This window comes from Ranitomeya imitator, chromosome 1 (genome assembly GCF_032444005.1).
Source record: "Ranitomeya imitator isolate aRanImi1 chromosome 1, aRanImi1.pri, whole genome shotgun sequence".
In the NCBI taxonomy this organism is placed as follows: Eukaryota; Metazoa; Chordata; class Amphibia; order Anura; family Dendrobatidae; genus Ranitomeya; species Ranitomeya imitator.
Genome location: NC_091282.1, coordinates 1,072,637,277 through 1,072,925,634, shown reverse-complemented (window position 1 = coordinate 1,072,925,634; position 288,358 = coordinate 1,072,637,277). Strand labels below are relative to the sequence as shown.

The window sequence follows — 288,358 nt, the reverse complement described above, 5'->3', positions numbered from 1 at the left end:
AGAACTTAGCTATGCAGAGCAGCAGGCCACAGGAATGATCCAGGGAAAAGCAAGTCCAACACTGGAACATTGACAGGAAGCCAGGATCAAAGCATTAGGTGGAGTTAAGTAGAGAAGCACCTAACGACCTCACCAGATCACCTGAGGGAGGAAACTCAGAAGCCGCAGTACCACTTCCCTCCACCAACAGAAGCTCACAGAGAGAATCAGCCGAAGTGCCACTTGTGACCACAGGAGGGAGCTCTGCCACAGAATTCACAACAACGATGACCCTTGAGGTACCTTGCAACTGTAACAATCTATGATTCTACATGTGAACGGTGCTGGAAATGTGTGAAGTCAGATGTGTCTTTGTTGTAATCTCTGCAGATAAGTCTTGGCTGGAGAAGTTTTCATGTCGGTCTGGGCCATATGGAAAAGACTGGAAAAGTGAAAGACTCCAACAGAAAGATCGTCAGCTGTAAGTCACTATCTGTAACTGTACTGTAGTCTCTATATCCATGCAGGATTGGTATCTACCACTATTTGTCACCATATGGCTGTAATATCAGTGCTGGTCTTTGTATAGAGATTTATTTTCAATAACGGTGCGGTCATCTCCTAATGATTGCCTATACCAACGTAGTTATAATCATTATTACCTGGTTAGGGGCCACAGGCGGACACAGACAGAAAAGGCCCCTGTGCAAGAACAGGATATGGACCCTTTGCAGCCCAAGAGTTTCTAAAAATGCAAAATTGCACCTTCTTTGGAGGTAGAAATGGCCCCCTTACTGTTGCACCAATGTGTGGCTGCACAGGTTGCATAAATGATCTGTCCGCCTGCTAGAGGCCCATTTAGATGTTTATCCCCCTGAGCTGAACCCCTAGCTACGCCACTCCGGTGCATTATACTATATAAATGACTATGGGGAGTGCATTATTCTATATGGGGAACTATGTGGGGCCCATTATACTATATGGAAGGCAGCATGGGGCCTATTATACTGTATAGAAGGCAAGGTGAGGCCCATTATACTACCTGGAAGGCTATGTTGTGGAGGACTATGTGGGTGCATTATACTATATGTAGGACTGTGGGAGTGTATTATATCATATGGAGGACTATGGGGGATGCATTATACTATATGGAGAACTATGGAGTGCATTATACCATATGGAGGACTATGGGATGCATTATACTATAAGGAGGAATATGGGGAGTGCATTATACTAAATGTAGGACTGTGGGGTGCTCATTATACTATATGGGAGGCTATGTGAAGGTTATTATGTTATTATAACATTTGAGGGCTATATAGGGGCCTTTATATTTTATTGAGGGCTGATAATAACCTTGGTCTCATAAGACCATAACACATTTTCCCACATGCTTTTGGCAGACTTGATGTAAGTTTTAGAAAAACATAGCAGGACTTGGATATTTTCCTTTGTAAGAAAATGTGCTCATCTTGTCCCCTTACCCCACAGGCCAGACATATGAAGAATACCAGTAATTGTTATATCATGAAGCACACATCCAGTATTTGCCAGAAATTTCTGCAGCTCCTTTAACCCGTTTACCCCCAAGGGTGGTTTGCATGTTAATGACTGGGCCAATTTTTACAATTCTGACCACTGTCCCCTTATGAGGTAATAACTCTGGAACGCTTCCATGGATCCCGGTGATTCTGACATTATTTTCTTGTGACATATTGTACTTCATGGTAGTGGTAAAAATTCTTTGATATGACTTGCGTTTATTTGTGAAAAAAACTGAAATTTGACAAAAATTTTGAAACTTATGCAATTTTCCAAATTTGAATTTTCATGTCCTTAAATCACAGAGATATGTCACACAAAATACTTAATGAGTAACATTTCCCACATGTCTACTTTACATCAGCACAATTTTGTAACCCAAATTTTTTTTTGTTAGGAAGTTATAAGGGTTAAAAGTTGACCAGCGATTTCTCATTTTTGCAACACCATTTTTTTTAGGGACCACATCACATTTGAAGTCACTTTGAAGGGTCTATATGATAGAAAATTCCCAAAAGTAACACCATTCTAAAATCTGCACCCCTCAAGGTGCTCAAAACCACATTCAGGAAGTTTATTAACACTTCAGGTCCTTCACATGAATTTTTGGAATGTTTAAAAAAAATGAACATTTAACTTTTTTTCACAAAAAAAATTACTTCAGATCCAATTTTTTATTTTACCAAGGGTAACAGGAGAAATTGGACCCCAAAAGTTGTTGTACAATTTGTCCTGAGTACGCTGAAACCCCATATGTGGGGGCAAACCACTGTTTATGCGCATGGCAGAGCTCGGAAGGGAAGGAGCAATGTTTCACTTTTCAATGCAAAATTGACTGGAATTGAGATCGGATGCCATGTTGCGTTTGGAGAGCCCCAGACATGGGCGGACATATCGCCTGTTCATTGTAGGCCTCTTAGCAGCTAGTATCACAGAAAAACTTACAAATGCAAGTGCCCCCCCCCAAAAAAAAATCACCGAATAAAGCACTAAATAAACAGATAAATACAATACACAATAAAACGTAACATTTACTATTGATGCAGATAAAAATGACAACACTCACAACCTAAAAACGTCTACTATTAGGCTGACAAAAAGATACAGGGTGCACTCAGAACCTATTATATAACTATCTAACCCTACCTTACTGCAGAGGTTGGCACCCTATAAATCCTGCGCAATGGCGCCCCCGCTCAACGAAGGCTCGCCCTAACTCACCCTGGAACACCCTCAAGTGAGGAAGATAGACAAACAGCAGACCATACAGACAGACAAACGAACAAAATTGCAATTGGAGCTGCAGAAAAAATAAAGTGCACGTATGCTATAAAAGATCAATATTAGCGCATATCAAGCACACAATTGCACTTATCCCCATATTCTTGTGGGATTAAACTGTACCTAGATGCATGCTACCTGCCTGCGGGGGTTGGCACCCTACAATCCTGCGCAAATGGCGCCCCCGCTCTCGTCGTCTGGCCCTGATGCGCCCTAACACTGCCAAATGGCAACTAGACCGAAAAAATACACAAAAAGCAGGCCGCACGTACAGTCACCAATTAGGTAAACTATACCACCTAACCAAAAAAACACATCCCCAATAACACAAACATATATACAAATCCCAATATATACATCTCAATATACATATCTCAGTATGTTCATCTCGACGCGTTTCCCCGAGGTCGGTTCATCAGGAGACATACTAGAAAGATATCACTTATCTGAGTGACGGGTAGAGGAAAAATCACTCAAGGAGGTGTACGGCAGAGCAGTGGGGAACAATGTCCATCCCTGACCGCAGGTTACAATCAGCCTTGCACACAGCAATTTCGCCGTGCTTTAAATACAATCGCACTCACCCCCTCATGGTGCTAATCAACGCTTCCTGACCGACGCTGAATAGATCACTTCCGGGTCATAATACTTGAAGGGTAACTCGTTACTGCGCAAATGCATGGCGCCCTACGTCAGCGCTTCATCTGAAACGCAGATGCGTCTCAGCTCGCGCATGCCCCGTTCGTCTTCCGGGGTCTGTCTACAGAACGATATGCCTTCCACACCACGCATGCGCCCCAGCGCACCACCGCAGGGCGCCGTAATATGATTTGTTACACATTTAGACTATACTAAGAAAGCGCTACATATCACGCCAACGTTAGAAAAAGGCAGACGCCACTGGTAATACCAAATGAAAATATTTTAACCCTTACACAAAATTAAAAAGAAACACTGAAAAAAAACATTCAGATACATCCCCACCATTTTTAGACCGTGCTTAAACAAAATACAAAAATAGATAATAATAATTATACATGATAATGACCAACCCCACTTTTGGGACAATGGGTCAAAGGACCAAAAATCCATCAGGGAATCACAATAGGGAGATGGTGCAGAACAGTTATCACACAAAGCAGCCAAATTGCAGTTGGTCGTTCAAGCCTTGTGGTTTCATACTCTTCATCCGAAATATCCATTTTGCCTCTTTTTGCAAAATTAAGCGGTCCCAATCTCCTCCTCTCACTGGTGATGTCACAACCTCCATCACTGAAAAACTACAGCACCTCATATCACCTCCATGTGCCCCCCTAATATGATTGGAAATAGGGGTATCACGTCCATTCAGAATATCACCAATGTGTTCGCCTACCCTCCTGCGCAGCTCCCGTTTAGTTTTACCCACATAATCCATAGGGCAGCTGCACTGGAAAAGATAGACCACACCTTCAGTTTTACAATTGGCGAATTGCCTCATATCATAGACCTTTCCCGTACAAGAGCTCACAAAGGTGCAACTCCTCGAGACATATTTACAAAATTTACATTTTCCACATTTGAAGGTACCATTCTGTCTCTTTTCCAACCAAGTAGGAGACTTCTTTTGGGGGAAGAAGGCACTATGGACCAATTGATCACGAATTGATCTCCCTCTCCTATATGTAATAGATGGAACATCAGGGATAATATCCCTCAAAGCTGGGTCCATTCTCAGAATTCCCCAGTGTTTCTGAATTACTTCCCTTACCTTATAGGATTGATTATCATATGTGCCTATGATTCTCAGATCATTACCCCCCTCCTCCCTAGCTTTTTTAACAAGCAAAGGGGCTCTCTCCTTAGTACTAGAGTTTTTAAAGGCCTCATTTAGGACTCCCAACGGGTAGCCCCTATCCACAAATTTGTCTCTCAAGTCCCCCACTTGTCGGTAAAAGCCAGAATCAGTTGAACAGTTCCTTCTCATACGCAGGTATTGCCCCCTCGGAATACCCCTCCTCAAAGCCACAGGATGATGACTCTCCCAACGTAACAAATTATTGGTAGCTGTGGGTTTATAATACGTCTCAGTAACTATCCGTCCTGTGCTACTCCTAGAGATTTTCAAATCCAGAAAATTTATAGAGTCCCATTGGAACTCATAAGTCAGCCTAAGACCAATAGCATTGTCATTAAGTTCATCCACAAATCTAGAGAACGACGACACATCCCCCGACCAGAGTATAAGCACATCGTCTATATATCTACCCCAAAATAATATCTGGGGTTTCCACCAGAATGCGTCGTTGTCCCCAAAAACTGATAGGTCCTCCCACCAGCCCAGGAATAAATTAGCGTACGTGGGAGCACAAGGGCTCCCCATAGCCGTACCCCTGAGCTGGTGGAAGAACCTACCCCCAAAAGCAAAAAAATTGTGTTTGAGCACAAATTCGAGTAATCCAACAATGCACTGATTATGTCGGGACAACTGTGTGCCCCTTGATCTTAGGAAAAAGTTAGTAGCTTGAAGACCTTTATCATGTGGGATATTACTATAAAGTGCCTCCACATCAATGGAGGCAAAGTATACGTCATCACCAAGGACAATGTCCTCAAGCCTGAGGAGGAGATCCGAGGAGTCCCTAACGTAAGAGGGCAACGAGGTTACAAATGGTCTTAACACTCTATCAATGTACACACTGGTGTTCTGCGTGATCGAATCGATCCCAGCCACTATTGGGCGACCCTTCAACGGGCTCAACCCCTTGTGCACCTTTGGCAATGAATAAAAAACGGCCAAAACTGGAAACTTAGGAAGCATGAAATCATACTCATTCTTTGATATTAGCCCATCATTACTCGCTTTGATAAGTAGTGTCTTCAAATCTTCCATAAACTCATTAGTAGGGTCCCTTCTAAGAGGTCTATACGTAGAAGTGTCTTTCAAGATATTTTCACACATCACCTGGTATTGGCAAAGATCTAAAATTAGCAGGTTCCCCCCCTTATCGGAGGGCTTAAATACATAATCCTTATTAGCAGCCAGACCATCCAATGCCTCCCTTTCAGCTTTAGTTAGGTTGGAATGGTACTTATCCCCCTGAGTGTTAATCTTTTCCAGATCCTCCACCACCAATCTGGTAAATATCTCTATGCTGTCATAGCCCTCTTGAGGGGGCATTCTAACACTCCTGGGTTTAAGATCAGTAAATGGGCCTGTGTCCAAAGGTCTCTCATTCTCCCTAAGCAGGTCAGTCAGAATTCTCACACTGGGCAAATCCTCCTCCATTACACCTAACAGCTCACAATCAGCCCGATCATGTGTTTTAAAAAACTTTTTCCATCTGACTTTCCTAATGAACAGATTAATATCTTTGACCCAACCAAATTCATCAAATTTATTTGTAGGGACAAAAGAGAGACCCTTGGACAACACGGACCTCTCCACATTACTCAAGGAGTAGGAGGAAAGATTTATAATCCTATTTTCCTCCATTACTTTTTGTTCTTGATCTCCTTTTCTTTTGGAGGATCCGTACCCATAACCCTCTTTTTCTCCAAAAAAGACAAGGATGAGGATGATGGAGAGGGTCCTGAGGGAGACATCTCTCTTCTGTAAAGGTTCCTTGTAACCATACGGTCCTGTCTTACCCATTTGTGTCTATTATTTTTTCTACGTGTACCTCCAAAAATACCCCTACTTTCCAAAAAACTGGGTGCCGCTCTATCAGTATCCGATGAGTCAATGTCGGAAGATGATATATCTGTAGAATTTTGCAACCTCCTATCCTCCTGCAAAAATGTGTACACCCTTTTCTCTTTAAACTCCTGGATGTCCCGAGTAAACTGTTTATGTTTTCTGGCCTTAATTTCACTCTGAAACTGTTCAACTGTAGTTTGAAGGCTAGCTTCCCTCCTAGAAAATTTTTTATCTGCATCAATAGTAAATGTTACGTTTTATTGTGTATTGTATTTATCTGTTTATTTAGTGCTTTAGTCGGCCTCTTAGCAACTAGCCTTACCAATTTCCTTCATGTCTTTTAGGCTATGTTCACACATTGCGGTTTTTACAGCAGTTTCGCATGCGGTTTACAGTACCATGTAAACCTATGGAAAACCAAATCCGCAGTGCACATGCTTCGGAAAAAAAAACGTGCGGAAACGCAGCGTTGTTTTTTCCGCAGCATGTCAATTCTTTGTGCAGATCTGCAGCGTTTCAGCAGCCATTAACTTGTATTGAGTCGGGCACATCCGCAGCAAAACCGCAGATGTAAAAAAGATCTGCGGTTTAGCTGCGGGTGAAAACGCTGCAGATCGGGAGAAGGGAGTGTGTGGGCGGAGTGTGGGTGGAGTGTGCGTGGAGACTGTGCGTGTCTGTGTGTGCTGGCGGGGTCTGTGCGGGCATGCCAGGGGTCTGTGTGGGCTGTGGGAGGTCTGTGCGGGACTGTTGGGGGTCTGTACGGGCCTCTCAGAGGTCTGTGCGGGCCTGCCAGGGGTCTGTGCGGGCCTGCCAGGGGTCTGTACGGGCCTCTCCGGGGTCTGTGTGGGGCTCTCGGGTGTCTTTGTGTGTGTGTGTGCAGGCATCGTCCGATGGGACTACAAGTCCCATCGGGCTATGCCTGCTACAATGACAGTGATTGACAAATTAGCCAATGATGGGACAGTAGTATTCTCATCATCCGGCTAATGTGTTGAGTGTAAAAAAACAAAAACAACACAAACATACAACTTACAACATATAACAGAACATACAACATATAACATAACATACAACATATAACAGAACATACAACATATAACATACAACATATAACAGAACATACAACATACAACATAACATAAAACAACATACAACATATAACAGAACATACAACATATAACATATAACATACAACATATAACAGAACATATAACATACAACATATAACAGAACATACAACATATAGCATACAACATATAACAGAACATGCAACATATAACATACAACATATAACAGAACATATAACATACAACATATAACAGAACATACAACATATAGCATACAACATATAACAGAACATGCAACATATAACATGCAACATATAGCATACAACATACAACATATAACAGAACATACAACATATAACATATAACAGAACATACAACATACAACAGAACATACAACATATAACATACAACATATAACATACAACATATAACAGAACATACAACATATAACAAACAACATATAACAGAACATACAACATATAACATGCAACATATAACATAACATACAACATATAGCTAAACATACAACAGAACATACAACATTTAACATACAACATGTAACAGACCATACAACATATAACATAGCGTTGTTTTTTCAGCAGCATGTCAATTCTTTGTGCAGATCTGCAGCGTTTCTGCAGCCATTAACTTGTATTGAGTCGGGCACATCCGCAGCAAAACCGCAGATGTAAAAAAGATCTGCGGTTTAGCTGCGGGTGAAAACGCTGCATATCGGGAGGAGGGAGTGTGTGGGCGGAGTGTGGGTGGAGTGTGGGTGGAGACTGTGCGTGTCTGTGTGGGCTGTCGGAGGTCTGTGCGGGACTGTTGGGGGTCTGTGCAGGCCTCTCTGAGGTCTGTGCGGGCCTGCCAGGGGTCTGTGCGGGCCTCTCCAGGGTCTGTGTGGGGCTCTCAGGTGTCTTTGTGTGTGTGTGTGCAGGCATCGTCCGATGGGACTACAAGTCCCATCGGGCTATGCCTGCTACAATGACAGTGATTGACAAATTAGCCAATGATGGGACAGTAGTATTCTCATCATCCGGCTAATGTGTTGAGTGTAAAAAAAACAAAAACAACACAAACATACAACTTACAACATATAACAGAACATACAACATATAACATAACATACAACATATAACATACAAAATATAACAGAACATACAACATACAACAGAACATAAAACAACATACAACATATAACAGAACATACAACATATAACATATAACATACAACATATAACAACATATAACATACAACATATAACATACAACATATAACAGAACATACAACATATAGCATACAACATATAACAGAACATGCAACATATAACATACAACATATAACAGAACATATAACATACAACATATAACAGAACATACAACATATAGCATACAACATATAACAGAACATGCAACATATAACATGCAACATATAACATACAGCATACAACATATAACAGAACATACAACATACAACAGAACATACAACATATAACGTATAACATACAACATATAACATACAACATACAACATATAACAGAACATACAACATATAACAAACAACATATAACAGAACATACAACATATAACATACAACATATAGCTAAACATACAACAGAACATACAACATTTAACATACAACATATAACAGAACATACAACATATAACATACAACATGTAACAGACCATACAACATATAACATACAAAATATAAAAGAACATACAACATACAACAGAACATATAACATACAACATATAACATACAACATACAACATATAACAGAACATACAACATATAACAAACAACATATAACATAACATACAACATATAGCAAAACATACAACAGAACATACAACATATAATATACAACATATAACAGACATATAACAGAACATACAACATATAACATACAACATATAACAGAACATACAACACAACATATAACAGAACATACAACATATAACATACAACATGTAACAGAACATACAACATATAACATACAACATATAACTGAACATACAACATATAACATACAACATATAACAGAACATACAACATACAACAGAGCATACAACATATCACATATAACATACAACATATAACATACAACATACAACATATAACAGAACATACAACATATAACAAACAACATATAACAGAACATAGAACATATAACAGAACATACAACATATAACAGAACATACAACATATAACATACAACATATAACAGAACATATAACGTACAACATATAACAGAACATACAGCATATAACATACAACATGTAACAGAACATACACCATATAACATACAACATACAACAGAACATAAGACATATAACATACAACATATTGTCACGCACGCGCCCAGACTGGTTGGCGCGGGCATACGGGGGTGTGGCCCCACTGGACCACAGACCAAACTTCCCTGGAAGGGGTGTAACTAAGTAGCTTCCTAGGTGTTCGCTGGAGCCTCTGATGGTGAGGTCAGACTTATGCAATAGGAAGCTACCAGGTGCCACTCCAGGGTGATGTCTGGCTGTGGCTGCTGATCCCACTAAAGAACAGAGCGGGCACGGCTGGCACTCTGGCTGACAGGCGGGCACGGCTGGGACACAGGCAGGGAGACGGGTACAACAGAGACACTGGCGGGCAGGCGGACACGGCTGGCTCTCTGGTAGGCAGGCGGGTATGGCTGGAACATAGGAAGAACCGGTAGGGACCGGTCTGCAGGCAGGTATGTGAAACAGGTTGGAACCTGTTCAGACAGGAGGACTAAGTAACAAGTAGAGAAAGACCGCAATAGCGGATGCAGAGCGAAAGCACAAGAGCTAGAACCAAGAACAGAAACGCAGGAGGCTGAGTACGAGTAGAAGGTGGAACTAAGAGAAGAGAAGGAGAAGGCAGAGCCAAGGGCGGAGCCGCAAGAGGCGGAGCCAAGGGCGGAGACGCTGGAGGCGGAGCCAAGAGCGGAGACGCTGGAAGCGGAGCCAAGAGCGGAGACGCTGGAGGCGGAGCCAAGAGCGGAGACGCTGGAGGTGGAGCCAAGAGCAGAGACGCTGGAGGCGGAGCCAAGAGCAGAGACGCTGGAGGCGGAGCCAAGAGCAGAAACACAGGAGTCGGAGCCAGATAGAACCACAAAGAGCGGAGCCAGATAGAACCACAAAGAGCGGAGCCACAGAGCAAAGCCAGAGAGTGTGAAGCAAGGTCTGAGTGCAGAGCCGCAAGAGTGCGGAGTGTAAGCAGACAGAGAACACAAGGAAAGACAAAGCAGGGAAGGAAGCCACAGACAAGGAGACCGAGAAAAGACAAAGTACAGACAAGGCAATGGAACAAGACACAGGGACAAAGACACAGGGACCAGGATATTCTGCCTCCTGGAGGGCGGACTACAAGATCAAGGCAATAGCACAGAGAAAAGCCTCCAGAGAGGGAGTAACTCAGAGCAAGGCCAGGCAAACTCAGCAGCAAAACACTAACTGAGCTAACACATTGCACAGGACCAGACCACAGGGTGGAGCTGCATTATATACAGGAGGCCTCTTGATAATTGGTCAGGAACTGATTAGACAGATGCACCTGATTCCTATAAGAACCAGAGAGTTCAGGCGCCGGCCCCCTATACACATAGCCATGAGGCATGCAGAGAGCAGAGACACAGAACATGGAGCTGGCATGAAACAAACCACATCATGGCCTGGAGCAGTGGGTAAGATTGTGTGAGAGATGTGAGGCCATGCCGTGATGCCAGCAGAGTTGTTACAGTACCCCCCCCTTTACGGCCCCTCTTCTTCAAGCTCGCCAGAATAACTTGTAGAAGAAGGATAGGAGCACGCATAGTCCAGGCCAACATGACATCTTCAGGGTAGAATAAGGCAGGCGGGTCACCAGGAATCACATAAAACAAAGTCTCTTGATGCTCAACAGGGTTAGCCTTCCATAATGAGCTGGACCACCTCCTTCAGGTAGACTGGTAACAGGGAATTGAATGCTGCTGTCTTAACATCTTCACCAGCCGGACACATGGAAACTGGAAGCCTTCTCATAGGATTCAACTTTTGCCCGACAGGTAGCAGAGATGTTCTTAGGTACGGAACACAAGAAAAGTCATTAGAAATGAGAGTGGAGAACAACAGCTCCACCGGGTCAGAGAAAAATTGAGGTGAACAAACTTCTGTTTTGAAATCTTCACCAGCCGGCCACAAGGACGCTGACAGTATCCACATAGGAACCATCTTCTGCCCGTTATCCAGAAGAAATCGTCCAAACGACGGGGATGTTCCTAGGAACGGATTATAGGAATAGTCGTGGGAGATGTGTGGAGAGATAGTCACCGCTTCCCCATCTTCAGTGACGTTAGCACACCTTGACTCGACGACTAACTGTTTACTGGTATAGTCGCTGGAGATGTGTGGAGACATTGTCACCGTTTCCCCATCTTCAGTGACGTCAGCACACCTTGACTCGACGACTAGCAGACCAGCTGAAGAAGATGACACTGCTGAGAGTCTTTGACGCATGGGAACCAGACACTTCTCAAGACTGGGTAACTTCAAACGAAGCACTTTACTGGAACTCTTGACTAGAGCGGGTGGTAGAGTCCTTGGCTCAGAATGACCCATGGGCATAACAGACAGCATACGGAAAACAAACTTCTTCATGTATAAGGCTCCAACTTGGAGCTGTAGTTGTCCTTGCAGGACTAGACTGCTCTTTAGCAGGGCTCGGCCATTATCAGGCAACGCCCACACCGGGTTCTGGAGCTGTAGAACGGAGACCATACACTGACTCCGAATGATAGGCGGCTTAAACACACCAAAGCTCCCAGAAGGCAGAGAAACAGTCATTAACTTTGATGGAGAGGGAGTACTCTCGCCAGGGGCAGCCTCTCCTACTGGCCCAGGGTTTTGGAGTACAGGCGTCACAGGGCAAAGACCATCTGAATGTTCTTTACAACCACAGGGATACCGTATTTCAATCTCAGCACCAGATTCAGGCTGCAGATTTGCCAGACCCCTCTTATTAGACCTCTTGGATCTTGCTCGGGTGGCCGTTTTGGCGGGTTGTGGAACAGATGAGTCTTGGACGGTCATGGATGGAAGTGACGGTTTACCTACAGGTTTCTTTCGTCTGGACCGTCTCTGTGAGCTTGAAGGGGAAGACTTTTCAGGAGATGCAGTACTTGGCTCATCGAAGGCTTTACAGAAGGCCACCAGGAAGGCCGGCAGATTCGAGATGATGGGGTCCCCTGCTTCCCAAAGGGGGTCGCACCACATCAAAGCATCTCCTCTAAGGTAGGCCATTAAGAAACCTACTTTCAACCAGTCAGTGGGGAATTGGGTAGCATGCCACTTGAAATAACGCAAGCACCGCTCCAGGAACACACGACATTGCTTTGGGTCCCCATAGTAGCATGGAGGATCTGCTGGCTTGGATTCGTCATTAGGAGCGCAGGCTTGAAGTTGATCAAACAGCTCATTAGAGATGACAATAGGGGATGGAGCAGTGAAGGACTGGCTTTCAGACCGGGTAAACATTTTCCTCGGAGGCCAATACTGGCAAGAAGAGAGTTCATCTTGCTCCGAGAGCGAAGGCACATGGGACTCAGCGGGGACCATGGCCTGTGCAAACTGCCACGCACGCGCCCAGACTGGTTGGCGCGGGCATACGGGGGTGTGGCCCCACTGGACCACAGACCAAACTTCCCTGGAAGTGGCGTAACTAAGTAGCTTCCTAGGTGTTCGCTGGAGCCTCTGATGGTGAGGTCAGACTTATGCAATAGGAAGCTACCAGGTGCCACTCCAGGGTGATGTCTGGCTGTGGCTGCTGATCCCACTAAAGAACAGAGCGGGCACGGCTGGCACTCTGGCTGACAGGCGGGCACGGCTGGGACACAGGCAGGCAGACGGGTACAACAGAGACACTGGCGGGCAGGCGGACACGGCTGGCTCTCTGGTAGGCAGGCGGGTACAGCTGGAACATAGGAAGAACCGGTAGGGACCGGTCTGCAGGCAGGTATGTGAAACAGGTTGGAACCTGTTCAGACAGGAGGACTAAGTAACAAGTAGAGAAAGACCGCAAGAGCGGATGCAGAGCGAAAGCACAAGAGCTAGAACCAAGAACAGAAACGCAGGAGGCTGAGTACGAGTAGAAGGTGGAACTAAGAGAAGAGAAGGAGAAGGCAGAGCCAAGGGCGGAGCCGCAAGAGTCAGAGCCAAGGGCGGAGACGCTGGAGGCGGAGCCAAGAGCGGATACGCTGGAGGCAGAGCCAAGAGCGGTGACGCTGGAGGTGGAGCCAAGAGCGGAGACGCTGGAGGCGGAGCCAAGAGCGGAGATGCTGGAGGCGGAGCCAAGAGCGGAGATGCTGGAGGCGGAGCCAAGAGCGGAGACGCTGGAGGCGGAGCCAAGAGCAGAGACGCTGGAGGCGGAGCCAAGAGCAGAAACACAGGAGGCGGAGGCAGATAGAACCACAAAGAGCGGAGCCAGATAGAACCGCAAAGAGCGGAGCCACAGAGCAAAGCCAGAGAGTGTGAAGCAAGGTCTGAGTGCAGAGCCGCAAGAGTGCGGAGTGTAAGCAGACAGAGAACACAAGGAAAGACAAAGCAGGGAAGGAAGCCACAGAGAAGGAGACCGAGAAAAGACAAAGTACAGACAAGGCAATGGAACAAGACACAGGGACAAAGACACAGGGACCAGGATATTCTGCCTCCTGGAGGGCGGACTACAAGATCAAGGCAATAGCACAGAGAAAAGCCTCCAGAGAGGGAGTAACTCAGAGCAAGGCCAGGCAAACTCAGCAGCAAAACACTAACTGAGCTAACACATTGCACAGGACCAGACCACAGGGTGGAGCTGCATTATATACAGGAGGCCTCTTGCTAATTGGTCAGGAACTGATTAGACAGATGCACCTGATTCCTATAAGAACCAGAGAGTTCAGGCGCCGGCCCCCTATACACATAGCCATGAGGCATGCAGAGAGCAGAGACACAGAACATGGAGCTGGCATGAAACAAACCACATCATGGCCTGGAGCACTGGGTAAGATTGTGTGAGAGATGTGAGGCCATGCCGTGATGCCAGCAGAGTTGTTACACATATAACAGAACATACAACATATAACAAACAACATATAACAGAACATACAACATATAACATAACATACAACATATAACAAAACATACAACAGAACATACAACATATAATATACAACATATAACAGACATATAACAGAACATACAACATATAACAGAACATACAACATATAACGTACAACATATAACAGAACATACACCATACAACATACAACAGAACATACAACAGAACATACAACACATAACATACAATACATACATACAGTACATTCATACATTACATACAATACATACATACAGACATACAGTACATACAACATAGAGTACATACTCACCATCACCTTGTCACTTTGATCCCCGAAGCCAGTGTCACCTGTAAAAAATATTAAAATAATAAACAAACAATATACTCCCTGATCCACAGATAACAAATTAAAACGAGTGTCCCACGACTATCTCCTGTGGAGAGCAGCATCAGCTGATGCGACCGCTCTCCAGGGGCTCCAGGAATACAATGACGGAAGGTATCTTTCCGCACTGTGTTCCTCCGCCACTGTAAAAAATAGTCCCTAGTCTCACTTGTGGCACTGCTGTGTGAGAAAGTTCCCACGCAGAAATGCCATAAAGTGGGACCCTGAACTCAGGTAACCTCAGTGATGCACTGCAGGAGCCATTGTCTCCTGTCAGTGTGTCACTGAAGGTCTATAGAGCAGTGACATCACCCAATGTCACTGTTCTATAGGGGAGATCGTCGTGGGACGCTCGTTATTAATTGGACTGCGTCGGACAGGGAGTATACGGTTTATTATTTTTAATTTTTTTACAGGCGATCGAGTATGGTAAGTATGGTTAAATTAAGAATATTAAAATACTTTTTTCTGGCTGTGTCTTTATTTATTTTTTTAACTTTTTCACTACTCTAGGATTAATAATGGATAGGCGTCTTATTGACGCCTCTCCATTATTAACCTGACTTAATGTCACCTTACAATAGCAAGGTGACATTAACCCCTTATTACCCCATATCCCACCGCTACTCGGGAGTGGGAAGAGAGGGGCTAAGTGCCGGAATTGGCGCATCTCACAGATGCACCATTTCTGGGGCGGCTGGTATTGGTAGCCGGGGGGAACAATATCCATGGCCCCTCTCTAGGCTATGAATATCAGCCCGCAGCTGTCTGCGTAGCCTTTCTGGCTAATAAATATACGGGGACCCCACGTCATTTTTTGGGGGGGTCCCCCTATTGTAATAGCCAGTAAAGGCTACGCAGACAGCTGTGGGCTGATATTCATAGCCTGGGAGGGGCCATGGGTATTAAACCCTTCCCAGGCTGCAAATATTGGCCCCCGGCCGTCGGCTTTCCCCCTCTGGCGCAGAAAATTGTGCGGGAACCCACGCCATTTTTTTTTAAATTAAGCATTCATTAAGAAACATAGGCCTTGCTATTATATATCTATGGCTATATCTATGGATATATCCATAGATAAATCTATCTGAACATAGATATCTATGGATATATGTATAGATATATCTATAGATATAACTATGGATATATCTATAGATATAGCTATGGCTATATCGATCTATAGATATATCTATAGATAGATAGTTATATCTATAGATACATAGATGTTTCTATCCATATATCTATCTGGCTACTTTGACACATCAGGTTTTTGCCTTCAGGCACAATCTGGCAAGTTTTGAAAAAAACGGATCCGTGTTTTATTTCGCCGGATCCGTTTTTTTCTCATAGAGTTGTATTAGCGCCGGATTGCGCCTGATGGCCACACGTTTCATCCGTTTTTCTGCCGGATCCATCAGAAAAGCTGTTTCCAGCGGATGAAAAAAACGTACAGAAGAACGGTTTTTCTGTCTGGCGAAAAAACGTGCAGCGACAGATCCGGCGAAAAATGTATGAAACTGAGATGTGAAATTATGAATCCGGCCTCCGAATCCGGATTTTCATGCATTTTTCCATTGAAATCATGTACATTTTCCGTTCTCTTTGCAGCTGCTGTTAGACGGACCTACAGACATTAGCAGATTTTCCCCTGAGCTGCAGTGGACTACAATTCCCAGGGACCCTTGTTTCAGTCAGATGACACAGCCTGGATTGGATGAGGAGGGACTTGGAGGGAGGAGCTGGGGAGAAAGTGAAAGCAAAAGTTCAGAGAAAGAGGTGCGCGTGGCAACTTGCTGTGAGAGACTGAGCACGGCGGATTTGCATCCCTCTACGCTGCAGTGCTGCTGTCCCCTCGGATATACTCGCGCTGCTGGAGAGAGCGCGGCTTTTTTACCCTCTGAAGCAAGTTACATCAAGAACTTGGAGAGTTCTGCCGGCACTCCCACCGTATAAAGGACTGAATCCGGTCGCCCCCAGCTGGTGTCCAGAGACCCATCCGACCGTTGGAGACTTGTGGTTCTACCAGAGCTATTTACAGTGAGTACACTACAGCCCAGACTATTGCCATTAGTATTCATCTAAGTGCACCAACTGTTCTAATTTGTGCGCCAACATCCGTGGCAACTGGGCCTCAACTTTTGGACTGAGTTAAACCAGAAGAGACCAAAAAAAACCTGCTACGTTATACTTGCAAGGTTGAAGTAGAATTAGAGCGTGATGTATATATGACTTTGACAGAGAATAGTTACTTGTATTGTATGTTATTCTTTTAAATACATCTAATTTATGCTGCATAGCAATAAACCTGTTAAACTGTTTTACTCCTGATCCCTGTGAGTGTGGCAGGGGCTTCCCGAGTCAGCCCCTGGCAGAAGATAATAGTCCTTCTGCAGTCCCAGAGAGAGAGCTCCAATCAAAATTCAGGTGGAGGCACTGCGCCCTGGAGAGGTGAGACCCCCCATAAGGCCGGGATCACACACAGCGAGATACGTCCGAGTCTCTGGCACCGGCAATCCAGAGTGGAGCGTGCGGCCGCATAGCAATACATGGAGCTGCACGCTCCGCTCCGGAGTGCCAGTGCCAGAGCTTGTTTTTAACCAGCGAGACTCGGCCGTATCTCGCTGTAGTGTGACTAACACCCTGTATACCGTGGTAGCCCTAAAGGGGTGTTACATAGGCTTCATTTTACAAATCACTTGCTAAAATGAAATTAAAATTCACTAAGGTAAGAGCTTGACAAGTCTGACAGACCCATAATATGATTATCCTGAGGCCAGTTTATCAATATAGAAGTGTGAAATGTGGGACCAAGGTGTCTTCTTCTGATCTGGGATTGAATTTTTACATATATTTACAGTATATTCCATGTACATCTATAACTGAAAAGATGGACTACAGTCTCATTTTGTGTTGATGGTAGTCACTAGTCACTGTCTTTATGTGTCTCCTTAATCTGCTGGTTCTTCTAAGCAAGGATACCAATAGGTTAATATTAGGTTCTGTTCACAATTTAACATTTCTGTGGCAGACATGTGATGTGGGCACTCGGTTTTCCTCTGTGGGGGTGCAGCGGGTTTGCGGTACATCTATGCCAGGGTTGGTCTTATTTTCATTGCAATCCCTGACTCTTCCATATGGAATAAAGAGCATGGAGCTTACAACGTAATTCACAGGTGTATTTTTTTCTGGAGTTCAATTAAAAAATCTATTCAGAAATTTTCCATTGGATGTGAAATGGTTCCAGAAGGCCCCTTCACAAGAATGGGAAGAAGGTTTTGGTAGAAATTTGTGATGAAATCCTCTTAGAAGGCACTATGAGTGGCTGGTGGCTTTATGAGCATACTAAAACTGGGATTGGGGGCTTCACTCTTCCCCAGGGGCACATATGTGATTGCTAGCTCACACTCTATCCTACTGCAATATAGATCTACCTGCTAATAGACAACTGGTCTTGTTCAGATACCTGTAAGTCACATACATTTTCTATCCATGATTTGCACGGGCATAACACGTACCCCTTCACGACCTTTCCATTTTCCGTTTTTGTATTTTCATTTTTTGCTCCCCTTCCTCCCAGAGCTATAACTTTGTTTTATTTTTCAATCAATATGGCCATGTGAGGGCTTGTGTTTTACGGGATGAGTTATACTTTTGAACGTCACCATTAATTTTATCATATAGTATACTGGAAAATGGGAAAAAAATTCTAAGTGCAGTAAAATTGCAAAAAAAGTGCAGTTCTACAATTGTATTATTTTTAACATGTTCACTAAATGCTAAAACTGAGCTGCCATTATGTTTTTTCAGGTCATTACGAGTTTGCGGATACTAAACATGTAAAGGTTCTGTTTTTACTTAAGTGGTAAAAAAAATCCAGAGATTGTATAAAAAAATAATACATACAGTTATATGAAAAAGTTTGGGCACCCCTATTAATCTTAAGCTTAATATTTTATAAAAATTGTTTTTTTTTGCAACAGCTATTTCAGTTTCATATATCTAATAACTGTTGGACACAGTAATGTTTCTGCCTTGAAATGAGGTTTTTTGTACTAACAGAAAATGTTCAATCTGCATTCAAACAAAATTTGACAGGTGCATAAGTATGGGCACCCCACCAGAAAAGTGACATTAATATTTAGTAGAGCCTCCTTTTGCAAAAATAACAGCCTCTAGTCGCTTCCTGTAGCTTTTAATGAGTTCCTGGATACTGGATGAAGGTATTTTTGACCATTCCTCTTTACAAAACAATTCTAGTTCAGTTAAATTTGATGGTCGCCGAGCATGGGCAGCCCTCTTCAAATGGTCCCACAGATGTTCAATGATATTCAGGTCTGGGGACTGGGATGGCCATTCCAGAACAGTGTAATTGTTCCTCTGCATGAATGCCTGAGTAGATTTGCAGCAGTGTTTTGGATCATTGTCTTGCAGAAAGATCCATCCCCTGCGTAACTTCAACTTTCTCACTGATTCATGAACATTATTGTCAAGAATCTGCTGATACTGAGAGGAATCCATGCGTCCCTCAACTTTAACAAGATTCCCGGTGCCGGCATTGGCCACACAGCCCCAAAGCATGATGGAACCTCCACCAAATTTTACAGTGGGTAGCAAGTGTTTTTCTTGGAATGCTGTGTTTTTTGGCTGCCATGCATAACGCCTTTTTGTATGACCAAACAACTCAATCTTGGTTTCATCAGTCCACAGGACCTTCTTCCAAAAAGAAATTGGCTTCTCCAAATGTGCTTTTGCATACCTCAGCCGACTCTGTTTGTGGCGTGCTTGCAGAAACTGCTTCTTTCACATCACTCTCCCATACAGCTTCTCCTTGTGCAAAGTGCGTTGTATAGTTGACCGATGCACAATGACACCATCTGCAGCAAGTTGATGCTGCAGCTCTCTGGAGGTGGTCTGAGGATTGTCCTTGACTGATCTCACCATTCTTCTTCTCCTTAACAAAAACTGTACCTGTGTTCTTCCATTTCTTTACTATGTTCCTCACAGTGGAAATTGACAGGTTAAATCTCTGAGACAGCTTTTTGTATCCTTCCCCTGAACCTTTGTTTTCAGATCATTAGACAGTTGTTTTGAGGAGCCCATGATGCCACTCTTCAGAGGATATTCAAACAGGAGAACAACTTGCAAGTGGCAACTTTAAGTAGCTTTTCTCATGATTGCATACACCTGGCTGTGAAGTTCAAAGCTCAATTAGGTTAGAAAACCAAAAAAGTGCTTTAGTAAGTCAGTAAAAAGTAGGTAGGAGTATTTAAAACAAGAAAATGATAAGGGTGCCCATACTTATGCACCTATCAAATTTTGTTTGAATGCAGATTGCACATTTTCTGTTAGTACAATAAACTTCATTTCAAGGCAGAGACATTACTGTGTCCAACAGTTATCTATAATATAACGCTGGGAGCGTCACTCTGTCCGAAGCCTTTATAGACTGCGCAGGCGCGACGCTCCTAGCGTCAAAAAATGGCGCCGGAAAGTGCGGACTGCCGGGAGCAGGGGGGCATTTATGATCCGTGACCCGGACGTGGGGACACCGTGGACAATATTGTGCCCTGATGATGCTGTGGCAGTTCATGCCACAGCAATTTGTTACTTGCGCCACCTGATTCATTTCCGCCGCCATTTTCTTGGTCCTCCTGCTGCCGGGATCGGCGCCTGCGCAGTCCGCGCTTTCCGGCGCCATTTTCTTGAAGACACACTGCAGTGCAGTGTGCAGTGTGTCTTCAAGAAAATGGCGCCGGAAAGCGCGGACTGCGCAGGCGCCGATTCCGGCAGCAGCAGGAGGACCAAGAAAATGGCGGCGGAAAGGAATCAGGTAGTGTGTGCACAGGATCCGCACATGACAGAACGGGGGTGCAGGATGGAAGCAGCACATGACAGGATGGGGACGCAGGATGGAGCAGCACATGACAGGATGGGGACGCAGGATGGAGCAGCTCATGACAGGATGGGGACGCAGGATGGAGCAGCTCATGACAGGATGGGGGCGCTGGATGTAGAAGCACATACCAGGATGGGGCGCAAGATGGAGCAGCACATACCAGGATGGGGACGCAGGATGGAGCAGCTCATGACAGGATGGGGACACAGGATGGAGCAGCACATGACAGGATGGGGCGCAGGATGGAGCAGCACATACCAGGATGGGGACGCAGGATAGAGCAGCTCATGACAGGATGGGGACACAGGATGGAGCAGCATATGACAGGATGGGGACACAGGATGGAGCAGCACATGACAGGATGGGGGCGCAGGATGGAGCAGCACATGACAGGATGGGGACACAGGATGGAGTAGCTCATGGCAGGATGGGGACGCAGGATGGAGCATCACATGACAGGATGGGGACGCAGGATGGAGCAGCACATGACAGGATGGGGGCGCAGGATGGAGCAGCTCATGGCAGGATGGGGACGCAGGATGGAGCAGCACATGACAGGATGGGGACGCAGGATGGAGCAGCTCATGACAGGATGGGGGCGCAGGATGGAGCAGCACGACAGGATGGGGCGCAGGATGGAGCAGCACATGACAGGATGGGGGTACAGGATGGAGCAGCACATACCAGGATGGGGACGCAGGATGGAGCAGCACATGACAGGATGGGGGCACAGGATGGAGCAGCTCATGGCAGGATGGGGACGCAGGATGGAGCAGCACATGACAGGATCGGGACACAGGATGGAGCAGCACATGACAGGATGGGGGCGCAGGATGGAGCAGCACATGACAGGATGTGGACACAGGATGGAGCAGCTCATGGCAGGATGGGGACGCAGGATGGAGCAGCACATGACAGGATGTGGATGCAGGATGGAGCAGCACATGACAGGATGGGGGCGCAGGATGGAGCAGCTCATGGCAGGATGGGGACGCAGGATGGAGCAGCACATGACAGGATGGGGACGCAGGATGGAGCAGCACATGACAGGATGGGGCGCAGGATGGAGCAGCTCATGACAGGATGGGGACGCAGGATGGAGCAGCTCATGACAGGATGGGGACGCAGGATGGAGCAGCACATGACAGGATGGGGGCGCAGGATGGAGCAGCTCATGACAGGATGGGGAAGCAGGATGGAGCAGCTCATGACAGGATGGGGACGCAGGATGGAGCAGCACATGACAGGATGGGGGCGCAGGATGGAGCAGCTCATGACAGGATGGGGACGCAGGATGGAGCAGCACATGACAGGATGGGGACGCAGGATGGAGCAGCACATGACAGGATGGGGACGAAGGATGGAGCAGCACATGACAGGATGGGGACGCAGGATGGAGCAGCACATACCAGGATGGAGACCATATACCAATATAAATGCTCGCCACCTGGGTTCAATAGGTAGTTAGATATATGAAACTGAAATAGCTGTTGCAAAAAAAACAATTTTTATAAAACATTAAGCTTAAGATTAATAGGGGTCCCCAAACTTTTTCATATAACTGTAAAAATGGCTCTGGTGAGGGCTTATTGTTTGCGTGCCGAGCTGACATTTTTATTGATACCATTTTTGGGCAGATAAGACGTTTTGGTCGCCTGTTATTGCATTTTATTGCAATGTTGTGGCAACCAAAAAAAACGTAATTCTGGTGTTTTATCGATCGGATTAATTTAATTTATATTTTGATAGATCAGGTGATTCTGAACACAGCAATAGCAAAAATTTGTATTTTTTATTCACGCTTCAGCCCTGCCATGTGTAGCCACTGGCCGGCGTTCATAGAAGATCTGCAATGACAAGCACAGGGTCTTCTGCAGACTCTATGCCATCCCATTGGTGCCCCACAATCATGTGACAGGGGTGCCGATGGGCGGGGTTTGTTGCACGCGTCCTGTAAGCATGAGCTAAATGCCAAAGCTTGACAGCGGAATTTAACATGTTTATGCAACATCCGCTAGGGCCGTGGGGTACTCGGAACCAGGTTGGATGGCTCTTAAAGGGATGGTCACAGCAGCAGTGACCAGGTCCGTGGCCCTGGGCACGCAATAAAAGGGATGAGGCAAATGTTTGTAGAGGATTATTCGTGACGTTACCTGTGGTGTTCGGCTAGAGTTGGCCGACGCTGCTTAAGGGGACCACTGGGGCCGTTGGTGTTGCAGCTGAGATGGTTTGTCTCCCCACAGGTGGAGCGGTGTTGTGAATTCTGTGGCCAAGCTCCCTCCTGTGGTCGTGAGTGGTACTGCGGCTGGTTCTGTCTATAAGCTTCCTTTGGTGGATGAGAGTGGTACTGCGGCTTCTGAGTTTCCTTCCTCAGGTGATGAGGTTAAGTCGTTAGGTGCTGCTCTATTTAACTCCACCTGGTGCTTTGATCCTGGCCTCCAGTCAATGTTCTAGTATTGGTCTTGCTTCCTCCTGGATCGTTCCTGTGGCCTGTCTATCCTGCATAAGCTAAGTTTTGCTTATGTTATTTTTGTTTGCTATATTTTCTGTCCAGCTTGCTATATTGGTTTTTCTTGCTTGCTGGAAGCTCTGAGACGCAGAGGGAGCACCTCCGTACCGTTAGTCGGTGCGGAGGGTCTTTTTGCCACTCTGCGTGGTTGTTTGTAGGTTTTTGTGTTGACCGCAAAGCTATCTTTCCTATCCTCGGTCTATTCAGTAAGTCGGGCCTCACTTTGCTAAATCTATTTCATCTCTGTGTTTGTTTTTCATCTTTACTCACAGTCATTATATGTGGGGGGCTGCTTTTTCCTTTGGGGAATTTCTCTGAGGCAAGGTAGGCTTATTTTTCTATCTTCAGGGCTAGTTAGTTTCTCAGGCTGTGCCGAGTTGCATAGGGAGCGTTAGGCGCAATCCACGGCTACCTCTAGTGTGGTGTGATAGGATTAGGGATTGCGGTCAGCAGAGTTTCCACGTCTCAGAGCTCGTCATATGTTTTTGGTAAATGTCAGGTCACTTTGTGTGCTCTGAACTTCAAGGTCCATTGTGCTTCTGAATTACCTGTTCATAACAGTACTGGAGGCCCAAAGTACTAATACTTCTCAATAGAGGGAAAAGAGAAGTTCTGAGACCATTTTTTTTCCTTTGCACTGTGTTCTGTTTTTCTTTTCCCCTTTACATCAGGGTGGTTCAGAACACAGGTGTGGACATGGACATTCAGGGTCTGTCCTCTTTGATGGATAATCTCACTATAAGAGTACAGAACATTCAAGATTTAGTGGTTCAGAATCCTATGTTAGAACCTAAAATTCCTATTCCTGAGTTATTTTCTGGAGATAGAGCTAAGTTTTTGAATTTTAAAAATAATTGTAAACTATTTCTGGCTTTGAAACCCCGCTCCTCTGGTGACCCAGTTCAACAAGTTAAAATCATTATTTCTTTATTACGTGGCGACCCTCAAGATTGGGCATTTTCCCTTGCGCCAGGAGATCCTGCATTATGTAATATTGATGCGTTTTTTCTGGCGCTCGGATTGCTGTACGACGAACCTAATTCAGTGCATCAGGCAGAGAAAAATTTGCTGGCTCTGTGTCAGGGTCAGGATGAGATAGAGATTTATTGTCAGAAGTTTAGAAAGTGGTCCGTGCTCACTCAATGGAATGAATGTGCGCTGGCAGCTATTTTCAGAAGGGGTCTCTCTGAAGCCCTTAAGGATGTCATGGTGGGATTTCCTATGCCTGCTGGTCTGAATGAGTCTATGTCTTTGGCCATTCAGATCGGTCGACGCTTGCGCGAGCGTAAATCTGTGCACCATTTGGCGGTATTTTCTGAGCATAAACCTGAGCCTATGCAGTGCGATAGGACGTTAACCAGAGCTGAAAGGCAAGAACACAGACGTCAGAATGGGCTGTGTTTCTACTGTGGTGATTCCACTCATGCTATCTCCGATTGTCCTAAGCGCACTAAGCGGTTCGCTAGGTCTGCCACCATTGGTACGGTACAGTCGAAATTTTTTTTGTCCGTTGATCTGCTCTTTGTCTTCCTATTCTGTCATGGCATTTGTGGATTCAGGCGCTGCCCTGAATTTGATGGACTTGGAGTTTGCTAGGCGCTGTGGGTTTGTCTTGGAGCCCTTGCAGTGTCCTATTCCATTGAGAGGAATTGATGCTACGCCTTTGGCCAAGAATAAGCCTCAGTATTGGACCCAGCTGACCATGTGCATGGCTCCTGCGCACCAGGAGGATATTCGCTTTCTGGTGTTGCATAATCTGCATGATGTAGTCGTGTTGGGGTTGCCATGGCTACAAGTCCATAACCCAGTATTAGATTGGAAATCAATGTCTGTGTCCAGCTGGGGTTGTCAGGGGGTACATGGTGATGTTCCATTTCTGTCTATCTCATCATCCACCCCTTCTGAGGTCCCAGAGTTCTTGTCTGATTACCGGGATGTATTCGATGAGCCCAAGTCCAATGCCCTACCTCCGCATAGGGATTGTGATTGTGCTATCGATTTGATTCCTGGTAGTAAGTTTCCTAAGGGTCGACTGTTTAATTTATCTGTACCTGAGCACGCCGCTATGTGGAGTTACATGAAGGAGTCTTTGGAGAAGGGTCATATTCGCCCGTCATCGTCGCCATTGGGAGCGGGGTTCTTTTTTGTGGCCAATAAGGATGGTTCGCTGAGACCTTGTATTGATTACCGCCTTCTAAATAAAATTACGGTCAAATTTCAGTACTCCTTGCCGCTGCTGTCTGATTTGTTTGCTCGGATTAAGGGGGCCAGTTGGTTCACCAAGATAGATCTTCGTGGTGCGTATAATCTTGTGCGTATTAAACGGGGCGATGAATGGAAAACAGCATTTAATACACCCGAAGGCCATTTTGAGTACCTGGTTATTCCATTCGGACTTTCTAATGCTCCATCAGTGTTTCAGTCCTTTATGCATGACATCTTCCGAGAGTACCTGGATATATTCCTGATTGTATACTTGGATGATATTTTGGTCTTCTCGGATGATTGGGAGTCTCATGTGAAGCAGGTCAGAATGGTGTTCCAGGTCCTGCGTGCTAATTCTTTGTTTGTGAAGGGGTCAAAGTGTCTCTTTGGTGTTCAGAAGATTTCATTTTTGGGGTTCATTTTTTCTCCTTCTACTATCGAGATGGACCCTGTTAAAGTTCAGGCCATTTATGATTGGACTCAGCCAACATCTCTGAAGAGTCTGCAGAAGTTCCTGGGCTTTGCTAATTTTTATCGTCGCTTCATCGCTAATTTTTCTAGCATTGCTAAACCGTTGACTGATTTAACCAAGAAGGGTGCTGATGTGGTCAATTGGTCTTCTGCTGCTGTGTAAGCTTTTCAGGAGTTGAAGCGTTGTTTTTCTAATGCCCCTGTGTTGTGCCAACCAGATGTTTCGCTTCCATTCCAGGTCGAGGTTGATGCTTCCGAAATTGGAGCAGGGGCTGTTTTGTCGCAGAGAAGTTCTGATTGCTCGGTGATGAAACCATGCGCATTCTTTTCCAGGAAATTTTCGCCTGCTGAGCGAAATTATGATGTTGGCAATCGAGAGTTGCTAGCCATGAAGTGGGCATTCGAGGAGTGGCGTCATTGGCTTGAAGGAGCTAAGCATCGCGTGGTGGTCTTGACTGATCACAAAAACTTGACTTATCTCGAGTCTGCCAAACGGTTGAATCCTAGACAGGCTCGTTGGTCGCTGTTTTTCTCCCGTTTTGACTTTGTGGTTTCGTACCTTCCGGGCTCTAAAAATGTGAAGGCGGATGCCCTGTCTAGGAGTTTTGTGCCCGATTCTCCGGGTTTGTCTGAGCCGGCGGGTATTCTCAAAGAGGGGGTAATTTTGTCTGCCATCTCCCCTGATTTGCGGCGGGTGCTGCAAAAATTTCAGGCTAATAGACCTGACCGTTGCCCAGCGGAGAAACTGTTTGTCCCTGATAGGTGGACGAATAAAGTTATCTCTGAGGTTCATTGTTCGGTGTTGGCTGGTCATCCTGGAATCTTTGGTACCAGAGATTTGGTGGCTAGATCCTTTTGGTGGCTGTCTCTGTCGCGGGATGTGCGTTCTTTTGTGCAGTCCTGTGGGATTTGTGCTCGGGCTAAGCCCTGCTGTTCTCGTGCCAGTGGATTGCTTTTGCCCTTGCCGGTCCCGAAGAGGCCTTGGACACATATCTCTATGGATTTTATTTCGGATCTCCCCGTCTCTCAAAGAATGTCGGTCATTTGGGTGGTTTGTGATCGCTTCTCTAAGATGGTCCATTTGGTGCCCTTGTCTAAATTGCCTTCCTCCTCTGATTTCGTGCCGTTGTTTTTCCAGCATGTGGTTCGTTTACATGGCATTCCAGAGAACATCGTTTCTGACAGAGGTTCCCAGTTTGTTTCGAGGTTTTGGCGAGCTTTTTGTGCTAGGATGGGCATTGATTTGTCTTTTTCCTCGGCTTTCCATCCTCAGACAAATGGCCAGACTGAACGAACCAATCAGACCTTGGAAACATATCTGAGATGTTTTGTTTCTGCTGATCAGGATGATTGGGTGTCCTTTTTGCCTTTGGCTGAGTTCGCCCTTAATAATCGGGCCAGCTCAGCTACTTTGGTTTCGCCGTTTTTCTGCAATTCTGGGTTCCACCCTCGTTTCTCTTCAGGGCAGGTTGAATCTTCCGACTGTCCTGGTGTGGATACTGTGGTGGATAGGTTGCAGCAGATTTGGACTCATGTAGTGGACAATCTGACTTTGTCCCAGGAGAAGGCTCAACGTTTCGCTAACCGCAGGTGCTGTGTGGGTCCCCGACTTCGTGTTGGGGATTTGGTTTGGTTGTCATCTCGTTATATTCCTATGAAGGTTTCCTCTCCTAAATTTAAGCCTCGTTTCATTGGTCCATATAGGATTTCTGAGGTTCTTAATCCTGTGTCTTTTCGTTTGACTCTTCCAGCTTCTTTTTCCATCCATAACGTGTTCCATAGGTCATTGTTGCGGAGATACGTGGCACCTGTGGTTCCATCTATTGATCCTCCTGCTCCGGTTTTGGTTGAAGGGGAATTGGAGTATATTGTGGAGAAGATTTTGGATTCTCATGTTTCGAGACGGAAACTCCAGTATTTGGTTAAGTGGAAGGGTTATGATCAGGAAGATAATTCCTGGGTCTTTGCCTCTGATGTCCATGCTGCCGATCTGGTTCGTGCCTTTCATGTGGCTCATCCTGGTCGGCCTGGGGGCTCTGGTGAGGGTTCGGTGACCCCTCCTCAAGGGGGGGGTACTGTTGTGAATTCTGTGGCCAAGCTCCCTCCAGTGGTCGTGAGTGGTACTGCGGCTGGTTCTGTCTATAAGCTTCCTTTGGTGGATGAGAGTCGTACTGCGGCTTCTGAGTTTCCTTCCTTAGGTGATGAGGTTAAGTCGTTAGGTGCTGCTCTATTTAACTCCACCTGGTGCTTTGATCCTGGCCTCCAGTCAATGTTCTAGTATTGGTCTTGCTTCCTCCTGGATCGTTCCTGTGGCCTGTCTATCCTGCATAAGCTAAGTTTTGCTTATGTTATTTTTGTTTGCTATATTTTCTGTCCAGCTTGCTATATTGGTTTTTCTTGCTTGCTGATAGCTCTGAGACGCAGAGGGAGCACCTCCGTACCGTTAGTCGGTGCGGAGGGTCTTTTTGCCCCTCTGCGTGGTTGTTTGTAGGTTTTTGTGTTGACCGCAAAGCTATCTTTCCTATCCTCGGTCTATTCAGTAAGTCGGGCCTCACTTTGCTAAATCTATTTCATCTCTGTGTTTGTTTTTCATCTTTACTCACAGTCATTATATGTGGGGGGCTGCCTTTTCCTTTGGGGAATTTCTCTGAGGCAAGGTAGGCTTATTTTTCTATCTTCAGGGCTAGTTAGTTTCTCAGGCTGTGCCGAGTTGCATAGGGAGCGTTAGGCGCAATCCACGGCTACCTCTAGTGTGGTGTGATAGGATTAGGGATTGCGGTCAGCAGAGTTTCCACGTCTCAGAGCTCGTCATATGTTTTTGGTAAATGTCAGGTCACTTTGTGTGCTCTGAACTTCAAGGTCCATTGTGCTTCTGAATTACCTGTTCATAACAGAGCGGGGCCCCAGGGCTAACAGAACAGTCTATGGAAGCAGTTCAGAATTCCCCTAGCCAGGTGGGGTTGGAAGCGTCCCTACTGCACTGCTCTCTGGGTTCCTGATGCTTGTAGTTAACCTCGTCCCTCTCTCAGTCTACCCACTTATTTAAATGCTCCCTGCATGGCAGGCAGCTTGACCCTTTTCCAGGTGTCACTCCCTCGTGGTGACTCCGTGCTCTGGCATGTGGCTGTGCCTTCGGGTGTCAGTTGTGGCCAAGAGACCTGCAATCTCCTGTCCTCTGGATTTGGCTGCGGGGCCTGTAGTTCCCACACAACCACGGACTCCGGTGTCTGCTCTGTTGCGCTCAATCCTGGCGTGAGCTCAGTCGCAGCTCCACTCCCAGGCTCTCCTTACATGTTTCCTTCACCTTCACTGTCTCACACTGTACTCAGTAACCCCACCTCCAGGCCATAACTTATAAGGAAGCTACCCTAAAACCGGGTTTAGAGCTCCCCCTTCTGGTCTTGAGTCAGGAAAGGTGTTGTATGCCAGCGTACTTGCTAAGGGAATCCCTTCTTGATTCCAGGCATGGCATCAGTCCCTGTGAGGGAGGCAATGCCACTGTGGCAATCGGACTCCTAGAGTGCCACATTCCCCTCTATTGAAATCCAGTACTCCTGGACTGGGGAAACATAAACAGGATAAACAGGTGAACAATTGTAAAAGTTTACAGGATTTCAAAAATATAAAAATTACAAAAACCTAAAAGAACAATAAGAAATTGCCAATTAAGATCCTGAGGGCAACACTGGTCCATTTGTGTTACCCTCCAGACTTTTGTGTTTCCTCAGTGGGAACCGCCCCAACCCACCTTTGCTTCGTTCCTGGGCATGGCTACGGGACTCTAGACCTGACTTTATTTGCCTCTTCGGCCACTCCGATGGTTTATATTTACGTCAGGACAGGGAACTATATACAATGAAGGTCCTGACCACATACAGTCCTGTGGCCCAATTGTCCTTCAACAGGTTATAATGAATATTTTTAAAAGTTCTTACAGAGTCTCTGTAGGCTCATACGCTTGGCGGTTGCAATCATTTACATTTTTAACTTATTTATATTATTAATACAGTGACATTTTAGTCCCTATACCTGGCTGGGACCTGACCTCTGAAACTATGGATGGATATACGCAGTACAGGTATTGATAGCGTCCTGACCGTATTTACTATGCTTGCTACCACTGGTGTAGTGCACTCTCTATTGGCTACGCTGCGGGTTATTCTACGTAGCACAGGTATACCTGATTTTCTACGACTACTCCTGCTCACTGTGGGCATGACAGATTCACCGCTGCCAGGAGGTAGATTCTCTTGCTCCGCTGCTGGTGTGGCATCTGCTGCTTGAGCCCGCTGGTCTTCAGGTTGGTCTTGGGTCACATCTCTTTCTGGCACTACCAGTTGGGGAAAGGTCAGGATGGGTACTACGATGGCTTGATTTACCTGCGTCCATGACTGGGGAAAGTCTCCAAGAACGGTATGGATTTTCTCTTCCTCCTCTTCTACAGGTTGAGGGGCATCTTGGTCTTCCTCTTTGTTTCTTAATTGGTCAGGGCATATCTTCAAATGATCTCTCGACACTGCTGCTGAGGTTTCTCCTCCATCTTTACTGATGAGGCATACTTTGGTATTATCGAACTTTAAAGGCAGGACGGTGAATGGTTCAGCCTCCCACCGATCATCTAGTTTGTGCATCCTCCTTTTCCTTTTAAGGACTTGTTCTCCAGGTACTAAAGGAGTAGCCGGGGCTTGTTGGTTGTAGCTCTTTTCCTGTCTTTGCCTGGCTTGGGACAAACTTCGTTCCACGCACTCTTGCACTTTTTGGTATTGCTGCTGCCGCTCTGTATCCCAGTCTGCATCTGGTGATGTCGTTTCAGCATAAGACAGGGCCACAAGGGGTAGTGTATTGCAGCGTAAGACATTACTCAATGTTGCAAATTTTTACTCATCTACTGTTTTTGTGCCTATTAATTGCTGTTCATAGGGAGTGAGTCCTATATATAGTCTCCCTTTCAGCTTTGAAGGTGTTCTTTAGCTATATAATGCTTGTTGGATCATCTTCATGTTTGTGTGTCTTTATTGTAAACTTGTGGAAATTACAGTAAAAGTTACATTTTATGAGTTTGTCTTTATAATTCCCCTTTTTTTTTTGCTATAGCTATTTTTTTGTGGATTGCAAAAAACATCACAGAGACATAATAGCATAGCTACCGGTAATGCCACTGCTGCTGCAACTGTTGCAGTCGCCGATATAGTTATTCCCTGCGGTAGAGCAGGGAGACGCAATCGCCCTTGTACTACCGCTCTATGTTCTGTAGACCACAGGTCGCTTTAAACCTGAATTCTGCAGAACAGCAGGTGATGCACTGGCGGAAGCACAGGACTTCAGAGTCCCTGCATAGTGATGTCACCGCTCCACACCGGGACTCCGCTGTCCTGTGCATGCGATGACAGTGCGTTAATCTGCCCGCACTTTGTGAGGTGCACTCTTCAGGATCCTGGATTAGGTGAGTATAGGATGTTTTTTTTATTTGATTTAAAACATGTGGTGGTACTGTGGGGGCATCATAAAGTATGGGGGGATCCTCATACAATGTGGGACTCCCTCATACAAAGTGTGGCCTACTGTGTGGGGCCGCCTCATACATTGTAGGGACTACTGTGGGGTGCACTTATACAGCATGGAAGCTAATGCGGGGGCAATTATACAGCATGAGAGCTAACATGGGGGTCATTATACAGCATGGGAACTCGTGGGGCTATTATATAGTATGGGAGCTATCATATGCTCATTATACAGCATGGGAGTTAATATGGGGGCCATTATCCAGCATGAGAATTAATCTGGGGCCATTATACAGCGTGGAAGCTAATATAAGGGCCATTATACAGATGGGAGCTAATGTGGGGGCCATTATACAGTGTGGAAGCAAATTGCGAGGCCATTATACAACATGGGAACTAATCCAGGGACCATTATATAGCATGGCAGTTAATGCGGGGACCATTATACAGTTTGGTAGCTACTGCAGGGACCATTATATAGAGTGGCAGTTATTGCAGGGGCCATTATACAGCATGGGAGCTAATGCGGGGGCCATTATATAGCATGGCAATTAATGCGGGGGCAATTATACACCAAGGAAGCTAATGCGGGGGTAATTATACAGCATGACAGCTAAGGCAGGGGCCATTGTACAGCGTTGAAGGTAATGCAGGGGCCATTTTTCAGCATGGAAGCTAATGTGGGGGCCATTATACTGCCCGGAAGCTAATGCGGGGACTATTACACAGTTTGAAGGTGCCTATATACAGTGTAGGAACTACTGAGGGCCATCATACACTGTGACGGTCTTATACACTGTGGGAGCTACTGTAAATTGCCTTCATAAACTGTGGAGACTACTTTGTTTTCTATTATACAATGTGGGAGCTAATGTGAGGGCCATTAAACAGTTTGGAGGCTACTCTGGGGGCCCTCATAAAGTATGAGGACCATTATACAATGTGGGGGCTACTGTGAGGGCCATTAAAGAGTGTGGCGACTACTGTTTGGGCACAAAGGAGACATTTTACTATATAAAGGGCACAATGGTGGCATTACTATGCAGTAAGAGGACCATTGTTTTTGTGCCACACAGCAGGTGCAGTAATAGGGACACATGGCAGTATCTCAGCATTGGGGTATCAGCAGGATGAGGAGTTTGTGTAGGTTCGGAATAGATGGGGACGGTACTCAAAATGTGAGATGTCAAATGTGTCTTTGTTGTAATCTCTGCAGATGAGTCGTGGCTGGAAGCAGTTGTCATGTCGGTCTGAGCAAGATGGAAATGATGGCAAAAATTAACGACTCCATCACAAAGAACGTCAGTTGTAAGTCACCATCTGTAACTGTACTGTAATCTCTTATATGTTGTGTAGGCCTGGTATCTACCACTACTTGGTCACCGTATGGCGATATTATCAGTGTTGGTCATTGTGTAGAGAATTTTTCCAGTTACAGCACGGTCATCTGGGGAGGTTCCCCTATACCCACGATTAGGGTGCACCACCGTAGTTGTAATCAGGGTTACCTGTTTGGGGGCCCACTCAGACGTTTTGCCCTCCATGTAGATGAACCACTTCAGATACATGTTTGTTTTTCATCAGAGGCACTGACCCATACAAGTTTATAGAGTCAGTGAAGTGCACGGACAGCACACCACCGATAGGATCGATTAACACTGCATTGGATCAGTAAGGCTTTGCAGTTTATTTATTTAATTGATATGTGAAAATGACTGATGATAAAAACAGACACTGACCAAACCCTGATGAAAATCGGATCCAACCCACTGATGACACATCTGACCGTTTTTTTGTGTAAAAAATCATGGACGTAAGAATGAAATCTAAAGATCTTTACTGGTTTGGAAAAACCCTGTCCCTGGGCTGCAGTTTGTTTTTTTGTTTTTTTTTCTTAAAAAGGTTCTCTTCTCAGGCTTCTGGGGCCTACGCTCACCCTCCGCCGCTGCTTGTGGTGTCCTTTATTGTCTGCAGTGCTGAGGTCACGACGACAGTGCTGTGTATTAGGCCAGTCTCACACGTCCAGATAATTCCGGTACCGGAAAAATCGGTACCGGAATTATCTGTGTCCGTGTGCCGGTGCGTTTCTGTGGCACATCAGTGTGGCACACGTGCGGCACACGGCACAGTTTAGCGCTGTCCCCGGCATCGTGCTGAAGCCCCATTCATATCTTCCCTGCAGCAGCGTTTGCTGTAGAGAATATATGAATATTAGTGTGTAAAATGCAGATCCAGGTCATAACCCCCTCCCCTCCCTCCCCCCCCCGCTGTGATTAAAATAGTCACCTAGCTTCCGGATCCCTCGCAGCGTCCTGTCCTGGCCGCACCTTGTACTGTATGAGCGGTCACGTGGGGCCGCTCATTTATAGTAATGAATATGCGGCTCCACCCCTTTGGGTGGTGCAGCCGCATAGTCATGATTGTAATCGGCGGTCCCACGTGACGGCATACAGGAGAAGATGCGACCAGTAGAGGAAGCAGCGCCGGCGAGGGAGCGAGCCGGGTGAGTATTTTCAGAACATCGGGGGGGGGGGGGGGGGGCGCACAGGGGGTGGGAGGGTGGGGGTCACATAGATCTTTATTTTAAACACACTTATTCATATCTTCTCTACAGCAAACGCTGCTGCAGGGAAGATATGAATCGCGGCTTCAGCACCAGTGGGGGGGACAGCGCTTAATGTAGCGCTGTCCCCTGCACGGTAATGGGTCTGTGTAATACGTGCGCTCCCACGAACACTGACATGTCTCCGTGTTTGGCACACGGAGACACGGTCCGCAAAAAATCAATGACATCTGAACAGATGCATTGATTTTTATGTGTCTACGTGTGTCAGTGGCTCCGGTACGTGAAGAAACTGTCACCTCACGTACCGGAGCCACTGACGTGTGAAACTGGCCTTACATTGTACGGAAGATCCCATGAAAATAGTAACATACATAGTAACATAGTTAGTAAGGCCGAAAAAAGACATTTGTCCATCCAGTTCAGCCTATATTCCATCATAATAAATCCCCAGATCTACGTCCTTCTACAGAACCTAATTGTATGATACAATATTGTTCTGCTCCAGGAAGACATCCAGGCCTCTCTTGAACCCCTCGACTGAGTTCGCCATCACCACCTCCTCAGGCAAGCAATTCCAGATTCTCACTGCCCTAACAGTAAAGAATCCTCTTCTATGTTGGTGGAAAAACCTTCTCTCCTCCAGACGCAAAGAATGCCCCCTTGTGCCCGTCATCTTCCTTGGTATAAACAGATCCTCAGCGAGATATTTGTATTGTCCCCTTATATACTTATACATGGTTATTAGATTGCCCCTCAGTCGTCTTTTTTCTAGACTAAATAATCCTAATTTCGCTAATCTATCTGGGTATTGTAGTTCTCCCATCCCCTTTATTAATTTTGTTGCCCTCCTTTGTACTCTCTCTAGTTCCATTATATCCTTCCTGAGCACCGGTGCCCAAAACTGGACACAGTACTCCATGTGCGGTCTAACTAGGGATTTGTACAGAGGCAGTATAATGCTCTCATCATGTGTATCCAGACCTCTTTTAATGCACCCCATGATCCTGTTTGCCTTGGCAGCTGCTGCCTGGCACTGGCTGCTCCAGGTAAGTTTATCATTAACTAGGATCCCCAAGTCCTTCTCCCTGTCAGATTTACCCAGTGGTTTCCCATTCAGTGTGTAATGGTGACATTGATTCCTTCTTCCCATGTGTATAACCTTACATTTATCATTGTTAAACCTCATCTGCCACCTTTCAGCCCAAGTTTCCAACTTATCCAGATCCATCTGTAGCAGAATACTATCTTCACTTGTATTAACTGCTTTACATAGTTTTGTATCATCTGCAAATATCGATATTTTACTGTGTAAACCTTCTACCAGATCATTAATGAATATGTTGAAGAGAACAGGTCCCAATACTGACCCCTGCGGTACCCCACTGGTCACAGCGACCCAGTTAGAGACTATACCATTTATAACCACCCTCTGCTTTCTATCACTAAGCCAGTTACTAACCCATTTACACACAATTTCCCCCAGACCAAGCATTCTCATTTTGTGTACCAACCTCTTGTGCGGCACGGTATCAAACGCTTTGGAAAAATCGAGATATACCACGTCCAATGACTCACCGTGGTCCAGCCTATAGCTTACCTCTTCATAAAAACTGATTAGATTGGTTTGACAGGAGCGATTTCTCATAAACCCATGCTGATATGGAGTTAAACAGTTATTCTCATTGAGATAATCCAGAATAACATCCCTCAGAAACCCTTCAAATATTTTACCAACAATAGAGGTTAGACTTACTGGCCTATAATTTCCAGGATCACTTTTAGAGCCCTTTTTGAATATTGGCACCACATTTGCTATGCGCCAATCCTGCGGAACAGACCCTGTCGCTATAGAGTCCCTAAAAATAAGAAATAATGGTTTATCTATTACATTACTTAGTTCTCTTAGTACTCGTGGGTGTATGCCATCCGGACCCGGAGATTTATCTATTTTAATCTTATTTAGCCGGTTTCGCACCTCTTCTTGGGTTAGATTGGTGACCCTTAATATAGGGTTTTCATTGTTTCTTGGGATTTCACCTAGCATTTCATTTTCCACTGTGAATATCGTGGAGAAGAAGGTGTTTAATATGTTAGCTTTTTCCTCGTCATCTACAACCATTCTTTCCTCACTATTTTTTAAGGGGCCTACATTTTCAGTTTTTATTCTTTTACTATTGATATAGTTGAAGAACAGTTTGGGATTAGTTTTACTCTCCTTAGCAATGTGCTTCTCTGTTTCCTTTTTGGCAGCTTTAATTAGTTTTTTAGATAAAGTATTTTTCTCCCTATAGTTTTTTAGAGCTTCAATGGTGCCATCCTGCTTTAGTAGTGCAAATGCTTTCTTTTTACTGTTAATTGCCTGTCTTACTTCTTTGTTTAGCCACATTGGGTTTTTCCTATTTCTAGTCCTTTTATTCCCACAAGGTATAAACCGCTTACACTGCCTATTTAGGATGTTCTTAAACATTTCCCATTTATTATCTGTATTCTTATTTCTGAGGATATTGTCCCAGTCTACCAGATTAAGGGCATCTCTAAGCTGGTCAAACTTTGCCTTCCTAAAGTTCAGTGTTTTTGTGACTCCCTGACAAGTCCCCCTAGTGAAAGACAGGTGAAACTGTACAATATTGTGGTCGCTATTTCCTAGATGCCCGACCACCTGCAGATTTGTTATTCTGTCAGGTCTATTAGATAGTATTAGGTCTAAAAGTGCTGCTCCTCTGGTTGGATTCTGCACCAATTGTGAAAGATAATTTTTCTTGGTTATTAGCAGAAACCTGTTGCCTTTATGGGTTTCACAGGTTTCTGTTTCCCAGTTAATATCCGGGTAGTTAAAGTCCCCCATAACCAGGACCTCATTATGGGTTGCAGCTTCATCTATCTGCTTTAGAAGTAGACTTTCCATGGTTTCTGTTATATTTGGGGGTTTGTAACAGACCCCAATGAGAATTTTGTTACCATTTTTCCCTCCATGAATTTCGACCCATATGGACTCGACATCCTCATTTCCTTCGCTAATATCCTCCCTTAAAGTGGACTTTAGACAAGACTTTACATAGAGACAAACCCCTCCTCCTCTCCGATTTTTACGATCCTTTCTAAACAGACTGTAACCCTGTAAGTTAACTGCCCAGTCATAGCTTTCATCTAACCATGTCTCGGTTATTCCCACTATGTCAAAGTTACCTGTAGATATTTCTGCTTCTAGTTCTTCCATCTTGTTTGTCAGGCTTCTGGCGTTTGCAAGCATGCAGTTTAGAGGATTTTGTTTTGTTCCAATCTCCTCGCTGTGGATTGTTTTAGAAATGTTCTTACCTCCCTTCTGAGTATGTTTTCCTGGATCTTCTTTGTTCAAGTCTAATGTTTTTCTTCCCGTCCCCTCTTCTTCTAGTTTAACGCCCTCCTGATGAGTGTAACGAGTCTTCTGGCGAATGTGTGTTTCCCAGGTTTGTTGAGGTGTAGTCCGTCTCTGGCGAGGAGTCCATCGTACAAGTAATTCACACTAGTAATGAACTAGAACTGCTGACAAATCTTGACTGTGTATGAGCAGCCTCGGGACGCTACATGTAGATGTCTGTATTATGCATGCAAACGCATTATTGCTATTCTGTTCACAGCCACCGTGAAGGTGGTGCTCATAATACCAAGTAAACATATGAACGATTGTCTAATGACATGCCACGATTTTCTAATCATGGAGAATTCATCAGTAAATACGGGCAGGATTCTACCTTTGTACATGCAGACACAAGTGTTATCTCAGATACAATCTTTCTGTGTAATTGGGAGAGGGGGATGGTGCAGGGGCCCTTATTTAGTGTCTTTTCCCTGGGGGCAGCATGGAAGGTCACTGGCTAATAGTGATGCAACTCATTTCTGCCAGAGGCGCTTCTGGGGAGACAGATTGCTGCTTCTGATGCCTCATACAAATTTATCATGTGTCTGCGCTTGCTGCCGGTCAGCACACAATGGCTGGCAATATGGCAAAAACCAGCCGCGAGAGGCAGATCCCCTTCTAATAAAATGTTAATAGCACATATCCCAGTTTCCAATTTCCTGTTCTGCTGTATTCTCTGTCATTACACTTCCTTATCTCACCATCAAATTACCTTCCAATTCATTACCCTCCAGGTTCTGCCTGAACCTTTCATCTTGCAGAAACCACTATTATTCATCAAAGTTTGCACACAAAGCCGCGGTGATCAGTCATCTCTAAAGATTGGTTTACGCAAAGCCATTGTGGGTATGATCTGATCGATTCTCTGCACTCGCTGTCCGGTGAAAATGCTAAAAATATTGTTTATTTGGTGAAAATCAGTTGTGATAATTTATTGAGCAGTAAATGCTCATCCTCTCACTTGTCCTGTTGTATTTGTTCAAGTGCATATACATCCCCAATTCCAAGGATATTGGGACGACATATCAAATCTAAAGAAAAAAGGATGCAATAACATGGAAATCTCTTATAGCCATATTTAATTCACAACACAAGAAGAGGAAAAATAACAATCTTCATTTGAAGAAAAGTAACTCATTTAGACATTGATGGCAGCAAGCAACACATCACAAAAAAGTTGGGGCAGGGTCATGTCTACCATTGTATCGCATCCCCTTTCTTGTTACAACAGTCTGTAAAGTTTTAGGAGAGGAGCATTGTCCCATTCTTGTCTGATGTAGGATTCTAGCTGCTCAGTTGTGATGGGTGAATGTGCTTGGATAGGTGTTATTCGAGCATGCTCATGTGCTGAGTGACTTTAGCATGCTCGGAAAATATGTTTGAGTCCCCGCAGCTGCATGTCTTGCCGCAAAACATGCAGGGATTGCCTAACAAACAGGTATGAGTACAATGCATAGGTGTGCATTCACACTGTGGCCATGTAACAGACAGAACCTAAAATATAATGAAAAAAATACCCTGTAATAAGTAAGTGAATAGTAATGCATGGAAATAACATAGGGTAATTAGTTAACGCTATTTTGATCACAAAAGTGTAAATGCTATCCCACCGCGACAAGCAGGCTTGGACTGGCCCACAGGAGAATCCTCCGGTAGGCCCCTGTGCTAGAAAAGTCCACCTCCCTCTTATATAAGCAGTACTTGGCACTATATACTTACTGTAAGTCACTAAGTACAGAGAAAGGCAGCATCTTATTCATATAACAATCTACCCAGTTCATTGTTACATAAATTTGTGATTGAGGATAATGTCACATTTGCATGTAGCATAAAAATGGTGCCCTAGAGTTGGTTACTGGTGGGCCCTTGGTACCCCAGTCCGACACTGGCGACTAGGTGTACCCCATCAGGGCGGTTCCTAACTCTTCTAGTTCACCTCACTATGTGTCAGCAGTCTGACAGACACAGCATCCTTGGTTTCAATAAAGAATATGAAAATGCTGGTTCATCCAACCACACAACGGTTTTCCATTTCGCCTTAGTGTCAGAGTGATGGACTGTTCTGCTGCGTTCCTACCCTTTAAGACAACAATCGCGCAATCTGCGCAGTGTCAAGTGAGGACGTACTGGGCCGCAGGCCTTTCAAGGGAGGACGACATGACAGGGTTGAGAGGGACGGTAGGGAGTGAACAAAAGAAGGGGGTTAACAGAATGAGGGGTATAGGATTTGAATTGCAGGGCTGAGATTGGGCTGTGGAGAAGAAGGTGGGAAATAGGGCGGAGCTAGGGGGACTGGTATGAACGGGATCATCCATTTTAGGGGAGCAACCATTTTGCAGAGAAGCAAGCTAGCTTACTTGGAGGGTATTTTAGGCATGGAGGTCGAGGCAATACTGCAGCATCTTAGGGACACTGCCAGGACCAGTGGAGCCGGCTGGTTGCAGGCATCATTACAGGGCCTGCTAACTGACGGGGGAGCCGGGCCTTCTCAGCCGCAGAATGAGGGGCGCCGGCTTCAGATCCAGACCTCCAGAGCGCCTTAGCCCCGAGGTTACCCCCCAGGCCCGGCGCCATATGAGGAGCCCCTCCGGGGACCCTCCGGCTGAGGCTGTGCGCCGCAGGCCTAAGCGCGCGGCCAGGGAGCCAGAAGGAATCCACCATCTTGGCGGGGCCCACAGTGGGGGGAGGTGTCAGCCTCCCCTTCATCTGGAGCAGCTAGACCGGAGGGGGAGTCAGGGATGGGTGCGGCTGGTGCTCAGCCTGGCACGGGCCCGGCTCAGCAGCCAGGTGCGGCGCGAGGGACCAGGCAAGGGCCAGCACATCGGGTGCCTTCAGCTCCGGCACGGCGGGGAAGATCCACCTACTCACCGAGATCGTCGGATGCGCAGGAACCAGGTACCGGAGCGGCGGGGGCCCTGTCCGACCAGGCCTCCGCTTGGCATGATTCAGGAGATCGGCGGGCAGCAGCAGCACAGGCCCTGAACGCACGGCGATTGATGATGGGCGCTGCTATAGCTCCGCCCACTTGTTAGCCGCTGCTGCTGTGTGTGCACGCTGCAGCGGCCAGCCTGATGCGGCATCCTCATCGGCCAATAGGGGGGGCAATGGGGGGGATGGCTATTCCAGGGTCCCTTGGACAGCAAATGTGGCGACCGGGACAGATTTAGGGGGGACGGGGTTATTAGCAGGGGTTGGTCGCCCACGCAACTTGGGGTACCCATACGGCCAGGATCGCCGGGGGGCTATGTTACGGCCCAGGACAGTACCATGGACTTCGGCGCCGCGGCGGTTTCTAAATACCGGCTGGATGGGGCTTATGGAATCACGAGCCCACATCACCATGGAAGACTACAGACGGATGGGTCGCTTCCAGATCCTGGATCGGCGGCTGCTGGGAACACAGCACCCAGGCAGCTAGGTGAGAGAAGCATTATTACTCCTTTATTGCCGTCACTAGATCCTAGCGTTAATGTGGGAATAAGGGATGTTTCCGTGGGAGGGCTAGTTCTGGCGTGGGCGTCTTATTACAGGGGCTGAAGGATTTGATTAGGCTTTGAGATTTGAGAGGTAGTCAGAGTAACGTGTCACCGCTGTCCGTTTGGTTGGGTAATGCGAGAGATAGGGGAGTGTTAGATGCTGATGGGGCTATGGGTTCTGGTAGGTCAGTACAAAGTCCATTGCTGGTGGTTCCAATGGCTGCTGGGGAGGTATTGGCGGTGGGCAGCGAGGTAACAAACCAAACCAGAAACTTGTGCCCCCTTATTTTGTTATATGGATACCATTGGTGAAGCATATAGAGTTTATGGGGGTCAGGGCTGGCTTAGATATGATGAGCAATTCCAACAACGTAAGGCGGTCAGACCGAGCAACTGCTGGGATCATAAAGATATTGCTAGATGGATGAGAGTAGCAGCTCCGGGTAGGTCAGGACAGGGAGCTCAGACATTTCCCAGGGGCATCGGGGGTTCAGGACAGTCAGGGCATTCGGTTGTCATGCAAAAAGGACTGTGTTTTGCCTTTAACGAGGGGGCTTTCAGGTTTGGGGCAAAATGTAAATTGCGGAGGTAATCATGGGGCATCGAGATGTTTCAGGGGTGGAAAGCAGAAAGGGTCCGATGGGTCTGACAAAAGGAGTGACACCAGTGCGTCTGGCAGAGATGGAGCAGTTTCTAAGTAGGTACCCAGATAGGGAAGCTGCGTCAGTTTTACGGGACGGTTTTAGGGACATCAACAAAAAATTTTAAATCAGCCTACAAATTTCCAGAGGTGGTCACTGAAAAATTGAGCAAAGAAGTGGCTTTAGAAAGAATGGCTGGTCCATTTCGGTCAATCTCCATTGAGAATTTGAGGGTCTCACCTTTGGGGGTAGTTCCAAAAAAAGAGGCTAATAAATTTAGGTTTATCGGTTAATGATGGCATTGACCCACAACTGTGTTCGGTTTTATACGAACACACGTCATTTGATGCGGCTATGAATTGGATTAGAGTGTGTGGGCAGGGGGCTTGGTTGGCGAAAACAGACATTGAGGCGGCGTTCCGTTTGCTACCAGTTAACCCTGATAGCTTGCATTTGTTGGGGTGTTTTTGGGACGAGGGTTTTTACGTTGATCGTTGCTTGCCGATGGGGTGTTCTTTGTCATGTGCATATTTCGAAATGTTCAGCACATTTTTGGAGTGGACTGTGAAAGACATATCTGGGCTTCGATCTTGTATTCATTATCTCGATGATTTTTTGTTTGTTGGTTCGGCGCAGTCCGCAGATTGTTCGGTTTTGCTTCACACGATGGAGGGATTAGCAAAGAAGTTCGGCGTTCCGTTGGCAGCGGAAAAAACCATGGGTCTGGTAACGTCATTGAGCTTTCTAGGTATCGAGATAGATACGGTCGCGATGGAGTGTAGGTTGCCAGAAGACAAATTGGTCGATATGAGAATGGAAGTGAAGCGAGCTATTGGGCTGAAGAAGGTGACGTTGCGTGAGATTCAATCGTTGCTGGGAAAGCTGAATTTCGCATGCCGGATCATGCCAATGGGCAGAGCATTTTGTCAAAGACTGTCCTTGGTTACGGCAGGTATTCAAGTACCGTCACATTTTATTAGACTTCGGAAGGCTCTGAAAGATGATTTGAAGGTATGGGCACTTTTCTTGGAATCGTACAATGGGAAGTCATTGTGGATGGCACCAGTGGTGCTAGCCAAGTCCTTGGGCATTCTGGTTGGTCTGGCTAGTGAGCAAGGTTTTAGTTTGTTTTTTCAAGAACAAGTGGATGGTGTGCCACTGGCAGCGTTTATGGGTCGAGAGAGGTTTATCATCCAATCAGGTGTTATGTGCGGTGTTCCCTATCGCTGTGGCGCAATCATTGGAGGGACGGGACGTTCAGACTCAATAGATTTGTTTTGGTTGTGGAACAGAAGGGGCTGTGAAGGCCATAAATTCACTGTCATCATCCGATCCGGCGCTGCTGAAAGTTTTACAGCACTTGGTGTGGGTAGGCTTGCAGTGTAACTTATGGGTCACGGCGGAATTCCGGCCTAATACCAATTACCCTGTTCTTGATGCTCTTTCTTGTTCGCAGCGGGATCGTGTATGGGAATTGGTGCCTCAAGTAGAACTCACAGGATTGGCGTGCCCAGAGAACTTGTGGAACCTTCCATTGGGGCAGTAAGAGATCTATTATCCAGGTCCCTTGCAGCAGGGACATGGGCACATTATGCCAGGTCATGGAACATATGGGAGGATTGGATGGCAAAATTGGGGCTAGGTTCGCAGGATGAGAGCAAGTTGCTGCTGCTAATAGGGCATAATTGGGAATCAGGATGGTCGGTCCCAAAAGATTTCACCAAGTCGTTTATGGTCCTTCAAGTGATTAGAGGGTGGCGAAAGGGTTGGAAGGTCATGGATGGGAGGCGCCCTGTGTCTTACGAAGTGCTATTGAGTTTAGGTGAACAATTGTCGGAGGTTTGTTCTACGCCGTCGGAGGTGATTTTGCTCAAAGTGGCGTTTTCTTTGGCATTTTTTGGTGCATTTCGTTTGCGCGAGTTGGTTAGCCCCTCCAGATATTGTAAAGGAGGTCTGCTTAGACAGGATGTGGATATGTTTGGGGACAGGTTGGAGATATTTTTACGGTATTCAAAAACAGATACGGCTGGAAAGGGTTGTAGGGTTGTTCTTTTTGAGGTGTCCGGTTCTCCTCTATGCCCTTTACTCTGTTTTAAACAATTCTCGGGGGGATCGGTTTTGGGGAATGATCCCTTGTTGATACACGAGGACGGTTCATTTTTATCTCGTTATCAGTTCAATAACGGTATTCAAACGCTGTTTAGCTCAAGGGGGTATTTCGACAAAGAATTTTAGTGGGAATCATTTCGAATTGGGGCGGCTACGGACGCAGCCAGACGAGGTCTGGGTGATGAGTTAGTGCAGAAGATTGGCCATTGGGAATCCACGAGATTCCGATCGTACATTCGCCCGTATATGATTTAAGGGGAGTTGTTTGGTTGCTGACGGGATAGCAATTTTCAATTGTTATGGTTGTGGTGTTTGTTTATTCCTTCTATTTCAGTGACGAGACCATTGCTCTTGTGGATCATGGGTCACTCCTTTTGTCTTTTGGGCAGCGTTGCGAGCAGACGTTCGTCCAGATGGGAGACAACTGGGTGTGAGGAAGACATCGCCAATCTTGAGGTAGATCGGAAAGCGTGAAATGTCATGGAAGCAGCCGTTGCCCGAGATTCACAGATTTAGTCGTTTGGATCGGGCGCCGGACTTGTTGGTGGTCCATCTAGGGGGAAAAGACTTGGGAAAGCGTCCATGTAGGGAATTAATTAATGATATCAAGTTTGACTTGCTGAGGCTGTGGTCTTTGTTTCCGTGTCTGCTGGTGATCTGGTCTGATATGGTCCCCAGAAAAGTGTGGTATGTGGCACGGTCCATGCAAGATTTAAACAGGGCTAGAATAAAGGCGAATAGAGTGGTTTCCCGTTTTATGGTTAGGAATGGGGCTATCGTGGTCCGGCACGTTGATTTGGAATCGGGAAAGGGAGATTTCTGGAGGAAAGACGGTATCCATTTAAATGCCATTGGTCTGGATCTATGGTGCTTGGCGATACAAGAAGGAATTGAGAAGGGGTTGTTGGTATGGCGGGACATAAATGTTTGAGGGGTCAGAACATTTATGCTGGTGGTGGGGGGAGGAGGTCCTCAAAGTTGGTGGTGCTAATAAATGGCGGCTCGGAGGGGGGGAATTTAAAAATCCTGGACTCCCCCTGGTGTGGTTTAAAATGGAAGGGAACATAGTGGTCACACGGATGAGATGACTGGGTCCGTGGATACTTTGGCGGATATTGGCCGGGCGAGTCTCTTAGCGTCTCTGAGCTGGTGCCTAGCGGCTAGAGGCAAGACGCGACCTGGAGGCCAAGTTTATGGATATTTGACCTGAGTTGGTTACTTATTGGGGCTTGGAGGACCGCCCTCTCTGTGGTTAATGTTAAACAAATAAACCGTTATGTTAAATATTAATAAAGGCTGCTGTGGCCAATTTATCCAAATGAATGTATGACGAGTAGTTTTTTGGGCGGGGGTGGAGAACTTTGTTCTGGGTGGTTTTTATAGGTTGTCAAGATATGGGGTTTTATAAGTGAAACTCACAGGCATCACGAATAGCATATGTCATGCGGTTTTACATGTAATGTGAATAGTGATGTGCGTCTTCTATATGGTGTGATGGTAATGTATAGCGTAATAGTAATGTAAAGTGTTAATGTACTGTTCATATAATTAAATGGCTTACCAACAATATAGGACAATTGGTTTAGTCTATAAGGAAGGATATAGTTAATGCATAGGACAAGCCTAGAACTAGCCCAGTGGGTGGTGACTATTGATAGTAAAAAGTGAACACTTCCTGGTAGAAATTCAAGATAGTTAAATATAGTGATAAGGACAAGTTCAAGTACAGTGGGCTGCTAGGGCCAGTCCGTATCAATCGTTCAAGGCAGTGGGAGACCGTTCTGATATCCCCTGCAGAGGTTGCTGCAATGTCTGGCGCCTAGGGCTTGGTCCAGGTACTAGGGAGAGTGCCTGGTCTTCTGACATACAGGGGTCAGTGAATGCGGGACCACGTGAACTGCAGGTGGCTGGTCCCGGGTGCACTGCGGAAGTGGACAGGAAAGCCCTGAGGCTGACGGAGTCAGTGGGATTGTGGATAGTCCAGGATGAACGAGTGGTAGGGCTGAAGATGCATAAGTAAGAAACATGAAGTGTTGTACACTATCCCACGTTACAGCTTGAGGTACTTATACTGACCAGAAAACATTTGCTTGTTGCAATGAACTTGATGTCCACTGAATTATGTGTGGCAGTTCCTGAGGATGGAGGCCTGGAGACAGCTTAGACCTGTGGTCTACCAGTTATTGTTATTCACCCCACACCTGACAGCATACTGGGACACTGTTGTCCTGTAAAGTGCCAGAGCGTAACCGGAAAGCAATTTGGTCATGATTACCGCTCTTGGCAACTTTACTTTAGCCCACTTTAAATGAGCTTTGGCCCAGAGAAGATGGCAGCATTTCTGGATCATGTTGATGTATGGCTTCTTCATGGTATGATAGCATGATAGAACCTTAACTTGCATTTGTGGATTGCAGGGCAAACTTTGGTCACAAGGATTCCTGCAAGTATTCCTGATTCCATGCAAGTAGTAGTAGTAGTAGTCTCGAAAGCTTGCAATTTGTTACCATCTTTTCAGTTAGCCATTAAAAGGTATCAACCACTGAGGACTCTCAATTCTAAATATGATTCCATGCAGTGATTTGCACTAATGAATCATGCCTGTTTTAAGACAGAGTCACCTGAGGGCCCTTAGATCACAAGCATCCAATATTGACCTTTGGCCGTATTCAGACCTTGACTGCCTATCTGCCCTATTGGGCCTTGGTGTGGCACTGCTTGGGGGTAGCCAACTTGTTTTTACAGCTGCTGGCCACTTTAATTTTCCTGGTGACTTGGTGGTGCAGCAACAAGCTAGGGCATGGCGTGTGAGCCCGTAGTGTTCATCAACTGTGGGTTGTCATACATCAGAGTGTTCTTTGTGGGTGGACAGCACGTGACCTACAGATTTTACACAGAACCAAAAATAAAGGCACATGAAGTGTATACAAAACAATAATAAAGTTTATTTCAAATAAATATCAATAAAATAGTTAAAGTATGTAATGGATGCCTCAAAAAACGACCAAAGACAAATAACAGAATGACACACTCATTCACATAAAGGTATATCTCCTAAGTAGATATGGTGGTCACATAAGTAATCGTAGAAGCAAACGCATCACTCTAACCTGATATGGGTCAAAATACCATTTTCAATGATTAGATGGTTCAACCTCTTAATCAATTAATACTAGTCACCATCCACGAACATGATATAATAAAGTGTCTATGTGCATAGTGCTACTTTGTTTAATCTCAAATAAGGTGCATGGGATCATATCATATTACCTGTGTGGTGTGCCGATACTGCAGCGTCTCACCCCGTCGCGCGTTTTGCCTATTCTTCTTGCCGCGGCTCCTGTGCAGGCATACTTTGTCTGCCCTGTTGAGGGCAGAGCAAAGTACTGTAGTACGCAAGCTCCGGGAAAGGTCAGAGAGGCCCGGGGCCTGCACACTGCAGTACTTTGGTCTGCCCTCAACAGGGTAGACAAAGTACGCCTGCGCAGGAGCCACAACAGGAAGCAAGGAAGAGGACGTCATCTCATGAAGTTGGGAGGTGCCGGACTCGGACCTATTATGCCCATCGGACCGGACCGCACTGGGACCGTCCTGGGTGTGTATAATCTAATTTGTCTTTCTTCTCTTTCAGGTTACATCGGCGGGGGGGGGGGCTTATCTACAGCATTATAGAATGGAGCGCCCCATCAGGGCAAGGGGTTACTCGGTACCGGCTCCTGATGCTGGTGGGCTTAGCTCACCTTCGATTTTGGGGGTGACAGGTTCCCTTTAAATGATATTCTGATCTGGGGACTGTGAGGGCCGATGTAAAACCTTCAGCTTGCACCTTTTGAAGTACTCCATTGTAGATTTTGACGTGTGTTCAGTATCATTATCCTTTTGTAGAAGCCATCCTCTTTTCAACTTCAGCTTTTTTACAGATGGTGTTATGTTTGCATCACAAATTTGTTGAAATGTCATTGAATCCATTCATCCCTCTACCCATGAAATGTTCCCTGTGCCATTGGCTGCAACACAGCCCCAAAAAATGATGGATCCATCCCCATGTTTAAAGGTTGGTGAGATGTTCTTTTCCTGACATTCTGTGCCCTTTTTTCTCCACACATACCTTTGATCATTGTGGCCTAAAGGTATGTGTCCACGTTCAGGATTGCATCAGGATTTGGTCAGGATTTTATGTCAGTATTTGTAAGCCAAAACCAGGAGTGGAACAATTAGAGGAAAAGTATAATAGAAACATATGCACCACTTCTGCATTTATCACCCACTCCTGGTTTTGGCTTACAAATACTGACATAAAATCCTGACCAAATCCTGAGGCAATCCTGAACGTGGACACATACCCTAAGAGTTCTATTTTAACCTCATACTGTAGGTCCACGGGGCTTGTTTCCAAAATGCATCAGGCTTGTTTAAATGTTCTTTTGCATACTTCTGACGCTGAATTTTATGGTGAGGACGTGTCACGGGGGTATTGGGTAGACTAAAGCTGATTACCCGGGCCCCTGCGATATCCCTCAGACTAGGGAAAACCCTGTCTGTCCCTCTCCCAGAATTTACACTGATTGTGTGCTTGTCTGGGCCGCCAGGCCTGACCCTGACTCCTGTTTCAGCCCTATGCTGAAACCTCCACCCGCCACCCAGTGATAAGACCACACACCAACCTACACAGAAAGTACAGACAGGGAAAACTAAAAACGCACCTCGCCGCAGACACACAGGAAAATACTATAATGTGCACAGGGCAAAAATAAACACAAATATAGGAAGGAGAAATATGACAAAGGATAATACACCACCAGATACGATACTTCAACTCCTAGACCACCACTCCAGACCGAGATCACCAGGCACAAGACACAAGCTATCGGTGATGCCCAAAGTCCAGAATGACTATTTAAAGGCCACGGGTGTGACCCAGCCTCCAACCAGATTACCAGTCAGATTAACCCTGGATAACCTGGATAAAATCTAGCCGGCGCCACTGAGCGTATAGTGGACAAATGTGGAATTACCGCTGTCTGTCGGACGCCCTAGTATGAACAGCGTCCGACATGACAGGACACAGGTGAGGTTTTCATTGGATGACTCTTCCATGAAAGCCATATTTGTGCAGTTGTCTCTAAACAGTAGAACAAAGCGCCACAACTCCAGAGTCTGTTAAATCTTTCAGAAGGTCTTTTGCAGTCAAGCGGGGGGTTCTAATTTGCCTCTCTAGCAATCCTACTAGCAGCTGGTACTAGAATTTTGCTGTGTCTTCCAGACCTTATCTTGACCACCGTTTCTGTTAACTGCCATTTCTTATTTACATTCTGAACTAAGGAAATGGTAACCTGAAAACACTTTGCTTTCTTCTTATAGCCTTCTCCTGCTTTGTGGGCCTCCACCATTTTCATAGTGATATGCAGCTACTTAGAAGAACCCATAGCTGCTGATTTTTCACACAAGGTTAGAGGAGGCTAGGTTTTTATAAAGTTGAGAAATTTGCATCACCTGGCCTTTCCCAATGATGATCTAGAACAAGCCATAACCCTAACAGGCTAATTAAGGTCTGAAACCTTGGGCAAAAGTTATTGGAGCACACCAATCTCATAGGGTGCCCAAACTTTTGCATTGGCTCATTTTTTTTTCTTTTTTGCAATTTTTAAAATGTGAAAAGTTACAATACATTTTTCTTTAATTGCCTAAAATACAAGGGAAATGTGTCATCTTTAACTTTAGGTCTTTTGGAGATCATTTCATCTTCAACTCTTCACAATAACAGTAATTTTGACCATGGGTGCCCAAACTTTTACAATCAACTGTATGTATCTACTTAATAACTAGCTATCTATTTAATATGTTTCTATCATCTACCTATATCTTTATCTAAGATTTTTCAGTTTTTTCTTGGTTGCCAGGAGGGTTCTGGATGTGAACGTCCTGAAAGCCCCACCCCGTGGCGCAGTAAAGGGGAGGGGGGGGAGGAGTCGCATGGGAACACGGACCCTATTATTTTGAATTTATAAATTTGTTGAATTATATTGAATTCTTCATTAAGTGTATTTATTTCAGTTTTCTCTTTCAGTCAGAGATCATATTTTTCTGTCAGTTTTCTGGTTTTTTTTTTTTTTCTGGTTATAGCTGGTTGGTATTGGTGCTATTTTACTGTTTTCTGATTGGCAGTTTGAAAAAAGGCGGGAAGATTATTCATTGCTGATTGGCAGTTTGAAAAAAGCGGGAAGAGTATTCTATATTTAATTTGAGATTCCCCTCAGTTTTGCTCATTACCGCTACTGTGAAGAAAGAATATCCTGCCCTCCCTCCCTCCCTATTTTAAGGCATTTTCCTTTTGTCGTGGTTATTTGTGGGTAAAATCGCCCTGTGTACAAGCAGATTGGTTCGGTAAAAAGTTTGATGGTTTTTGGTTTACTATTTAAGTTATTCATGTAACCCAGAATAAACAACACGGCCATTGTTCTCCAACTTGAGTGTCTGAGTTTTTATTTATTATGGGTTCTGTGTTACCATGTACCGTATTTGCCTGTTGAAATTTCCTTGATTATTTGACATATCTGTGTAAAAATTGGATGGCATAGGCATACGCAGGGGCCATGTGCCGTTTTTTCTGCATCCATAAACTTGCATAGTTTACGGATTGCCTGCGGGTCTTTAAAATCCAGTGACATCATTATATTTTCTATTTGTTGCTATATTTCTAATAAATTAGCGGTTTCATACATACGTAAATGAGGCATGACAGAGCACTTCCCGAGCCTCCGCAGGTTTTTTCCCCGCCCAGCACCAGCCTCTTTAGCTCTTGATTGGTCGCTCAGTGTCTGATTTCCCTGCTTAGTGTTTGATGTCACACAGACATTGACCTATAAATCAAGAGACTGGGCGGGGAAACACCTCAGGAAGTGCTCTGACATACTCAGAGCACTTAACGCCTCATTTACATATGAATGATAACACTAATTACTGGAGAATGCAGCAACAGATAGAAGTTATAAAGGAGGTGGATTTACATTTCAAAGAGCTGCATGTGGTTTGGCAGAGTAGATGTTACAGCCAAATTCCCTTTAACGCTTTCATTTCCAGAGTGCACAGTTGAGAAGAAGCAGCGGTGCAGACATGCCAAAACGGAGCCATTGGCTTCACCCAGGAAAATGAAGTCCAAAATATGAACAATTGGGCTCCGTTTGAGCTATTTTCTGTCAGTGCAGGTCATTTATCTGTCGCCTATCACCTGTGGTCTATAAATACCTACAAATAGTAAGCGTGAAGCAGTGGTAGTGCAGCGCCCCAGAGACCAGGTCGTTGCAGTATGACGCTCTGCCGCTAAGGGGAGTGATGGTACGTCTGATGGCACTAAAGGAGTTCTACTGACCAGGTATCACCAAGCACACACTACACTTCACACTCCGGCCACTAGGGGGAGCAAAGGGTTTTATTTATTAGGCCACTCCTCACACTGGTAAAACTAGGGGTTGGATAGGAAGTTAGTCAGAAGCTGACTGGGTTGGATTCAGGCAACATCCCGTGGCAGGGGGTGTTGCAGGGAGAAGATTCAGGGGGGTCCCTGTCAGGTACCTAGCGAACAGAACGTTACGGAACCGCGCCTGCACACCCTGCGGCGGTATCCTAAGAAAGAGACATGAAGCGAAGGATATTGTGGAACAGTGAGAAACGAGATCAAGCACAAAGGAGAGCCAGTAGGAGTCGTGCCCCGAGAACGGCAACATCCTACTGAGGCGCGTAGCCGGTGCCGGGAACACCGAGAAAGTAACTGACTCTAGGCCTTACTTCAAATACCGCAGGACAGTTAATTATAGGTTGGCTGTCTACGTTACATCACCTAAGCAGACATAGGGGGCAACAGTGGGAGAGGGGCGTCTCTAGGGTCCCGGAAGAGCTCCAAGCCTTCCCGTCAAATGGGTGCGTCCTAGCCATAACAAACCTGGGGGACGGAGAATAGAAAGAGCTAGAAAGAACGAACTAACTAACTAGAACAGAAGTTGTGAGGACTATACCGAATGCTCAGCAGGGAAGCACTACAACACACAGGCGCTATTGGTAGGCAACGATTTCCACCTGCAAAGAGAACTCTGGATGTGCCCATCGGACCGGCCGGTCTTAGACAGCCCTGTTAACTGTGCTCTGGATTGAGGGTCCTGAAGTTTTCAGTAAAGAGGTAAAGAGACTGCAACCTTGTGTCCTCGTTATTGTCTGCACCTCACACCATCTCCATCCACTTTACTGGGAAGCCCTGGGGACATACTTCACCTGTGGGAAGGTATACCATCAAGCAGCGATTCCATCACCCCAGCGGACCCCACAGCAGCGTCGGTCACCCTGACCGAACACCACAGGTGGCGTCACGAAACCTTGACAGACTCCTATCACATTTTATTGGACGCCCCTTAGCAGGGTCACGGACCGGGTCCAGCCACCGTGACAACCCCAGAACTGAGCCAGAAAGGACCGGTACCTAGTAACCTGTGGCCCTGTGTCTGGGGGCGATTCAGTAGCATATATGTTGTGGGTGCAGCCTTCAAATTATTATCTGACTATCCTTGTCTCCATACATCCGTCCATCCGTCTGTCTCAGGATCTGGTCCAAAACAATCATGAGCCCACTGCAGACCAAAAACTCCTCACAAAGCAGAATACCACCTGCTCAGATGGCAGTGTCCAGGCTCGGACTGGCCCACAGGGTAACAGCGGAATCCCCCGGTGCAGATCTGGGCCCCCAACCCCACTGTATGGGCAGTGCTTGGCATCATTCACTTCACTCTGCACAGAAAAAAGCAGCAGCTCATCATTCAGTAACCAAACTACCCAATGTATTATTTTACAGAGATACAGGTAGAGCTGTGATGGAGGGCCCTGGAATATTTGTATGCAGGTGAAAAGTGCCACCCCCAAAGTCATTGTTACTGCTGGTCCCTGGTCACCCCAGTCCCACACTGGCAGTGCCCCCTCACCTATGCAGCCCCATGGATCGATCACCCAGCCCTCATCTGCACATTGCAGTAATCGTTCATTCATTAGGATATAATAGATTGAAAGAATTCTGTTTTCTGTCTAAATGAAAAAAAATCTATAATAAAGTAATGAAGTGAAGGAGCCACATTGCAGCGGCGGTCGCCCGAGTACACAGCCCCGCTCCGCCTGGCGCACCGGTCACCGCCGCTGTCTATGAATGAACGAGCCCCTTCCTCGCATTCATGTCTGCGCTGCCGATCACTCCCCCGCCCCGCGTGTCCCCTCCCCGGGCAGTGACGTGCCTGCTGGCGGGTGGCAGGAGGAGGTGCCCAGTGTCCGGGAGAGAAGACCCGAGCACAGAGCCGGAGCCTGGTACACTGCCGCAGGGACAAAGGCACCGCAGACAGCAGCCCCGCTCCGTCCGGCAGTGCCCGTCTGCAGCCCGGGAGCTCCCTGCAAGCTGCGGGCAGTGCCCATGTCCTGGACTGCTGGCTCCTCCTGTACAGGTCAGTGCTGTCTCCTGCTCCAGCAGAACAGGAGTTGTGGGATTGTTACCACACACGGGTGGTATACACGGGCTGTTACTACACAGGGGTGGTATACACGGGCTGTTACTACACAGGGGTGGTATACACGGGCTGTTACTACACAGGGGTGGTGTGCACGGGCTGTTACTACACAGGGGTGGTATACACGGGCTGTTACTACACAGGGGTGGTATACACGGGCTGTTACTACACAGGGGTGGTATACACAGACTGTTACTACACAGGGGTGGTATACACAGGCTGTTACCACACACGGGTGGTATACACGGGCTGTTACTACACACGGGTGGTATACACGGGCTGTTACTACACAGGGGTGGTATACACGGGCTGTTACCACACACGGGTGGTATACACAGACTGTTACTACACAAGGGTGGTATACACGGGCTGTTACTACACACGGGTGGTATACACGGGCTGTTACTACACACGGGTGGTATACACAGGCTGTTACTACACAGGGGTGGTATACACGGGCTGTTACTACACACGGGTGGTATACACAGGCTGTTACTACACAGGGGTGGTATACACAGGCTGTTACTACACAGGGGTGGTATACACAGGCTGTTACTACACAGGGGTGGTATACACAGGCTGTTACTACACAGGGGTGGTATACACAGGCTGTTACTACACAGGGGTGGTATACACAGGCTGTTACCACACACGGGTGGTATACACAGACTGTTACTACACACGGGTGGTATACACAGACTGTTACTACACAGGGGTGGTATACACGGGCTGTTACTACACACGGGTGGTATACACGGGCTGTTACTACACACGGGTGGTATACACAGGCTGTTACTACACAGGGGTGGTATACACAGGCTGTTACTACACAGGGGTGGTATACACAGGCTGTTACTGCACAGGGGTGGTATACACAGGCTGTTACTACACAGGGGTGGTATACACAGGCTGTTACTACACAGGGGTGGTATACACAGGCTGTTACTACACAGGGGTAGTATACACAGGCTGTTACTACACAGGGGTGGTATACACAGGCTGTTACTACACACGGGTGCTATACACAGGCTGTTACTACACAGGGGTGGTATACACAGGCTGTTACTACACAGGGGTGGTATACACAGGCTGTTACTACACAGGGGTGGTATACACAGGCTGTTACTACAAACGGGTGGTATACACAGGCTGTTACTACACAGGGGTGGTATACACAGGCTGTTACTACACAGGGGTGGTATACACAGGCTGTTACTACACAGTGGTGGTATACACAGGCTGTTACTACACAGGGGTGGTATACACAGGCTGTTACTACACACGGGTGCTATACACAGGCTGTTACTACACAGGGGTGGTATACACAGGCTGTTACTACACACGGGTGGTATACACAGGCTGTTACTACACAGGGGTGGTATACACGGGCTGTTACTACACACGGGTGCTATACACGGGCTGTTACTACACACGGGTGGTATACACGGGCTGTTACTACACACGGGTGCTATACACAGGCTGTTACTACACAGGGGTGGTATACACAGGCTGTTACTACACACAGGTGATATACACAGGCTGTTACTACACACGGGTGGTATACACAGGCTGTTACTACACACGGGTGGTACACACAGGCTGTTACTACACACGGATGGTACACACAGGCTGTTACTACGCACGGGTGGTACACACAGGCTGTTACTACACACGGGTGGTATACACAGGCTGTTACTACACACGGGTGGTACACACAGGCTGTTACTACACACGAGTGCTATACACAGGCTGTTACTACACACGGGTGCTATACACAGGCTCTTACTACACACGGGTGCTAAACACAGGCTGTTACTACACACGGGTGCTATACACAGGCTGTTACTACACACGGGTGCTATACACAGGCTGTTACTACACACGGGTGCTATACACAGGCTGTTACCATGTATACCATTTGTTGCATTACACTGCACTGTATATAGTATATACCATATATTACACTGCACTGTATGTAATATATACCATGTATTACATTACACTGCACGTACAGTGGGGCAAAAAAGTATTTAGTCAGTCAGCAATAGTGCAAGTTCCACCACTTAAAAAGATGAGAGGCGTCTGTAATTTACATCATAGGTAGACCTCAACTATGGGAGACAAACTGAGAAAAAAAAATCCAGAAAATCACATTGTCTGTTTTTTTAACATTTTATTTGCATATTATGGTGGAAAATAAGTATTTGGTCAGAAACAAAATTTCATCTCAATACTTTGTAATATATCCTTTGTTGGCAATGACAGAGGTCAAACGTTTTCTGTAAGTCTTCACAAGGTTGCCACACACTGTTGTTGGTATGTTGGCCCATTCCTCCATGCAGATCTCCTCTAAAGCAGTGATGTTTTTGGCTTTTCGCTTGGCAACACGGACTTTCAACTCCCTCCAAAGGTTTTCTATAGGGTTGAGATCTGGAGACTGGCTAGGCCACTCCAGGACCTTCATATGCTTCTTACGAAGCCACTCCTTCGTTGCTCTGGCGGTGTGCTTTGGATCATTGTCATGTTGAAAGACCCAGCCACGTTTCATCTTCAATGCCCTTGCTGATGGAAGGAGGTTTGCACTCAAAATCTCACGATACATGGCCCCATTCATTCTTTCATGTACCCGGATCAGTCGTCCTGGCCCCTTTGCAGAGAAACAGCCCCAAAGCATGATGTTTCCACCACCATGCTTTACAGTAGGTATGGTGTTTGATGGATGCAACTCAGTATTCTTTTTCCTCCAAACACGACAAGTTGTGTTTCTACCAAACAGTTCCAGTTTGGTTTCATCAGACCATAGGACATTCTCCCCAAACTCCTCTGGATCATCCAAATGCTCTCTGGCAAACTTCAGACGGGCCCAGACATGTACTGGCTTAAGCAGTGGGATACGTCTGGCACTGCAGGATCTGAGTCCATGGTGGCGTAGTGTGTTACTTATGGTAGGCCTTGTTACATTGGTCCCAGCTCTCTGCAGTTCATTCACTAGGTCCCCCCGCGTGGTTCTGGGATTTTTGCTCACCGTTCTTGTGATCATTCTGACCCCACGGGGTGGGATTTTGCGTGGAGCCCCAGATCGAGGGAGATTATCAGTGGTCTTGTATGTCTTACATTTTCTAATTATTGCTCCCACTGTTGATTTCTTCACTCCAAGCTGGTTGGCTATTGCAGATTCAGTCTTCCCAACCTGGTGCAGGGCTACAATTTTGTTTCTGGTGTCATTTGACAGCTCTTTGGTCTTCACCATAGTGGAGTTTGGAGTCAGACTGTTTGAGGGTGTGCACAGGTGTCTTTTTATACTGATAACAAGTTTAAACAGGTGCCATTACTACAGGTAATGAGTGGAGGAAAGAGGAGACTCTTAAAGAAGAAGTTACAGGTCTGTGAGAGCCAGAAATCTTGATTGTTTATTTCTGACCAAATACTTATTTTCCACCATAATATGCAAATAAAATGTTAAAAAAACAGACAATGTGATTTTCTGGATTTTTTTTTCTCAGTTTGTCTCCCATAGTTGAGGTCTACCTATGATGTAAATTACAGACGCCTCTCATCTTTTTAAGTGGTGGAACTTGCACTATTGCTGACTGACTAAATACTTTTTTGCCCCACTGTATATAATATACACCATGTATTACACTGCACTGTATATAATATATACCATGTATTGCATAACACTACACTGTATATAATATATATACCGTGTATTACACTGCACTGTATATTGTATACATCATGTATTACACTGCACTGTATATAATATATACCACGTATTACACCGCACTGTATGTAATATATATACCATGTATAGCACTGCACTGTATGTAATATACATCATGTATTACACTGCACTGTATATAATATATACCATGTATTACACTGCACTGTATATAGTATACACCATGTATTACAGCAATGTATATGTTATACACCGCGTATTATATTGCACTGTATATAATATACACCATGTATTACATTACACTGCACATAATAAATGCTATACTATCTGACCTTCCACTATATGTTTTGCACTATGTAACAAAGCAGACCACACTCGCCCTCATATTAGTTGTGGCCAACAGTTTATGACTGACACAATTTTGCTTTTACAGATTTTGCTGCTTCGGTGTTTTTAGATCTTTTAGTCAGATGTTTCTGTGGCTACTGAAGTACAATTATCAGCATTTCATAAGATTTCATACTTTTTTTTTTGACAAATACATCAAGTTTGTGGAACGTGTGACGATTCTCCACTATCTGTGGACGGGGAGTACTCACTTAGCCGGTCGTTGAGGCTTTCGATGGGACACTCGGGGTTAAAGCAAAAGTCCATTCGGTTTATTAATACACAGCATAAACCGAATCTCAGGTACTTGGTAACATGCAGCACCCCGTGCACCGTCTGGCAACCGTTCAGGTCTACAGTACCCATGGTCCTCGCTGAGTCTTGGTGTGCCTAACACGGATTAGTGTCCGTTAACTGTCCGTGACGACCCCACAGATTCCCGGATACCTCTTATCCTCAGAGGGGTCCTCTCCGGAGGTATACCACAGGCCTTCTCTCTCCAGCTCTGCCTAGCCAGCACTGCCTGTGCACAAACACACAGACTCCATCTTGGGTATTCAGACACATCCCCTTGGGTGGGGTATGTAGGTGACTGGACCCACCCATCTCTCGAAGTCACCTGGAAGCCTTCCCAATGTATAGTAACCCTCAGCAGTAGATCTGCTGAGCCAAACAAGCCCAGGCTTCCATCACAGGGCCACCCACCTCTGTGACACATACCGCCCATTAACCACATGGCCACTCGCCATACCACATACCTCCCCCCTCTGTCTAAAGCCGCGGGGCTTGGCACTTTCTATTACCCGATCAGAGACCCTTCTCGGTTGCCTCTGAAAGTCACACCATCTGTCACAATCGGGCCCTGTCACTGAACCCTTTTGGAACCATCCGTCATCCGAATCCATCACCTCCTTTGATAGAGTTACCTCTTTGTCAGATCACCCACATCCCCGGCAGTCAGAACGGTGTGGTGATTCTCTGGCACCCATACCTTCTGACTGGTCTGACCCTTTGTCACCACGTCCACTACGGGGTCTTCCGCCTAGATCACTCAGCACTGAGCTCAGAGAAGAGTCACTACTTCTCTTCCTTGTCCTCTTCCATCAGGCCACCTTCGGTGGCCTCTCTGTTGACAATTTCTCCTATTGTCCTTATTACCCAGAGAGCAGTCGTTCCATCTATCTTCCGGTTGAGTACTACCACCCTTTAGAGAACCCCCTTAGTCTCTCCATACCTCGGGTTGAAAGTGGCCCCCATTTTCTTCGCCTTTCCTGCAGCTGTTTATTAATTTGCAGTCTCTCAAGTCTCAGCTGCTCTACCTTCTTTAGGTATACCATGCGATATTCCAGGAGCATTCGGATATTCTTAATGCTCTTGATTGATCTGACAAAGAAGAATGGAACCATCCCAGCTTCACCAGCTACCTTGGCTTTGTCATCAGCCGGAATCCTCACTCTGGCCAAACCGGACTTCTCTATGATTTCCTGCATCACTCTTCCCATTCTCTCAATAACATTTCTCACCAGATTTCTGGGCACTTGAACGATGTCCGCCACCAGGGATTCAAGCTTGAGGAGGCTAATTTGCATATTCCAGGTGCCTTCTGGGAAAAGCGAAGAGTCTCCCTAAGTTAGAAGATCGTTGGGTACAGCCGGGACCAGCTGCTTGGAAAGAATCACCAAACCAGGGATTCAAGCTTGAGGAGGCTAATTTGCATATTCCAGGTGCCTTCTGGGAAAAGCGAAGAGTCTCCCTAAGCTAGAAGATCGTTGGGTACAGCCGGGACCAGCTGCTTGGAAAGAATCACCAAACCAGGGATTCAAGCTTGAGGAGGCTAATTTGCATATTCCAGGTGCCTTTTGGGAAAAGCGAAGAGTCTCCCTAAGCTAGAAGATCGTTGGGTACAGCTGGGACCAGCTGCTTGGAAAGAATCACCAAACCGCGCGCCATATTTTTGCCTGTAGGACATTAATGCAAGAGAGCTTGGCTGAGTAGATTACACAAGAAGGAAAACACACAGCAAGTCAGCAGGATCTAGGAGCAACATGGCTGATGTGACAACCTACATGGTGAGCTGCAGCATGTGCTACATGTTCACAGATCGACCAGAAGAAGAATTAAATTTCACCTGTCAGAAGTGTAGACTAGTGGCCCTTTTAGAAGAAAAGGTGCGGGGTCTGGAAGAAAGAATAGCAACTTTGAAACTCATCAAAGAGAATGAAGACTTTCTAGACAGAACAGAAGCATCTCTACTGGTCACAGAAGGTGAAAAAAGTGTCAGAGAACCTCCAAAAGTAGATGAGTGGAAGCATGTGACCAAAAGACGCAAGAAGACCATGGAGAAATCACCAACCACACAACTGAAGAACCGACATCAAATCTTTGTAGAGGATGAAGATGGCACACCTAAGGATGAAGCAATACCAGCAAGCAAAAAAGAAAAGGGCACACAGCAACAAGTGACAGCAAAAAGTACAGCCAAGAAGCAACGAAGAGTGGTGGTGGTGGGAGACTCACTACTGAGAGGCACAGAAGCAGCCATCTGCAGACCGGACATAACTGCAAGAGAAGTATGCTGCCTTCCAGGTGCGATGATCAAGGATGTGACCGATAGGATAACAAAGCTCTTCAACTCCAAGGACGTCCACCCATTTCTTCTGATACATGTTGGCACCAATGACACGGCAAGGAAGGACCTACCGACAATCTGCAAAGACTTTGAAGAGTTGGGGAAGAAAGTAAAGGAACTGGATGCACAGGTAGTTTTTTCTTCTATCCTTCCAGTAGACGGGCATGGCACCAGGAGATGGAACAGGATCCTTGATGCAAACAACTGGCTAAGACGATGGTGCAGACAACAAGGATTCGGATTCCTGGACCACGGTGTGAATTATTTGTACGATGGACTCCTCGCCAGAGACGGACTGCACCTCAACAAACCTGGGAAACACACATTCGCCAGAAGACTCGCTACACTCATCAGGAGGGCGTTAAACTAGAAGAAGAGGGGACGGGAAGAAAAACATTAGACTTGAACAAAGAAGATCCAGGAAAACATACTCAGAAGGGAGGTAAGAACATTTCTAAAACAATCCACAGCGAGGAGATTGGAACAAAACAAAATCCTCTAAACTGCATGCTCGCAAACGCCAGAAGCCTGACAAACAAGATGGAAGAACTAGAAGCAGAAATATCTACAGGTAACTTTGACATAGTGGGAATAACCGAGACATGGTTAGATGAAAGCTATGACTGGGCAGTTAACTTACAGGGTTACAGTCTGTTTAGAAAGGATCGTAAAAATCGGAGAGGAGGAGGGGTTTGTCTCTATGTAAAGTCTTGTCTAAAGTCCACTTTAAGGGAGGATATTAGCGAAGGAAATGAGGATGTCGAGTCCATATGGGTCGAAATTCATGGAGGGAAAAATGGTAACAAAATTCTCATTGGGGTCTGTTACAAACCCCCAAATATAACAGAAACCATGGAAAGTCTACTTCTAAAGCAGATAGATGAAGCTGCAACCCATAATGAGGTCCTGGTTATGGGGGACTTTAACTACCCGGATATTAACTGGGAAACAGAAACCTGTGAAACCCATAAAGGCAACAGGTTTCTGCTAATAACCAAGAAAAATTATCTTTCACAATTGGTGCAGAATCCAACCAGAGGAGCAGCACTTTTAGACCTAATACTATCTAATAGACCTGACAGAATAACAAATCTGCAGGTGGTCGGGCATCTAGGAAATAGCGACCACAATATTGTACAGTTTCACCTGTCTTTCACTAGGGGGACTTGTCAGGGAGTCACAAAAACACTGAACTTTAGGAAGGCAAAGTTTGACCAGGTTAGAGATGCCCTTAATCTGGTAGACTGGGACAATATCCTCAGAAATAAGAATACAGATAATAAATGGGAAATGTTTAAGAACATCCTAAATAGGCAGTGTAAGCGGTTTATACCTTGTGGGAATAAAAGGACTAGAAATAGGAAAAACCCAATGTGGCTAAACAAAGAAGTAAGACAGGCAATTAACAGTAAAAAGAAAGCATTTGCACTACTAAAGCAGGATGGCACCATTGAAGCTCTAAAAAACTATAGGGAGAAAAATACTTTATCTAAAAAACTAATTAAAGCTGCCAAAAAGGAAACAGAGAAGCACATTGCTAAGGAGAGTAAAACTAATCCCAAACTGTTCTTCAACTATATCAATAGTAAAAGAATAAAAACTGAAAATGTAGGCCCCTTAAAAAATAGTGAGGAAAGAATGGTTGTAGATGACGAGGAAAAAGCTAACATATTAAACACCTTCTTCTCCACGGTATTCACGGTGGAAAATGAAATGCTAGGTGAAATCCCAAGAAACAATGAAAACCCTATATTAAGGGTCACCAATCTAACCCAAGAAGAGGTGCGAAACCGGCTAAATAAGATTAAAATAGATAAATCTCCGGGTCCGGATGGCATACACCCACGAGTACTAAGAGAACTAAGTAATGTAATAGATAAACCATTATTTCTTATTTTTAGGGACTCTATAGCGACAGGGTCTGTTCCGCAGGATTGGCGCATAGCAAATGTGGTGCCAATATTCCAAAAGGGCTCTAAAAGTGAACCTGGAAATTATAGGCCAGTAAGTCTAACCTCTATTGTTGGTAAAATATTTGAAGGGTTTCTGAGGGATGTTATTCTGGATTATCTCAATGAGAATAACTGTTTAACTCCATATCAGCATGGGTTTATGAGAAATCGCTCCTGTCAAACCAATCTAATCAGTTTTTATGAAGAGGTAAGCTATAGGCTGGACCACGGTGAGTCATTGGACGTGGTATATCTCGATTTTTCCAAAGCGTTTGATACCGTGCCGCACAAGAGGTTGGTACACAAAATGAGAATGCTTGGTCTTGGGGAAATTGTGTGGAAATGGGTTAGTAACTGGCTTAGTGATAGAAAGCAGAGGGTGGTTATAAATGGTATAGTCTCTAACTGGGTCGCTGTGACCAGTGGGGTACCGCAGGGGTCAGTATTGGGACCTGTTCTCTTCAACATATTCATTAATGATCTGGTAGAAGGTTTACACAGTAAAATATCGATATTTGCAGATGATACAAAACTATGTAAAGCAGTTAATACAAGAGAAGATAGTATTCTGCTACAGATGGATCTGGATAACTTGGAAACTTGGGCTGAAAGGTGGCAGATGAGGTTTAACAATGATAAATGTAAGGTTATACACATGGGAAGAAGGAATCAATGTCACCATTACACACTGAATGGGAAACCACTGGGTAAATCTGACAGGGAGAAGGACTTGGGGATCCTAGTTAATGATAAACTTACCTGGAGCAGCCAGTGCCAGGCAGCAGCTGCCAAGGCAAACAGGATCATGGGGTGCATTAAAAGAGGTCTGGATACACATGATGAGAGCATTATACTGCCTCTGTACAAATCCCTAGTTAGACCGCACATGGAGTACTGTGTCCAGTTTTGGGCACCGGTGCTCAGGAAGGATATAATGGAACTAGAGAGAGTACAAAGGAGGGCAACAAAATTAATAAAGGGGATGGGAGAACTACAATACCCAGATAGATTAGCGAAATTAGGATTATTTAGTCTAGAAAAAAGACGACTGAGGGGCGATCTAATAACCATGTATAAGTATATAAGGGGACAATACAAATATCTCGCTGAGGATCTGTTTATACCAAGGAAGGTGACGGGCACAAGGGGGCATTCTTTGCGTCTGGAGGAGAGAAGGTTTTTCCACCAACATAGAAGAGGATTCTTTACTGTTAGGGCAGTGAGAATCTGGAATTGCTTGCCTGAGGAGGTGGTGATGGCGAACTCAGTCGAGGGGTTCAAGAGAGGCCTGGATGTCTTCCTGGAGCAGAACAATATTGTATCATACAATTAGGTTCTGTAGAAGGACGTAGATCTGGGGATTTATTATGATGGAATATAGGCTGAACTGGATGGACAAATGTCTTTTTTCGGCCTTACTAACTATGTTACTATGTTACCAATTCCAACCGACTTTGAGCTTTCGTCGCATGCTCCAGACGTCGAGCAGCTTCTTCATTCCTCAACAGGAATCTGTTTTGTGCGAAGACAATGTAAGTGCATGTCACTCAGGATAGCCACCCGCTTCCTTGTGACTTCCCTGGTTGACAGTATAACCAACTGTTTAGTCTCTGGCGCCCAGTTCATCCTACACGCTTCCACCGCCTTTCTAAAATCTTCATGCCCCGCTTCACTGGCACAAGCTTCTTGCACGTCCTCGGGTACCTCTACTATGTACTTGAAGAGTGAAGTCTCATCCTCTTCACGGACGGACGGCTCCTACTTTGCCTTTGACATTTCCATCAAGTCATCTGCCACGGCCGGGGTTGGGGGGGATTGTCTTGTTCAGCTTTTAGTGCAAGCTCTCCCTGATCTTCACACTCTTCAAGTCCCCTCGCCAAGATGAGCATTTGCAGCTCTGCCTCTTTACTACTCTGGCACTGCCGTTGTAAGCCTGCGACCACCATCTCCTTCTCCTGTAGAAGTCCTCTTAATGCTTCTCAGAGCACCTCCATATTTTCCAATATGGCCTTGTTCACAGATTGACACATTGACAGGTGACCTCTGAGCTCAGAGACTTCCTTCTCCAGCTCATTCACTCTGTACTCAGCCGTTTGTCTCAGGACCTTTTCTCGCTCGACATGGTCTCTTACTGTCTCTTTAAGCATCTCCACTTCGTGATTCTGTTCCCTTCTGGCTAGCACTTGTCGCCCCATAAATTCTTTAATTAAATTTTCAGATGGGGCAACTTGCCCACCCAGTCTCTGCCGCTTCAGAGTTCTATCTATTCCTTCATCAGCAGGTTCAGTTTACCTCCGGTCATTGGTGTCGGCTGATGGGACTCCTGCTCCCATCTGCTGCCGCTAAAAAATGAGAGCCGGAAAGGGAGTATTCATCAGCCAACTCCCGCGCTGTAAATAAATAATTAAAAAACCTGGCGCGGATTCCCTTGTATCTATTATATAATTGTCTAAGGGTCACTTCCGTCTGTCCTTCTGTCTGTCGGGCACAGTCCGGAAGAAAATGGCCGCTCCTTACTCCCCGCAGTCAGTGACTGTCGCCCGCATACTCCCCTCCGGTCACCGCTAACACAGGGTTAATGCCGCCGGTAACGGACCGCGTTATGCCGCGGGTAACGCACTCCGTTACCGCCGCTATTAACCCTGTGTGTCCCCAACTTTTTACTATTGACACTGGCTATGCGGCATCAATAGTAAAAAATGTAATGTTAAAAATAATAATAATTAAAAAAAAAAACCTGCTATACTCACCCTCCGTAGTCGCTCGCGCCGGCCGCCATCTTCCGTTGCAGGTTCCGGTGGCAAAGATGGTATGGGAGAAGGACCTGCCATGACGTCACGGTCATGTGACCGCAACGTCATCACAGGCCCTGCGCGCCTGCGCGAGAAAGACCTGCCATGACGTCACAGTCATGTGACCGCGACGTCTTCACAGGCCCTGCGCGCCTGCGCTAGAAAGACCTGCCATGATGTCACGGTCATGTGACCGCGACGTCATCACAGGTCCTGCGCTCATACCAACCCTGGGACCGGAAGCTGCCATGGACTACAAGGGCTCCCTCGGAAAGGTGAGTATAAGTTTATTTTTTATTTTTTAAACTGTGACAAACCTGGCTGGGCAATATACTACGTAGCTGGGCAATATACTACGTGGCTCTGTGCTGTATACTACGTCACTGGGCAATATACTACGTCACTGGGCAATATACTACGTGGCTGCGCAATATACTACGTCACTAGGCAATTTACTACGTAACTGGACAATATACTACGTGGCTGCGCAATATACTCCGTCACTAGGCAATATACTACGTCACTGGGCAATATACTACGTCACTGGGCAATATACTACGTCACTGGGCAATATACTACGTGGCTGGGCAATATACTACGTGGCTGGGCAATATACTACGTGGTTGGGCAATATACTATGTTGCTGGGCAATATACTATGTTGCTGGGCAATATACTAAGTCACTGGGCAATATACTACGTGGCTGGGCAATATACTACGTGGTTGAGCAATGTACTGCGTGACTGTGCAATATACTACGTGGCTGGGCAATATACTACGTGGCTGGGCAATATACTACGTGGCTGGGCAATATACTACGTGGCTGGGCAATATACTACGTGGCTGGGCAATATACTACGTGGCTGGGCAATATACTACGTGGCTGGGCAATATACTACGTGGCTGGGCAATATACTGCGTGGCTGGGCAATATACTACATGGACATGCATATTCTAGAAAACCCGAAGCGTTAGAATCGGGACACCATCTAGTCTACTATATAATTGTCTAAGGGTCACTTCCATCTTTCTGTCTGTCCTTCTGTCTGTCACGGATATTCATTGGTCGCGGCCTCTGTCTGTCATGGAATCCAAGTCGCTGATTGGTCTCGCCAGCTGCCTGTCATGGCTGCCGCGACCAATCAGCGACGGCCACAGTCCGATTAGTCCCTCCCCTGCAGTCAGTGCCCGGCGCCCAATCCACAGTCACCGCTCACTCAGGGTTAATGCCAGCGGTAATGGACCGCGTTATGCCGCAGGTAACTCACTCGGTTACCGCCGCTATTAACCCTGTGTGACCAAGTTTTTACTATTGATGCTGCCTATGCAGCGTCAATAGTAAAAACATCTAATGTTAAAAATAATAATAATAAAAAGAAAATCATTATATACTCACCTTTCACGATGCTCCGGTGACCACTCCATGCAAGCGGCAGGTTCCGGTGCCAAGGATGGTATGGGAGAAGGACCTGCCATGACTTCACGGTCATGTGACTGCGACTTCATCACAGGCCCTGCGCGCCTGCGCGAGAAGGACCTGCTATGACATCACGGTCATATGACCGCAACGTCATCACAGGTCCTGCGCGTCTGCGCGAGAAGGACCTGCCATGACGTCACGGTCATGTGACCGCGACGTCATCACAGGTCCTGCGCGCCTGCGCGAGAAGGACCTGCCATGATGTCACGGTCATGTGACCGAACTACAAGGGGCCCTCGGAAGATGAGTATATGTTTATTTTTTAACCTGTGACATACGTGGCTAGGCAATATACTACGTAGCTGGGTAATATACTACGTGACTGGCCAATAAACTATGTGGCTGGGCAATATACTACGTGGCTCTGTGCTGTATACTACGTCGCTGTGCAATATACTACGTGGCTCTGTGCTGTATACTATGTCGCTGTGCAATATACTACATGGCTCTGTGCTGTATACTTCGTCACTGGGCAGTATACTATGTCACTGGGCAACATACTACGTGACTGGGCAACATACTACGTGACTGGGCAATATACTACGTCACTGTTTAACTCCATATCAGCATGGGTTTATGAGAAATCGCTCCTGTCAAACCAATCTAATCAGTTTTTATGAAGAGGTAAGCTATAGGCTGGACCACGGTGAGTCATTGGACGTGGTATATCTCGATTTTTCCAAAGCGTTTGATACCGTGCCGCACAAGAGGTTGGTACACAAAATGAGAATGCTTGGTCTGGGGGAAATTGTGTGTAAATGGGTTAGTAACTGGCTTAGTGATAGAAAGCAGAGGGTGGTTATAAATGGTATAGTCTCTAACTGGGTCGCTGTGACAAGTGGGGTACCGCAGGGGTCGGTATTGGGACCTGTTCTCTTCAACATATTCATTAATGATCTAGTAGAAGGTTTACACAGTAAAATATCAATATTTGCAGATGATACAAAACTATGTAAAGCAGTTAATACAAGAGAAGATAGTATTCTGCTACAGATGGATCTGGATAAGTTGGAAACTTGGGCTGAAAGGTGGCAGATGAGGTTTAACAATGATAAATGTAAGGTTATACACATGGGAAGAAGGAATCAATGTCACCATTACACACTGAATGGGAAACCACTGGGTAAATCTGACAGGGAGAAGGACTTGGGGATCCTAGTTAATGATAAACTTACCTGGAGCAGCCAGTGCCAGGCAGCAGCTGCCAAGGCAAACAGGATCATGGGGTGCATTAAAAGAGGTCTGGATACACATGATGAGAGCATTATACTGCCTCTGTACAAATCCCTAGTTAGACCGCACATGGAGTACTGTGTCCAGTTTTGGGCACCGGTGCTCAGGAAGGATATAATGGAACTAGAGAGAGTACAAAGGAGGGCAACAAAATTAATAAAGGGGATGAGAGAACTACAATACCCAGATAGATTAGCAAAATTAGGATTATTTAGTCTAGAAAAAAGACGACTGAGAGGCGATCTAATAACCATGTATAAGTATATAAGGGGACAATACAAATATCTCGCTGAGGATCTGTTTATACCAAGGAAGGTGACGGGCACAAGGGGGCATTCTTTGCGTCTGGAGGAGAAAAGGTTTTTCCACCAACATAGAAGAGGATTCTTTACTGTTAGGGCAGTGAGAATCTGGAATTGCTTGCCTGAGGAGGTGGTGATGGCGAACTCAGTCGAGGGGTTCAAGAGAGGCCTGGATGTCTTCCTGGAGCAGAACAATATTGTATCATACAATTAGGTTCTGTAGAAGGACGTAGATCTGGGGATTTATTATGATGGAATATAGGCTGAACTGGATGGACAAATGTCTTTTTTCGGCCTTACTAACTATGTTACTATGTTACTGGGCAATATACTACGTGCCTGGGCAATATACTACGTCACTGGGCAATATACTACGTGACTGGGCAATATACTACGTGGCTGGGCAATATACTACGTAGCTGGGCAATATACTACGTGGGCTGGGCAATATACTACGTGGCTGGGCAATATACTACGTGGCTGGGCAATATACTACGTGGCTGGGCAATATACTACGTGGCTGGGCAATATACTATGTGGGCTGTGCAATATACTATGTGGTTGGGCAACATACTACGTGGCTGGGCAATATACTACGTGACTGGGCAATATACTACGTGGCTGGGCAATATACTACGTGGCTGGGCAATATACTGCGTGGGCTGTGCAATATACTACGTGGGCTGTGCAATATACTATGTGGCTGAGCAGCATACTACGTGGCTGGGCAATATACTACGTGACTGGGCAATATACTACGTGGCTGGGCAATATACTACGTGGGAGGGCAATATACTACGTGGGCTGTGCAATATACTACGTGGACATGCATATTCTAGAATACCCGATGCGTTAGAAACGGGCCACCATCTAGTTTTTGATAACCAGCCAGGCAAAACTTTCCAGGCAGGATTTCATGGACTGACAGACAGACAGACAGACGGAAAAACCCTTAGACAATTATATATATAGATAGAGGGGTCCCGACGCCGTATTTTTTAATTAATTAAATAAATAATTTGTCAAAAATGAAGGGGACCCTACGCCATTTTTTTAACCAGCCAAACTAAAGCAGACAGCTGGGGGCTGGTAAGGAGCCATGAATATTGACCCCCCCCAGCCTAAAAATAGCAGCCTGCAGCCGCCCAGAAAAGGCACATCTATGAGATGCACCAATTCTAACCTATCACTAACAACTGGTGTTTTCCCCCCAAGCTTTAAACATGCCTCAATCACACCTATCCTCAAAAAGCCCTCTCTTGACCCATCCTCTGTATCTAGCTATCGCCCTATATCACTTCTCCCCTATGCCTCAAAACTACTGGAACAACACGTCCATCTTGAACTGTCCTCCCATCTCTCTTCCTGCTCCCTCTTCGACCGCTTACAATCTGGCTTCCGGTCACACCACTCCACTGAAACTGCCCAAACTAAGGTCACCAATGACCTATTAACTGCCAAGAGCAAGCGACACTACTCTGTCCTCCTCCTCCTAGACCTGTCCTTTGCCTTGGACACAGTGGACCATTCCCTTTTACTACAGACCCTCTCATCCCTTGGCATCACACACATGGCCCTATCCTGGATCTCGTCATACCTAACAGACCAGACATTCAGCGTCTCCCACTCACACACCACCTCCTCACCTCGCCCCCTATCTGTTGGATTCCCGCAAGATTCAGTTTTAGGGCCCCTTCTCTTCTCCATTTACACCTTTGGCGTGGGACAGCTCATAGAATCTCACGGTTTTCAGTATCATCTCTATGCTGACGACACGCAGATCTACATCCCAGATATCCCCACCCTATTAACCAGAATCCCTCAATGTCTGTCCGCTATTTCATCCTTCTTCTCCACTAGATTTCTAAAACTTAACATGGACAAAACAGAATTCATTGTCTTTCCCCCATCTCACACGACCTCCCAACAAACCTATCCATTACAGTAAACGGCTGCCCACTCTCCCCAGTCCCACAAGCTCGCTGTCTCGGGGTAATCCTTGACACTGATCTCTCCTTCATACCACATATCCAAGCCCTTTCCACTTCCTGCCGTCTTCAACTCAAAAATATTTCACGGATCCATACATTCTTAAACCAAGAATCTGCAAAAACCCTAGTCCATGCCCTCATCATCTCCCGCCTCGACTACTGTAACCTCCTGCTCTATGGCCTTCCCTCTAACACTCTCGCACCCCTCCAATCTATTCTAAACTCTGCTGCCCGACTAATCCACCTGTCCCCCCGCTATTCCCCGGCCTCTTCCCTCTGTCAATCCCTTCACTGGCTCCCCATTACCCAGAGACTCCAGTACAAAATCCTAACTATGACATACAAAGCCATCCACAACCTGTCTCCTCCATACATCTGTGACCTCGTCTCCTGTACTTTCCTGCATGCAACCTCCGATCCTCACAAGATTTCCTTCTCTACTCCCCTCTTATCTCCTCTTCCCATAATCGCATACAAGATTTCTCTCGTGCATCACCCGTACTCTGGAACTCTCTCCCACAAGATATCAGACTCTCGCCTACCATCGAAACCTTCAAAAAGAACCTGAAGACCCACCTCTTCCGACAAGCCTACAACCTGCAGTAACCGCTGATCGACCAAACCGCTGCACGACCAGCTCTACCCTCGCCTACTGTATCCTCACCCATCCCTTGTAGATTGAGAGCCCTGCGGGCAGGGTCCTCTCTCCTCCTGTGCCAGCTGTGACCTGTATTGTTTAAGATTATTGTACTTGTTTTTATTATGTATACCCCTCCTCACATGTAAAGTGCCATGGAATAAATGGCACTATAATAATAAATAACAATAATAATTCTGGCGCTTTGCCCGGCTCTTCCCACTTGCCCTGTAGTAGTGGCAAGTGGGGTTCATATTTGTGGGGTTGATGTCACCTTTGTATTGTCAGGTGACATCAAGCCCACAGCTTAATAATGGCGAGGCGTCTATAAGACACCTGTCCATTACTAATCCTATAGTTTTATTGTAAATACACAGCAAGGATAAAGTCTTTTATTTGAAATAAACAAAACACAGTTTTCCATTTTTATTTAAAATCAACAAACACAGTTATACTACCTAACGCCTATTCCACCGAAGCCCTCCTGTAATAAACCAAAATTAAAAAACAACAATATCCCTCACCTGTCCATCACACCGTCCCATGCCAGGGGGATAATCCATGTCTGGGGGATAAACCGTTTTCAACCTGGACTGTACCAAGTTGCGACCGTCCAGGTGAATGAGCTGCGGCAAGCGCAGCGTCAGTGACAAGCGGTTACATCATCGAGGTTATTGCCGGTCACTGAAGCGGCGTTCACAGCTGGCAAATGAACTGCAGTAACCTCTGCACCGTGAGAAAATGTCTCACAGTGCAGAGGCGAGATCACCGCTGTGAAATTCTCTCTGTGAATTGAGGTGAACTCGCCTCTACACCGTGAGATTTTTCTCGCTGTGCTGAGGTCACTGTAGTTCATTTGCCGGCTGGGAACGCAGCCTCAGTGTCCAGAAGTAACTTCGATGATGTCACCGATAGTCACATGACAGCGTGGAAAACACTGGATGTTTGGGCCCCCAAGTGAATAGGGTCCGGGTTGGGTCCAGGTACTGTTCTGGTACCCGAACCTCAACTTTTTGTAACTGTTCGACTGAACATGCCGACCCGAACATCCAGGTGTCTGCTCATCTGGGATCATTGTCTTGCTGAATGTCTACCCTCGTTTCATGTTCATCATCTTGGTAGCTGATAGCAGATTTTTATAAAGAACTAGCTGAAGAGCCCGGCGTTGCCTGGGCATAGGAAATATCTGTGGTTAGTTATAGCACCTCACTGCTCTTATTTTCCCATCATGCCTCTCTTTTTCCCAATCACATCTTTCATTTTCCCCCTCACATCTCTCATTTTCTCCCTCACACCTCTCATTTTCTCCCTCACTCCTCTCATTCCCCCCTAACACTTGTCATTTCGACCTCACATCTGTCATTTTCCGATCACTCCACTATTTTCCCTCACTACTCTCATTTTGCACTCACACCTTTTCATTTTCACCTCACACCTCTCATTTTCACCTCAGTATATACATGTTTGTCATCTCCCTTATATATAGTATACACCTGCATGTCATCTCCTGTATATAGTATATACCTGTATATCATCTCCCCTGTATATAGTATATACCTGCTGTGTGTTATCTCCCCTGTATATAGTATATACCTGTATGTCATCTCCTCCTATATAAAGTATATACATGTATGTCATCTCCTTCTATATATAGTATATACCTGTATGTCATCTCCTCCTGTATATAGTATATACCTGTGTGTCATCTCCCCTGTATATAGTATATATCTGTGTGTCATCTCCTCCTGTATATAGTATATACCTGTATGTCATCTTCTATATATAGCATATACCTGTATGTTATCTCCTCCTGTATATAGTATATACCTGTAGGTCATCTGCTCCTGTATATAGTATATACCTGTGTGTCATCTCCTCCTGTATATAGTATATACAGTACCTGTATGTCATCTCCTCCTGTATATAGTATGTACCTGTATGTCATCTCCTCCTCTATATAGTATATACCTGTGTGTCATCTCTCCTGTATATAGTATATATCTGTGTGTCATCTCCCCTATATATAGTATATACCTCTGTGTCATCTCCTCTTGTATTAGACCTCGTTCACACGTTATTTGCTCAGTATTTTTACCTCAGTATTTGTAAGCTAAATTGGCAGCCTGATAAATCCCCAGCCAACAGGAAGCCCTCCCCCTGGCAGTATATATTAGCTCACACATACACATAATAGAGAGGTCATGTGACTGACAGCTGCCGTATTTCATATATGGTACATTTGTTGCTCTTGTAGTTTGTCTGCTTATTAATCAGATTTTTATTTTTGAAGGATAATACCAGACTTGTGTGTGTTTTAGGGCGAGTTTCGTTTGTCAAGTTGTGTGTGTCGAGTTGCGTGTGGCGACATGCGTGTAGCAACTTTTTGTGTGTTGAGTTGCGTGTGACAGGTTAGTGTAGCAAGTTGTGTGCAGCAAGTTTTGCGCATGGTGAGTTTTGCGCGTGGCGAGTTTTATGTGTTGTGCATTTTGAGTATGTGCAAGTTTTGTGTGAGGCAACTTTTGCATGTGTTGCAACTTTTGTGCATGTGGCAATTTTTCCACGTGTGCAAGTTTTGCGTGTTGTGGGTTTTCCATGAGGTGAGTTTTGCACTTGTGGCGAGTTTTGCGTGAGCCTAGTTTTTGCATGTAGCGAGTTTTGCGCGTGGCGAGTTTTGAGCGGCGACTTTTGTGTTTCGACTTTTATATGGCGAGGTTGGTGTATGTGTAGTGAAATGTGTGCTGAGGATGGTATATGTGTTCAAGCACGTGGTAGTGTGTGGCGCCTTTTGTGTGTGTGTTCATATCCTTGTGTGTGGTGAGTATCCCATGTCGGGGCCCCACCTTAGCAACTGTACGGTATATACTTTTTGGCGCCATCGCTCTCACTCTTTAAGTCCCCCTTGTTCACATCTGGCAGCTGTCAATTTGCCTCCGACACTTTTTCCTTTCACTTTTCCCCATTATGTAGATAGGGGAAAAATTGTTTGGTGAATTGGAAAGCGCGGGGTTAAAATTTCACATCACAACATAGCCTATGACGCTCTCAGGGTCCAGACGTGTGACTGTGCAAAATTTTGTGGCTGTAGCTGCGACGCCTCCAACACTTTTCCTTTAACTTTTTCCCCCATTATGTAGATAGGGGCAAAATTGTTTGATGAATTGGAACACGCGGGGTTAAAATTTCGCCTCACAACATAGCCTATGACGCTCTCGGGGTCCAGACGTGTGACTGTGCAAAATTTTGTGGCTGTAGCTGCGACGGTGCAGATGCCAATCCCGGACATACATACATACATACATACATACATACATACATACATACATACACACATACACACACACATTCAGCTTTATATATTAGATGTCTTTGCACATTTGTCCATTCATCCTTTCTGGAATTAAATGAAGTTTGCCAGTGCCGTATGCTGAATAACAGCCCCACACCACGATGTTCCCACCTCCACTGTTGGTATGGTGTTTTTGGGGTGATACACAGTGTCTTTTCTCCTACATTTTGTGTATTATGGCATCCAAAGTGTTCCATTTCATCTGACCAGACTATATTCTCCTAGTATTTCCCAGGCTTGTCTGAATGTTTTTGAGCAAACTGTAAAAGTGCTTGAACATGCTTTTTGTTCAGCAATGTAGTCTTGCATGGGGAGTGTGAATACAGGCCTGGAAGTTGAGTGTATTATTTATGTGCACACGTTGCGGATTAGCCTTAGGAATTTCTGGAGCGGATTTTGCCTCTCCTGGCAGAAAACGCAGCTGCGGATTTGTCGCGTTTTTTGTGCGGATTCGCAGCGTTTTTTGTGCGTTTTTGCTGTGGATTTTTTGCCGATTTACTGCGTTTTTTACCCCTGTGGATTTCTATAATAGAATAGGTTTTTTGTAGATCCGCAAAAAAGAAGTGACATGCTACTTTTTTTAATCCGCAGCGTTTCCGCACTGGATTTTTTTCGCAACGTGTGCACAGCTTTTTTTTTCTCATTGATTTACATTGTACTGTAAATCAATTGCGTATCGGCAGCGTTTCTGCACCGCAAAAAACGCTGCGGATCCGTAGAGAATCCGCAACGTGTGCACATACCCTTATTGTTTTCTTTGAAAAAGTTGTAGTTGCTGATTCCAGGTCTTTTTGTAGCTCACCACAATGGTCCTTGGCTCTTGGACTACTCTTCCGACAATTATTTTCACTCCTCTGTCTGAAATCTTGTGGGAAGCACCTGGTCATGGCCAGTTTATGATGGAATGATGTTCTTTCCACTTCCAGATTATTGCCCCAAGAATGCTCTCTGGGACCTTCAGTAGTTTAGAAATTCTTCTGTAACCAATACCATCAATATGTTTTGCAACAATAAGGTTGAAATGGTCTTGACACTGCTCACTAGATTACTCATCATGACATGTTTCTTGTGTGGCACCTTGGTAATGAGACACCTTTTTATAGGCCATCAGCTGATATTTTTTCACTTAAGGCCGGGTTCACATTGTGTTAACAGCAGCCCGTTCAACACATAGGTTAACGGGCTGCTGTTAACGCAAGTGCCGACATTCCATCGCGCTAGCGCAGATAGAGCATCTGCTAGCTCTATCTGCGCTAGCAGTGACGGACCCGTAAATGCCGAAGCCCGCGTCTCAGGGTCCGTCACTCAATGACGGCACATCGCTAGCGCACGGCCATAGGAATTAATGGCGGCGTTAACGGACTGCGTTACACCGCGTTATGCTGCGGTGTAATGTAGTCCGTCTAACGGACGCCATTAACGCAATGTGAACCCGGCCTAAGTGGCAGGATTGCTTTCTAATTACTGATCGATTTCAGCTGGTGTCGTGACTTTCCATGGCTTTTTCACATTTCTTTTTTCATGTGTTCAAAACTTTTTCCCTATGCCATTTCTCATTATTACACAAAACTTAATTTATGGACATCTATGGTTTGATTTATATTTGTGCTATTTGTGTCAATAGCAATACTTATTTCACCCGCTGTATACTGCACTGTGGATAGTAATACTCCTCATGAATGACACTGCACTATATTATACACTGCATGTATTATACATTACTGTGTATAGCAATATTCATATATAACACTGCACTGTAACATAAACTACATGTAGTATGCTGCACTATGTACACCAATATTTATGTATAAGGCCTCTTTCACACTTCAGTTGTTTGGCGTCAGTCTAAAACCGCCATTTTCCTCAAATAACGGATCCGTCAATTTTTTTTGACGGATCCGTTATTTTCCCATAGACTTGCATTAGCTACGGATTGTGACGGATGGTCGTCCGTTCTATCCGCCATGCGACGGATCTGTCGAAATTTGTCGGACGTTTTCTGAAAATAGACGGACATTGAAACGTTTTTTGTCAACGCCGAAATGGCGGATCGCGACGGATCCGTCGCGTCCGCCATTCCATAGAATGGCCGCCTATGGGCGACGGATCCGCCGCAACCGTTTTTTTCGGCGGATCCGTTGCCCCAATCCGTTTTTTCAATTGCGCATGCTCCAAAAAGTAGATACTTTTCTCAGACAACCCCCAAGTAACTGATCCGTCAAAAAAATGGATCCGTTAGAACCGTTTTCTCAACAATTGTGACGGATCCGTCAATCCGTCACTATGTCGGTAGTGACTGACGCCAAACAACTGAAGTGTGAAAGAGGCCTAAGACTGCATTATATCATACACCATCAATAGTATACTGCACTGTTTATAGCAATACTCCTCATGTATGACACAGCACATAATATACTACACACGTATGACACTACACTACATGCACTGCATGCATTATACCGTACTGTGTATAGCAATATTCATGTATAACACTGCACTATATCATTCATACACTACACATACTATACAGTGTAACAATATTCATCATGTGTAACACTGCACGATATCATACACTAGACAGTGTAGCAATACTCATGTATAACACTATGCTATACCATACACTGCAAATATTTTACTACACTGGGTATAGCAATACTCCTCATGTATAACACTGCACTATATCATTCATACACTACACATACTATACTGCAGTATAACAATACTCCTCATGTATGACACAGCACATATTATACTACACATGTATGACACTGCACTACATGCACTGCATGCATTATACCGTACTGTGTATAGCAATATTCATGTATAACACTGCACTATATCATTCATACACTTCACTTACTATACTGCAGCATAACAATACTCCTCATGTATAACACTGCACTATATCATATACTTCACATAGTATACTGCACTGTATATAGCATACATGTGTCCTATCTCACTCATATATTCAATAAGGCCTCCTTCACATGTCTGTATAAAACACGTATGTGAAAAACCGGTAAGGCCTTGTTCACACGTTGCGGTTTTTACCGCGGAACCGCGGCGATTTTGCAGCTGCGGGTCCGCTGCAGTTTCCATTGCGTTTACAGTAACATGTAAACCCTATGGAAACCGCAAACCCCTGTGCACATGCTGCGGGAAAAACCGCGCGGGAACGCAGCGGTTTACAACCCGCAGCATGTCACTTCTTTGTGCAGAATCGCGGCGGTTCTGCACCCATAGGAATGCATTGATCCGCGAAGGTCCTTCTCGCATAGCATCTCTGGAACCGGACCGCCGCCTGCAGCGCCGAGGAGATAGGGACGTCAGAGGGTGAGTATATCATTATTTTTATTATTTTTAACATTACTATTGATGCTGCATATGCAGCATCAATAGTAAAACCAGCGCAGGATAAACCCGCAGCGGAACCCGCAACACAAACCGCGATAAATCTGCAGGGATAACCACAGCGGGTTTGCCCTGCAGATTTATCAAATCCGCTGCGGGAGAACCCGCAGCCCCCTTCCCACGTGTGAACATAAAGGTGTCTTTAGTGTGTCATCCGTTTGTCCAATTTTACCATCAGTCATCATTTTTTCTGGTATGGATAAAGAAAGAAAGACATTAAAAAGCTTCTCCTATACTTTACAATGTTAAACACGACACATTGATGCCATCTTTGTGCGCGTTTTTTATGGACTCATTGACCTGTATTTGCCCTTGTCATCTGTGCTGCTGGAAAAAAGCTAACATAGGCTATAATGGGAACGTGTGGTATCCATGAAAAAAACTGATACCACACAGACGTATGAAGGAGGCCCAAGGCGACGTTCACATGTATTTGGTCAATTTTTTACCTCAGTATTTGTAAGCCAAAACCTGGAGAGGAACAATCAGAGGAAAAATATAATAGAAACACGTCACCACTTCTGTATTTATCACCCAATCCTAGTTTTCGCTCACAAATACTGAGGTAAAAAACAGACCAAGTTCACATGTTCAGTATTTGGTCAAACTGCAAGAGTGACCGCTGCTCTGTGCCAGTTTTGGGCAGTGATTTTGCTTTCTGTTCAATACTAATTATTGGTATGTTCCTTGGTATCACTATATGAGGCGACTTCAATGACTTGGTGCTTGATCTGCTGTCTCAAATTTTTGATTTTTGAGGTGGTTGCAAACTATTCTTAGGTTCTAGTTATTATTATTTCTTTTGTAAGCACCACTAAGGGGGTAATCTGAAACTTTTTCATTTTTTTTTTACTATGGGCCTGTGAACCAAAAGGCAGGTAGTTACTAACTGACTTTACTATCTTTACTGGCCTTAAAATAGTACAAAATTGCTGGAGAGGGGGGGACTTCATTAAAGAAATGTCAAGGGAAGAGACGAAAATGATTTTTCTATTGGATACGTTAATCCCAAGAGGTCTCAATAGCGAGATCGAGTTGTTTGCGTTCAATTCCTAATATGGCTACCTGTCCACCGCTAACTATATAAGAGCGCTCTACTTGCTATAGGATCATCCCTGAGGAAGGAGATCGTTTTTTCTCCGAAACGCGTAGGAAGGAATTGGTCCTAAGCTCTCCCTGTAGCCCATCACGTGATTCTTCACGTGATTGTGACGTCACATTAGGTCCTGCGCCTGCAGCACACCTAACGGCTCTGTATAGCAGCGTGGACACGCCACATTGAATGCTGGCTATCGCTGCCACCGGCCGGGGCAGTGTCTACCACCTTGATCCGTACCGGACTATTTGCGATACTCTTTTCACCTGGCCTCCTCCGGGTATTGCAAGTATCTAAGGATATCGGAACAAGCCGCTCCACCGCTTCCTGCATAGTGGCCATTTGGCACGGACTTCTCTCTACACCACACTGGGATACTTCAACCTACTATATTGCATCTATCCTTATCCTCCCTGGACGACTCTGGCAGGTAGTGACACTATAGTGTTTATTATTTATTTTTTATACATTTGGCGGTAGTAGGTTGCTCTCCCAGTTGCATATGGTGTTGTTTTTAGTTTTAGTTTTATTCTTATCCTAACACGGTTTTAGTCTTCTTTTTTGTGAGATCTACGTATATATTTATTAGTTTTTATGGTCCTCTAGTGTTTGTTTTTTCCAGCGCAGATATTCTCTTTCTCTTAGGTAGTTACTAACTACCTGCCTGTTCTGCCTGCCACCAATCTCTGCCACTTCAGAGCGCTTCTGTGGGCAATTCTGTGTCTTCCGCTGGCATTATGACGGCAGAACAGCAGCTTCTCTTCCCCTCTGTTGATGTGGCGTGACTACTGATGTCATGCGGATTGTCAGCCAGCTACTCGCCGCCTATCTCTGGAAAACCAGCTGTCAATCAGTATGACGTTGGCAGTCACGCCTTGTTGACAGAGCCGCCCAGAAGAGGAAGAGCTGCTCTTTTGACTTGAAGCGGCTGAATTGCTGTCAGGAGTGGTCTGAGTCTATGCCAAGTAGGAAAGGCAGGTAGTTATCAACTACCGTACCTCCTGTTAGTTCTTAAGCCCATTGTAAAAAAAAATTAAAAAGTCCTGAAAACCCCCTTTAATTCCAGGGTGCTGTATATGTGAGAAGGCTTACATACCTATAACATATACCGTATTTTTCGAACTATAGGATGCACCCCAAATTTTCAGGAGAAAAATAGGGAAAAAATGTAATGCGTCAAATGGGGGTCCGTCTTGCAGTTCGAATTCAGCTTACCAGCGGCGGTGGTGGAGCGAGATCACAGTAGGTGTTCGGATTTGTGATGCTGCGAGTCCCATATGCCAGGCTGGTAGAAGTGATGGGGGGCTCCGCCAACATTTTGTGATCTCAATTTGCACATGTGCCGCCTCTGGTGGCCATTGTCCCGGAGGCCACCCCGCTCCTACCAGCCTGGGACTGCAGCATTGCACTGAAGCATCGCACCGCCGAACACCCCTTCCTCCCAGCTCAGTGCCCACTGCATCACCCACAGTATCACCCGATTACTATCACTGCCAGTATATAAAATAGTAAGCAAATTGTGACAGACTGGTACATAGTGAGAGAGAAGCCTACTCTCATCGGCTTCCAATCTACAGGGTGTTGGGTAAGGATATGGTAGGTAAGATCTCTTTATGTAACTAACATTAGGTTTTCTTATTAGTTACAAGAAATTCATTGAAAAAGACTTCAAATCCAAAAAACACTGCAGAAAATAGCATCCCTATTTGTCGATAGCTGGTTCCATTGCTAATGTCCTGCAGGATTCAGAGGCCCCCCATGCATAATTCTGCACCACATTCATGTCGTCACCAGGTATTGGTAAAGTATGGCTGCTTTTTCCTGTGATGTTTCTTATTAGTTACCTTTACGTTTCCAAATTTGAATGGACTCGTAGAATAGTCATGTCAGTATGGTAGGGGTGGGGAACTTTTTTTTTTTTTGCGCAAAGAGCCATTTGGAAATTTCTACCATTATCAACTTGAAAATTCCCCTACTAGACGGCTAGAACTGGTTGTTTTTGGTGCAGCTGTGATGTTAGGTGATATTTATTGAGCATGTTGCTTCTAATAACTGCTGTTTTGTAAAGTATATACATCACAGGAGATGCTAGGGGCGTCATAGGAGGGGTTGAGGGCATATATACACCACAGGAGACGCTGGAAGCATATACAGTTAGGGCCAGAAATATTTGGACAGTGACACAATTTTCGCGAGTTGGGCTCTGCATGCCACCACATTGGATTTGAAATGAAACCTCTACAACAGAATTCAAGTGCAGATTGTAACGTTTAATTTGAAGGGTTGAACAAAAATATCTGATAGAAAATGTAGGAATTGTACACATTTCTTTACAAACACTCCACATTTTAGGAGGTCAAAAGTAATTGGACAAATAAACATAACCCAAACAAAATATTTTTATTTTCAATATTTTGTTGCAAATCCTTTGGAGGCAATCACTGCCTTAAGTCTGGAACCCATGGACATCACCAAACGCTGGGTTTCCTCCTTCTTAATGCTTTGCCAGGCCTTTACAGCCGCAGCCTTCAGGTCTTGCTTGTTTGTGGGTCTTTCCGTCTTAAGTCTGGATTTGAGCAAGTGAAATGCATGCTCAATTGGGTTTAGATCTGGAGATTGACTTGGCCATTGCAGAATGTTCCACTTTTTGGCACTCATGAACTCCTGGGTATCTTTGGCTGTATGCTTGGGGTCATTGTCCATCTGTACTATGAAGCGCCGTCCAATCAACTTTGCAGCATTTGGCTGAATCTGGGCTGAAAGTATATCCCGGTACACTTCAGAATTCATCCGGCTACTCTTGTCTGCTCTTATGTCATCAATAAACACAAGTGACCCAGTGCCATTGAAAGCCATGCATGCCCATGCCATCACGTTGCCTCCACCATGTTTTACAGAGGATGTGGTGTGCCTTGGATCATGTGCCGTTCCCTTTCTTCTCCAAACTTTTTTCTTCCCATCATTCTGGTACAGGTTGATCTTTGTCTCATCTGTCCATAGAATACTTTTCCAGAACTGAGCTGGCTTCTTGAGGTGTTTTTCTGCACATTTAACTCTGGCCTGTCTATTTTTGGTATTGATGAATGGTTTGCATCTAGATGTGAACCCTTTGTATTTACTGTCATGGAGTCTTCTCTTTACTGTTGACTTAGAGACAGATACACCTACTTCACTGAGAGTGTTCTGGACTTCAGTTGATGTTGTGAACGGGTTCTTCTTCACCAAATTAAGTATGCGGCGATCATCCACCACTGTTGTCATCCGTGGACGCCCAGGCCTTTTTGAGTTCCCAAGCTCACCAGTCAATTCCTTTTTTCTCAGAATGTACCCAACTGTTGATTTTGCTACTCCAAGCATGTCTGCTATCTCTCTGATGGATTTCTTCTTTTTTTTCAGCCTCAGGATGTTCTGCTTCACCTCAATTGAGAGTTCCTTTGACCGCATGTTGTCTGCTCACAGCAACAGCTTCCAAATGCAAAACCACACACCTGGAATCCACCCCTGACCTTTTAACTACTTCATTGATTACAGGTTAACGAGGGAGACGCCTTCAGAGTTAATTGCAGCCCTTAGAGTCCATTGTCCAATTACTTTTGGTCCCTTGAAAAAGAGGACGCTATGCATTACAGAGCTATGATTCCTAAACCCTTTCTCCGATTTGGATGTGGAAACTATCATATTGCAGCTGGGAGTGTGCACTTTCAGCCCATATTATATATATAATTGTATTTCTGAACATGTTTTTGTAAACAGCTAAAATAACAAAACTTGTGTCACTGTCCAAATATTTCTGGCCCTAACTGTACATCACTGAGAAGGTTTGGGGGGCATAGGCATCACTGAGGAGGGCTGGGATTCATAGACATCACTGGGGGACATAGACATTACTGGGAGGACTGGGGGCCATCAACATCACTGGGGAGGACTGGGGAGCATAGGCATCACTGGGGAGAAATGGGGGCATAGACATCACTGGGGAGGACTGGGGGCATAGACATCACGGGGGTTGACTGGGGGCATAGACATCACTGGGGAGGACTGGGGGCATAGACATCACTGGGGAGGAGTGGGGGGCATATACATCACTGGGGAGGACTGGGGGCATAGACATCACTGGGGATACTGGGGGATATACACATCACTGGGGGGCATAGACAGCACAGGAGAGGACAGGGGGCATAAACATCACTGGGAGGCATAGACATCAGTACGGAGGGCTGGGGGCATAGACGTCACTAGGAGGGCTGGGGGCCATAGACATCACTGGGAGGGCTGGGGGGTATGGACATCACTAAGGAGGGCTGGGGTATAGACATCACTGGGGAGGGCTTGGAGGCATAGACATCACTGATGAGGAATGGGAGACATAGACATCACTGGGGAGGGCTGGGGGCAAAGACATCACTGGGGAGAACTGGGAGACATAGACATCACTGGGGAGGACAGGGAGACATAGACATCACTGAGGAGGACTGGGAGACATAGACATCACTGGGGAGGGCTGGGGGCAAAGACATCACTGGGGAGGACAGGGAGACATAGACATCACTGAGGAGGACTGGGAGACATAGACATCACTGGGGAGGGCTGGGGGCAAATACATCACTGGGGAGAACTGGGAGACATAGACATCACTGGGGAGGACAGGGAGACATAGACATCACTGGGGAGGGCTGGGGGGCATAGACAACACTGGGGAGGGCTGGGGGCATAGACATCACTGAGGAGGGTTAGGGGCATAGATATCACTGGGGAAGGGCTGGGAGGCATAGACATCACTGAGGAGGGTTAGTGGCATAGACAACACTGGGGAGGACTGGGAGACATAGACATCACTTGGGAGGGCTGGGAGGCATAGACATCACTGGGGAGGACTGGGAGACATAGACATTACTAAGGAGGGTTAGGGGCATAGATATCACTGGGGAGGGCTGGGAGGCATAGACATCACTGAGGAGGGTTAGTGGCATAGACATCACTGGGGAGGACTGGGAGACATAGACATCACTGGGGAGGGCTGGGAGGCATAGACATCACTGAGGAGGGTTAGTGGCATAGACATCACTGTGGAGGACTGGGAGACATAGACATCACTGTGGAGGACTGGGAGACATAGACATCACTGGGGAGGGCTTGGAGGCATAGACATCACTGAGGAGGACTGGGAGACATAGACATCACTGGGGAGGGCTGGGAGGCATAGTCATCACTGGGGAGGGCTGGGGGCATAGACATTACTGGGGAGAACTGGGAGACATAGACATCACTGGGGAGGGCTGGGAGGCATAGTCATCACTGGGGAGGGCTGGGGGCATAGACATCACTGAGGAGGGTTAGGGGCATAGATATCACTGGGGAGGGCTGGGAGGCATAGACCTCACTGAGGAGCTTTAGTGGCATAGACATCACTGGGGAGGACTGGGAGACATAGACATCACTGGGGAGGGCTGAGAGGCATAGACATCACTGGGGAGGACTGGGAGACATAGACATCACTGAGGAGGGTTAGGGGCATATATATATCACTGGGGAGGGCTGGGAGGCATAGACATCACTGGGGAGGACTGGGAGACATAGACATCACTGAGGAGGGTTAGGGGCATAGATATCACTGGGGAGGACTGGGAGACATAGACATCATTGGGGAGGGCTGGGAGGCATAGACATCAATGAGGAGGGTTAGTGGCATAGACATCACTGGGGAGAACAGGGAGACATAGACATCAATGGGGAGGGCTGGGAGGCATAGACATCACTGGGGAGGACTGGGAGACATAGACATCGCTGAGGAGGGTTAGGGGCATAGATATCACTGGGGAGGGCTGGGAGGCATAGACATCACTTAGGAGGGTTAGTGGCATAGACATCACTGGGGAGGACTGGGAGACATAGACATCATTGGGGAGGGCTGGGAGGCATAGACATCACTGAGGAGGTTTAGTGGCATAGACATCATTGGGGAGGACTGGGAGACATAGACATCACTGGGGAGGGATGGGAGGCACAGACATCCCAGGGGAGGACTGGGAGACAGACATCACTGGGGAGGGCTGGGAGGCATAGTCATCACTGTGGAGGGTTAAGGGCATGTACATCACTGGCGAGGGCTGGGAGGCATAGACCTCACTGAGGAGGACTGGGAGACATAGACATCACTGACGAGGGTTAGGGGCATATACATCACTAGGGAGGGCTGGGAGGCATATACATCATTGGGGAGGGCTGGGAGACATAGACATCACTGGGGAGGGCTGGGGGTCTGGCCATCACTGAGAAGGGTTGGGGGCATAGACATCACTGGGGAGGGCTGGGGGTATGGACGTCACTGAGGAGGGTTGGGGGCATAGACATCACTGGGGAGGGCTGGGGGCATAGACATCACTGGGGAAGGTTGGGAGGCATATACATCACTGGGGAGGGCTGGGGGGAGAACAGTGGGGCCGCACACTAACTCCACCCACAAAATGCGTCCTCACACTAGCACTGGCCAGCTTGAGGACACAATCCTTCAATGCTTTTGCATGCATTGTTCAGTAGTGGGCGTTGCATGCCCTCGTTCGTATATTCAAATGGGGGTTTAACGGCCCGGGACCCGCAGAAGAGGTCATAAGCAGGCCGCATGTGGCCGGAGGGCCCAAACTCCTGTTCTAATGGCTCGCTCACACGAGCGTATAACACGGCCATGTCTTGTCATGGCACTCTGACAAGTGTTATACTATGGGGCAGCTCAGATTTGCGATTATTTTCACATGCCGATTCAGCACGAGAAGACAATAGCAACATGCTGTGATTGTGTCCAAGAATGGGATCTCACTCGCCCATACAAGCCTATGGGTGCATGCGAAACATCGGACTGCACTCGGATGGCATGTTTGCAGTTTCTCTTTGCTTTCTATGGGTGAAGAAATGCTGCAAAACACTGAAAGAAGTGACATACTGCAGATCTAAAACGATTAAATAATAATAATAATAATTTTTACTTATATAGCGCCAACATATTCCGCAGCACTTTACATTATAGAGGGGACTTGTATATACAATGGACATTACAGCATAACAATAAACACAGATCAAAACAGATACAAGAGGCGTGAGTGATTTTATGAAAGACAGATATTTTGGTGCAGCTTTTTAAGGTCAAATGACACAAAAAGGGGTTAAAGATTCATAAAGACCATTTTTACTTTGCACAAAATTCATAAATAGCAGCCTCCATTTTGAAGGACTTGGCGCAAAAAAAAAAAACGTGACGAAAACAAGAAGACAAAATGGAAAAGTGACGTAAAATTGCCCCATAAATGATGAATCGGGTCCCAAGTCTGAAGCATAGAGAGTATACAGACAGTACGGCCCACTAGCCATGGCATCAGTGCGTAGATGGTATTGCCCTTGTTTTCAGGACACTTCCTCATGTTTGTCTATAGGGTATAGGATAGTTGTGGCTGTTCAGGTTGTGAGTTCAGTCATGATACAACCCTTCTGTGACATGGCCGCCCGTTATTCCCACAGCTACGCTGCTGCCATCCTGCTATTACCAGGCTGGCTGTGGGAGCCACTAGTGAATGTCGGCCCCTTCTCTGGGCGGTCTGGGCATCCAGCTGTCGGCCTCTCTTCTCTTCTAGATTTTTGTACTAAGAGTTAGCGGAGTCCTTTTCTACCACACAGGAAGACGTAGCTGGCGCTAGGAATCCGGGTTTCTTCCACTGGTTACCATAGCAACAGACAGCAAAATGCATGTATCTAGTCATTGAGTGGAAGCCTTTGTGTGCCCTGCCCCCATCCCTTCTTATGGCATCCATGTCTGAGCCAGCGCATGGCCCGTATGTGCCGAGAGTTGGACTTTCCTGGCCACAAATAAGCCAGCTCTATCATTATCTGGTTAGGATGGATGGAGTCGCTTCTCCTGACTGCTGACGTCTTGTAAGAATGCACATGCTAGTGACAAGTATACACGTCATCTGTGGAAAACTATATTTTACCTCCGAACTAGGAAAATAATTTCCGTGTTGGTGCCATGTGTCGCACATTCATATTTTCAGATGAATTCCATGAGCCATAAATAATGTCCAGGTCGTCATCATTTTGGTCATTTTTGGCTGTTTTGTTGTTTAATTCACTATTATCTTTAACATGATAAAATGACGTTAGGGGACAGATTTGGGGGAATAGTGAGATTGATTAGTTTTTAAATTTTCTACATATTTTTAGCATGAAGGACTATTCCTACATGTCGACATTGTGGGTTACGCAATGTATATGATCTGTCCGACACGTTATATTGGATAGTCTTCCAGACTTTAGGTGAGGCTTGTTATGTAGATCTGGGCTCTTCAGGTGATAATTTGGCTGGTAAGACCGGTAGTGAGCAGATCTGCCTCCCTGCCGATGCTGAAAATTGTAATGTATTGATGTGTGCTTTGTAGAAAACTAAGCTTTATTGCTTAAAAAATAACTGTTTGATCCAAACTGTTAATAAGCCAGTGTCCCTTAAAGAAGCACTCCCATGTATTTATTCTTTTATTTAGGGCTTGATCACAATTACATAGATTCTCTTATGCTAATGATACTCCATCTTCTCCATTGCCTGTGTCCGTGTAAATCGGACTGCACTCGGATGACATCCGAGTGCAGTCCGATGTTTTACACGCACCCATAGATTTGTGTGAGGGTGCATGATCCGATTATCAGATGCACTCACAGCATGCGGCGATTGTTCTCTCATGCTGAATTGGCATGTGAAAAAATGGCAGATCTGCACTGCCCCATAGTATAACATTGGGCTGAACGCTATCCAATGAAACATCAGCACTCGTCCGAGTTATACACTAGCTAAATGTGTGTATATGTGCATGTAATGTAGTGTGAATGTGTAAAATATCACCTACCGCTGCTGTCTCCAGTGTCCAGCTGCGGTCTTCACCTCTTCCCAGTGACGTCACCGCTCTTCAGACTCTCCAGGTGACAGTGCCGCTCTGCGTGACCTAGAAGTGGCACTTATAATGTAAGCCTATGGAGCGTCAGAGCTTCAGGCCCCATAGGCTTCTTTGTGAAAGAGACGTCCGGCTCCCCTATAGACTGAGCCGGCTGGCCATCGACGTCACTGAGAAGAGCAGAACGGCGCTGGACAATGGAGAGAGCCGCGGTAGGGGAGTGTATGCACACACATTACATGCACATATACACACATTTAATAGAAAAAAATAAACATGGGAGCCATTCTTAGAAGACCTGTCACCAGGTCAAAAGTGGCCTCATTTTTATCTTATTTTTTGCTCTTCCCTTGAGTATTTTTTTTTTTTTTACTTTGTTAAATCCACCTTTCGGTCCCAGAGAAGATTGTCGGGTGCATGGTTGAGCGCGGCTGAAAAACGTGCAATTTATTCCACAAAAGTGACGTAAATTGTGACACAAATGTACTCCACTCCCTGGCAGCTAAAATATATGCAAAATTCCTTGGGTGCATATCTCCTAATGACATGGGCACATGTTACTCCACTGCTCCCTTCATCGAGACTGGCCTACAAAAATGTCACAGTGAATCTGGCCATTGTGTCGTGCTCCTCCGTTCATGTGAAGGCATCATCAGACATCAACATTTTTAGTTTTTTGGTTTACAACTTTCTCAATGGACTTAAAGACACTAAACACATTGAGATATATCAGATGTTTTATGGTGGGGGTCATGAGTTAGTATACCTTCCCAATACTAAAATAAGAGCCCCCCTGGATAAATAGGCCTCTTCAGCATTAGGTAGGTGGTGATCACAGACCCTCTGAACCAATGTTGACCGGCCAGCATAACCATAAGTGTCCCCTTCATTTTACTATTTGGTGAATGCCATATCTCACCAATGGAAACCTCTGATATCTCTATGTCAAGCGCCGTCTTAATTGGGGTCACACTTGTATTCTTTGTTTTAGCATAATTAGTTATTACTCATCCATTATTTATGAAGAGGTAACACATTAGTTATAGCTGACAAACTGATAAACTAATTCTGAAAGTTAAAAGGTTATTGTTCTTCAGTGAATTGTCCAAATTATCTTTGGGCAAACAATTTACTTTAACAGAGATTAGGATTTCTTTGTTAGATATCCCTGCAAGGGCCAAAATGTTAATCCTTCCTGATGAAAACCAGTTTGTCAGTTCCAGGGCTCCTGTGTTGGTTAATTCCATTTATTTTAGTCCCTAACTCAACAAACAAGTATTTGGGCCCCACTTAAGGGGAGATTAGATTTAGCACTGTACCATTTGATTTAATAGAGGCAAGAAAATAAGTCAGAAGTTTGCTTGAAAACGTACTATTACGGTAACTTATTATTTTTAGCAAGTCAAACGTATTTCCAAGTTTAGACTGAAGTGTAATAAATCACCTGTGCATTGTTATATAATGGTGTTTTTAATATATAACCAGTCTCTGTGATAGTCAGAAATTCCTTCTTCCTCTTTTTCCACTCCTTGTGGCCCAGGCATTATAGTCTTACTAGTTGGGCACTAGTTTTAGATCTTAGATACGTTTTCTCTTAGCTTCACCCAAGTGTGCCTGGAGTGAGCGCTGTCTGCACCGAGTGTGCCTGGAGTGAGCGCTGTCTGCACCGAGTGTGCCTGGAGTGAGCGCTTTCTGCACCGAGTGTGCCTGGAGTGAGCGCTTTCTGCACCGAGTGTGCCTGGAGTGAGCGCTTTCTGCACCGAGTTTGCCTGGAGTGAGCGCTTTCTGCACCGAGTGTGCCTGGAGTGAGCGCTTTCTGCACCGAGTGTGCCTGGAGTGAGCACTGTCGGCACCGAGTGTGCCTGGAGTGAGCACTGTCTGCACCGAGTGTGCCTGGAGTGAGCACTGTCTGCACCGAGTGTGCCTGGAGTGAGCACTGTCTGCACCGAGTGTGCCTGGAGTGAGCACTGTCTGCACCGAGTGTACCTGGAGTGAGCAATGTCAAAGCTAAAAGGGGATTGAGCGCACTGCCATATAATTATATAAAGACATTTATGAGGGTGCGGTAACAGTAATAAACACTATACTGAGAATCCAAAGAGAAAAGCATTACTGCAACAAGTCGCACACCTGCAATTAATGAGCAACAAAATACATAAAATACAAGCTGATTTTATTGACACATCAAAGAAAAAACACACCATAAACAATAAAAACATAATTAAAAACATATAAGCACCATCAAAAACACACAGGAAAAACGGACCATAATACAGTGTAATAAGGTAACCCAAAATTAACCCAAATGGCTCATGGGGTACAGCGCAAAATTGGAAATAGCGGGACGGTGCCAAAATAGTAAGCCAGGATGCACACAGTGCCAGGTCAACAAAACAATAGTAGGCACAACAATATGTCCCAAGCAGAAGTAAAAAGAGGCGAGCCCAAACAATGGCTAATGGGAAACCTATATATGGTGAAATCACTGGGTCACAGAAGGTAAACGGGAGATAACCTCCCACAAAGATACAACCTGGTGTGGTGATGCCCCACGCGTATCGCCCGGCGGACCAGGCTTCGTCAGGGAAGATGTGGAGTGAGCACTGTCTGCACCGAATGTGCCTGGAGTTAGCATTGTCTGCACCGAATGTGCCTGGAGTGAGCACTGTCTGCACCGAATGTGCCTGGAGTTAGCATTGTCTGCACCGAGTGTGCCTGGAGTGAGCGCTGTCTGCACCGAGTGTGCCTGGCGTGAGCACTGTCTGCATCGAGTGTGCTTGGAGTGAGTTCTGTCTTTACCAAGTGTGCCTGGAGTAAGTGCTGTCTGCACCGAGTGTGCCTGGAGTGAGCGCTGTCTGCACCGAGTGTGCCTGGAGTGAGCGTTGTCTGCACCGAGTGTGCCTGGAGTGAGTGTTGTCTGCACCGAGTGTGCCTGGAATGAATGTTGTCTGCACCGTGTGTGCCTGGAGTGAGCGTTGTCTGCACCGAGTGTGCCTGGAGAGAGCGCTGTCTGCACCGAGTGTGCCTGGCGTGAGCGCTGTCTGCTCCTATTGTGTCTGGAGTGAGTGCTGTCTGCATCGAGTGTGCTTGGAGTGAGTTCTGTCTTCACCAAGTGTGCCTGGAGTGAGCGCTGTCTGCACCGAGTGTGCCTGGAGTGAGCGCTGTCTGCACCGAGTGTGCCTGGAGTGAGCGCTGTCTGCACCGAGTGTGCCTGGAGTGAGCGTTGTCTGCACCGAGTGTGCCTGGAATGAATGTTGTCTGCACCGTGTGTGCCTGGAGTGAGCGTTGTCTGCACCGAGTGTGCCTGGAGAGAGCGCTATCTGCACCGAGTGTGCCTGGCGTGAGCGCTGTCTGCTTCTATTGTGTCTGGAGTGAGTGCTGTCTGTACCAAGTGTGCGTGGAGTGAGTGCTGTCTGCACAAGCCATTGCTGTCAATCAACATTGAGGTAGGCATGGACATGCAAAATCAATGATCAGAACAGGCACTGAACCTCTTGGCCACACCAAGGGTACATGGAGAACCCTTATCAGCCGTCATTGTGTGCAGAACGGAGGCAGTGATTAGGCCACTATAGGTGCAATATTTATAGGGGCTATATCCACTACATGGCTATGTGTTTAGCTTATACTGTCAGGTTAGACTGACAGGCTCCCTTTAAAACAATTTCAGAATGAGAAGTTCACTTGACCTTCATCATCTATATCAAATGTTTATGACTGTCATTATACTTTTCTTTGTGGATTTATTAAAACACCTAAACTTACAATGTGCTTCTCCGCTAAACCTGGACCATGTTCTGTAAAGGATAATACAGCTGAGTGTTTGTATGTTCCCCAGCACCCACGCAGAAAATAATACAGCATTCAGTGATCTCCACCATTTATCAGCATTTACAGCTACTTGTCACATTTTGCATTGCGTAGCCCAAGGGTAGTGTTCCAGCCAAGCGTGACCACTGTCACAGTGTACAGAAAATGGGCCAAAATAAAACAGCCAAGTAGAATGCTTTTTTCTTGCTGGTGAGCTGACTCCAATGAAATGGGAAGTTTACATACCGTAATTAAAATATATTTCCAAGTACCTGGCTCTATGCCTCCCCTCATTGTAGGGGGTCACAGTTTAAGAGAAAGAACATCACATCTGATAAGGGAATGACTGAGTGTTCATCAAGGTCCCTTAGTAGAGTATCCAAGCTGTATTCAGCAGTACAATTTTAATATTTGAGTTTATTGCTCATTCTCCAGTTATGTTTTAAGCCCTGTTTATACTATTGGTAACCGAATACATTAGATAAATATCGGCCAAACCTGCTGATTTTAATAGGACTGATCAACTATCTGGGTATGGGTATATTCCAAATCTCCTCTGATTGCAGATGTTCAGAAATAGAAGGGTACGGTGCGTTGGATTTCAAAATAACCCATCTTTTTATTTTCACAATAGATATGTTGCCATATTAGACGAATATTGACCAAGCCCTCCAATATCGATGGGTTCAGCCTAAAGCATACAAGTCAAACTGATTTGGTCCGTGACAACGGAATTGCAACCCCTATATTGGGCCATTATACTGTATGGAGGACTATGTGGGGCTCATTATACTGTATGGAGGACAATGTGGGGGGCCCTTTATACTGTATACTGGTTGGCCCAAGTGTCTTAATTTGGCTCCAGACAATTGATTGGGGAGTTAAGGATCCAGTATGTTCGATTTGAGACTGCCGATCCTTTTGTTCTCCTGGAGATGAGACATGTCAGGCTATGGTAGCTCAGCTGACCAAGCCCTCCTGTTTAAGAGAGAACTGTCTGAATCACAGTTCTTCCGACAGTTATCTAATGTACATGGTGGGCTTTAGACTTGGCAGTAGCATCTTCCCTTCTCCCCAGTGAGAACACATGCAAAAGTAGGTCAAACGTTCATGTATATGGGGCATTGTAGACAAGGTGGAAAAGGTTTCTGGAGTCCACCAGGATTGCTAATAATTTTTCAGCAATTTACAAGGCTTATTTTATCCTACAAAAGTTAATGGGTTCCCTTGGTGTATGCGTGCATGTGCATGAAGCTGTGTCCCTAGTGTGAACTCCGTCCTAGTTCATGGTGAAATCAGACTATTTGAAATACTGTGTATTTTCCTTCTTCACATTGTCTTACAGAAGAAATTTAGGTTGATTTTTTTTTCTTCCAGAAAAAGGCCTCAAATAGTGGTTTGAACATACAAAACATTAAGCGTGGTTGAGGCCAAGGTGGAGAATTGACTTGTGCGGTATCCAAGAGCAATGAAAATAAGTTATAGCATGCTGTCCTATAGAATTACTAGAAGGCTCAGAGCAATAAAAGTAATCATTTTTAGAAAACCATCTACAATGTATTTTGCTGAATCACATTGATCTTTATCCTGACAGAAATATAAAAGTCCTGATGAAAATCCAACTGTTATGCTTTAAGGTCACAATTAGCCATTTGTTTCTTTGCCTTCCGGCATCATATCCTATGTAGCAAAGATAATAGCAAAAAACTGAGCTAGAATGGTGCTTGGAATAATTTCTTTAAGACCTGACAATTATTTATGTAAGCCTTCTATTTGTCTCAAACACGTGTTTATGTTTATTTTTTCTTCCCGTCTCGTTAAAGGTGACGACTAGAGGCATGGATATCACATAATCGGCCTTGAGTTGCGACAACGGACTGCGAATCTTTACAAATGCTTGACTCCTTGCAGAACAGTGCTGAAAAAAGCATGGATGAATCAGCCTTGTTGGACCTTTTAGAGTGCCCCGTGTGTCTGGAGAGACTTGATGCCTCCGCTAAAGTCTTGCCATGTCAGCACACATTCTGCAAACGATGCCTACAGGGGATTGTGAGTTCTCGGAGTGAGCTACGCTGCCCGGAGTGCAGGACGCTGGTGGAATGTGGGGTTGATGAACTTCCTAGCAATATTCTACTGGTCAGACTCTTGGATGGAATCAAACAAAGGCCCCGGAAAGCAGGGCCAAGCACTGGGAATGGCACAAACGTATCAAGAGCACAAGGTAGCGTTACCACTAATTGTGTCACGAATGATGCACAGAGTACCCAAGGAGGACCTCAGAGGATACAAGCGCGGAGCCCTCCTGTGAGGGTGAGTACCTTGCATGAAACCTCCATCAAAGCTCACGAGACGACTTTACATGTGTTCTCATCATTTATATCAATTCTTATGTGAGAAATTGATCGAGACTGACAACGTCTTATGCCAGAAGAACCAAAATCCTGCTTGAGTAAGGTGCACCAAATATATTAGGAGGTGCTTGTCCAGAAAATATGGTGCATCTTTGGTCCATCAGAGTATAAGTGATCTACAACATTGGACTTCAGATCTCTGGTGTGCATTATAGTGAAATTGTCACATAGCGGCTGGCCAACCCGTCTTATAAATAGTGCCTAAATAGTAAAGAGTGGTGTATATGGGAAAAAGATGCAAAATATTTGCACAAATACCCCTTGTAGCAAATCCAGGAGGTGATGATTCCTCCCTTATGTTTGTCATCAGTTTGGACATTTGTGGATTCCTGTAGACAATGAGTAGCCTCCACCCCATTTATTCTCTAGTGGTTGTAGGGGAATGTTTTGTGATATTCTTGTCCCAGTTCATATGAGGCGAGGTGCGAGATCTTGTGCTCTGTTCCCTCTTGTACCAGTATGATGCAGCTTTCCTGACACATGTCCCTTTGGGATGTTGCTCCAGGACTTAGTTAAACCACCCACCTTTGACACTGTTAATCTCGCAGCAGATTTGTTTGAATATGTAAGGATTTTCTGCTACAATGGTTTGTCAAGATAGAGAAACTTTTTGCAAGGGTGATGCCAAACATCTGTCTCGAGACTATGAAGGGGATATTGCTTATTGTGAGCAGCTGTCTAGGAGGACTTGGTTAAGCCTGGGCGTGTTTGCCTTGTGTTCTTCAAAATGTTCTCTTTTATTGCTGTCTTGTTTCTAAGGTACTTTATATTTTTACAACCACAGTATTGTATGGTGCATGTGCCTGATTTATGGGCAATGTTTAATAAGTGTCTAGTCTTTTTATATTAAAAACAACTTACAATCAGCAGTTCTTGGCTAAGATGGATCATAGTAGATGGGTTTATTGGAGGCAAACAATAGACACTTCTTTCAGTATTGATAAGGACTTACTGAAACGACAAACTCCTATAACGCTAAGGCCACTTTGCACCATCCTTTTCTAGTGCGTTTTCTAATGTGACCATAAACAAAAATAGGACCAAGGCTGTGATGGACAGTGGACTGAACAAATCCTAGGGGTTAGGCAGCCCATGCACCTAGGAGTTTCTTGCTAAATTATTGGTGCATGCTATCAGTCATTGCCGGGGGCACGGTTACATCTGCTGCGATGTATAGAAAGAGCAATGACTGAACCCCCGCTGGGGCCGCCCTCGTGTCCAACACCCGAATGCAACCACGAGGAATAAAGTTCATTTCCTCCCGGCAGCAGGGCTCTAAGTTCCATCATCGGGCAAGTTCAGAATGCTATTAACCTGCAGCTTAACCCCACATTTGCAGGTTAACAGTGTTTTTTCACGTAATAAGGTTCCTTTAGATGATCATCGGGCAGACCTGTCATTTGCGTGAAGCAGTTGACCAACTAATGTGTATGGATTAGTGATGAGCGAATATACTCGTTACTCGAGATTTCTCGAGCACGCTCGGGAGTCCTGTGAGTATTTTTTAGTGCTCGGAGATTTAGTTTTTCTTGCCACAGCTGAATGATTTACATCTGTTAGCCAGCATAAGTACATGTGGGGATTCCCTAGCAACCAGGCAACCCCCACATGTACTTATGCTGGCTATCAGATGTAAATCATTCAGCTGCGGAAGAAAAACTAAATCTCCGGGCACTAAAAAATACTCGGAGGATCCCCGAGCATGCTCGAGAAATCTCGAGTATATTTGCTCATCACAATTGCAGATATAAGGTGAAAAAAGGATCAGGCATGTTAGATTTCATCATGCCCAATTGCTTGTTGTCGCAGAAGATAAGCAGCAGTCAGGGGTGTCTGGTAGCAACTTATTCCTCTCTTCCCCACACCTTGGTTAAAGGGAGGTGTAGCTTTTGGACAGCAGGACTCTATAAACATTAGGGAAAGTTGGTAGGACAAGCTGGCCACCTGATGTGTATGGGGACCTCCCAACTCTCCCCTCACATGAGAAGGATCAGGAAGTTGGATTTGCGATTCCCATTATTTTTGTTTTCAGCGCAGATAAGCTCCTGTCTGGCCACAGCGGCTTACTCTCACCCTGTTGAAAGGACATGTATGCTTGGTCGAGGCAAGCTCTCCTGTGAATGGAGAAGATGGGAGAGATTCGTTTCTGCCAAACAATATGTTTATAGCAAGCTTTACATTTGTCCCCTTGTTAGACATGTTTCAGTAGACCAGAGGTGGGGAACCTCAGGCCTATTTACGGCTCTCGATGACCTTTTTTCAGGTCCCTGGGCATATACTCAGGGACCACTTACTTGGGCAGGGAGGTGTATTTTGATTACAACCAGCTCATTAATTTCTTCTTGCTCTGTTATCACACACATGCAGTGTTCACTACTGAACAATGAAGGGCATGCAATGAAAGATTACGTCCTGATACCAGTGTCAGAGTCAGGATGTACTTTGTATGGCCCCCGAAGGATGGTATAAGTATCCAAATGGCCCTTCGCAGGAAAAAGATTCCCAACCCCTGCTGTAGACCAATGGAAGATCCCACTATATTTTGTCAGATCTGCTGACTGGGTGGTATTAGTGCTTGTTATACACATACAAGAGTATATAGGGGCTGTATCTACCAATGATCTACAGGTAAATATCTTATGCCCACGGCCAGCGCTAACGAGAAGCAATCCAACTGGCTGAAGTAGTGCACTGCTTACTAATTTCTGCAGTAAGTTGTCACACTGTAGTATCATAATGGTTCACTTAATATGTGCTGATTTTAGCATCTCAATGCACCATTAACAAACGCCACTCGACTATATAATACGTTGTTTGGTGCTTGTTTACTGGCCTATTTAGACATGCCAACGAATAACTATGGGGACAAAATGCTTACTAATATGCTGGTTATGTTTCCATACACAATCATGTTGTCGGCAGCACATTGCCTGTTTACATGGGACAATGTGCTGTCGATATCAATGAGTTATTTCTCGTCGGTATAAACGATCCGATCACTCGACAAAGGAGCGTTTTGCTTGTTGATCGGATGATGGCAGGCATGTTTATACCTGCGGACCATCTAGAAGGAATGTTCCTACAAATGCTCGTTGGCAGATTGTCTCCTGGAGTAGATGCACCATTAGTCTGCATGGAATGATTTGCTGGGTGAGTGTTGCGTCCAACATCTGTATGGGCGGCAGCAGTATTGTGCTATGTGTTGTTTCCTGATGTTCTGCTTGTATGAAAGCACGTATTCTGATTCTGGAGAGCAGTCTCGTAAATATAATTACAGGGCTACGTGTTCAGTCTTCCCGCAAGGAACGTTGTTTTCTGCTTCTTCCTCCTTACGTGTTTGACATGTTGGCGGCTAGCAGATTACAAAGTCCGGACGCTATCTATAAATGATTATCGCACCTTCTGAGAATTACTTCTGAGAAATGTTTGCTCTCACAGTACACGTGTACTCGGTGACTGCTCGACTCCTGCGCTACGTTCCTCACACAGCGTCGATTACAGTGGCTGCCAGCTACGGTCTGGGAGCAGTCCAATCTGTCGTGAGACTGGATGAGGCCTTCAGTACTGAGCATCTTCCTCGCAGATAGAAGTGTTACACTTAACTTTACATAAACTGACATCTTCCTGTGCGGCGCCGCAAGAGAAGCAAGACAAGGTCGATGGTGGGTGAAATTGCTTCACGTCACATTGACTGTGATCCCTACATCAAAAAAGTACAGGCGCTTATTATTAGTCCTATGTAGCGCCAGCTCCCCAGGTATCGGTCTAATTATGAGGGGAGACAATTTAATGAACAGTTCAATCAATCTTAGATTTGCAATCCATCATAATGGATGGAAAAGTATGAAGATTCTTCCGTCAGGGCTAAGGTTAACCATGGCTCTGAACATTAACCCTCTCGTGCAAGGAAAATGCTGATCTGCCTCAGTAGATCGGGTATCCTGAAATATATGGTCATCCTGCACATGGCGTCTGCCGGGCAGAGCTCTGATTTCTCATCAGATCAGTCAGGTGGGACTTGTCTTGCCATGGTGAATAGGACGTGCAGTGCCGATTTTGAGCTCTCTAATTCGTCCATGTCTTTTGCAGATTGATGGGGATTTACTACATTGACTTTATTGGGGAAGGAAATGGGGGGAAAGTCCACAAATAATGTATTGCTATAGTTGGAATTTTTTTTCCTTAGATTTCGTCACTTTAGAACCCAGAATGTCACACACCGGGCCGGAATATGGAATACAGGTAGTATATTGTCATGACACCATTTTCATGTGGCTGGCAGGCACTAGGGTTTGCCAAAGTGCAGAGATCAAACGAGCCGGAGGGATCAAATGAGTTGGCAATCTACTCCCCGCGATGGTTTGATGTCTCCGCACTGCTGATAAGGATGTAGTAGAGAAGATGGTCTGCGGCCAAAACATTCAGGACCATGAGGGTGTCTGTTCAGAACCATAGGAACTATAGCCATGAGATATGGTGCATGTAGACGTGCTGATTTACATTAATGTAATGAGCGCTGATCGATAATATCACAAGTCACTCAATTACCGGTTCGTTACACAGGCCAACAAACGATGACGGAGACATAGCCATCTAATGCACTACATCTGTTGATAGAACGATAATTATTGCAGGATGAACTCTCGTTCCCAATTTTTGGCCCATGTATCAGCGATTGTGGCCATCATTGTTCGTCGGCATGAGTAAAGAGACCAGAAAACAAGCGGCAAATGACCAGCCATATGGTAAATCGGTGTTCATTAAGGTGTACTGACGGGCTGATATGGCATGCCTGACGTACCATTACTCGGAGCATATGATGCTGAGAACAATTTTTTTTTAGCGGCATAAACATTTGGATCATCTGAAGAACAAGTGTTATGCTTGCTCCTGCTGTGATCGCCAGTATATTTATAAGGGTGGATAATTGGGAGCAAACTTACCAGTGATCGCTTAATCACCTAATTTCTCCTCTTTTAAATGCATTGATGGTTGTACAGAAGCTTGATGTAACCAAGGAGGCAGCTTAAAATCTACTCAATGCACGTCAAATCTGCAGGAAAATCCACACCAAAAGCCCCTCGAGTCATTGCAAATTTGTCTCACAAATTTTGTTGCAGATTTGCTGCAGAAGTAATCTGCACCAAATTCGGTGCATATGACCGTATCCTAAGGGCAGGAGCACACGACCGGTTTCCCAACACACCCGATTATGCTAATCAAACTCTGAAGAGGAAACAAAGTTTCTCCAATATATCAGTTCATTATTTTTTCCACTAATCCAGAGAGTTGAATGGGCGAGTGCTATCATATTCTCAGAGGCAAATTTATTTATTTACTAAATAATGCAAAAATACATAAGAATTTTATAACATTTTTACTTGTAAATGTAGATGGAAATATGGGTGATTTTCTTAAGAAATAGACATGACTGAATGTAGCATAGAGGGCTCCACAGAGGCATTACGGTGGGTGCTGGGATCAGTGAGCAGTGCCAGTCAAGCAGTGAGTGCAGCCTATCACCCCTACACCTAATAATAGGATGCCTGTATGCAGCGCTGTCTTAAAGACTTGCTGGACTGTAGCCATTGTCTGAATTGTTCATGGTCTGGTAAGCATGCAGGAAATTGTTGGTGTCTACTGACAGCCATTTATGATAAAGTTCAATAACATGTATTTCTACAGTGACTCAAGCTGTGATAAGTATAGACTGAGTATTCGGTGTATAAGCGCCCATTTGTGCCTGCCTTGCTGGTTTCCTTGTGTTCATCGTACCTGGGCTGTAGGCTGGGCTACTTATCTGATCTGAAGTCAGGCCATCTTTATAAAATGGAGCTATGCCATGTTGCAGAGCATGGCATGAATAGGATTTTTGCTTAACCAACCTTTGTTTTACAGGTCAAGAAACGTCTTTGTTCTATTTACTGCCCCCTAAATGTGTGTCTGGACCCTGGAGCTGAGTCAGATGACGAAGCATCCACGTGTCTTCCGGGAGACTTCTCTTGTACCCTGGAGATTTGCCAACTCTTGCAGGAGTCAAGGAGGTCTCCCTTTTTCCCAGAGTTTGTCTGGACATTCCAGGAGAGTTGCCATAGATCACCAAAAATTAACGATTTCCACAGATCCCCCAGACATAGTCCTTTTTCTTGTCCTGTAAGTTGCCCACTTTCAGCAATTAGTCAACATTTAGATCTGTCATGCACCATAAATCCACCAGTTCCAGAGATTTGGAATTTTAATGTAGTGCTACTTTATGTGGTCTTTACCAAGGGGTGCGACTTACAGAATTCTCTTGGAATGTGTCTTTGGGTTGCTCTGATTATTACCCTGTGAGAAAAGAAGGTTTAAAGATGGATCTTCTGGTATGATCAGTCGGCCATTTATTTCTGCTCTCTAATGCATTTCCTAAAACTTGTGACCAAAATATCTCGTGACTTCTAGTCTTTAGCTGGACGGAACGTTCCTCTAGCCAGGTAGCCAATGTGCCCAGAGATTTTCTACTTGGCCAGTTTTAATTAATCTGATATCTATGAATGTTCTTACGAAATAATTACGGTATATGGCCTTTGCTCCTGCAAGTACCGGTATATCTTGTTCCCATAGTTGAGAGTCTTTTATCTGTCCCTGATCTGTCGCATTTCAGTGCAATTACTCTTGATATTTTTTGAAGGGTTAAATCCTGAATTACAGGCAAACATCAGAATAATGGGCAATTTATTGGGTGCAAATAAGTTATTAGCGTAATTTATACCATGCGTCTGTCATACAGCATACATCTTGAAGAGGTTAGCTAGACAATGTGGCCATTCTCCGGGGACTGGCTCTGGTTTGCTGAACGTGCCGCAGACAGTACATAAGTACACCCAAAATGCGTTGTCTGGGAAAGGTTTACTGGTAATTAGTTAGCTGATGTTTTCAACAAGGCTTTATATTTGATCTCCTGGCTAGTAAACTGCCACCATCTTGTATTTTATTAGCTGAGTCTTTGTCTCAGTCCACTTAGATATTTCTTCTGCTTATGGCATTGGCCAGATATCCCATTTCCAGATGTGATAACATCTGAAAAGTGGTTTACAGAATGTAGGCCGTAAGTCATGTTGTGCTTTGTGACATCCACAATGGCCACCACGTGGCTCCCTCACAGAAAGATCAGAGGATTCTCAGGGATATCAGAAACAGATATGTCTCACATTGAAATCATCTGCGGACCCATACTTTACTCTTGTCTATGTGATGAGATTTCGAAGGGGTTGTCCACCCTTTGGGACTATTTTTTTTATTTGTTTAACTAAATGCATAGAATTTTTGATTGCAAAAAAAATCACTTCCCGTGGCTGGATGTCCATTAGTCGGGGTCTTGGTCCTGCTTGGCCCTTATTCACATTTAATAAGTCATTTGACATATGGTAAGGTTCATTTTGTTTTCATCTTATGTTTTGTCTGTTTAGTGGCCAGTGTGAACATGCCCCTACACGTTGCATGCATACCAACTTATATTCCAGTTCATCTCTGACCGGGAGTTTTTGACTCTCGTCTCTATCTTTTTCTGATCTCATTTCAGCAGATTTATGACTACAGCCTACTTTACAGTTCAATGTGCAAGGAATCAAAACTTGGCCTAAAAACCAAATGGTGGACAACCCACTTTAATGGGAACCCGTCATGTCTTTTTTAGCTTATTGTTGGGACTCTGCTAACAAAAAGGAATTGTCCAGAGTGGATTCCCCTTTTAAGCTGAAATACAGAGTTCCATCTTACAAAGCAATGTGGTTATTTTCTGTCTGTACTCACAACGCTGCGGGACCAGGATCCTTACCATTTTCTGGCCTGTAAATAACACCTAGGCGCGTTTTATAATGGGCTCTCGTATAATCTCCTCATGTAAAAGCTTCTTCTTCTTTGAAATCCTTTACTGATGTCTCTAAACATCTAGTAACTTCTGGTTACAGTTGTCGCACACTGCTGTAAAGCGTCATCTGCAGAACTTTACCAAAATTTGCTTTATTTCCCGACAAACTGTGAAAAAAACTTTTTTTAATAGTCCATGGTCTAGTTCTCTGCACCTTGGTGTAGGCAAGTCATTTTATGTATTAGATTAATATTTGGAATACCTCCATTTTTGTAAACAGTAGACGTATGTTATCCGCTGAATGTTCTGGCGGTTTGGTGGAGAGTTGCCCCAAGTAAGCATGGAGGTATGGCACGGGTGTAGGGAATCCACCCCCTAAACTCAATTTTTATAACAACTACATGAATCAATCATGCTATATAAAAATGGAGTTTAGTAGCTAGACCAGGGGTGTCAAATTGCATTCCTCAAGGGCTGCAAACAGGTCATGTTTTCAGGATTTCCTTGTACTGCACAGGTGATAATTTAATCACCTACACACATAATGAATACAGCACCTTGAGCAAAGCTAAGGAAATCTTGAAAACACGCATGGTCTGAGGCCCTCGAGGAATGCAGTTTGACACCCCTGAGCTAGACTCTCTGTCCATAGATCATTTCATAAAACATAAACATAAATTGTCACTTAGTGGAAATTGCGCAAAAAAAAAACTGTGATGTGGAGAAGCACAGTAAGGTCAGAAGAGATACTTGTATTGAAAGGGCGCATTCATCAGACAATTAGTTGATGAGGTTTGGTCTCCATTCATAGTGGTCCCGTCTCTCATTCCCATTAAAGAATTGTTGGCCGAACACACTGTTTTCAGCGGGAGCAGCCGACCATCTGATGTGAATGGCAGCCTTACCTCAATTTCCCAATTGGAAACCCATGAAAGCTCGGTCAAGCAGGCATATAGGGGGACTTGCGAGAGAATGCTGTTTTCCGACAACTATAAGGCCTCATGCAGATGACCGTATTTTTGGTCCGAGTGCGATCTGACAAAACATTGGATCGCACTCGGTCTAATCTTATTCTATGGGACTGTGCACGTGTTGGTCTGAGGCATGCACGAGTTGGATCCGATAATTAGATTCCACTCGGGTCATGCAAGTCAATGAGTCCATAGAACTAATCAGAATGCACTATGATGACATCCGCATGCAGTCCGATTTTCACGGACTGACACAATGGAGAAGACGGAGAAATTTGTTTTTTCCATTTTCTCCTCACCCAAAAAATCAGATGCCACTAAGATCACACTTTGCTGGAACACTGATCTAAGAGTGATTGGCCTGATTCCGGTGGTGTTGGACGAGCCTAAGGTTGGGTTCACATGTCCTGGAATCATCTGTTAGAAGCAGATCCAGCAGCACTTACGGTATCTTGTAAATGACACAACCTTTTTGTCCGGCATAAAAAACACATTCCAAATGGATTTTTTTTGTTATCATTGTAGTCTGTGGTAAACAGATCCATTAATAGCCGGCCGTTTGTCAGTATTTTTTGCTCACTGGATCCGTTTCAAACAGCGGTTTACTGGACACATGAACCCAACCTTCCCAACAGTAATTACTACAAACTGGTCTAAGTAGCTTCTCTTGTCGCATCAGATCTGATAATGAAAATGTCGATACAGGACATTCACAGTAAGTTCACAGTTTACAAATTTTACATGATTTTTTTCCTGCATTTAATAAGAATGAAGAGTCACATTTGTCACATGATGCTGCGATATCGCCTGAAAAGTAACATTCGCCAAGATGGCATTTTATTCTGCCTTTTGTAATCGTTGCACTTTAATAACGAAGGGCGAAGATGGACCAGATTGTGATGATAATTGCAATCCATCTTGATGAAGACAGAAGTGGGTCCCTCACGGGATCGTTGTCAGCGCTGTCCTGACAGTAAATGGCCGGCAACTTTGTCTTGGATTCTTTAGGGAAATAAAAATGCATGACATTTTCTGGTGCAATCTGTCGTTGCCGTGCATTTATCACACGGTTAGGAGGATGCTGGCTGACATTCAAGTGCTCATGTACCCATCTACTGATTATTCTAATTTATTGGTGGGCTTCACTAGGAAACCTCACGTATTCATTAGGAGACATTTGGTATAGTTGAAATAGGAAGTTGGCAATGTCATGCGATTTAGAGCAGTTTTTCCCTTTTTCCTGTGGGCTGTGGAATTTGTGCTTCTGTTATTTTTAGGGTAAAGATAACTCTTATGAGATTTTCCCATTTTTGTATGAATGTGGATAATGTAAAGTTATAAATCATTCTAATTTAGTTCTTTTTGATTTTTCACCATTATCAAAATCTCTGCTTGCAATCAATGAATGGGCTTGAAAATCATAAAACCTTCCACTGCTTACAGCAGGAAGAGCCATTCAATTGTGTGTATGAGGCTTATACAGAGGTCAGTTGTTGTTTTTTTCATAGTATTATTATTTGTTTTACTCACTTATGTAGCACCAGTAATTCCACAGCGCTTTACACACATTATCATCCCAATGGGGTTCCCAATCCAGATTCCCTATCAGTATGTATTTGGAGTGTGGGAGGAATCCAGAGGAAACCCACGCAAACACGGGGAGAACATACAAACTCCTTGCAGATGTTGTCCTTGGTGGGATTTGAACCCTGGACCCCAGCGGAGCAATGTTACAGTACTAACCACTGAGCCACTGAAAAAAAAAAGGGCCATATTTCATTAGTGTTCTGAATCCAGGTTTTATTCATTTTTATAATCGGGGCAGAATCTGTTCTCACATAAAAAAAAGTAAACATTTCCAAGCATCTCCTAAAGGGGAGCAAAAAGATTTGCTCTACTTAGGCTTGGCATTCACTTAGTTTCTCTGTGGAAGCCAGAACGGGGCAATGTGAACGTTCTTGGCTGACACTGTAATGTCGGCATACTGGGCACCTTGTACGATTACTAGGCTTCTGTGACGTCATGACTTTGCATCAGCACAATGTCATGTACCTAGTAATTGCAAGAGGCGCCCATGATGGTGGCAGTCTAGTGCTGGACACCTGCCAGGGTAGAGGCAATCTTTATGCTCTTTGTCACGAGGATTGCACCATGTTCCCATTGATTTCAATGTTTCGTTTTTCTTTAGTTTTCTCAGACTGCAAAAAGCATGGACATTTGAATAAACTCAAAGGTCCCAAAGTGTTTATTCTAGAACTATGTCATATAACACTTTTATAAGTCACAAAATTCATGACGAGCTATGGCATACCTTACATCACAAATTTTACCTCAGTCAAAGACTGGAGTAAGATTTGTGGTAAGGCGCTTGGAAGCACATGCCACGCTTGATTCATTAAGACACCATTTGTAAGACACGCCTGTTTCATTAAGGCCGGTTTCACACATCAGTGGCTCCGGTACGTGAGGTGACAGTTTCCTCATGTACCGGAGCCACTGACACACGTAGACACATTGAAATCAATGCATCTGTGCAGATGTCATTGATTTTTTGCGGACCGTGTCTCCATGTGCCAAACACAGAGACATGTCAGTGTTCGTGGGAGCGCACGGATTACCCGGACCCATTAAAGTCAATGGGTCCGTGTAAAACACGTACCATACACGGACGCCCTATGGGAGGTGGAGCCGCATATTCATGACTTTAATGGGCGGCCCCACGTGACCGCTCATACAGTAGAAGGTGCGGCCAGGACAGGAAGCAGCGCCAGCGAGGGAGGGAGCCGGGTGAGTATTTTAATAACAGCGGGCGGGCGCACAGGGGGTGGGAAGGGGGTGGGGACATGGATCTTTATGTTAAACCCGAGAAACAAAAAAAAAAGGATTATTCATATCTTCTCTACAGCAAACGCTGCTGCAGAGAATATATGAATGGCGGCTTCAGCACCACGTGGGGGGGACAGCGCTTATCTCTAGCGCTGTCTCCTGCACGGTGCGTGTGGTACCCAGTCGGCACACGGGTGGCACACGTGTGCCACACTGATGTGCCACAGAAACTTACGGGCACACGGACACGGAAAAATCGGTACCGGAATTATCTGGACGTGTGGGACTGCCCTAAGAGGAGTCTGCCACTCAATGAATCCTTCACATCTCCCTCTAACACGCTCTCTTCAAGTCTGGCATGAGCAACGCTGGTCTTGATGAATCGGGCTATAGACTTTAATGGGTGTGTGGGCCTGTTTGTCAAAAACATAAATAGAACATATACGTGAAAAGTCTACATGCACACAGTCTGCTTCAGTTAAGGGACCAGTCAAGTCTGCAAAATAGTGAGGTCTGTGTGAAAATGTCACATTCTCCACATCTGAACGTAGCCTTAGATTTAGGTATTTTTTTTCCATGTACTGTCAGGGTAGAAATCAGACAACACATGGACACAATGATAGCCTACGTGCTAGTTTATACGGACTATTTTTCACGCGGACCTCGATTTATGGACCAGGGTAAAGCAGGTAAAAAGCCGGCAGCCCTTGCGCCCGTCCGCTGTGCAGGTGGGCATACAGCTGCATATGAAGCCAGTCACAATTGCAAATGGCGGACATAACTTGTCCGATAAATTAACTGGACCACCTGAATGCAGCATTTTAAGGGAATTTACAATATGTGATTATCGTGAATGAGTGACCTAGGAATGTAAAAATGTTGCTGATCACCCGACAAGCAAAATGATCAAAAGGTTTGCGCAAAAGATCATTGTCCTCGGCAGCACATCATACTGCGTCAGCCGGACCTACACTGTGGAGAAGACTAGTGATGAGCGAATATACTCATTACTCAAGATTTCCCGAGCACGCTCGGGGGTCCTCTGAGTATTTTTTAGTGCTCGGAGATTTCGTTTTCCTCACCTCAACTGAATGATTTACACCTGTTAGCCAGCATAAGTACATGTGGGGGTTGCCTGGTTGCTAGGGAATCCCCAAATGTAATCAAGCTGGCTAAGAGATGTAAATCATTCAGCTGAGGTGAGGAAAACTAAATCTCCGAGAACTAAAAAATACTCGGAGGTCACCCTAGTGTGCTTAGGAAATCTCGAGTTATGAGTATATTCGCTCATCACTATTACAGACCATTCTGTGCCGTCTGCCTGTGTTGATAGTAAACAACCGCCGAGCGGCAAACACATTGGCGATCCTTTAACGCTGCACATCACCCAACATAAATGTACACTTAAGGTACCTTCACACTAAGCAACGCTGCAGCGATACCGACAACGATGTCGATCGCTGCAGCGTCGCTGTTTGGTCGCTGGAGAGCTGTCACACAGACCGCTCTCCAGCGACCAACGATGCCGGTAACCAGGGTAAACATCGGGTTACTAAGCGCAGGGCCGATGGTTACCATCGTAAAAGTAAAAAAAACAAACACTACATTCTTACCTTCAGCTGTCTGTCCTCCGGCACTCTGCTTTCCTCTGCACTGTCAGCGCCGGTCAGCCGGAAAGCAGAGCGGTGACGTCACCGCTGTGCTTTCCGGCTGGCCGACGCTGACACAGGATGCAGGAGGAGTGCAGAGAAGCAGAGCGCCGGGGACAGACAGCAGAAGGTAAGTATGTAGTGTTTGTTTTTTTAACTTTTACGATGGTAACCAGGGTAAACATCGGGTTACTAAGCGCGGCCTTGCGCTTAGTAACCCGATGTTTACCCTGGTTACCAGTGAAGACATCGCTGAATCGGCGTCACACACGCCGATTCAGCGATGTCTGCAGGGAGTCCAGCGACGATATAAAGTTCTGGAATTTCTGCAGCGACCAACGACATCACAGCAGGATCCTGATCGCTGCTGCGTGTCAAACACAACGATATCGCTAGCCAGGACGCTGCAACATCACGGATCGCTAGCGATATCGTTATGAAGTTGTTTAGTGTGAAGGTACCTTTAGGGAAGTATTGACCCGACTACTTGTTTCATGCATTTATCGCATTGAAACACGGACAGCTGGGCAGGACAATAGCTTAGTAACAGGATGTATCTGTAGGACAATAGAAATGGAGCTTGTGTGTATAAATCCGGATGACAACCCCATACACTGTAATGACGGATTAGTGACCACCAGCCATACCAGTCCGTGCAAGACAAAAGATCAATTACGGTACTTCACATAAGACAACAATCCATGGACTTTCCAGGGAAATATTTTATGTATTGATTTTATATACTAATATTTAATATTCAGCTTTAACTCTGGGACACTGTTGTATTTTTTTTTGGCAAGGTGTACTGTCATTGACCTCTCGCTTTTAACCAGTCAGTCTGAATGCGTCCATTGTCAGTCCATGAAATAATGTATTGTGGCAGCTCATTGTGTGATTCCAAGTGGAGAGAGGAAGAGATTTGGTTCCCCTAATAACAGGTTATCTGCGGTGTCCTGTACTGCACGACCCAGACTCTCGGTGAAATTGTAGCCACGGGAAGGAAGTAACGTACAGGTAAAGTGGTCTCTCAGTTTTATTGCCTTGTTTCTGCTCCGGGTATCAGATTTTTTTTATTATCTCTTACTCCTGTTTCTTTGGGAGGTTTTTGCGAGGTGAGGATGTCATGTGTAAAGTATGCTAACACTGAGGTTCAGTATGTTTCAGGTGCACAAATAGAAAAACTTGATGTCCATTGCACCTTTAGTCACTTATGTTAAATTTTAGGATTTTTTTTGCTTTAAATCTCTCTCCTTGGGTCTTTTTTAATGGCATATTATGGTAAAAAAGAACATATGGAGAAGCTGATTTTTTACGTACGTTATGATTTTCCATATTGTAACAGATAACAATTTAACGAGCTGACAAATGATGGATCTTGATAACAAAGTACTGTTAGAAATGGATTAAGATGTAACTCCTGAAGACAAAGCCCCACAATGCCAAAGTTCCAGGAATCAGTTATGATCTATTACATCTTGGAAAATCAACATTGCAAAGCAAGTGAGAACTTAGCCTTTGACGTGATTCAAGTCCTCCATTCAATGGAATCGAATAACTGCAGAAACGCGGTGATTGCGGCTATAGAGGGCTGAAAATATGAGCGTCAATCAAATGGTTTCCAATAAATCCCAGATTTGACTTGTCTTTGTGTGGTGTGCGGAATAAGGCGTCGCTTTTAAGAGCTGAAATTAATCATGAACTTTTGTGGTCTGTGTACGGCCGTGTCTCTGAATAGCCCAGTCAGGGACGAGAACTAGAGGCCTTTGTGCTAAAACATAACACGTATTATTACACGGTTATTTACAGGCCTGGAGAAATCCCAGGTGTCCCGGCTCCTAAATATCTCACTGTGCTGCATTATTTTATGGTCCGGCAGCTTTCCTGCTTTTAATGTCACTATTGCCAAATTTAGTTTACGACAATTTTATTTGGAATCACTTGTGAAAGGGCAGAAGAAGTTCACAGCGGTGGATTCTGCCATTATGAGCTCTTCATTCACAAAAGAGGCATATGTCTGATCATTTTGGAGCTTTTGTACAGCTCAATTCAAAAATTATTAGTACTAGTTGTTTTCCAGACCATCAAAAATAAAGGGCTGAAAAGTTTAAAAGAGCTAAGGTGATCCATGATGACCCATCCATGTGATAGTTCATCAATACCAGATCTGTGTGGATTCGACAACCAGTACCCCCACTGATTACCTGTTCTTTGCTCCTGTCATGCTCTCCAGTACCCCGAAGGGGCTGCTACACATTAACAATATGTTGCATCTGGATACCCACTGTAAATAAAGCACAGTCCCTATCATCGATCCCTAAGTTCTTGTTCTGGAGCTTCCCTTGGTAAAAATCGTACAAAGTAGCCCTAAATAAAAAGCCCATATCTCTGGAACGGTATGGTGGATCTAAGAAAAAACAAAACAGTACTCAAAGGAGCAGCGGGATTAAAATAAGATCAGAATCTGGCCATGTTTTACCTGGTGATAGATCCTCTTTACATACAGAAAGGATAAGAACTGAGGAGCCATCTTGTCACTACATGTGCCAGGTGTGCTGACCGAGGAGACCAGTGATAGCTGGGCGTCCTACTGCCATTGTTGGGAGAGATGGCTGCTTCTCGTATGTCTGGCCAGGGTTCTTCCCTCTAAATGTAGAGAGGTGTTTCTGGTATTTTTATTGCATGCCTCCTATCTACAATATGGATTTCCTTTGTACTTTGCTTTGTCTATGGCGTACAGTTTCCTATATCTGCCTAATGGGATTGTGAAGTCAGACTGGGCGCAGTCACTGTAGATAATGTTTCAGATATCCTAGAACCCATTTAGGAGCAGCGAACCGTCCTGATGAACAGATTGCCCTGTCTGTAAAGGAAACCACCTCTTGTTCCGTGTCACCGACTCACCTCACAGGTGACGTACGTGCCATTTGGACACGCATATCTTTTTTCCACAGGTTTTTGTTGCTCTTTTCATTGTACAGACCACTCCCTTTTCATTTCAGTTCTTGAAATTGTTTATAATGTCCCTATATATGAAAGCGTTTACGATCCTCCTGCCCGAGACACGTGCCTTGTGAACCATGAACGCACAATAAAAAGAAAGATTCTTCTGGGGCTGAACTGGTTTTTGAAGGACAAAGAACCTATTCTCTATGGCGGTAGCTTAAAGATGCTTAAGGTGGACAAAGGCTGGACTATTGTATCACCTTTTTCTAGGCAAGACGAAAATTGTCGTAAATAAACTGGACAGCGGGAACTTTCTGATTTCAGATGAACAGTCTGAGATTTTGCTACAAATAACGAAACAAAATGGTGAAGATCATTATGGAAAGTTCTGAGATTTTAGGAGAAATCTCAGGTGCTGTTGGTGTGGTAGCAGGGTGACAATGATCCACCTCGAAAATCCAACCAAACTGATCTCCTTCCCAATACAGCAATGGTACGGCTGCCCTCTTAAGGATTATAGTATTTACTACATTTATCATCTGGTATCTTATATGTTTTGGTAGTTTAAATGGGTTTTCTGGGTTTATAGTATTGATAATAATAATAATAATTTATATTTATATAGCGCCAACATATTCCGCAGCACTTTACAATTAAGCGGGGACGTGTACAGACAATAAATTCAGTACAAGTTAAGACAATTTAAACAGTGACATTAGGGGTGAGGTCCCTGCTCGCAAGCTTACAATCTACAAGGAAATGGGGGGACACAATAGGTGAAAAGTGCTTGTTATTTCAGGTCTGGCAATTATAATAAATAGGGATTTTCATACAAAGCTGCATGATCCGGTCATCAGCCCGTGTGTTTAAGTACAATAGTCAAGTATCAAGTGCAGTTATCGTGTGCATGGAGGGTGTGGAGACAGATGAATAGTAGGGTGCAGATTCAGAATAATATTTGGAAGGAGGGAACAGGGCAAAGTTAGTTTACTGAGAAGTTGATGTGGTAGGCTTGTTTGAAGAGATGGGTTTTCAAAGCACGCTTGAATAGGTCGGGGCTAGGTATCAGTCTGATCGTCTGGGGAAGTGCATTCCAGTAAGCTGGCGCAGCACGAGAGAAGTCTTGGAGACGGAGGTGTGAGGTTCGGATTACGGGGAATGTTAGTCTTAGGTCATTTGTAGAACAAAGGGCACGTGTAGGGCGATGGACAGCGATGAGAGAGGATATATAAGGCGGTGCAGAACTGTGGAGAGCTTTGTGGGTGAGAGAGATGAGTTTATACTGGACCCTGTAGCGAATGGGTAGCCAGTGTAATGACTGCCACAAGATGGAGGCATCGGTGAAGCGGCTGGACAGAAATATGACCCTGGCTGCCGCATTCAAGATGGATTGGAGAGGAGAAAGTTTGGCAAGAGGGAGACTGATCAGAAGAGAGTTGCAGTAGTCCAGACGAGAATGAATAAGGGCGACAGTAAAGGTACCGTTACAATAAACGATTTACCAACGATTACGACCAGCGATACGACCTGGCCGTGATCGTTGGTAAGTCTTTGTGTGGTCGCTGGAGAGCTGTCACACAGACAGCTCTCCAGCGACCAACGATGCCGAAGTCCCCGGGTAACCAGGGTAAACATCGCAGGGCCGCGCTTAGTAACCCGATGTTTACCCTGGTTACCATTGTAAATGTAAAAAAAAAAAAAACAGTACATACTCACATTCCGGTGTCTGTCACGTCCCTCGCCGTTAGCTTCCCGCACTGACTGTGAGCGCCGGTCATAAAGCACAGCACAGCGGTGACGTCACCGCTGTGCTTTACGGCCGGCGCTCACAGTCAGTGCGGGAAGCTGACGGCGAGGGACGTGACAGACACCGGAATGTGAGTATGTAGTGTTTTTTTTTTTTTTTACATTTACAATGGTAACCAGGGTAAATATCGGGTTACTAAGCGCGGCCCTGCGCTTAGTAACCCGATATTTACCCTGGTTACCAGTGAACACATCGCTGGATCGGAGAAAAAAAAAGGTCCTGATCATTCCCAGCGACCAACGATCTCCCAGCAGGGGCCTGATTGTTGGTCGCTGTCACACATAACGATTTTGTTAACTATATCGTTGCTACATCACAAAAAGCAACGATATCGTTAAAGAAATCGTTATGTGTGACGGTACCTTAAGAGTCTTAGCAGTTTCAAAGGTGAGAAAAGGTTGGATTCTGGAGATGTTTTTAAGATGCAGGTGACAAGAGTGAGTGAGTGATCGGATATAGGGATATAGGGAGTAAAGGAAAGTTCGGTGTCGAATATGACCCAAAGACAGCGGGCATGCTGCTTGGGAGTTATGGTTGAACCCTCCAGGGTAATTTCGATGTTAGGTAGAGTGAGGTTAGTAGAAGGGAGAAACACAAGAAGTTCTGTTTTGGAGAGATTTAGTTTCAGATAGAGGGAGGACATGATGTTAGAGACAGCAGACAGGCAATCCTTGGTATTTTGAATTAGGGTAGGGGTGATGTCGGGGGAAGAAGTGTATAATTGGGTGTCGTCAGCATAGAGATGATACTGGAACCCAAATCTGCTGATTGTTTGTCCAACATGTCCTATTATTAGGATTGGTAATGAATATTATATGGTTGGACTTTTAGATCCTCCATCAATCATTGGTGGTAGAATAGGTACTACAGTTTCTTCTGTGTTGAAATCTCGCCCTCTGTCTTAACGCTGTACACTTAGTAGCAGCGGTTGCGGCATCACACTTCCATACTCTGCATTGACGCTAACAAGTAGATGGTGCGCAGGTACAGAGAGCTATGTAACCAGAGAAGAGACTGCATCCCCTGCTCAAGCACCACAACAACAGAGGTGCCAAGAATTCTACCCCACCAATCTACTGTGTACCATTAATGTTCTGATCCCAGAAAACCATTTACTTTTATGTAAAAAAGACTTGATACTATATAAGAAAGTTATATAATTTTGTAATATCGTGGGAGCTCTATGATGGACGTGATGAAGAATGAGTATGCCTCTGAAAGCTCGCTCTGTCAATCATTGGCACGTGTATGCTCAATATACAGTAGAATCAGAAGGCTTTGATTGTTGAAGTAGCAACATGTTAAGCAGCAGCTTTGGGTGGGAGACAAGGGCAGACCCTGTTTATTAAGGCCGACACTGACATTCTATGCAGGAGGGAGGAGCTAGAGGCCGACACTGATATTCTAGGGAGGAGCTAGAGGCCGACACTGATATTCTTGGGAGGAGCTAGAGGCTGACACTGATATTCTAAGGAGGAGCTAAAGGCTGACACTGACATTCTATGCAGGAGTAAAGAGCTAGAGGCCGACACTTACATTCTATGCAGGAAGGAGGAGCTAGAGGCCGACACTGACATTCTATGCAGGAGGGAGGAGCTAGAGGCCGACTCTGATATTCTAGGGAGGAGCTAGAGGCTGACACTGATATTCTAGAGAGGAGCTAAAGGCCGACACTGACATTCTATGCAGGAGTAAAGAGCTAGAGGCCGACACTGACATTCTATGCAGGAGTAAAGAGCTAAAGGCCGACACTGACATTCTATGCAGGAGGGAGGAGCTAGAGGCCGACACTTACATTCTATGCAGGAGGGAGGAGCTAGAGGCCGACACTGACATTCTAGGGAGGAGCTAGAGGCCGACACTGACATTCTAGAGAGGAGCTAGAGGCTGACACTGACATTCTATGCAGGAGTGAGGAGCTAGAGGCTGACACTGACATTCTAGGGAGGAGCTAGAGGCCGACACTGACATTCTAGGGAGGAGCTAGAGGCCGACACTGACATTCTATGCAGGAGTGAGGAGCTAGAGGCCGACACAGACATTCTATTCAGGAGTGAGGAGCTAGAGGCCAACATTGACATTCTAGAGAGGAGCTAGAGGCCGACACTGACATTCTAGGGAGGAGCTAGAGGCCGACACTGACATTGTATGCAGGAGGGAGGAGCTAAAGGCCGACACTGACATTCTAGGGAGGAGCTAGAGGCCGACACTGACATTCTAGGTGAGGATCTAGAGGCCGACACTGACATTCTAGGGAGGAGCTAGAGGCCGACACTGACATTCTATGCAGGAGTGAGGAGCTAGAGGCCGACACAGACATTCTATTCAGGAGTGAGGAGCTAGAGGCCAACATTGACATTCTAGAGAGGAGCTAGAGGCCGACACTGACATTCTAGGGAGGAGCTAGAGGCCGACACTGACATTCTATGCAGGAGTGAGGAGCTAGAGGCCGACACTGACATTGTATGCAGGAGGGAGGAGCTAAAGGCCGACACTGACATTCTAGGGAGGAGCTAGAGGCCGACACTGACATTCTAGGTGAGGATCTAGAGGCCGACACTGACATTCTAGGGAGGAGCTAGAGGCCAACACTGACATTCTATGCAGGAGTGATGAGCTAGAGGCCGACACTGACATTCTATGCAGGAGGCAGGAGCTAGAGGCTGACACTGACATTCTATGCAGGAGGGAGGAGCTAGAGGCCAACATTGACATTTTATGCAGGAGTGAGGAGCTAGAGGCCGACACTTACATTCTATGCAGGAGGGAGGAGCTAGAGGCCGACACTGACATTCTATGCAGGAGGGAGGAGCTAGAGGCCGACTCTGATATTCTAGGGAGGAGCTAGAGGCTGACACTGATATTCTAGAGAGGAGCTAAAGGCCGACACTGACATTCTATGTAGGAGTAAAGAGCTAGAGGCCGACACTGACATTCTATGCAGGAGTAAAGAGCTAAAGGCCGACACTGACATTCTATGCAGGAGGGAGGAGCTAGAGGCCGACACTTACATTCTATGCAGGAGGGAGGAGTTAGAGGCCGACACTGACATTCTAGGGAGGAGCTAGAGGCTGACACTGACATTCTATGCAGGAGTGAGGAGCTAGAGGCTGACACTGACATTCTAGGGAGGAGCTAGAGGCCGACACTGACATTCTAGGGAGGAGCTAGAGGCCGACACTGACATTCTATGCAGGAGTGAGGAGCTAGAGGCCGACACAGACATTCTATTCAGGAGTGAGGAGCTAGAGGCCAACATTGACATTCTAGAGAGGAGCTAGAGGCCGACACTGACATTCTAGGGAGGAGCTAGAGGCCGACACTGACATTTTATGCAGGAGTGAGGAGCTAGAGGCCGACACTGACATTGTATGCAGGAGGGAGGAGCTAAAGGCCGACACTGACATTCTAGGGAGGAGCTAGAGGCCGACACTGACATTCTAGGTGAGGATCTAGAGGCCGACACTGACATTCTAGGGAGGAGCTAGAGGCCAACACTGACATTCTATGCAGGAGTGATGAGCTAGAGGCCGACACTGACATTCTATGCAGGAGGCAGGAGCTAGAGGCTGACACTGACATTCTATGCAGGAGGGAGGAGCTAGAGGCCAACATTGACATTTTATGCAGGAGTGAGGAGCTAGAGGCCGACACTGACATTCTATGCAGGAGTGAGGAGCTAGTGGCCGAAACTGACATTCTATGCAGCTAGAGGCCCGACACTGACATTCTAGGGAGGAGCTAGAGGCCGACACTGACATTCTAGGGAGGAGCTAGAAGCCGACACTGACATTCTATGCAGGAGGGAGGAACTAGAGGTGGACACTGACCTTCTATGCATGAGTGAGGAGCTAGAGGCCAACACTGACATTCTAGGGAGGAGCTAGAGGCCGACACTGACATTCTATGCAGGAGTTAGGGGCTAGAGGCTGACACTGACATTCTAGGGAGGAGCTAGAGGCCGACACATTCTATGCAGGAGTGAGGAGCTAGAGGCTGACATTGACATTCTAGGGAGGAGCTAGAGGCCGACACTGACATTCTATGCAGGAGGGAGGAGCTAGAGGCCGACACTGACATTCTATGCATGAGTGAGGAGCTTGAGGCCAACACTGACATTCTATTGAGGAGCTAGAGGCCGACACTGACATTCTAGGGAGGAACTAGAGGCCGACACTGACATTCTAGGGAGGAGCTAGAGGCCGACACTGACATTCTAGGGAGGGACTAGAGGCCAACACTGATATTCTATGCAGGAGTGAGGAGCTAGAGGCCGACACTGACATTCTAGGGAGGAGCTAGAGGCTGATACATTCTATGCAGGAGGGAGGAGCTAGAGGCCGACACTGACATTCTAGGGAGGAGCTAGAGGCCGACACTGACATTCTATGCAGGAGGGAGGAGCTAGAGGCCAACACTGACCTTCTATACATGAGTGAGGAACTAGAGGCCAACACTGACATTCTATGCAGGAGTTAGGAGCTAGAGGCTGACACTGACATTCTAGGGAGGAGCTAGAGGCCGACACTGACATTCTATGCAGGAGTGAGAAGCTAGAGGCTGACATTGACATTCTAGGGAGGAGCTAGAGGATGACACTGACATTCTATGCAGAAGGGAGGAGCTAGAGGCCGACACTGACATTCTATGCATGAGTGAGAAGCTAGAGGCCAACACTGACATTCTAGGGAGGAGCTAGAGGCCGACACTGACATTCTATGCAGGAGGGAGGAGCTAGAGGCCGACACTGACATTCTATGCATGAGTGAGGAGCTAGAGGCCAACACTGACATTCTATTGAGGAGCTAGAGGCCGACACTGACATTCTATGCAGGAGGGAGGAGCTAGAGGCTGACGCTGACATTCTAGGGAGGAGCTAGAGGCCGACACTGACATTCTAGGAAGGAGCTAGAGGCCGACACTGACATTCTATGCAGGAGTGAGGAGTTAGAGGCCGATACTGATATTCTAGGGAGGAGCTACAGGCTGATACATTCTATGCAGGAGGGAGGAGCTAGAGGCCGACACTTACATTCTAGGGAGGAGCTAGAGGCCGACACTGACATTCTGTGCAGGAGTGAGAAGCTAGAGGCCAACACTGACATTCTATGCAGGAGGGAGGAGCTAGAGGCTGACACTGACATTCCATGCAGGAGGGAGGAGCTAGAGGCCGACACTGACAGTCTAGGGAGGAGCTAGAGGCTGACACTGACATTCTATGCAGGAGTGAGGAGCTTGAGGCCGACACTGACATTCTATGCAGGAGGGAGGAGTTAGATGCCGACACTGACATTCTATGCAGGAGTGAGGAGTTAGAGGCCGACACTGACATTCTTTGCAGGAGGGAGGAGCTAGAGGCCAACACTGACATTCTAGGGAGAGGGAGGAGCTAGAGGCCAACACTGACATTCAATGGAGAGGTAGGGGCTAGAGGCCGACACTGACATTGTATGGAGAGGGAGGAGCTAGAGGCTGACACTGACATTCTATGGAGAGGGAGGGGCTAGAGGCCGACACTGACATTCTATGGAGGAGGGAGGAGCTAGAGGCCGACACTGACATTCTATGGAGAGGGAGGGGCTAGAGGCCGACACTGACATTCTATGGAGGAGGGAGGAGCTAGACGCCGACACTGACATTCTATGGAGAGGGAGGAGATAGAGGCCGACACTGGCATTCTATGGAGAGGGAGGGGCTAGAGGCCGACACTGACATTCTATGGAGAGGGAAGGGCTAGAGGCCGACATTGACATTCTATGGAGGAGGGAGGAGCTAGAGGCCAAAACTGACATTCTGCTACAAGTTCTCCTGAGAGAACAGTTAGAGATCTCCATAGATCTTTCTAACTTCAACGATCTCCTAACGTAGCAATGGTAAAGTCTGTATTATTATCTAATTATATCTGAGAATTGAGAATTTTGATAATGAACAATCAGTTCAGGAGGAGAAAGACGCAGATTTCTCTAATAAAATATATTGCAAAACGTATTGTTTTCCTGCATACTATTGATTTATGGCAAAAATGACAGTTACTCTTTGCAGTATATTTTTTTAGTCTTATACAAGATACTCTTTTGTAGCCATTTCAAAAGCAATGGAAATGGAAAATCCGTCCAATCTTACAAAGAATCTTATTGTGGCGTGATGAAAATGAAATGACATGTTACTTAGTATTTCTTGATCAGCATTGATGGCGCTAAGCTAGCCCAGGTCGTCAGCTTGCCGCTTTGGTTGGGCTGTAATTATGTTGCTTTCGTCCATGAAATGTGAATCCTGACACATGAGCACATGGCGGATCTTAGCATGTCTCTGCCATATGCTGAAAGTCAAGTGGTCTAATCAAAGCAAAGAAAACACATAGCTGCTATAATAACAGGTTTCAGGCCATGACTGGTCTCCATCCAGTATCATTGTGTGGGTGTTGAGTATCATCTATCAGTCCAGATGACATAACATAGATGACATTCAGAGGTGGCAAAACACTGGCTTTTTGCTAAGTGTATAATTTTCAGCTACAGGCTTTTATCTTAACAACTTCACATTGCTGACGGGAAAAATAGTAAACTTGTGCTCACACGTCATGGCTGCCTGCGGTATGGGCTTACAGCACCAGTCGTAAGGCTTGTGGAGAACACCGCCGCTAGTAATGCATTTATCTGCTACTCAATATGGTGCTATGACAATAATCTCCATTTGGCAGTATTTTTCATATCTCTGTTGGATATAATTATGGAACAAAAATTAGGCATGCTGAAATCCAACGTAGTCCGTACATTCCAATGTGAAGGAAGTCAGGCAGCATAAAATTACTGTTCAAACCAAGCAAAGACACCCATATGTTCCCTTGATCTGGCCAAACGGTTCATTCTTCCTTTTTACCTTCTTATTTTTCATCTCAGCCATCTCTTTCATCTCCTTGATTAAAACTTCCAACTTTACAAGATCTAGAGAAGGTCAGAAAACAAGTAGGTGAGAAAGTGCACTGAACTACTCAGTTATGCCACAGGGTCACTGAGCACTGGTGCTGGGTTTGAACAGTCATTTTGTTCTGACAAACTCCCTTTAAAAGGGTCTGAGAATTTCAGAAAAATAGAAGCTGCAAATGCCCTAAACAAAAAAAAGAAGGGCTTGCCTCTTCAATCACCTGCTGAACCCGAGCATATATATACCCCAGTGGCCCCCCAGTCAGGTGCTCTGCTTTCTACAACCCCTGGCAAAAATTATGGAATCCTTGGAGAATGTTCATTCAGTTGTTTAATTTGTAGAAAAAAAGCAGATCATGGCACAAAACTGAAGTCATTGCAAATGGCAACTTTAAGGCTAAGTGCACACGTTGCAGAATTGCCGCGGAAATTTCCGCTGCAATTCTGCGCCTCCTGCCGCGGGTATATCGCATGCGGTTGTGGCATGCATATTCCCGCAGAAAACTAGCGTTTTGCAAGCATAATTAGCTTGCAGAATGCTAGCGTTTTCCAATCGATCTGTAGCATCGCTTGGAAAACTGATTGACAGGTCGGTCACACTTGTCAAACAGTGTTTGACAAGTGTGACCAACTTTTTACTATTGATGCAGCCTATGCCGCATCAATAGTAAAAGATAGAATGTTAAAAATGATAATAAAAAAAAAATGGTTATACTCACCTACCGCAAACAGCCGATCTCCTCAGCGGCTTCCGTTCCTATAGATGGTGTGTGTGCAGGACCTTCGATGAGACCGCGACGTCATCGCAGGTCCTTCACACACCATCTACAGGAATGGAAGCGGCCGCGTGCAGCGCTGAGAGGCAGGAAGACACGATTTTTTTATTTTAATATAATTATATGGTGCCCAGAAAAGTACTGCAGTGCGCAGGCGCTGGAAAGGTCAGAGACCCGGCGCCTGCGCACTGCAGTACTTTGCCCTGCCCTCAACAGGGCAGACAAAGTACGCCTGCACCGGAGCCGTGGCGTGAAGACCAAAAGAGGACGTCATGGAATGAAGATGGGAGGCGCCGGAGCAGACCTGAGACACCCATCGGACCGGACAGCAGCTGGACCGCCCCCTGGGTGAGTATAATCTAACCTCTTTTTCTCCTCTTTCAGGTAACATCGGGGGCTTATCTACAGCATTACAGAATGCTGTAGATAAGCCCCTGATGATGGTGAGCTTACCTCACCATCGATTTTGGGGGTGACAGGTTCCCTTTAAAGCAATATGTCTCCAAAACAGGAAATGCACAACAAAACAAATGAGGAACGAATGGGTGGAAACTGGAGTCAATGTCTGTGACCGAACTGTAAAAGACCGCCTAAAGGAAATGGGATTTACATACAGAAAAGCTAAACAAAAGCCATCATTAACACCTAAACAGAAAAAACAAGGTTACAATGGGCTAAGGAAAAGCAATCGTGGACTGTGGATGACTGGATGAAAGTCATATTCAGTGATGAATCACGAATCTGCATTGGGCAAGGTGATGATGCTGGAACTTTTGTTTGGTGCCGATCCAAAGAGATTTATAAAGATGACTGCCTGAAGAGAACATGCAAATTTTCACATTGATGATATTGGGCTGCATGTCAAGTAAAGGCACTGGGGAGATGGCTGTCATTACATCTTCAATAAATGCACAAGTTTATGCTGATGTTTTGGACACTTTTCTTATCCCATCAATTGAAAGGATGTTTGGTGATGATGAAATCATTTTTCAAGATGATAATGCATCCTGCCATAGAGCAAAAACTGTGAAAACATTCCTTGAAAAAAGACACATAAGGTCAATGTCATGGCCTGCAAATAGTCCGGATCTCAGTCCAATTGAAAATCTTTGGTGGAAGTTGAAGAAAATGGTCCATGACAAGGCTCCAACCTGCAAAGCTGATCTGGCAACAGCAATCAGAGAAAGTTGGAGCCAGATTGATGAAGAGTCCTGTGTGACACTCATTAAGTCCATTCCTCAGAGACTGCAAGCTGTTATAAAAGCCAGAGGTGGTGCAGCAGAATACTGGTGATGTTTTGGAGTGTTTTTTTGTTTGTTTTTCATGATTCCATAATTGATAATTCAGAATTGAGTGATTCCATAATTTTTTCTCTATGCTTGGTTAAAAACAAGTAACCATTACTGACTACCACATTTTTTGTTCTTGATATATTTTAGTGTTTCTTAAAGCCAGAAAGTTGCCATTTGAAATGACTTTAGTTTTGTGCCATGTCTGTGATCTGCTTTTTTTCTACAAAATTAAACTGAATGAACATCCTCCAAGGCCGGTGATTACATAATTTTTGCCAGGGGTTGTAGTATCAATGCTCAGCATTAGTGCCAGCAAATAAAGCACCTAACCTGCGGGCTAGAAATCGGCTAGTAATGGCACCCTGGTAAACATAGTAGTGAGGGGCGGGAGGAGTATCTGAATTGGCAGAGAAATGAAGATATTAGTGCTTTTATTTTAAAGGGGTTGTTCCGCCTTAGGCTACAAGTCTGCAGCACGCTGTGAGGATTCTCCGGTACCAGGAGCTGCGGGTGTGAGACCGCAAGTATGTGATTTGCATAAATGCAGTCATGTGCCCACTAGATAGCTGCGGCCTTGCTCAGTACAAGTGTATTGAGCGAGGCTGGATACAGTCTAGTCGGAATGTGTCCGGAGTATGCAAATCACATACTTGTGGTCACATGACTGCCTGTTCCTGCTCTGACAACCAAGAATCCCTGCAGTATGCATGATGTGAGGATTCACAAGTCTGCAGGCACATGGAGTGACTACAGACTGGTAGCCTAAAGGTACCTTCACACTAAACGATATCGCTAGCAATCCGTGACGTTGCAGCGTCCTCGCTAGCGATATCGTTCAGTGTGACATGCAGCAGCGATCAGAATCCTGCTGTGATGTCGTTGGTCGGAGCTAGAGGGCCAGAACTTTCTTTGGTCGCTGGCTCTCCCGCTGACATCGCTGAATCGGCGTGTGTGACACCAATTCAGCGATGTCTTCGCTGGTAACCAGGGTAAACATCGGGTTACTAAGCGCAGGGCCGCGCTTAGTAACCCGATGTTTACCCTGGATACCATCCTAAAAGTAAAAAAAACAAACACTACATACTTACCTTCCGCTGTCTGTCCCCGGCACTGTGCTTTCCTGCACTCACTGTGAGCACAGCGGCCGGAAAGCACAGCGGTGATGTCACCGCTCTGCTTTCCGGCCGCTGTGCTCACAGCCAGTACAGAGAAGCAGAGTGCCGGGGACAGACAGCGGAAGGTAAGTATGTAGTGTTTGTTTTTTTTACTTTTAGGATGGTATCCAGGGTAAACATCGGGTTACTAAGCGCGGCCCTGCGCTTAGTAACCCGATGTTTACCCTGGTTACCAGCATCGTTGGTCGCTGGAGAGCGGTCTGTGTGACAGCTCTCCAGCGACCAAACAGCGACGCTGCAGCGATCCGGATCGTTGTCTGGATCGCTGCAGCGTCGTTTAGTGTGAAGGTACCTTAAGGCCAGACCACATGTTTAACTCTCATACAAACCCTTTCAGCTCAGATGAACTACACAATTTTGTCATTATCGCTTGACAATCTAATGTTCTTGAGTGCAGCCTGACAGGCCCACAATGCCCGCAATGTCCATCGACAACCAGGAGATCAGGAACACTCATGCACCTTAGATTGTTGGGTGATCCCTCCATAATCTCCAGATACATAGGACATAGAGGTCAGTCCTTGTGGAGTTCTGTAAAGCCCCCTCCGTATTTAGTAGATGGCATCATTTGGACAGTTGTTCACCGGCAGCCATCTCGCTGAACTGTCCCATAAGCAGGAGTGCACCTTCTGACCGGTATGAGAGACCTGCTGCCAGACATCTCTAGGGCTTATCTCTAGAGAACAAATGGATGAGCAGGCCGAAATCAGCGTGATCCTTAAAGCCCCCGTCACACATAGCGAGATCGCTAGCGAGATCGCTGCTGAGTCACAAGTTTTGTGACGCAACAGCGACCTCAGTAGCGATCTCGCTATGTGTGACACGTAGCAGCGACCAGGCCCCTGCTGTGAGATCGCTGGTCGTGTTGGAAAGGCCTGGACCTTTTTTTGATCGTTGAGGTCCCGCTGGGTAGCACACATTGCTGTGTTTGACACCTTACCAACGACCTCATGACAGGACGTCCCTCATTGAGGTCTGTTAATCGTCATGAAATAGCTGCCATGTGACATCGTTGTAGAGGTCGCTACAGGTCGCCGCATCGCTGCTGCGTCGTTGGGGAGATCTCACAGTTTGACATCTCACCAGCGACCACATAGCGACGCAGCAACGATCCCTGACAGGTCGTATCGTTGTCGGGATCGCTTTAGCGTCGCTAAGTGTGACGGGGCCTTAACTCCCTTGATGATCATCGGTCGGGCAGGGAGGGATTGAATCTATTATCTTCTGCAGATTTAATTTGCAGTGGATTCCCCTCGCCATAACTGAATTGGATTGCGATTGACTCTTGCGGCCGCTGTTCTTCCCACCAGGTGCACAATGTGAGTTGGAGGGGCTGGCTCTGCGGTGAAGGGCAGAACACATTTACCCTATTAATACAAATGCCTGCTTATTCTGTGTCTTCACTGAGTTGAATGAGCTCAAACGGTAATGAGACTTGGCAGGAGAAGTTCTCGTCTACAGTGCAGGGAAAATGCCGAGCAGATAAAGTGCGCCTATTCATGGCTGGCAAAGTGTACAGGAGTTTAGTCAAGTGCACTAAAAGAGGAACGTTTAGAAGCCAGAAAAAGATTTTACTTTGCTTCGCCGACAACACAAAGTCTCCAAATCGCAGAGCTCTTACATACGCTGATTTCTGTGTCATCATTCCAAGGAAATCCCATTATTATCGTCCCCAGAAGACTGGTTATGCATCAGTGCATGGAGAACAAGACATCTGTTTCTATAGATCTCCACACCCATATCTGAATTGTAAAGCTCTACAGTATATGTGGGTGTTATATGAATAAAGAATATTATCTGACCTATTTGGCGTATGGGCAGGGGCCGTCGGTGAGGGTCAACTTCTGTAGTAAGCTCTCTTTTTTTTCCTTCTCAAATAGAGAGAAAATATCTTCCTTTTTAGAAATGTGTTCAGAAATTGACAACTGGGTGTTACTATGTCTCTTCTTAGAGAGGTGTGTCCCTACACAGTCTGATACTGGCAGCTCTGATTGGACGGTGTGTGAGAGGGACACACCTCCAACAGTTTAGTAATGTATTCATACAATTCTAGGAGAAATAACCCCGGATATAACCGGTCGCCCCAGGCCCATATTCACATCCTGGCTGAGGGTATGATTGGCCATTACATGCGGACAGTCTCAGCACAGCCGGGTTACACCCATATGGGAGGCTTGCTACTGCACAACTAAACAACACTCAAAAGAATCTGTCAGTGAGATCAAACGCTTTCCAACTCCCCCACCCTCCCTCCAAAACCGGTCTGTGAAATGTAAATCCATTGACCTTCACAGCTTCTATCTGTTTCTGCATTCCTTAGATATTATTATTTAAATTCATATGCAAATGAGGCATGAAGTGCTCTGGGCGTGCCAGGGGACTTAGGGAGACCCCACCTGCTGAAATTATTCCCCTTGTACAGGCGCTGCCTGGTGCGTTACCTATAGGTGAGACTTTATGTACGAATGTATGTACTTTAATATGTATCACGCTTCTTTATGCATCTTAGAGATTGATGTCATTGTTATTTTATGTGTCTGACTTTGTTTGTCTCTGTTGTTTTTGATCTTGTGTTTTAATCTTGTCTTTTATTGATTTTTGTATAGTTATCCCTAGTGCCCATTATTAGTTTAAAAAAAATGCTTCACTGTCAGTAACAAGTTTTTGTCTGGCAAGAATCACAATTATTTATTTATTTTACTTATATAGGACCATCATCATCACTGTCCCCATTGGGGCTCACAATGTAAACAGTATTAGATTGTTGGGCTGGGGTGACATGAGCGATGATTCTCTCATGTGATAGAATCGGGATGATTATGCTGATGACGCTCGGCTCTAGCTCTGTCAGCGTCATCTTAGTCTGATCTCATCATCATATCACGTGTGGAGAAGACAGGACTACATGTCTGCATCTCCGACACTGGCTGAGTCCATGTATGTCGGATTGCACTTGGATGACATCCGAGTGTAGTCTGATGTTTCACACACCCATAGACTTGTACAGATTCCGGAATCAAATCGGCATGAGAAAAAAAAATAGCAGATCTCCACTGCCCCGTAATATAACATTGGTCTGAGTGCTAAAACATTGGATAGCACTCGACCATGTTCTTAGTTTAACCCTGCTCTTCCCTTAGAAGCCAGAACGCTGTAACTGGAGAACGCCATTAATCCTGGGTTATCATAGTGTTTTTTTATTTACTATAAAAACCACACATCCATCAACACGAAATGGAGGCCAACATGGAGGTGTATGAATGACGAATGACTGCATGGCATCCCATTGCCTTCAGAGAAATGTATGTTTGGAGCTTTTTCTGTCGTATGCTTTATCAAGAAGGAAAGAGTGTAGTGGGAAAAGTCCATAGTGTGGCGCTCGTAGACCTGTGTATCGGGATTCCACCAGTAACAATGACTGTACGTGAGGTCTCAACAGGTCTGGCCACTATCGCTCCGTATAGGAAGCTGTTGGGTGGTTTTCCCACACAAAAAAATGGGAGTGTGACGGTAGCTCTCCACTCTTTCTGGAAGTTCCATTTATTTTAATGGAAAGCAAATATTCTCATCTGCTGGTGGCTTTTACATGATCTGCAAAGAGGTGGACCAAAATTCCTCCTGACATATGCGCAAACCTCATCATCCACTACAAAAAACGTCTGACTGCTGTGCTTGCCAACAATAGGAAACCATGTAACTGCGTGGGCTCTGGATGTCGGATAGATGTCGGCAGAGCCCCCGCAGCACCGAACACCCGCAGCGGTGAGCCACACCACGTAACCCCCTCAGCCCAGCCTTTCGGCCTGCAGCAATGCTCCACTCTTGCCTCCTCCAGCGGCGACCCTGGTACCCTGCTCCACCGCGGCCAGTAAGGTATATCCACATTATAAGATGCACCCCCATTTTCCCCTCAAATTTTGGGGAAACGGTAATTTATCCAATGTGATTTTCTGGACTTTATTTTTGATATTCTGTCTCTCAATGTTAAAATTAACCTACCCTTAAAATTATAGACTGTTCATGTCTTTGTCAGTGGGCAAAGTTACAAAATCAGCAAAGGATCAAATCCTTATTTCTCCCACTGTATTCGCTGCCGGCTGCCTCCTGCACAGTGACACGTCCTGAGTTTTTGGGTACATATGACCTGTTCGCTGTATATACTTCAGAACACATGATGAAAGCTGACAGTAAATTCCAGCCCTGCGAGGCTCGGCCATGTGGATGGGCTAGATACACTGCAGACAAGCTGTCTTCTTTATTCCACGTGGTGCCAGGAAGTTTTATCGCTATCAGTGTGATGTATCTGTTCTGGGCCTAGTACCAAAGGCGGATTCTTCCTTTATAGATAATGGAGGTTCTGTTATAAGGGGCTAATAATGCACATTAAGCCGAGGTCTCACAGTGTGGGGGTCTATACTGGGACTAGGCCGACCTCATTCACACGTCCGTGCTTCACATCAAGTGTGTTTTATGGACAGGACACATGGCGGTTACAGTCGCGCTCCTAAGCCTGTTTTTATTCTTGATTGCAAAAAAGCATACACATGACTGTTCTTGATCAGATTTGCGATCAGTCTAGCAGTCAGATGCTATCCGGGCGCAGTCTGTTTTTCTGATTAATAGGTGGTACAGTTTCTGCATACAAGATAAATGAACGCCACACTAATGATAAAATGGACGCACTGACCAAGAACTGACGAACATCTGATCTCGCACAATGATGAAAATCGGTCTGATTTTTCTAAAAAAAAAAACACAAAAGAAACTGAGGCTTAAAAGTGTTTCTCCACTAGTCAGACGTTGCGTTCTGTGTCCCGGTCTAAAATCTCCGCAAAACGGGATTGGGACGCATGCGTCGGCAGGGCCTAATGGCAACGCGCGCTGTGTTGTACATAATTTTAAGGAGTGTGCAGGAGGCGGACACTCATTCTGCCACATCTAAGTGTCTTACCTCCTGTAGGAGTAAACTTCTGAAAAAGGTGTACGGCACAGCGCACGTCACCATTACAGTCTATGGCCCCCATCGGCACATGCGTCTAGATCCTGTATTGTGGGGGATTTCAGACGTATGCCCTGACGGGGACACAGCACGCCATGTGAGAGCGCCCTAGCTATATGACCTCCATGACAGCCTGTGCTCACCTCTGCTGCCGGGTCTTCCAGGGCTTGTGTGATGTTATGTAAAAAAAAAAAATAATAAAAATACATTTAGTATAAAAACTTGATTAATACCCCGCCATTTTCTGATGATGGCTTCCCTTTATTGTGGAGAATCACATTGACATTGCTAGCGCTACTACAAAGGATTCTGGCTCTTATTCGGGCAGCACGGTGGCGCAGTGGTTAGCACGGCAGCCTTGCAGCGCTGGAGTCCTGGGTTCAAGCCCCACTAAGGACAACATCTGCAAAGAGTTTGTATGTTCTCTCCGTGTTTGCGTGGGTTTCCTCCGGGCACTCCGGTTTCCTCCCACATTCCAAAAGACATACTGACAGGGAATTTAGATTGTGAGCCCCAATGGGGACAGCAATGATAATGTGTGTAAAGCGCTGCGGAATATGTTAGCGCTATATAAAAATAAAGATTAAAAATAAAGATTATTATTCCCTGTTTATGGCATTTATCCATCTTGCCTCTGTAAAAATGACAACACATTGCAGCCGTATCATTCCATTCAGCTGTGAATTCCCTCTTTTCTCTACTTCCAGTGAAAAGTTCTGTTATTTCCCGAGGGACCAGTGCCGACCTGTGTAGGAAGTTCCAGCACATAGATTGTGCGGCAAATAATGTACAGTGAATCCTTATGGGACCGTCAGCCCCACATTGTGGCCATGGAGCATGGCTTCACACAGGCCTTCATAACAAGGCCGAGCTGAAAGATCCGTGGGAAAGAGCCGGGACAGACTGTACACCATTCAGATTTCGTTTCCATGGAATGCGGCGGGGGTATTGCTGTGTTAATTGCGCTGAAATGATGGCCGAGATTAGTGAATCCAGAAAGAACTGAACAGGCTTCTATTTAGGAAGAGACAGAGGAGCAGATATATAATATAGACCGTATTGTCAGAGGAGGAAGGCGGGCACAAGTGCGTGACTCCATCATAGCCAAAAAACGATGATGTCCGAGAGAGTGCCAAAAGATTAATAATGGATTAGTAAGCTCTCGGGGAAGGTTTAGGGGGTTTCTCCATTGTCTTCATAGACCTTACAGGGGGTAAATACCAGCTCCATTGTCACCGATGGGCTGGAGATCAGGATATAAGGCTATGTTCACCTTCACAGCTAATGCATCTCAGATGAAAAATGAAGCAACTTTGCCATAGGTCTTGATTCCAATTTTTCCATCATTTTGTTGCTACAGCTTCTACGCAGACCTATTCGTTTTTATTGTAACCGACAAACCGCTTATAATCTGACCCTACTTTTTGGTTTCCTACTGATTCCCATTAACCTACGATTAATGGGAAGGTAGGACTGAGACAGATCATACAGGGTCTGTTTGTAGTCTGTTACCATACAGATGTATTATTGTGCATGTGTGCAGAAGGTCCAAAATACCAGAATGTTTTTCATTTAGGATCTGTTTAGATAATTTTTAATTTTAGACCCATTTTATAATACAAAAAAAATGTACATACATTGTCATCGCTGTCAGCATTGGGGCTCATAAATTAAATTCCCTATCTGTAGGTCTTTAAACTGCGAAGGAAACTGGAGTACCCAAGAGAAACACACTAAACACTGGGAGAAAATACAAACTCCTTGCAGATGTTGTCTTTGGTTTGAACCCAGAACCCCATCGCTGCAAAGCTCCAGTGCTCCATAGCATTAGACAGTCTTCCTCTATGGTATACAATATCAAGCGTTGCTTCACAGTGCTAAATCCGGCTGGTGACTGTCTTGTCCATACGTGTCTTTTATTCGATTATAAGTGCCCTGTAATATATGTGAAGCTGTCCTAAGGGCTGTGGAGTCGGAGTCGTGGAATCAGAGTCCATTTTGGTGAAGTCGGAGTTAATTGGAGTCAGTATAAAATGGTCTGACTCCTAATAATAAATTGGGTACAGTAGTTCACAGGGCTGTGGAGTCGGAGTCTGTATAAAATCAACCGACTCTTAAAATATATGGGTTCAGTAGTGCAATGCAATGTGTGATGTGAATGTTTTGCTAATTTTTTGGGAAAGTTATGAAATGTCCTATCAATGTCTGTTCTGTTCCAGATCTAAGGATCTCGGCTTCTAGATGAGATGATTAAGTGCACATAGTGTATAATAATAATAATAATAATAATAATCTTTATTTTTATATAGCGCTAACATATTCCGCAGCGCTTTACAGTTGTGCACACATTATCGTTTATGCACCTTTCCTAGATTTTGGATTCCATTTGAAGTTCCTGCTTCATACAGCATTTGAGATGCTGACGTCCGATAATAACACCGATGCTTCTGTTACCAGATAAATCTGTATGTTTTTATTTTGCTTTATTAAAACAGAGAAATCTAACTTCAAAGAATATTATGCATTTCTATTGTGCAAGTGCATCTGGAAAAAAAAAAAAAAAAGATCGTTCTCTCTCCACCCTGCCAAGAAAAAAAACGTCTTTCTTCTCCATGTGTTGTCTGGTATTGCAGCCCATCTAGCTTCAGGTCATTCAGACTGAGGTACAATACTAGGCCCAGCTTATGGACAAGAGTGAAGATGGTCTTTTGTAATAATAATATAATAATAATAATAATAATAATAATAATAAAAAAAACAAACCTCTTTTTTGCAATGTTGGATCACACATTTATAGCTGCATCTAGTAAGCCCTTCAGACTTGGACATTGTGACTGTAACATTTTGAGGATTACTTTTTGACAAAGAACCTGTGAAACTGGGGGTTATAGGGCTATATGTTAACTTTGACCATGACAGAGGTCGCGTAGCGTTAGTAAAGAATGCTTTCTGCCGCTGCCATATCGCATCGCAGCATAGTGCAAGTTAAGGTTGGTACTGCAACTAAAAGCAGGGCTGTAGAGTCGGTAAGCCAAACCACCAACTCTGACTCTTCAATTTCCCTGACCTTTGACTCCACAACACTGGTCTCTATCGAGCATGTACATAAAGTGCAGCACAGATTAATCTCAGCTCCGACACCACAGCACTAGTCACCACTGAGCATGTACATATAGTACGGCACAGATTCATATCAGCTCCGACTCCACAGCACTGGTCAGCACTGAGCATGTACATAAAGTGCGGCACAGATTCATCTCAGCTCCGACTTTACAGCACTGGTCACTACTAAGCATGTACATAAAGTGCAGCACAGATTCATCTCAACTACGACTCCACAGCACTGCCTCACTACTGAGCATGTACGTAAAGTGCAGCACAGATTAATCTCATCTACGACTCCACAGCACTGCCTCACTACTGAGCATGTACGTAAAGTGCAGCACAGATTCATCTCATCTACGACTCCACAGCACTGCCTCACTACTGAGCATGTACATAATGTGCGGCACAGATTCATCTCAGCTCCGACTCCACAGCACTGGTCACCACTGAGCATGTACATAAAGTGCAGCACAGATTAATCTCAGCTCCGACACCAGAGCACTGGCTCACTAATGAGCATGTACATAAAGTGCAGCACAGATTCATCTCATCTACGACTCCACAGCACTGGTCACTACTGAGCATGTACATAAAGTGCAGCACAGATTAATCTCAGCTCCGACACCACAGCACTGCCTCACTACTAAGCATGTACATAAAGTGCAGCACAGATTAATCTCAGCTCCAACACCACAGCACTGGTCACCACTGAGCATGTACATAAAGTGCGGCACAGATTCATCTCAGCTCCGACTTTACAGTACTGGTCACTACTAAGCATGTACATAAAGTGCAGCATAGATTCATCTCAACTATGACTCCACAGCACTGCCCCACTACTGAGCATGTACATAAAGTGCAGCATAGATTCATCTCAACTATGACTCCACAGCACTGCCTCACTACTGAGCATGTACATAAAGTGCAGCACAGATTTATCTCATCTACGACTCCACAGCCCTGCCTCACTACTGAGCATGTACATAAAGTGCAGCACAGATTCATCTCAACTACGACTCCACAGCACTGGTCACCACTGAGCATGTACATAAAGTGCAGCACAGATTCATCTCATCTACGACTCCACAGCACTGCCTCACTACTGAGCAAGTACGTAAAGTGCAGCACAGATTCATCTCATCTACGACTCCACAGCACTGCCTCACTACTGAGCATGTACATAAAGTGCAGCACAGATTCATCTCATGATAATGTGTACAACCTGTAAAGCGCTGCGGAATATGTTAGCGCTATATAAAAATAAAGATTATCTAAGACTCCACAGCACTGGTCACTACTGAGCATGTACATAAAGTGCAGCACAGATTAATCTCACCTAAAAGCCCAGATCCTTAGATCAGGAACAGAACAGACATTTATAGGACATTTCATAACTTTGAAATTTTTATGAAAACATTTACTGCACATCCTGCACTGAACTACTGAGTTTATTATATATTTTAGGAGTCAGAGTTTTTTTACCGACTTCAACTCTGACTCCACCAAAATGGACACCAACTCCACAGCCCTATAACAAGGTACAAAAAAGTCAACTGGTTCAAACTTTTTGTGACTTGCTTGTCTCGTTACCTTTGCAAGTTGCAATGCAAACCTTTTCATTTGCACTATTCTGCAATGATGCAATATATAACGATTAGAGTTGGTGAGAATCGATTAGCAGGACCTGGTCCAACAGCCATGTGCGTAAACTATGGCCACAAAAACCATGTCCTAACTCACTACATCCGCAGCTCTTGTTTTGATCAGATGGCCTGGCATGATGCCATCATACATGTGACGTTGCGCCATGCTGGTTAATCAAAAGAAAGACCGTGAATGCTAGGAGGTAGGAGGCGGTTCTCAGGCTCTCATGTAGCGGCCACAGATTACTGATGTGGACGATGTGCCTCCGATTCTCACCAAATCAATGGTGCTATATAAATAAATAATAATAATAATAATAATAATAATAATAACTCTGACCGATCTTTGGTTTTGTCACTTCTGTTACAGAGTGGCGTGTAGCTCCAGCTTTTATCCCCTGGCATCGGTCACAAGAATGGCAGTGCGCCGGTTGCGGAGCATGTATCTATGCCAGTATGTGGCTAGCATATTAATAGCAATTCAGTATGATTTATGGCTGTATAGATTAGGTGACTAATTCACAATTACATTTAAATATACCCCAAAACATGAAGTTTACTGACTTACTGTAGGTAAGTTCATCGTTCAAATTGATATGATCATAGTGATAATTCTGAAATGTCTAATTAGTTTGTCTAAATCATTATGTTAATCACAGGTAGGTTAACTAAAGGGTTAATTCGGTAGAATTGAAAGGCTGTGAATGAGGAAGGAGACTAATTAAAGTTCCACATATTTAAACAGCAAGACAAACATCCCCTGTAGTGTGAAGAACTGCTGGGGGGTGTCTGCCGAATTAGCTCAGCTGTACCTCCTCTTTAGGGCACAAAACGGCTAAAGAGACAAGAATTTCCTCGTTGGTTTATCTGCTGCTTGTGGAATTTCTCTACAGATTTATTAGCCGAGCGCTGAAATAGTAATAATGCGACAGACATTTTATTTTTTTGTTATCTTAAGGGAAAATGTTAATGTACAATTTTCCTTCTTCTTTTTTTTTCCTGGCTAGTGGAGCAAGAAAAGTATCTCTTCTAGATTCCAAGATGGTAATCTTCTCAAGTAATGTAAGGATCAGGATGACTTCCCGCTGCTAGTAGAGTACAAAATCTGCCTAATTTTATTTTTACACAGATTAATATGTGACTTTTTTTTAATTAACTGGATTTATTGAAATTTTCCACAATTACAGAGATAAGGTACTGGTAAATGATTGCAATGTTCATATGAATATAACATAAATAAGGTCAAAGCTTCAGCAGGAACATGCAACATTTTAAAGGTTCATGCTCTAAAAAGTCCCCAAAAAGTAAACATCTGTGGTGTTGTGCAAAATCACAAACAACGGTGATGAGTAAAGGTAAAAAAAAGCCGCAAATGATGAACCCTATGTACTTGAAATTTTTAGGTTTCACTGATCTGCATTTTTTAAAATCTGTTCTAAATGCTTTAAGATGAGACGAGACTGTGGGCCAAGACACTGACCACAGATTTGGATGCTTTGACCAGTCTTTGCCTTTTGTGAAAGTTCTGCATTTTCGACCACCCCCAACATTCCTTTGCTGGTAGTCATTGGGACGTCAGCCCCTTAGGGCAGCAGATGTTCCGTTATTTTGAGGAGCATTTTGCTTCTATTTTTAACTCTGAATTGAAGTGTGATAAAAAGCTAATGAAGAGCCTATTGTTAAACATCGTAAAATTTACAATGCAAAGAAAAGGGGCTTGGCACTTGAGAATGTCCCCTATTATCGCATATTTGTCCCACTTAATGGTCACCACCAGCTCTAAACAGAAGCTAATGTAACATAATATGTCTATTTCGCCCTCCCCCCAGAGGGCCGTAATGTGGCCACAATATAGACTCAGTATAGCAACCACAATGCCTGAACTTCACCAAAGAGCAACATTTGTGACAAAACTTGCAACTTTTTTGCACCAAAATAGGAGGAGAAAATAATTATAAACTCTTGCTATGTGTTTACTTACCAAAACTGTCCTCTGCAGCAAAAATGCAAGCAGTATACTCAGGGGCGGACATATATAGTTGGTGCACAGGGGCCCAAGAGGTGAGAGGGGCCATTTCCAGCTGGAATTGTGCATTATGATGAGCTGTTGGGCTCCAAGGGGCCCATGTACTGTTCTTTCACAGGGGCCCTCTTCTGTCTGTGTCCGCCAGTAAGTATACATATTGTGTGTAGTTTTTCACAGCACTTTATATCATTTTATCCATGGCTGACTACATTATTATTATACGGAGGAGAAAGATTACGGATGGCTTTGTAGGTCAGTGTTAGTAATTTAAACTGGGTACACTGGGAAATTGGGAGCCAGTGAAGGGATTTGCAAAGAGGGGAAGCAGGAGTGTAGCGAGGAGAGAGATTAATTAGTCGGGCAGCAGAGTTAAGGATGGACTGGAGGGGTGCGAGAGTGTTAGAAGGTAGGCCACAGAGGAGTATGTTGCAGTAGTCCAGGCGGGAGATGATTAGGGCATGCACAAGCATTTTGGTAGAGTGTGGGTTGAGGATTCTGGAAATATTTTTCAGCTGGAGGCGACAGGAGGTGGCGAGAGCTTGGATGTGCGGTTTGAAGGACAGGGCAGAGTCAAGGGTTACTCCGAGGCAGCGGATTTTGGGGGCAGGGGAAAGTGTGATTTCATTTATTTTGACAGATAGATCAGGTAGGGAAGATATGCGAGATGGAGGAAATATAATGAGTTCAGATTTGTCCACATTGAGCTTGAGGAAGCGAGAGGAGAAGGAAGAGGATATGGCCGATAGACACTCTGGGATTCTGGAGAGCAGAGAGGTGACATCTGGGCCAGAGAGGTAGATCTGAGTGTCATCGGCATATAGATGGTACTTGAAGCCATAGGACCTTATGAGTAGTCCCAGGCCGAGTGTATAGATTGAGAAGAGTAAGGGTCCTAGGACAGAGCCTTGGGGGACTCCAACAGAGAGGGGGCGAGATGAAGAGGTAGTATGGGAGTAGGAAATGCTAAATGTGCGGTTGGAAAGGTATGAGGAGATCCAAGATAGGGAAAGGTCTTTGACCCCAAAGGAAGAGAGGATCTGTAGTAGGAGGCAGTGGCCAACTGTGTCGAAGGCAGAGGACAGGTCTAGGAGGAGGAGTATAGAGAATTGTCTGTTAGCTTTGGCTTACATTATATTGAAGGTCTACTCCAGTATATATGAGGAATACCCCAAAAGCTTAATGATTTTCATAAAACTGCTCATATTTTTCTTAAGCGCAGATTTCCCTTGTATTTTAAGCTGTCATATAAGAGCACGTCAGTGATGAATCTGAGATGTAAAGTGGCATCTGATCTCCTGGTGACATATCATGTTGCTGTAATCTACAGTGCTATCTCAAGCACTGAGAAATGGACAGTGTCCTGCAGAGTCTTGAGTGGAAATTGGATGTAATTGCTTCCAGCTGGAGGAGACAGCAATATAGAGGTGGAATTCCAAGGTTCCTTGTACAAATAAGTAGAGAAAATGTGATTTATAATGTATGAAACTCTAGCAGGAATTTCACCTGCCCAACCTTAGCTGTTAATCAATTACTGGATAAATATTCACTGTCTCTTAATGAGAAAATGTGTTTACTGAGCACACATAATGCTTAACTTGGGAGCAGAAGTGGAAAGAGTTTAGTGTATAGGAAGAAAACAAAGAAGTCTTCATTTTTTAATATCCATTCGTGCACTGAAGTTTGGGTTTCTCGACAACTGATATGTAAATTATATTTGAATTACTGTATATGTGCAAGAAACCATAAAAGAGAAAACGTCATGATCACCGCCCTGTTTTGCGGTTTTTTTTTAGATATATTTTTCTCTAAATATGTTTTCCAACTCTTTAAACTTAAAGAGGTTGTTGAGACAAATAATGTTAATAACATATTCTTTGGGTTGGTCATCAATATGAGATCATTGGGGGCCATACACTTGGAACCCCTCCATTATAGGTCATCAATACCAGATCATTGGTGGCCAGACACTTGGAACCCCTTCATTATAGGTCATCAATACCAGATCATTGGGGGCCAGACACTTGGAACTCCTCCACAATAGGTCATCAATACCAGATCATTGGGGGCCATACACTTGGAACTCCACTGTAGGTCATCAATACCAGATCATTGGGGGCCATACACTTGGAAATCAACGATAGGTCATCAATTCCAGATCATTGGGGGCCAGACACTTGGAACTCCTCCACAATAGGTCATCAATACCAGATCATTGGGGGCCATACACTTGGAACTCCACTATAGGTCATCAATACCAGATCATTGGGGGCCATACACTTGGAAATCAACGATAGGTCATCAATACCAGATCATTGGGGGCCAGACACTTGGAACTCCACTATAGGTCATCAATACCAGATCATTGGGGGCCATACACTTGGAACTCCACGATAGGTCATCAATACCAGATCATTGGGGGCCGGACACTTGGAACTCCACTATAGGTCATCAATACCAGATCATTGGGGGCCAGACACTTGGAACTCCACTCTAAGTCATCAATACCAGATCATTGAGGGCCAGACACTTGGAACTCCACTATAGGTCAACAATACCTGATAATTGGGGCCATACACTTGGAGCTCCACTATAGGTCATCAATAACAGATCATTGGGGGCCATACACTTGGAAATCCACTATAGGTCATCAATACCAGATCATTGGGGGCCATACACTTGGAACTCCACGATAGGTCATCAATATCAGATCATTGAGGGCTACACACTTGGAACCCCTCCACTATAGGTCAACAATACCAGATCATTGGGGGCCATACACTTGGAGCTCCACTATAGGTCATCAATACCAGATCATTGGGGGCCAGACACTTGGAACTCCACTATAGGTCATCAATACCAGATCATTGGGGGCCAGACACTTGGAACCCCTCTTCAATCAGCTCTTATTGGCTCTAGCAAAAGGAGTTGAACAGAACATCTCTTTTGAATGTGTATCAGCCCCTGAACATTGAACTTGGCTGTTCTGTTCAGCTCCTTTCAATGTTTACGTCTGATCATCAGAGTTGATAAGTATTGTGTGGGTTGTCAGGTGTTGGATCCCACACCTGACAATCCCTTTAATGGCCTATCTTAAAGATTCCTATACACAATAGATAGCTACCTGCTGAATGCTTTTTCAGCCCGCAGCTATCTCTTTCTACTTGAGTATTGGTAAGCTGCCACTAAACATTTTTGGCTACCACTTAAGGTACCGTCACACATAACGATATCGTTAACGATATCGTTGCTTTTTGTGACGTAGCAACGATATCGTTAACAAAATCGTTGTGCGTGACAGCGACCAACGATCAGGCCCCTGCTGGGAGATCGTTGGTCGCTGGAGAAAGTCCAGAACTTTATTTCGTCGATGGATCTCCCGCAGACATCGCTGAATCAGCGTGTGTGACGCCGATTCAGCGTTGTCTTCACTGGTAACCAGGGTAAACATCGGGTTACTAAGCGCAGGGCCGCGCTTAGTAACCCGATGTTTACCCTGGTTACCATTGTAAATGTAAAAAAACCCAAACAGTACATACTTACATTCCTGTGTCTGTCCCCTGGCCTCAGCTTCCCGCACTGACTGTGAGCGCCGGCCGGCCGTAAAGCACAGCGGTGACGTCACCGCTCTGCTTTACGGCCGTCCGGCGCTGACACAGTGCAGGGAAGCTGACGGCGCAGGACAGACACCAGAGTGTAAGTATGTAGTGTTTGTTTGTTTTTTACATTTACAATGGTAACCAGGGTAAACATCGGGTTACTAAGCGCGGCCCTGCGCTTAGTAACCCGATGTTTACCCTGGTTACTAGGGGACTTCGGCATCGTTGGTCGCTGGAAAGCTGTCTGTGTGACAGCTCTCCAGCGACCACACAGCGACGAAACAGCGACGCTGCAACGATCGGCATCGTTGCCTATATCGCTGCAGCGTCGCTTAATGTGATGGTACCTTTAGCTTTCAGAAGACAAGTTCGGTGATTAGCCAATCATGGGGTGTCCCAGCAATTAGCAATAATATATAAAATAACCCTGCAATAAAGGTTCAATTTCTCTGCAGTGCCTTCACAGGTGAAATTAAGTATTATACACTTCTCTTTGAAATCAATAGACTTACCGTATCAGTGTGATGCGTAGGCAGGCCGGGTCCCCTAAGTGATGCTCTTTGTCGCTTGCCTCAACTTGCTTAATAGGTGATGTTGTTAATCTCCTTTCATATTAATCTAATATGCCAAAGTTTTTGAGAACTGATTTTGTTTTTTGTTGATTTTTTTTTTTTAAACAAGACATCCTCTGTAATTTCCTGATTTCTTTTAATATGGTTTAATAAGGGGCTTATTTGTTGAGGTGGATTAGCTGTAGGTCAGGGTGGACAGAATGGACTAGTTGCAATGATGCACTGTAGCTGGTTTGGCTGGATGGCACATCGCTATATGATAATCAGGACATCAGGTTGTACAGAAGTGTAAACGGACTAGTGGAGCAGAAAGCATCAGATGAAGCTGATCCAGATCTTAGGATGCATATTGGAAAATTGGATGTGTGGACAATCTGGAATAAGCAGCAGTCCAATGGTTAATAGCAGGATAGCAGTGATATAATGGCAACTGGTTCTTGCTTTTAGAGCTGTAGTCACACACAAGAATTAGATGAATAGACAATGTGGTGAATATTTGCAGTGTTGGCTTCAAGCAGAAATGTATGCAATCAGCATCTTGTAGCAAGGGTAGAACTGAAATCGTGGCAACTGGTTCTTACTAGCAGAGGTGATGTTGATAACTGGCTTGCTGTGATGTGTTGCCTTGATTTCAGTGACTGAGGTATGAACAGTGCTGAGAACAACTGGTAACCTTTGATTTGCAGAGATATGCGTGGACTACACTTGGGAAATTTAGATTTACATAGTAACATAGTTAGTAAGGCCGAAAAAAGACATTTGTCCATCCAGTTCAGCCTATATTCCATCATAATAAATCCCCAGATCTACGTCCTTCTACAGAACCTAATAATTGTATGATACAATATTGTTCTGCTCCAGGAAGACATCCAGGCCTCTCTTGAACCCCTCGACTGAGTTCGCCATCACCACCTCCTCAGGCAAGCAATTCCAGATTCTTACCGCCCTAACAGTAAAGAATCCTCTTCTATGTTGGTGGAAAAACCTTCTCTCCTCCAGACGCAAAGAATGCCCTCTTGTGCCCGTCACCTTCCTTGGTATAAACAGATCCCCAGCGAGATATTTGTATTGTCCCCTTATATACTTATACATGGTTATTAGATCGCCCCTCAGTCGTCTTTTTTCTAGACTAAATAATCCTAATTTCGCTAATCTATCTGGGTATTGTAGTTCTCCCATCCCCTTTATTAATTTTGTTGCCCTCCTTTGTACTCTCTCTAGTTCCATTATATCCTTCCTGAGCACCGGTGCCCAAAACTGGACACAGTACTCCATGTGCGGTCTAACTAGGGATTTGTACAGAGGCAGTATAATGCTCTCATCATGTGTATCCAGACCTCTTTTAATGCACCCCATGATCCTGTTTGCCTTGGCAGCTGCTGCCTGGCACTGGCTGCTCCAGGTAAGTTTATCATTAACTAGGATCCCCAAGTCCTTCTCCCTGTCAGATTTACCCAGTGGTTTCCCATTCAGTGTGTAATGGTGATATTGATTCCTTCTTCCCATGTGTATAACCTTACATTTATCATTGTTAAACCTCATCTGCCACCTTTCAGCCCAAGTTTCCAACTTATCCAGATCCATCTGTAGCAGAATACTATCTTCTCTTGTATTAACTGCTTTACATAGTTTTGTATCATCTGCAAATATCGATATTTTACTGTGTAAAATAGCTTGGAAATAAACACTAGTAGTTGAATAGAAGTTAAGGTACCTTCACAAATAACGATATTGTTAACGATATCGTTGCATTTTGTGACGTAGCAACGATATCGTTAATGAAATCGTTATGTGTGACAGCGACCAACGATCAGGCCTCTGCTGGGAGATCGTTGGTCGCTGAACAAAGTCCAGAACTTTATTTCGTCGCTGGATCTCCCGTGGACATCGCTGGATCGGCGTGTGTGACGCCGATCCAGCGATGTCTTCACTGGTAACCAGGGTAAACATCGGGTAACTAAGCGCAGGGCCGCGCTTAGTAACCCGATGTTTACCCTGGTTACCATCCTAAAAGTAAAAAAACAAACACTACATACTTACCTACCGCTGTCTGTCCCCGGCGCTGTGCTCTGCACTCCTCCTGTACTGGCTGTGAGCGTCGGTCAGCCGGAAAGCAGAGCGGTGACGTCACCGCTCTGCTTTCCGGCTGCTGTGCTCACACAGACAGTACAGGAGGAGTGCAGAGAAGCAGAGCGCCGGGGACAGACAGCGGTAGGTAAGTATGTAGTGTTTGTTTTTTTTACTTTTAGGATGGTAACCAGGGTAAACATCGGGTTACTAAGCGCGGCCCTTCGCTTAGTTACCCGATGTTTACCCTGGTTACCGGCATCGTTGGTCGCTGGAGAGCTGTCTGTGTGACAGCTCTGCAGCGACCAAACAGCGACGCTGCAGCGATCCGGATCGTTGTCGGTATCGCTGCAGTGTCGCTTAATGTGAAGGGGCCTTTAGGAGTAGCAGGGGATAAGTACGCAAAGGGAACTGTCTATGGGGGAAGGAAGCCAGCCCCCGCACCTGAGCCAGGACAGTTGAGTAACAGGCTTATTCCACAATACATGCAGTCTACTGGTACATATTGATATTGCAAGCTTAACAATTCAATTAGCTACATATTTACATAGAATTACGTACAGTGGGAAAAATAAGTATTTGATACACAGCTGATTTTGCAAGTTTTCGCACCTACAAAGAATGGAGAGGTCTGTAATTTTTATTGTAGGTACACTTTAACTATGAGAGAAAGAATCGTTAAAATAATCCAGAAAATCACATTGTATGATTTATCCATGATTAATTTGCATTTTATTGCATTGTATGATTTATCCATGATTAATTTGCATTTTATTGCATGAAATAAGTATTTCATGCAATAATTGTTATTGTCTGCTATTACAGAGATTAGACGTTTCCTGTAGTTCTAGACCAAGTTTATGCACTGTAGCAGGAATTTTGGCCAATTCCTCCATACAGATCTTCTACAGATCTTTCAGGTTTTGGGGCTGTCACTGGGGAGCAGGTTCCGGTTGGGTTTAGGTCTGGAAACTGGCTAAGCCACTCCAGGATCTTGGATTTCTTCTTATGGAGCCATTTTTTAGTTACTCTGACTGTATGTTTCAGGTCATTGTCATGCTGGAAGACCCAACCACAACCCATCTTCAATGCTCTATGAAGTTGCTTCTTTCTCCAAACACGCGATTAGCGTGGATTCCAAATAGTCATATTTTGTTCTCATTTGCCCTCATAACGTTCTCACAAGCGTCCAGATGGTCATTGGCGAACGTTAAACGGGCCTGGACATGTGCTGATGTGAGCAGGAGGACCATGCATACCCTGCAGGATTTTTGGAGCAGGAGGACCTTGCATACCCTGCAGGATTTTACTAACGGTAATGTTTGAGACTGTGGTCCCAGATAATAATCTTTATTTTTATATAGCGCTAACATATTCCGCAGCGCTTTACAGTTTTTGCACACATTATCATCACTGTCCCCGATGGGGCTCACAATCTAGAATTCCTATCAGTATGTCTTTTGAATGTGGGAGGAAACCGGAGTGCCCGGAGGAAACCCACGCAAACACGGAGAGAACATACAAACTCTTTGCAGATGTTGTCCTGGGTGGGATTAGAACCCAGGACTCCAGCGCTGCAAGGCTGTAGTGCTAACCACTGCGCCACCGTGCTGCCCAGATATCTTCAGGTTATTGACCAGGTCCTCCTGTGTAGTTCTGAGTTGATTCCTGGCCTTTCTCAGAATCATCCTTACCCCATGAGGCAAGATCTTCCATGGAGCCCCAGACCACGGAAGATTGATGGTGGTCATCTTGTGTTTCTTCCATTTTGTAATACTTGTGCCAACAGTTGTCGCCTTCTCACCAAGCTGCTTGCCTATTGTGCTGTAGCCTGTCCCAGCCTTGTGCAGGTCTACAATTTTGTAAAAAAACAGAAGAAAATCCAGCTCAACGAACTTGTAATCAGACTTGTTTCTTTATTCTTTAATCATGATGAATAAGGGTCCATAGCCACCTGAAACGTGTCTGTCGCATATTATGTAGCCTACAGCGCTGATGCTGTTTTACCCTCTGCTGAGCACTTTCAGTGAATAAAGAAAGAAGTTTGTTTCACAAGTTTGTTGAGCTGCATTTTCTTCTGTTTTGTGATTGCTGCTCGCATTGACACAGCGTTTCCTGTGCTCCGAACACCTAAGGATGTCTATTAGGCTATGTGCACACGTTCAGGAACTCATGCAGAAAATTCCTGTGGAAATCCGGACATTTCTGCCAGATTTCCGCATGAAATCCGCATGCGTTTTTTTGCGCATTTTTTGCGCGGTTTTGACGCGCTTTTTCACGGACATTTCCCAATGCATTAGACAGTGGGAAATCCGCAAAAAAAACGCAAAATTATTGAACAAGTTCATTATTTTTCCGCAATGCGTTTTTCATACGGAAAAACGCACATCATGTGCACAGAAATTGCGGATTCCATTATAAATGATGGGATGCTTAATGTATGTAGATTATTTGCGGTTTTATAGCGTTTTTATAGCGCAAAAACGCTAAAAAAACGCTAATAATCTGCAACGTGTGCACATAGCCTTACGGTAAGCTGGACTTATTTCTTTTACAATTTTGTCCCATGTGTCCTTAGACAGCTCTTTGGTCTTGGCCATGGTGGATAGGTTGAAGTGTTATTAATTGAGTGTGTGGACAGATGTCTTTTATACAGGTAACGAGTTCAAACAGGTGCAATTAATACAGGTAATACAGGAGAGCTTCTTAAAGGGACACTGTCACCTGAATTTGGAGGGAACAATCTTCAGCCATGGAGGCGGGGTTTTTGGGTGTTTGATTCACCCTTTCCTTACCCGCTGTCTGCATGCTGGCTGCAATATTGGATTGAAGTTCATTCTCTGTCCTCCATAGTACATGCCTGCGCAAGGTAATCTTGCCTTGTGCAGACGTGTACTACGGAGGACAGAGAATGAACTTCAATCCAATATTGCAGCCAGCATGCAGCCAGCGGGTAAGGAAAGGGTGAATCAAACACCCAAAAACCCCGCCCCTATGGCTGAAGATTGTTCCCTCCAAATTCAGGTGACAGTGTCCCTTTAAAGCAAAACTAACAGGCCTGTGAGAACCAGAATTCTTACTGGTTGGTAGGTGATCATATACTTATTTCATGCGATAAAATGCAATTTAATTATTTAAAAATCATAAAGTGTGATTTTCCATTTTTTCTTTTTAGATTCTGTCTCTCATAGTTGAAGTGTACCTACAGTAATAATTACAGACCTTTTGTAAGTGGGAAAACTTGTAAAATCGTCAGTGTATCAAATACTTATTTTCCCCACTGTTAGGGTATGTTCCCACGGTCAGTAAACGGCAGTCCAGCCAGCAGCGTTTACTGACCGTGGGAACATACCCTAAGTTCCAACCCAAGAGCAGATTTTCATCTGTCACAACCAATTGTTTCAGCACCAAATGTACAAATTATTGACAAACTCAAAATCGTTTGGATAATTAAGCATAATATTCTCTATAGTGTTCTCCTTCTGGTCATTGACTTAGTGCTGTATTTATTGTTTTTACATTTCTCCCTGATTTTGAGATAATAAATGAATGACGTCTTCTGCTGTTGGCGGTTTTCATGCACCAGTAATTCTCAGTGACCATACTTAGTGAATGTTCACGTGACAGAACAGCCGTGTGACGTAAGGGTTGTGATAAATACCTGTGTCTGAGTGAGAGAAACATCAAAGTTTGGGTTTTGTGGTTAGAATTCAGCAAACATTAACTGTATGCTTTACAAATATGCATGATTGAAATCACAAACGGATTAATATCCCCGCACAGACCCGACATAATGCAGATCTATTCATCAGAATGACGCCATTTCTAAATATAGGTAAGTAAATATATTTTTCACTTAAGCAACCTGTCACCAGCATCTCACCCCCTAAACGGAGTATACTTTCTATCAGTGGAGGAAAAATCAAGTACCGATATTCCCCATTGTTTTTTTAAAGCAGATCATGTGCCTCTTTGATTTGATATTTGTTTTGTTATTAACAAACCAGAGGCAGCAGAAGGGCCAAGGAATCACAGACTGGAGGCAGGTGGTGAGGCCGGGGAATCACAGACTGGAGGCAGGTGGTGAGGCCAAGGAATCACAGACTGGAGGCAGGTGGTGAGGCCGGGGAATCACAGACTGGAGGCAGGTGGTGAGGCCGGGGAATCACAGACTGGAGGCAGGTGGTGAGGCCGGGGAATCACAGACTGGAGGCAGGTGGTGAGGCCGGGGAATCACAGACTGGAGGCAGGTGGTGAGGCCGGGGAATCACAGACTGGAGGCAGGTGGTGAGGCCTGGAAATCACAGACTGGAGGCAGGTGGTGAGGCCTGGAAATCACAGACTGGAGGCAGGTGGTGAGGCCGGGGAATCACAGACTGGAGGCAGGTGGTGAGGCCGGGGAATCACAGACTGGAGGCAGGTGGTGAGGCCTGGAAATCACAGACTGGAGGCAGGTGGTGAGGCCGGGGAATCACAGACTGGAGGCAGGTGGTGAGGCCGGGGAATCACAGACTGGAGGCAGGTGGTGAGGCCTGGAAATCACAGACTGGAGGCAGGTGGTGAGGCCTGGAAATCACAGACTGGAGGCAGGTGGTGAGGCCGGGGAATCACAGACTGGAGGCAGGTGGTGAGGCCTGGAAATCACAGACTGGAGGCAGGTGGTGAGGCCTGGAAATCACAGACTGGAGGCAGGTGGTGAGGCCTGGAAATCACAGACTGGAGGCAGGTGGTGAGGCCTGGAAATCACAGACTGGAGGCAGGTGGTGAGGCCTGGAAATCACAGACTGGAGGCAGGTGGTGAGGCTGGGGAATCACAGACTGGAGGCAGGTGGTGAGGCCGGGGAATCACAGACTGGAGGCAGGTGGTGAGGCCGGGGAATCACAGACTGGAGGCAGGTGGTGAGGCCGGGGAATCACAGACTGGAGGCAGGTGGTGAGGCCGGGGAATCACAGACTGGAGGCAGGTGGTGAGGCCGGGGAATCACAGACTGGAGGCAGGTGGTGAGGCCTGGAAATCACAGACTGGAGGCAGGTGGTGAGGCCTGGAAATCACAGACTGGAGGCAGGTGGTGAGGCCGGGGAATCACAGACTGGAGGCAGGTGGTGAGGCCGGGGAATCACAGACTGGAGGCAGGTGGTGAGGCCTGGAAATCACAGACTGGAGGCAGGTGGTGAGGCCGGGGAATCACAGACTGGAGGCAGGTGGTGAGGCCGGGGAATCACAGACTGGAGGCAGGTGGTGAGGCCTGGAAATCACAGACTGGAGGCAGGTGGTGAGGCCTGGAAATCACAGACTGGAGGCAGGTGGTGAGGCCGGGGAATCACAGACTGGAGGCAGGTGGTGAGGCCTGGAAATCACAGACTGGAGGCAGGTGGTGAGGCCTGGAAATCACAGACTGGAGGCAGGTGGTGAGGCCTGGAAATCACAGACTGGAGGCAGGTGGTGAGGCCTGGAAATCACAGACTGGAGGCAGGTGGTGAGGCCTGGAAATCACAGACTGGAGGCAGGTGGTGAGGCCGGGGAATCACAGACTGGAGGCAGGTGGTGAGGCCGGGGAATCACAGACTGGAGGCAGGTGGTGAGGCCTGGAAATCACAGACTGGAGGCAGGTGGTGAGGCCTGGAAATCACAGACTGGAGGCAGGTGGTGAGGCCGGGGAATCACAGACTGGAGGCAGGTGGTGAGGCTGGGGAATCACAGACTGGAGGCAGGTGGTGAGGCCTGGAAATCACAGACTGGAGGCAGGTGGTGAGGCCTGGAAATCACAGACTGGAGGCAGGTGGTGAGGCCGGGGAATCACAGACTGGAGGCAGGTGGTGAGGCTGGGGAATCACAGACTGGAGGCAGGTGGTGAGGCCGGGGAATCACAGACTGGAGGCAGGTGGTGAGGCCGGGGAATCACAGACTGGAGGCAGGTGGTGAGGCTGGGGAATCACAGACTGGAGGCAGGTGGTGAGGCCGGGGAATCACAGACTGGAGGCAGGTGGTGAGGCCGGGGAATCACAGACTGGAGGCAGGTGGTGAGGCCGGGGAATCACAGACTGGAGGCAGGTGGTGAGGCCTGGAAATCACAGACTGGAGGCAGGTGGTGAGGCCGGGGAATCACAGACTGGAGGCAGGTGGTGAGGCTGGGGAATCACAGACTGGAGGCAGGTGGTGAGGCCGGGGAATCACAGACTGGAGGCAGGTGGTGAGGCCGGGGAATCACAGACTGGAGGCAGGTGGTGAGGCTGGGGAATCACAGACTGGAGGCAGGTGGTGAGGCTGGGGAATCACAGACTGGAGGCAGGTGGTGAGGCCGGGGAATCACAGACTGGAGGCAGGTGGTGAGGCCGGGGAATCACAGACTGGAGGCAGGTGGTGAGGCCGGGGAATCACAGACTGGAGGCAGGTGGTGAGGCCGGGGAATCACAGACTGGAGGCAGGTGGTGAGGCCGGGGAATCACAGACTGGAGGCAGGTGGTGAGGCCGGGGAATCACAGACTGGAGGAAGGTGGTGAGGCCGGGGAATCACAGACTGGAGGCAGGTGGTGAGGCCGGGGAATCACAGACTGGAGGAAGGTGGTGAGGCCGGGGAATCACAGACTGGAGGCAGGTGGTGAGGCCGGGGAATCACAGACTGGAGGCAGGTGGTGAGGCCGGGGAATCACAGACTGGAGGCAGGTGGTGAGGCCGGGGAATCACAGACTGGAGGCAGGTGGTGAGGCCGGGGAATCACAGACTGGAGGCAGGTGGTGAGGTTGGGGAATCACAGACTGGAGGCAGGTGGTGAGGCCGGGGAATCACAGACTGGAGGCAGGTGGTGAGGTTGGGGAATCACAGACTGGAGGCAGGTGGTGAGGCCGGGGAATCACAGACTGGAGGCAGGTGGTGAGGCCGGGGAATCACAGACTGGAGGCAGGTGGTGAGCCCGGGGAATCACAGACTGGAGGCAGGTGGTGAGGCCGGGGAATCACAGACTGGAGGCAGGTGGTGAGCCCGGGGAATCACAGACTGGAGGCAGGTGGTGAGGCCGGGGAATCACAGACTGGAGGCAGGTGGTGAGGCCCGGGGAATCACAGACTGGAGGCAGGTGGTGAGGTTGGGGAATCACAGACTGGAGGCAGGTGGTGAGGCCGGGGAATTACAGACTGGAGGCAGGTGGTGAGGCCGGGGAATCACAGACTGGAGGCAGGTGGTGAGGCCGGGGAATCACAGACTGGAGGCAGGTGGTGAGGCCGGGGAATCACAGACTGGAGGCAGGTGGTGAGGTTGGGGAATCACAGACTGGAGGCAGGTGGTGAGGCCGGGGAATCACAGACTGGAGGCAGGTCGTGAGGCCGGGGAATCACAGACTGGAGGCAGGTGGTGAGGCCTGGAAATCACAGACTGGAGGCAGGTGAAGGGCCCGGGGAGTCACAGACTGGAGGCAGGTGGTGAGGCCGGGGAATCACAGACTGGAGGCAGGTGGTGAGGCCGGGGAATCACAGACTGGAGGCAGGTGGTGAGGCCGGGGAATCACAGACTGGAGGCAGGTGGTGAGGCCGGGGAATCACAGACTGGAGGCAGGTGGTGAGGCCGGGGAATCACAGACTGGAGGCAGGTGGTGAGGCCGGGGAATCACAGACTGGAGGCAGGTGGTGAGGCCGGGGAATCACAGACTGGAGGCAGGTGGTGAGGCCGGGGAATCACAGACTGGAGGCAGGTGGTGAGGTTGGGGAATCACAGACTGGAGGCAGGTGGTGAGGCCGGGGAATCACAGACTGCAGGCAGGTGGTGAGGCCGGGGAATCACAGACTGGAGGCAGGTGGTGAGGTCGGGGAATCACAGACTGGAGGCAGGTGGTGAGGCCGGGGAATCACAGACTGGAGGCAGGTGGTGAGGCCGGGGAATCACAGACTGCAGGCAGGTGGTGAGGCCGGGGAATCACAGACTGGAGAGAGGTGGTGAGGCCGGGGAATCACAGACTGGAGGCAGGTGGTGAGGCCTGGAAATCACAGACCGGAGGCAGGTGAAGGGCCCGGGGAGTCACAGACCGGAGGCAGGTGGTGAGGCCGGGGAATCACAGACTGGAGGCAGGTGGTGAGGCCTGGAAATCACAGACCGGAGGCAGGTGAAGGGCCCGGGGAGTCACAGACCGGAGGCAGGTGGTGAGGCCGGGGAATCACAGACTGGAGGCAGGTGGTGAGGCCTGAAAATCACAGACTGGAGGCAGGTGGTGAGGCCGGGGAATCACAGACTGGAGGCAGGTGGTGAGGCCTGGAAATCACAGACCGGAGGCAGGTGAAGGGCCCGGGGAGTCACAGACCGGAGGCAGGTGGTGAGGCCGGGGAATCACAGACTGGAGGCAGGTGGTGAGGCCTGGAAATCACAGACCGGAGGCAGGTGGTGAGGCCGGGGAATCACAGACCGGAGGCAGGTAGAGGGGCTATTGAATCACATATTGGAGGCATACAGAGAGGCTGGGGAATCACAGATTGGAGGCATACAGAGAGGCTGGGGAATCACAGATTGGAGGCATACAGAGAGGCTGGGGAATCACAGATTGGAGGCATACAGAGAGGCTGGGGAATCACATATTGGAGGCATGCAGAGAGGCTGGGGAATCACAGATTGGAGGCATACAGAGAGGCTGGGGAATCACAGATTGGAGGCATACAGAGAGGCTGGGGAATCACAGATTGGAGGCATACAGAGAGGCTGGGGAATCACAGATTGGAGGCATACAGAGAGGCTGGGGAATCACAGATTGGAGGCATACAGAGAGGCAGGGGAATCACAGATTGGAGGCATACAGAGAGGCTGGGGAATCACAGATTGGAGGCATACAGAGAGGCAGGGGAATCACAGATTGGAGGCATACAGAGAGGCTGGGGAATCACAGATTAGAGGCATACAGAGAGGCTGGGGAATCACAGATTGGAGGCATACAGAGAGGCTGGGGAATCACAGATTGGAGGCATACAGAGAGGCTGGGGAATCACAGATTGGAGGCATACAGAGAGGCTGGGGAATCACAGATTGGAGGCATACAGAGAGGCTGGGGAATCACAGATTGGAGGCATACAGAGAGGCTGGGGAATCACAGATTGGAGGCATACAGAGAGGCTGGGGAATCACAGATTGGAGGCATACAGAGAGGCTGGGGAATCACAGATTGGAGGCATACAGAGAGGCTGGGGAATCACAGGCTGGAGTCAGGCGGAGGAGCCGGGAAATCACAGACTGGACGTGAGCAGAGGGGCTGGGGAATCACAGACTGGAGGCAGGTGGAGGGGCTATTGAATCACATATTGGAGGCATACAGAGAGGCTGGGGAATCACAGATTGGAGGCATACAGAGAGGCTGGGGAATCACAGACCTTAGGCAGGCGGAGGGACCGGGAAATCTCAGACAGGTAGAAGAAAACCTAGTGTACAGTCTGGCCCTGGTGCACCGAAATCTAATTAGCAGGAAACTTGAAATGGTGATTACAGAAGAACCACAAAGCAGATTTTTTTCACCAAATATACCAATGTAGTCCGTATTACGGCGGCATTACAGCTATGTCTTTACTTTAGGAAATGGTGCCAACAGGTTCTCTTTAAGCACCTGGAAAGAAGCCGCATTGTGCAAAGAAAGCGCCAATAAGCAGCTATGCTTTTCTGCGTCTTGCAGCTCCTTTGTTTTAGGAATCAGTGTAGGCTCCACTCCCCGGGACCACCACTAATCAGTGGTGTCATAGCCTAATGATATCACTATGGTGGGAAAAACCTATTAAGAAACTTGAAGAACTGTACCTCAGGCCCTTTTCACATCGTTATGAGCCTTTCCTCCTAGGCATACTTTGGAAAGACAGAAAACTGCAACGTATTCCCATGGATAGACATACAGTTTACCATACAGCCCCTTTCCTCACCCGGTGCCCCAGTGCCACGATGCAGGAAGAAGAGCAGCCACACGCTTTTCAGGTGATCTACTCTTGGGTAAGCTCCTGTGATAGCGCTCCATATATATGGATTACATATGTATTTAATGCAGGCCTGTGACACATGCCATATGCCTCTATAGGACGTTGAATGAACTAAACATGGTAGTAGTTCCCAATAAAAAGAATAATTCTGCTAAGATAATATTAGGAAATTATCAAAAATATCTAAAATAGCCCCAATCGGTGGTGAGAAATGACTTTTAATAAAGGGCTGCCCACCTACAAGATTGCCTGGTATTGGGAGGTTAGGATGAGTGCGAGCATCTGCTTGTGGTTAGAGATGGGAGCAAAGTAGTGGCTCGCTGGGGACCCGCAGAACCATCAAACTAATGTGCTCTTCTCTGTCCTCTCAACACCTTTCCACCCTGTAATGGAGACAGTATTTTTCTTCCCCAGATCCAGGTCACATCCTGCCATTGACACATCCAAGTCACTTAGCCCCTCTCTGTGACAGACCCCAGAGCCGCACACTGACCCTGTTGGCGGCATTACCGTCTGCATGGTGAGGCATGAGTTAGGTTGCTCTTAGCTGCCTCGTCCTCCCCGAAGGCCCGAGAAAGAGATTTCACTTTCTTCTTCTGCTCTCTAGAGAATCTGAATTCATAAACCCGTCCTCGCTTAGTAAAAGCTGTTTTGCTTGTGTTTTTGCCTTCCTCCCCCCATTTGAGTGTATTAAATAGGTTTACGGTTGGCAGCCCAAGAAGAAAAAAACTTTCATCCAAGTGTGAGATGGGATTTTGTACGTGAGGCTGGGAAAGTGAGGGAGAATCTGCAAATGGTGTTCCGAGGATTTTTTATTTGCTTCGCTTTTCTGCACAAGTTCTAATTGGCCCCACATAGACCGCTAATATAGGACCTGAATATTACTTTTCCAAGAAAGCAATGTGCTTATTTATTGGCTAAAATAGCTCAGGTGAGATGGCCATATGCTGATGGCAACATCCCGTCTCCGCACTATTTCCCGTCTTAATTGTCAGCAGTCGAAACGCTGCAGTCTGCAACAGTCTACAGTCTGCAAATAGGATTTGGGCCTCAGTAATTTTTCACGTATGCAAAAAAATGGTGTAAGTGTCATCAGTATTTGGTGTGTTTTTTTTGTTTTTGTTTTGTTTTTACCATTAGCGTTTCATCAGTGATTTTCACAAATTAAAAAAAAATATATATATAAAAAAAAAATTAATTACATTGAAATATTCATCACGGACAGCATTGAGCTACCCCCTGATGACATTCATATGCTGTCCGTGAGTCTTACAGACTCATAGACTTGTATGGGTGATTTTCCATCTGTGACGCTAATATAAAAAATGGACATATGTGCGTGATTTTTTTTGCAACACCCAGCACGCAAAGAAACAAAGGCATGGACTGTAATGGGTATTTATTCTATCTATTACATATGTGAGAAACAGATGTCCGAATGGACAATCCATAAGTCACAGACTATGAAGTTTATATTTTCCTTTAGTTTTTTCTTCTTTACTATTTTAATCACCAAAAAATAAGAAGGAATAAACTGCAATAATGAAAAGGGAATTGTAAAGTTGTTTAAGAGCCGATGTGTCACACGGGATGAATGAGATTCCTTCAGGAAGCAGAGTAGGTGGCAGGGTAAAGGGCATTTAAACTCTGGACAGTAGCTGGCGTTGTCTCAGACACATTGCATATTGATGTGCTTGCTGTGTGCCACAAAGGACTGTGTGTAAGGAAAGTTACGCGGGAGTCAGATCTGAGATAAAGTTGGCATAACCCAGTCCATGTCTGGAGTGGCTAGTTCATGTTGTCCTTTTGCCCCTGCTTAAGTCCAGGCAGGATTAAAGGGAACCTGTCACCCCCAAAGAGGTTATATTATTCTCACCCAGGGGCGGTCCCGCTGCGGGCCGGTCCGATGGGTGTCGTGGTCCGGTCCGGCACCTCCTATCTTCATCAAATGATGTCCTCTTCTTGTCTTCATGCTGTGGCTCTGATGCAGGCGTACTTTGAACTGTTGAGGGCAGAACAAAGTACTGCAGTGCGCAGGCGCCGGGCCTCTCTGACCCTTCCCGGCACCTGCGCACTGCAGTACTTTGCCCTGCCCTCAACAGGGCAGACAAAGTACGCCTGCGCCGGAGCCACAGCGTGAAGACAAGAAGAGGACGTCATCGTAAGAAGATGGGAGGCCCCGGACCGGACCGCGACGCCCACCTCAGCAGGATCGCCCCTGCGTGAGTATAAGCTAACCTCTTTTTCTTATCTTTTAGGATACATCGGCGGCTTATCTACAGCATTACAGAATGCTGTACATAAGCCCCTGATGCTGGTGGGCTTAGCTCATCTTCCATTTTAGGGGTGACAGGTTCCCTTTAACTTGATCAGTAGTATCATATTTTACTGGTAGTTGAAACTTACACAGTCATCAAGGTATATACTACACTAGTAGGAACTGATGTGATAAACACCTTGCACCAATATAAAAGTGCTTCTCACAAAATTAAAATATCCTCAAAAAGTTAATTTATTTCAGTTCTTCAATACAAAAAGTGAAACTCATATATAGAGAGAGAGAGAGAGAGTCATTACAAACAGTGATAGATTTCAAGTGTTTATTTCTGTTAATGTTGATGATTATGGCTTACAGCCTATGAAAACCCAAAAGTCATTATCTCAGTAAATTAGAATACTTTATAACACCAGCTTGAAAAATTATTTTAAAAACCGAAATATTGGCCCACTGAAATGTATGTTCAGTAAATGCACTCAATACTTGGTCAGAGCCCATTTTGTATCAATTACTGCATTAATGCGGCGTGGCATGGAGGTGATCAGCCTGTGGCACTGCTGAGGTGTTATGGAAGCCCAGGTTGCTTCAAAAATCTTGTTGGCAGAGGGGAGAATGAAGTGCTCTAAAATTTCCTGGAAAACTACTGCGCTGACTTTGGTCTTGATAAAACACAGTGGACCTACGTCAGCATATGACATGGCTCCTCAAACCATCATTGATAGTAGAAACTTCACAATAGACCTCAAGCAGTTTGGATTGTGGCCTCTCCACTCGTCCTCCAGACTCTGGGACATTGATTTCCAAATGAAATGCAAAATTTACTTTAATCTGAAAACAACACCAAGGACCACTGAGCAACAGTCCTGTTCTTTTTCTCCTTGGCCCAGGTAAGACGTTTCTGGCATTGTCTATTGGTCATGAGTGGCTTGACACAAGGAATGCAACACTTGTAGCCCATGTCCTGGATACTTCTTTGTGTGGTGGTTTTTGAAGCAATGACTCCAGCAGTAGTCCACTCCTTGTGAATCTCCCCCAAATTTTTGAATGGCCTTTTCTTAACAATCCTTTCAAGGCTGCGGTTATCACATCCTGGTTCCTTGTTCACTTTTATCTACCACACTTTTTCCTTCCACTCAACTTTCCATTAATAAGTTTGGATACAGCACTCTGTGTAGCCAGCTTCTTTAGCTATGACCTTTTGTGGCTTACCCTCCTTGTGGAATGTGTCAATGACTGCCTCTGGACATCTGTCAAGTCAGCAGTCTTCTCCATGATTGTGGTGCCTACTGAAACAGACAAAGGGACCTTTTTAAACGCTTAGGAAGCCTTGGCATGTTTTTTTTTTTGTTAATTATTCTAATTTACTTAGACAATGATTTTTGGATTTTCATTGGCTGTAAGCCATAATCATCAACATTAACAGAAAAAAACACTTGAAATAGATCACTCTGTAATGACTCTATAGAATATATGAGCTAAACTTTCTGTATTGAAGAACTGAAATAAATTAACTTTTTGATGATATTCTAAATTTATGAGAAGCACCTGTATGTTAAATCTGGGCCTCGTCCTCTGTTGATAACTGGTGTCGATGTTCAGCATTGAGATAAATTATTTACAGTAGCCACATTGGCCATGAATAGCAGTGGACATGATCTGAATCATTGACTTCTATGGTTGAGTTTTCTGTGCATGCTCTATGACCAGAATCCTTTTTGCAGGGAGGGGGAGGAGGTGAGCTGTAACTATGAGCTATTATAAGTGAAAGTGAAGTGATTTCTACAGAACAGTAAGTGTAAATCTATTACGAGCCTCAGTAGCCTCAGCGCAAACTGCAAGATTTCAGGATTTTCCAGGATTAAATACAGACTGTAACTCATATTAGAAAACATGACCGCAACATTATTAACAAATACATTGAAGATAAAAACATAATTTATACTGGATCATTTTCTAATGATACTTTCCCCGTTTCAATGAAAATAATAAACCTGACAGGAAGTAAAGTATATAGATAAGAGTTTACAGAAGAGTATAGCAGCTGATACAAAGGGATTTGTGTCATTCCAGAAAACCAGGGCCTACATGGTCTGAGTTGTCAGTTGGGGTGATCAAAGTGTACTGGGGATGCCCGGCAATAAAGAAACAGTACCTAACTAGAAGATAAAAGGAAAGAAATGCCTCCCACGTGGGGAAGAAAAGGCCGGGGCCCCAAACTTGCCTGGAAGCATGAGTTTGATCCTGTTTGCTCACAATAAGACTTCCAGTCTACAAAAGACACTTTGACAGGTTGATAAAAAAAGGTTTTCAGTTGTCTGGAAGCGAAGTGAAGTCTTTCCGTCACACGGTTACATTGTATCGAATAAGAACACTTCTACTTTGGTTTCTGTTCCCAACACTTCTTATTGTAAGGTCATATATGGAAAATTAAACTGTGAAGAGGACTTAGTAGGGTTTATTACCATAGTAGAAAGGTGTCCCACCTGTATGATCTCATTTCATAGTGTATACGAATAACCACACTAAACAAATATTGTGCCCAACAATTGTGAAATAAATTGACCAAATAACTCCACCGAACAGTTGCCTATAGAGTCCTTCCACTACCATACCCTGCAAAAGTCATATATAGTACAGTGCCTCAGTACCAGTGCCATGCTATTCCTGCAGGTAAAAGCTGCCATACGATGCTCAAATGCACACACAGTGTACAAATAAAAGCTGCATAAACCCATTTAATAATGGTGTTCTAGAATGTACAAATAATGCAGTATATTTAGTAAGTCGGCGGTAAGATGCTGACTCTCTGTCATACTGTTCCGCTGTATTTGCCTCTTTCTTTATTCTGTTTTGTACTGTCCTTTTTGTATTTTTGTGCCTTCCTGCATTGTGTGCTGGCACTACTCCAACCAATTACCACACTGTGATTCAGAAGCTTGCCAGCCCATTAATAGAACAAATTACTATGTGATCCGTATCCCTTACCGCTGCCAGATCTCCATTGGGCGATTAGAAGGATATACTAGGGGACGGTATGCTAATTTACCAGTGTGTGTACAGGAGGGAAAGAGAGCAATCCCCTGATGCCACTTGTCAGGGCCGGCTCCAGGTTTTCATGGGCCCTGGGCGAAAGAGTCCCGGTGGGCCCCTTTAACACATACCACAATTCATAATGCACGGATATGGCAGAGAAATATAGGTATAGTACAATGCCAAAGATTTCACATACTTCTTACGTTACATTAGTGATATCTATTGAGCATTCTACATTAGCTCAGAAACCGGACAGTATAGTCCTCTATACAGAATAATGAGCCCCATATAATGCTCCAAACAGAATAATGAGCCCCATATATTGCCCCATACAGTATAATGGCCCATATAGGGCTCAATACAGTATAACTGGCACCACATAGTCCTCTATAGTGAATAATGAGCCCCATATATTGCTCTAAACAGAATAATGAGCCCAATATTATGCTCCATACAGAATAATGAGCCTCATATAATGCTCCATACAGTATAATGGGCACCACAGAGTGCTCCATACAGAATGATCTGCATATATCGCTTCATACGGAATTGACCCCATATAATGCTCCATACAGTATAGTGAGCCACATATAATTCTCCATACAGTATATAATGGGCCCCATCTATTGCTCCATATATAATGGGCCTCATATAATGCTCCATACACTATATGATCGGCCCCAAACAGTATACTGAGTCCCATATATTGCTCCATACAGAATGGGCCCATATAATACTCCTTACAGAATGGGTCCCGTATAATGCTCCAAAAATAATTGGCCCCATCTAATGCTCCATATATAATTGGCCATATAAAATGCTCCATATATAATTAGTCCCAAAAGATGCTTCATATATTATTGGCCCCATATACTGCTCCATATGTAATTGGCCCCATATACTGCTCCATATGTAATTGGCCTCATATACTGCTCCATATTAAATTGTCCCCATATAATGCTCCCTATAGAATTGGCTTCATAAGATGCTCCCTATATTATTGGTCCCATAAGATACTCCATATAGAATTAGCCCCATATAATGCTCCATATATGGGCCCCTTCTGATGGTCCCTATATGTTGCTCCAAATATAAAAAAAAAAATGAAATACTCACCTCTCGTTGCTTGTCGCTGCTCTGTTCTGGACTCCTCAGCGTCTTCCTGCTCTCTGTGGTGCGACTGCTCAGGAAGAGGGTACGCACTGGTGACGTCATCGCGCCCTCTGACCTGAACGTCACAGTCAGAGGATGGAAGTCGCTGCAGTGCTGGAACCGGGAGAGGTAAGTATCGCAAGTGCCGGGGCCCGGAGCAGGTGGGGGGTCCACTCGCGGGGGCCGACACTATAGCGCGTTAGTGCCCCCGACGGCGAATGGGCCCCTTGCCTGCTCAGGCACTTGCCCGGGTGCGCCGGGTGCTGACGCTGGCCCTGCCACTTGTACCGGCTACTTGAGATGCATGCGAAGCCTCCTCCTACAGCCATGCCACTTGTACTGGCTACTTGAGATGCACGTGATGCGTTCTCCTACAGCCATGCCACTTGTACTGGCTACTTGAGATGCACGTGATGCGTTCTCCTACAGCCATGCCAGTTGTACCAGCTACTTGAGATGCATGTGAAGCCTTCTCCTACAGCCATGCCAGTTGTACCAGCTACTTGAGATGCATGTGAGCCTTCTCCTACAGCCATGCCAGTTGTACCAGCTACTTGAGATGCACGTGATGCGTTCTCCTACAGCCATGCCAGTTGTACCAGCTACTTGAGATGCATGTGAAGCCTTCTCCTACAGCCATGCCAGTTGTACCAGCTACTTGAGATGCATGTGAGCCTTCTCCTACAGCCATGCCAGTTGTACCAGCTACTTGAAATGCATGGGAAGCCTCCTCCTACAGCCATGCCAGTTGTACCAGCTACTTTAGATGCATGTGAAGTCTTCTCCTACAGCCATGCCAGTTGTACCAGCTACTTGAGATGCATGTGAAGCCTCCTCCTACAGCCTTGCCAGTTGTACCAGCTACTTGAGATGCATGTGAAGCCTCCTCCTACAGCCATGCCAGTTGTACCAGCTACTTTAGATGCATGTGAAGTCTTCTCCTACAGCCATGCCAGTTGTACCAGCTACTTGAGATGCATGTGAGCCTTCTCCTACAGCCATGCCAGTTGTACCAGCTACTTGAGATGCATGTGAAGTCTTCTCCTACAGCCATGCCAGTTGTACCAGCTACTTGAGATGCATGTGAGCCTTCTCCTACAGCCATGCCAGTTGTACCAGCTACTTGAGATGCATGTGAGCCTTCTCCTACAGCCATGCCAGTTGTACCAGCTACTTGAGATGCATGTGAGCCTTCTCCTACAGCCATGCCAGTTGTACCAGCTACTTGAGATGCATGTGAAGCCATGCCAGTTGCCTGTTTATAGAACTACATGGCGTACTCGCTTTCGTTAATATTCAGATCACTCGCATCCTCATGAAAAGTGGTTTACGGCTGCAGAGAAAAGCGCTTTATTTACTTTTCTACAGCGTTTTCTGTAGTTACTACAGAAAATTGTCATTACAGGAGAAAGAAACAACACAGATATGTCTATCTAAGAAAACGTTTCCTGGAGCTGAGAGGAGTGGGCTCTACTGATATTCATCATTCCGCACAAAGCCTGTGTTATTGGATGGCATTCCTTATTTAACAGATGGGTATGACATGCAAATGTATTCACATTGGCACATTAGGTATTCACTGGCGGACGCAGGAATTGTATTGGGGAAGCTGGCGTATCCTTATTCCCCAATCATGCATGCGTTTGTGCACTTTGTCAGTCAAAGTCTTTACTGCCAACAATAAGGGCACTGGTGATAGTATTTTGGGTGTTAGGGACACATTGCTGCTCCGCACTCCTACACCTATTTGTACTTACACATCTTTTCTATGTATGTAGACACAATGTTGGGAGGGGACTGGCTTTCTTTAATGAGAACTGCTGAAATTTAGAGCTCTCTTGGAAATGGTTCATGGGACAAAACATACAAATTGTCTCTATCCTGGAAGAAAAGCATGGTATCTCAGCTACATTGTACATCAATATTCAACCATTTAATAAGCCTGGCAACATGACTAGGGACCCACAGACAACTGTTTCAGGCTATTTGTAGCTCATCAGTACAAAGCAGGGTTTGTCTAGCTAAATGAGATGCTCTTAATACAACTTTGGCGAGAGGGGGCACTGGCTGACCCTAATGGGAAGCTGTTATCAGAGAGTGAATTATTGTTTAAATTCATTTTTTTAATGTTACGTGTATTTTAAAACATTTTTTTCCAATTTTATTTCCCCTTTCCTCATCTGTGTTGAAAATAAATAAAAAAAATAGAAATCTTGCAATTCTTACACTAGCTACTGGGGCTTTTTTAGACTCTGAAACTTTCTGTTATTTCAGGAAACAACACATGTGCATAGCCAGAATGGTCAGATGCCGAACCTGGTGTTTTATTGGCAAGGCGCAGATAAGCCCCAAAGAGTTTACAGCGTGGCTAATATGTCCAGTCATGTTGTGAGGCTGGTTTAGGGGTCTACCTTAGCTACCTCTTCTGGGTGGCACTAACGAGGCCATTTCTTCTTTCCAGGAGAGAGCTAATTTGTATATATGTGGACACCACACTGGTACAGGAGTATCAAGTAAATTTCTAGTCTCGATCACACAATGTTTGTCTTAAAATATTTAAAATTGTAAAGCATTCCCCCTAACATTGTTTATTATAAACTACATGGTGGCCCGATTCTAATGCATCGGGTATTCTAGAATATGTATGTATATAGCAGCCACATAGTATATAGCAAATACTACGTGGCCTGTGCTATATACTATGTGGCTGCTATATACATACATACATACATACATATTGCAGAATACCCGATGCATTAATACAGGCCACACAGTATATAACATTGGCCACGCAGTATATAACACAGCCCAAACAGTATATAATACAGCCCACATACTATATAACACAACCCACAAAGTATATAGCAGCCACGCAGTATATAACACAGGCGACGTAGTATATAACACAGCCCACGTACTATGTAATACAGCCCACGCAGTATATAGCAGCCACACAGTATATAACACAGGCGACGCAGTATATAACACAGCCCACGTAACATATAACACAGCCCACGGAGTATATAATACTGCCCATGTAGTATATAGCAGCCACGCAGCATATAACACAGCCCACGCAGTATTTAGCAGTGTGGGCACCATATCCCTGTTAAAAAAAAAATAATTAAAATAAAAAATAGTTATATATTCACCCCCTGGGATCTAGCGAAACTCTGGTGATGCGCACGCGGCTGCCGCCAAATTCCATTCCCAGGATGCATTGCGAAATTACCCAGAAGACTTAGCGGTCTCGCGAGACCGCTAAGTCTTCTGGGTAATTTTGCAATGCATCTCTGGGAACGGAAGATGGTGGCCGGCGCGAGTGCATCGTCGGACGACGGAAGGTGAGAATAGCAGGTTTTTTTGTTTTTTATTATTTTTAACATTACATCTTTTTACTATTGATGCTGCATAGGCAGCAGCATCAATAGTAAAAAAGTTGGGGACACACAGGGTTAATAGCAGCGGTAACGGAGTGCGGTACCCGCGGTCCGTTACCGCTGGCATTAACCCTGTGTGAGCGGTGACTGGAGGGGATTACGGAGTGGGCGCCGGGCACTGACTGCAGGGGAGTAGGGGAGGGACTAATCGGACTCTGCCCGTCGCTGATTGGTTGCGGCAGCCATGACAGGCAGCTGGCGAGACTAATCAGCGACACGGGATTTCCGTTACGGAAGTTGCCGACGGAAGTGACCCTTATATATATAGATGCCATTTCCATTTGTTAAAAGGAACCTGTCTTGTCCCAAAGCGCTATAAACCTGCAGATATGAGGTTAACCTGTAGGTTGAAAGCGTTCCTAAGCCGTGCAGCCTCTGCTCTGAAGCCCGGCTACCAGACGGAAAGAACTGTATTACCCATGGTTTCCTCCGGCTTTCAGTCATGGAGGCACGACTTCAGTCACTGATCAGTATATAGTGCGGGGGCTGTCAGCCAGTGCCGGGACACTCCTCTATGGCTGAAAGCCGGGGGCTGCGGGGAGGAATAAAGCTAATTTCTTCTCTGTAGCCAGGCTTTCAGAGCAGTGGCCGCACGGCTTTAGAACACTATTAATCTGCAGATTAACTCCATATAGCGACTGTTGACATGACGGGTTTCCTTTATTCTCAGGGAATCTTACGCCAGCATGAATATCTGCCACAAACAATACTTTTACCATCTACTGAGTAGAAAAGTACATTTTCATCACAGGGGTAGGGCCGCCTTGTATGCAGTTTTTCTGGAAGTTGGTGTGGTTTTCCAATTTTTTGTTAATGGTATTTTTCGCAAGTTTTACCAACAAAATTCTGAGCCCAGTTGTGCAGTATTTTCATATCTTGAGATTTTCGGCTTGGCTGAGGCCCCTATGTGTCTGTAGCTTCCATAATCGCTATGTGAAAGTGGATGCAGGCTATACACTTTAAATAGGGGGTACATGTCTCCGTCATGAGGATGCATGCATGATGCTGAGCACAAATGTTAGGAAGATGCAGAAGACACATCCATGGCCAGGTGTGGCGCCATTTCTGGATTCCCTGTAGATTGATAATATATTATGCTTCATTACTGTATGTCAGGTTATGGCTGCCATCTCGCTCTCCGGAGAGGCAGCAGATGGTAAGTGGGGTATGTAGACCATGGGGATGATGTGTCATGGATGGGTAAGATTTAGGTAAACTGCAGATTTTTTGTTACTATTGATGCTTTTCTAACTTCTTTCCCTTTTTTATTGCCAGCAGCAATTACCATTCCTGTGTTAGTGTACAGCTACAGACGTTCTCCTACATGACTTACCCTCATTACTTCTGCAGCTTTATTGAATTTTTCGGTCTCACAAACCTTAGACCTGACTCCTAACAAACAGCTTTCACACAGCAGTATGAGTTCATTAGGGAAGAAGAAGTTGTGGGGGAGACGCCAGTCATGTGTGGCATATTGCCATGCTGTACCTTCTGGTAATGTGCCGAGTGCTGCTCGCTGGATTTACTGGTCGCAGCCAGGTCCTTCATGTGATTGTTCTGCATCAGAAATCTCCTGCCAATTTTACTGCTTCGGTGAATGGGTTTTAAGCTGGCCTTATGCAAATTGCCTCTTCAGAGAAAAAGGAACTCTATAGCGCCACCTGTTGGAAGTAGCGATCCTACAAGTCACAATCAACCCTTTAACGAGTCGTGCAATATGACTTAGGATAAAAGCCAAATCAGTATCTCAATTCGGACTGCTGGCCCTCGTCAGTGCGAGTATGGAGTGTATCTAAGCTGGCCTTAGATATTGGGCATAAAACAATGCACAATCACCTGTTTTTTGGGGGGTGGAGAGGTGTGATCCTGATGGTGGCATAATAATAAACTGCATTAAGCAAGTAGCATTTACCAGTAGTGGCCAAGAAAGATCTGTACGTAAGTTTCCGACTCTTATCTGTAATCGTTACATCTATGGTCGGCTTTAGACGTGACCTCAGATGGATTCCTTTTAAATTAATATTATGGAGCAAAAATGTAATATCTTCCTGCACGTGACTGCAGGAAGTGTACTCTCCACCATATATATATATATATATATATATATATATATATATATATATATATATGGGATCTGTTAGTTACTCCATGTATGTATCGCCGCTTTAGCCTGCTCAGCATTCCAATATTCTGTCAACCCTGAGTACACCATTTACAACTAACTGCCAGCAGTACAATGGGATATTCCCCTTAGTAATCACTGAGTTATACACTGAGCTAATCAGGATATATCTATAACACTTTTCATTTCTTAATCTAATTGTTTTGCACTCGCACTTTGTATTTATAATGTAATTATTATTCAGCTTTTGTTCGAGTAATTATTATACTGCATTCACCTGGTCTAACACGTTTCGCCCACATTGTAGTATTGTTCAAAGAATCTGTAGTACTCAGTAGTTATCCTGTACATCAGGGGTGGGAACCTCAGGCCCCAGGGCCATTTACGGCCCTCGGTGACCTTTTTTCAGGCCCCCCGAGCAGATTCTCAGGGACCGCTTTCTTGGGCAGGGAGGTGTATTTTGACTACAACCAGCTCATTAATTTCTTCTTGCTCTGTTATCACACACATGCAGTGTTCACTACTGAACACTGAAGGGCATGCAATGAAAGATTACGTCCTGAAACCAGTGCCAGAGTCAGGATGTACTTTGTACGGCCCCCGAAGGATGGTGTGTATATATATATATATATATATATATATATATATATATATATATATATATATATATATATATATCTATATGGCCCTTGGTAGAAAAAAGATTCCCCACTCCTACTGTATGTGGAAGCAGCATGGCGCTCTGAACCCCACATGTGGGTTTTATTCTTCTGAAATTCTTGGTCTACATGACTTATTCCTTCCAGGGACCATACTAACTACCAGGGGGCACTCATTACTGGTGGAAGAAAGGCGACTCCGACAGCTAAGTAGGAAAGGGTTCTTTACAGATAGAGCAGTCAGACTGTGGACTGTCCTTCCATAAGAGGCAGTAATGGCAGACACTATACCAGCTTTTATACAAGGGCCGGATGATGTCCTCAGTATACATAACATTGTGGGTTATAGATAATTTAGTGACAAATTGTACTATTGGTGGAGAAAGGTTCATCTTGATGGACCTGGGTCTTTTTTCAACCCATGTAACTATGTGTAAGTGCACTCACCGCGATGTACAGACTGACCGAGGGTCTCCTTACCCAAACTCAACAGCTCCATGTATGCCTATGGTGTGAGTGTAGAGTTCAGGTCAGACTTGCTGCCAGTCTGGGCGTCGTGGTCCGCATTCGGACTAGTTATCAGATGTGTGAGGTTGGCCTGAGAGTACTCACTATTATTTAGAATAGGTTCACCTAAATACTATAACGGGAGCACACTTCCACCAGCTAAGTTGTTTTTTTTTGTATGTATAGTCGTGTGGGGTAGGTTTGGGGCATTGGGCCCACCCATGGCGCACATCGGAGTGTTTTGACGTTCTTGCAAAGTGGAGTTGTTATTTTTTGGTTTCACCACTTCAGCCCTTCATGCTCTAGTTTGAGCTTATATAAGAAACTTCTGCGGCCTACCTGTCAGTCACATGGTAGGTTTGGCAGCCAGCAAGTCCTACGTGCCAGAAATCTCTGTGTTTTCAATGAGTAAACTGCAAATTGGTTCCAGCCCGCTGTGGTAATAAACACATTAACCATAGGATGTGACTTTTTCCCTTTTTGCTATAAGAGAGAACACATTGCTCGTGGATAAGGCAATCCCTACTTTTTTATTTCTCCTGAGGTCTCTTTCATCCTTCATCTCCCCCTGACTTTCACCTTGACATTGCTATGGCTTTCCATGGTCCAATGAATCTCGGCGTCTTTTTTTTTTAACAATAAAGTAACGGTAATTATCCATGTAAGAGTGGAAACGAGCAGACTAGAAACATTATCTCAATGTGTTTGCTGCAAAGGAAATTACTTACAGTTTTTTGGGACAAATGAAACACAGCAGTTCTAGTCTTGTTGTTTTTATTGGGGGGTTTTCGGTGCTGTGCGGTTTATGTTAGTGACGTGCTCTTGTTATATTTCAGATCATTGCTTACCTTCCAATACCTATTATGTGCAATTAAGGTGTATTTTTGCTATAATAAAGTCATTTTAAAGGAGAAAAGTTTTTCCTTTTTAAACTTTTTGTCATTACTTTTCTAGTTTTGCATATTTGTACTGTAGTGTATTATACCTGTCAGCATGATGCTGATCCGCAGCCCAGTAGACCCCATTAAGCCCCCAGATACCATAAAAACCATTGGCAGCGCCCAGTTACTTTGCAGCGTAACAGAGGGGCCCCCTACCTCTGCCAAACTACATGGATGCCCCCATCTATGTGGTTAAACAGTCATCTTCAGGTGGTCAGTCACTAAGGAGTTTTTCCCTTCTCAGTCTTTTATGGCCAAGACAAGAATAATCCATCAGACCACTATTGGTAAAGAGCGGACACAGTAGAGAGAGGTTTCCATAACTCCCATGTATTTCCATACGACTTGCATAGACGATGTAGCGCTGCCGCTCTTTGCTGTTTGTGCAGCTCCACTTCCAGTGGTCAGATATGGATGGATTATTGCAGCCTCAGCCATGAAAAGGCTCAGATGGGGGGCTTTTCACAGCAGCAATATGTACCACCTTTCCATGTGAAAAAGCTAGCACCTATTCCCAAAGATTGATGGGCCAACACTGTGACTGCATTTAAAGGGAAGGAAGCTGAGTACGGCCGTGCGTCATCCCGTTAAATTAAATCCCATTACTTATTTATTGAAACTCCAAAGAAAATCACTGATGAGACTAGGACCATTTTATTTTATGTGGAAAAAAATTGAAGTCTGCATGAGCCCTAAGTCTTTTCTGCCCGGTGGCATGGTTGTAGCCGTTTCATAGCCTCAGAGGTGCACCCATCCCTACAGACATCGCTGACATGACTTTTTTGGTGGCATGGTTGTAGCGGTTTCATAGCCTCGGAGGTGCACCCATCCCTACAGACATCGCTGACATGACTTTTTTGGTGGCATGGTTGTAGCGGTTTCATAGCCTCGGAGGTGCACCCATCCCTACAGACATCTTTGACATTACTTTTTTGGTGGCATGGTTGTAGTGGTTTCACAGTCTCGGAGGTGCACCCATCCTACAGACATCGCTGACATGACTTTTTTGGTGGCATGGTTGTAGTGGTTTCATAGTCTCGGAGGTGCACCCATCCCTACAGACATCTCTGACATGACTTTATTGGTGTTACCCATATATTTTATAAAATACATTTGTACCCGGTGATCTTTATTTAGTTTTGTGCTAGTGTCCTGGGCCCGCGCTATATCCTTACCTGCCTTTCTCCTCCGTTCCTCTATTTAGGCACCATTGTCTGCACTTTATTACTAGGCTTTATTGTCTGGAGCAGTTTCCATTACAGTATATGGGCCTCACACAGCCGTATTCTCCAGGTGCTAGTCACTGGGAAGCATTAGTCATTACTGGTGTATGCAGTCCGAGCCCTTCACAGCCTTTATGAGGACTGACAGGGTTGTCATTGATGCATGATTTTATATGACATATTTGCGATGGTAATATTTATAATCCTTATATTAGAAATAATGTGCAGAACTAGTTTTATGGAGCTCCTATTGTGTGTTATGGCTGTGCTGAACTTCTGAAGGGAAATGATGCAATGTTCTTCCCATCCTACATGTAAACTCTGGAGCCTAATGATCGGGGTAGTAAGCCCCCCAAAATGGAAATGCAGATACTTTGTATCCCTAATATTAGAATGTGATTGCATTATTTCTTGTCGGGGGAGTTGCTTTTTTAACCACTTGTGCTCTACAATAAATCTCTCCATTGCAGCCGTGTATTGTGTGGAATGATTGGAAATGTTATTCAGCGTGGAACGATCCCCCAGGTGCAGAACTCCCCGGAAAAGCAAATGATCGTCCATGTCCCCTCTTCAGTTGGTGTAACAGGGGGCACGGTATTAGTGGTTCCAGCCCCGGGAACACATTTGCATAGAAATTGCTTTTGTTTTGCTTCACTGACACTTCAATAAGCGAGAAGACCATTTAAAATGGAAGTAGATAACAAATCATTCCTGGCTTTCAATAAAGAAATCAGTGGTTAAAATAATATATAACCTCCAATCACAACTTATAAAGAATGAAAGATAATAAATATACAGGGGGAAAAACAGTTTGAGGTTCTCACAAAATTCCTGGTGAATAAATCCTCCATGGTGGTATATGGAGCCCACCCTATAACGATAGAGCAGTCCTATATGGGGTCTGTCAGCTCTCTTGTTGTGTCAGTGTCTCCGTGCAGGGCTCTTACTCACTTATTCTTATGTATTTTTACAAATATTGGCACAATAAGTTGTAAATACTGTACTTAAAGGGATAGTCCAGTAAACACAAGGTGTCGCCTATAAGCTGTTGACCAGTGGGGGACTGACTGCTGTGACTGGCGCTGATCAGCGGAATGCGGCACATTTATCTCTTTTGGAATGGTGCGCCAGTGCACATGCTCCACCGCCACTCCATTCATTTGTTAGGGGGCTGTCGCTTGTTGCACTTGGCTTTTTCACACCGCCCCTTTGAGAATGAACAAAGCAACAGCCTAGCGTCCAACCGGTGTATTGTGACAGCAAGCTGCTAATCAGTGCTGGGGCTTGGTTGGACTAGGAGGCACAAGGCCAGGTGTCCTCTAGTGATAATCTCCTGCTGATAAAACACTGATTGTACTGAAACAGCAAAACACAGGCCAGTAAGTGACACATCACTATAATCATCAGGCTCTTTTCTCCTACATTATGGTTATTGTGAGAAAAAACTGCTGACAGATGCCCTTTAAATGGGACTATATATTTCTAAAAGTCAACAGAGGAGTGATTCTGACTTCCGACGTTCCTCTCCATCTCTTTGCAATGGCCATGGAAATGAAGAAAAAGAATTGCCAATCCGACAGAAAAAGGGATCAGAGTCAGCGGATCAGAGAACATTAGGTATGGCGACTATACTTTAGAAATAAATATTCACATTTAGAATTAAGGGTGGTGTGTCATTTTTTAAAGAGAATTTCCACCGCATTTCTGCAACCCTACCGTGCAGAATGATGTAAGAGCAGGGATTCCAGCGATTTGGTAAAATCACAGATTTTAATAAAGATTTGCTAAAATCACTGATATATCTGCTGCAGATCTAGCAGTTCTTTAATGCTAAGCTCTGTATAACCCCGCCCTCACCACTGATTGGCAGCTTTCTGTGTACACTGTGCATAGGCATAAAGCTGCCAATCAGTGGTGTGGGTGGGGTTATACAGAGCTCATGAATGTGGAAGACTCCATGGCAGCACGTTTACTAGGCCTCTAATGATAATTTTTATCAGCAGGAGATTATTAAAACTACAGTAATCAGCCCAGTAACAGGAATCAGGCTCTCTGCCCCTATATTATGCTTTTCTCAGACTAAGTGGCAAAAATCTTGTGACAGCAGGTCTATTACTTAGGTGATAATTGTCCCGAATAAATGCCAGTAAACGAGGGTTAGCTGATGGCCTTGCTACATTGCTGTATCGACTTGTTAAGAGTAATATATCTGCCTGAGTAAAAGGCCTTAGATAACATTTTTATAGTGATGTCATTGCCAAAATGGGATGGCGAAGGAGTTGCTAAACTTCTTTTCTCCAAGTGCCCAGATTGTCCAAGAAAATGTTACTTCCATCCAAATATATCGATCTTCTGTATTTCATCCAGCTAAAAATCCATATGACTTCTAGAATTCTTCGTTACCTATGTAGCATTTACGAGTCTTGACAATATCTATATATTTGTCACAGTTGTATTTCCAGCTGTTTTATATACCATGTTTCTTTGGGTCTCACAAACAAGGTACAAACATTGTAAATATACCGTTGTGTCGGGGTCTGTCATCTCACGTCCTGCTGAATATATCAGCTGGTAATGATTTATAGATACTTTCTCAATTTCTCCTCCATGGTACAGGTATATTATCATTATGTAATACTGATCAGTCAGTATGCTGCATTATATAGCCACAATAAAGCTATGCTTACAAGACGGTTTAGGCTACTGTTGGCCAAATACAATCATGAGGTGAACAATCAGCAGTGGCCACAGTCCGGATGGATGAAGTCGCACCTGTCAGCCATAGGAATCGATTGTATAAAAAATAAATCAATATCGCATGTCACAGGAAAGCACAGTCTGCCGGATGTTTCTGTGTGGTAAAATAAACAGTTTGCAGACACATACCAGCCATATGGACGCCAAAAAATACTCCATCTGGTGAAAAAAAAACTCTATTGAGGAGCTTACAAAATCGTTACAGGAACCATTCTTGACGTATGCTCTGTATCTGCTTGACTCGTATTCAGTAGATAGAGCATGGTATTGGGTTCTCGATGAATAGAAAAAAATAAAAGAAATGACATCTACTATATAATTGTCTAAGGGGCACTTCCGTCTTTCTGTCTGTCCTTCTTTCTGTTGCGGATATTCATTGGTCGCGGCCTCTGTCTGTCATGGAAATCCAAGTCGCTGATTAGTCGCGGTAAAACAGCCACAACCAATCAGTAACGGGCACAGACTGCGAGACTGCTAAGTCATCTGGGTAATTTCGCAATGCATCCTGGGATCGGAAGATGGCGGCAGCCGCGCGTGTATCGCCGGAGCTTCGCTGGATCCCGCCGGGATATAACTATTTTTTATTTTAGCTATTTTTTTAACAGGGATATGGTGCCCACACTGCTGTATAATATGTGGGCTGTGTTAGATACCGCGTGGCTGCTATATACTACACAGGCAGTGTTATATACTATGTGGGCTGTGTTATGTACTGCTTAGGCTGCGTTATATACTACGTGGCCACTGTTATATACTGCGTGGGCACTGTTATATACTACGTGGCTGCTATATACTGCATGGGCAGTGTTATATACTACGTGGCTGCTATATACTGCGTGGGCTGTGCTATATATTACGTGGCCAGTGTTATATACTGCGTGGCCTGTGTTATATACTACGTCGCCTGTGTTATATACTGCGTGGGCTGTGTTATATAGTACGTGGCTGTGTTATATACTGCGTGGCCACTGTTATATATTGCGTGGCCTGTATTAACGCATCGAGTATTCTACAATATGGATATAGCAGCCACATAGTATATAGCACAGGCCACGTAGTATTTGTCTGCTATATACTACATGGCTCCTATATACTACGTGGCCTGTGCTATATACTATGTGGCTGCTATATACATACATAAATACATATTCTAGAATACCCGATGCGTTAGAATCGGGCCACCATCTAGTTAAAAAATAAATTGCTAATTAACTTTAATTAGCAAATCACTAATGAGGTAATATAACATATATAACACTAAAATGGCCTCCATTGACAAAAACCTGCCTTAATATCAGGTGCCTGTGAGAGACTGAGCTCCCTGCTGCCCATCGTGGTTTTCTGATCCAATACTGGAGATACCAGGAGTGCTGAGGGAAGAAGATGCTGCTCACACTGCTGTCCACTTTGTCTTTCTGATGTAATACTGGAGATACCGGGAGTGTTGAGGTGAGAAGAGGCTGTTCACACTGCTGTCCACCCTGTCTTTCTGATGTAATACTGGTAATACTGGGAGTGTTGAGGTGAGAAGAGGCTGCTCACACTGGGTCCACCCTGTCTTTCTGATCTAATACTCAAGATACCGGGAGTGTTGAGGTGAGCAGAGGCTGTTCATACTGCTGTCCACCCTGTCTTTCTGATGTAATATTGTAGATATTGGGAGTGCTGAGGTGAGAAGAGGCTGTTCACACTGCTGTACACCCTGTCTATCTGATGTAATATTGTAGATATTGGAAGTGCTGAGGTGAGAAGAGGCTGCTCACATTGCTGCTCACCCCGTCTTTCTGATGTAATACTGGTAATACCGGGAGTGTTGAGGTGAGAAGAGGCTGCTCACACTGCTGCTCACCCTGTCTTTCTGATGTAATATTGTAGATACCGGGAGTGCTGAGGTGAGAAGAGGCTGCTCACACTGCTGCTCACCCTGTCTTTCTGATGTAATATTGTAGATGCCGGGAGTGTTGAGGTGAGAAGAGGCTGCTCACACTGCTGCTCATCCTGTCTTTCTGATGTAATATTGTAGATACTGGGAGTGTTGAGGTGAGAAGAGGCTGTTCACGCTGCTGTACACCCTGTCTTTCTGATGTAATACTGGAGATACCGGGAGTGTTGAGGTGAGAAGAGGCTGCTCACACTGCTGCTCACCCTGTCTTTCTGATGTAATACTGGAGATACCGGGAGTGCTGAGGTGAGAAGAGGCTGCTCACACTGCTGCTCACCCTGTCTTTCTGATGTAATACTGGTAATACCGGGAGTGTTGAGGTGAGAAGAGGCTGCTCACACTGCTGCTCATCCTGTCTTTCTGATGTAATATTGTAGATACCGGGAGTGCTGAGGTGAGAAGAGGCTGCTCACACTGCTGCTCACCCTGTCTTTCTGATGTAATATTGTAGATACCGGGAGTGTTGAGGTGAGAAGAGGCTGCTCACACTGCTGCTCACCCTGTCTTTCTGATGTAATATTGTAGATACTGGGAGTGTTGAGGTGAGAAGAGGCTGCTCACACTGCTGCTCACCCTGTCTTTCTGATGTAATATTGTAGATACCGGGAGTGCTGAGGTGAGAAGAGGCTGCTCACACTGCTGCTCACCCTGTCTTTCTGATGTAATACTGGTAATACCGGGAGTGTTGAGGTGAGAAGAGGCTGCTCACACTGCTGCTCACCCTGTCTTTCTGATGTAATATTGTAGATACCGGGAGTGCTGAGGTGAGAAGAGGCTGCTCACACTGCTGCTCACCCTGTCTTTCTGATGTAATATTGTAGATACTGGGAGTGTTGAGGTGAGAAGAGGCTGCTCACGCTGCTGTACACCCTGTCTTTCTGATGTAATACTGGAGATACCGGGAGTGCTGAGGTGAGAAGATGCTGCTCACGCTGCTGCTCACCCTGTCTTTCAGATCTAATACTGGTGTTCACACTGTGATCTGATGGATTCGCCGGTTTCAATCCCAGGGCCGGAGTGTATGTATGCATTATATGTACTCCCGGCCAGTGGGCATGTCCAACTAGAGGGCGTGGTCTCGCTCCATACAAGTATATGGAGAGCAAGACCGCACTCACTGGCCGAGGGTATGTATAACACATACCTATCCTCTGAAACCAGCGAATCCCCATAGCACACAGTGTCTGTAGTTACACAGAGTGACTGCAGACTAATCGGTTTTGACTGGAAATCCCCTTTAATTCTAAATGGCTTCTGTGACTTGGCGGTGACCTGGAACATGTGCTGTCCAGCTAACTCCAGTTCACACCAACATACACCCGTCCTATTAATATTTGAGAAAAGCTTTAGTGAAACAAAACAATGTCTTTTATAATCATTACCTCCCTAGACAAAACAATTGTGAATTATAAGTACTGTATTTATGAATTTATTTACAGTGACATTTTTTATTTCTTAATTTTCTGCTCCTAAAAACCCCTTTAAGATGCCATGTCATCTTTTCCATTCATTGACAGGTTGTAAGGTTCTTCTCAGCGGATTCTATTCCAGGTCGCCTGGACCCCGATTCCTCAGATTTCAGAGCATTTGCATTTTCATGCTGCAATGAAGAAAGAACAATGTAACACTTGTTTCCTCTAATATCTTGTCATTTCTCGGGTCTGGTACTATCCTGATGCGATTGTGCTTCTCTTGCCCTCAGTTTAGGTTTAAGATTTTTCCATGTTGCTGGCAGGAAAAAATGGCAGCTGCCAGCTGTGGGCAGACTGCTGGGAGTTGTGTTTTTTTTCCCTATTCTACTCCTTTCATGTGAAGCCAAGAGAAAGGCTGCAGTGAGATGTAAACTCAGCCGATCTTCAAGGGCTCGTGTCTGAGGGGCTACGGTGGAGGCTGCGCAACGTGCGGGGGGCCACGGCTCCGCTTCATTTTCATCATCGGATAGATACCATCACTGCAGACATTCTGTGCCAACTTCAGTTACAAAAACTTTCTTTTTATGTATTTTTTCGTTTTTTATATATGTATTTTTATTTTTAATTCATAATATTCCAATAACTTTTTGCAGTTTTTCTGGATGAGACAAAGTGTCAGGATTTGAGGTAAACGAATCCGAAGCTAAAAGTTTGGCGTTTGCATCGGACAGTTAGTGTTTGGTGCAAAACGCTGAACACGGACTCTCAAGAGAGAGAGAGATTGGGTCTGTGTTGTTTTCAGTGGGATTCTAGTTCTGATTCAGTCTCGGGAACAGTTCCAGTACCCGGACCAATCTTTAGAATAAAGCTCAGGTCGGGTACCAGAACCCAAACTTCCCAGGTCCGCTCATCCCTAGCCAGGAATAATGGATCGCCCAGACTTCCATGAAGCACGGTCTGAGTGCAGGCAATAATGTCAGTGACCCGGCGCAATGGATGTGACTTCACGACCTCCGTGCGTTAAAGACTCTGCCGACCGGCATTTATTCCTATAAGCTTCTATGCGGAGTGTGAAAAATTGTATGTGAAAAAATGTAATTATTTTCTTAAGTTCAGAATCCCAGTGCTTCTGCTCTGAACTACCATGATTCATCAAATCTGCGCCAAAATGTATAAAAAGGGAATCGCAGCAAAAACAATAGAGCAGATCACATACTTTAGTTTCAAAATTTTTTTCATTTCTGAGAACATCATTAAACATAGTAGACACAGATCATAATGTTCAAGGATCCCCTCGCTGGGGGAAATATGATAAAATAAGATGAGGAAAGTTACATTATCCTTGAAGATATTATAGTATTTGTATAAATCCAGTGTACAACAATTTTAATTCAATTATATTTGGGTTAATGGAGGGGGGAAGGAAGAGGGAAAAAGAATAAAGGGGGGGAGGAAGGGTACAGAGAACATTGAGTGTTATTGATGAGAGTTAAGTTGACGTGAGATACCAGATTGAATGAACCAAGAATTAAGTATATAAGTATACTCGTGTGTTATGTAGCTAGAGACAATGTTCTGGAAAGGTCGTCGTCATTCTGAGCTTGGATCCAAGGATCCCATATGCTCCGAAAAGTATCAATAGTGTCAGACTTAGAAGCCTCAATTTTTTCATATAGCATTATTAAGTTACTCCTTCTCTTTACCTGGAGTATTGACAACGTATTAGTTTTCCATTGTCCAGCAATATGGTTTCTGGTTGCCATAGTGCAGATCGCATACTTTGGTGCAGATTTTGGGGCCCATATATCCATTCTTTTTTGCAGCAAAACAATAACATTTTTGTTTTCAGCAAAAGCCTTTTTTTGTTATAAAATAATTTCGTTTTCCTAATAAGGGACTTATTACAAATTTTACTTCCGGCCATCATGTCTCCACTGTGCAGAGGTCCATGGCTGCAGTGTCAGTGTGTGGCATCACATCGGATGAATCTTTCCTTCCAGCCGTATTAATATTGTAAACAATGTGTGCACAATTCTCGTCTAAGACTTATCGTTCCATATGCTTCGCACAATTTTTAAACATGTAGATTGGAAATATAATCTCATCCTTGCTTGTTTAATTGTCACATTTTATTCAGTGAAATAAGACGCCATACGAGCACTGTGTCTGCCATTCGCCGTGCCCGGCTAGGGTGTGTGTCCTGTGCAGGTGGCATAGAGACAGCTGAGGACACATTACTGACTTTGTGTGAGCAGTCTGTGAAATTGCCCGTCATATGGTAAAGCCTGGCTCTGTTTCAGACCGTCCTGGAAATAAATAAATCTGAACTCCGACAGCTCTATTGCCAACTCTCTAAGCTGTAAGTTGGCAATAGATACTGGATTGTTGGCGGAGGTCTCGTCATCTGCTGGCCTCTCATTCTGCCCTGTTAATTGCTATCTGAAACTTCTTCCGGCTGGCGATGATCCCACGTCTATGGTCAGCTAGAGAGTTCATCAGATGATGAGGCCTACAGGACATAGGCAGAAGATGTGTCCGGCCTACAGATAGCCTTGGTCTCATTTGTCACAAACTTGGGTTGTGGTCCAGATCTTAGCCAAGCTTGTGAAAGCCTCTTTCAGAACAGATCTTCTCTTTGAGGAAAAGGAATATGCATCTCAATGCGTCTATTCAAGGAAAGGCTTTTTCTCCCCTCCTTACATAGAGAACTGCAAATTTGAAACAAGGACATAGAAAGAGGCCGAATGGCTCTCAATAGGCCAACCTGTGAGCGACCACCCGAATCTGGCTTCCCATGTCTGTCTTTATTAGACATGTACCATTGAGCTGCCACTGAGCTATGCGGAGATTGTGCGCCCGTCTCATTGTGAATGAGTATGTGAGCAGTCAGTAACACACATCAGCACATCATTCCAATTACCAGTCACTGGTAGCATTTCATCTGGAAAGATCTGAGCGGACTGGAAGAAATAGTTCCACGTATGGCTGCATACCGACCACTTCATTTTCTGTGTCGGAATTCTGTTCATTGGCGCGGGTAATTTGCAAATGTTATCCCAATCTAATGTAGACAAAGGATGGGCTAAACGATGTATCACCACTTATGGAGAAAGATTGATTTTTTTAGTAAATTAAAATTGGATAATAAATCGCCCGAACACCTAAGATGAATAAGTAAATTTAAAGGGGTTGTCCAATGAAAACAGGGTATTGCCTATCTGCAGGTTATGTGATAACTTATAGATTGGTGGGGGTCCAATTGCTGAGACCTGCCCCAACTACAATAGAGTGACAGGTTGGATGCCTGATAGCCTCTCCATTCATTCTCTACAAGAGTGCGGAAAATAGTCGAGCACAGCGCTCAGCAGCCCTATAGGGAATGAATGAAGCGCACTGTCACTCCATTCTATCAGGGATAAAGAGTGTGCCGTCAGATGATCACTAATTGATTCTGTAACTCCACTTTTGAGATTTGTCCGCTGTCATGTGTAGGTATTGTTGGTAAACGGTCTGCTGGTCAGCCTCCCTATAAACATGTATTAGTAGATGTCCTTACTATGGGATCTTCCCCAATGTGTTATATTAGTAATTTGTTTGTTGATAGTGTTAATATACGCATAATGCACCGTGTGTCCATGGCAGTGCTTCCTGTATAGGTAAACTCGCGTATAACACGTATTACAATGTAATCTGTGTGACTAATAGTGAGTACATGATGGATGGAAGCATGCGGAGTGCTCCGGCAAGCATGAAGTACATATGGGGACTCTATTTCCACCACCATATGTGCAATCAGACATCTGCCAGATTTGGAGAGCGTGGTTAGATGCTATAAAATTAATGATTATGGGAAGTCGATACTATTATTATCTGCTTTTAAGTTTGCTGCTGCAAAAGGAGATCTGCTGTCCATTTCCTTCCATAGGAAAGAGCTTGTGGTGTTGAAAGCTGGGAGGACAGCTCTCTCTTAGATCCTTGTTCTTGGAATAACACAAGCACTAAAGGGCCAGTGATTCACATCATAGAAGTGAATGTGCCGGGAACATATGGAGAGCACATTCTGACTTTCCAAAGTCTACAGTAATATGTGAAATGCTGAGCTGTGGAAGATGCCGGTAATTCCTAACATTACAAATCTAGCTCATCTAATAATCACTTCTATTATTCTGGCCTTAGAGCACCATATTTAAAGTCCATCTAATCCATATATAATGAGATTGTTTTTTATTCATATGTAAACCTATATTATATACATAGTGGTAGTATTTGATACACTCCCGATTACCGGTATGTACATTTTCCCACCTAAAAAAGAATGGAGAGGTCTGTAATTTTTACCGTAGGTACACTTCACCTGTGATAAAATCTAAAAATCAAAACCAGAAAATCCACGTTGTATGATTTTTAAACAATTAAATTGCATTTTATTGCATGAAATAAGTATTTGATCACCTATCAACCAGCAAGAATTCTCGCTCTCACAGAACTGTTAGTTTGTCTTTAAGAAGCCCCGCTGCTCTGCAATCATTACCTGTATTAATTGCACCTGTTTGAACTCGTTACCTGTACAAAAGACACCTGTCCACATACTCGATTAATCAATCTAATTCCAACTTCTCCACCATGGCCAAGACGAAAGAGCTGCCTAAGAACTCCGGGTATAAAATTGTAGAACTGCACAAGGCTGGGATGGGCTGCAGGACAATAGGCAAGCATGTTGTTGAGAAGGCAACAACTGTTGGCACAGTTATTGGAAAATCTTCCTCGGTCTGGGCTCCATGGAAGATCTCGCCTTGTGGGGTAGGAATGATTCTGAGAAAGGTCAGGAATTGCCCCAGAACTACACGGGAAGACCTGGTCAATGACCTGAAGAGATCTGGAACCACAGTCTCAAACATTACCATTAGTAACATGCTACACCCTCATGGATTAAAATTCTGCAGGGCATGCAAGGTCCCCTTGCTCACGCCAGTACATGTACAGGCCAATTTGAAGTTTGCCAATGACCATCTGGATGATCCACAGGAGGCTTGGGAAAAGGTCACGAGCTCAGATGAGACCAAAATAGAACTTTTTGGTATCAACTCAACTTCGCGTGTTTGAAGGAAGACGAAGGATGAGTACAACCCCAAGAACACCGTCCCAACCGTGAAGCATGGTGGGAGAAGCATTATACTTTGGGGATGCTTTCTGCAAAGGTGACAGAAAGACTGCACCGTATTGAAGAGAAGATAGATGGAGTCACGTATCGCAAGATTTTGGCCAACAGCCTCCTTCCCTCATTAAGATCAATGAAAATGGGTTGCAGCTGGGTCTTCCAGAATGATAATGACCCGAAACACACAGGGCAGCTAAAGAGTGGCTCTGTAAGAAGCAAGGTCCTGTAGTGGCCTAGCCAGTCTCCAGATATGAACCCAATAGAAAATGTTTGGAGGAAGGTGAAACTAAATGTTGCTCAGTGACAGCCCCAAAACTTGAAAGATCTGGAGAAGATCTGTATGGAGGAGTGGGCCAAAATTGCTGCTGCAGTGTGTAAACCTGGTCTAGAACTATAGGAAACCTCTGTCATTGCAAACAAAGGTTTCTGTACCAAATATTAAGTTCTGCTTTTCTTTTGTATCAAATACTTATTACATGCAATAACATGCAAATTAATTATGTAAAAATCATAACATGTGATTTTCAATTTTTTTTTTTTATTAGAATCTATCTCTCACAGTTGAAGTGTAGCTGCGATAAAAATTACAGACCTCTCCATTCTTTGTAGGTGGGAAAACGTGCAAAATCGGCAGTGTATCAAATACTTATTTTCCCCCGTGTATGTAGGTGTTACCAGTCATTGTAATCCTGTCTGTGTTAATAATGAGATTGCTGAAAAGTGAACACTACAGAATTGAAAGTGGCAGATTATTACAAGACTGATTGGCTATGGTGAAAACTGCAAGATTTTAGGATTATTTTATCTTTTTGGGGGGATGATACATTCTCTTTGATGTCAATTATAAAAATGCTGTTAATGATGATATGTATTTTTGTTTTCAGGGTGTACCTCAGTTACCATGTGCCAAAGCTTTGTACAACTACGAAGGCAAAGAACCAGGGGATCTGAAATTCAACAAAGGTGACATCATTGTCCTTCGCCGACAGGTTGATGAAAATTGGTTCCATGGAGAAATTAATGGAGTCCATGGCTTCTTCCCAACCAACTTTGTGCAGACTATAAAGCCTTTACCTCAACCTCCTCCTCAATGTAAAGCACTTTACGACTTTGAAGTGAAAGACAAGGAAGCTGACAAGGACTGCTTACCCTTTTCAAAGGTAAGAAAAGTTGGATAGCCCATCTCTAGAGAATAGTGATGGTTCACGAACGTCTAGTAAAGTTCTTCAGATCTGATTCAAGTAATCTGAGTTTTGAATTGATAGACAAAACATATATTGACACGCAAATTATGCTGTAGGCACTACATTGAGTTATTTGAGGTTGGACACTTTCTAATTATTTTTACAAATGTGAAGAATCCTGTTGACAAGTCAATTTTACTGCAAAATTAATGCTGTAAAAACGAAACTCAAAAGCAATAGCAGAATTGCGTATTTTTCTTCATTATTTCACCTAAAGTGGATTTTTTCGCCATTTCCCATTACCCTATTTGGTAAAATGAATGAGTTTATTCAAAATTTCAACAATATATACCGTAATCATTGGAAAACAAAAGAAATGAATTAATGAAATGGAAAAAAAAAACACTGCCGACACCAATCTAAAATATTGGCATAGCCAGATCATTATCAAAAGGACTACAACAAAATAGGGAACCCATCTCGCTATTTAGTATGCATTTTTATAGAATAATAAGCTATAAATTTAACCCCTTCATGACCCAGCCTATTTTGACCTTATAGACCTGGCCATTTTTTGCAATTCTGACCAGTGTCCCTTTATGAGGCAATAACTCGGGAACGCTTCAACGGGTCCTTAACGGTTCTGAGATTGTTTTTTCGTGACATATTAGGCTTCATGTTAGTGGTAAATTTAGGTCGATAATTTTTGCGTTTATTTGTGAAAAAAATGGAAATTTGGGAAAAAATGTTTAAAATTTCGCAATTTTCAAATTTTGAATTTTTATTCTGTTAAACCAGAGAGTTATGTGACACAAAATAGTTAATAAATAACATTACCCACATGTCTACTTTACATCAGCACAATTTTGGAAACAAAATTTTTTTTTGCTAGGAAGTTATAAGGGTTAAAAATTGACCAGTGATATCTCATTTTTACAGCAAAACCATTTTTTTTAGGCACCACCTCACATTTGAAGTCAGTTTGAGGGGTCTATATGGCTGAAAATACCCAAAAGTGACACCATTCTATAAACTGCACCCCTCAAGGTGCTCAAAACCACATTCAAGAAGTTTATTAACCCTTCAGGTGCTTCACAGCAGCAGAAGCAACATGGAAGGAAAAAATCGCGTTTGGAGAGCCCCTGTGTGCCTAGAGATTGGAGTTCCCCCACAAATGACCCCATTTTGGAAACTAGACCCCCCAAGGAACCTATCTAGATGCATAGTGAGCACTTTGAACCCCCAGGTGCTTCACAAATTGATCTGTAAAAATGAAAAAGTACTTTTTTTTCACAAAAAATTTCTTTTAGCCTCAATTTTTTCATTTTCACATGGGCAACAGGATAAAATGGATCCTAAAGTTTGTTGGGCAATTTCTCCTGAGTACACAGATACCTCATATGTGGGGGTAAACCACTGTTTGGGCACACGGCAAAGCTCGGAAGGGAAGGAGCGCCATTTGACTTTTGAATGAAAAATTAGCTCCAGTCGTTAGTGGACTCTCTGGTCATGTAGGAGAACAACACTCTGGTCATGTAGAATAGCAGCACTCTAGTGATGTAGGATAGCAGCCTTCTGGTCATGTAGGATAGTAACACTCTGGTCATGTAGGATAGCAGCACTCTGGTCATGTAGGATAGCAGCACTCTGGTCATGTAGGATAGCAGCACTCTGGTCATGTAGGATAGCAGCACTCTGGTCATGTAGGGTAGCAGTACTCTGGTCATGCAGGATAGCAGTACTCTGGTCATGTAGGATAGCAGCACTCTGGTCATGTAGGGTAGCAGTACTCTGGTCATGTAGGATAGCAGTACTCTGGTCATGTAGGATAGCAGCACTCTGGTCATGTAGGATAGCAACTCTGGTCATGTAGGATAGCAGCACTCTGGTCATGTAGGATAGCAGCACTCTGGTCATGTAGGATAGCAACTCTCTGGTCATGTAGGATAGCAGCACTCTGGTCATCTAGGGTAGCAGCCCTCTGGTCACATAGGATAGCAGTACTCTGGTCATGTAGGATAGCAGTACTCTGGTCATGTAGGATAGCAGTACTCTGGTCATGTAGGATAGCAGTACTCTGGTCATGTAGGATAGCAGCACTCTGGTCACATAGGATAGCAGTACTCTGGTCATGTAGGATAGCAGTACTCTGGTCATGTAGGATAGCAGCACTCTGGTCATGTAGGATAGCAACTCTCTGGTCATGTAGGATAGCAGCACTCTGGTCATGTAGGATAGCAGCACTCTGGTCATGTAGGATAGCAACTCTCTGGTCATGTAGGATAGCAGCACTCTGGTCATCTAGGGTAGCAGCCCTCTGGTCACATAGGATAGCAGTACTCTGGTTATGTAGGATAGCAGTACTCTGGTCATGTAGGATAGCAGTACTCTGGTCATGTAGGATAGCAGTACTCTGGTCATGTAGGATAGCAGCACTCTGGTCACATAGGATAGCAGTACTCTGGTCATGTAGGATAGCAGTACTCTGGTCATGTAGGATAGCAGTACTCTGGTCATGTAGGATAGCAGTACTCTGTTCATGTAGGATAGCAGCACTCTGGTCATGCAGGATAGCAGCACTCTGGTCATGTAGGATAGCAGCACTCTGGTCATGTAGGATAGCAACTCTGGTCATGTAGGATAGCAGCACTCTGGTCATGCAGGATAGCAGTACTCTGGTCATGTAGGATAGCAGCACTCTGGTCACATAGGATAGCAGTACTCTGGTCATGTAGGATAGCAGTACTCTGGTCATGTAGGATAGCAACTCTCTGGTCATGTAGGATAGCAGCACTCTGGTCATGTAGGATAGCAGCACTCTGGTCATCTAGGGTAGCAGCCCTCTGGTCACATAGGATAGCAGTACTCTGGTCATGTAGGATAGCAGTACTCTGGTCATGTAGGATAGCAGTACTCTGGTCATGTAGGATAGCAGTACTCTGGTCATGTAGGATAGCAGCACTCTGGTCACATAGGATAGCAGTACTCTGGTCATGTAGGATAGCAGTACTCTGGTCATGTAGGATAGCAGTACTCTGGTCATGTAGGATAGCAGTACTCTGGTCATGTAGGATAGCAGCACTCTGGTCATGCAGGATAGCAGCACTCTGGTCATGTAGGATAGCAGCACTCTGGTCATGCAGGATAGCAGTACTCTGGTCATAACAAAAACTAATGAAAAACATTGGTTAGATATCAATAGTATACCCAAAGAGAAATAAAAGATAATATTTTACACCAATGTTATGGACACAATATGGACAATCGTTGCTGTGGGATACAAAAAGACAGAGGCAGAACACCTCACGATACAAAGCAGTCCAAAGTATATATATAAAAGATATAAATTTTATTGAGAATTACAAAATGCAGGAGAACGTGGCAACAACAATAAAATCACATAAGGAAAACGTTAAAAGGAAACGCTAAAGGTCGGCAGCATACCGACTGGGCCGCATGTAACATAAGTGTACTTCAGAAAAAGGCATTAAACTGATAGCAACACCCCATATATGTATATATATATAAATCTCTCTCCACATAAAGTATATCACATAGAATATGGACACATATGATGTGAGATATAGATCCACAAAGCATAGAGGTGTATATAATATGGACCTAATAGTCCCACCTCCAGCTGCTTAATGGTCGTGCTAAATACAACAATGCGATATACAAAGAGTACATTATTACCTGTGGATTGGGGATACAGGGATGGCCCAGGGAATCCGCCCAACGCGCGTTTCGGTGGGCACCTTCGTCAGGTAATAATGTACTCTTTGTATATCGCATTGTTGTATTTAGCACGACCATTAAGCAGCTGGAGGTGGGACTATTAGGTCCATATTATATACACCTCTATGCTTTGTGGATCTATATCTCACATCATATGTGTCCATATTCTCTGTGATATACTTTATGTGGAGAGAGATTTATATATATACAGTTAGGTCCATATATATTTGGACAGAGACAACATTTTTCTAATTTTGGTTATAGACATTACCACAATGAATTTTAAACAAAACAATTCAGATGCAGTTGAAGTTCAGACTTTCAGCTTTCATTTGAGGGTATCCACATTAAAATTGGATGAAGGGTTTAGGAGTTTCAGCTCCTTAACATGTGCCACCCTGTTTTTAAAGGGACCAAAAGTAATTGGACAATTGACTCCAAGGCTATTTCATGGACAGGTGTGGGCAATCCCTTCATTACGTCATTTTCAATTAAGCAGATAAAAGGCCTGGAGTTAATTTGAGGTGTGGTGCTTGCATTTGGAAGGTTTTTCTGTGCAGTAAACATGCGGTCAAAGGAGCTCTCCATGCAGGTGAAACAAGCCATCCTAAAGCTGCGAAAACAGAAAAAACCCATCCGAGAAATTGCTACAATATTAGGAGTGGCAAAATCTACAGTTTGGTACATCCTGAGAAAGAAAGAAAGCACTGGTGAACTCATCAATGCAAAAAGACCTGGGCGCCCACGGAAGACAACAGTGGTGGATGATCACAGAATAATCTCCATGGTGAAGAGAAACCCCTTCACAACAGCCGACCAAGTGACCAACACTCTCCAGGAGGTCGGCGTATCAATATCCACATCTACCATAAAGAGAAGACTGCATGAAAGTAAATACAGAGGGTTCACTGCACGGTGCAAGCCACTCATAAGCATCAAGAATAAAAAGGCTAGACTGGACTTTGCTAAAAAACATCTAAAAAAGCCAGCAAAGTTCTGGAAGAACATTTTTTGGACAGATGAAGCCAAGATCAACCTCTACCAGAATGATGGAAAGAGAAAAGTATGGTGAAGGCGTGGTACATCTCATGATCACAAAGCATACCACATCATCTGTAAAACACGGCTGAGGCAGTGTGATGGCTTGGGCATGCATGGATGCCAGTGGCACTGGGTCACTAGTGTTTATTGATGATGTGACACAGGACAGAAGCAGCCGAATGAATTCTGAGGTATTCAGAGACATACTGTGTGCTCAGATCCAGCCAAATGCAGCCAAACTGATTGGTCGTCGTTTCATACTACAGATGGACCATGACCCAAAACATAAAGTCAAAGCAACCCAGGAGTTTATTAAAGCAAAGAAGTGGAATATTCTTGAATGGCCAAGTCAGTCACTGGATCTTAACCCAATTGAGCATGCATTTTACTTGTTAAAGACTAAACTTCAGACAGAAAGGCCCACAAACAAACAGCAACTGAAAACCACAGCAGTGAAGGCCTGGCAGAGCATCAAAAAGGAGGAAACACAGCGTCTGGTGATGTCCATGAGTTCAACACTTCAGGCAGTCATTGCCAACAAAGGTTTTCAACCCAAGTACTAAAAATGAACATTTTATTTAAAATTATTGAATCTGTCCAATTACTTTTGGTCCCTTTAACCCCTTTACCCCCAAGGGTGGTTTGCACGTTAATGACCGGGCCAATTTTTACAATTCTGACCACTGTCCCTTTATGAGGTTATAACTCTGGAACGCTTAAATGGATTCCAGTGATTCTGACATTGTTTTCTCGTGACATATTGTACTTCATGACAATGGTAAAAATTCTTTGATAGTACTTGCGTTTATTTGTGAAAAAAACTGAAATTTGGCGAAAATTATGAAAATTTCGCAATTTTCCAACTTTGAATTTTTATGCAATTAAATCACAGATATATGTCCCACAAAATACTTAATAAGTAACATTTCCCACATGTTTACTTTACATCAGCACAATTTTGGAACCAAAATTTTTTTTTTGTTAGGGAGTTATAAGGGTTAAAAGTTGACCAGCAATTTCTCATTTTTACAACACCATTTTTTTTTAGGGACCACATCTCATTTGAAGTCATTTTGAGGGGTCTATATGATAGAAAATACCCAAGTGTGACACCATTTTAAAAACTGCACCCCTCATGGTGCTCAAAAGCATATTCAAGAAGTTTATTAACCCTTCTGGTGCTTCACAGGAATTTTTGGAATGTTTAAATAAAAATGAACATTTAACTTTTTTTCACAAAAAATTTAATTCAGCTCCAATTTGTTTTATTTTACCAAGGGTAACAGGAGAAAATGGACCCCAAAAGTTGTTGTACAATTTGTCCTCAGTACACTGATACCCCATATGTGGGGGTAAACCACTGTTTGGGTGCATGGGAGAGCTCGGAAGGGAAGGAGCGCCGTTTGACTTTTCAATGCAAAATTGACAGGAATTGAGATGGGACGCCATGTTGCGTTTGGAGAGCCACTGATGTGCCTAAACATTGAAACCCCCCACAAGTGACACCATTTTGGAAAGTAGACCCCCTAAGGAACTTATCTAGAGGTGAGGTGAGCACTTTGACCCACCAAGTGCTTCACAGAAGTTTATAATGGAGAACCGTAAAAATAAAAAATCATATTTTTTCACAAAAATTATCTTTTCGCCCCCAATTTTTTATTTTCCCAAGGGTAAGAGAAGAAATTGGACCCCAAAAGTTGTTGTACAATTTGTCCTGAGTACGCTGATACCCCATATGTGGGGGTAAACCACTGTTTGGGCGCATGGGAGAGCTCGGAAGGGAAGGAGCGCCGTTTGACTTTTCAATGCAAAATTGACAGGAATTGAGATGGGACGCCATGTTGCGTTTGGAGAGCCACTGATGTGCCTAAACATTGAAACCCCCCACAAGTGACACCATTTTGGAAAGTAGACCCCCTAAGGAACTTATCTAGATGTGTGGTGAGCGCTTTGACCCACCAAGGGCTTCACAGAAGTTTATAATGCAGAGCCGTAAAAATAAAACAAACATTTTTTCCCACAAAAATTATTTTTTAGCCCCCAGTTTTGTATTTTCCCGAGGGTAACAGGAGAAATTGGACCCCAAAATTTGTTGTCCAATTTGTCGTGAGTGCGCTGATACCCCATAAGTGGGGGGGAACCACTGTTTGGGCGCATGGGAGGGCTCGGAAGGGAAGGAGCTCCATTTGGAATGCAGACTTAGATGGAATGGTCTGCAGGTGTCACATTGCGTTTGCAGAGCCCCTAATGTACCTAAACAGTAGAAACCCCTCACAAGTGACACCATTTTGGAAAGTAGACCCCCTAAGGAACTTATCTAGATGTGTGGTGAGCGCTTTGACCCACCAAGGGCTTCACAGAAGTTTATAATGCAGAGCCGTAAAAATAAAACAAAAATTTTTTCCCACAAATTATTTTTTAGCCCCCAGTTTTGTATTTTCCCGAGGGTAAGAGGAGAAATTCGACCCCAAAAGTTGTTGTCCAATTTGTCCTGAGTACGCTGATACCCCATATGTGGAGGGAACCACCGTTTGGGCGCATGGGAGGGCTCGGAAGGGAAGGAGTGCCATTTGGAATGCAGACTTAGATGGAATAGTCTGCAGGCGTCACATTGCGTTTGCAGAGCCCCTAATGTACCTAAACAGTAGAAACCCCCCACAAGTGACCCCATATTGGAAACTAGACCCCCCAGGGAACTCATCTAGATGTGTTGGGAGAACTTTGAACCCCCAAGTGTTTCACTACAGTTTATAACGCAGAGCCGTGAAAATAAAAAATCTTTTTTTTTTTCCCACAAAAATTATTTTTTAGCCCCTAGTTTGTTTTTTCCCAAGGGTAACAGGAGAAATTGGACCCCAAAAGTTGTTGTCCTATTTGTCCTGAGTACGCTAATACCCCATATGTTGGGGCAAACCCCTGTTTGGGCACACGGGAGAGCTCGGAAGGGAAGGAGCACTGTTTTACTTTTTCAACGCAGAATTGGCTGGAATTGAGATCGGACGCCATGTCGTGTTTGGAGAGCCCCTGATGTGCCTAAACAGTGGAAACCCTCCAATTATAACTGAAGCCCTAATCCAAACACACCCCTAACCCTAATTCCAACGGTAACTCTAACCACACCCCTAACCCTGACACACCCCTAATCCCAACCCTATTCCCAACTGTAAATGTAATCTAAACCCTAACCCTAACTTTAGCCCCAACCCTAACTGTAGCCCCAACCCTAACTGTAGCCCCAACCCTAACCCTAGCCCTAACCCTAGCCCTAACCCTAGCCCCAACCCTAGCCCTAACCCTAGCCCTAACCCTAGCCCTAACCCTAGCCCTAACGGGAAAATGGATATAAATACATTTTTGTAATTTTTCCCTAACTAAGGGGTTGATGAAGGGGGGTTTGATTTACTTTTATAGCGGGTTTTTTAGCGGATTTTTATGATTGGCAGCCGTCACACACTGAAAGACGCTTTTTATTGCAAAAAATATTTTTTGCGTTACCACATTTTGAGAGCTATAATTTATTCCATATTTTGGTCCACAGAGTCATGTGAGGTCTTGTTTTTTGCGGGACGAGATGACGATTTTATTGGTAACATTTTCAGGCACGTGACATTTATTTTTTGATCGCTTTTTATTCCGATTTTTGTGAGGAAGAATGACCAAAAAACAGCTATTCATGAATTTCTTTTGGGGGAGGCGTTTATAGCGTTCCGCGTTTGGTAAAATTGATAAAGCAGTTTTATTCTTCGGGTCAGTACGATTACAGAGACACCTCATTTATATCATTTTTTTATGTTTTGGCGCTTTTATACGATAAAAACTATTTTACGGAAAAAATAATTATTTTTGCATCGCTTTATTCTCAGGACTATAACTTTTTTATGTTTTTGCTGATGATGCTGTATGGCAGCTTGTTTTTTGCGGGACAAGATGACGCTTTCAGCGGTACCATGGTTATTTATATCCATCTTTTTGATCGCGTGTTATTCCACTTTTTGTTCGCCGGTATGATAATAAAGCGTTGTTTTTTGCCTCGTTTTTTTTTTTTTTTTCTCACGGTGTTTACTGAAGGGGTTAACTACTGGGCCAGTTTTATAGGTCGGGCCGTTACGGACGCGGCGATACTAAATATGTGTACTTTTATTGTTTTGTTTTTTTTATTTAGATAAAGAAATGTATTTATGGGAATAATATTATTTTTTTTTTCATTATTTTGGAATATTTTTTTTAATTTTTTTTTACACATTTGAAATATTTTTTTTTTACTTTTTTACTTTGTCCCAGGGGGGGACATCACAGATCGGTGATCTGACAGTTTGCACAGCACTCTGTCAGATCACCGATCTGATAGGAGTGCAGGCTGCTTCACAGTGCCTGCTCTGAGCAGGCTCTGTGAAGCCACCTCCCTCCCTGCAGGACCCGGATCCGCGGCCATCTTGGATCCGGGCCTGGAGCAGGGAGGGAGGGAGGTAAGACCCTCGCAGCAACGCGATCACATCGCGTTGCTGCGGGGGGCTCAGGGAAGCCCGCAGGGAGCCCCCTCCCTGCGGGAAGCTTCCCTGCACCGCCGGCACATCGCGATCATCTTTGATCGCGGTGTGCTGGGGGTTAATGTGCCGGGGGCGGTCTTTGACCGCTCCTGGCACATAGTGCCGGATGTCAGCTGCGATAGGCAGCTGACACCCGGCCGCGATCGGCGGCGCTCCCCCCGTGAGCGCTGCCGATCGCATATGACGTACTATTGCGTCCTTGGGAAGTAAAGCCCACCCCACATGGACGCAATAGTACGTCTAATGGCAGAAAGGGGTTAAAAACAGGGTGGCACATGTTAAGGAGCTGAAACTCCTAAACCCTTCATCCAATTTTAATGTGGATACCCTCAAATGAAAGCTGAAAGTCTGAACTTCAACTGCATCTGAATTGTTTTGATTAAAATTCATTGTGGTAATGTCTATAACCAAAATTAGAAAAATGTTGTCTCTGTCCAAATATATATGGACCTAACTGTATACATATATGGGGTGTTGCTATCAGTTTAATGCCTTTTTCTGAAGTACACTTATGTTACATGCGGCCCAGTCGGTATGCTGCCGACCTTTAGCGTTTCCTTTTAACGTTTTCCTTATGTGATTTTATTGTTGTTGCCACGTTCTCCTGCATTTTGTAATTCTCAATAAAATTTATATCTTTTATATATATACTTTGGACTGCTTTGTATCGTGAGGTGTTGTGCCTCTGTCTTTTAGTACTCTGGTCATGTAGGAAAGCAGCACTCTGGTTATTTAGGATAGCAGCACTCTGGTTATTTAGGATAGCAGCACTCTGGTCGTGTAGGATAGCAGTACTCTGGTCATGAAGGATAGCAGCACTCTGGTCATGCAGGATAGCAGTACTCTGGTCATGCAGGATAGCAGTACTCTGGTCATGAAGGATAGCAGCACTCTGGTTATTTAGGATAGCAGCACTCTGGTCGTGTAGGATAGCAGTACTCTGGTCATGAAGGATAGCAGCACTCTGGTCATGCAGGATAGCAGTACTCTGGTCATGCAGGATAGCAGTACTCTGGTCATGCAGGATAGCAGTACTCTGGTCATGAAGGATAGCAGCACTCTGGTCATGTAGGATAGCAACAGTCTGGTCATGTAGGATAGCAACACTGTTTCTTAAGGAGTAAAGCACTCATCCCTCCCCATAGCGGAGAGTGCCACATGCTTGGCTAACTCTCCAGTCATTGCAGGTTAGGCACCAGTCAGACTGGGACTCCCCATTCTGGAGATAGAGTACCCTGTGGATATGCCATAAATGTCTGCTCCTTTCATGCTTCGTCAAGCATTGAATAACATTACAAACTATTTGCTGTTCTAATGATTAAAAAGGTTCTCTAGCTCAAAATTATTGTTGTTAGGCGGCTAGTCAAGATAGCTGAGCCAGCCCCCTTCACTGCTCTCTCCGCCTATACATCAGCTGTGACAGAGAATGGGGCTGGCTTAGCAATTTTGGATGGAGAAATAATTCTTCTCTTTCATGGTTTGCTCTTGCTCTTATACATAGAGGTTTGTATTGTAGTTCTGGCTGTGGTAGGGCTTCCTTTTCTCAGTCTGCACCAACGTCAAATTGACTTTCATTGATGCGGATTGCTGTGACTATTTTCATGCCACGTGACCTGGGTGACTTGTGATGAATGAGCTGAATGTGATCAGACAATCTGGACTGAACACAGTACATCAGCTCTATTGTAGTTTTGTTCCGTCAATGTCCCACAATGGATATTTACATCTATCTGCAGGTGATTAACAGCTGACTGTTGGGACCCCCACGATCACGTGATCATAGATTGTAGATCCAAGCCCAATATTCCACATGAGTGCAGTGTGGCATCTAAATACAGTAAAGTAGCTGTCAAGGATGAACCGGACCACTTCATTCTGTGTCTGCTGCTGACATAAATGTACTTGGTTGCCTTAATTAGTGTTTTTCAGTTCTCTAAGTTTAAGGGAATTATAGAAACAGTTGAGCAAACTGCGGATATGATATGATTGATTTTAGCCGAAATACCCCATTAAATTGGTTGTCAAGTTACAGCATATTTATGACCTATCCACCGAGTAGTTCATTAATATCAGGTTGGTGCCCAAGTCTATGACCCCAACCAATCAGCTGTCATTTGCTCTGGTAGCGGTCAGATGTAAACACTTTCAACAGAGCTGTAATGTGCTGCTCCATTCCATGTGTAGTTGCCGCTGATGGGTACCGCAGAACAGTTTAGAATAGGAGCCTTTCCGCAAATTGAATAGAGCATCGCTGTTGCCGAGACAATGACAACTGTTTGGTGGGGTGCAAAGTATTGGATCCCTGTTGACTTCATGTTGCAGTGACCAGACAACCCCTGAAGTCCTAAAACTTTTATTCACATAGCCTAAGCTCAGGAAGGGGGCGTTAAAATAAAATATTAGTTATTGAGGTGCTTGTTTTGTTACCTTTTTACGTCTTTGTATTTTTGTGTTGTGCTTTGAAATAGAATAGTTTTTTGTAATTTTATGTTTCCTTGAAGAGGTTAAGCTCTTGGGTAGACTTGATCTTAGAGAAGTGACTAGAGGAAATGTCACATTCTGGATCACCTCAAGCTATGCTGCAGGGAATAGGAATTTCTGGTACACCTCAGCCCACCAGAAATGGGAATTACTATAGTGATGGATGAGAGCGAACAATTAGGTTGAAACAATTGTCTCTTAGGACTGCTCTTAGTAATTCTTATAAATAACGTACATGCACACACAGTAAAAGAGAGAACAAGAACCCCTTAGGACAGCAATTTCAGCCTTTTTGATGCTGTGACACACCTGCTGACGCGTCTTTCATGTGTTATTTTTCAGTTTACAGTAACATGAAAAATAGATGCTAATACCCCATTTATTCCAAACACTATGCAAGCGTGTACAAGTTACTTCTTGGCTGGATATCCTGATTTTCAGTGATATTATTGTTCGTAAGCCACCCACACGGCATTCATGTGAACTTCCTTTAGGACATTTTGCATATGGTAACTGAACTGTAACTCTTTGTGTCTCACCATGACACAGAAACGTGAATCCAAACTGGAACAGACATCATAAGTGAACATGTTTCAGGTCATAAAAATCCTTTATTTATTGACTGTGGCGCTATAGAAAGTTCTACCTATTTATTCAGTTAGTTTAGGTGTGTTGGTGCATGGAAAGGCTTTGACCACTCTACGTTATGGGTCAACGTGAAGGACCACCTAAATGTCTACAAGATATTTATTCTTAGATCAATCTTATGACTAGAGTCATGCATTAGCTTGGTGGACTTGCTTGAAGAAGTTGTCCGGAGTAAATCCTAAGTCTACAGTCGTTCTGTGTGACCACTGACTCCTGAATTCCCCAGAACACGCACTATGCGCTGCGGGGATTCTTTGGTTTTCTACCCGAGACTGGAGGGTATGTATGAGTTATTGAGGTACACCGTAAAGTGGTTGGATGGCTTTTACACTTTTTGATAAAAAATATTAACTATGATTTTTGCTTACATAGCAATTATGGAGTTAATGTATGCATTATTTGCAGCGATCCGATGCAGGGTATAATTATATCTCATCGTTGGTGGACACTGATAAAAAAGGGCCCCTGTGCAAGAACATTACATGGGCCCTTTTCAGCCCAAGAGCTCATCATAATGCATAATTCCACCTGCTCTGGAAATGGAAGAGAGCCTCTTTACCTTTGGTTCCCCTGTGTGGGCCCTTTTCGGGCCCCACGTTAGGCTACGTTCACACTAGCGTTGCGCCGCCCTGCGTCGGCGACGCAACGCGCGACGCACGAAAAAACGCGCGCAAACGCGTGCAAAAACGCGCGCGTTTTGCGACGCGTGCGTCGTTTTTTGACCAAAATCGGACGCACAGAAAATGCAACTTGTTGCATTTTCTTGCGTCCGACGCTAGCGTCGGAAACGACGCAAGTGTTGAAAAACGCCACCCTAAAAACGCACGTGTCCCCTATGTTAAACATAGGGGCGCGTCGTCGCTGCGTCGCCGCTGCGTCGCCGGCGCAACAGCGACGCACATTGGCGGAACGCCAATGTGAACGTAGCCTTAGATGTGTATGCTGGGGGAAATTTCTTGAATTATGCCAAGTGATGGCATTCGGCGGCCATTGTATACATTTGTGCCCCTTTGCTTAGGAGTTGCTTTTCGATACATACCGTATATTGGCCAAGTGTGTTGTATAGGGACACTCTGACCGTATGATAGGCTAAGTGCACGGTGGCCTATGGGGCATGTTGGAGGATAAACCTGATGTGAACAGAGCCTTCCAGTTTCCATCGCTCCGTACGTAGGTGACTAGACTTTCGCAGTGCAGTAAAATCTATTGCCTGTAACATATGGAAATAAATGAAGTCACATTCTTGCATTAAGAAAGATACATGTAAAATAAGGTGTTGTCATGGTAGGAAGGATGAAGAATAGCTGTGGACGTCTGCAGATTATTCCTTCTGGACACACAAATCCAGATTTATGAGGTGATCATTGGATTTTGTCTGGCTTGGATATAGTCGTATTTGAGTTAGGTGCACGCTTGTAAGTGTAGGCATACACTTGTGTAAAAGATGCAGCTTTTCATGTTCTTCCAACTTGGAATGCCAAAGCAAACAGGTTTTTGTTGGCTTGTGGCAAAGTAAAAACACATTCTGGAAAATACGCATCAGTAAATCCATAAAGCCTTTAGCAATACCTCATATGCCGCGACTTGGAAGGCTTTCTTTCTTAGCCAACATATGCTCCTCGGGGAACATGTTATTATGTGACAACCTGAGTATTGGAGAGCGGGAACGGAGACCATCTGAGTGACACAAGACGGGGGATTAGTCGTTTTGTGACTGCCACACAAGCTAGGCTAAATCCACAGCTTTTCTTTTACCGACTCATCTCCACATGGAATTCTTTTCAATTACATGTCATCAATATCTCGGCTTTATTTATTATATAGCACTGACATACTCCACATTGCTGTACAGACATGTCACAAATCCTCTCCCCCATTTACATAATGTATGTCTGCTCACATCCACTAGACCCTCCGTTCCTCTTCTTCATGGGAGATGGGATTATTCGTATACACTCTTGTGGCTCTAAAACGAGCATGCATCATCTGTAGTCTTATCTTTAGATATCTAGTCATTTTATCTGGAAATGTATGATGGATTTTATATTTGTCGATATTTTTCACTGGTCAAGCACATTATGTATCTAAGCAGAGCTGTCTGTGTGTGATTATCTACGCTGATGTCTTGCAACCAGTCGCCATGTATCTTTCGTCCTGTCCATAGTCTCACCAGGCTCTGAGACAATGCACTCTGTAAAAACCTCTCCAGAAGTTCCACCTTGTGGATCTATAAATGTGAGGACTCCGTACCGTTACCATGATGGTCCCCCTATTTCCACTGCCATCATAAAAGGCACACTACCCCGTTCCACAAGATATGGAGCTGGCTTTGTGCTAAACTTGGTTTAGTCGGCCCTAGGAGCTCTCATACTTGTAGTTTCACAGAGGACAATAGTGGATCTGTAAATGTGAGGACTCCGTACCGTTACCATGATGGTCCCCCTATTTCCACTGCCATCATAAAAGGCACACTACCCCGTTCCACAAGATATGGAGCTGGCTTTGTGCTAAGCTGGGTTTAGTCAGCCCTAGGAGCTTTCATACTTGTAGTTTCACAGAGGACAATAGTGCTCGGCTGCTCGGGATCCTGCAAGAACAAACACGCTCTACTGTCCAGGGTTGTCCTTGCCTCTGGCTAGCATAACATAGCAATATGCATGCAAAGCAAAAAGGCGGCATCCCTGTCCGTCCCATGTCTCATGGCTGCAGTGCTCCTCTGATCATTACAGTGGGGCTTTAGTCACTTTGGTGTCACCGGCACCTGAGCCATTACACAATTATACATTTAAAGGAACCTAATGTAATAGACCTATGTCAGGGTTGTCTTCTCAGCATTATGGGCCCCTGGTCATAATAATTCAGGTCTTAGTTCTAAATTTTAGCCAGATGTTCGCACTTTTTTATTTAGTGCATTAGAAAGGATGGTTATCAATTCACTGAAGATAGAAAACAGATTTCCAATCTGTGAATAACCCTCTGCCCGTTTTGTCAGTTCAAAGATTAGAGAATGAGGAGGGAAGTTTCCATCTTGACCTTTTCAGGTTTACTGAGATACCTCTTCTTCTGCTGATCCATCATTATCATATCTACTAAGATGCACATTTCATTTTCGTTCCCATTTTTTCCCATCACTGTAATCTGTATCTGGACACATACTCCCTGGCATTGAACTCATATTCACTAAATTTGTCTCCAGTTTCCTGAGGATAGCTTTTCATAGACTCGAGAAGATTTGTGGCAGCAAGGATGTCCACATTGTCTGATTGCGGGGCCTTGCATGTTTTGTTAATTTTTTCTAGCAGTCGTTCCAAACAATTGTGAGAGAGATCATTTCCAGGTTTTTAATTTCTTTGCCCAATCCTTCTGCCTCTTTCCTTGTATTCACTTGCTGTTCATTGTCAAGTAACAGAGAACCCAGTGCATTTTGTTTTCTTGAAACCCCCATATGGAGCATGTACAGTATCAAAATGAGCTGATCATCATGTGTCGGACACGTTGGACCACAAAATATTTTCCTAAAGATGATTACAATACATTCTAGCCATGACAACCAGCAAAAAATGAGGACAGATGCTGAACAAAGTCAAAGAATTTTACAGTCTGTAGACAACACTCTGCTTTTACTCCATGCTCAAGCTGTGTCCGGCACAGGGGACATACATGGTAAACTCATTAAAGTGAATCGGGCATCAGGATTTTGCTAGTAAACTACAGGCATGGTCAGGTTGGCACCGTTATACTGATTAAAATCATATCTGGGTTGAAGAAATCCATCTTGTGGTTAATCTTTGTTTTCAGTTTTGAGTTAATGAGATTCTCATGCTTCGGGGCAGGTCTTTCTTTGGCGCTTTGGCTCATTGTCATCCTTGTGGACTTAGATCACTGAACCTTCAGTGACCTGCCTCGTATTTTAAATACTGTGCAGTTAATATTGTATGCAAAATGGTGGTGGTGCCTGCACTGTAGCATCTATTGCTTGGCGATAGATTCTTCTACTATTGTGCTGCCACCAGCGCCATTTTGCTGAAGCCAAATATTTTTGCTCTAACAAAATGGCGCTTGCAGTTGTGCTTGTGCAGAAGCATTTATCTGCAAGCAATGCTCTCAATCTGCGCAAGTGCTGCTCAACCAAGCGATAGGTGTTACTGCTCAGGAGCTGCTGCCGACGCCATTGTGCTGCAGTTACATTTTTGTGGGTAAAGGTCATAATACTAACTGCGCCAGCGCAGTATTTAAAATAGGAGGCAGACCACTGAAGGTTCAGGGTCCTGTCATTTAAGCCCACAAGGAAGACAATGAGCCAAAGTACCAAACAAAGACCCGCACACAGGCCGCCCCGAAGTACGAGCATATAACTAACTGAAAACTTCCGACAAAGATTAAACAATAACCACAAGGCGGATTTCTTCACCCCAGATTTCATTTTAATCAGTATAACGGCGCCAACCTGACCATGCCTGTAGTTTACTTAGCAAAATCCTGATGACAGGTTTCCTTTACGTTGATGAATCCGTGGTTGCAATCCAGTATATCGTCTTGACTTACAGCTGTGGCTGAAAGTGTTGGCACCCTGTCCCACGTACCTTCTTTTCTGTTTTTTTTTTTTTCCTCTTCCAATACACACAAAGGAATTAAACTTGTGTATAATGAAACATGTGTAATTGCCATAATTTTCTGGGAGAAATACTTCATTTTCTGGAACAATTTCAAGAGAGCTAACGCTTTTGGCCATGACTGTATATCAGTCCATGTTCTCTTCTCTTCTGTAATAGTGAATGAGTGACTGCCCCCAGTGCGCTGTCTACTGTTTGCTTGCTTTCCATATGTTTGCTTTTGTGTAAACAGCTTATTGTAAGCGTGCTGATAATACCATAATGATACAAAACAAATATTATCATGCTTCTCACTGGAGTTTGGCAGGCAATCTGCTTATTTGGGCTGCTGCTTATTTTCATTAAATCCACATCATAGTTCACGTAAGGAAAGGCAATGCTTAGAGGCCGTGCGCCAGTCCGTACGTAGCAGTGTAATGTCAGATCACACTTATTTTATATCACCTACCATTATATTTGGAGTGTAGCGTGGACACACATCTACCAAAATGCTGCCTAAGCCGGTGTGCACACATTCAGTACTTGCAGTAGATTTTACTGTAGCAAAAAAACAAGAGTGTTGGCAGGAAAGTCCTAAGGAGTAGTGCTTACCTAGCTTCATATATGGCATGATGGTCCTAATGGGTCATAGAAATGATTATAGCCTGACTGAAGGAATACCTTCGGGGGTGGGGGATGGTATAAACTGAAGCCCAGTTTTTTAATTTATTTTCCTCCTTTATGTGATGCTAAATGCCTTCTTGCTTCTGACCAAGTCTTCATGTGAGTCAATAGACCATGAACAGGCCAACTCCCTGGATAAGCACTTTCTGCATTTACTCCCGGGGCTAAAACATATAATTTATCTACCAAATGATACAGTATTTTACATTGAAATAAATAACGGTTTGATTTTTAATATGAGACGTTATTGAAGTCCCCTTTTTTGAATGATACGAAGTGGGAAGGGATTGTTATAAAATGTAGAGGTCATACTAAACTCTGCAAACCCCAGGAACCCTGGTGGTCTCTGGCAGGAGACACAATTACCTGGTTGCTGAACACAGATTAGCTGGTCAGGACTTCATCCCATGAGAAGTGATGATTCACGTCCATGCGATCATCCGAGCCCTGAGGCCGCTGACTGAGAAATGGCATGTCATCACCCTGGTGGGATGACATCCCGGCTTAGTCAATAACACTTTTTTTGGGAAGCACTTTAAGGCCATTTTTGATGTTAGGAAAACTCTTCATATTATAAAAACGTATTTACAGAAAAATGGTTTTCAAAACTGATTTAGGTCTCATTCACATGTCAGTATTTGGTCAGTATTTTACCTCAGTATTTGTAGCCAAAACCAGGAGTGGGTGATAAATGCAGAAGTGGTGCATATGTTTCTATTATACATTTCCTCTGATTATTCTTCTCCTGGTTTTGGCTTACAAATACTGAGGTAAAAACTGACCAAATACTGAACGTGTGAACGTGGGCTTAACTGAAGAACCCTCTAATGTGATGAGTTGTTGCTCTTCTCATTATTAATCCCCAAGTCACTGATAGTTTCAGAAGTATAAAATAAGAATCCAGAATGGATAGTATTATCATGTTAGCTGATTTGTTTTGCACCCTGGGGGTCTTGATTTATTCATGTATGAACCCAGGCAACCAACACATGACTGGATGAAATCCAGCTGACGGTTGGACTACATTGGATCTTATTAGGGAGGTTTTGCAAATCAACCCTTTCCCATTGCGTTTGTTCCACATGGTGAATATTCTTTAGTTGACCCAGCTGGCACCACTTGCCCGTGACATCATGTTGTGTGCCCGTTGTCGGCATCAGAATGTAGCAGCTTGGTAAGAAGTTTATATCTTTGGGCAGTGCCTGCTATACTCTTCCAGCCACGTTCTGGAGCTAAACTTTAAGTAACAACGTGCTGCAAATACTATAATAAAGATATAGCCATCATTGAGGAAATGGTGACATGAGAGGTAGATATTTGTAACAAAGCGATAGATTTAGATTTTCCCCTTATAGACTCACTAGCTGTTTCCAGCCAGCTAACGCTCGGCACGCTCATTGATATCTAATTAACGCTGCTGGTGATTATGCACCTTTTATGTACGTTTACCTTGGCTGAAGTGGTTGAATTGCTGCGTGTGGTAATGTGTGGGGACAGAGCCTCGTTTGGTAATGTGTGGGGGACAGAGCCTCGTGTGGTAATGTGTGAGGACGGAGCCTCGTGTGGTAATGTGTGTGGACGGAGCCTCGTGTGGTAATGTGTGGGGATGGAGCCTCTTGTGGTAATGTGTGAGGACGGAGCATCGTGTGGTAATGTGTGAGGACGGAGCATCGTGTGGTAATGTGTGTGGACAGAGCCTCGTGTGGTAATGTGTGGGGACGAAGCCTCGTGTGGTAATGTGTGGGGATGGAGCCTCGTGAGTAGTTTGTGGGGACGGAGCCTTGTGTGGTAATGTGTGTGGACGGAGCATCGTGTGGTAATGTGTGAGGACGGAGCATCGTGTGGTAATGTGTGGGGATGGAGCCTCGTGTGGTAATGTGTGAGGATGGAGCCTCGTGTGGTAATGTGTGTGGACGGGATTATGTGTGGTAATGGGGTGGGGGGCGGTATTATGTGTGGTGATGTGGTGGGGGCGGGGCTACTGTGCAGGGGGCGGGATTAGCGAGTAATCAAATGCTTCTTATATATATAGATTTGTTTCTTGAGAAATATTATTGTATTGCTCCACATTTTGTCTTCTAAGAATATTATTAAGTAGTATGATCATAATATGCTAAACTTTCTAAAAATCTAAAAGCATCCTAAACCCTTTCAGTTAGAAGGGCTCAGTTTTAGTACGGTAGGCAGTGTCGGACACAGACAGAACAGGGCCCCTGTGCAGGAACAGTATATGGGCCCTTTGCCATCCAATAATTAATCGTAATGCACAATTTCACTTGCTTTGGAAGTGGATGTGAGCCCCTTTGACCACAGATTGCACCTTTGATATGTCCGCCCTTGACAGAAGACATCATTTCCGATACATCTAGACCTTAAAAGGTAAATTCACATGCTGTGTATTTAGAGAGAATTTTCAGCGCTGAGATGTGTGCTGAAAATCTGGCGCATAACAGTGTAGTATACAACCAACTAAGTGAATGAAATCCTAACAAATCTGATCTATTCCTTGGTGAATATTTCTTCTCGAGATGCCCGATGATAAAATCTGCTCCTTCTCTGTTCTTTTTGAGGAACATAGTGTGCATTTTTACTTTTTGCAATGGAAAGATGAAATCTGTGTCAAATTTGAAACATGCCCAGCATTTTACACAGAGGGATGTTGCTGCAGAAAATCCGCTCTAAATCAGTATCGTGTCAACATACCCTTTATTAAAGGGGTTTCCAAACTTTCAAAAATCCCCGGTCTGATGAGCATTGTGCTGAAAATAACAGATATTCAGCCTGAGGCCGGCGTCACACACAGCGTAAAACAATACGGTCCGTATATTACGGCCGTAATACGCTGAAAAGTCCCGAAAAAAGTGGTCCGTAGCTCCTCCGTAGGCAGGGTGTGTCAGCGTTTTTTGCGCATGGCATCCTCCGTATGTAATCCGTATGGCATCCGTACTGCGTGGTTTTCTCGCAGGCTAGCAAAACCAACATACCGCTATAGAAGTGATCCATGTGTCCCAAAAAGAAAAGAAAAAATATATATACTGTCTATATATATATATATATATATATATATATATATATATATATATATGTGTGTGTCAGTAGACACATATATTAGAGAGAAAAGCCGGTAATTCAGTGCGGTGTACAGTAAAATCACACTGACAGCTTACAGTAGAATAGGTAGAATAAATGTGTACACATAGAATAGGTATATATATATATATATATGTCAGTGAGACACATATATGTATATATATTAATATTTATTCCAGCGCTATACAGCTTGAAAGCCGGTAATTCCAATACCGGCTTTTTCTTTCTCCTTCCTAAAACCCGACATGATTTGAGACATGGTTTGCATACAGTAAACCATGTCTTCTCTCCATTTTTTTTGCAGATTCCACACTACTAATGTCAGTAGTGTGTATCTGCAAAATTTGGCCGTTCTAGCTCTTAAAATAAAGGGTTAAATGGCGGAAAAAATTGGCGTGGGCTCCCGCGCAATTTTCTCCGCCAGAGTAGTAAAGCCAGTGACTGAGGGCAGATATTAATAGCCTGGAGAGGGTCCACGGTTATTGGCCCCCCCCTGGCTAAAAATATCTGCCCCCAGCCACCCCAGAAAAGGCACATCTGGAAGATGCGCCTATTCTGGCACTTGGCCACTCTCTTCCCATTCCCGTGTAGCGGTGGGATATGGGGTAATGAAGGGTTAATGCCACCTTGCTATTGTAAGGTGACATTAAGCCTAATTAATAATGGAGAGGCGTCAATTATGACACCTATCCATTATTAATCCAATTGTAGTGAAGGGTTAAATAAAACACAAACACATTATTTAAAATTATTTTAATGAAATAAAAACAATGGTTGTTGCAGTATTTTATTCAACGCCCAATCCAGTCACTGAAGACCCTCGTTCTGTGAGTAAAAAAACATAATAAACCAACAATATACTTACCCTCCGCAGATCTGTAACGTCCAACGATGTAAATCCTTCTGAAGGGGTTAAAACATTTTGCAGCAAGGAGCTGTGCTAATGCAGGCTGCTCCTCGCTGCAAAACCCCAGGGAATGAGGCTAAAAATAGATCAAGGATCTATATTTAGCTTTATTTGCGGTGAGGCGCCCTCTGCTGGCTGTTCATAGATCGTGGGAAATTACCTAGAAAGCTCCCTGGCTTTCTAGGTAATTTCCCACGATCTATGAACAGCCAGCAGAGGGCGCCTCACCGCAAATAAAGCTAAATATAGATCCTTGATCTAGCTCCCTGGCTTTCTAGGTAATTTCCCACGATCTATGAACAGCCAGCAGAGGGCGCCTCACCGCAAATAAAGCTAAATATAGATCCTTGATCTATTTTTAGCCTCATTCCCTGGGGTTTTGCAGCGAGGAGCAGCCTGCATTAGCACAGCTCCTTGCTGCAAAATGTTTTAACCCCTTCAGAAGGATTTACATCGTTGGACGTTACAGATCTGCGGAGGGTAAGTATATTGTTGGTTTATTATGTTTTTTTACTCACAGAACGAGGGTCTTCAGTGACTGGATTGGGCGTTGAATAAAATACTGCAACAACCATTGTTTTTATTTCATTAAAATAATTTTAAATAATGTGTTTGTGTTTTATTTAACCCTTCACTACAATTGGATTAATAATGGATAGGTGTCATAATTGACGCCTCTCCATTATTAATTAGGCTTAATGTCACCTTACAATAGCAAGGTGGCATTAACCCTTCATTACCCCATATCCCACCGCTACACGGGAATGGGAAGAGAGTGGCCAAGTGCCAGAATAGGCGCATCTTCCAGATGTGCCTTTTCTGGGGTGGCTGGGGGCAGATATTTTTAGCCAGGGGGGGGCCAATAACCGTGGACCCTCTCCAGGCTATTAATATCTGCCCTCAGTCACTGGCTTTACTACTCTGGCGGAGAAAATTGCGCGGGAGCCCACGCCAATTTTTTCCGCCATTTAACCCTTTATTTTAAGAGCTAGAACGGCCAAATTTTGCAGATACACACTACTGACATTAGTAGTGTGGAATCTGCAAAAAAAATGGAGAGAAGACATGGTTTACTGTATGCAAACCATGTCTCAAATCATGTCGGGTTTTAGGAAGGAGAAAGAAAAAGCCGGTATTGGAATTACCGGCTTTCAAGCTGTATAGCGCTGGAATAAATATTAATATATATACATATATGTGTCTCACTGACATATATATATATATACCTATTCTATGTGTACACATTTATTCTACCTATTGGACTGTAAGCTGTCAGTGTGATTTTACTGTACACCGCACTGAATTGCCGGCTTTTCTCTCTAACAGCGCTGCGTATTTCTCGCAAGTCACACTGCTTGTCCGTGTGTAATCCGTATTTTTCACGCTTCCATAGACTTTCATTGGCGTATTTCTTGCGCAGTACGGTGACAAACGCAGCATGCTGCGATTTTGTACGGCCGTAGAAAGCCGTATAATACTGATCAGTAAAATACGGCAAATAGGAGCAGGGGCATAGAGAATAATTGTGCCGTATTTTTTGCGAGTTTTACGGACGTAGATTCTGCGCTCTTACGTCTGTAAAACTCGCAAGTGTGACGCCGGCCTAAAGGGCCTCATTTATCCTAATTATCGACACAGTTTGTCGGTTCAGAGTTCAGCTTGGCTTTCTTTGAAGAAATGAAGGCTGAGCTTTGGTGGCTTGCTATAGATGACAAAAGCAAATTTTGATTTGCACAAAGTGAAGGCGGATGTATGCGGCAGCCATCATGTTGGCGGCTGCTACCTCAGTGTATTTGCAGATGTAACAGCCTATTTTGTTTTTTTTTTACAGTGAAGTTATCTTGCTTTATTTGCTTTTATGTTTTATCGTATTTTATTAGTATGGCTCAATACATACTTCACAGTGTAAGGCATTATTGAGCAATTTTTGCAGACGGGCTGTACAGATCGGCGCATGTGGCATTTGCCACATTTCTGTTGGGAATGGGTAATTTATGGTCAGAGTAAGACTAAGTCATTCTCTTGGTTTGACCTGGGGACTACACATTTTCCTTCCTAAGAAAGAGATTTGTGAGCAGGTTTGCGCTTTCTACACTTTTTGATTGAAGGCGAATATCAATGCCTGAAAAAAAGGTGGATTCCCAACTTGTAAGAAACCTAAGACCAGTGGAGCTAGAGAAAGCCACAACTGGAGCACATGTGAACCTCATTATAGGTGTACGGATTACCGATACCTCACACGTCCACCATTGTACGGCTCCCGGGTGGGTTCATGTGGATCGCGTTGTGACAAATGCTGAGATAATTTTTCTCTGTCTCTACAGGACGACATTCTCACGGTGATCCGCAGAGTGGATGAGAACTGGGCAGAAGGAATGCTGGGGGACAAAATCGGAATATTCCCAATTTCCTACGTGGAAGTAAGTAATACACTCGGGATAATAGAAAAATGAGCTGGTTTCTAGGAATGAGCTGTGAGGCCTGTGTTCACATAACCCCAGATCAGGACCATTTATGACTTTCTATGTACATAGATCTTCCAGGCCGACTCCATTAATAAAGCACATGTGGTGTCTTGTCTTCATCATTCATAGAATATGCTGAAGTCATTACTAGTCCACGGTTACCACAATTATCATAGAGAATGAGTTCCTCCACATTGTCATCAGGAAGGTATGTTAGCTCAGGCTCGCTTTGTTTTTTCAGGTCTGCGAAGTGCTCACTTTACTGTGGCTGATGCATAAAGACATATTTTCTTCATAAGTCACCATACTGGCAGGTTTCAGGAGAAGCACAGATGATTCTGTGGTATTTGTGCTACATCCATGGATACGTCTGCACCAGAGATCCCATAGTTTGCTTGAATATTTCCTAAATTAGTCACGGTGGAGGAAATAAGAACAATTTGTAGATTATTAACCCTCTAAACCTCTGCCACATAACTCTCTATATTTTATGTTATAACATGTTTTCTATCTGAATTTCTATGTTTTGTGTTGCCTTAGTAGTAATAGCTAAAAATCCATGTGTGACGTGGAGAGACAGTGGGCCTCATTTATTAAAACCAGCTTTGTGGCCCACAGAAGTTCAGCTCTGGTAAAATGAAAGCTGTATTGTAATTGGTTGCTACCGGCAACAAAGACCCTTTTGGTAAACGAGGTATTTTATCAGACAGGCCTCTTTATCTGTTTAACACCCCATGTCATACATTTTCATTGCAGGTGGTGTATCGAGCAGGCTCGGGAGCTGAGCCTTCTTCATATGCAGCATATGCTGGCTTTGTTACTTTGTCTGTAGCAGCAATCAGAGCTTGTTCTGATCGCTGCTGTTTATCATTTACATGCCATTGTGAATCACTGATGATAGTACAGTGGCAGCTGGAGGCTTTCTGAAGTCCCCATTGGCTGCCATTTTAGTCATCCTGTGAAACTCAGGCATAGGGCTCGCTCACACGAGCGTATAAAGTGCAATGCGAGGAAACATCACATTACTCTCTGACCAATATTATTCAATGAGTCATTGCTGATCTGTGAGTTTTTTTCTCAGCTCTAATCAGACTAAGGAAAAAAATCGCAGAATGCTCTGATTGCATTTATTGGACGAGACTCGCCAGTGCAAGGTTACAGGTGCAAGAAAAAATATTGGAGCCAGAACCCTCGGAATAGATAGATATCCTGTAGATATATAATTTCACTAGCCCCTACATATAACAAACTTACACCCTTTTGTGCCTTTCATTTAACCTATTAAATAAATAATTAAAAAAAAAAAAACAACAACTTAGAGCCCCCCTCATTTTTGAAAACCAGCAAAGATAAGGCAGACAGCTGCAGACTTGTATTATCAGACTGGAAGGTCCCTGGTTTTTGAGCTTTTCCCAGCATAAAAATAAAAGTCCGCAGCCACCTCAGAATTGGTGCTTCACATTAGATGCGCCAATTCTGGCGCTTTGTCTGACTCTTCCCAATTGCCCTGGTGCGATGGCAATCTTGGTAATGGTAGTTGGAGTTGATGACAACTGTGATTTGTAGTCCAGAAATGGATACCTGAAAAACACAGAAAAAAATGACAGAAATAAAAACAAGAGACAGTCACTCATTCACTAATTTGTTACAAAGCTCCAATGTAATCCACGTTCCCTGAAACTGGCTCTGGCAGTAGAGTGAGAGCTATAACTAACGACATCTTGAAGATCTGACCACAGAACTTCTGTGGATGTAGGCTTGTGTAAATCCTTCTGTCTCTTTATGTAATCCCAAACAGACTCAATAATGTTGAGATCAAGGCTCTGAGGCCATGCCATCACTTCCAGGAATCTGTTTTTCCATGACAATGGCTAAATATTTGGAATCATTGTCTTGCTGCAGAGTACATTTGTAGTCAATCAAACGTTTCCCAGATGGTATTTCATGATGTGTAAATATCTGGAAACCCACCATATTTAACTGCTGCCTGCCGACCCTCATTATTGTACTGCTCTCCTGTGCTCCAGCAAACTTACTGCCTTCTGTTACACCAAAAATATTTCATATTTTGACTCATCACTCCAGAGCAACTGCCCTATGGTACCAATGCTAGTTGGGTCACTTGACCTGGTTTTCCTTCCCAATGGTATGATTTTGTGCCTCCATTCTTTCATGAATATCAATTCTGGCCAAACTTCTCTGAACATTAGATGGGTGCAGCTGGGTCCCACTGGTTACTTCCAGTTCTGAGATAATGGAACTGCACGATAGGTTATGATTTTGAAGGGAAGTAAGCATTAACGTCTTTCATCTGCTACGCTAAGTTTCCTTGGCCAACCGCTTTGTCTGCGGCCCACAATGTTGACCTTTTCTTGGTGTCCTTGATGCTGAAAAATGTAGACAGATACTTATCCATCATGTAACACCATCAGGGAGGTGTTTGATTGGCTCTAATTTATTCTGCAGCAGAACAATGACCTCAAACATACAGCCAATGTCATTAAGAACTATCTTCAGAGTAAAGAACAAGATGTCAATATCATCAAGTCTCTCTGAGATTACATGATCTCTAGTTAATTCTCCATGATGTTTGCAACAACCTCCCTCCTGAATTCCTTCAAAAACTGTGTTGCAAGTCCCTAGAAGTAATCTACTATATAATTGTCTACGGGTCACTTCCGTCTTTCTGTCTGTCCTTCTTTCTGTCACGGATATTCATTGGTCGCGGCCTCTGTCTGTCAAGGAAATCCAAGTCGCTGATTGGTCGCGTCAAAACAGCCACGACCAATCAGCGACGGGCACAGTCCGGAAGAAAATGGCCGCTCCTTACTCCCCGCAGTCACTGCCCGGCCCCGCATACTCCCGTCCAGCCACCGCTAACACAGGGTTAATGCCGGCGATAACAGACCGCTTTATGCCGCAGGTAACGCACTCCGTTACCGCCGCTATTAACCCTGTGTGTCCCCAACTTTTTACAATTAATGCTGCCTATGCGGCATCAATAGTAAAAAAATGTAATGTTAACAATAATAAAAAAACAAAAAACCTGCTATACTCACCCTCCGTAGTCCGCCGAGCCGCTCACGCCTGCAGCCATCTTCCGTTCCCAGCGATACATTGCGAAATTACCCAGAAGACTTAGCGGTCTCGCGAGACCGCTAAGTCTTCTGGGTAATTTGGCAATGCATCCTAGGAACGAAAGATGGCGGCAGCCGCGCTCCCATCGCCACAGCGCCGTTGGATCCCAGGGGTGAGTATGTAACTATTTTTTATTTTAATTATTTTTTATTTAACAGGGATATGTGCCCACACTGCTAAATACTGCGTGGAATATATGGCTGCTATATACTACGTGGGCAGTACTATATACTACATGGCTGCTATATACTACGTGGGACTGGCCAATATACTACATGTCTGTGCTGTATACTACGTGGCTCTGTGCTGTATACTATGTCGCTGTGCAATATACTATGTGGTTGGGCAATATACTACGTGGCTGGGCAATATACTACGTCACTGGGCGTGGGATACATGGCTGCTATATACTACGTGGGCAGTACTATATACTACACGGCTGCTATATACTACGTGGGCAGTACTATATACTAGATGGCTGCTATATACTATGTGGACAGTACTATATACTACATGGCTGCTATATACTACGTGGGCAGTACTATATGCTACATGGCTGCTATATACTACGTGGGCAGTACTATATACTACATGGCTGCTATATACTACGTGGGCAGTACTATATACTACATGGCTGCTATATACTACTTGGGCAGTACTATATACTACATGGCTGCTATATACTACGTGGGCAGTACTATATACTACATGGCTACTATATACTACATGGGCAGTACTATATACTACATGGCTGCTGTATACTACATGGGAGTGGCCAATATACTACGTGTCTGTGCTGTATACTATGTGGCTCTGTGCTGTATACTATGTCGCTGTGCAATATACTATGTGGCTGGGCAATATACTACGTGGCTGGGCAATATACTACGTCACTGGGCAATATACTACGTGACTGGGCAATTTACTATGTGGCTGGGCAATATACTACGTGGCTGGGCAATATAGTACATGACTAGGCAATATACTACGTGGCTGGGCAATATACTACGTGGACATGCATATTCTAGAATACCCGATACGTTAGAATCAGGCCACCATCTAGTGTTTTATAAAGATAAAGGGCTGTCACACAAAATATTTAATTGATTTAGATTTAGGGTTTTTTCTTCATTTTGCATATTGTTGATTTATAAAAAATAATCTATGAACTCTTCTATTGTTGAAAGTATTCTTACTTTGCAGCATTAGTTTCACTCCTGCCTAAAACTTTTACACAGTTCTGTATGTCAGAAATATTCCTCAAATGTTATCTCAAACATACCCATAGGCCCAAAAGAGAGCCCTCCTGGCCAGTGGCATACCGCCAATGGCAGCAGGCCACGTGACACCACGCGCTCAGGAGACTGAAGCCCGGATGGAATGAGGAATGTGTTTATTTTATTTTTATTATTATATTGTAGGAAGGACCATGGGCAGTGCATTATATTGTATGGAGGACCATGGGGAGTGCATTATACTGTATGCAGGACCATGGGGAGTGCATTATATTACATGTAGGACCATGGGGAGTGCATTATACTTTTTGGACAACCATGGGGAGTGCATTATATTACATATAGGACCATGGGGAGTGCATTATACTGCATGGAAGACCATGCGGAGTGCATTATATTACATGTAGGACCATAGAGAGTGCATTATATTTTATGGAGGACCACTGGGAGTGCATTACAGTGTATGGAGGACTATGGGGTGTGCATTTTACTGTATGGAGGACCATAGGGAGTGCATTATATTGTATGGAGGACCATGGGGAGTGCATTATATTGTATGGAGGACCATGGGGAGTGCATTATATTGTATGGAGGACCATGTGGAGTGCATTATATTGTATGGAGGATCATGGGAAGTGCATTATATTACATGTAGGACCATGGGGAGTGCATTATATTTTATGGATGACCACTGGGAGTGCATTACAGTGTATGGAGGACCATGGGGAGTGCATTTTACTGTATGGAGGACCATGGGGAGTGCATTATATTGTATGGAGGACCATGGGGAGTGCATTATATTGTATGGAGGACCATGGGGAGTGCATTATATTGTATGGAGGATCATGGGAAGTGCATTATATTACATGTAGGACCATGGGGAGTGCATTATATTTTATGGATGACCACTGGGAGTGCATTACAGTGTGTGGAGGACCATGGGGAGTACATTTTACTGTATGGAGGACCATGGGGAGTGCATTATATTGTATGGAGGACCATGGGGAGTGCATTATATTGTATGGAGGACCATGGGGAGTGCATTATATTGTATGGAGGACCATGGGGAGTGCATTATATTGTATGGAGGATCATGGGAAGTGCATTACATTACATGTAGGACCATGGGGAGTGCATTATATTGTATGGAGGACCATGAGGAGTGCATTATATTGTATGGAGGACCATGGGGAGTGCATTATACTGTATGGAGGACCATGGGGAGTGCATTATATTACATGTAGGACCATGGGGAGTGCATTATACTGTATGGAGGACCATGGGGAGTGCATTATACTGTATGGAGGACCATGGGGAGTGCATTATATTACATGTAGGACCATGGGGAGTGCATTATACTGTATGGAGGACCATGGGGAGTGCATTATATTACATTTAGGACCATGGGGAGTGCATTATACTGCATAGAAGACCATGGGGAGTGTATTATATTACATGTAGGACCATGGGGAGTGCATTATACTGTATGGGGGTGCATTATATTTTATGGAGGACCATGGAAAAATTACTATGTAAAGACTTGAAAGTTGTGACCCTGACAATTATTTAATTATTCTTTTTTTGTTTGTTTTATTAGCACTTCTGCTGTAGGGCCCTATGATTTCTATGTACGTCCCTGCTTCTGGCATTCACTGTGCCAGTATGCACAAGGTTACCTTTTATCTCACTGTATAGGAAAGCATACATTACTACACTATATACACCATATAGTAGACCCACAGGAGAATCCTCCGAGGGGGACCCTATGCAAGAGAGGGACACCACCCTCTTGTATGAGCAGAACTTGACACAATATGCTTGAATCACTATTTACAGACACAGGTGGTATCTTATTCACGTAAGAATTTACCCAGTTCATTGTTATACATTTGTTATTAAGGATAATGTCACATTTGCATGTAGTTGAAAAGTGGGGACCTGGCACCCCAGTCCGACACTGTACATAAACCTACTGCATTGTGTTATCTCGGTGATGTAGCCTAGTACATAAAAGAAAAGAACATTTTTATTTCAACTCTGCTACATCTGTTCATAAAAATGTTTAGGTTCTCTTATGGGCACAGACATGTAAACCTTAAAGGGGTTGTCCATAAAAATGTTTGGGTTCTCTTATGGGCACAGACATGTAAACCTTAAAGGGGTTGTCCATAAAAATGTTTGGATTCTCTTATGGGCACAGACATGTAAACCTTAAAGGGGTTGTCCATAAAAATGTTTGGATTCTCTTATGGGCACAGACATGTAAACCTTAAAGGGGTTGTCCAGGACTTTAACATTGATGGTCTATCCTCAAGATAGGTCATCAATGTCTGATCAGTGGTGATGCAACCAACGGCACCCCTGTCGAACAGCTGTTCCTGGTGCTGTCGGTGGCTGCAACTGCTTAGTTGTAGAGCTACACAAGCTCCGACAACAGCATAGTGGCCACGGCTGGTATTGCACATCTGCCCACTATTGTTATACATGGGGAATTTTATTGCTACTGAAGAGCTCCGTAGTACAGTTCTTCTCTGGAGGGTACCTCAAATCAGAAATAGAATTCTGCATTGTCACCTGCACTTACCCTTTCTTATATAAGAGGAATGCCCTAGGCTGATTTCTAAAATAAAAAGCAATGACACTGGCAAAGTTGTCATTAATTTTGTTTACTATTAATGGGCACTCAAAGTAAAAAAAAGGAACACACTGACATTAGTGCGAGAGCGCATCTGCAGTGACTGGCGGTGACATCAGTAAGGTGACCGGAGTTCATCAGATATGAACTGCTGTTACCTTACTAACGTCAGCGCTCACTGTGTGAGAAATGTCACCATCTGGATGTAGCGGAGCTGAGGTTCATCGTGGGAGCACTGACTCATTGAATAGCATTGGTGTGAGTGCAATGCGATTCTTTTTTCCTCTCATGGCACTCGCTGAGTTTATACACAAGTAAGGCTGTAACAAGTAAGGCTGACAAAGGCTCACTCAGACCCAGGACCTGACAATGAGTTAATACAATAAAATGGCCACTATGATCACAGTCATTTTCGACATCTGGATTTTGCTTATTAAATTCATACAGGACCAAACCTTGCTCTCTAGCAGGTTGCACATATGGAGTGGGTGTAATTCCGCTAAGCGGAGCTTTTCCACCTTATGGAATGCTTGGGGAGCCAAAATAAACGAAGAGCATTATTACTTGTATTAGGAAAGTAATTGCCCCAATAAAACTTTTTTTTTCAAGAGAAGGAGGAGGTAAAGTATGTGGAATGGGCTGAACGTGAAACCTGCAAAACCTTGGCAAGTACTTACTGTCCATTGTCGGCGACGGTGCCTTGGCCGGGAGGTGATTAGCTCAGCAGTCGTAATCTCTGGATGCTTTATTTCATTTATTCTCCTGCTGAGAGCAGATGTTCACATTATTGGTGGTGCGAGACTTCCAGAAGACAGTGCTATGTATAGAAGAAGAGAAAATACATTTATTTATCACTGTCTCCCAGAACCAAAGTGAAAACTGACATTTCTACAATCAGAGCAGTGGGAATGGTGGCGGGCCATCAATGTGCAGTGTCAGGCCGGGGGTTCATCACCAGCATTAAAGATTCCCACCCTCCATCTAATTATATAAAATATGGGCATGGATACTTGTAATTTCATCATAAACTTGGTTGGTTTCACGACAGACAATATGGTGAAATAGATTAGCTGTGCAGACAATACACCTAGTGACAAGTGATTAAAGGGAATCTGGCACCAAGTTTTCGATACACCATCTGAAAGTGGCATGATGTAAGGGCAGAGACCCTGATTACAGCGATGTGTCACTTACTGGGCTACTGGTTGTAATTTTAATAAAATCACTGCTTTTTCTACTGCAGATCTGCCAGGTCTCTGAATGCTGAGCTCTGTATCACCCCCCCCCCCCCCAACTAATAATTAGGGTGCGATGGTCTCTGTAACAAAAAATTATTACTGACCTCATGTTATTCAAGTAGGGCTGTTCAAGAAAAATGCAAATTGTAAATTTGATCAGCTGCTGATTTATAAAAATTCATGCCATATGGATGACAATACAATCATCCTTTTTTCTGGATGAAAATCAGACAGTTTTTATAGGGTCATGTGAACAAATAGTCATAATCTTGCCACCCGATAACCATCCTCAGATAATTGTGCCCGTCTGGAGACAATCATTTTGCGGTGGCGCCCATATCCGGTGCAGACACTTGTCCGGGCCTCTCTCAGCTGAATTGTCTGATCTCTATAGTCAGTGTGTCCATAATGGAACAGGATGAGATTTGCCTGATTGTCCTAATGAATTCCCAGCATCACACAGTGTCCATGATTGTTTTATCAATTCCTGGATTACCTCGCTCCAGATTATACTTCATGGTGGAGTTTTTTTTTATTTCTGGCCGCTGAATAACCCTAGGCATCTTAATTGTGTAACATGCATGCGTGGCTAATTACCTAGATAAGGGGACATATGGTGGTGTTTTGTAGCCATCTTTCCATCCTGCCTCCCAGACCTGGATCCTGTATCACGCAGTCCCAGGAGCACACAAATACTTGTCTTTGCCCAGGAATCAGCACGCAGAGCTCTTCATGTCTAATATTTTCATGAGAGAAACAAATATCTTAATTAAATGGAAAAACATGCCTAGAGGAAAAGTGACAAAACTCAGGGGGAACCGTTCTCACTTTCCCTAATTGATCTCCCTCATCAGACTGATTTATTAAATGAGCTACGGAGAGTTGTGTTACTAGCATTTTTTTTTTATAAGACTTGTCAAATGATTAAGTTTTATATCATAATTGATCAGAAAAACAATACATTTCCTTATATTCTAATTTTGGATTTTTTATTCTATTTTAAATATTTTATTTCCATTTATTCAAACATAATAAGGCTTAAAACCGGTAAAGAAAAACCCTACAGCCCGCTCCCAGTACCCACTCACCTAGAGATAACAGTTCTCTATATAGATGACTCTTTATTGGACGATTACTGAGAAATGCCGTGTATGCAGCGTACTTATCGAAGGGTTTCCAATACAAATTCTGGAAAAATTGTGGCAGATTAAAAATGGTGGAAAATGGGAAGTGCAAATGGGACAAGCAATTCTGGGATTAGCGTTCACCAGAAGATCCCAGTCCAGTTAGCTGAGATGAAATGCTGCGAGATTCAGTATTCAAAGATAAAATCCCTTATCTTACCCCTGGGGGGGGGTGTGAAATATATTTTTTGAGAAGAATTGATTGGTAATGTAGAGTAGAAATGTCTGCATTTACCTACATACTAGAGCCCCCATGCACATTAATTGACCGCTGTCTGTACCTACTGATTTTGGCAGGACAGTATGACCATCTGATGCCAGAGGAGACAATGATCGGACATTTGGAATTTCAAGACCAATCTTTTGGATTTCCTCCTCTTAAGCCATGAAAGCATAAGTATATGGGGAGGTCAGGAGTTATGGGCGTCTTCTGAATGAGCGTGTGGTCTACAGCTTTATGCTCACCTTGGACTAAAGGAGGCCAGTAGACTTAGTGCAAATCCATTTGCAGGACCTGGTCCATCGACCATGTCGGTAATCTTAGCTGTAAGTCCTAAAAATCACCTCGTACCTGATGACTCTTCATTTGATTAACAGACCTGGCGTGATATTTGTGTCATGCAGCCCTAGGCCGGCTAATCGGTAGAATTGCCTCAGATGCCGTCAAGAGGGCTCGCATCCAGTTGCCACCGATTACGGAGCTACGAAATGTTTTGCACCAACACTATGGGCTATGCATCTTAAATAACAAACATATAACTAACAAGTATTCCTCTGGACATACAAGTACGCCTAAAGTCCATTTACACTTCAAGATTATTGTGAACAAGTGTTCCTAAGAATTCGTATTTCACGATAATGATGCGGCCTAAAAATATTCATTCGTCATGTGAAATAAGCAAAACCAGGAGTGGGTGAAAAATACAGAGGTGGTAATGTGTTTCTATTATACTTTTCATCTGATTTTTCCACTCCTGATTTTGGCTTACAGATACTGAGGTAAAATACTGACCAAATACTGAAGGTGTGAACATCGCCTTACCGTTATGTAGGACTGTATATGGACACACCATTGGGAATGGTTGAATCCATTTGTCAATTCATTGATTTTTGGTTTTTGAGAGGAATAAAAAAAGTGCTGTGGTCTTTGAAAAGATGCTCCACAATTGCTATTTCGTGTAGAATACAAGTATTTAAGGAAAGTCTTTATGGTGGTCATACACTTTCCATATCTTTTAGGCTATGTTTCCACAATGAGTTTTTGGCAAGTATTTTAGAAAAATGCAAGTTACCTATTTTACTTTCACCAAAAGCTCATTGTGGGAACGTAACCTTAGGCCATGTGCACACGTTGAGTATTTGGTCAGTGTTTCACCTCAGTAATTGTAAGCCAAAACTAGGAGTGGAACAATCAGGAGGAGTATAATAGAAACATGTGCACCACTTCTGTATTTATCGCCCACTCCTAGTTTTCTTTTGCAAATACTGATGTGAAAAACTCACCTTAGGCTACATTCCCACGGTGAGTTTTTGACACTGCAGAATTTCTGCACCTATTATTTAAATTAGGTTACTTGTGTTTTTTTCAATTGCATTTTGTATGTATTTTTTATGCATTTTTATTGCATTTTTGGTCTCATTTTGGAATGTCATGCTTTAAATAAATCTGCTTTGTTTTTGATTCTTCCTGGTATGTGGCTTTGACAAAACTTTATTGATACACTTAGGGGCTAACATGCATTTGTGATGCGTTTCCGCCACAGAAATGCATTGGATTTGAAACATGCACCACAGGTCAGTTTACGCTAAGTAAAAAAAATTACACAGTGGGCATGAGATATCTGTAAATCCCATTTACTTTGCTGGAACTATAAGGGTACGTTCCCACGTTCAGGATTTGCTGGAGTTTTAACGCTGCAGAATGAATGTCCACAACATTTTCAAACCTATGATGCAAATTGGTGCACACGCATTTACGTTTTTACACATGCGGATTTTCCTCATTAATGCAAATCTATGGGGAAAATCTACACGCGTTCCCGCAAGAGAAATTTACATGCCGCATGTCAGTTTACGCTGGTTATCAACAGGTTACACATAGACACATTATGGACATAGATTTGTAGAAATCCCATCCTCTATGGTGTAACATCTGGCTGCTGCGATTTTGTCGCTTCATAAATACGTAGAGTCAAAGCCACAGCAAATCCTGAACATGGGAACGTACCCTTAGACGGCGCCCCATCTCACACCGTTACTGATGGGGCGTGTGACTAGACCTGTCCATCAGTACAGCTACATTGTGCTTGTGCCGGTGTCACGTATTGAGTGTCACACTGTGAAGGGGCAGCACTTTTGTAATTAAGAGATTGGTGTGACTGTAATAAATACGGTATATTATATGATCAATTGGACGAAATGTATGGGCTTTTTTTTTCATATTTGTAAAAATTATTAGAATGTGCTCAATCCTTTCAAATGGAGAATGTTGGCCACGCCATCGTCCCACGATTCCGAACTTCCGATAGAACCTGCACTACTGACATAATGCTGACCAGAGTACGGCTACATGTGTGACTTGGTGGTCTGATAGTGCGCTCGCTTATGTTTATATCTGCTCATTTTCTAATATATATAGATCCACTAACTGTAAACCATATCTGTTTTCAGTTTAATTCAGCAGCTAAGCAACTCATAGAGGTAGACAAGCCCTCGGGAGTGGACTCTGGGGAAGGAACTTCTGGGACAGCACATAGCAGCTCTTCCCAAAAGCACACAGATACGAAGAAGAACACCAAAAAGCGTCACTCCTTTACCTCCCTCACCATGTCTAACAAGTCGTCGCAGTCTGTTCAGAACCGTCATTCCATGGAGATCAGTCCTCCTGTGCTCATCAGCTCCAGCAACCCCACAGCTGCTGCCAGGATAAGCGAGCTCTCCGGGCTGTCCTGCAGTGCTCCCTCTCAGGTGAGGAAAGCCCACCTAGTAATAGACTCATCTTCCTGACCATATAATGCACATTATACCTCTCAATAACAGTTCTTCTTTGTGTCACTTATCTATGGTTGTGCAATAGGTAGTCATTGTCCTCCATATGTGGATACTAATCAAGGGTCCAATCTTTGGGCATTATATCAGTGCCACATAGCGTTGTTTAGTGTTTGCTTTGTATTCTTGAGTGTCCTATTATTGTACTTATTTTAGCTTCGCGGCCCATGAAGTTCAGTTGTTAAAAAGACAATTCCAAATGTTTTTCCTGTAATGACTTAAGAATAACAAAAAAAAAATACCCTTTTGCATTTTTCTCATAGCTAGGCCAATTCAGCGGGGCTCCTGAACCTTCAGTATCCTGCTAAACCAACAGTTCGCAAAATTGAGTGCACTGATAAATGAATGTATATCTGTTATCACCACCGCATCCTGGATGGGTGGTAATAACAGATTACAGAGAGGACATGGCCATTCCCTGCCCCCATGTACTTAGCTAGAGATGTCCTGTATATTGGGGCATTACTGAGAGCACCTTGACCACGTGATAGGTATAAAGGATGAACACAAACATTACATTAGTGGTCCATGGCCAAGTGCCCACACCTGGAAATAAAGCCAATATTTCATATGCAACTTTATCACCTGATCGAAGCAGTGATATAGAAAAATAATACCTTGGAAAATATCTTTTGCCAATGTTCAGATCTTCCTGAGGTCCACCACCTTCCCTATGTAATTATACAGCTCAGCTAACTTCCCACAATGATCATACTGTAGAAATAACCCATTCACCCTATAATTAAAATGGCTGACCTATTCTGAAAATGAATTGGAGGCCACAACTTTACTACCTGCCTCCCCAATTGTTTCCTTTTCTACTTTATTATCTTCAGGTTTCAGATTCTTTCTTCAAGCAGGACAGCTATGGAGAAGGTATAACTAGCAGACATTGACTGATATGAAGCATATGAGCGTCCCGCGCTCCGTAATTACTTTAGGCAAGGCTTTATAATTTGTAGCATTTACAGATGGGGGTGTACTTTGTACCTTGTGATCAGCTGTGAGGAACAACTGTAGGGAACTCTACTCTTTTCTTATAGTGCTTGCAGATTTTCGGGTGTCTGCTTTAATAAATTTACACTTTTTACATTTTGTTTTACCTTTTTTATGCATCTGTTTTATATATTTAATTTTCTGATACTGTTATGTTGATTTGGACGATTAAAGGGTTTTCTGTATTGGAAAATCTCCTTTGCTACAAGATTTCCCTAGTAGTGATGTGGTCAGTCAGCACAGCAGTCACCTGCGATATGTGAGGGAGCTTGGTAGAAGGAGCTCAGTCCTCCTGCAGCAGCACCCCAACAGGGAAAATTAAGCATTACATAGACCACAATTCATCAAAGCAAAGCAATTTCGCCAGAATTCTGTCATAAATTGCTTTGAAAAGTTGCAAAATGTTGGTGCAACTTGTAATATCGCAGAAATTGAGCAACTTTTGTTGTTTTCTTGCCAGTTTCTCCCATCTACGGGCGGATCTGGCGCTTGACGTGGATGTGACACCATGGCTCATTACCGTATTCCATGAGGATCTGTGGTGCTACTTATGCTAGAAATGCTATACCAGTCAAGGACAGGTGTAGAACTTGTTCATGAATCAGGAGTGTCTGACTGCTCAACGCCCTCTCATCAAGACTGGCAAAAACAAAAAATCAACATTCTTGATGAAATCGGGGCCAAACTGTCCATTGAATAAATAGGTTATCCATGTCAGGTCCTTAAAAGTAAGAGGTGCCCGATGCAGACACTTTTCCTTATGTCTTATATATTAGGATCCTGAACTCGAATGAAGAGTACGGTACTTTAAAATGTGTTTTAAATCACTCTTTGGATAAGTTTATCTTTAGTGTCTAATATTTATTGTGCTCCATGGCAGAAATATATTGAGGATGTTGCAGAAAAGTTTAGAATATTATTATTGTTGGGGGAAAAAAAGTAAAACAGCTAAAAAACAAACAAACCCAAAAAGATAATTGTGTTTAATGACAAAACATGCAATTCCTTTATGTGAGGGGATTACGGTATATGAATCATGTTTTTTCAATGGCTCGTCCATTAGACTAGCTTATGTCGTGGTGGGAATTTATTATCCCGTAGTGAGCCCAGCGTATGAGGACATGGGAAACAGCGGCTCACACAGTGATAAATGGCAAGCGTAAGGAATTGTTTTCGAGGTTTATACCTGAGAGCAATCTGGTGTAATTGCAATATTCGCATATTTAGCTTTGGAACTGCGTATATATATATTTTTATAGAAGCAGCAGGTAACCATAGGGGCATGGTGTGAATGCCAGGGGAGTACATTGTAAACCAGAAAGACACATTTACAGAAAATTACTGTTTACTTACATTTTTACTAAACCTTGAAAATTACTAGAATAATGTTGATACAGTTGTATAAAACTAGATATAAAGAAATAGCCGTGATTTTCATTAAAAAAACACAGACCCGTTTACTTTTGGACATTTACCAGTAGACAATAAATTTGATCTAGAATTAATCTTTAAATTCTTTATCCAATCCGTGCCTATAATTTCCTATATTTCAATCCATATATCAGGTATTGGGTATTTTTTTGGGCAATGTTCTTAGCCTATAGTCAGCTATGTTAAAGGAAAGCTCTTGGTTTTCAAAAACTCTCATCGAGTCTGGAACCTTCAGATAGCAGCCTGTAATCTGCTGACGGGCCTGGAGGGCCAGCACTCTGGGAATTCCTCTGGATACCGTGCCAGCGCTCCATGCTTGTCATTAGACTCCAGAGAGAATCCATCACTTCAAAGTTGGCCATTCAGATGAGATGTTATTTGGTGGGCTCAGGGGAAGATAGCCAACGTATGAACCCTAGTTCTTCAAATAGGAATTTTACTTTTATTACACATACACATCATTATACATATATAAATGTTGCCCTGATATTAATAATAGTAGTAATAACTAGTGATGAGCGAGTGTACTCGTTGCTCAGGTATCCCCGAGCACGCTCGGGTGATCTCCGAGTATTTTTTAGTGCTCGGAGATTTAGTTTTCATCGCCTCAGCAGTGTGATTTACAGCTATTAGCCAGCTTGATTACATGTGGGGATTCTCTAGCAACCAGGCAACCCCCACATGTACTCAGCCTGGCTACTAGCTGTAAATCATTCAGCTGAGGCGATGAAAACTAAATCTCCGAACACTAACAAATACTCAGAGATCACCCGAGCGTGCTCGGGGATACCCGAGCAACGAGTACACTCGCTCTTCACTAGTAATAACCAATATTTATATCTGGTTTATCTGTTTTTTTTTTCATAGAGCCTTTATTTTTACTACTGGTTAAGCAAATTTTTCCATATATTAATGAAAAACCTGCTGAAGCATAATCGGTTTATTCATTTGTGTCCTTGTGTTTTATTTCTGTCAGGTCCATATCAGTACTACAGGGCTTATTGTGACCCCACCCCCGAACAGCCCTGTGGTTACTGGCCCTGCTTTTACATTTCCACCGGAAATCACCTACCAAGCTGCTCTGGGAGTAAGTAGTAGGCTTTAAGAGTTTCTGCTCTGGGGTCAAATCTGGACCTCAACTCTTCTCTGTAAACTAGTATTAAAGGAGTTGTCCAGGACTTAGATTTTAGGTCCATATTAAAAAACAAACAAAACAGGCAGGTAGTTGATAACGGAGGCACCTAACTGCCTGTTCTATCCGTCGCCGGCTCAGAGCACTCCCTGACTACACCTGCCAGTGATTCAGCTGCTCCACATCAGCAGAGCAGCTTTATTGTTCATGACTGTTTTGTCAATGGGGCCTGACCTCCAATGTTATGATGATTGACAGCTGGCTCCCTGCAGTTAGGCAGCGGGGAGCTGGCTGTCAATCAGTATGACATCAACAGAGACGCGCCGTCAACATAGCAGAGTGGAAGACAAGCCGCTGCTCTTCTGAAGTGATATCAGTGAACTTCCACTGAATCTCCGACAGGCGTGGTACGTGACCACTCTATACCGGCAGAGATCAGTACCAGGCAAAACAGGCAGGTAGCAACTACTTGCCTGTTAGTTCCTAGGCCTGATATAATAAATGAAATAGTCCTAGATAAGTCCTTTAAGCTTATTCTCACTGTTGGGAATCATTCCTTTGTCTTCACTATCTTCTGCCCCTAAACTGAACCTCTTTTTTTTTTCTTAAACTTTTTCGATCTTATTTAAGCATAAGCTATTGAAAATGCTCTGGGTTTTTTTTTTGTGGAAATATTTTTTACATCTTTTTTTTTTTTATTGGAGACCATCCAGTTTTAATTCTCTCCACTCTACAACTCAGAGGAAATTGAAGATTACATTTTTCTGATGGAGGAAGCAGTAGGCTTTAGAGCCTAAGAGGGTTTTCATGTAGTCTTGCTTTTTTAGAAATCGGTAGGCTTAATATATATTTTTTGAAACAAGATCTAAATAAATTGGAATTCCCTGCAACTTCCCCTCTCCTTGGTGGGATCACTCTATCTAATTACAATATATGAGGGTAGTGCACATAATGGGGCTCCCTAATATATGAGCTACAATGCCTCCAGCTTTAATTTTAACAACCACAGTCATTTGTCTGGAAATACCAGATACATCACCCATTACCCCAACCTGTCCAAAGCACTCAGAGCTTTCTACTTAAAGTACACTTAGATAAGTTTAATTTGTAGAATTAGAACAATCAGAGGTAATGTGATATGGCCGAGCAAATACATGTCTACATGTGGCCCCATTACAATTTTACATCATAAATTCAGCTAGACTTCAGACTAGTGATATAAAAAAAAAACAGCACAGGAAAATTGGAGCGAGATCATCTGGAAACCCCCTGTCTCATGAGATCCACCAAAGAACCTTCTTGCCATGGTCCGTCCTGTTGTAGTTTTGAATGACACCAATCACTTTACTGAAAAATGAGGAAAAAAAATCCAAATGTGTTAAATTGGTGTAGAAAAAAATTAAAATTCCACCATAGTTTTTAGGAGTTTTGTTCTTTCGGCATTCACTATATGGTAAAAATGACCCGATAGTATGAAATTATTCAGGTCAGTATGACTACCAAATGTAAAAGGTTTTTTTTTTAACTGTTAATGTTAAAATTCATGTAAAAGAAAAAGTTGGTTTGTGTCACCATTTTTTGAGACCTGTAATTTTTTTTTATTTTCCCAACAATGGAGATGTGCAATGACACGAGAATTTTAATTAACGTCATTTTGGCTTACATACTATGTTTTTATCTCTTATTCTTGCTTTTTTTTATGGGCAGTTCAGCAACTGAAATAAAAACCTCTTTTTGTGTTTGGACGCTTATTTTCCTTTTGACATTTATCTTATTGTTAAAATAATTTTATATATTGATAGATTGAACCTTCATGGATGCATTTACGTGAAGTATGTTTATTCTTTAAATGGGAAAGGCAGGGTGATTTAAACTTTTATATTTATTTAATTTTTTTTTTTTTAGTCTTAGGGCACTTGAACTTGCAATATCCTATACTATATGCTGCACTACTACAATTGCTGAGCTTCACAATGGCAGTTTCAGAGGCCTTCGGCAGGCCCCACCTGCCATGTCAGCCAATCAATTGCTTGCAACCCTGTCTCCAGAGGCCTTCGGCAGGCCCCACCTGCCATGTCAGCCAATCAATTGCTTGCAACCCTGTCTCCAGAGGCCTTCGGCAGGCCCCACCTGCCATGTCAGCCAATCAATTGCTTGCAACCCTGTCTCGGGGGAATAATGAGAGTCAGTGTCGGCACACCGGGGCAGTGCTGACTTTTAAATGCCACTGTTGATTGACAATGGCATATAAATGGTTAAACAGCATCTATCAGAGCTTCAGCTGTTAGAAGTAGATGCTGGCTGTGTAACACAGTGATCATCTGTTGGTTATGGTGCAGGCTCAGTTCCTGAGCTCACTCTCTATAAACCCGTAAATTTACGTTATTTGGCCGCTATCAGGTTAATATATTGTTTAACTTTTCCCACCTTGATCCATGAAGTATTCACTTGTGCAGTAGCCAGTGCCGAGGGACAAAGATTTTCTATTGGGCAATCAATATTTTCCCCTTCAATGCTGAGATTTACTGGCTGGGTAGAAAATAATTGCTTTTTGGCTGCAGCATTTCTTCACCAGGATTGGATTATTTTAGAAAGTTAAAAATGATGACTGGTTGGATCCGTGAAAAAAGATTGCCCGGGCTGCCAAGAAGGAATTCTGACATCACGTGATTATAAACTAACAAGCTGACTCCTTCTGAGGTCTATGTAGAAACAGGAGGTCAATTTTCCCTGCGTGAGTCAAAAGTCACTGCAAAAGTCTCTGACAGGGGGAGGAGGGGGTAGCTGGGTCAGGAGTTGAAGGGGGGAATGATTTCTGCAGGGACAAAAGACTTCCTGTTTCTACATAAGCAATTGTAAGTGCACAGTGCTATATGATATGATGATTGCGATATATTATGAGGATAAAATCTTTGATGGCAGTGCTTCTTTAATAATACGGGCCATCAATGACTCATAAGCGGATAATTTGCTAGAGGAAGTAAGTGCAGCTGAGAGACTACACTAAATTAATAAGCAGAGAGCCTGCATGCAATTATTGTATTACATGAACTCTAGCCATTAAAGCCTGCCAAAGGAGGCCATAAAAGATCACAGGGCTAAGTAGTGCTGAGCTACAAAGGAACTTGAATCTGCAAAATTAAATGTTAAGTAAATCTGTAAAATACGGTTTGTTATACAGACTGAGCTTTTTATGTTCCATTATACATATTCTTTGTGTAATGTTGTCTTTGGCTTCTGAAATCTTCCTTCCAAGTTCTGCTGCTGTACACATGACTATTAAGCAGCTATGTATAAAAAAGCCTACTTAGCAATTCTAGGGCTATGCCAGGTGTGCTACAGATGGATAGAGCATCCAACATTAAATGGGTTGTCTGGGCCAATGGGAGAAAAATCAAAAATAATTGTATTTCAAATGTGAAAGATAATCAACCTTCTAGTATACCGTAACACATCTGCACCCCTGAGAAAGCCATTTTCTATGGCGAAACACATGGGGTTCTCATTCCTACCTGACACGTTCTGTGAGCCAATTTACCTAGGTAACTGTGCACATGCCACTTCATTGCCAGGTCACTGCTTACTTATTTTATATTCTTTAGATAGCGAATTATTTATGAGTTATTGTCCGTACTTGTGTGTTGCACTTTTATTTTTTTTATTATTAAATACTATTTGACTTAACGGTAGGAGTACTGTATTGATACATCCTTTTCAGACATTAATCTACTTGGCCCTATTGGTTACCATGCCGGTCATGGCCTAACAAACAAGTTTTGGTGCAGTGTTTGCATTTGATTTTATTTCTTTTGAGTAGGCTTTTATGATTGCTTTCCTATAAAGTTTCAGATTGTTAAAATGTAGGAAGTGCAACCAATCTTTAGTACAGGTATCTTTTAACCATATCTGAGCCAATTAGCCCTATTGTATTTTGAATCCCTTCTTCTGCTGCTGTGAAGAGCTTGACTTCATATCCAACTGTATTAAAATTCTTCGTCAAAGATGGGAAAATCAATAGATCCTGTTCCTTGCTATTGGTGGTACATTCCCTATATTTACATTAGCTATTAACAGAGCATGACATATCATTATTGATCACTTAGTATCCCTGTCCATGTATTTGAGGTCCATCAAACATCTATGGAAACCTGACTGAAGGAACATCACTTGTTTTATGAAGATGAAAGCCTCCAAAGTGCACCAGTTTGGATCAGCTGTGATGGGTACTGCCATGGAAAGGATTGAACTGACAATAATCCTCTTCTCAAACTTCTTTATTAGAGAGAGATTGTTTGTAGGGGAACATGGAAAGTCATACAGTTTTCTTTCCTCTGGATGTATGTATAATCAGAACCATCAGTGTGTAATCGGAGGAATACACAGAGTCCCCATGGATGAATATGGGCTCCTTATTCACCTCTGTGTGAGACATTTTGCTAGATTTGCTTATCCTATGCTGTTTCTGTGCATTTTACACTTGATTTGACAGTTAAGATGTCACCACTAGAATTATTTTTCAGCTATCCTCTGTATTTAGGATACTTAAAAAAAGGGCCAGAGGGAGAATCCCTAACTATACAATGTGCTGGAAGATCTATAATTCAGAAGTTCATTGTACAATAGACAAAAGAATGTGTAATAAGCATAAAAGCACCAGAGCACAAAAACAATTTGATTACCCCAAAGCAATAATCAAGGGATGTTTAGAGAACTACATTGGCCTTTGTGTACTATAAAGTGTCACTTGAGATATTGAGATACACAACCCTTTCTGTTATGGTTTTTTTTTTATTGTGCCAATTCAGGGTATGGGTGCAGGAAAGTACACATTTTTGTAGATCAGTCTATTTTTTCTTTAGGAGAGAAGTGCCACCAGCATTGTCTCACAGTACTTAATTGGGTATACTCATTTTGCAATATTATGGCAAATCCTAATACATGGTGTACTGTTGTGACCCGGCAAGGTTTGGCCTCTGAAACTCTCACCAATCCTAAGGCTTATTACCTCACAAGTTTCCTGTAAATCGAGAAGGATGGGAGCACTATGGCATTGTCATGGTTGTTGAGAACCTTCTTAAATTGCCATCTGCTGCGATGCAGTTCTTCAAGCCGTGCATGGTGGTAGAGTAATCAGGATTAAAATAGTAAGATAAATAATTTTTCATTTTGACAGTTATCTGTTCTGTTGGCTGATACTGGCCAACAACCCAACGTGTATGAGTGTGTCCCAACACAAGGGAAAAAGATAGATGAGACAGAATATCCATATACCAGTTTAAGGCCAGCATCAGTATAGCTCAGATGAACACTCGTTTGGCCAACGACTATCACTCCCTACTCTTGAGTCTGATATGTTGGGGTAGAGAGCTCCACAGTAGGAAGGATGGGTGGGAGAAATCTTGTATGGCGTATGGAGTTCTGCTTTCTTGTCTTATACACATTAAATAGCTGTCAGCCAAACGACCCTTCAGCCACCAGCTATCTCTCTCAACTCCCCCATACACCGGAACGCGTGGCTGTGTTCTCTGAACATGAGGAACAAAAGAATTGGCCAATTGAATTCCAAACACCCTCTCCTTATGTCCTCTTGTATAATCTTTTGGGGGGACAGTCGGTAGGTCTACATACAAGACGACTTTTATCTAAAGTGTATGAGGACCTTTAGTGTAATACTTGTTGATGTCACAAATAGAACATCAACATCCTAAATTCTTAGGATTCTCCATTTGTTTCCAGTGTATATGATACTGTAATGTATAACTAATAAGCTTGTTGGAAGCATACATCGGGGGTTACTTTATTTTATAGTTTGCTGGTGGGTAGACACTAAAAGAATGCCTGACATTTAGACATCATAGATTAGTATTACACAGGTCACCTGAAAGGCGTTATCACATGTAAGAAAATAAGGGAGCGCAGGAATTCTTGAAACAGAACGGCTTTGATTTGTGTGCCAGATCCATCGTTAGAGACGGAATAGAGCCAGTCACCTATTTACTAAAATGAAAGCTACATTTGTCTGCCGGTATCCAACATACTTGAACTTTTTCCAGGATATCTTGAATGTTGGCGTATGGATCACTGTGAATGTTCCCAAACAAATCTAAACAGGAAAGATAATGACTGGGTTCGACATTAACCCCAGAAACGCGTAAACCTCCCATGAACATAAATGGCTTTAGTTAATAGACATATCAGTGCTTGGAGCCGCCTGTGTTCTCTTCTATACCGTTCATTACTTTTTTATGTTACATCCAGAACATGCAAGGAACTTCTGCTGGAAGAAAGCAGGCGATGTTATTTAGAATCACATGGCCAAATACAATTATCTTCTCAAGAAGAAGACAAATGTCGCTTATTAATAAAGCCCTGAGGTGTTGAGCTGCCTCTTGGATTAGAGTATTTTATCCAGATTATTATTTTACCTGATGTATAATTCCGATTTTCTTAATTAGATTTTGTCTCTTCTTTTTGTTTCCAGCTCTTGTTGGTGAAGATGTAGCGTGGAATTAGGCTTTGTGTCCTTTGTGTTGACGTTGCCTCTTGAGTCTTGGTACCGAGACTCTTATAAGGCTGCCTGATGCTTTATGGATTAACATCTCACAACTGTATTACCGGTTATCAAAGAGAGTCTTATGTGCCTTTTACGTTGTTTCTATCCTCTGTTCTTATACATTTCAAAGAATGGAAGTATGAATAAGCAATTACAAGAACACAACAGTGATTGTATGAACAATAGCCGCCTGTAGATCAAAGAGGAATGCTTGTCTGTTCCCTGATGCCATGGTTTCAGGTATGGCGCAGTTAACGTGCCTTGCTTTGGAGACTAGTTTTAAAAAGATGTGACATTAATTTGTACAGAGTACAGATATTATTGATCTCCATATTTCACATACAGTACTGTGTGAAAGTTTTAGGCAATTGTGGAAGAAAACTGCTTTTAATAATGTTTTAAAAAAATAAGTGCTTATTTTTATCATTTAACAAAAACGCAAAGTGATTAAACAAAAGAGAAATCAAAATGAAATCATTGATTGGTGTGACCATTGTCAGCATTCAATACAGTATCAGTTCTTCTAGGTACACTCACACAACTGTACACAAGGTCAGGTATTTGGTAGGACTTTAGTTTGGTGTACCCGTTACCGATTCTAGAAGTAGAAATTATCATTTTCATATATAGGATGAAACATAGTCATTAAGTGAAACAAAAGCAGCTGCATAGGAGGTTTAAAACTGGGTGAGGAACAGCCAACCTTTGCTTCAAAGGTGGGGTTTTGGAAGACAGATTCATGTCACAGGTCATATATTCCATGACTGAGCATGGCAATAAGGCTACTTTCACACTAGCGTCATTTTCAATACGTCGCGATGCGTCGTTTAGGGGGAAAAACGCATCCTGCAAAGTTGTCTGCAGGATGCGTTTTTTCCCCATAGACTAACATTAGCGACGCTTTGCAATGCATTGACACATGTCGCAACCGTCGTGCGACGGTTGCGTCGTGTTGTCACGGACCGCCGGCAGCAAAAAACGTTACATATAACGTTTTTTGCTGCCGACGGTCCGCCCCCACCTCCTCGCACCTCACAATGGGACAGCGGATGCGCCGGAGAAATGCATCCGCTGCAACCGTTGTGCGGCGCATTCACTGCTACGGGCCGAGTACGACGCTAGTGTGAAAGTAGCCTCAGATACAAAAATGTTTCTGTATCAGCAAGTCCTTTCCCAGACAAAATGTTCTAATCAAACTGTGGTTTCCAGTTGTGTTGCTCTTTTGAAGAAGCACCAAGAAATGAGCTATGTTGAGAACTGTAGACACAATGTTGGCCGAGGACACAGTGCAGCAGATGAAACGGACATCTTGCCTAGAACTTTTGCACAGTACTATTTTCAGCGCAACTTTTTTCAGTAGCTTCTGCTAGTAATGTTGTTTCATTTGATGGTTGCAGTTAATTGCTGATTTTAATCCAAGAGCAAGACAAGCTCGTAATCAGAGGATTAGCTGGATGTTCTCAGGCTTTTAATTAACCATCAAGTACACTGATCAGTCATAACATTTAAACGCCTTGCCTAATATTATGTAGCACACTCTACCGTTATGCACTGTGTAGTTTGACGCCTTTCTAACATAGCCAGCATTACCATTCTTAATGGTCTGTGCTAAAGTAGCTCTTCTGTAACATTGACCAATCTTCTAGCCTTCACTTCCAATGCACATCCGTGAGCCCAGACCAGTCACTCATGCCTCTGATAACTGTCAATACATTGTCCTTCTATAGACCACAGAATACCAGGAGCACCCAAAAGACCTGCCACTGATGCGGTCATCCAGCCAGCAGAGAGGCTCTTGTGTCTCCTATGGCTCCAGGGTTGGGTGCTTCCACAGATTTAGCATCTCCTTTAGTTCTGTCCGTTTCTCTGAGTATTAGTATGTATAGTTAGTATGTTCTGTATAATATCATCTCATTAGTCAACAGTAGGAGAACTACAATGAATGACAACTATGTTACAGGAGACAATTCAGTTTTGATGTCTTAGTTTGTTGAGTCTGCCTAAAATGAATTACCTCAGTTGACTTCTTATAAAACTTGATATGAGTCTTTCCTGTATTTCTTGTTTAATAAAAATCCAGAAATACTGAGTGGATGTTGTCTGTGTTATCCAGAAAAGCTTGTTACTTGTGAGATTTTGTGAGAGATAAAGGGTAAAACGTATACATGGATCCTTGAAATGAAATGCTACACTTCATGTCTACCGTGATCTTCTCAGGATATAAGATACTAACCCTCGTAGGGTATGTGAACATAGTGTCTTTTTCAGGCGGATTCTGCCTGGAATCCATCTCAAAAAGGGCTAAGAAAAGCCAAAAAGAATGAACGTCAATTAAAATGACTTGCTGTGCACATGTTCCGTCTTTTTTAACGTAACTTTAGGCGTTAGAAGTTGTGAAACATCTAAAAGAAGTGACCTGTCCATTCTTCTGGTGGTTTCTGTCTGAATTTAAAACTAAAAAGCCAGAAGCCACGCTGACACCAAAGCATTACTCAGGACGTTAAAGAAGATGTCTAACAGAAGACGTGCACATACTCTTATGGTTCTTGCCTTCATATACCTTTTGTAGAATTGCCTATAGTAAATCATGATACACTCTATATTTTGAACTGCTATTCACTTTTCTATTTAGGACATGAATCCTCCTCTCCTCCCTCCTCCGCCCCTGACTGCTGCTGTTATCGTCTCCACAACTTCTGGGGCGACATCTTCTACTGCTGGACAGAGATTAACTGGTGGTCCTGCTGAACAAGTCACACACCTCAGGCCGTCCACTCGACCAAGTGTGTAAGTATTCAAAGGCCGGGTACTAACAGAAAAGGCCAGGTATGGCCTATCGATGTGATGCATCTACAATTGTGACAGGGCTGGCTTAAGTTTTTCGTGGGCTAAATAGTCTCAGTGGGCCCCTTGTGTATTATTGGCACCACATAGTTCTCCATACAGTATAATACTAGGACTACCGGACTGGTCACCCCCCCTAGAACTACTGAATGGAGTCAAACTTTTGCATCGACCTATTTTCCTTTTTATAATTTTTACAATATAAAAAAAGACAATATTTTCTTTTTGTCTAAAACACAAAGGAAAAGTGTCATCTTTAACTTTAGGCCTTTTAGAAATCATTCAATCAATCTTCAACTTGCTTAACAGTTCACAATGGCAGTAATTTTGACCATGGGTGCCCAAACTTTTACATGCAACCAGTAGTGGGCCCCATATATTGCTCCATACAGTATAATGGGCCCCCTATATTGCTTCATACAATATCATGCTCCATACATAAAAAATAAATAATCAAGTACTCACCTCTCCCTGTTCCCCCTTCTCTGGTCTCCTTAGCATCTTCTGACCATCTGCACTGCTCGGCAGAGAAGGTGTGCTGTAGTGACGTCATCGCGCCTTCTCCTCTGAGACGTCACAGAGCTCAGATGAAGAGGGGGAATGATGAGAGAGGGAGCGTAGCTGATGGCTCCCTCTCCCATCATTGTTTTCAACTGGATTGGCATCCAGGATGCCGGACAGTTGAAAGTACGATGCGGGAGGGCGGTGCTGGCGCTGTCGACGAGTGGGCCTCCGCCTTTGTCCAGGGCCCCGGGTACTCTGGGTGGTGACGCCGGCCCTGATTAGTGATCTATTATGTGAAAAGACCACCTAAAATTACTACCCCCTGCTTGTGGTACTCCCTGAAAACACAAGTGTATGTGTGACTAGAGCTCTCCTACATACCTTTTCTTATTTAGTGGTTTGTGGTTAATTTGTTGCTGGCATTTTAAGTGCGCTTGCCTACAGTTACTTACATGGGAGATCTATATTCCCACTTCCTATTACAGGTAAATTCCTGCACATCTTTAATGACTTAATTTCAGAGCTAAAATGTATGACAGATAATGGAAGGCATGTTCTTAACAAATAAAGTGGACCCATCAGGTCTCCAGTGCTACGCAATGTGAGGGCACCACAGGATGGTGCGAGACACAGTGATTGACAGCTTTTCATGTATGGGCTTGTGTTTGGGGGGAGCTGTCTAAGGCTATGTTCACACGTTGCGTCCTGTCCCTGCGGGTTCTCCCGCAGCGGATTTGATAAATCTGCAGGGCAAACCCTCTGCGGTTATCCCTGCAGATTTATCGCGGTTTGTCCTGCGGGTTCCGCTGCAGGATTTTACCCCTACTATTGATGCTGCATATGCAGCAATATGCAGCATCAATAGTAATGTTAAAAATAATAAAATAATGGTATACTCACCCTCTGACGTCCCGATCTCCTCGGCGCTGCAGGCGGCGATCCGGCTCCAAAGATGCAGTGCAACCAGGACCTTCGTGACGTCACGGTCATGTGACCGCGACGTCACCGCAGGTCCTGGTCGCATAGCAAACCTGAGACCGGACGGCCGCGTGCAGCGCTGAGACTTCAGAGGGTGAGTATAATATTATTTTTTATTTTAATTCTTTTTTTTTTACTCAAATATGGTTCCCGGGGCCTGGAGGAGAGTCTCCTCTCCTCCCCCCCCGGGTACCACCCGCACATTATCCGCTTACTTCCCGCAAGGTGGGCACAGCCCCATGCGGGAAGTAAGCGGATCAATGCATTTTTATGGGTGCAGAATCGCTGCGATTCTGCACAAAGAAGTGACATGCTGCGGGTTGTAAACCGCTGCGTTTCCCGCAGCATGTGCACAGCGGTTTGCGGAAACTGCTGCGGACCCGCAGCTGCAAAATCGCCGCGTTTCCGCGGTAAAAACCGCAATGTGTGAACATAGCCTTAGTCAGTAGGACTCCATGGCTGTTCATGATCTGATGAGGATTTAGGATCTGATTCTCCACCTATGGTAATTCCTTACTACATGTGCTGACATTTATCATTCAGTGTAAGTGAATAGAGCATTTCGGAGTAATATCCATTCTGTGCATAGTAAAATGTGCTCATGCTTAATATTGGCTCTAGTTGCACACGGAGCGGCGAAAAAATTGGGCTATGCCTCGTACTTATCCGCTAGTATATCAATGTCAGCCTCTAATTCTGTTTCAGGTTTTTTGAGAAATACATGTTGGATCTCATATAGGTCAGTCTGAGATGTACACCTATCCTAAATGTTCTTTCCTGCTGTATGTGTATGGAGTATGAAACAGATAGAGATGGTTTTTCTTGATTTTTTTCGGTGTTTTGTGTTTTTTATGATTTGCGCCAAATTCATCTTTCCATTTGCCTTTACGGTAGTTAAAGTCACTATTATACAGTATGTAGATTTTTTTTAATATGCCACCATGGGTGGAGTCTAGACTTTCAGGATCTTTTTCCTGGATTCATTATTTGAAAATGTTCCCCAGTCCTCTACTGGAGTGATTTCATGTACATATGAAACTTTGCACAAATTTTGCACCATTTTAGTGGAACGTGTGACTTTTTTAGCTATGGTTTGCAAAACGGGATCATGATAAAAATGGAGAGCGTTATTTTTTTTGTTTTGCACAAAATTCATGAACCATTTTGAGGAGTTTGCTCTAAAAAAACATCAGTGAATACCTCAAGACAAAAAAAGTGACTTAAAAATGTAAATGATGAATGGGGCCCTTTGGGTATGAGTCCCGGAAGAATTTAGACTGATCATGACTTGAACATGTTGAATCAAATGCTAGAAAACTATATATCTGAGCCCAGCATTTCTGACTGTATACCATGCTGCGCTATAGCCTTATCGAATCGTTTCCACATCTGCTCCCTCCAGTTTCCAAGCTTGTTTTCTCCACCACTCCAGAATCTTGTTGTCCATTCTATCTAGGTTACCGTAGTTATTTTTTTTTTATCATGAAAGGAGGGGGATTTCCTTTCAAGTACTTGACCCAGAAAGGCCCACACATGGAATAGATTGAAAGTTCTGTGCAAAGTAAATCACTGTAAACCGAATATATTACATTTTGAGTAGAAACGTACCTGTTCAAGATTGGTCTGCCTCGGAAGACTATTGTCTTTTGTGCCCTGGCTCATGGTTTCTCTTCCAAAGCTGGGCCATATGGAGGCTATCATTATTAAATAAAATGTTAAACCCTTTGAGGGGACAGTCTGGCCTCTTCTGATCCAAGGTGTATAATATTGGGCAGATTAGCATTCACCTATCCTAAGATATCCTAGGTCATTATTTTTTTTTTAATACTCAATTTCAAATACCATGTTAAATAATATTTCAAACCTTCCTCTCTTAGTGGAAAATGGCTACAAAGGACGTCTGTCACTTTGGAGCATTTGGCACATCGGTGCATTACACAAACAGCCCATTGACTTCCATTGGCTCTGTGTAATGTTTCATTTACTCTGAAGTGGCACTGCCAGTTTCTCCCCACCACCCTGGGATAAGTCTATCTTTATTAAATCATTGTAAAAAAGTAAGAATGTCCAAAGTAAATGAAAAGGGTTATCTAATTATTTAAAGGGAACCTGTCACCAGGTTTTCTCAATATTATTATTATTATTTATTATATAAATATATAATATAAAGTACAACCACCACCTTTAAGGCCTCTTTTTATAGTATTGTACTAAGCAGTATGTAAGTCCCCAAACCCTTCTACGTAGCACAAAAAATAACTTTTATTGTACCCCCATACTGTGAATTCCAGCCCGATGGGCTTTAATGGTCTTGCTTTGGCACCTCCTCGCTTGTTGCAAGCGCCGTCCTACTGCCCTGCTCCATGTGGATGACGCATCCTAAATCATCCACACAGTGTCCCCAATCGCACTCATGCACAGGTGTACTTCTCTCTGCCATGTTGAGATGAGTGCAAAATATTGTAATGCACATGCATCAGCCTTACTCTCCTGGCGCATGCGCATTACAGTACTTTGCTCTGCTCTCAGCAGGACAGAAGGAAGTACGCCTGCGCAGGAGCACGATTGGTGGACACTGTATGGATGACAAAGGACACGTCATCTACATGAAGCTAGTGGGAGGACGGCAATTGGGACTCCCATCGGACCACACTGAAGGTCCATTCTGCTGTGGTCCTTAGAATTACCACTTTTAAAACACTGGAATACCCCTTAATCCTGGAATATGTATTTAAAATGTTTTCATTGTTTCTACATATATCGTTCTTATTTTAACATATGGTGACATATTAATTCTTCCATCCTATCTCATGCTACATGGTAGGTAGGTAGCAGAATAAATATCATTAGCTATATACGGGTAGGTACCCAATTTTCTATTTTATACCAAGTTTTTAATTTTTCCCTTCGTATTTAAAATGATCTTTACGTAAAAGAGAGATCTCCTTTGAGCAGCTACATGAGTTTCCGGTATATCTCTGGCAGCATGTCCTCGCCTTCTTCTAACTTCTGGCTCAAAGATTTCTTCAATCCAGATGTGGAGCAAAAATTAAAGATTTCCCAATTATATGTAGTGCTATTGATTGACTGGCCAAATAAATATCATTATGAAATGTGGTCTGATGTTGAGCCTCCATAAGATATGTTAGGAAAGTGGATTATCCTGATTGGATAAGAGTGTTCCTGTTGCATGTGGTTATCATTACAAGTGGTGGGCAGACTTCAAAGTTTGTATTTCAATGGAAAACACTTGGGCTTACAGTACAAATGACTACAAATGAAAATGTTTTCAGTTAAAAAGTGAGACTTATTGTGTCTAGAATTTTAGTGCTAGACTATATGTTTAGTGATGAAAGAGACGGTGCAGAGATTCTGCTGTATTTTTCATAGCTAAGACTTCCAGGCGTTTGGCATGGTGTCCAAATGTCCTACATACAGGGACGGTTTTAGACAAAATAGGGCCCTGGGCAAAAGTTTAAAGTGGGACCCCAAATGTCAAATACTGCACCATTACACAGAAACATTTCTGTTGTATTTACATGTGCTGAGTTCAGGCCGCTAAACAAGCGCGATAGACAATATTGAAGTCGTTCGACGCTTGTTTCCCGGCCTCTTTACACCGGTTGAGGAAGACTGATCGGTACAGATAGTCCTCGATACAGTATAATGCAGGTCCCATGTAGTACATATAGTATAATGCACTCCCCTCATAGAGTATAATGCAGCACCCCTCATAGAGTATAATGCAGCCCCCACAGAGTATAATGCAGCCTACCTCAGAGTATACTGCAGCCCCCTCACAGAGTATAATTCAGCCCCCTCAGAGTATGATATAGTACCCTCAGGGCATAATTCAGCACCCCTCATAGAGTATAATGCAGCCCCCCATCACAGAGTATAATGCAGCCCCCCCTCACAGAGTATAATGCAGCCCCCCCTCACAGAGTATAATACAGCCCCCTCAGAGTATAATGTAATCCTCTTTTAGAGTATAATGTAGTCCCCTCGGAGTATAATGCAGCCCCCACACATACAGTATAATGTAGCCCCTTCAGAGTATAATGTAGACCCCCTCAGAGTATAATGCAGCCCCCATGAGTATAATGCAGCCCCCTCAGAGTATAATGCAGCCCCACACACATAGTATAATGCAGCCCCCTGAGAGTATAATGTGCCCCCACACACACACACACACAATACAATGCAGCCCCCCACACACAGTATAATGCAGCCCCCTCAAAGTATAATGCAGCCCCCTCAGAGTATACTGCAGCCCCACACACACTGTATAATGCAGCTCCCTCAGAGTATAAAGCAGTAAAGCAGCCCCCTCAGAGTTTAAAGTAGCCCCTCAGAGTATACTGCAGCCCCCTCAGAGTATAATGCAGGCCCCCTACACACACACACACACACTATAATGCAGCCCCCTACACACAGTATAATTCAGCCCCCCACAAACACACAGTATAATTCAGCCCCTCCACAAACACACACTGTATAGTGCAGACACCCACACACAGTATAATGCAGCCCCCACACACTGTATAATGGAGCCACCCAAGCACACACATAGTATAATGCAGCCCCTTCAGAGTGTAGTGCAGCCCATTCAGAGTATAATGCAGCCCCACACGCACAGTATAATTCACCCCCCCCCCAGAAACACACAGTATAGTGCAGCCCCTGCACGGACATAGTATAATGCAGCCCCTTCCACTCACAGTATAATGCAGTCCCCACAAACAGTATAGTGCAGTCCCCCCAAACACAGTATAGTGCAGCCCCCACACACAGTATAGTGCAGCCCCCACATACACATGATAGTGCAGCCCCCCACACCACACACAGTATAATGCAGCCCCCACACACACACACATTATAATGCAGCCCCCCCACAAACATACACAGTATAATGCAGCCCCCCCACAAACATACACAGTATAATGCAGCCCTCTCTACTCAGTATAATGCAGCCCCCACACGCACAGTATAGTGCAGCCCCCCACATACACAATATAGTGCAGTCCCCCACACAAAGTATAGTGCAGCAGGCACACACACTATAATGCATATATACACACACACAATACTTACCTCTCCGCCTCATTCACCCCTGCTCTGGCTTCTACAGTGACTCTCAGCTCCCCTGCTGGCACATGCTGAGTCAGAGGCAGAGTGGGAGTGATGGGAGAGGGAGCGTCATCTGATGCTCTCTCCTCCATCACTGCTTTCAACTATATCGGCATGTGTGATACCGATAAGTTGAATTCGGGGGCAGGGGGCAACGCCGGACCCCATAGCGGCTGCTATAAGCGGCATGCCACTGACTGGGGGCTCCGAGGAGCTGGGGCCTTTGGCAACTGCCTGGTCTGCCTGCCCCTAACGCTGGCCCTGCCTACAGAAGGATGCATATAATGCCGACTTGAGTCTCGAAATTAGATACATATTCATTAAATAAGTTTGCTGCTTGAAGCCAAGGTCTAACTGTCATTAAAGGGGATGTCCCGTTCAAAGAATTGCTCCTGAATATACCTAAAATTGCAAGTTAGGGGGTACCTGTTCCGGCCAGAGGAAAGAAGGTTAAATCTTCCCCACAGACGCAGAGACTGTACTTTACTGTAAAGAACTCTCTGCCTCATGATGTTGTAATGGTTGATTAATTACAATAGTACAATGAGGGCCAGGACATCTTTCTTGAAAACTATATTACAGGTTATGGGCACCAGATTCAGTGATGGGACGTTGATCCAGGGAAATAGTCTGATTGTCGTATGTTGAGTCCGGGAGAAATTTTTCACCTAATATGGGACAATTAGTATCTGCCTCATGGAGTGATTTCTTTCCCATGGATCATCACGTTAGACTACAGTTAGTTACCTGGACATTATGTTTTGTTTTATTTTTTTATTGAGTGTAGAATATTTATATAGTATGTATATATTTATTTTTAATTAACATTATTAAAGTAGCATTTCCATCAAAATTTGTATCATTTAAATATATTGCAATCATCATATTATATGGCACTGAGTTCTTACAATTGCTCGTTTTGCCTTTCTACCCATCTAACTCTTCTCTTTTCCATTAGGTCTATGACATCACATGATTAAAAACTGACTAGCTGAATCCTTCTAAGCTCTATGTAGAAACAGGAGAAGGGAGCAGGTGGGACAGGAGTTGAAGATGAGGGAATGAGAAATGCTGGGACAAGAAACTTCCTGTTTCTACATACAGCAGAAAGGCAAAATGAGCAATTGTAAGTACACAGTGCTATAAAATTTTGTGGGGAGGGATTTTTTAACTCCACAGTAATGAGGAAGGAAAGTGAAATACATTTATATGCAAACTAGCAAAACAAAGTAGTGTAGGGCAAGGATCCCCAACTGGTGGCTCGCGGTCCCATGATGTGTTTCTTACGGCTGCCTGCGAGCTTGGTGCATTTGCACCAGGTCTAGCAAACAAATATGAAGAGCAGGTCTCCAGATGGTGAATTGTGTGAGTAGCCACGCACAAAAGAGCAGATCTGAATGTGCATATTCTGTCCTAGGGGGTTTGGAGATAAATTCAGAATCGTAAGCTGGAGACCGAATGATGCTACCTGTCAGAGGAGGTGCTTGAGGCTGGATGCAACAGTGTAGTGGAGTGATGTGAGAATATTGGGACCTCTGGATCTTGGTATACTGCCTTGGTGTGATTTCTGTGGAAAGGATTTGGCTTAAAAACCCAGCTGTCTAAACAAATAATGAATCCTGTAAGTTATCTCCCAACATTGACAAGTGGTCTTTGTTGGGGGGAGGTAGGATGTTCGCATAATATTTGGTAAAACTGGGAATCTGTCTGTGAGTGGGTACTCTTCTCAAAGGGGTGGTCTTTGGGGAGGTTTCACTGCATGTTGCTGTTTAGAACTGAAATATCACGAACTAATAAAGATCTGATTTCACAGTATGCACATCGCGCATTGGCCTTTTTTTTTTAGCTTTTTTATATTTAACAGTGCTCAAGGATCTAGTTTCGGGTGACTTTGCACCATGCTGTGATAATAACGCTATGCCATCCTCAGTGCCGCTCATTTTGGATTAGGATTACTCTCCTGTTAGGATATATAAAGCAAGAAGATACAATGTCATATACATGTAATAGCGATGGAATGACTATAGTAACCCCAATAACATATTCCCACCACGTTACACTCAGGAAAGAGAGATCTGATGGGCTCTTTGAAGAATGATCAAAAAATAAACTATCCATTTATTATGTGCATGGCGGGAGCAGGGTAGCAGCCAGTTATTTTCTTTCCCTCATTAAGAAAATGGTGGCTATGGCCCAAGAAGCTTTGTTTTTGCCTTCTTAAATGTACAGTGTCATTGTTTTGTTAGGCAAGTAAAAATACGGTACTCCCGAGTGATCACCTTCTTTCCTACAAGGCTGCTGAAGCAAGACGCTCTGTGCAAGAAACCTCTCAATCAGTATAAGTTTGGAAAAACATCTGAAGCTTGTGTAACTGAATTCAGCATGGCAGTGCTTTAGTGCTATACCATACAGTATATATATATAGTAGAAATATTGTATATACGTATATGAATCCGAAGTGCCTAAAAGTGGCGTGCTCCTCCACAAATCTTACTCGAGTCTTTGTAAGATTACTGATGGGAGGCACGCTGCATTACATAAATTATGTGGTCACTCCCCAGCTCTGCCCATTTTGGATAAGCTGGGCGAAACTGGTGTAAGAACATCAATAGTTGTCAAATTTTTGCACGACCTTGAACCTTTTGCTCAAAAATTTAGCAAATTATTAAAAAAAAGTGTTGTATGACAGATTTCTTAGAAAAGCACTTTAATGACTCAGGACCTATGTTTTTTTTGTCTTTATAAAGATGCCCTCCTTTGAATTTTTTTTATACTAAATCTGTGTAATTGCTTATATAATGCAATGTGCACTGCTCTGCTCCTCTTCTGAGTGATCTTGCTGCTTTTCAGACTCTCCAGGTCACATTGTGCCCTATGTATGAGCCGGAAGTCTATTTTGCAATGTAAGCCTATGGAGCCTTGTTCTGATGCTCCGAAGACTTACAGTGTAAAAGCCATTTCACTGCGCTCTGTGTGACCCTTAGAGTCTGCAGATCTGTGACGGCACTGAGAAGAGGAGCAGAACAGCTCTGGATCCTGGAGAAGGCTTCTGTAGGTGAGTATATTAATATACACATACTACAATAGATACAACTTGTGGAGACACGAGGGTCAGTGGGTGCTCTCATCCACTTGCTCGGCTGTTTTAAGAAAGACAGCATGGACTAGGGCTCATCCCACTGAACGCCCTCACTCCTTCCCGCGGTGAGAACACAGGGTGAAGGTAAAACAGTGTGGCAATAATTTATTGAACCACCAACAGACAATAACATATAGAACAGTCCCAGCAAATACCAAAGATGGTGCAAATTACAGAGTCCCATCCTTCCACTGGCTCGCAGGGATTAGAGCATCTGCGATTTCAGGGATTCCAGGGCTAAGTACCCAAAGAAGTGGCACCCACTAATGGTGGGCACCCACAAAGAGGAGGTAAGGACAAGCTTAGGAAGCTGTGCGAGTGCAGTGAAGTACGTGGTCAGGTGACCTGATTGTCCCAACCTGGATTCCCCAAACGTGTTTGAGGGTTCAGTTCAGTGATGGTCAGTGGAGCAAATCTGTATTCCTCCAGCTAGGGCCGTGGTCCCTTAACCCCTTTGCCCCCTAACCCCCGGAGGTATTTTCGTTTTTTGCATTTTCGATTTTTGCTCCCCTTCTTCCCAGAGCCATAACTTTTTTTTATTTTAAATCAAAATGGCCATGTGAGGGCTTGTTTTTTGCGGGACAAGTTGTACTTTTGAACGACACCATTGGTTTTAACATATCGTGTACTGGAAAACTGGTAAAAAAAATCAAATTGTGGTGAAATTGCCAAAAAAGTGCAATCCCACAGTTGTTTTTCAGATCAAGCGATTCTGAAAGTGGCGATACGAAATATGTGTATGTTTGATTTTTTTTATGGTTTTATTTTGAATTGGGCAAAAAGGGTGAGATTTGAACTTTTATTTATTTTTATTTTTTTTTTATATTTTTAAAAACATTTTTATTTTACTTTTGGCATGCTTCAATAGCCTCCATGGGAGACTAGAAGCTGCCATAATCCGATCGGCTCTGCTACATACAGGGGATGATCAGATCGCCTGTGTGTAGCAGAATTACCCACTTGCTATGAGTGCCGACCACCGGGCGGTGCTCATAGCAATCCGGCAGTGACAACCATAGAAGTCTGCAGGAGACCACTGGTTGTCATACCAGCCCTGCTGTCACCGATGAGCAGATTTCCGGTGCAATTGCCAGAAGTGCATGCTAAATATCAGAGTTTAACAGCCCCATTTAACGGGTTAATAGCCTCTGGTGGATCATGATTCCAACCGCGGCTGTTCAGGGCACATGTCAGCTGTTCAAAACAGCTGACATGTGTCGGGAAAGATGTGGGCTCACCGTCCGAGCCCACATCAAAGGGAGTCCGACATCGGCGTACTGTTACTCCCGATGTCGGAAAAGGGTTAAGCTGGTCCTGTAGATTGTCTCTTAGAACAGAGGCAGATCCCCTTTTATAGGTCACAACTGTCCTTTACGCCATCATCCACAGTTCACGGGGAAGGTGGGATGAGATAAACTCTCATTCTTTGAGTATTTAATCAATCTGCATAGTTTGTTCTTCCCTGTTTGCAGGTCAACAAGCTGCATGGACTTATTCAATGGGTAATCAGCATACTAGCTCAGCATACTAGCATACCTCCATTGTTCAATGACCCCACATTCCTGTCCTCCAAGGATAGTAGCACAATAATCAATAAAAGAGTCAACATTTAGGCTCAATTGAACAATGGCCTATGTCTCATGACACACAATAGACACACAAAAGAAAAACACATTAATTCAAGAGCCAACGTTCAGACTCATGTGAACAATAGTCTGTGTCTCCTGAGTTAGTGAAAAAATATGTCACACACTTATAGACAGGTTTAGTGAAAAGAAAACTTCACTGGGGGACTTCAAGACCAGTAGGGGGATAGCAAATGTATAAAGTGTTTACTCATACTGATTCCATTCCATCACATCTTTTTTTCACTTCCACTAACGCTAAAATGTCTTTTCTCAGGTATGTCGCTATCTATCCCTATCTCCCGCGCAAGGAGGATGAGCTGGAGCTGCGAAAGGGTGAAATGTTTTTAGTGTTTGAGCGCTGTCAGGACGGCTGGTTTAAGGGAACATCCATGCACACAAGTAAAATTGGAGTATTCCCTGGGAACTATGTAGCACCTGTTACACGGTAAATGACAAACATTACAATTTTTATGTGTACGAAGAAAATAATTTAATGAACTAGCATGACCACATAATAGAAAGAAAAGAAAAACGTCATGCAATATTGTAACAGATGTGAAAAATGTAGGTTGAGTACCAATTTTTCCTGTGAACAGTGGACGAAGCATCTAATCTGCTTTCTGTAGATGTATGCAGTGTAGGGCTAATTAGCCAGGAGGATATACAAGCTTCAGCCATGTAGTTAGGATCCCGTACTGTAAGGCTCAATGATCTGTATTCTACAACCATTTGTTAGGATCCAGTACTGTAAGGCTCTGTGATCTCCTACAGCCATGTGGATGGGATCCAGTACTGTAAGGCTTCGTGATCTGCTACAGCCATGTGGTTAGGATCCAGTACTGTAAGGCTCAGTGATCTGTATTCTACAGCCTTGTGGTTAGGATCCAGTACTGTAAGGCTCGGTGATCTGTATTCTACAGCCATGTGGTTAGTATCCAGTACTGTAAGGCTCGGTGATCTGTATTCTACAGCCAAGTGGTTGGGATCCAGTACTGTAAGGCTTCGTGATCTGCTACAGCCATGTGGTTAGGATCCAGTACTGTAAGGCTCAGTGATCTGTATTCTACAGCCATGTGGTTAGGATCCAGTACTGTAAGGCTCGGTGATCTGTATTCTACAGCCTTGTGGTTAGTATCCAGTACTGTAAGGCTCGGTGATCTGTATTCTACAGCCATATGGTTAGGATCCAGTATTGTAAGGCTCGGTGATGTGTATTCTACAGCCATATGGTTAGGATCCAGTATTGTAAGGCTCGGTGATCTGTATTCTACAGCCATGTGGTTAGGATCCAGTATTGTAAGGCTTGGTGATCTGCTACAGCCATGTGGTTAGGATCCAGTACTGTAAGGCTTGGTGATCTGTATTCTACAGCCATGTGGCTAGGATCCAGTACTGTAAGGCTCTGTAATCTGTATTCTACAGCCATGTGGTTAGGATCCAGTACTGTAAGGTTTGGTGATCTGCTACAGCCATGTGGTTAGTATCCAGTACTCTAAGGCTTGGTGATCTGTATTCTACAGCCATGTGGTTAGGATCCAGTACTGTAAGGCTAGGTGATCTGCTACAGCCATGTGGTTAGGATCCAGTACTGTAAGGCTGGGTGATCTGTATTCTACCGCCATATGGTTAGGATCCAGTATTGTAAGGCTCGGTGATCTGTATTCTACAGCCATGTGGTTAGGATCCAGTACTGTAAGGCTTGGTGATCTGCTACAGCCATGTGGTTAGGATCCGGTACTGTAAGGCTTGGTGATGTGTATTCTACCGCCATATGGTTAGGATCCTGTATTGTAAGGCTTGGTGATCTGTATTCTACAGCCATGTGGTTAGGATCCAGTATTGTAAGGCTCGGTGATCTGTATTCTACAGCCATTTGGTTAGGATCCAGTACTGTAAGGCTTGGTGATCTGTATTCTACAGCCATTTGGTTAGGATCCAGTATTGTAAGGCTCGGTGATCTGTATTCTACAGCCATTTGGTTAGGATCCAGTACTGTAAGGCTTGGTGATCTGTATTCTACAGCCATGTGGTTAGGATCCAGTACTCTAAGACTCGGTGATCTGTATTCTAAATCTACATATGTGCTGCGCACATCTTGAATGTCAATAGATTGATTCCCCAAATTTTACTTTTCATTCATTTGCAATTCTATTAATGTTTTAGTGCCGTTGTGTTTCTCCGTGTAACATATTTGATTAAATTATTCATTTTGCTGTAGGAAATGCACCCAAACCATGAACTGCTAACCTAAATCATTGTGATGGAGGAAAACAATGTTTATAGCAATACAGAATACATTTGTTATCTAACTGTATAGGTTTATTATGTTGTCAGGACACTTTATTGATTTAGATTTTCTTTTTGGTTATGCTCTTTATAAACAACATTTATATATAATAATGAAAATCTTTTCTATTTTGTTTGGTGACTTCAAAGTACACCTATTAATATTCAGGGATTACAACACAGACCGTAGAAGAAAGATTTATTAACTCCCAAATGTTACTTGTTTAGGGCATTAACCACTGGCTCACAGGCTAAAGTGGCCATGGCAACGTCAGGAGCGGGCACCCAGATGGTCAACATGGTGGCACCGTGCTCTAGCGGAGTACCCTGCCAGAAGCTACAGGGAAATGGTGTGGACTTTAGCAAAACAGTGAATGCAAATGGCGTCTCCCCAACTGTTCCAGGAGGACATATCCAAACCAGCCCACAGTCCAAGGTCCTCATTCACATGAGTGGCCAAATGACTGTGAACCAGGCCCGCAATGCTGCCCGCACAGGTAGGACCTAAAGACATAATATGAAAGTTGCATAACTTCATCATACAATGAATATGTGGAATATACAGTTAGGGCCAGAAATATTTGGACAGTGACACAAGTTTTGTTATTTTAGCTGTTTATAACAACATGTTCAGAAATAAAATTATATATGTAATATGGGCTGAAAGTGCACACTCCCAGCTGCAATATGATAGTTTCCACATCCAAATCGGAGAAAGGGTTTAGGAATCATAGCTCTGTAATACATAGCATCCTCTTTTTCAAGGGACCAAAAGTAATTGGACAATGGACTCTAAGGGCTGCAATTAACTCTGAAGGCGTCTCCCTCGTTAACCTGTAATCAATGAAGTAGTTAAAAGGTCAGGGGTGGATTCCAGGTGTGTGGTTTTGCATTTGGAAGCTGTTGCTGTGAGCAGACAACATGCGGTCAAAGGAACTCTCAATTGAGGTGAAGCAGAACATCCTGAGGCTGAAAAAAAAGAAAAAATCCATCAGAGAGATAGCAGACATGCTTGGAGTAGCAAAATCAACAGTTGGGTACATTCTGAGAAAAAAGGAATTGACTGGTGAGCTTGGGAACTCAAAAAGGCCTGGGCGTCCACGGATGACAAAAGTGGTGGATGATCGCCGCATACTTAATTTGGTGAAGAAGAACCCGTTCACAACATCAACTGAAGTCCAGAACACTCTCAGTGAAGTAGGTGTATCTGTCTCTAAGTCAACAGTAAAGAGAAGACTCCATGACAGTAAATACAAAGGGTTCACATCTAGATGCAAACCATTCATCAATAACAAAAATAGACAGGCCAGAGTTAAATTTGCAGAAAAACACCTCAAGAAGCCAGCTCAGTTCTGGAAAAGTATTCTATGGACAGATGAGACAAAGATCAACCTGTACCAGAATGATGGGAAGAAAAAAGTTTGGAGAAGAAAGGGAACGGCACATGATCCAAGGCACACCACATCCTCTATAAAACATGGTGGAGGCAACGTGATGGCATGGGCATGCATGGCTTTCAATGGCACTGGGTCACTTGTGTTTATTGATGACATAAGAGCAGGCAAGAGTAGCCGGATGAATTCTGAAGTGTACCGGGATATACTTTCAGCCCAGATTCAGCCAAATGCTGCAAAGTTGATTGGACGGCGCTTCATAGTACAGATGGACAATGACCCCAAGCATACAGCCAAAGCTACCCAGGAGTTCATGAGTGCCAAAAAGTGGAACATTCTGCAATGGCCAAGTCAATCTCCAGATCTAAACCCAATTGAGCATGCATTTCACTTGCTCAAATCCAGACTTAAGACGGAAAGACCCACAAACAAGCAAGACTTGAAGGCTGCGGCTGTAAAGGCCTGGCAAAGCATTAAGAAGGAGGAAACCCAGCGTTTGGTGATGTCCATGGGTTCCAGACTTAAGGCAGTGATTGCCTCCAAAGGATTTGCAACAAAATATTGAAAATAAAAATATTTTGTTTGGGTTATGTTTATTTGTCCAATTACTTTTGACCTCCTAAAATGTGGAGTGTTTGTAAAGAAATGTGTACAATTCCTACATTTTCTATCAGATATTTTTGTTCAACCCTTCAAATTAAACGTTACAATCTGCACTTGAATTCTGTTGTAGAGGTTTCATTTCAAATCCAATGTGGTGGCATGCAGAGCCCAACTCGCGAAAATTGTGTCACTGTCCAAATATTTCTGGCCCTAACTGTACCTACTTTTTCCTTGATTGAAATAAACGGGAAGTGAAACTTGAATGGTTACTTACATTCACTCACTGCATTTCATGTCTGTGTTATATGTGTAATGCGTGCTTGAGATTTTCTGTAATTTGGCCCCTTTCCAGAAAATTAACATCAGTCCCCAGCTGTCTGCTTTCCCTCAGCTGGTTAGGAAATAAAGGAGGACCCCACAATGTTTTTTTTTAAATATTGATTTATTTAATACACAATATACACACACATATACACATCATCAGCATCGCCTGGTGTCGCTGATCGCAGGCAGATCAGGCAACCCGGGGCCTGATAACAGCAATAACTGCATTGCTTTTTCCCAGGCGCAGGTACGTGTTATACTGATGGCACACGGATGTTATCTGTGTATCATTAGTTTGCAAGTGTGCTGAATGCATTTCGTGAGTGGTGAGTGAAAAATCTGACATGTGCACACCACCATTGAATACAATGGGTCTGCGTATGTCCGTATTTGTGGTCTTTAAAAACGGTCCGCATACAAACACAAAAAACGGATGTGTGAAGGGGGCCTAAAATGGTAACCGAAGACAGATCTGTATTTTGTCAGACCCAAAATACAGTTAAAATACAGTCAAAACAGCTGACGTGCTGGGAAAGGGACACGGCATGCACAGTATTGTGAACGAATCGAAAAAAAGATGTGGAATCCAGCTCAATGAAGTAGTGAAAAAAAACCTTTCTTTATTCGCTTCAAATCATATTAAGGGTGCTTGTTCACCAGAAACGCGTTGATATCGCATTTTATTCTTTGTTGCTGCTGATGTTTTATCCTCCACTGAATATGATTTGAAGTGAATAAAGAAAGGTTTTCTTTCACTACGTTGAACTGGATTCCTCATCTTTTTTTCGATTCCTCCACGCCCTGACACAGCGGTTCCGTGCTCCGAGTTTCTAAGGATACCGATCATGGTGAGCTGGACTTTGTCTTATTATACAGTATTGTGAAACCTGAAGCTGTTAAAAGACGTTCAAAAGCCTGAAAATATTCACAAGTTTTTTTGACATAGAAATTCTTATGTTTATTCTTCTTAACATTTTCTGAGCACTATTTCTGGTGGGTTTCAGGGCGGACCTGTTTGAGTACTTACCCTTAGAGCTCTTGCTCACGACCATAATAATTGGACGCTTGCTAGCTGTCATTTTGATGAGTAGCACTCGTCCCCATGTTAGCCTATGGAGCTGTGCACATGTCTGATATTTTCCTTTGATCGAGTTGGTCCAAGGAAAAAAAATCACAGCATGCATGAATTGCCTCCTATAATCCTATGGCACTCGCCCATTCATGTCAATGGGTCTGTGGAGAAATCAGGCTGCACCAGATGACATTTTCACTGACAGACTGGATGGAGAAGATCAAGGTTTTTTCAATTCTCCATAGAAAATGGGATCACACTCTAATCAGACTCCGAGGACACACTAATTATAGATTATTATAATCTGACTGATGAGAGAAAAACGGACGTGTGACCTTAGCCCTAGAAAGATGGGGGGAGGACTCGGTCAAATATGGGGACAGTCACTACCCCCAAATGTATACTAGAAAAACATAAATCTGACCATCACCTCCTAAGAAACTGAGTCAAATGGAAACAGGCGCAGGCGGAATACAGCATCGAAGAGTGGATGTATGAATTTTAAGCTACAAGTTGCCATTTTGTGTCTGCCCGTCTGCTACATCTTTATGAAGTATGCAGCCATATTTTGACATGGATATGTATGTGCATAGGAGAAACTGTAGCTGTCACATAATGTAGTGATGGAGAGCACTAATACAGCGCGATGTGCAGATACAGTGTGGACCTGAATACAAGTCTGGCTGCACAGAACTGTAATGCTGGTTCTATTATTTCACTTGTGCGGCTGTACATTGGCCGGCTGCGCTGCCTCCTTACTGCCTGCTGTTATCCTAACTTTGAGTATGAGTAAAAGAATTAAAGTTATTTGCTTAAGAGGCAATGAGAGCCCGAAGTGCTGGATCCACAAGCTTTAATATTGCCTCTAAACACTGTTATGGGGTTATTGATTGGATTTTGCTTTCCTTTTTTCTCCTCTTTAATTTTCCTCTGAAAACCGAGAAGTCTCTTTATGGTCATTGGTAGAAATGTCTGCGCCATCGAGAAAACACATTACCCAAAGTGAAATTGTCAAATCTGTTTTACAACGGGAAAGGGAGCGTTAGACGTAGGAGAATGCTGCGCTGCACATCTGTTCCCGGGCACGTCATCTACAGATCTCTTTATTAAGCTCCATAGGACAAATTGATGAAATGGGAAATATACATATTTTCGCTCTGTAAAATCTTTGTGAGTTCAGTCAAAGGGTGAATAAAGTATCAGGTTTTACTGTTCCGCTGAATATTGAGTATATAGACGGTTATTCCGCTAAGGGCGAGAATAAAGGCAGCAGCGAGGTGCAATAAAACAAAGCTAAGAAAACATTGTTATTTTCTCATATGGTCATTTAAATTTATAAGACCGACTCCTTCTGCCCAGGTTGACCTAAAGCTTAGACTCTAATAATAAAAAAGAAAACAAGTGCTGGCATTCCTGGCGCTGCCCTGTAAAAACAAGTGTAATTAGATTAGGCGGCTGCTGATGGTGCGGTGCAGTGAAGCCGCATGGATCCCACTAACGGCGCGCAATAGGGAGTAACCAGCAGAGCAGATCACGTCACATACCCAACATAATAAGCCTTCTGCAGTGTGGAACGCTGAGAGGGGAGAGTGTCGGTGTACCTTCAGTGAGCCCACTACAACAATACATTCCAACTGCTTGTATAGCGCCAACATATTCCACAGCTCTGCACGGAGATTGTCACATTCACTTATATTCCTGCCCCAGCTAGAGCTCAGAATCTAACTTTCTGGATTCATTCTCTAACTTTCTGGATTCATTCTCTGGACCTAAATGCCGATAAGCAGCTCTGCTAACCACATTCCCAGCTGATCTGGAGGACGCAAACCAAGCTAGCATCATTGCTTCTGTCACAGCTGCAGAAAAACTCATGGATCACACATCTAAAAACCACACCTTGATCTACTGCAGCTAGGCACAAATGTACAAAACTGGACACGAGGTTCTTAGTTTAATATCCTGATCAGACTGTATGAAGCCCACTACCACGTCACGGTGAACCTCTTAGTGAGTCTCTGACCTAAAAGGTGCAGCAACCACCACTAAGGGGATAGTGCACCAGCAGGGCGAGCGACCTGGCGCCCAACAGCACCCATGATGCGAGGCTGAGCACCCGTGACACCAGGCCACCCCACCACCGCTACCTCCATGGAAAGCAGCAATAAATGACCCCTCTAGGCGGCAGGTGATATTAATTATCCCTTACTTACCAATCTTTTTCCCTTTTTACTCCACAGTAATTTATAAATAAGCCGCATACCTCTATGGAAACACTCAGGCCATGTGCCGCTTCTCTGAATGCCCAGAACCTGCGTTAGTGCAGACAATGGCTTGGTGTAAGGCGATGACTAGTTTCACCTATGGCAGCATGTTACCTGCATGCCTGACACTTATCTGATGCTTATTTTAACTAGCAATCCATAAAGAGGTCAACCACTTTAAAATTCATTTCTGCCTCTTACTTAGTCCCTTCAGGCCAGCTATCTGCTCTTTCTGTAGGTGGTTGGTAGATTTCTTTCCCCTTAATTCACGTGTATTGCTTTTAAAAGGAGTGACTCTTGTATACGTAGTATAGTACAGACCAAAAGTTTGGTCACACCTTCTCATGTAAAGATTTTTCTGCATTTTCATGACAATGAAAATTGTACATTCACACTGAAGGCATCAAAACTATGAATTAACACGTGGAATTATATACTTAACAAAAAAGTGTGAAACAACTGAAATTATGTCTTATATTCTAGGTTCTTCAAAGTAGCCACCTTTTGCTTTGATGACTGCTTTGCACACTCTTGGAATTCTCTTGATGAGCTTCAAGAGGTAGTCACCGGGAATGGTCTTCCAACAATCTTGAAGGAGTTCCCAGAGATGCTTAGCACTTGTTGACTCTTTTGCCTTCACTCTGCGGTCCAGCTCACCCCATACCATCTCGATTGGGTTCAGGTCTGGTGACTGTGGAGGCCAGGTCATCTGGCGTAGCACCCCATCACTCTCCTTCTTGGTCAAATAGCCCTTACACAGCCTGGAGGTGTGTTTGGGGTCATTGTCCTGTTGAAAAATAAATGATGGTCCAACTAAACGCAAACCGGATGGAATAGCATGCCACTGCAAGATGCTGTGGAAGCCATGCTGGTTCAGTATGCCTTCAATTTTGAATAAATCCCCAACAGTTTCACCAGCAAAGCACCCCCACACCATCACACCTTCTCCTCCATGCTTCACAGTGGGAACCAGGCATGTAGAGTCCATCCGTTCACCTTTTCTGCGTCGCACAAAGACACGGTGGTTGGAACCAAAGATCTCAAATTTGGACTCATCAGACCAAAGCACAGATTTCCACTGGTCTAATGTCCATTCCTCGTGTTGTTTAGCCCAAACAAGTCTCTTCTGCTTGTTGCCTGTCCTTAGCAGTGGTTTCCTAGCAGTTATTTACCATAGCGGCCTGCTGCACAAAGACTCCTCTTAACAGTTGTTGTAGAGATGTGTCTGCTGCAAGAACTCTTGTGTGTAATTGACCTGGTCTCTAATCTGAGCTGCTGTTAACTTGCGATTTCTGAGGCTGGCGACTCGGATAAACTTATCCTCAGAAGCAGAGGTGACTCTTGGTCTTCCTTTCCTGGGGTGGTCCTCATGTGAGCCAGTTTCTTTGTAGCGCTTGATGGTTTTTGCCACTGCACTTGGGGACACTTTCAAAGTTTTCCCAATTTTTCGGACTGACTGACCTTCATTTCTTAAAGTAATGATGGCCACTTGTTTTTCTTTCCTTAGCTGCTTTTTTCTTGCCATAATGCAAATTCTAACAGTCTATTCAGTAGGACTATAAGCTATGTATCCACCAGACTTCTGCACAACACAACTGATGGTCCCAACACCATTTATAAGGCAAGAAATCCCACTTATTAAACCTGACAGGGCACACCTGTGAAGTGAAAACCATTCCCGGTGACTACCTCTTGAAGCTCATCAAGAGAATGCCAAGAGTGTGCAAAGCAGTCATCAAAGCAAAAGGTCGCTACTTTGAAGAACGTAGAATATAAGACATAGTTTCAGTTGTTTCACACTTTTTTGTTAAGTATATACGTATGTTAATTAATAGTTTTCATGCCTTCAGTGTGAATGTACAATTTTCATAGTCATGAAAATACAGAAAAATCTTTAAATGAGAAGATGTGTCCAAACTTTTGGTCTGTACTGTATATTAGGGAATTGCACTTAATGCAATTTTTAACTGGTTCCCTAGTCCATTATCTGCCATGACACATCTTTGTGCCAAAAATGGAAGTTGGCACATTTCGATGACACCTCTTTGTGACTTATTTCTTTCACTGGTTCCTTCCAGCCGCTGCTCATGGTCAGGAGCGTCCGACTGCTGCAGTTACCCCCATGCAAGCACAGAACCCATCTTGCCTTATCCCAGCATCTTCTGTCAATAACCACCAAGGCAGCTCTCAGCCAATGCAGCCACCGCTTTCCAGTCCAGCTGCTTACATCAATGCCGCGATGAATCTCAACAGACCAAATGTGCCAATGGCTGCTACCCCTTCCATTACCAGTGTCCCCTCCTTAGAGGTAGATGGCAACTGGAAAACGAACTCCGCGGTCACTGGATGTTCTTCATCTCCCGATAATGCACCTTCAAGTTCCGCCACCAACAAGCAGGACAAGGACAACAAGGTGAGTGCGGCACAGTAAAATATGGTCATCGGGTATGAAAAGTTTTGCAGATGTGAAATGGAGATGTTACATTTAGCAACCAGTCAGAGTCTATTTTTTAGTGTAGATTAGTTCATGAGATGTGATCTGCTTGGTAGTCGCTCCATTTTTGTCTGTGCTGTTTTTTTATACAGGAACCCACTTATTCTCTCGGTGCAGGAGGAGCGGTCATATTGTCTTTAGCATTGGATACATAGATTATTTATCTGTTCCAGGTTTAACAAAATCTCTATATTACACAGGAGGTGAAGTGATGTCTCAGCTCTGTAAGATATGATTATGTGTGATGCTAGATGACAAGTCTTCGGTAAACAATACATTCACAAATCAGACACCTACAACTAGTAGTAAGAAATTAGTATTGTTGTAGTATGCAAGAATCCATAGAAAATCATTGTTTTGTAAGTTCCTAATATTACAACTATATCACAAATTGTGAAATACCAGAGGCCACTATATAATTGTAACAAGTAATAGTTTTTGGCCATCCCTGTCATCTTATAGGGGTTGTCCAGTACGGTCATTTGCTTACAGGGCCAGTGGCAGCGGGATGTGTAGCGTTCAGAGCCCGATCACTACAGCTCAGCTTATACTGTATTAAAAGGGGTTATTCTCTACTGGAGAACCTCATATGAATGGCCTGCATAAAATTGGAAAAAATGTATACTTACCTCCTGTGCCAGCTCCTCCACTCTAAGCCCTGTGTTCCCCGCCGGTCTCGTAACATAAACAGTCCATGTGACAAATCTAGCCAATCAGCGGCCTCTGATCAGCTGCATCCTTCACTATTCCATATGACGGATTTCCTTTCACAACAGTTATGAAGGCTGCAGCCGATCACATAACAATGTTTATGTCAGTGGGAGAAGCTGGGCTCATAAAGAAGAAATGGTGCCAGCCCGGGAGGTAACTACCGTACATATTTTTCTTATTTCATGCAGCACTCTGGGGCTGGTAGTGGACAACTCCTTGAAGTAAACAGGAGTTGATCTGCAATATGAAATGTTCCTCATCTTAGAGAAAGAACATTTCCAACCTCAAATATGGTAAAGAGGATCAATTGCTGGATCAATCTCCAAAGTCAGTGCTCATTATGCTTTTTTTCGTTTTAAACACCCAAAAAAGTAAAAAGTAGGATGTTGTATGTCTTCAGTGTGTCTGTCTAATCCATCCATCATCCTGTCATCTTTCTGTTTTTTTTGTCTTTGTTGTTAATGTATAATTTTATATATCGCTGAGTTTATTGGTTTCTCTTTTGTGATACTTATAATGAGCCTTGTTTTTCTGTTGGTTTATGAAACCTATAAAATTACTTCTATAAAGTAAGTTGAGGTTAGGGAAGGAAACAGCTGAGAGAGGGGCCCAGTGGTGGTCCAGCGGTGGGCCTTGTCTTCAATGTTACTATAATGAGTGTACCATCGCCAGATGGGCTCGTATTTTACCTTACAGGTTACACTGGTCCTGACCCTCTTTCCTAGTGCTACGCTGTTTGCTGATTTGTATGTTCGCCCCGTGTTAGCATGTGTAGAAACAACTTGCTGATTTGTATCTGCTGTCAAAAGCTTTTCTGACCATTTAAATGACCTTTTTCCTGTTAGCAGAAATAGATTTTTTTTAAACAAAAGTGGTAATTGTGCAGGAACAGTCAATTCCAAAAGGGAAGTTTCGGCTCATAAAGTAATTGTGTCTGGAAATTTATTGAATGTGAGCTGTGTTTTGTTGGTAACCTTGGGGGATATTTTGTTGACACTTACATTCAGGTATTAGTGGCTAAAAATAATTTTTGCAACTAGATTTCATAAAACGTTTCTGCACCGTTTGCCTTTTGCAGCCTCCTTTGTTTCCTGCACATTCAACTTTAAAGTGGTATGTGACCATAAATCAGCCGAGAGAAGGAAACAAGAGTGATGCCAGAGTTACACACTCCCTATCATAAAAAAAATCCATTTTTGATTAAAAAAAAAATGTAAAAGCCATCACAGCAGCGCCAAGGTGTACCCAATTGGGGTGGCCATATCTAGTATTAAAACCTTACCATGTGTCAAAGCAACATCAATGTGAATAAGGGCAGAGCAGGACCAGGTCCCGAATGGATAGCCATTAAATGGGCAATCATTAGGGACCATTGAAGCTATATAAACATTATGCCCTTCTCAAAGGAAGGTCGGTCACACCATTGCTTGTTTAATGGCCAGTGTGAACATGCTCCTCGTTTGCATGCATACCAACCTTTCCTACAGTTAGTTTTTTTTTCGGTTAAGTCCCTATCAGAAAAGGCCGACTGATGGATTATCCAAATAACCCGTTCTGCAGTCACCAATGGACAGTGCAACCAGAGGCTGTAGAAAGCAAACAGTGCCTTATTTTTAATGAAACTCAATTGCAAAAATTCTTTTTTAGCCCCAATTGCATGTATTTAAGTAAAAAAGTAAAAAAAAAGTCCCCAACCTTTTTAAGGCTTTGTTAGCAAAAGGGTTATCTCACAAAGACCACCCCAGTCACTATGTCCTATAATAATCTAGAGGAGGATTGCATTGCATGTATGGCCATTTATCTGAATGGCCGCCATGTAATATCTCTACAAATCTCTGGCTGGCTTTAACTTTCCCCAGCAAAGTCACTTGTTTGCTGGGAGTTGAACAAACAGCTACAGATTTTTCTAAAGTGGCTGCAATCTAAAATCAGTGGTTTCTAATAGGACAACCCCATTATACAGTAGAAGCAGTTCCTGTTTGCTGCCAATAGTAAAGTACCCACGATAAAAGAGCTGAATGGTCGGTAACGTGTGTGTGTTCTGATTTGTTGCAGAAGGAAAAAAAAGGGTTACTTAAGTTATTGTCTGGTGCGTCCACTAAGAGAAAGACCCGGGCATCTCCACCTCATTCACCAACTCAAGAACTGGAACAAGCCGTCTCAGAAGCTGCTCTGGAAGGAGCAGTAGGTCCTGACGTCACCGGTACCAGCAGTCGAGCAGCTGCCTGCAATGTGGAGGGTGAGACTGTATCAGCGTCCACCATGCCACAAGAGAACCGCAAGACAAGTATGGTGGATCCCAACATTCCCATAGCACCTCCACCAAGACAGCCTTGCTCCTCACTGGGCCCTGTACTTAACGATTCCCGGCCTGTAGTCTGTGAAAGGTAATCATCTCAGCAATAAAATACAGTGAAATAAACTCAGTTAATGTGTAAGTGTAAAGAGGAACCATCGGTGTAACTTGTATTTCAGAAATGAATACTACACATGAAAATAAGCAACTTTGTATTATATCGTATCAGAAGAATCTGCTTCTTTTTCTGTCAGAATTGGTCAGTCATTATCACACTTCTCAATTCTGAGGTAACGTCTGAAGAACGTCAGAATTGAGAGGTTCCCATTTAGTGAAGCAGACGTTCGCATCACTGAGATAGGAGATTACAGCTGATACTGATCGGATTCTACATAGGCGGGAGGAGGAGGAGCTCTGTCTCTAGTTCCTCATGCTCCCACCTACATAGAATCTTATCAGTAGCACCTGCCATCTCCTGTCTCAGTAATGGGAGAGTCTGTCTGCACTGACTACAGATTTTACCTCAGAATTGCGAATTGTGGTAATGACTCATCAATTCTGGCAGAGAAAGAAGCAAATCTCTCTGAGAAGATATATTACAAAGTTGCTTATTTTCATGTGTCTAATTGATTTGTGAAGAAAAAATTTAACCGACGGTTACTCTTTAAATGTCTTCAAAACGCCACCTCTTTGTGAAGACCACCCTCATTTAGACCACATTTTTCTGTGCTAGGTTTTCAATTGCCTTAGCTTTTATATACTGGCCCTTTTTTGAGAAGTCTGTTCTCCAGAAGAGAATTTTTCACTGCGATTTTGAATGATACTTAGCATTTTTTTCATAGATCAGTTTACCTATATCACAGCACTGTCTTGCACATATCTAATGATGTTTCCCAAAACCCCCCTTAAATGGTAAAGCCATCACCATGAGCTTGCCCCATCGTCCATGGTGAAATCGCCTTTCCTCGAGATGTTGCACTGACCTTAGCCGCAGCTTCCATGATGCGTTTGCCCACATGTGCAGCCATAAGAGTCCTCAAAGCTCCCGCCAGATGGAATTCATCATGTAGCTGATGGCTCTGATTTATAACTTGTGTTATGTGAGATCACAGCCTCTTTCTTTTCCAGATACAGGGTGGTAGTGTCATATCCTCCGCAGAGTGAGGCTGAGCTTGAACTCAAGGAAGGGGACATTGTATTTGTGCACAAGAAACGTGAAGACGGTTGGTTTAAAGGCACACTACAGCGGAACGGCAAAACTGGTTTGTTCCCCGGCAGCTTTGTAGAGAACATTTAATTCTTCACCTGCATCCGTTAATGAGCACAAACATATCCAAGCAGCCTCAGAGCAGACGATCTACTTACCTTCAACCTATCGAAGTAGAAATCGCTAATGCCGCTGGACGTGGCACCGCTGTGGAGCGCTGAAGAGCAAGTGCATTGGAAGGGCCTGGAAAGTGTCCACTGGTTTCTTACTTCCCCAGACTTTCTTTTGCCCATGTCATTTGTGCCTTGTTCTGTTAAGTTTATACTTTTTTTTTTGTTTTTACCTTAACAGCAAATAAACCCATGTTTACAAGGTGTTAGCTAATAATTTATTTGCTTCTTTTCAGTTTTTTTACATTTTAAATCCCTTTTTTTCTTTTTAATAGATAATGTCTTTTGAATGATAAATATAACAATTTATTAATTTATGAAATGGCACAGAAAAGAGAAGCTGGATTCTTTTCTCTCCGACTGACCTAGGTACTGACGATAGCCTGTGTTTTAATAATGATAGTTTTGATGGTGGAGTAGGGTGTGTGTATTTTGTAGCATAGCAGTGTCGCACTCGTAACGATGGACATGAGGGAAGCAGAGTAAAAGCTGTAATTGTCTGTTTACAATTTGCAGAGTGTTTGTGATCTTAAGGATTTTTTCAGTAATAAAAATTGTCTTTGTAATGCACTATTAATGGTCATGGCTCTGGTGAATTTATATCTGCACCATTCCTAGGAGTGACGCAGGAAGAGGAAGCAGCATTTTTTCATGTTTTCTATGGCTTGATTGCAAATATTGTTACAGAGATGACAGTTTGGGCTGGCGATTTTTCCGTTCTCAACACATGTGGCTATAGGTGGTCATCTTCCAACTACCGAAATCGGTTCTGTTAGATAAGACAATGCCTGATCGGCAACACATTCCTTAATATACAGTATGTCTGTACCTATCTATAAAGTGGGAGCTGCAGGTAAGGGATGGCAAAAAAAATCTCGTAGACTTGCTGTACCAGACCATGCTTTTAGGACTGGAATCTCTAGCACTTTATTCAGTTACTATCCACAGTCCTGACCAAATAGGAAAAACAATTATAAAACCATTTCTTATTTTTTATTCCACTAACTTACATATGATGTACACTCGGAAGTTGCGCAAAAATTTTGCTAATTTTCAACGCTTTTACTCCAATTTTCTGGCGTAAAAGTTTTGATGAATCAGCCCATATTTGTTTTTCTGATTCTGGATATACCCTTTAAAGGAGATATGTCAGCTCTCCTGACTTGTCTGTTCCAGTAACTAATTGTATTCCACCCCAAAGTATCAGTTTCAGAGCTTTTCCCTGTACACTATATAATACTGTTAATCATTTGACTGCAGACTCCTGAATCCTTACAGCAGCACACTGCAAGTTCTCAGGGTTCTCCGGTGACTGCGGATGGTCATGTGACGGCAAGTATGTGATTTGTATACTTGTGGTCATATGCAGACTAGACGTGCTAATTTAAGTGAATTGAGAACGACTAGTCAGACTGTAGTTGTAAGTTGGCACATGGCATACTTGCAATCGCATGTCCATCCAGGAATGCTGATAGCATGCGGTGAGCACACTTTAAAGATTCAGAAGTCTGCAATCACATAGAGTGACTGCAGACTTTCGTGCAAAGCCTGGACAACCCCTTTAAGACTTGGGATTAAATGGACAATTTAGATTTAGCAGTTGGGTTTATGTCCCTAAACACAACTACACTGTCCAATCAGTGCTGACTGAGTCAGTGTGTAAAAGTGAATGATAACAAGCAGTTAACAATTTATTCATAAATTTTCAGGAGCAATAATAGAGGAACATAACAGTGGAAGCTCTAAGAAAAGTGCTCCAAAATTAATGGGAAATACATTTTTTTTCTTTACTAAATCAGTCGGGAAAGATGACAAGTTCTCTTCATGTGCTTAATGTAAAACTTCGCACAACTCAAATAAACTTGTGGAAATGTAGATGCTCTCATGGGGAACTGGGTTATCAGTATAAGTTATTACACTGTATTCAACTTATGTATTAAATGTACAGCAGTCGTTCTCTCTCCCGGGATGGACAGTTATTTATTTATGGAAATTCTGTGCACTGAAGGGCATTAGAATAAATCGTTCTATGCGACATCATCTTATATCTAATAATAGTGTTTATGGGCAGAGCACTGCAATAGAAAATGTAACTAGGGTAAAGATTCACTTCTGTAAAATTATACCCTGAAGTAGAAGGAAGCAAGCACCTCAATAACTTTTCAGATGCATTAGTGCCCAAACAGCGATGCCAGACACAACAGTGGACCCATAACAGTGCCAGACACAACAGTGGACCCATAACCATGCCAGACACAACAGTGGACCCATAACCGTGCCAGACACAACAGTGGACCCATAACAGTGCCAGACACAACAGTGGACCCATAACAGTGCCAGACACAACAGTAGACCCATAACAGTGCCAGACACAACAGTAGACCCATAACCGTGGCAGACACAACAGTGGACCCATAACAGTGCCAGACACAACAGTGGACCCATAACAGTGCCAGACACAACAGTGGACCCATAACAGTGCCAGACACAACAGTAGACCCATAACAGTGCCAGACACAACAGTAGACCCATAACCGTGGCAGACACAACAGTGGACCCATAACCGTGGCAGACACAACAGTGGACCCATAACAGAGCCAGACACAACAGTGGACCCATAACAGTGCCAGACACAACAGTGGACCCATAACAGTGCCAGACACAACAGTGGACCCATAACCGTGCCAGACACAACAGTGGACCCATAACAGTGCCAGACACAACAGTGGACCCATAACAGTGCCAGACACAACAGTGGACCCATAACCGTGCCAGACACAACAGTGGACCCATAACCGTGCCAGACACAACAGTGGACCCATAACCGTGCCAGACACAACAGTGGACCCATAACTGTGCGAGACACAACAGTGGACCCATAACAGTGCCAGACACAACAGTGGACCCATAACCGTGCCAGACACAACAGTGGAACCATAACAATGCCAGACACAACAGTGGACCCATAACAGTGCCAGACACAGCAGTAGACCCATAACAGTGCCAGACACAACAGTGGACCCATAACAGTGCCAGACACAACAGTGGACCCATAACCGTGCCAGACACAACAGTGGACCCATAACTGTGCCAGACACAACAGTGGAACCATAACAATGCCAGACACAACAGTGGACCCATAACAGTGCCAGACACAACAGTGGACCCATAACCGTGCCAGACACAACAGTGGACCCATAACCGTGCCAGACACAACAGTGGACCCATAACCGTGCCAGACACAACAGTGGACCCATAACTGTGCGAGACACAACAGTGGACCCATAACAGTGCCAGACACAACAGTGGACCCATAACCGTGCCAGACACAACAGTGGAACCATAACAATGCCAGACACAACAGTGGACCCATAACAGTGCCAGACACAGCAGTAGACCCATAACAGTGCCAGACACAACAGTGGACCCATAACAGTGCCAGACACAACAGTGGACCCATAACCGTGCCAGACACAACAGTGGACCCATAACTGTGCCAGACACAACAGTGGAACCATAACAATGCCAGACACAACAGTGGACCCATAACAGTGCCAGACACAACAGTGGACCCATAACCGTGCCAGACACAACAGTGGACCCATAACCGTGCCAGACACAACAGTGGACCCATAACCGTGCCAGACACAACAGTGGACCCATAACCGTGCCAGACACAACAGTGGACCCATAACCGTGCCAGACACAACAGTGGACCCATAACAGTGCCAGACACAACAGTGGACCCATAACAGTGCCAGACACAACAGTGGACCCATAACCGTGCCAGACACAACAGTGGACCCATAACCGTGCCAGACACAACAGTGGAACCATAACAATGCCAGACACAACAGTGGACCCATAACAGTGCCAGACACAGCAGTAGACCCATAACAGTGCCAGACACAACAGTGGACCCATAACAGTGCCAGACACAACAGTGGACCCATAACCGTGCCAGACACAACAGTGGACCCATAACTGTGCCAGACACAACAGTGGAACCATAACAATGCCAGACACAACAGTGGACCCATAACAGTGCCAGACACAACAGTGGACCCATAACCGTGCCAGACACAACAGTGGAACCATAACAATGCCAGACACAACTGTGGACCCATAACTGTGCCAGACACAACAGTGGACCCATAACCGTGCCAGACACAACAGTGGACCCATAACCGTGCCAGACATAACAGTGGACCCATAACAGTGCGAGACACAACAGTGGAACCATAACAATGCCAGACACAACAGTGGACCCATAACCGTGCCAGACACAACAGTGGACCCATAACCGTGCCAGACACAACAGTGGACCCATAACCGTGCCAGACACAGCAGTAGACCCATAACAGTGCCAGACACAGCAGTAGACCCATAACAGTGCCAGACACAACAGTGGACCCATAACCGTGCCAGACACAACAGTGGACCCATAACCGTGCCAGACACAACAGTGGAACCATAACCGTGCCAGACACAACAGTGGACCCATAACCGTGCCAGACACAACAGTGGAACCATAACCGTGCCAGACACAACAGTGGACCCATAACAATGCCAGACACAACAGTGGACCCATAACAGTGCCAGACACAACAGTGGACCCATAACAGTGCCAGACACAACAGTGGACCCATAACCGTGCCAGACACAACAGTGGACCCATAACTGTGCCAGACACAACAGTGGAACCATAACAATGCCAGACACAACAGTGGACCCATAACAGTGCCAGACACAACAGTGGACCCATAACCGTGCCAGACACAACAGTGGAACCATAACAATGCCAGACACAACAGTGGACCCATAACTGTGCCAGACACAACAGTGGACCCATAACAGTGCCAGACACAACAGTGGACCCATAACCGTGCCAGACATAACAGTGGACCCATAACAGTGCGAGACACAACAGTGGAACCATAACAATGCCAGACACAACAGTGGACCCATAACCGTGCCAGACACAACAGTGGACCCATAACAGTGCCAGACACAACAGTGGACCCATAACAGTGCCAGACACAACAGTGGACCCATAACCGTGCGAGACACAACAGTGGACCCATAACAGTGCCAGACACAACAGTGGAACCATAACAATGCCAGACACAACAATGGACCCATAACAGTGCCAGACACAACAGTGGAACCATAACAATGCCAGACACAACAGTGGACCCATAACCGTGCCAGACACAACAGTGGACCCATAACAGTGCCAGACACAACAGTGGACCCATAACAGTGCCAGACACAACAGTGGACCCATAACCGTGCCAGACACAACAGTGGACCCATAACCGTGCCAGACACAACAATGGACCCATAACCGTGCCAGACACAACAGTGGACCCATAACCGTGCCAGACACAACAGTAGACCCATAACAGTGCCAGACACAACAGTAGACATGCCCCCTTCGCCAACAGTAATTTACTTGTAAGTGGCCAGAGTCTCGGTTGGGTGATCTCCAGAGTAGGATGTTTCCAGAAGAATCACAAATTACTGGAACATCGTAAATGACATTTGGAAGAGGAAAACTAAAAGCGTAGTAGAAAAAAAATATTGATTTAAAAACTCATGACTGCCCCTTCCTCAGAGTAACCTAAAAGCTAATAAGTATGGTTCATACATCAGTACACAATTATTATGGGTGGGGATTGTTCTGCATTATATTTATTCTCATCAGGCCGCTCTATGTGCCTTTTAACAACATCTCTGCCCTAAAAAAAAACAGTTTTAGATATCCTAAAGGGAATCTATCACCAGATTTTTGCTATCTAATCTGAGAACAGCATCATGTAGGGACAATAACCCTGATTCCAGCAATGTGTCACTTACTGGGTTGCTTGCTGAAGGTTTTATAAAATCATTGCAAGATCAGCAAGAGATTATTATTAGAACAGTAGTAGACCTGCTGCCAGGTAGTCCAACCGCGTCCCCACCACTGATGGCCACTTTCTGTGATAACTATGCAGAGGTAAACAAGCTGCCAGTCGGTGGTGTGGGGGGTTATACATTGAAGGAACTGCTGGATCTGCAGCAGGTGAAGCAGTTTTTAATCAAAACCGCAGTAACCAGTAGAGTGAATGGCACATCGCTGGAATCAGGGTCCCTACATCGTGCTGCCCTTAGATGAGGTAGCAAATTCCCATTGACTCTTCCACAGCTCCAGATTGCCATATTGTTGTGTCATCAGAGATGTTTGTGAAATGAGTGTCTGACTCAGCACTTCAGTAGTTTATCCAGCCCTTGTCTCTGCCATGGTGAATTCATAGCCAGAGATATCAGCAGGCTTCAACAACTGTAAGCTAGACTCCTACACACTGCACTGATGAAGTTCCCCACCACAGGCCCAAGCAGGATAAGCTGAACTCAATAAAGTACAGTATGTAAAAGTCATATTACGAGTATATTTTTGGAAATATACAGCTTGTTTAAAAGGGGTTGTCGGGTCTTTGCAGTCACAATGTGCACACTTTCCGCAGCCACTGTGTGCACACTTTCCACAGTCACCATGCACACTGTCACAATTCCCGATTCCTCTGTATTACCTGTGCAGTCACTCTATGCATACTTTCTGCAGTCACTCTGTGCACACTTTTCACATTTGCTATGCACACTGTCACGATTCCCCTGTATTCCCTGTGCAGTCACTATGTACACTTTTCGCAGTCACTCTGTGCACACTTTGCACAGTCACTCTATGTATTCTTTCCGCAGTCACTCTGTGCACACTGTCACGATTCCCCTGTATTGCCTGTGCAGTCACTCTATGTACACTTTCCGCAGTCACTCTGTGCACACCGTCACAATTCCCCAGTATTCCCTGTGCAGTCACTCTATGCTTTCCGCAGTCACTCTATGTATTCTTTCCGCAGTCACTCTGTGCACACTGTCACAATTCCCCTGTATTCCCTGTGCAGTCACTCTATGTATTCTTTCCGCAGTCACTCTGTGCACACTGTCACGATTCCCCTGTATTCCCTGTGCAGTCACTCTATGTACACTTTCCGCAGTCACTCTATGCTTTCCGCAGTCACTCTATGTACTCTTTCCGCACTCACTCTGTGCACACTGTCACAATTCCCCTGTATTCCCTGTGCAGTCACTCTATGTACACTTTCCGCAGTCACTCTGTGGACACCGTCACAATTCCCCTGAATTCCCTGTGCAGTCACTCTATGTACACTTTCCGCAGTCACTCTGTGCACACCGTCACAATTCCCCTGTATTCCCTGTGCAGTCACTCTATGTACACTTTCCGCAATCACTCTGTGCACACTGTCACGATTCCCCTGTATTCCCTGTGCAGTCACTCTATGTACACTTTCCGCAGTCACTCTGTGCACACTGTCACAATTCCCCTGTATTCCCTGTGCAGTCACTCTATGCTTTCCGCAGTCACTCTATGTATTCTTTCCGCAGTCACTCTGTGCACACTGTCATAATTCCCCTGTATTCCCTGTGCAGTCACTCTATGTACACTTTCCGCAGTCACTCTGTGCACACCGTCACAATTCCCCAGTATTCCCTGTGCAGTCACTCTATGCTTTCCGCAGTCACTCTATGTATGCTTTCCGCAGTCACTCTGTGCACACTGTCACAATTCCCCTGTATTCCCTGTGCAGTCACTCTATGTATTCTTTCCGCAGTCACTCTGTGCACACTGTCACAATTCCCCTGTATTCCCTGTGCAGTCACTCTATGTACACTTTCCGCAGTCACTCTGTGCACACCATCACAATTCCCCTGTATTCCCTGTGCAGTCACTCTATGTACACTTTCCGCAATCACTCTGTGCACACTGTCACGATTCCCCTGTATTCCCTGTGCAGTCACTCTATGTACACTTTCCGCAGTCACTCTATGCTTTCCGCAGTCACTCTATGTACTCTTTCCGCAGTCACTCTATGTATTCTTTCCGCAGTCACTCTGTGCACACTGTCACAATTCCCCTGTATTCCCTGTGCAGTCACTCTATGTACACTTTCCGCAGTCACTCTGTGCACACCGTCACAATTCCCCAGTATTCCCTGTGCAGTCACTCTATGCTTTCCGCAGTCACTCTGTGCACACTGTCACAATTCCCCTGTATTCCCTGTGCAGTCACTCTATGTATTCTTTCCGCAGTCACTCTGTGCACAGTCACAATTCCCCTGTATTCCCTGTGCAGTCACTCTATGTACACTTTCCGCAGTCACTCTGTGCACACCGTCACAATTCCCCTGTATTCCCTGTGCAGTCACTCTATGTACACTTTCCGCAATCACTCTGTGCACACTGTCACGATTCCCCTGTATTCCCTGTGCAGTCACTCTATGTACTCTTTCCGCAGTCACTCTATGCTTTCCGCAGTCACTCTATGTATTCTTTCCGCAGTCACTCTGTGCACACTGTCACAATTCCCCTGTATTCCCTGTGCAGTCACTCTATGTACACTTTCCGCAGTCACTCTGTGCACACCGTCACAATTCCCCTGTATTCCCTGTGCAGTCACTCTATGTACACTTTCCGCAATCACTCTGTGCACACTGTCACGATTCCCCTGTATTCCCTGTGCAGTCACTCTATGTACTCTTTCCGCAGTCACTCTGTGCACACTTTCCACAGTCACTCTATGTACACTTTCCGCAGTCACTCTGTGCACACCGTCACAATTCCCCTGTATTCCCTGTGCAGTCACTCTATGTACACTTTCCGCAATCACTCTGTGCACACTGTCACGATTCCCCTGTATTCCCTGTGCAGTCACTCTATGTACTCTTTCCGCAGTCACTCTGTGCACACCGTCACAATTCCCCTGTATTCCCTGTGCAGTCACTCTATGTACACTTTCCGCAATCACTCTGTGCACACTGTCACGATTTCCCTGTATTCCCTGTGCAGTCACTCTATGTACTCTTTCCGCAGTCACTCTGTGCACACTTTCCGCAGTCACTATGTACACTGTCACGATTCCCCTGTATTCCCTATGCAGTCACTCTCTGCACACTTTCCGTAGTCACTATATGTACACTTTTCGCAGTCACTATGTACATTGTCACGATTCCCCTGTATTCTCTGTGCAGTCATTCTGTGCACACTTTCCGCAGTCACTATATGTACACTTTTCGCAGTCACTATGTACACTGTCACGATTCCCCTGTATTCCTTCCACAGTCATGGGTAGACTAGATATGTCCGGCTTATTTCAATTCTGTTCTATGAAGAGAAACATAGAGTCATCATGTAACAACATGTAGCAAATCACATACATGCAGCCACGTGACCACCCACCTGCCCGGGGATATTGGGGAATTGTGACAGTGTGTTCTCCCAAGCTGTCACCATTAGTCAGTCTGACGTTGGACAGCCCCTTTAACATAGCTTATGTTTTTCACATTATTTTATCTAGTCTTAATTTTTTTTACTTATTCAGTGGTAGTAAACCATCTAACAAAATACTAACATGCATTTAGCCAAAGTATTTGGGATGTAACATAAAAATGCTTCTATTTCCGCTATAATCTATAATGGGGTAGCAGAGTAATGTTTGTTGTATTATCCTTTCAGAATATGTGCTTTGGTAGCCAAGAAGAGAAAATATTAACTCGGGTTAGACGGTGCACTTTGCTGCTGAGAGACGCTAGAAAAGCCCCTTATTACAGCCGTGGGCACAGATGTGCTCCTGGCATAATTAAATATAGAAGTGCAGGATCCCTTTAAGAAAAACTCACCTGATGTGAAGCCATAGAATAATATCCCAGAGAGTTGTGCCAAATTACAGGTTCAGCTGCAGCACATGTGCGAATTATATGTGCCTGCAATGATTTGATATACTTGCTTCCTGATCAATATGTGTCGCTCTGCGCCATTGTAGACAGTGTGGGAGACAGCGGGGGGCGGATAGTGGACGGCTGAATGTTGGGGATTTCTGTCGATGACATATTTGCTGTTCTGTACCGTTAGTAACTTTGGTTTTTGCCATCTCTACGTTTTAATTGGATACTTGAATTTCGGTGTAAATACCTATGTCTTGTGAAGATGAAGCTGGCTTCAGCTTTCCTTAGGATCCCTGTATGTAGATCTTTGTAGGACAACTAGACTTTTATTAGTGACGCCATTATTTGACAATGACTTTGGGTTCTTACTGACAGGGACACACATGGATTTCTGACTGTGTCAAGATGTGTTCCTCATTTCATGCTACAAAATGCTCCTTTTGATGATTAATGTTTTGTTACGAGGATTTGTTGCACAGCTACAATCCTAAAAGATTGAATTCAATTTTTTCATCGAGAATAAAATTAGTTGAAAACTTTTCTGTGTGCTGCTTTTTATTACGATAAAGCTCCTGTGAGGCGAACGTGGCATTTGGATTGATCTTTACACATAATCATTGGTCCTTGTGAGGCCGTGTATTGCCACTAGTGTGCCTGTGTGTGTGTTCTGGGTGTATACAGGTTGTATAATACACTGCATACTAGATATAGAACAGACATGGATCAGTACACCTATATTAGGCCCTGTGCACATTTGTGTTACATGAGTTGTCTCATGTTGGCATTTTAGTGGTGTACCTGCCTCATGGCTTCCAGCGCTCCGGTTGGTGGGCGTTATGATCTTAATTGACAGTTTGGACTAGCAGCATTGTGCTGCTGACCTGAACTGTGCACTCTCCGATGTTGCAGCTTTGCCACTCTAGCATCGGAGGAGCGGAGGGGAGATGGAAGCTGGTCGGATCTGTTCAGCTTCAGGGAAGTGCTTCCAAGCTCTATAGAAGAGTTTGTAAGCGTTACTCTGCTTGCCTAGGAGACTGGTCACCGCTGATAGACTGCAGGGGTGGCCGGTAGTTTTATCCCGTATAAAACAAACTGATACCAGAATAATTTAATGATTCTCTCCTGCAGCCGGAAAGTCTTCTATGTCCCTCTGTTCTTATGTGTGTCATGGAGTGTGTTCCTAATGGACGCCACAATACAGAGCAGCACTTCTCATACATTATAACTGAAGGTGCCGGTCCACAGTATTCCATCAGAAAGCCAAGGAAGGAACCTTGTGATACCCCAACACCCCAATATGGGTCAGTAGGACAGATCTGGCACAGCATTACTGCGCACTTATGTTTCTTATATATACGCACACATACAGAATATATCATCTCTTCATTACATTCTTCAAGTGGAAAGGAAGTAACTTGTCACATTTTACAAACTTCATCCTATTAAAGTAAACAGTAAAGACTGCAGACTTCTTGGGAAATCCAGATGTTTGTTTCTGGCTGTTGCTACAAGAACAGGACATACGGTAATATTCCAATACACACCCATTTAACTACTTCAGTACACATTGGAAATGTTAGAATGCACTAGCAAAGAGGGTAACATAGTGATATTGTCTGGAAATCTGTCAGATATTGGGGGAAAAGCACAAAAGCAAAGTACAATATTGTTAAATGAATCCATTAAAAAAATCCATAAATCCAGGAAACATCTCCCCAAATATCTATAAGCCAGCTAAGGTCACCCGAGTGTATATTCTCCCCTCTGAGAAAATTGGATCAATTATGTTAATGACACTTGGATCAGAGTTTGATTGGGGTGATCAGATTCGCTTAAGCTACTTTCACCCTAGCGTCGGTACGGGTCCGTTGCTATGCGTTGGGCCGACATACCGACGCACGTTGTGAAATTTGTGCCCGACATGCGCAGCGGATGCAGTTTTTCAACGCATCCGTTGCCCATTCTGAAGTCCGAGGAGGAGGGGGTGGAGTTTCGGCCGCACATGCGCGGTCGAAAATGGCAGACGCGATGGACAAAAAAACATTCACTTGAACGTTTTTTCGTGCCGACGGTCCGCCAAAACACGACGGATCCTTTGCACGACGGACGCGATGTGTGGTCATCCGTCGCGATCCGTCGCCTATACAAGTCTATGGGCAAAAAACGGATCCTGCGGGCACATTTGCAGGATCCGTTTTTTGCCCAAAACGACGGATTGCTAAAAACGCAAGTGTGAAAGTAGCCTTAGATGAGAGAACCTTAGCACAGGTGTGGAGAAGATGGAGGACAAGATTTCTCCATTATGTGAGTCCACGGATGTCAGGTCACTTTTTGAATGTTCTCAATGTAAGTCTATGGGAATTCAGAGGCGGCTCTAAAGTTATGTTCTGAGTCCTATAGACTTACATGGTGATTGTATCCAGCACTCTGGCAAAAATGTATTAAAAATACCGTTTCATTCATCAAGTGTCAAAGTGACATCCACTTGTTCCTCAGGAAACAACCTGTGTCCTAAGGAAGAAGTGCATGTCCCTTCAAAATATGTTGAATAAAAACCGCATGTTTAATAAATTCTTGAGAATTACCATCTTCAGTAATTAACAGCGCGGAAAATATCCACAAATTCTCCATATCTTCATTTCATCGGTTTGACAACCTGTGGATCCGCAGCAGCTGAACGACATATGAAAAACGCAATAACGGATCAGGTTAGCATAATCTGATAAATCTTATCGTTGTCGGAGAAGGCCCTATACACTAATTACACTTACATACATGATACCTAGAACACAGGACCCAAAAAATCACTGGACTACCTTTTTTAAATAATTATTGGATAGCAAAGGTACAACAAAAACATTGTACCAACATAGACAAGAAAGGGACCTTAGAGTGAAAAATCTCTTGTAAGGCTGTAAATAAACAAAAAGATCATATAAAGCACCTAAATCCGTATATATTGCTCACATTTCTCTAGACAAATTTTAGAGGAACTTTTTTTTCTTCCATACATTGTATATAGTTATATGTATTCAGTTCATCGACAGTCATCTATCGGCCAAAACTGGTCTGGTTAATAATTTGAGCCCATTCCTAGTGGTGTATGATACTTACACTACTGACACTCTATTTTTATAATTACATAAATATATCTTAGTCATTCTGTGATCACCGATCCCAGCCTTTGTGCCCCTTTTCTAGTCTTTTCAGCTCCAGGGAGTATTCTGAGACATTATAAATAAAATCTAATAATACCGCCAAACAGCCTCGAGGTGACAAGTACTTATTACTGGGGCCCACTATATTCAAGACAGAGCAGCCTCAGCGATTTGCACCTTTGACCCCTGAAGATCAGACTACTGAGCGGCAGCAAACAGCTGACATTAAGTTTGCAAGCTATAATTACGGTTACCCATCGTTTCAAGCTTGAGGATATTTCTATACAGCTGCTTCATGTCTACGTGGGTGGATAACAGCTGGAGGATGTGCTGAACCAAGAAGTTTATCCTACATAACCTGTGTTCAAAATTCACAAAAATTAAGAAATGCAATACCATAAAAGCAGTCATTCCTGGTAGATAAAAGAGTAAATACTTATGTCTTATCTTGGAGCGCATCAAACACAGTGATCCAATGTACAATAGAACAAGTGTGCGACAATACAGCTGACGACAGCAACCCTACTGCCATGGGCGCAGCTACAAAGGAAGCGTACAGGCTAAATACTGGGAATCTTGTCAGCATTTATTCCCAGAGTCACATGCTGTACGGCTTAAAGGGAATCTGTCAGTAGGATCAGCCCTACGTATCCATCTATATGGGCATGTAGGTCATAGGAAGCAGAATCAAATTCACAAAGTTTTTCCGCGAGGGGTGATTAATAACACTTGGGGCATGATTCATCCAGACCGGCATTGTTCACGCCGGTCTTGATAAGGGGGCATGCTGGAGTCAGACCTATGAATAGGTACCCGACACTTAATGATTCTGGGGTGATGTGCGAAATGCCAGAAATCTCACTTCTCTCAAGGACTGGAGTAATATTTCTGGTGTATGGAACGCTCATGAATTAGACGAGTTGTAATGTCAAGCCCCAACCATACTCTGTCCTGCCCCAGTTCCACCCATTTCGATGGAGCTGGGAGAAAATGCCAAAATTTTAAATCTTTTTGCACAACTCTTGAGTTGCGCCTAAATTTTACGACCTTTCAAAGCTTTTACTCCAGAATTCTGACATGAAAGCTTTGATGAATTGAACCTATAGAGTAGCCACCTCCTATACGTGGCACTATATAGAAACTTATTTCATCAGGAAGAAGGACAATTTGTATACCATTTTTCCATGGACCATCGCTTAGTGTATATATATATCTATATATAAATAGGGGGTTCAACCAAATAATGGAAACGCCTAACGTTGTGGCATCATAATCTTCGAACATGTGATAAAAATGCAAACCGTGACATATGGTAATGTTTTGTAGTTGATTATTTGTGTTATGTGATATGTGTATGTAAATTAACTGTTTGTTTTGCAGAATTGTAAGAACATTGATGAGAACCTGATACCAATGGCAGACCTCTCGGATTTTCAAAGAAGCCAAATTGTTGGTGCTCATATGGCAGGCGCTAGTGTAACAGAAAGTGCCCGAATGCTTGGCGTGTCAAGAGGTACTGTCTCCAAAGTAATGACTGCATTTGAAAGAGAAGGAAAAATGTCCGCAGCAAAGCACAGGTCCGGCCGAAAGTCAAAGAGAGAGACCGTCAGACTCTAAAGCAAATTGTGAGAGAGGATCACAAGACCACGGCTCCGAAAATCAGTGCTGAGCTCAATGAACACCTACATACCGTAATCCAGTTTCCACGAAAACTGTTCATAGGGAGTTGCACTAATCTGGATTCCACGGAAGAGCTGCAATTAGAAAACCGCTACTCTCAATGACAAATGTTTCCAAGCGTTTAGAGTGTTGTAGAAACCTCTAGAATTGGTCCCTCGAACAGTGGAAACGTGATATTCTCTGACGAATCATGGTTTACCCTATTTCCGATGGAAGAATTAACAGCCGAGATTATTTAGGCATTTTGGGTGACCAAGTGCATCCAATGGTTCAAGCACTGTTCCCGGAGGGGAAACTCATCTTTCAGGATGATAATGCACCAATTCATACAGGTAGAATCGTTAAAGTATGGCACGAGGAACATTCTAATGAAGTTGAGCATCTCATCTGGCCCCCACAATCCCCAGACCTCAACATTATTGAGCATTTATGGTCGATTTTAGAGATTCAAGTTAGACGTCGATTTCTGTCGCCATCGCCGCTCAAAGAACTGGAGGGTGTTTTAACTGCAGAATGGGCTAAAATTCCTTTGGAAACAATTCACACCTTGTATGAATCCATACCTCGGAGAATTAAGGCTGTAATCGCCGCAAAAGGTGGACCTACACCAGATGAAACTAACTTTTGTTGATGTTTCCAGGTGTTTCCACTATTTGGTCCAGCCCCTGGTATATATATTTATATATATTTATATATATATATATATATATATATATATATATATATATATATATCTATAATATAAGGCTTGGAGCGTCACTCTGTCCGAAGCCTTTATAGACTGCGCAAGTGCAAGCGCCGGCGCAGTCTGGGCCTCACAGAGTGACGCTCCTAGGAGATCGCGGTATGCGTAAGCACACTGTGATCTCCACCGGAGAGTCAGGGACCGCCAGGAGGGTAAGTATGAGCTATATTCACCTGTCCCGTTCCACCGCTGCGCGCCGCCATCTTCCTGGTCCTCGGCCTGTGACCTTCAGTTCAGAGGGCGTGATGACGCGCTTAATGCGCGCCGGCGCCGCCCTCTGACTGAACAGTCACAGCCAGAGGACCGGGAAGATGGCGGGGCGCAGCAGTGGAACAGGGCCAGGTGAATATAGTAAGTGCTGGGGGGCCTGAACTAGCGGCGATACCGGCACCTGACCCCCACAGCGCGCCGGTGTCCCCGCCTGCTCAGGCCCCCCAGCACTCGGCGCCCAACGACCATAGGTGAGTATGGTATTTTTTTTTTATATATTGCAAAGACACAAATAGGCGGGCACCGCACACAATATATCCCAAAGGGATCAGCCACGTGCATATAAAAAGTATAAAAAAAAAACAAAGAAGAAAAAGGACTATGCACAAAGTGGGATCAACCTTATAAATTTAATTTTATTCCAACAATACACCTTACACAAAGGCACAGAAAGGGAGAAACAGACATTAAAAACATTTAAAACTAAACGGACCCACCCACATCCCCCCAAATGCAATAACAAGGATCCATATAGCACCATATAACAAATATGACAGTAATACAAAAAGGCACTTGAACAGCTAGGCAGATCAATATAATGACCAACACATATATTTAATACTTTATGCTGCCCACTTAAAGGACCCTAATAAGAAAAAGGCGTTATACGATGTAGGGACCCAAAAGTGAAAAGAGATACTCCCCTAGTCACACAGCAAACCTGTGATCAATAGACGTGCTGTCCTAGGCAAAAGTCAGGTGCTAAGTCAGTGAAATACCTGATGCATCTAACTTGCCATATGACCCTAATACTAACACCCCATATAATACTATACCAAAATGTGGCACCGATTTTTCAGTTCCTAAGGGGTAAATACCCCAATGATATCAGTAGCAGGATGTGCCCTCGAGCAAAGAATAAAGAGCAGCAAACACACAAAAATATGTGCATCCAGGTAAGGTCAGGATGGACAGAAAGATGGAACCAAGACCGGGGAGATCCAAAAGAAAGGGGGGATGGAGGCCCCACGCGTATCGACGCTGCTAGAGCGTCTTCGTCAGGGGAAGGTAGTGAAGATAACCTCCCAATCCTGCCTTTTATATACAAAACCTAATATACCAAGATATGCGTCACCTGTGAGGCTGCCGGCGTTACTCAAAAGACCCCTGAGACGCCAGGCACTGGAGAGGAGGATCCGGACATGCGCACAACGGTACCTACAGCGCCGACCTATCGGGTACACCATAATACTCTCAAGCACAACAAATCAGAGAGACCTGTGCCAATTGGACAGAGGGCTACAGCAGGGCCAGTGCGCACGCGCACAAGTCCAAAGAACGAGCGCCGATGCGCCGATAAACTCTATGCGCCCAGGCATAGGTTGCCATGGAGAAGGCGCTCTGACATGCGCAGTGGAAACCAGGGAGGATCTGCGCTTTCATAGATCAGCGGCGTATATTAAAGCATCCGCACATATGTCCAGACTGCCACACGCAGGGTAATCGGGCATATATGATGGAAGCAGAATACGTGTATGTTTATTCTCAATCACAATAGTAAGTCCTGCATACACACACCCCAATAAACCCAAAGGGAGACCCTCTAGCATGGGAAAGAGGAACCACAACAAATTGGTCAAGTACACACGCAGTCTGGTACCACATCCACACCACTCATACAATGACCAATGTATTAGTGCGTCTAGCTATGCGCATCTCCCCTCTCCCATAATGGTATTGCACACGCAATATGAACAAAACACCACATAGTTACCCATATCCGTCAGGCAACAGAAAGTGTCTGCTTAGGTAACCCTCCCAACAGTCAAGCCAAAAAGGGAAGAGGGGAAAGGGGGGAGGGGGTGTTTGTGGGTGTGCGCCTAAACAATTAGCTCCTAAGCCAACGAATCCAATAAGCAGAAAAAGTCCATACATGGATGGACCTTAGACAGCATGATGATATAGACCTAACCTACAGGGACCGTAGCCCAAGACACCATCTGTGGCCTCAAAGACATCACTTAAATGCAACCCATATACGAAAGGACACTCGAATTATTATATGGAAGAACATGCCTTTATTGTTTTTTCTCCTCCCTTCCCAAGTAGACGCATAGGGTAGCCACTTTCATATATGTATCTCAAGCTCACCCCTGTAAACAGATAGTCAATAGACCGGAAGGGGGAGGGGGGAAGAAAAAGGGGGAGGGGAGGGAAGAGGACAAGGAAAGGCAAAGGGGAAAAACATGATTAATGGCACAGTAGGGGCCCAGTAATTTCAAATTTTAAACCTAGGCTAGATCTGCTTATAAAATCCGGTAAATAGGAGCTCTTCATTGATCCCAGCCGGAGCCCGACTATTCAGATTGTAGATCCACTTAGACTCCCTCCTGAGCAGGTCCAACGTGATGTCACCACCTCGTATATCAGGTTTCACCCCTTCCAACCCCATAACCCTCAAGTCTCCAACCAAACCCCCATGCTCATGCAAGAAATGTACTGCCACCGATGGAAGTTTTTTACCTTTCTCCCAATCAGATCATAAGGTTTAAACGAGCATCCGTTAAAACCAACAGTTGTGGCCGTATTTTCGGCTCTTATCCGTGTGGGAATTGCAGCATATGTAGCCTTATGATCTGTGATACGGGTTTAACACTCCCGCACATCCCAAAGAGAATTGAGCCATTAGCATACTTCAATTGTCGCACCAAGAATTTGGTGTATGCTCTTGTGTGTGGGTGCCCGAAAATTTACGTGGGGTACACGACACAGGAGCTAAGACGCCGGGTGCAGCAACACTTGTCAAGTATTAATACGGCTAAAAAAGATTGGGAGAAAGGTAAAAAACTTCCATCGGTGGCAGTACATTTCTTGCATGAGCATGGGGGTTTGGTTGGAGACTTGAGGGTTATGGGGTTGGAAGGGGTGAAACCTGATATACGAGGTGGTGACATCACGTTGGACCTGCTCAGGAGGGAGTCTAAGTGGATCTACAATCTGAATAGTCGGGCTCCGGCTGGGATCAATGAAGAGCTCCTATTTACCGGATTTTATAAGCAGATCTAGCCTAGGTTTAAAATTTGAAATTACTGGGCCCCTACTGTGCCATTAATCATGTTTTTCCCCTTTGCCTTTCCTTGTCCTCTTCCCTCCCCTCCCCCTTTTTCTTCCCCCCTCCCCCTTCCGGTCTATTGACTATCTGTTTACAGGGGTGAGCTTGAGATACATATATGAAAGTGGCTACCCTATGCGTCTACTTGGGAAGGGAGGAGAAAAAACAATAAAGGCATGTTCTTCCATATAATAATTCGAGTGTCCTTTCGTATATGGGTTGCATTTAAGTGATGTCTTTGAGGCCACAGATGGTGTCTTGGGCTACGGTCCCTGTAGGTTAGGTCTATATCATCATGCGGTCTAAGGTCCATCCATGTATGGACTTTTTCTGCTTATTGGATTCGTTGGCTTAGGAGCTAATTGTTTAGGCGCACACCCACAAACACCCCCTCCCCCCTTTCCCCTCTTCCCTTTTTGGCTTGACTGTTGGGAGGGTTACCTAAGCAGACACTTTCTGTTGCCTGACGGATATGGGTAACTATGTGGTGTTTTGTTCATATTGCGTGTGCAATACCATTATGGGAGAGGGGAGATGCGCATAGCTAGACGCACTAATACATTGGTCATTGTATGAGTGGTGTGGATGTGGTACCAGACTGCGTGTGTACTTGACCAATTTGTTGTGGTTCCTCTTTCCCATGCTAGAGGGTCTCCCTTTGGGTTTATTGGGGTGTGTGTATGCAGGACTTACTATTGTGATTGAGAATAAACATACACGTATTCTGCTTCCATCATATATGCCCGATTACCCTGCGTGTGGCAGTCTGGACATATGTGCGGATGCTTTAATATACGCCGCTGATCTATGAAAGCGCAGATCCTCCCTGGTTTCCACTGCGCATGTCAGAGTGCCTTCTCCATGGCAACCTATGCCTGGGCGCATAGAGTTTATCGGCGCATCGGCGCTCGTTCTTTGGACTTGTGCGCGTGCGCACTGGCCCTGCTGTAGTCCTCTGTCCAATTGGCACAGGTCTCTCTGATTTGTTGTGCTTGAGAGTATTATGGTGTACCCGATAGGTCGGCGCTGTAGGTACCGTTGTGCGCATGTCCGGATCCTCCTCTCCAGTGCCTGGCGTCTCAGGGGTCTTTTGAGTAACGCCGGCAGCCTCACAGGTGACGCATATCTTGGTATATTAGGTTTTGTATATAAAAGGCAGGATTGGGAGGTTATCTTCACTACCTTCCCCTGACGAAGACGCTCTAGCAGCGTCGATACGCGTGGGGCCTCCATCCCCCCTTTCTTTTGGATCTCCCCGGTCTTGGTTCCATCTTTCTGTCCATCCTGACCTTACCTGGATGCACATATTTTTGTGTGTTTGCTGCTCTTTATTCTTTGCTCGAGGGCACATCCTGCTACTGATATCATTGGGGTATTTACCCCTTAGGAACTGAAAAATCGGTGCCACATTGTGGTATAGTATTATATGGGGTGTTAGTATTAGGGTCATATGGCAAGTTAGATGCATCAGGTATTTCACTGACTTAGCACCTGACTTTTGCCTAGGACAGCACGTCTATTGATCACAGGTTTGCTGTGTGACTAGGGGAGTATCTCTTTTCACTTTTGGGTCCCTACATCGTATAACGCCTTTTTCTTATTAGGGTCCTTTAAGTGGGCAGCATAAAGTATTAAATATATGTGTTGGTCATTATATTGATCTGCCTAGCTGTTCAAGTGCCTTTTTGTATTACTGTCATATTTGTTATATGGTGCTATATGGATCCTTGTTATTGCATATGGGGGGATGTGGGTGGGTCCGTTTAGTTTTAAATGTTTTTAATGTCTGTTTCTCCCTTTCTGTGCCTTTGTGTAAGGTGTATTGTTGGAATAAAATTAAATTTATAAGGTTGATCCCACTTTGTGCATAGTCCTTTTTCTTCTTTGTTTTTTTTTTTATATATATTGCAGCAGCATACGGGGCATATACAATGGAGCATCTTAAACCTTTATGGAGCAGCGTATGGGGCATATGGATGGGAGCAGCAAATTAAAGAACGGTGGCGCAGTATGGGAGCAGCACATGACAGAACGGGGGTGCAGGATGGGAGCAGCACATGACAGAACGGAGGCGCAGGATGGGAGCAGCACATGACAGAATAGGGCAGCACATGACAGAACGGGGGCGCGGGATGGGAGCAGCACATGACAGAATAGGGCAGCACATGAGAGAACGGGGGTGCAGGATGGGAGCAGCACATGTCAGAATGGGGGCACAGGATGGGAGCAGCACATGACAGGATGGGGACGCAGGATGGGAGCAACACATGACAGGATGGGAGCAGCACATGACAGAACGGGGGCGCAGGATGGGAGCAGCACATGACAGAATAGGGCAGCACATGACAGAACGGAGGCGCAGGATGGGAGCAGCACATGTCAGAATGGGGGCGCAGGATGGGAGCAGCACATGACAGGATGGGGACGCAGGATGGGTGCAGCACATGACAGGATGGGGACGCAGGATGGGAGCAGCACATGGCAGGTTGGGAGCAGCACATGACAGGATGGGGACGCAGGATGGGAGCAGCACATGACAGAACAGGGGCGCAGGATGGGAGCAGCACATGACAGAATAGGGCAGCACATGACAGAACGGGGGCACAGGATGGAAGCAGCACATGACAGAACGGGGGCGCAGGATGGGAGCAGCACATGACAGGATGGGGACGCAGGATGGGTGCAGCACATGACAGGATGGGGACGCAGGATGGGAGCAGCACATGGCAGGTTGGGAGCAGCACATGACAGGATGGGGACGCAGGATGGGAGCAGCACATGACAGAACGGGGGCGCAGGATGGGAGCAGCACATGACAGAATAGGGCAGCACATGACAGAACGGGGGCGCAGGATGGGAGCAGCACATGACAGAATGAGGGCACAGGATGGGAGCAGCACATGACAGGATGGGGACGCAGGATGGGAGCAGCACATGACAGGATGGGAACGCAGGATGGGAGCAGCACATGACAGAACGGGGGCGCAGGATGGGAGCAGCACATGACAGAATAGGGCAGCACATGACAGAACGGGGGCGCAGGATGGGAGCTGCACATGTCAGAATGAGGGCACAGGATGGGAGCAGCACATGACAGGATGGAGACGCAGGATGGGAGCAGCACATGACAGGATGGGGACGCAGGATGGGAGCAACACATGTCAGAACGGGGGCGCAGGATGGGAGCAGCACATGACAGAATAGGGCAGCACATGACAGAACGGGGGCGCAGGATGGGAGCAGCACATGACAGAACGGGGGTGCAGGATGGGAGCAGCACATGTCAGAATGAGGGCACAGGATGGGAGCAGCACATGACAGGATGGGGACGCAGGATGGGAGCAGCACATGACAGGATGGGGCGCAGGATGGGAGCAGCACATGACAGAACGGGGGCGCAGGATGGGAGCAGCACATGACAGAATAGGGCAGCACATGACAGAACGGGGGCGCAGGATGGGAGCAGCACATGACAGAATGGGGGCGCAGGATGGGAGCAGCACATGACAGAATGGGGGCGCAGGATGGGAGCAGCACATGACAGGATGGGGACGCAGGATGGGAGCAGCACATGGCAGGATGGGAGCAGCACATGACAGGATGGGAACGCAGGATGGGAGCAGCACGTGACAGAACGGGGGCGCAGGATGGGAGCAGCACATGACAGAATAGGGCAGCACATGACAGAACGGGGGCGCAGGATGAGAGCAGCACATGTCAGAATGGGGGCGCAGGATGGGAGCAGCACATGACAGGATGGGGACGCAGGATGGGAGCAGCACATGACAGGATGGGGACGCAGGATGGGTGCAGCACATGACAGGATGGGGACGCAGGATGGGAGCAGCACATGACAGGATGGGGACGCAGGATGGGAGCAGCACATGACAGGATGGGGACGCAGGATGGGAGCAGCACATGACAGGATGGGGACGCAGGATGGGAGCAGCACATGACAAGATGGGGGCGCAGGATGGAAGCAGCACATGACAGGATGGGGACGCAGGATGGGTGCAGCACATGACAGAATGGAGGCGCAGGATGGGAGCAGCACATGTCAGAATGGGGGCGCAGGATGGGAGCAGCACATGTCAGAATGGGGGCGCAGGATGGGAGCAGCACATGTCAGAATGGGGACGCAGGATGGGAGCAGCATATGACAAGATGGGGACGCAGGATGGGAGCAGCACATGACAGGATGGGGACGCAGGATGGGAGCAGCACATGACAGGATGGGGACGCAGGATGGGTGCAGCACATGTCAGAATGGAGGCGCAGGATGGGAGCAGCACATGTCAGAATGGGGGCGCAGGATGGGAGCAGCACATGTCAGAATGGGGGCGCTGGTTGGGAGCAGCACATGACAGGATGGGGACGCAGGATGGGAGCAGCACATGTCAGAACGGGGGCGCAGGATGGGAGCAGCACATGACAGAATAGGGCAGCACATGACAGAACGGGGGCGCAGGATGGGAGCAGCACATGACAGAACGGGGGCGCAGGATGGGAGCAGCACATGTCAGAATGAGGGCACAGGATGGGAGCAGCACATGACAGGATGGGGACGCAGGATGGGAGCAGCACATGACAGGATGGGGCGCAGGATGGGAGCAGCACATGACAGAACGGGGGCGCAGGATGGGAGCAGCACATGACAGAATAGGGCAGCACATGACAGAACGGGGGCGCAGGATGGGAGCAGCACATGTCAGAATGGGGGCGCAGAATGGGAGCAGCACATGACAGAACGGGGGCGCAGGATGGGAGCAGCACATGACAGGATGGGGACACAGGATGGATGCAGCACATGACAGGATGGGGACGCAGGATGGGAGCAGCACATGGCAGGATGGGAGCAGCACATGACAGGATGGGAACGCAGGATGGGAGCAGCACGTGACAGAATGGGGGCGCAGGATGGGAGCAGCACATGACAGAATAGGGCAGCACATGACAGAACGGGGGCGCAGGATGAGAGCAGCACATGTCAGAATGGGGGCGCAGGATGGGAGCAGCACATGACAGGATGGGGACGCAGGATGGGAGCAGCACATGACAGGATGGGGACGCAGGATGGGTGCAGCACATGACAGGATGGGGACGCAGGATGGGAGCAGCACATGACAGGATGGGGACGCAGGATGGGAGCAGCACATGACAGGATGGGGACGCAGGATGGGAGCAGCACATGACAGGATGGGGACGCAGGATGGGAGCAGCACATGACAAGATGGGGGCGCAGGATGGAAGCAGCACATGACAGGATGGGGACACAGGATGGGTGTAGCACATGACAGAATGGAGGTGCAGGATGGGAGCAGCATATGTCAGAATGGGGGCGCAGGATGGGAGCAGCACATGTCAGAATGGGGGCGCAGGATGGGAGCAGCACATGTCAGAATGGGGACGCAGGATGGGAGCAGCATATGACAAGATGGGGACGCAGGATGGGAGCAGCACATGACAGGATGGGGACGCAGGATGGGTGCAGCACATGTCAGAATGGGGGCGCAGGATGGGAGCAGCACATGTCAGAATGGGGGCGCTGGTTGGGAGCAGCACATGACAGGATGGGGACGCAGGATGGGAGCAGCACATGTCAGAATGGGGGCGCAGGATGGGAGCAGCACATGTCAGAATGGGGGCGCAGGATGGGAGCAGCACATGTCAGAACGGGGGCGCAGGATGGGAGCAGCACATGTCAGGATGGGGACACAGGATGGGAGCAGCACATGTCAGGATGGGGACGCAGGATGGGAGCAGCAGATGACAAGATTAGGGCGCAAGATGGAGCAGCACATACCAGGATGGAGACCATATACCAATATAAATGCTCGCCACCCGGGCGTAGAACGGGTTCAATAGCTAGTATATATATATATATATATATGCATACCTCCCAACCGTCCCGTATCCAGCGGGACTGTCCTGATTTTGACAGCCCCGTGATCCCGGGCGGGACAATAGTTGTCCCACAGTGGTTGGGAGGTGTGCTGCAATATCAGGCGGTCAGCCTCATCCCGCACCCGCAGAGCAGCCTGAGCATAGCACACCACATATTGGCTGCTCCGTGCGCACAGGACCTGTGATGAGGTCACAAGAGGGGAGGAACAGGGGTCACATGATCGGGACCTCCGTGGATTGCATGACTCGGCTGTGCTGGTTGCCATCTTGCCATGGTGCTGCTGGATGAGGTTAGTAAGCTGCCTTGTGTTTGGGGTCAGGAGGTGTTTACAGTGTGGATGTAGCAGAGCCATGTGTGTACGAGGTGTATGGAGTGGAGCCGTGTGTGTACGAGGTGTATGGAGCGGGGCCATGTGTGTTTGAGGTGTATGGAGCGGAGCCGTGTGTGTATGAGGTGTATGGAGCGGAGCTGTGTGTGTATGAGGTGTATGGAGCAGAGCTGAATGTGTACGAGGTGTATGGAGCGGAGCTGAATGTGTACGAGGTGTATGGAGCGGAGCTGAATGTGTACGAGGTGTACGGAGTGGAGCTGAATGTGTACGAGGTGTACGGAGTGGAGCTGAATGTGTACGAGGTGTACGGAGCAGAGCTGAATGTGTACGAGGTGTACGGAGCGGAGCTGAATGTGTACGAGGTGTACGGAGCGGAGCTGAATGTGTACGAGGTGTATGGAGTGGAGCTGAATGTGTACGAGGTGTATGGAGCAGACCTGAATGTGTACGAGGTGTACGGAGCGGAGCTGAATGTGTATGAGGTGTATGGAGCGGAGCTGAATGTGTACGAGGTGTATGGAGCGGAGCTGAATGTGTACGAGGTGTATGGAGCGGAGCTGAATGTGTACGAGGTGTATGGAGCGGAGCTGAATATGTACGAGGTGCATGGAGCGGAGCTGGATGTGTACGAGGTGTATGCAGTGGAGCTGAATATGTACGAGGTGCATGGAGCGGAGCTGGATGTGTACGAGGTGTATGCAGTGGAGCTGAATGTGTACGAGATGTATGGAGCGGAGCTGAATGTGTACGAGGTGTACGGAACGGAGCCGTGTGTGTATGAGATGTATGGAGTGGAGCTGAATGTGTACGAGGTGTATGGAGCGGAGCGCGTGTGTACGGATTGGAGCCGTGTGTGCAAAGTGTACGGAGCGCAGCCGCGTGTGTAGGAGGAGCTATGTGTGGCCATTATACGATACGAAGTATCATGTGCGGCCAAGATACAGTATGGAGCATCATGTGTGGTCATTATACAGTATGGAGCATCATATGCGGTCATTATACAGTATGGAGCATCATGTGCGGTCATTATACAGTATAGAGCATCATGTGCAGTCATTATACAGTATGGACCATCATGTGCGGTCATTATACAGTATGGAGCATCATGTGCAGTCATTATACAGTATGGAGCATCATGTGCTGTCATTATACAGTATGGAGCATCATGTGTGGCCATTATACAGTATGGAGCATCATGTGCAGTCATTATACAGTATGGAGCATCATGTGCAGTCATTATACAGTATGGAGCATCATGTGCGGTTATTATACAGTATGGAGCATCATGTGCAGTCATTATACAGTATGGAGCATCATGTGCGGTCATTATACAGTATGGAGCATCATGTGTGGTCATTATACAGTATGGAGCATCATGTGCAGTCATTATACAGTATGGAGCATCATGTGCAGTCATAGTAACATAGTAACATAGTTAGTAAGGCCGAAAAAAGACATTTGTCCATCCAGTTCAGCCTATATTCCATCATAATAAATCCCCAGATCTACGTCCTTCTACAGAACCTAATTGTATGATACAATATTGTTCTGCTCCAGGAAGACATCAGGCCTCTCTTGAACCCCTCGACTGAGTTCGCCATCACCATTTCCTCAGGCAAGCAATTCCAGATTCTCACTGCCCTAACAGTAAAGAATCCTCTTCTATGTTGGTGGAAAAACCTTCTCTCCTCCAGACGCAAAGAATGCCCCCTTGTGCCCGTCACCTTCCTTGGTATAAACAGATCCTCAGCGAGATATTTGTATTGTCCCCTTATATACTTATACATGGTTATTAGATCGCCCCTCAGTCGTCTTTTTTCTAGACTAAATAATCCTAATTTCGCTAATCTATCTGGGTATTGTAGTTCTCCCATCCCCTTTATTAATTTTGTTGCCCTCCTTTGTACTCTCTCTAGTTCCATTATATCCTTCCTGAGCACCGGTGCCCAAAACTGGACACAGTACTCCATGTGCGGTCTAACTAGGGATTTGTACAGAGGCAGTATAATGCTCTCATCATGTGTATCCAGACCTCTTTTAATGCACCCCATGATCCTGTTTGCCTTGGCAGCTGCTGCCTGGCACTGGCTGCTCCAGGTAAGTTTATCATTAACTAGGATCCCCAAGTCCTTCTCCCTGTCAGATTTACCCAGTGGTTTCCCATTCAGTGTGTAATGGTGATATTGATTCCTTCTTCCCATGTGTATAACCTTACATTTATCATTGTTAAACCTCATCTGCCACCTTTCAGCCCAAGTTTCCAACTTATCCAGATCCATCTGTAGCAGAATACTATCTTCTCTTGTATTAACTGCTTTACATAGTTTTGTATCATCTGCAAATATCGATATTTTACTGTGTAAACCTTCTACCAGATCATTAATGAATATGTTGAAGAGAACAGGTCCCAATACTGACCCCTGCGGTACCCCACTGGTCACAGCGACCCAGTTAGAGACTATACCATTTATAACCACCCTCTGCTTTCTATCACTAAGCCAGTTACTAACCCATCTACACACATTTTCCCCCAGACCAAGCATTCTCATTTTGTGTACCAACCTCTTGTGCGGCACGGTATCAAACGCTTTGGAAAAATCGAGATATACCACGTCCAATGACTCACCGTGGTCCAGCCTATAGCTTACCTCTTCATAAAAACTGATTAGATTGGTTTGACAGGAGCGATTTCTCATAAACCCATGCTGATATGGAGTTAAACAGTTATTCTCATTGAGATAAATCAGAATAACATCCCTCAGAAACCCTTCAAATATTTTACCAACAATAGAGGTTAGACTTACTGGCCTATAATTTCCAGGTTCACTTTTAGAGCCATTTTTGAATATTGGCACCACAATTGCTATGCGCCAATCCTGCGGAACAGACCCTGTCGCTATAGAGTCCCTAAAAATAAGAAATAATGGTTTATCTATTACATTACTTAGTTCTCTTAGTACTCGTGGGTGTATGCCATCCGGACCCGGAGATTTATCTATTTTAATCTTATTTAGCCGGTTTCGCACCTCTTCTTGGGTTAGATTGGTGACCCTTAATATAGGGTTTTCATTGTTTCTTGGGATTTCACCTAGCATTTCATTTTCCACCGTGAATACCGTGGAGAAGAAGGTGTTTAATATGTTAGCTTTTTCCTCGTCATCTACAACCATTCTTTCCTCACTATTTTTTAAGGGGCCTACATTTTCAGTTTTTATTCTTTTACTATTGATATAGTTGAAGAACAGTTTGGGATTAGTTTTACTCTCCTTAGCAATGTGCTTCTCTGTTTCCTTTTTGGCAGCTTTAATTAGTTTTTTAGATAAAGTATTTTTCTCCCTATAGTTTTTTAGAGCTTCAATGGTGCCATCCTGCTTTAGTAGTGCAAATGCTTTCTTTTTACTGTTAATTGCCTGTCTTACTTCTTTGTTTAGCCACATTGGGTTTTTCCTATTTCTAGTCCTTTTATTCCCACAAGGTATAAACCGCTTACACTGCCTATTTAGGATGTTCTTAAACATTTCCCATTTATTATCTGTATTCTTATTTCTGAGGATATTGTCCCAGTCTACCAGATTAAGGGCATCTCTAAGCTGGTCAAACTTTGCCTTCCTAAAGTTCAGTGTTTTTATGACTCCCTGACAAGTCCCCCTAGTGAAAGACAGGTGAAACTGTACAATATTGTGGTCGCTATTTCCTAGATGCCCGACCACCTGCAGATTTGTTATTCTGTCAGGTCTATTAGATAGTATTAGGTCTAAAAGTGCTACTCCTCTGGTTGGATTCTGCACCAATTGTGAAAGATAATTTTTCTTGGTTATTAGCAGAAACCTGTTGCCTTTATGGGTTTCACAGGTTTCTGTTTCCCAGTTAATATCCGGGTAGTTAAAGTCCCCCATAACCAGGACCTCATTGTGGGTTGCAGCTTCATCTATCTGCTTTAGAAGTAGACTTTCCATGGTTTCTGTTATATTTGGGGGTTTGTAACAGACCCCAATGAGAATTTTGTTACCATTTTTCCCTCCATGAATTTCGACCCATATGGACTCGACATCCTCATTTCCTTCGCTAATATCCTCCCTTAAAGTGGACTTTAGACAAGACTTTACATAGAGACAAACCCCTCCTCCTCTCCGATTTTTACAGTACGGAGCAATATACATTATATCCAGTATGGAGCAATATACTACATGACTGGGCAGTATACTACGTGGCTGAGCAATATACTACGTGGTTGGGCAATATACTACGTGGCTGGGCAATATACTACGTGACTGGGCAATATACTATGTGGCTCTGTGCTGTATACTTCGTCGCTGTGCAATATACTACATGGCTCTGTGCTGTATACTAGTCACTGGGCAATATACTATGTAACTGGGCAATATACTACGTGGCTGGGCAATATACTACGTGACTGGGCAATATACTACGTGGCTGGGCAATAGGTACTACGTGACTGGGCAATATACTACGTGACTGGGCAATATACTACGTGGCTGGGCAATATACTACATGGTTGGGCAATATACTACGTGACTGGGCAATATACTACATGACTAGGCAATATACTACATGACTGGGCAATGTACTACGTGGCTGGGCAATATACTATGTGGCTGGGCAATATACTACGCTCTCTGCTCCATTTTACCTGTTTTGTTTTAGAAAACAGGAACAATTACTACAAAGGAGGCAGAGAGTAAATGCATGAAGTCTGGAAGGGCAGCTTCAGGCAATAGCTGCGGATCAGGAAGTGATGTCAGAGAAGGGGGCAAGGTTTGGGAAACCTCTGCTGTGCAGCGCAGTATTTGTCATTTCCTACTCTGAACAGTACACCTTGAAACTTTAATTTAATGGAACAGGGAGAAATAATTAAAGGAGTTTTCCCATGAAAAAAAAGTTGATTTTAATCAATTAATCTTGGAATATTAATAATTCCCACAATTGGATGCGTTTAAATACAATGTTTCTGTGCTGAGATAATCTTATACATGTGCCCCTTCTGTGTACTGTGTAATGGCCGTGTCTGACCGTGCAGGAACGTGGTCTGATCACACCACAGCTCCTGGGCAGGGGAGGAAACCATTGAGTATACAGACATTACAGCAGTTTTTAACTAAAACATTGTTTTAAAAACTGACAGGGAAATGTTTTACCTCACAAAAAGAATAAGCTGCTATCCTGCGCTGTAATGTCTGTATACTCTTTTGCTTCCTCCCCCGCCCAGGAGCTGTGGTATGATCAGACCATGTTACTGCATGGTCAGACACGGCCATTACACAGTACACAGCAGGGACACATTTATAAGATTATCTCAGCACAGGAACATTTTATTTACACATATCCAATTGTAGAAATTATTATTTCAAAATCTATTGATTAAAATTTACTTTTGTTTGCAGGAAACCCCTTTAACTGTCTAGATATCTTCCTAAACCCTTAAAGGTTTACTTTTACTAGCAAAACATTTTTCTCAGTGTTTCACTTTAAGGAAAAAGTTCCTTGAAATGCTCTTTTTGTCTTTGAGCTCATGCACATGTCTGATTTTTTCTCGTACAAGAAAAACGAACTGATTATTCTGAGCAGACTTTGAACAGTGTGATCCGAGTGTCATCTGTTTTTCTCTTGTGTGGAAAAATAAAAAAAATAATAAATCTTCTCCATTCTGACGGTCCATTTTTTTCAAAAACACATTGACTTTAATTGACGATTTTTATCCAACTCCCAGATCAAAATCAAACGTGTCTCTGAGATTTTCCGTGGACCTCTCAGTCTGCGAAAAATCACTGGTGTGTGAATGGCCACACAGACTATAACAGGTACAAGGGCTATCTGTGAAAATCGGACGTCTGAATGAGCCTTTACTGACAGTGAAAGAAAAAAAGAAATCAAGTGGCTTTTACATGTGGCTTACTATGTGTTTTTTATTGATTTCTTATTGTTTTGGTATTTTTGTTTTTGGTCCTAAATTTTTTTCTGATATTTTGTATTATTCCTAAATTAGACATCTTTTGCTTGAATGTGAACAGGAGAAACCGAGGCTTAATAAAATCCTTTCTAACTGATATGGGCAGTTAACCTTTATTTTATCCATCTTTACTCTGGAATTGTACTCAGCTTTTCCTTAGTCAATAAAATTGTGAAATTCTTATGTCCTTTTACCTCCAGCTGTGCTAGAGTTCATTTCAGTGGAGGCAACTGGCAAACTCCAAGACATACAACCCGAAAAAATACTCCAGATAGAGAAAAGGAGAAGCTCAGAGAGTAAGGGTACCGTCACACAGTGGCATTTCGATCGCTACGACGGCACGATCCGTGACGCTCCAGCATCGTAACAATATCGCTCCAGCGTCGTAGACTGCTGTCACACTTTGCAATGTACGACGCTGGAGCGATAATTTCATGACGTATGTGCGATGTAGAAGCCGTTGGTTACTATGCGCACATCGTATACAATATCGTGCACACCTTTGTTACACCATGCGATCATGCCGCCACAGCGGGACACTAGACGACGAAAGAAAATTTAAAACGATCTGCTACGACGTACGATTCTCAGCGGGGTCCCTGATCGCAGGAGCGTGTCAGACTCAGCGAGATCGCTGGAACGTCACGGATATATCGCTGGAACGTCACAAATCGTGCCGTCGTAGCGATCAAAATGCCACTGTGTGACGGTACCCTAACAGTAGTGTATAAGCGGGTGGTTTCGTCAAACTCAATCTGACAGGTGCCCCGCCCCTATCAAAGTGTATCAAAGTGTGTAACCCCTCCCCTCCCCTTGTTTGACGGCTGGTATCCAGCTGTCCCTCCTTGTTTGATTTCCCCTTTTGATATAGTTTAATATAGTTTAATTTGTTGTAGTTTTGATATTATTCCCGTATTTTGTGGAATAACACATGTTTATAATTATAGCCTAGTCGTGTATTTATTTTACACGTGGTTTATAACACCTTTCTCATTTGTTTTATATTAGATTTTATACGTAGCCCGAGACTGGTGTTTCTGTATGCAATCCTACATCCTGTTATGTGAAAAGTATTCTCATATTATACCAGTATTTCTTTTTATATTTTATTCACAGTGTATCCATATAGTGAATAGGGCTGATGTTTCTGTATGCAATCCTACATCCTGTTATGTGAAAAGTATTCTCAAACACTAACTAAATGGTGAACATTACCTAAATTAGGTTAACTGTGGGTCAGAGGTTTATAGCACCTAGGTCAAGCAATTGTTGTTGTATTTGCGTACCCCATAAATGTTTATTTCCACAAACAGAAAAGTTATTGTGTCCTGAAGATGGCATCTGAGGTTATTTGTTATCTACTGAGGCCATTGCAAGCTGTGTTTATTCACATTGTAGCAGGTTTTATCCTTGTGGCTGCCTTATATACACAGAAGAGATATGCACCAATGTCACAACACAAGTTATAATATGACCCAATGTTACAATACAAGTAAGAAGCGGCGTGTTTTATACGAATAAAAACCAAAGACACGATATTGTAAAAAAAATTTAAAAGATTTATTTCTCACGATAAAACAGCATCTCAAAGACATTTCAACACTATAAAAAATTCTTACAGAATATAAAAAGTAAAAACATTACAATACAGTAATATGACAGTACAGTAACAGTACAATGAACAATTACACTTCTTACAAAATAATTAATATAGCGTTACAAGGCGTGTACAGCATTTATCCAGTACATTCTTTACATCGTGAGCCACATGGTTTGTAGCAGCGGTAGAGACCTTTTTTTAGGTAGCAAAGTTCCACGTGTGGTACCTAATGACGGGGAATGTAAAGATTGAATTGTACGGGGTGACGCCGCTAACTTCAGCGGTGTAGATACAGAGCGTGTCTCACTGTTGGTAATTTTTAATTCATCTAAAAGCTTCCTAGTAGCGGGGTTACCCACAACTGTAGACGGCATATTTAGCTCTGCCATAGCCTGCATAAATGAATCCCAACCCGGCGGTAAATTTCTACTGTTCAGAGCATGACTCTGCGTTGTACTACGTACCAAATCCAGTAAGTTAGACCCTGGTATTACGGATCCTTTGAAAATAAATTCAGCATTATTATTCCATGCTGTGACATTTTTATTCTGCAGCAGCCTGTTTAGTAAAAATTCAGCATTCTTTTTATATCTTTGGTTTATATGGCCGACAATTTCAGCGATCTCATGATTTTTATCAGAGTCGGTATTTGGCAATTGCTGCTGACCAGGATCAGGAGGGCTAACGAGATTTAAAGCCGTTACTTCTTTTGAGCTGTGCCTCGTATGTACCAAGTAGCGTTGTAGCACAGCGCTATACATTTTAATTTTCACATCATCGGGAATGTCACGACGCTGTAAAATGTCGCTAATCTCACCATCAAGGCGCCGAATAACACTGTCGCGTATGTTATCTGTAGTACCGGGTCTTAGTTTGTCTAGCTCCTGTTTGGGGACTAGATACATTTTCGTTGTATGCTCCATTATCTTCCGGCGATCAGGCTTGTTATTATTGGGATTGCAAAAGCTAAAAGAGGACCGATAAACCCGCCGGCCTGTTTTAGTAGGCGCTTCTTTTTCTTTATGGGCTGAGACCTGTCGCTCAGGGTTCTTATAGCTTTACGCCACTTCTTTAATATACCTTTTTGGCGCTCTTTCAGCGGAATCCTGCCTTTTAAGATATTTAAAGCAATCTCGCCTATGGCTGTAATTAAATCATTGCTTGCATCGCGCAAAATAGACTTTCTGACAGCGGGGGTTGCTTTCACTAGGGTTTTTAAGAGAGCCCAGTTACGCCGGAGCCTCTCAGACATCTTTACATCACAACGACCACAGCGTAGAATGTCTGATACCTGGTAAAATTCACTTTTTAGAAGTTTTTTTCTTCTGAACATAGACAGCGGGCAGCGCGGGTGGAAACAACCCAGTCCTTAAACGCAGATCCTCAGGAGTATTAGCTCTCAAATCTACAAGCAAATACCCGTAAGGCTCCCGCGTGGCATCCTCAAAAGCTTCTAGGAAAAAACGTGTTTTTCCGGGATACATCTGACGAGCTAGAGTTAAAATTTGTAATTTATCTCGGGGGTTGTTAAAAAGCACCATGTACTTTGTGTTTAAATTTATCGTACGGCTTTTCTTGCCCTGACAAAATATGTTTTGCACCAGGTAGAAAATGCTGAGATTTCTGTGGTGCACATACTTGGTAAAGGCTTTTTCTATCTCACAATTCTCACTAGCACTCTCCATGAGATCATCAACAATCGCCAAATTCACCTTCTCCGGTGGGAATAATTCGTCATCTACGAATGTATTCGGCAGACCCTCCACAAATCTGGCGTGGGGAAAAGAGAGAGAGATTTCATCATATAGTTTTTGCCAACACGAATAAAACCATACAATATTATCAGGTTTCTGAGAAAAATTAGCTTCAATATTATATAGCAGCTGTTTTACAAAATAGCTCTTTCCAGAATTAGACGGTCCTGCTAGAATGCACGAGAACGGGTGTTGCAGACGCGTATCCATCACAATACACGACTAATACCCAAAAGGTAATGTTGTGAAATCGTCTAATAGTCGCCGCTTTGTATAAACGCACTTTTGTGTTTTGCGTAATGGCCTTGTTTCAATATCCCAGTACTTTTTATTTCTCACAATGGACGCCTGCTGTACGACAATACGTTTCTGAGTTTCTGCGGCAGAATTGCGCGGGTAGTCCAGAACTAGATCTTTCAGACTGTTGAAATTAATAGATTGAGAGTTACCAACATTTAGTGTTATCCCCTTAACTTTTAAGACAGTTTTACCGGTGTTGAGTTTGTAGCCGTAAGTTTTGGGGCCCGCGGATACAAATTCTGTGATGTGTGTACCATCGGGTATTTCACTGGTCAGCTCCCCCAGGTAATCGCCTAAAGGCGGTTGCCACTCACCATCTCTCTGTACAAAAATAACTGAATCTGTGTCGTGATAAAGGCACCTCTGCAGACGGTCCAGCAGCGAATAGAGCTCTAGCCGAGCATATGCTGTTGTAAAACACGCTATAAAAATGTTTGTGTTTTTGTTGAGTGTGTGATGGCCTTTTGCATATTTCCAGTTAATGGTTGCGGTGTCATCATCAAGGAAATGTAACATCGAAATGTCATAGTAAGGCAGGAACAAATACTTAAAAAGCTCATCTGGATCCCTAACAATGCTGGTA

At 44.5% G+C, this 288,358-nt stretch overlaps 1 protein-coding gene across 2 annotated transcripts; it reads left to right on the top strand.

The window, feature by feature from the left end:
- The first annotated feature begins 53,102 nt into the window (after nt 1-53,102).
- On the top strand, nt 53,103-253,800 carry SH3RF1 (SH3 domain containing ring finger 1). 2 transcript variants are annotated; one of them, XM_069744206.1, is made up of 12 exons: nt 53,117-53,291; nt 92,859-93,345; nt 177,107-177,382; nt 201,459-201,554; nt 213,700-213,996; nt 217,481-217,591; nt 226,822-226,976; nt 238,687-238,857; nt 240,927-241,195; nt 248,431-248,765; nt 251,613-251,944; nt 252,982-253,800. In XM_069744206.1, the coding sequence occupies exons 2-12, from the start codon at nt 92,929-92,931 to the stop codon at nt 253,148-253,150; spliced, it is 2,628 nt and encodes an 875-aa protein (XP_069600307.1). In that variant the 5' UTR covers nt 53,117-53,291; nt 92,859-92,928; the 3' UTR covers nt 253,151-253,800. The 2 variants fall into 2 exon arrangements, with proteins under 2 accessions (XP_069600308.1, XP_069600307.1); XM_069744207.1 differs by lacking the exon at nt 217,481-217,591 and having other exon boundaries at nt 53,103-53,291.
- The last annotated feature ends 34,558 nt before the right edge of the window (nt 253,801-288,358 follow it).

Bases quoted from the DNA above. Each gene is read 5' to 3' on its own strand.
- SH3RF1 (XM_069744206.1), top strand. From the start codon at position 92,929: ATGCTTGACTCCTTGCAGAACAGTGCTGAAAAAAGCATGGATGAATCA. The intron at 177,383-201,458 runs GTAAGAAAAGTT...CTGTCTCTACAG, and splicing joins ACTGCTTACCCTTTTCAAAG to GACGACATTCTCACGGTGAT. The intron at 248,766-251,612 runs GTGAGTGCGGCA...GATTTGTTGCAG, and splicing joins AGCAGGACAAGGACAACAAG to AAGGAAAAAAAAGGGTTACT.